The sequence below is a fragment of the Castor canadensis genome, chromosome 9 (genome assembly GCF_047511655.1).
Source record: "Castor canadensis chromosome 9, mCasCan1.hap1v2, whole genome shotgun sequence".
Taxonomy (NCBI): Eukaryota; Metazoa; Chordata; class Mammalia; order Rodentia; family Castoridae; genus Castor; species Castor canadensis.
This window is the reverse complement of record NC_133394.1, coordinates 9,224,964-9,473,033: the sequence shown is the minus strand read 5'-3', so window position 1 is coordinate 9,473,033 and position 248,070 is coordinate 9,224,964. Positions and strand designations below refer to the sequence as shown.

Below are 248,070 nucleotides of genomic sequence, written 5' to 3'. Positions count from 1 at the left end.
GGGCAGAGCATGTGGTCGAAGGTTCAAGACAGAGATCAGGTCAACGCAACTGGGCAGATTGCCTGGGTGTGTCTGATGAGCAGTAGACGGAAAGGAGGCAAGGAGTTCCACGACTGAGTTTCTTTTTCTGGGAGGAGGGGTACTGGGAACTAAACTCAAGCTTGCTGGCAAGCACTCTATGACCTGAACTACACCCCCAGTCCCCTTGCTTTTAATTCATTTTTCAGAAAGGGTCTCGTGTTCTTACCCAAGCCAGCCTGGGACCATGATCTTCCTACCTCTGCCTTCTGCCTTCCTGGGATTATGGGTATGAAACCATACTGGTCTTGTTTTGGGGGTAGGGCCCTGCTAACTTTTACCAAGGCTGGCCTTGAACTGTGATCCTCCTGTCTAACACCTTCCAAGTAGCTGGGACTATAGTACAAGCTACCATGCTCAGCTCACATTTCTGGTTTCCAACTTGAGCAACTGGATAGAGTAATGGTGGTGCAATTTACTGCGATAGGAATTAGGCCGAGGAACGCAACTCAGTTTGAAGTGCCTATAAATCTATTAGCAATGGCAAGAAATGGAACCCAGGACCCCCAAGATAATCAAGGCCATAAATAAGACCATAGGACTCCACGGAGACTTAAGGATCTATCCTTGATCTCCTTTCCTGTGTAATGAAAACTTTTCATGTCTTCACCAGCTGCGTCAGGTATTCCAAGAACTGTGTGTGAAAGAAAGCAGAGATTAGTTTCTGTAAGAAGCCTTATACAAACACCCGCCCTGCACCAACACTGGCCAAAGACATACGTGATTTATTTTTTTAAAAAACGAAAAACTACAAGGGAAAATATTTGTTTTCCAATCTGTTAGAATCCTTCATCAGTAAGTAACTTTTGTCTTTCTCTTCCTCGCTCTCACCTATAACTCCAAAATGGTAGGGAAAATATTTGTTTTCCAATCTGTTAGAATCCTTCATCAGTAAGTAACTTTTGTCTTTCTCTTCCTCGCTCTCACCTATAACTCCAAAATGGTAAATTCTACAGGAGCACAAGGCCAGCCTGCTTTGCATTGGTAGTCGGTTCCTTTGACTCATGGTCTTATGAAGGTGCTGCTATTCATAGACTCATAATATTCCCAGACCCGAAGAGGCTTTTAAAAATTGGTAAGGTTGGGCTGGGGATGTAGCTTAGTGGTTCAGCGCCAGACTAGTGAGCATGAGGCTCTGGGTTCCAACCCCGGTACCAAAAAAAAATCAATAATGTAAAACCATACCTATTCCTGGGAGCTCACTGTCTCCTGTTCTTGACTAGGGAGGTAAGATCTTTTTTCAAACAGGAAGTCCAGAGCAGGCCTCAGACTATGACCAACTTTTGAGCAGGGCCTGAGCTGTGTCCTAGTTCCAGCTGGGACTTCTGTGACCCCCACCGTACTTTTCTCCCCACACAGGTTCCTCTGATTCCTTCCCCTCTCCCCCAGCTAGTATTAAAATGGCAGTAGTAACTGTCCATCGGTTTCAAGATCACATGAGGGGGAAGAACTAAGGGGTGGGGGGGTGTGAAGAAGGAGGGAGGGCTAAGGTGCCTTCCAAATATTGCTCACCTTTATCCCAATGAACACTCACAAATTGCTCACAGTGGCCCATGCTTTTTACATGAAGAAACAGAGGCACGAAGAGATGAACTAACTTGGCCAAAATGAGGCAGGTGATGGTAACAGTCTACTGGGCATTGCAGTCCAGGGCTCTCTGCACCTTGGCCTTCTATGACCGGGTCCCTCCATGGCTCCTTACAGAAGGGAAGGCTCAAATTTGGGGTAGACCTTGCGCCTCTCCCTGATCGCCACGAGATGGCGCAGTGAGAGGCAAAATCCTGCTTCTTTTTATCAGCGCACTTGGGGAGACAGACAGGCGTGGGGGAACAGCTGCAAGAATGTCAAAACACAGTTCTATTTAGGAAAGCCAACCCTTCTGCCTGCCCTTGTCTCCCGCCGGGATCCCTGCTTGGCGCTCGGCAGGCTATAAATGAATTAGCTTCTTTCTTCCTCCTGCATCCTAGTGCTAACGCACATCTGTGATTCTGTTTTCTGTCCCTCCCTGCCACAGGGCACTAGTGCACCCGCATCAGAGAATACCATGTCCTGAAGAGAGAGGACAGCCGGCAAGCTGGGGGTGGGGCAGAGAATCCAAGCTGCAGTTCTTCCCTGCCATGGACAGCCATTTGCCCGACTAGCCTTTCCTGCCCAACACACACACAGATGCACACACCCTAATCTAAGGGTCCCATCTTAGTTGGTCAGCCTGCCATACAAGGCATCACACGCTGCGTGGCTAGAATAACAAAAATCTATTTCCTTACAGTTGTGGAATCTGGAAGTCCAAAATCAAGTTTGGTAGCACTGGTTTCTTCTGCGGCCTCTCCCCTTGGCTTGTAGAGGGCTATTTCTCACTGTGTCCTCACAGGGTCCTTTCTGTGAGCCCCCTGCTGTCTCTCTGTGTGGCCTTCTCTCTGTTTATCTGTTTGTCTCAGGACACCAGGCAGATGTGTCTCAGGGCCCACTCAACAGCCTGATTTTAAGTTTCTCACTTCTTTCTGCAAAGGCCTCCTCTCCAAACAGACACATTCTGAGGTCCCGAGGGCAGGGCTTCAAACATGAATGGGATGGAAGGTATAGACAACAGGATCAAATGTTTTTTTATAAAACCCTGAGTAGTGGGCAGAATTTTGTGCTTAATGAAGACATTTGCCCCGAGGAGGTCACAGGAGAAATCAAGTTCCAATATACTCAGGACTCATGAATTTCTTACATGTGTGACATGGGGTTGACGAGATTAAAAAGTCCATCTACTTGTAAACCAACCTGTGCTGGGGCCTCACATGGCTGCAGGAGAGATCTGGTTTGGCGTCTCTGCTGATGCTACCAAGAGCATTGCCGGTGTCTGCTTGTCTGTGAGAAGCAGTTTCCCCACTTCTTTCCTTCCAGCATCTTCCAAATAAGAACATTCCAGAAGGTCATAGAGCCCCCTCCTCCTCTGGGTCTGCTGCCTGGAGGATGGTGTTTGGATACCTCATATGCCCCAGGGGACTGTAGGAGTGGCAAAGCTAGCCTCAGGTTGAAAGTCTGGGGCAGATGGTCTGCTCATCTGAGGACCTCAGTCAGGCTTCATGGTGCTTGATTTAGAAGAAAGACATATAAAAGTGAGAAATCCTGAAGACTACTTCCCTTCCCAGAGGTAAAATTGTAGAGAAAATGCAAGGGAAAGGCCATAAGAGAGTAAAGCTGAAGCTGATGGAGTGGATCAAGTGGTAGAGTGGCCTAGCAAGTGGGAGGCCCTGAGTTCAACCCACAACACTGCCAGAGAGTGAGAGAGAAAGAGAGAGTAAAGATGGTAGCTCCTAGCTGAGAGGAGCCCACAGGGCTTCGGGTTGTGTCTGCCATCCCTCGGGACAAAAGAGCACTAAGTCTACCTAGGTAATTCGCTGTCCACTCCCTATTGGGCCCTCCCAAGGGCAACTGACGTTCCTCAACCCAGAGGACTTCTGCACTCAAGTTTCTTCAGGGTCAATGAAAGCTGTGTGATGCTGAGTTTGGCAATGGTTGAGTCTAGCCTCAACCACTTACCTCTGCTGTGGGGCAGACAGGGATGAATGACGGGGACCTCTTCCCTGAAAACTCTCCTGCATGGGGGGGGCGGGCAGTTCATGTGGCCTGTTGTGAAGTCCTACTGACTCTATGAGGTTTTGATTAGCAGTTCAGATGGTATATATTGAAGAAGTATATCGTGATAGTTACTACTCAAAGTCTCGAAAACACAAAGGTAGCAGAGTCTGCTGGAGGGCAAGCTTGGAATTAAGTTCGTAACAGTGAAAGTATAGATAGGAACCTGTCAAAGGAGGACATCATTAATTCTTGGACAGGCCAGAGTGGGCTCTGCAAAGGACGTGACCCATGGAAAAGGTTTCTGAAGGACAAATACAAATTCACCACACAGAGAAGGATGGAACAGAGAAGATCCCAGAAAGGACGTAAGGCATGAAACAAAAACACCACTGTGTGGAACAGCAGAGCCATCTGAAGAATTGCAGGCGTTTTGGTCAGGCTGGAACGTGACGTGTGAGTGACCGGTAACATAGGATGGGGCCGTGAGGAACAGCGGAAGGCCATCTATAAGAACCTCGCTCTGCATGTTTTTAAATAATGCTAGGCAGGCTTGTGACATAGTCAGGTGGACAACAGCCAGGGGAGGAAGGAGGGTTGCTGTAACAGTTCCAGTGAACTCTGATAAGGTCAGCGCTAATATGGATGAAAAAGAGAAACTGCACATCACAAATATCCAGGAGGGTTTTTCTGTGTGTGGGAAGGAGGGATTTAGACATGATGGCATACTTTCTTTTTCCTGAGGGACTGAGACGATCCTGGTGCCCAATGCAGAGAAGGGAGTTGATTTGACCACACTGTCTGCCCATCACGTAGAAATGTCAAGAAGCTCTGAAGATATGGTGATGTCAAGTTTGGTGAAAACACCAGGACTGGCAGAAGAATATAGGAATCACCAACATTTGGGCATTACCCAACTTAGAATATGAAATATCCCAGGAGGCGTGAGTGAGAAAAGAGCAGAGGACTATGAGAGGCAACAGAACGTTAATGTTGGCGGTGGTGTGGCTCAAGCGTTAAGAGCCCCTGCCTAGCAAGCAAAAGGCCCTGAGTTCAAACCCCAGTACCACAAAAAAAAAAAAAAGAGCAGGACTGGAAAATGTAAAGGTTGAGCCCACAGAATGGAAAAAAATATTTGTGAATAAGGTATTAATATCCTAGGCACACAGCAAACTCCTACAACTAAACAGACTAGAAGTAAACAAGCTAATACTAAAATGGACAAAGAATTTGAATGGACATTTCTCCAAAAAAAAGATAGCCATCCTTAGGCATCCATTGAGTATCTAGAACGTGCCTGGTCAGAGGGCTGAGGATGCAAGACAAGAGAGACAAGGAACTTACATTCTGATGCTATAGACAATGGCATCCTTTATCAGAGGTCCCCGTGCAAGTGTCCTGGGTCCTGTTGGTTCTGGGTGCTGAGAGTGGAAGGAGGGGCAGCTACAACAGAAAGAAACATGGGGAGGCCACCCCTCAATGCAAAGGGGGTGGTACAGGCTTAGCTTTGAAGTCTGTGTGAAGATGAGCTGATAGAAGGAGGAGAGGGAAGACATTGGTGCTACAAAGAACACAGACGAAAGCTTGGACATGTAGGACAATCACTGATTCACTGTGGTAAAGCCAAGGGCGAGTGTGGGAGAATGGCAGGAAATGACCCTGGCCAGGCAGGGAGGTGTGATTGGTGCGGTAAGGTAAGCTCAGCAAGGCTACATGTTTGGAGGAGTCTGAGGGGGGCCGTGGGACTGCAGGGAGAGAAACCAGTGAGCAGGCTGTCACCAGGCCCCAGTGTGTGGGGCTGGTTAAATGTGTGGGTTGAGAACGAGAATAGACTCGGGCTTCGGTAAGTAGCAGTGTGGTGCCACTCACGGACAGAAATACAGAAGCCATCAGTTTGGAGGAAAGGTGACGGCTGAGTTCATGTGCTCACATCTTTGCTAACCATCATCACCCGGGGCCCTTGGTGACATTCAGCCAGGATTCCAGCCCTGTGCCACACATGGCTGAGATAAGGCCTCCAGGTGATAAGAGGAAAACCAGGTCCCACCCTCCTGCAGGAGCACAAACACAGCTTCAACACACCTCACTCACACACTGTTTCCCTAAGTGACCGACCCATGTCCCAAACCACATGGCACCCCTCACTCTCTTAACAACACTTCACGTGGTATTGTTGGCTATACGCACACCGTGGTGAAGCAAAATGGCCTGCTGATGGCTTGCTCGTGGCTACAGCTTGTAGGGCTGGCCAGTGTCCTCTAGGTTCCATGATGTTTGAAATAAGCGACCATGTGGTCCTTTTTAATTGTAAGTGGGATTCACAGAGTGGATCCTCTTTCTGTTAGCCCTAGTGGTTCTTCAGGGACCCTTCCACTCCCATTCCTGCAACGTTAGGCTCTGTTAGCCTAGGCATTTTAGTTCCCAAGGAAGGAATGTTTCCTTTAGGAGACACAACAAAGATCACTCAGCTGGTCACCTTGGGTTCCTACGCCGTTAAATCAGTGGACAGAGGAAGGGATTATGCACTGGCCGAGGGGGTGGGTCCTCATTGCCTCTGTCCAGCAGGAGTGATGAGGAGTGGGCCTGGAAGGCAGGAGCCCCCTGGAGCATCTCTTACCACTCTCAAGCCTGGGTTAAAGCCCATGGGAAACTATGCTACCAGGCCTGCTAATGGTCCAGACCTTTCCCAAATGAAGGCTTAAGTCATCCACTGATGACAGACGAGGAATCAGTCCAGCCAAATTTGCTAAGGGCAAAAGACATTGGAATAAGTTAATGGGAGAAGGTAGTTGTACATATCAGCTACGATCATGTAATGTGTTTCAGAAGTAAGAAATGTATGTGATGAGCACTTGTTTCTTTCTTATTTTGATAGGAATTTGTATGCATGCTTACATATGTATCTGTATAAATACTCTGTATTTTTTCCTCCCTGTACCATCCAGCATAAGCCTATCATATAATTTAACTTCATATCTCACAGAGACAATGGGACTCTGTTAAAAGGTATATTAACTATTGCCCAAGGAGGGGGAAAGGGACTTTGAATTGTCTTTCGTAAGAAGAGTTAGTATGGTTTTAGTAGATGAGGGAGTTTCATTATGATAGAGCAAAGTGTTATTTTGCTACTTCCTTCATTTGGAAGTGAATCTCGGTATCATTTAAAGATACGCACAGGTTCCATGTTGACATAGACTCTGGCGCCTTTGTGTCACCTTAGCTAATCTGGAAGTCTATTTCCCAGAGTCCCCTTCCTGAGCAGCTCTGTGTTAATCTGGACCAGAGACAATTTGATTAAGGTTTGCAAGGCACAAGTACAAGGCAGCTATCTTCTTACCATACCTGCATGATCAGCAGGGGACACACAGCACTTTGTCCCTTGTGTGGGTCCCATCTTGTGGGCACAGGACAGTCACTCAGCCTGCAGTTCCTCAACTGCTCAGCTCCAGCTGACCTCTGCCCTCAGGGTCCTTGGCTCTGGAATATGTTTCATTCCGTGATGAAAGGCACCAGATCCCACTTCTAGAGCACTCGATCATCAGTGTAAGAGGTAGGTGGGGGTGAGAGGCATGAGTTTCAGTCCATCTTCATAGGGTCCACTACATCCTCGGAGGTTCTGTAATAGACACATAGAAGCTGTTTTTGCTAAAAAGCACTGACTCTTTACTTGGCACCACAAATTAACTAAAAGCAGGAAAAAGAGTTTGGTATCCTTGCCTCCATTTTGCATCTGTCTCCATTACTCTGAGACTCTCTCCCCTACAATCGCCTTAGGTTCCAGAAAGGACAGGACTGATCAATAAGGTCTTTATGACAAGAGCAGAAACTGTCCCTAACAAAAGGATCAGTAGAGCCTCAAGGGACAGCCCCCCTAAAACGGGACAATGACCTGTAATGATGAGGCTGTCCCCCTGGAGCAGGAGCAGTCATCTCATGGGAACCAGATTGCTCCTGTCAAGTGATGACAGTGACAACTTCTCTGGAACCCCTCACAGAACCAGAACTGAGATAATGATTGGCCACATTTTGCCTGGAAGTAACTATGCATACCTCTCTCCTCCGGCCCCAATTCCTTCTCCATTTAAACCGAAAGCTCATATCTGTAACCCAAAGACGGACTGAAGTACCTACTTCACCTCTCCCGGTAGCGAGCCCCTCCCATGGTAATAACCTTCCTCTGCCCTTCACCATTGATTGTCTCCAATTGGCGTGTTGGGGCAAGTGACAGGACCTGACTTGTGGAGCCCTTGGACTTGGGCTTGTGGCCTAAACCTCCAGTTTCAGCTCTGGTAAGCCAGCCAGGAGACACTTAGCAACTAGCTGACCCCAAATGGAGAGGAAAGATTGAATTTTTTCAATGCAGCTACTCACATTACTTTTATTTATTCCAGGGACTTTCCCCCAACTCAGCCAGCATCGGCTGCTTTTTACCATCAATTGGTGAGGCAAAGAAACAAACACTACCCTACAGGCCCTCAAGTCAGGCCTTTGGTAAGTTCTCCCTCTGTGCACTTTCGGCCTTGCCTTCCTTTTCCTTGTTGTCTGGAAGCTCTTTTGAGCTGTTTTGGGGCTCATCTGAACTATCTGGGCTTTTGCCATCTGTCTGACAGGAAAATCTAGGTACTGTGTTTGGAGGCCCTTCTGAGCCTTTGGGTTCATTTAAACTAATTCAGGCTTCTGCATTTGTGACAGGGAAGTTCGGACTGACTTTTCTGTTGGTAACTAGCAGGTAAGAGACATAAGTACACAGAGAAACCACAGTGTTTTGTGTTTGAGATCTGTTGTGATTTGTTTAAATTCTAAGTCTATCTTAGGAGAATTCTAGCTGACTAGTCTACTAAGAAAAAATATGAAAAAAAAACCCAAAAAGATGGTTTCTTTAAGAGTGCACTCTGAATTGATGTAATTGTTTTTAGGTATCATTTTGTGTATGTCTATTTTTCTGACTCTGATGAGTGACTTGATAGAAGCTGAAATTCTGATGGCTGAAGGAACAGTCTTGTTCTGTTAATATTTAATCTTTTTTTATTTATTTATTTTTGCGGTACTGGGGTTTGAACTTGGGACCTACACCTTGAGCCACTCCAGCAGCCCCTTTTTTGTGTGTGTGATATGATTTTCCGAGATAGGTCTCATGAACTATTTACTTGGGCTGACTTCATACTGCGATCTCTGCCTCCTGAGTAGCTAGGATTACAGAAGTGAGCCACTGATACCTGGCTAAATATTTAATCTTGCTTGAGTCAAGATGAGCCTCTGATAAAAAGTCCTCAAACAGCCTAAAAACTTAGTCTAGAATTTCTAGAAATAACTGACTAATATACTGGTGGCCCTTTCATTCTTACATTTTAGCTTGTTTTACATGCACTTAAATCGACTGTGTGTCTGTGTGTGTGTGTGTGTGAACATCTTTAGGATGATCCTTATTTTAAAATTAACATAGAGAAGCTATTTTCTCTCTCTCTCTCTCTCTTTTTCTTTCTCTCTCTGTCTGTCTCTCCTTCCCTCTCTCTCTCTCTCCTACTGCCACTTCTAAGAAGACAAGTTATCCAAGGTTCTTATCTCAATCAGGTTCATCTACCATTCGGGTATTCAAGAACTGACTCTCAAACTTGTACTGAAGAAAGAAAGAGATTTCACAGACAGGAGTCTTAATCAGTTTCATTCCGTCATAAGAATAATTTGGATCCAATTCTCTTTTACAATGTCTTTAGGTCAAATAACAATTGCATTTTTGTAGCTGTTATTGTATACAGAAACAGTTTGAGATTGCTTTACTTTCTGGATCTTTGTTGAAATATAAGACTACTACATGTATTTTATTTTATTAGGAAAAGAAGCAATTTGGGATAAGTTCAAAAAAATTGTGAAAATTATTTCAAAATGCAAATTAGAAAGAAAAAGAAAAATCAGGAATGGTTGAAGAAAGTATGGGAATATTCTTTGAAAAGTCAAAGGGAGAAGGAAATGCTTTTGGATGAGGAAGGACTGAGTAGTTCACTAGGTTTGTCCTAAAGATTGTTCCAAAATGGAGAAGGGGGAGAGGACAAAAACCACAAGACATACAACAGTTGAAAATTGTATAGGTAAATCTTAAAAGCATATAAAAGATTGATCTTATGAAACATTTGTGTGTATGATTAAATTGGGGATGATTTTTAGAGTTATCTGATGATTTTCTAAGGTCAATTAATGTACTGATTTAAAACTAAAACCCAATTTTCTATGTCTATGACAACAAAGCTATCTTAGGACTATTATTCTGCTCTTAGCAACAATGACAAAAAAAAAAGAAAGAAAGAAAAACATTGGCCTGAAGGAGAGATTTTATGTTTTATCAAGATGATTGTTTGCATTTTCTACAGATTTTCTTAGGTTTTTGACTGCTTAGGACACCAAGTCTTAACTGAATCAGAATTCATTTAAATATCTGTTTGTGTCAAAGTCTTTTAACTGACCCCATTATGACTGTGATTAAACAGCTATTATTTCATGTTATCCTAATACATTTAGTGCCCTATATGTCTGTGACTAGAAATACGTAAAGCTGTGTGTTCTAAACTTTCTCTAAACATTGTACAAACATTTGCAGAGTAAAGGTGTAAGTTTGATGCCTGTGCAATGACCAGCAACTGCTCTTTTATACAAATGCACTGAATCTAAATCTTCAATATATAAAGTAGTCAATGAAGATTTTAGCATTTCTGCTATTTGTAATTGGTACCATTCTGATTTTAAAAAACAAAAACTGCTATTTAAAACTCAGCCTACATCTATTTATCTTAACTAAATGAGTGTCTTTGTACATGTGAGATGCACTGTTCCTCAACTTCTAAGAGACCTAAAGTTTGATTTTCATCAAACTTGCATCAATGTTGTGCACCTGTTATCTTACCTAGCCAAAGCTGCTCAATCTTTCTGCAAAGATAAAAGAGAGAGCGAGAGAGAGAGAGAGAGAGAGAGAGATGACATCTGTGTAACTGTGATGCTAATTATTGCTGGCTGCTTGAAATGGTAAATGTGTTTATGTTCCCCAAATACACAAGCGTTCTAGAGCACAAAGCCTAGGATACATCATCACATTAAAGCAGGTGGTGATACTAGCCTTTTGCAGGCTTACAGGATTAGCAATGGTGACTTAAAGAATACACCTGCAAAAAGTACATTCTGTTTTACTTAAAAGACAAAATGTAATGGAGCTGTAGGTGTAAAAGTAACCTACCACTGGAGATACATACTTTTTTTAAATAATTCATATATAAAGTGTCATTCTTCAAGCTAAGAGTTTAACATATTTTTAAGAAGATAATAAGGACAGATTAATAGTCCTGAGAGAATGCTCTATATAATAATTGTTATTCTAGAATGCTCTATGTAATAGAAATAACTAGACTGTTTTGCCAAATGTTAAACTGTTTTTAAAATTCTAAATATAACTGTTCTTAGTTTTTTTGTCACTTTTCATTTTTTTTGTCATTGCAGTTTTGATCCTCTGCTAAAGCAGTTACAATCAAACTCATGTAAAATGACTCTAGCAAGTATTTATTTGTTAAACAAATTACTTCCTTTAAATACTCGCCCTCATTGGTTTTGTTTTGTATTTTACTTGTAAATTTCATAACTGTTGTCTGTTGGCATTCTACAGAAGTACAACTTCTAATACAACCTGAGCAACACTTTTGAGATTCTAAGACATCACCAATAGAACAGATAGAATTAAACTTGAGAATGGACTCCAGGAAAGCTCAGCCTAAAAGCCACTTCTTCTAAACCTTTTAGCTGCTTAAATTTGGCCGAAAGGGTCTTATTTGTACTAACTCCTAAAATGCCTGTCACTTCCCCTTTGATGTGAGAACAAATCCCGGTCAACTGGGACCTCCTTGGAGTAATGAGGGACCACTAAAACCAAACTACACCGTGGTTAAATTATCAGATATCCACAGAGAACTGTTGAGAAGAGGGGAAATTGTCAGAATCCAAATGGAGTCATTTATGTCAACCTTTCCAAAAGTGATCAAAATGAAGGTTATGGGAAAAGGGTTCTTACGTATGGTCACTGACACTAAAGTCCTTCCAGTCACCTCTAACAGAAGGCAAACTCTTACCTTTGACCAAGGCTTTCTATTTAAGTAGATAAAAATAACTCTTTCTACTGCCTTCAAACATATATTTTTAGCAGTCAATACTCATGGAGTTATTTTTTGAAAGAGAATCGTCTATTCAAGTTATGTACTTGGAACTCTGATTTTACTTCCCCCTGTATTCTGCTTTTTAATGGTGTCTCTGTTGCTAGGCTTAAGCAGTGGGTTATTTTAACTTCTATATTTCAGCTATTGCAGTTTGTCCTTTTCTGTGTACTAGTTTATCCCCATCCAGAAAACCTACAAAGCCAAATTGGCTGACACCTGAATTCCTCGGGATTGAGGAATGGTCAAACATAAGAGGGAAATTATTAATAGGTACCTAGAATCTGCTTTTGCTAAAAAGCACTGACACCTTACATGGGACCACAAATTAACCAAAAGCAGGAGACAAACCTTGGCATCCCTCCCTCCATTTTGTATCTGTCCCCTTTATTCTGAGTCTCTCTTCCCTGTAATCACCTTGGGTTCCAGGAAGGACAGGACTGATCAGTAACATCTTTATAACAAGAGCTAAAACTTTCCCTAAGAAAACAATTGGCAGAGCTTTGAGGGACAGACCCACCCCTAAAAGAAGACAATTACTTGTAATGATAAGGATGCACCCTGGAGCAGACATAATCATCTCAAGGGAACCAGATTGCTCCCCTCAAGTGATAACAATTTCTCTGGAACCCCTCACAAAACCAGAACTGAGAGAATGGTCAACCTCACTACGCTTTTCCTGGAACCGTTTTACGCTTTTCCTGTTAACTGTTTCCTGGGACCTTCAGCCCCAATTCTTTCTCTACTTAACCCTAACCTCATATCTGTACCCCACAGATGGGCTGAGGTACTTACTTTGCCTCTTCTTGTAGTTGCCTCTGCCACGGTAATAAGCCTCCTTTCTCTGTCCTTTACCTTCAGTCATCTTTTTATTTGCGTGATGAGTGCTGGAACCCCTGGAATTGGGCTTGTAACCTAAAACTCCCGTTTCAGTCCTAGTGTGTCCTGTTTCCTCCCTTGTCCATTCTCCCTTTTCTGCTTCCCAGCTGTCACCCTATTGACTCTATGACCTGGTGGGGGAGAAACAACAGCTACAAAGAAACTGGATAACAGCACCAAAACTGCCCAAGGTCAAATGACTATAATTAAATCCCTATATATAAATATGCAAATACACATGTGGTTACACATATATGTATGTCTGTGGTGAGAATGTGTGTGCATATAAGAGGTGTATATGAAGGGTTATGTGTGACACTGTGTGCAGGTACATTTGTGTATGCTTTTCTATTTCTCAAATAGAACTCTGACTGGCACAGGGATGAAATTAGAACAGATGCCAAGTAACAAAAGGGAAGGACGGTGCCAGTCCTTGACCTCTGTTTCCTTCAATTTTTTTCTACACTCTTTCCCTGCACTGCTCTAGATTGGAGGGCACTGACCCCACATGAGCTGTGTGCTCCATGATCCTTGTTCAACTGGCTTCCAGCTTGGTTTTGTGCCTGAAAAATGCTGATGAGAGGAGCTCTAAGAGGGCAGAACATCTAGCATCCCATTCTGCCTTGGGCATCCTCCCCAGTCTCCAACAATCTCTAAATGTACCCAGTGTAGTTTTACTTGTCATCCTTGTCATTTCAGGACTGGTCCTGGCCTGTGATTATGCTGTGTCTATCTTTGTCCCTCCCACCTACAGGGATAACAGATTCATGCTGTTGGTGTCTTTGTGGTATCACCAGTCCTGTTTGGTTTCTCAGCTCATCTACCACATGCATAACCATTTCCTGTACTACAGTCTCACTGTCTGAGACATTTAAAATAAATTCTCTTTGCCTGGTTGAATCTACAGTGACACTGCCCAAGCAAGGGTCATAGATGTCAAAGTGTTGTGTGGATGATCTTCAGGGATACCAAAAGACCAATACAATCCTAAGACTCCTAAAGGACTTGAGCCACTCACCTCTCACATTGACCCTGGAGAAGGAGGACCCCACCTTTCTCTCCTCTCCCTCACAGATGGCCACAGTTACTTCTCCATTCTACAAGTTCCATTAGCACAAAGCCATTATGTAAAGCAGATATTTATCACCAGGAAGAGACTTCAAGAGCGAAGGTCAGGGAACTAGAGAAAAGGTTAGATCAGTGCTCGCTTTGAAGCAGCACATATACTAAAATTGGAACGATACAGAGAAGATTAGCATGGCCCCTGTGCAAGGATGACACGCAAATTCGTGAAGTGTTCCATATTTTTTCACCATTGCTCACTTGCATACCCAGCAAGGGAAAGAATTATTTTAAAATTAGAGATAAATAAGACGTGGTTTTGTAAGCGCAGTGGCTCCTTGACTGTATTGCACACACATTCCAGCTAATGGCTAGCTGGATAGCTTCTGTCTATTAACTTGTATTTTAGGAATTAATCCTTGGTATTGAAAATTTAGAAATGTTCACGTAACTGTTGGTACTGACTTTCCTCCTGCCTGGGTGGCCCCTCACCCCTTTTCCTGCTAAGTATAGCGGTTGTGGACATTTGAGATGTGACAGCCTACACACATGCCTGTGTGCACACACACCTGTGCACACACACGTATGGCTCCAGAGTAACCTGGGGTGCTAGAGTGTTCGAAGTCAAGCTGTGGCACAGTGGTTGGACCTGTTGGCATCCTGTCAGGTGTCATTTTCCATGTCTGCCTTGCCTCCATCCTGGCAGGTCTAATTCCAGTTGCTAGTTTTTAGGGATTTTCTCTTAAGCCTTGGGTCATGAAAGATGCACCAAGAAGCTATCTCCAACTCAAAACTTCTAGGGGCTTCGTAAAATTGGCCCATTCAGTTGTTATTCCAGGAGGTGCGTATCTGATGGCTCACTTACAAAATGATTGTTTTGCTGTAAATGTAGTTTCATAATCTTATTTTATCATGCACGTAACATTCAAACTGACCGCCATTATTAACTGATTTCTGAATAAAGATAATGAAAAACTGGAAAAAATAAAAAAAAGAAAAGGTTAGATCAAAAAGAATTAACCTAGAAGGTAACACACACGCACGGGAAATTAATGTGAGTCAACTCCCTGTATAGCTATCCTTATCTCAACCAGCAAAAACCCTTGTTCCTTCCTATTATTGCTTATACTCTCTCTTCAACAAAATTAGAGCTAAGGGCAAAATAGTTTCTGCCTGGTAGTGAGGAGTAAGGGGGGGAAGGGAGGGAGCGGGGCAGGGAGGGTAAGGGAGAAGATGGGGGGAAGGGGGAAGAAATGACCCAAACATTGTATGCACATATGAATAAAATAAAAAATTTTTAAAAAAAAGAGCAAAGGTCATGTGAGGACACAGCAAGAGAAGATGGCCATGGACAAGCAAGGAAGAGAGGCCTCACCAGTAATCAACCCTGACTGCACCTTGATCTTGGACATCCAGCCTCCAGAACTGTGAGAAATCAAGTTTTTTAGACCACCCTATCTGTGGCATTTTGTTATGGCACCTGAGCCCACTAGTCTTGGATGGTAAGTAATAATAAAGAGAAGAAAACATCAAGAATCCTGAACTACACTTTCTGCACAATTTTGTGTCCATCTGGCTCTAGTGACATAACCAGCAATGGAAAGGGAGAAGGAAGGAGATGTGAGGCAATAGGAGGGTGGTCCCCACTGCACCATGCCACCCCCTCAATCCCCATCTGCTGCTGTCCTTCTCTGGGCTGCTTTTCAGAAGGCAGAAGCTCTATCTTGGATGACTTCATGGTCCTCTCAAAAGATTGGCTTCATTTTAAAATATCCCAGTTTAGATATGTAAAGTTCAGTGGCCACAGTGGTGGATGTATGTCTTCTTATTTATGCTAAGATCAAAAGACACTTTAGAGACTTTCCCATTGTTATCGACCCACTGAGAGCTGCTCTGCAGCCAAAGTCCTCGCTGTGATGCTTGGAACCTCGAATTAGACGATTCCACAAGAGAGTTGGAGGAAGGCACCCTGGCGTCCCTCCTGGCGAGCTTAATGGCCCAAAGTGGTGTAGCTCTCACAAATGGTAGCCTTCTTCTCCTTCTTCTGTAGCCTCAGGGAAAGAGCTACATTTATTAGTTAAACAGCTGAGCAACTCAAGGGCTTCTTGCAGCTCCTGAGACCCCTCTCTTAGGGCAAGTTTCTGCAGCCAAAGGGAAGAGGCCAGGAGTTGGCCTTCCAGGGAGTGAGTGCCCCTCTAACCAAGGCCGTCTCACAGGCTGCTCTGCGATTCAACGCTGCCAAGAGCATCCCAGTCAGTCCTTCGAATTAGCTGGAATAAAGATGCTTTGGACAGGGGTAGCTTGGTATGTTTCTAGTCTCTTCTTCTTATAGCTAAAACCAATTTTCCAGGTTTTGGTGTGTTAGAGTTTATGTCACAGGAAAAATTACTTCATTCCACAAGGTGACCAGTTTCAAATGGGATCATTTTAATGTTTAGTTCCAGCTGCGTTGTATTTCAAACAGCATCTTTTAAATGGGTCTCTTATAACTGTAGAGCCTGGAACTGGCAATTGCATTGCACAAATGCAGGTTTCATTAAAGGATCTTGCTTGCAGGCACCTGCAGGAGGTACTCCAGTCTTAGCAATTCTGTGCCTGCCAAGCACACAGTGAGCACTCACTACATAATTTCCTTGATGAATTATTCATGGGGCAGTGGCATTAATCTTTTATCTTGGACTCTAATTCACACCCTAAAATGTTGGTTTGGTCATTTTGTACATCTTATTCATAAATGGGATTTTTCCCTATTAGTTGCATTATTCAACCACAAACTGTGAGATGACGTTCTTCTCTGGTTAACTTAATTTCTTATTAAATTAATTCTCATAAATATTACTGGAATTGTCAACCACATGACAGGTCTTCAGGTAGTGATCCTTAAACTCAAGAGCTTGGTGCAGGAAGCACAGCTTTTTATCTCAAGCTCAGAAACCTTCTTATGGATTCTCCTTTAAAAAAACAAAGCAGCGTTTTGTGGCATTTCATTCATTCTTTCATTCATAGGTCGACACAGGATTTATTGGACCGATTCAGCGCTCCTTTGAAAAGTCCAGGGTCTAGAGAAATGCAGAAGCAAATGATGACAAGATTGAAGTGATAATGACAGACATTTCTGTTATTGGTGGATGGGGCCCAGGTGTTCCTGGGCTCTTGAGTACAATACCTAAGGTTAGGATGGGTGCCACAAAAGAGCCACAAAGAGTAGGAAGATAGTATAGAGTGATTTATTAGCAAGGCAAAAGGCCACCTTGAGGTCTGAGGAACACAACTGAATAAAAGTGAACTGCTCTAAATTAAGTCAGCTGCCCTAAGAGTCAACGGCTTGGAGTTACCATAATCCAAGAGGGTGAGTTTACTGAATGGTGTGAGATCAGGGCCCACCCCATTGTGGCCCATCTCCAAATTTTGAAAGGCGGTACCTGTGCATTTAATTCTTTTTGCCCTCCTGGGTTTTGTACTGCAAATGGAAGGTCAGGTCACATGTGTGAGCTTGATATGTGGCATACGACCATAAGAAGGATATAGGGTCTTTGTTTTCATTGTTGGCCCAGGGCATCAGCCAGTATGTCAATAATTGGTCTAGACTTGCAATAGCTGCCTAAACCACTATAAAGATTCTTTACTTGGACCCACAAAATTAACTAAAAATAGGAGGAAATCTTGACATCCCTGCCTCCATTTTGTATGTCTTTGAGTCATTCTCTCTGCAGTCACCTTAAGTTCCAGAAAGAACAGATGAATGACACCTTTATGACAAGGGACAAAAACAGCAGAACCTTGCAGGATAGACCAACTTCCAAATGAGGACAATTAAGGAACCATCATCTCACGGGAACCAGATTGCTCCCCTCAAATAATGACAGTGATAACAACTTCTCCAGAATCCTGGAAGAACAAGGACTGAGATAATGGTCAACCAGGACTCACAATCCTGAGACAATGCTGCAGGCCACTTGCCTGGTGCCACCTCTAATTACAGATGCCACCACACCTGTGACTGGGACTGTTTATGCATATTATAGCAGAGAGGAAGATTGAAAGAAAACAGTCTAGGCCTGAGTCCTGAGAAAGTAGCAGGGAGGCAGTGATGGCACAGCAGAGAGATAAAACCTGAGAAATCTGAACATGAGGAAGGTCACGTAGCACCAGGGAGGGGAAAGTCACATAGCACTAGGGTAAAGTAGCCAATAAAATTAAATATAACCATATATGGATTAGACCTTGCTTTTTGCTTCTGTAACCTGCTTGCAAGGGTCTATAAGGTGAGACCCCTTTGTTCTCAGGGCTCAGCCTTTGGACATGAGTCTGCTGAGTCTGTGCTGGCACAATAAAACGTTGCTTCCTGCTAATGGCCTCAAGAGTCCCGTATCTCAGCTGGCAACCCTCCAAAACAATATCTTTTGCCCTGTGCCTTAATCCTTCATCTACTTAAAGCTAAAATTCATGTCTATACCCCAAGGATGGCAGAAGATGGGCTGAAGCATTTATTTTGCCTCTTCCCACACCATGTAATAAATCTCTCTATACTTCGCCAGTACTGACTCTTTATTTGGCACATAGGGGAAGTGCCCCAACCTGACATTTCGAAGCCTAGGAGTTTGGCCTTGGGGACCAGTACTCAGGTCTTGGAATGTGGGCCATCTGGGGTTTCGTGAGTCCCCTTCCTTGACGGAAGTGGAGTGTATAGACCAAAGCGTTTTCTCATTCTTGCTCACGTCTATGCATCTACCTACACCAACATTTCCATAGGTTTTGTTTGTAAAATTCACTATTGGGCTGGCTCAGGGGTGCCTCAGACGCCCGATGCATGGGAGCAGATTCTGGCTCTCAGAGAGGCCAGTGCTGAGCTTCAAAGCCCTCTGCCCTGAAGCATCTCTCGGGGCAGGAAGCAGTGACCTGGGTAGAGGGATTATAGGAGTTGTGATGACCACAAACAGGCCACAGGGGCTGCACAGTCCCATAGCACATTAGGAGCTGGAGGCATGGCTCAAGTAGTAGAGCACCTGCCCAGCAAGCACTGAGACCCTGAGTTCAAACTTCACTACTGCCAAAAACAAAAAGCAAACACTCCCCCCACCATACACACACACACACACACACACTCGGATCCATAGCACCTTAGCCAAGGCCAAACTGCTAGATTTCCTGGAATGGTTGCCTCCTTAATATCCCAAGAAAAAGTTGCTTCCGTCCCCCACCCCAAAAAAAGTAATCTGAAAGGTCACTAGGCAAATGCTTTTGTGTCCCTCAGGATAGCTCAACCGCCTCAGAGCTATGTGCTCAGTCACCAGCCGTAAGAACGAATAAGCACAGCCAGAGCAGACAGCGGGAACGGGGCAAAGCCAGCCCTACTGGGTGGTTCTAATTCTCGAGTGCACAGGTGACTGTACCCCAGCAGTCACTCCAGAGCAGAGGAGTGAAGACTTCAGGAAAATCCTTTGAGCGATGTGGCTGGGCCAGATCCCTCAGGAATAGGGATGGGGGCATGGGGCAGCAATTGTTAGTGCAATAGGAAAGATCCAGCTCAGGCTGGCCAGGGCAGCCCAGGCGTGGTAACTAAACCCAGCTGCTCCAACAGAACTTTATTTGCGCTTCCAGAGGTCACATGACTGAGCCCCAGCTGCCCTCCCTGTCCTTAAGTCCTGGGATCTCTTCCCACGAGTGAAATAAAACCAGCTGCCCAGCAGGAGGAAGCTCTGCCCTCTCCTCTCCACTCCACTCCCTCCAGCACCCTGAAGAAGACCCCTGCTTGGGTGAGGTGTCTTTCATTCCTGCCACCTCTTGTGGGACTCTGCAGGATGCCCTGAGTGCTGGATCCAGATAGAAGCAGGAGGATTCAGAAAGGGGGCAGCCCTCTCTTGAGCTGCCAAGGGTCCCTTATCCCCATCAAGGTGTCTTGTCATCCCCCTGGGCAGCCTATGCTTAGAGGGATTCTTCCTAGGCCTTTTTTTCCCAGAGTACTTTCTTCAGAAAACTTGTCATTATAAATTCTTTCTCTGCCCCTTTTGACATATATATATAAATCTTTTTAAAAGCCTCTTGTCAATTTCCAATCTAAGCACTTAGGAGCCCTCCCTTTGAAATGCAATCCTCCCAGCTTCAGGGTGACACCTTGTTCCAACTCCTAAGACTACCTGTCCTAAAGACCTGGGCAGTTTCTAAGCAAAGGAAATGGGCCTATGCGCTTTCTCCTTACATCCTCTAGCACTTTTCAACTAACTCACCCCACCCTAAAACTCCTCCTCTAATAGGAACTTACAAGGTGCTTTTGTTGAAAAACAAACAAAAACAAAACAAGCAAACTGCAACAACAGCAACAAAAACCAGAGTCCTCATTTGGGCCTGCAACCACCTAGACAATAACTAAAAGCTTGACATCCCTGCCTCCATTTTGTGTCTGTCTCCTTCATTCTGAGCCATTCTCTCTTGCAGTTGGCTTTGCTGCCATCTTGGAATCCAGGAAAGGCAGGACTGATAGATAAACAACCTTTGACAGCAATGACTTCTGGTCAAGAGACCCTACCTGACCCAGTCCTGAGATAAGGAGCAACTGGACCGCACATGACTGGTCCAGCAAATGTCTGTGCAGGCAAGATGGGTTAAATGTGTACCTTGCCTCTTCTGCAGTATGTCTTGCCACCTTATTTAAATCTCCTTTTTCTGACCTTCATCACTACACATTGGATATATCTAGAGTAAGTGACCAGACCTAACACATAAAACCCAGTTTGGGGCAGAGCCTAAAACTCCTGTTTTACTTGGTCTCTCTGCTACAGTGGAGTCAAGCTCACACGGAGCTCTGGTCCCCCTCCCCCATTACAATCGCCTGAACAGCCACTGGTGTCGGTTATCTTTGTCCAGTGCACTTCTTGCTTCGACACCCCTTCTCAAGCCCCCAAAAGTTGTCTCATGCTTTGCAGATGTGGCCTGCAAGCCTCAGCACCCTTTGAGTGCCTTGGCTGGATAAAGCATCCTTTCTGAAGCAGTTGAGCTGAGCTCAGGTGGTGCTTGAGAATTTCTTTTCTAGTAGGCATCCAGGTGAGACACGGGTGCAGACCACATGCCTTGGACACCTCAATAGCCCACTTTTTTCAGACTGTCCTCACCTCCAAGGTTTCTTCAGTTGACGGAGACCCTAGTACACCACCCATGCTGTGGGCGTTTCCAGAGCTGATGGAGTGATTTCATTTTTCACCAACTACTTCCTGTCCCATGTGACATTTGCTCTTTTTTTGTTCTCTGGCCTTCTCTCCCCTTTTCCTTTGCGCTCTTCCACCACCAATTCTCTTCACAGTAGCCATCCCCTCAAAAACAAACAAAACCAGAAAAGCCCACTACTCCTTAAGGTAGTACTTGTTTTTATTTGTTTATTAAAGTCCAAATCCTTCCTGATGCCTCCCTGGGGATGGGGGAAGGGAGGGCTTCTCTCAGCCTCCCTGGTTGCCTAACAACATGTCTCCATCTTGACAAGTCCCTGCCCCTGCCAAGATGCCAACTGATGTGCACACAACAAAGGAAAGTGACACCACCACTCAGCTCCCCTCTTAGAAGTCCTCCCAGATCCCCCTTCCTGATTAAGCCTCACACTACTCCTCCAGGATCTCATGGCACCGTTTCAGGCTTAATCCCTAATTACATCCAGCCCATCGCCTTTGGAATCGGAGCCATGGTGGTCTTTCTTTGTCATCCTTCAGACGTTGGGCTGTGGGAAACCATTCATATTCATGTGCCTATGTTCACTTTTGCCACACGTCCTCTTCTTTAGACTTCAGAATGAAGGGTTTTCCCTTCTCTCCTGCAAAAAAGAAGGTGTTTGCTTAATACTTTCAAGCTCCCCACTGACAACCTTTGTTCCCTCTCTATATTTTCATGAGTTAACTGTGTCAGGCCCGAGCTTGATAAGGGGACTTTATCACAGGAAACAGAAATACTCCCAGATCAGTCATGTGTACTGGGAAGGATATAGATGAAAACTCCCTTCCTGGACCAAATGAGGAAGGAAGGTTTCCCAATTCACTTTCTGTAATGTTGAAAGAAACAGTAGAATAGAAGATGAAGTGAGAGACATAGAGAAAAAACGAATTGCTCTAAAGAAAAAGGCATTATTGCAGTGATACTTACAGAGGACAGACAGGGTGAGTCACCCGCCATCAGCATATTAGCAACACAACAGAAAATCATCAGATTGACTTTATAAATGGCACGCCATTTTACAGGCCATGCCAGTCACAGAGGTAACTATATGTTTAAATGTACATAATGTATGTGACATGTAAATGTGTCTGGCATGCACACACACACACACACACACACACACACACACACACATACACACACACACACACAAAACTCAAGGCAAAAGAATCCAGGAGTTTGAACACACTGAAGAATCTGAACACACTGAGTCAGAATATGTGAAAAGATGGACTGCATTGCACTGTGGTCTCCAGTACCATAAACACTAGTCACTGGTGATTGTTGAGTTCTCAAAATGTAACTAGATGAATTGAGATGTCCCATGAATATAAAATTAGATTTCACAGACTTAGTATTTAAAAAAGAATATAAAATACCTTAATAATTCTTATTTTAACTATGTTTAGATTATTTTTAATATATGAGGTTAAATAAAATATATTATTAACTTTCCACTATTTCTTTTTACTATTTTAATGTAGCTACTAGAAAATCTTAAATTACATATATGACTCACATTTGTGGCTTGCATTATACTTCTATCGGGTGCTGCTGGTTTTGAGTTTAATGTTTGTTAGGTCCTCTGACCTATGAAATTGCTAAACCTGTGCTTACATGTATAAGACATATGAGTTCTGGAACAGTGAGTGATCTGAGGGCAGTATTTCTGCACTGACCAGTTCTGGGGCTGGCTTTCTTCATACTGTAACAACCCCTGCCAAATAATGGAAACTGAGGCATCTCTTGGTCACCTTCTCTACGAGCCTCTGAAGATAACTTCTCTCATGTTTTATCAAGTCAACTGCAATCCTTAAATCAGTCATCAAAAAGGAGAATGGAATTAACATGATTGGCTTAGTAATCATTTCACAGACTTAGTGTGAAAGCCAATCATGTTAATGATTGATGTAACTTTGGATGAGAAACAGAGGCCACCTTCACCCATGGCAGAGGAAGACCACAACCACAGAATCAGTGCTCCCACCATTGGCTGCATGGGCAGTCATGCTGTCTGCTGTGGGTGACCTCAAGTAACATCTGTCATTACCTAGTCTTCATCTCAATGTAGAAGAAAAATCCGTAAGCTAAGTCTTTGTAGGTAGGAGGATGCTTGCCGCACTGCATTGAGGAGGTTTTCAGGTTTTACTCAAATCCATTTTTATTTTTAGAATGTGAGTAGGATCATCAAAACTTCCGAGTTGAGCTGGGCATGGTGGTACATGCTGTAATCCCAGCGTCCGAGAGACTGAGGAAGCTCATGAGATCACGAGTTGGAGACCAACCTGGGCTACATAGCAAGATTATGTCTCAAAACAACAACAACAACAAAAGACTTCCAAGCTGTTCCAATCAGTTCAAATCTTTTAAAACATTCTTTGTGAGGCAGGACGTGGGAACACAGTCCTGGAATCACAGCTATTTGGGAGGTGGAGGTAGGGGGTAGAGGTCCAAGGCCAATCCTGGCAAAAGTGGGAGACCACATCTAAAAACCAAAGTAAAAAAGCCAAAGGACTGGGGGCATAGCACAAGTGGTCCAGCTGAGGCCCTGAGCTCAATCCCCAGTCCAAAAAAAATGAAAATGAAACAAGACATTACTTGTGGTTGTTTCTTTGCACAGCATTTTTTTTCTTAAACCATAAAAGAGGAGGACAGAAAGTAGTAAGATTGCAAAAGGCTGTGTAGCAGTCAGAAATGCTATCCTCCTAGGAGACGGGATTTTAAGGAATTCCTGGATTTTTCTGTATCTACTGTGGAGGTCTCCACAGTGAGGACGAGGGTCATGTCTGTTACACTACTTGTAGCCGCTCACTCCACGATATAATTTTACATTTCAGCTTCAAGCAGGAGGGTTTCAATAAACATGAAGCAGACTGACACTTCCCAGATTTCCGCAGTTTCTTTTACACCAAGAAGCTACATTTGGAGATTTCCAGACACATGCTATAAATGAAAACTCAACGGGAAGTTTCTTTCACTTCCTCTACATCTGACCCATATTTCAAAACTACACGAGTGGATCATAACCAGGGCTTCTTCCCTTGCTACCACTATTTGCAGCATGTTTTCTGAAGACTTTTTCTCCTCTGTGGCTTTAAAAGCCATTGAGAGGATTGTAAACATTGAGAGACTTTCTGCAACTGGAAATGAAATGGCAATGTTCTCAGTGAGGTGGCCAAATGACATAGTTCCAGGCTGCCTACTAATCAGAAAACCATTAACCTGAAAAGTCACACCTCTCACTCCTGGCATGGGGTAGATGGCTCAGTGCTTTCATAGCTGGTCAACGCTGGGGATTTTAATGTGAGCAGCCGTTGGGTGGTTACATCGTCCCCATCCATCTAAAGGCATGACGTGGTTATGGATTAGGTGTAGTGTGTGTAACTCCTATGGTTCGAATTTATGGCAGAACTTAAACCCCGTGGTTATAGCGTTAAGAGGTGGGGCCTTCGGGAGTGATGAAGTCACGAGGGACCCAACCTCATGAATGGGGTCACTTGTAAAATGACTCAGGGGCACTAAACAGACCGCTGCCCTTCTGCCTGCTACCACTCGAGCACAGTGCTCAGCTTTTTTGTCACGTGAGGACACAGCAAGGTACCATCCTGAAAGCCAAGAGCAAGCCCTCAACAGATGTTGAATCTACTGGCACCTTTATCTTGGACCAGACAGCCTTCAACCCTGTTAAAAATAAACCTTTGTTCTTTATAAATTACCCACTCTAACGTATTTTCTTACAGGAGCACAAAGAGACTGCGATAGTAATATCGCTAGCTTTTTGGAGAATGGTGGCGTATATTCTTAAGTCCCTGCTGTAGTGAGGAAAGACCCATCATATCCCAGCCTGTATAGACTGTCTCTCACTCTAGGCCCCCATGTAAATACAGAACATCGCCTGGCATTTTGGAGCTCTGGAACTCAGAACAACTGATGCGTGCCTAGACCATATGTATGTGGTTTTGTGTTTAGCAAAAATATATTTCACAGGAGCTTTTCTTTCCCTTTCAGCTTGACTTCCAGAGGGTGGAGGGTGAGATGGTCCCACCGGAACAACTACTGCCCTGCTATCACAGAGGGCAAGAAGGCGAAGAAGAGGATTGGCTGAAGGGCAAATGTGTTCATTGGGCTTAAAGATCTGAAGCTGAAGAACAGTAGGCAGAAAATGAGGAAGCTGCAGGTGCTGGCATTTACATCTTTTTTGTTGGCAGACTGGGGTTTGAACTCAGGAACCCATGCTTACTAGGCAGGTGCTCTACCACTCGAGCCATGCCCACTGCCTTCTTTGCTTTGGTTATTTTTGAGATGGGGGTCTCACTTTATGCCCAGGTAGACCTGGACTGCTCGCCTCCTGTTCATGTTTCCTGAGTGCGTGATGACAGGTGCACACAACCATGCCCAGCCTTTTACTGGTTGAGATGGGGGGTGTCTCAGGAACTTTTTTGCCCAGGCTGGCCTCAAACAGAAATCCTCCAGATCTCTGCCTCCCACAGATTACAGCCATGAGCCACTGCACTCAGCCTGGCATTCTGATCTTTAGCAAGGATTTATAACTGAAGTACAGGGGACAAAGGAGAAATTGTCACATGGCTGAACTGAGATAATAGGGCATGACAAGGTCTGGGGTAAGAGACTACAAACCCTTCCTACAGGCATTCAAATTTTAATTTTTTTAATTTTATAAACACCTAGCTCTCCAAATAAAATGTGGCCTCTGGCTGCCAAACATGGTTTTATATCAAAGAACAACTGGGGAAATTACTGTTTTAGAAGGTTTTGGGTGTTTCTGCTTAAAAGTCAACTAGTAGCTCAAGCATGGTTGAATATGCCTGTAATCCCAGGACTCAGGAGAATCATGAGTTTGAGGCTGGCTCAGGCTGCACAGTAAGACCCTGTCTCAAAAACAAACTAAAAATAATAATCAGTGAACTATTTGGGCTTCAGATAAGATACAAAATGTGGCAGGTGCTAAAACTCATCCTTGGTCTTGGATTAAATGACATAGTGCATGAAAGCTCACACAGGTATCATCACCTAATGGTAATTAATGGTGTCAGTAGCCACACAGTCCTTCCTGCATAGCAGGCACTCTTTATGCATTTTAAACTATTAACTGATTTAGGCAGTACTCAAAACAACTTCATCACATGGACCATGCCATCGTACAGATGAGGAAATAAAGGTACAAAGGCCACTGCTGGGGAGTGGTGGAGGTTGTGTTTGAACCTGGACAGATATTCACTCAACACTTCTCTACTGAACTCAGTAGGATTTGAGCCTCAGAAAGGTTTCAATGGCTAACCATGATGAAGAAGGGTGTATAGTGTATAATTGCCCTCACTCAGTCACTTGGTTGATTTAAAGCTTACATTTCAAACCTTCCTTTAAAGTGCCTCCTACAGTAGGAAGTGCGTTTTCTCACAACCCAGTGCACATGTACGCGAGGTACCTGGAACACACACCGATTTTTCTATTCTGCACCATTTTTCCTTTGGTCATGAGTAATTTAACTGATTCCTAAAATTTGGAAATTATTAAGAAAAGAATCTTTTCTCACTCCAAGTGAACATATGGTCAAACAGTGATTGATGTGATATACAGGGGAAAAAAAACTTCATAAAAATGATTGCAACTGCCTGATTTTGACCTTCTAAAGATAAGCATTAGCGCACTAGCAAAATAGTGAATTATGGGCTGGTAGAGTGGCTCAAGCAGTAAGAGTGCCTGCTAGCAAGAAGGAGACCCTGAGTTCAGATCCCACTGCCACCCACTAACGTGAATTAATGTCCCCTTCGCAAGCACACATGGCTCTTTCACAATTATCATAGTCAAAAAAAAAAAAAAATACACAGACACTAACAAAAGTACAGGTTCTGTCCCTGCAGTGAAATCTTACATTATCGTCCTCCATTCAAACATTGCTCAACATTTCTAAGTTAAGGAGGCAGGATAAAGGGAACCCACTTTGCTATTGCTTCTCCTTTTCTTCTTCTCTTTTCCTTTCTTTCTTTTTCTTTATTTCTTTTTCCTTTTTCCTATCTTTCCTTCCTTCTTTTTCTCATTCTTTAATTCAGCAAATAAGTATTGACCATTTCTAATGCTGACACATTCCCAGCCTGCCAGAGCTTACAATTCTAATGAAGGAATGAACCAAATTGGACACCCAGCCTGGTCATTTATATCAAGATTCCTTTTTTTTGGGCAGCACTGGGGTTTGAACTCAGGGCCTCCTGCTTGCTAGCAGGCACTCTTACTGCTTGAGCCACTCCACCAGCCCTTTTTTGTGACGGATTTTTTTTTTTTTCGATAGGGTCTCATGAACTATTTGCTTGGGCTGACTTCAAACCGCAATCCTCCTGATCTCTGCCTCCTGAGTAGCTAGGATTACAGGCGTGAGTCATATGTTAAGACACCAGACATCTAAAGTAAAAACAAATATAAAAAACATATTTTTAAATATAAACAAATATAAAAACCAGTATTTCTCAGGTGTTATTGTAATTTTTCACTGGAAGATTTTTGCATGGCAGCCAAGAAGGGAAAGCACATGCTTTGTTTGACTTCCCAGCAGCTTCTCTTCTACTCTCCAGGTTGGCCTCCTGTGTCTGCCCATCCTGTGCCAGAATTACCGATCGCTTCCCCCTACTCTACCCTCCCAAAACATGGTTTGAAGAGGAATTCCTGCAGAGACTGACAGAAACAAGGTTGTGATTACAAGGATAGGTTATCTTACAATAAAAATAAGTCGGTCAAGAGCCCATTTCAGAAATACTGCCCTTTAAGTCTGCCTGGACAATTAATAAGGAAAATCACAGGTATGCAGTCATTTCCCACTGCCCATGGGCCAATACAGAGACCACATTCTAGTATTAACAACACAGCATAGGGACCAACTAAAATGTAAAGGCTGCAATCACCTGGCACCATTTTTGTCAGAAATAAGACTATAACTTATTTTCTGTTGCCCATGTTTAAAAACGTACATTCAATAACCCAACCTTGGGGTTGCCGGAGTCACCTGTTCCAATTCTCTACAGCCAGTGCATAAAATATGAACCTGAGCCACTACTGCGCTATTCACTCTGCTCCCCATGTCTGTTAACTGAGAACTGACCACACCAAGCTGAGAACTGGCCACACCAAGCTTGTGAAAAAGCAGACCACTTGGGGCTCCCCCGGAAGCATGGGCTATTTGCCAGAGGACAGTGGAAGGAGAGAATGGTCACTCTTTCATCTAGAAATTCCACTTCAAAAGCTTATTCTGGATATTTAATTGCAGATAGGACCGATGAATCACCTACAAGAATATTCACTAGCCATTATTTATCTTCATATTTCATAACAGAGGCAAACTAAAGTCTCAAAGTTGGAGATTATACAGGATGTGAGACTCCAGATGAGGGACAGCAAAATTATACTCCGTGGCCCAAAACTAGCCTGCCCACTGTTTTTGTAAATAAAGTTTTTTTGGGACACAAACATGCCTATTCACTTCTGTACTGTCTAGAGCCGCTTTTGGTCCGACAACAGAGTTGAACAGTTGTGATAGAAACCATAGATAGCAATAGGAAATTTCCTATTGCTATTATAACTAAGTTGCCTCAAAGTTAGTGACTAAACAATACCATTGTTCTCTTATAGTTCTGGAGGTCAGATGTCCTAAAATCAGGACACTTCCAGGAATGTATTCCTTTTTGAGACCTGAGAGTAAAATCTGTTCCCTTGCTTTTTTTTTCAGTACTAGAGATTAAACTCAGGGCCTCACACTTGCTCCACCATGCCCTCAGTCTGTTTGTTTTTAGTTTGTTTTTGAAATAAGATCTCACACTCACTGCCTGGGCTGGCCTCTGACCACTATTCTCTGGATCTTCATCTTCCAAGTAGCAGGGGTTACAGGCATGAGCCACTATTCCTGGCCTGTTTTCCTGGCTTTTCTAGCTTCTAGAGATCACTTGCATTCATTGGCTTGAAGCCGCATCCGGCATCGCATCTCACAGTCTTTATCTCTGACTTCACTCCCTCTGCATCTCTTTTATAAGGACCCATCCAGAAAACCCAGACTAAAATCTCCTGTCCAGATCCTAAGTTTACTCACATCTGTAGCCATCTCTTTTGCCACGTAAAGTGCATATTCTCAGGTTCCAGTCATTACGATGCAGACATAGCGGTGGGGGCATTGTTCAGCCTAACACACTACACAGTTCACAGATCCTAAAATGAGTCAACAAGTAAAAGGAAAGAGGAAGACACTGGTCCCCAGACTCCCCTTGAAAGGTACCACCCCAGTGCCCCTTTCTGGACATAATATCTTGTGTTCAATCACTGACCTGTCTGTAGACACTCTCAATAAATCACAGTTCTATCAAATTGGTTGCTGTTTAATTGGGAATTTTTTGGCTTACATGTTGGAGTGAGTAAGGGGTAGCTAAATATTCACTCTGTGAAAGAATACAAGAGCAAGATGTGGCTTTGAAGTCAGAGGAAGAGTGTGAAACTGGTAGCAGTCTTCAGTAAGGATACAAAAACCCCTGACGGTTAGCTCTGTTCCATTTCTACTGAGCAAGAAATGAACTGTGAGGCTTAACTGTGGTGTTTAAAGCAGCAATTCCACCAACTTGGATTATCACCTCAGAAAATGAGTCCAGGAAGGGATCCTGTAGAGCAGTTTCCAGTGAAAAACTGTGTTCCACTTTGAAGCGGAGTCAGATGCTTATCTGGGGAACGTCAAGTGCAAACCATAGCACTGACCATCTTGCAGATGTTTGTCCTGCCGCATCTGCATTTGTTGATTGCACAATTGATTGGGTTAGTGGGTGGGTCATTTGGGGCAAGGTTTTCCACCGACATCTGATCACAGTGTGAAAAACAACCCATCCTCAGGCTGCTGTGTGGACCTTTCTCCGCCAGAGGAACACCATCCCCGTGTTCAGTCTAGTCCCCTAGAGCCAGGACTCCTCCTCGTGCCTCAAAACCCCATTGCATGCAGGCTCCTGCCCCAGTGAAGACTTGGACCTTCTGTTTAAACTCCATCTCAAGTCTTGTCTGCATCTTCCATGTCCACCATGATGACACAAGGGCTCCTTGCTTCTTCCCTTCTCCTCTCCCCTTCAGCTGGCTACACACATGGGCATACCCTTCACCCTGATGCACCAGCTCCACCCCTGTCAATTCGCACACCTGGAACTGCTTCCCCTCCACCCGACTCACCCAACTACTTCTCAGACATTGCCTTTGACCTCTGCAGCCCTGGTGGTTTCTGGAGTCAACTCTGTCTTGGTGCCCTGTTTCAACCAGTCCCTGCAATTCTGTTACCTCCATCCACCCTCAGCAGATCCACCACCCCGCCCACTTCTTCCAGAAGAAAAGGGGTGCTTCTAAAAGAGAATGCTGGTAACATCTACCAGCAAATCTGCACACCCCGCGGCTTCCACCTTCTCCCTTCCCTCTGGTTATAACACACAGGGTCACTCTCATCCTGTCCTGTCCTCAGGACTCCAGAGCCCGCTTCAACTGCTTTCTTACTGATGAATTACCCCTCTTCTTGTCTTCAGTCTCCCCTTCCTGTGCACTCTTCCTGTCAGCATTTAAACATGTCCATTTTCACTCATCTTAAAAGTAAAACCAAGCAGAACACAGTGGCACACTCCTGTATAGTCCCGGCTACTTGAAGGCATAGGTAGGAGGATCATGATCTGAGGCCAGCCAGGGCAAAAGCTCGAGATCCTGTATCAAAAAAAACAAACTAAAAACAAAAAAGGACTGGGCACCAAGCCTTTATTTCACGGGCCTTTGATGGACAGTTCAGGTCCTCCTGCCTGTTTCTTGCACACAGCTCTGAATGAACTACAGTGCTCAACTAACTCGTTGTGCCCTCTCTCCCCTCCACTGGAAGCCCTCTAGGCTTCCCATTGTCCAAAGACAAGACAAAGACCCACCTGGGCTCAGGGGGCCCACTGACCTGGACCCTCTGCCCTCACTCCACCCACCTTGTGCTGTACACCTCACACCAGGGCCACTTCTCCTCTTCCCTCCCTCTGAGACACCTCTCCTCCCCCTTCCCCACAGTGTCTAACCCATGCTTAGGCTGCCAGTCTCAGCTTCAATGTCACTTCTTGAATTTTCTGTAGTGGGTTCACTGACACTCCCCACCCCATCCCTACCTCAACAGTCACTATTCCATGTCCTAATCCCTGGAGACTGTGACTGTCACAGGATGGCAAAAGATGGGAGGAGCTAAAGATTTTGAGAAGTTGTTTTTCCTGGGCAAGGCAGGGGCCATGTCTTCTTGGTTGGTTGCTGTGCAAAACACCATGGGCTGTGTGGCTTTAACAACAGACTTTTCTCTCTCTCTCCATTTCTGGAGTCTGAAGTAAGACATCAAGGTGTCATCAGGGCTGGGTTCACGTGAGGACTCTCTTCCTGGCTTACAGACAGCCGCTTTTGCTCTGTGTCCTCATATGGCCCTTCCTGGGTGTTTGTGCAGGGAGGGAGGGAGAGAGAGAGAGAGAGAGAGAGAGAGAGGGAAGGGGCTGGATCTGGTTGTCTTCCTCTTCTCACAAGGGCACCGGTCCTATAGGGTTAGGACCCCACCCTTAGGCCTTGCTCAACCTCATTTCCCTCCTCAGGGCCCCATCTCCAAATCTAGTCACACTGGCAGCTGGAGTTTCAGCCTATGGCCTCAGAAGAGAAGCACAATTCAGCCATGACAAGTCCACAGTGCAATCACATGTGTTCTAACAACACAGACACCCAGAGTACTGAAGGAGGAGGCAGTGTGACCAGAGGTGAGACCAGCATGGCGCAACCACTGGGGAGGGACTGCGGGAGCCACCAGACAAGGCAGAATCAGGGAAGGGACTCTGGCCCTCCAAACAGGGAGAGAGTAACTTTTTTGCTGCTTTAAACCATGAAGCTCGTGACAGATGATTTGTTACAGAACCACAGGGAACAGCTACACTTCTGTGACTTCGCAGGTAAGGTTAGGTTCCTGACACCTGCTCCCACACATCTTGCACTGCCCTTTCCTGACTCCAAGTTTGTTCAGGTCACACGGTCCCTCAGACCTGCAGGTTGCTGAGGATGGGGACTTGGCCTTTCTTGCCCACCACTGCTTCCCTAGACACACAGTAGGTGAATAAACCCACAGGAGCTTGATGAGTGCATGTGTGAGTGTTGAGGCTGGCTTGGCAGGGAGGGGCTAGGTAACAGGCTGCGCTAGGACGACACGCTGGGAAGCTCTTCCCTGCAGCAGGCACGCCAGCCTCTGAAATAATTAGGTGGAGGCTCCTCTGCAGGCCACAGTGGTGGCCTTTCTGGAGCTAAGTCCCTGTGCTGTGACCCTGAGCGCGCACTTTTCCTAGGAACTTGAGCTTTGGCGCCCTCTGGCGACAGGAATTTGTTGTCTCTTATTCTCAGTGTTGGGATCCCGGTGCCTCTGTGTTCTGCTGTAGAGGATTTTCTCATTAGAGTGAAAAGAAATCGACAGTTGTGTAATGAAACTGAAACTGTCTTTAACGTTTCCCAAAGCATGGAGCCTCCGAGGGTTCAAAGATATTCTTTGAAGTGTTTCGTTTGAAATATTCACATTTTTTTAATGGAACACTAAATTTCAGGTTGTGCTTATTGCTATGCTTTTCTCTTTAAATAGCATGGGTTTTAATTACCCTTTGGATAATTATAATACCTTTATTGTGATTGAAAAACAAGCTGTTCCTTTTAACCGACCACATACAGAAAGAGAGCGCATGCCTTGCTTTTGGTTCATGAGGAGCCTGGGTCTGGCTGTCTGGCTGCAACAGACTGGCTTTATGTCCTGCACTGTGGGAGCTGACACTGGGCTACACCGTCTCCTGTGCGTTGCAATGCCAGTCCGTCCCTCGCTCAGCCTCACACCACAGCCATCATTCTCGAAGGGTCATTTTAAGATGATTTGAAAAGAGGAAGGAAACAAAATTTTCTTTCTCACTGATTACATAATCATGTTTGGGATAATTTACCATAACTTCTGCTTGTTTTTCCAAATACCAAATTGGTCTGTGAACATTTTAGTTTGAGGGTTTTCTGACCCTGACCATTTTGTCAAATAAACAATTTGCTGTTTACAGGAACTCAGCACTGAGTTTCTTTGCCAAATCAGAGAATCTTTTCCTAATGTAAATATCCACCTCTGATTTTATTTGTCTGGTGCATTTAGCGTTTTGCCTTCCCATCTGCTCCAAGCACCGAAGTCTGTATATTCATACCTGATGTCCCCTGACAGTGAAACCTCTGTTGCCACTGGTTCCTGGAAGATGCCACTGCTTGAAAGTTGATTCTTCAGCTGCTGATGGTTTCACAGGTCACTTGATTTGGGGTTTTCTTGAGGCTGGGGATGGAACCCAGGTCCTAGTGCTTGGTAGGCAAGGGCTCTGCCACTGAGCTACAGCCCCAGCCCTGGTTTTCCATCTTTTCGGGGGGAGGAGGTGTTGGTTTGGTTTTCTTGGTTTTTTGTTGTTGTTGTACTGTTTTTCCTAAGGAGAAATGGGTTCAGGAAAAAGCTATTAAAATGGATCGGGAAGTGAGGATATTATGTTAAGATCTTAGGAAGCCATAGAGCATGATAGCTCATATAGATTCTAGAGTCAGAATGCTTAGTTGAGGGCACAAATCCCCACTTACTACTTCTGTGTCCTTGGGAAAGTCACTTAACCCTCTGTTCCTCATACTGCTTATTTGTAGAATGTAAAGACAGTAACTTTTAAAGTTTCCATGAGAAATGACCCAAAGTTATGGAGCACTTAGAATAGTGTCTGACACACAGAAAATATACGGTGTGTGTACATGCACACATGCACACCTCCTGACCAGGAGCAATGAGGACGGCTCCTCTGCCCTTTTCACCCTTTCTGCCTGAGCCAGAAGACTCACGTCTCTGAAGAGAAAGAGATGTGCTAGAAAGGGACTAGATTCTGCTGTCACATCTGAATTGACTTGGGTGCCTACAGAGGGCACTTCCTGGGACAATGAGTTGTCTTGGGGAGCAGTCATTCCACTTGCTTCAATGAGTCCAAGTTATTTCTGTCTAAGCAACTGCAAGTTTGAACTTGCCATTCACTGAGATGGGGAAGAATGTGGATGGTTGGGAGGGAGTCCAGAACTTCAGTGCTGGACATGCCAGGTGGACAGACACATTTGAAATCCAGTGGGCCCCTTGAGCAGACTGTGGGCAGAAGTGTGGCTTAGAGCCATAAATATGGAGGCACCAGAATAAGGATAGCTTTGAAAGTCACAGGAGATTGAGCCCTGGGGCACACCAGCACTCCCAGACCAGCTAAGAGACAGGAGCAGCAGCCAGGAGAGAGGAAGGGAAATGAGATGCTTGAGGTCAAAGAAGCCAAGGGAAGATACATGATCAGGCTGGGTGTGGTGGATCATGCCTATAATCCCAGCTACTTGGGAGGAAGGCATGTTCTCTACAGTTTCCTATAATGAGATCCTGCAATTTTCATATAATTCCTCTTTTATGGTGAAGAAAAGCCAAGGACACCTGGGTAGAAATCATCACAGATATCCTTAAGTTATAAAGAAGCATACTTTTGAAGTGTTTTTGTTTGCTTGTTCTCATCAGCAAAACCTTTCCGTTGGTTCAGGGTTTAGTGCCTATGACTCAGTGGGGCAAGAAGGTCCTTTTTCAGCCCCACTTGGGACCAGAAGAAATTGTCGAGATGTAATCCTGAGCCACCATTGTGTAGAACTGCTCCATTTTCCTAACTTTACATTTCTGAGATAAAAGTCTTGCTGTCTTTAACAACACTGGTAGCTACGTCAGGAAAAGCGCACGGGGACTGTCTTAGAAGATTATGAACTATGGTTAGAGAGTGATCTACTCCCCTCAAGAACCAAGACAACAGGTTGACCAAATTGTTCCACCATCTTGAAAGCCTGTCACACAATGCCAAACATCAGTGTGGTTAAACACCCAGACGGAGTTGTTTATCACTTAGTGGGAGAGCAGTAGGAGGCCATTGATTGGGTTTTCCCCTTGATGGAAATCCAGAAGGTGTCAGGCTTCACTTGCTTGTGACCACAAATGCAATTTCACCTGTCTTCATATGCAAATCTCAGTGATTCCCGGGCATGAGGGGCTTGACATCAGAATTTTCTGCTCTTAACTGTTTGTGGGAATCCCCAGAGGAGGTATTTATAGTGCTGAAAGTTGCATGTTTATAGAGAGAGGACCCCGATCCTGTCCCCAGAGAAGCATGTCCAAGCTGAGTGCCTCTCCACCCGCCCAAGCCACTGCTCTGCCTGGGTGCCCCCTGGAGCCCTGTCACCTCTGGTGCCTGTGGAGCTGGCTCTGAATTCCACATGAGAAAAAAACCTCGACACCCTGAGAAGTAAGAACATTCCCTGTGAAGTTGGAGGGTTGTGACCTCCAGGGTCACAAAACTTAGTTCGGGCACAAAACCCTTTTCCGCCCTGGGTGTGAAATTGAGCTGTGTGGATGGGAAGAGCCCAGTTCTGGAAACGAGGCTCCTTCAGCGCTTTTACAGCACCCTGTTTCTGTCAACATGAGTCCTGGGGCTTCTTCCTCCAGGACCATCAGATGCTGTGGACAGACTGATGGAGAGAGATTGTGTTCTAACAGTCGTCACAGCGGCCTGTGAGTCTCCTCTGTCTCCAACTGAGACGCTTCTTTAAAAGATGGTTTTTAAGCACTGGAAATATTCTGTCCTCTAAAATAACAGCCCAGTAAGGATTACATCCAATCCCAGCCAAAGACAGAAATTATAGGGGAAGTGGGAGCCAAGGCTGGAGCCCTTGGAAATACATCTCACCACACCCCATAGGCCTCTGTATCCTCAGACCCCAGAGAAAACCCACAGCTGGCTCGCAGTAGAGACTTTCATTCTGGCCTTGACCCCGTCTCCAAGAACCCACGAGGAAGAGAGGGGCTCCTTAAGTGGAGGCCAGCAGAATTTTCTTCTTCACCCTGCTTCCCTCAGCTACACACTGTTGGGCTATTTTGCAGAGAAAAGGGGTTCAGCCATCCATAGCTTTTCAAGAACAGGTCAAGTTTACAACAGTGGTGTTAGGAAGAAGACATTTGCTTTCTTTGTATACTTCTTACACACCAAGCACTGGTCTAAATTTTATACACACACACACACACACACACACACACACAAGTACGTTGAAATCCATAAGTTCTCATCCATGAGCAACACCACTAGTTTGAAGCCAGAAACCCTACACAGTGTCCAAGCCCGGGATCTTTGTCTTGCAGTTTTGAAGAATGAAAATCACAGATGACAAGAGAGAACAAAGCAGGAAAGTTTGTTGAGAAAAAGAGAGCAAGCCAGGGAGACTTCCCTCAGCAGCTGGGAGGGGACCCAAGAGAGGGTTGTGTTGGCTCCTGTCTATGTTGCTTCAGGGACCAGAATTCAGACAAAGCCCCTTATCCCGATTGGCTGGCAACCATTCAGATTGCTTTCTTGGGCCAACCAGGCACCTCCATGATTTGTTTACGTGTGTCTTGCCCTATCAGGACTCTGATCACTCATCAGACAATGGCTAGGATTTGCTGAAGGGTTTTCGCCACATTCCTGTAGATGAAGAAGTAAGCCATGTAGTCTCTGCGCCTGTGACTTTCCCACAGAAACCCTGGGAGTCTCCAGGCCTGCTCTTTTCTCACAGAGGGTGAGGGTGTGAGGTGTGAGTCTTGATGTGTCAACAGGGACCACGCCCTAACGGCCTGGGTTACCTCTCCCTCCTAATCTGGACCACCAGCATAGCTGCTGCTATGAGGCCCTGGTTTCACTTGATCGTGGGGCTCCCAGGGCCTCCCTCCTCCCAGGGCCTCCCTCCTCCACCCCTAAAAAGCCAGGACTACCTGTTGTCAGGCAGGGTGATGTTCCCTCCACCAGCCCCAAGGAACGAGCAGGAGGCTGACAGCTGCCTGAGAGCTGGAGGTCCTGAGAATGATTCTCTCCCACCAGAAGGTGATTAGTTCAGAAACCAACAAGGTTTGTCTCCCAGTAATCCTCTGGTTCAATTTACCACCAAGTAATTTCACTAAAAATGAGCTCAGAACTGAAAAAATAAAATGGCCATTAAAACTTTTATTACAGTTCATGCCTATTGGCTATTTTCAAATCAAATCTCTTTGAAATTTTATTCTTCAGGTTCTTTTTCCTTCATCAGTTGGGCCTGTTTGATGGATTATGTGAAATTTCACTGAGAATTATATTGTTTTTAACTGCTCCCCCCAAAAAAAATAAGGTCTTCATTTTAACTCTTCTTGTCCAAAAGGAACACCAAATTCAAGACAGAGGAAAGGAACTAAGAAAATTTCCTCCTTTTCTTCAGCATTATTGTAGATGGATTTTAAAAAGAAAGAAAGAAATTAGTTCAGCCTGGCATTGGTGACTCACACCTGTAATCCTAGCTACTCAGGAGGCAGAGATCAGGAGGATACCAGTTCAAAGCCAGCCCTGGCAAATAGTTCAAGAGACTCTATCTCGAAAAACCCTTCACAAAAAAAGGACTGAAGGCACAGTTCAAGTGGTACAGCACCTGCCTAGCAAGTGTGAGGCCCTGAGTTCAAACCCCAGTACTGCCACAAAAAAAAAAAAAAGAAAGAAAGAAAGAAATTAAAATGCTGGTGAAAACTGACACCTGAAACTCACAGGCAAGACAGGAACCCTCCAGGAACTGTGAATGACCAAAGCTGTGTGACAAAATGGCACCAACACAACCAATTCCCTTTGCATCTCATTTTGAAGGATGCAAGGTAGATGACTGATGTCACTGTTTCATTATCCCTGTCCCTTATGCATATTGCATTATGAATTAGTGTCATGATGCAAATCAAAAGCATCCTGAAAGGGGACCTGGAGCCACTGGCTCAGAGCTGCGGCACTTCCGTCAACTCAAATGCATCATCCTTGCGTTAGCTCACTGGCTCCCCGTACCCAATGACATCAGAAGCATTGGATCTGGAATCTGAAGTGACAGGACATCCCTGCGCTGCATATAACACTTAGGAGACTAAGCGACTGGAAAGCGAGCCCGCCCTTTGGGGAATGGCTAACCAATGGGAGCTGGCCGTGATGATGTCATGCCTTTCTCCCTGGAGTGTCCTTGGTTAAGCAGAAACAGAAGTAACCATTCTGTCTCTGCTCGAGGAGTTTGGGGGTTCCTTCTGCCTGAGCGACCACCAGCAGCGTACAGCCAGCTCAGTGAGCTCGGGAGGTTTCTTTGATGATTACTTCCAGAATGGCAAGGGTTTTAACTGTGGCCCCAGGACAGAGTCCAGAAAGACAGATGGACCATGGCTGCCTCAGAACAAGAACTCTGATTTTAGGGTTTGCCAGCATCCCTGGGTTGAGTGGGCATTGCCTGCAGTGTGCCAGGCAGAGACTGTCCAGCTAACAGAGAGGGTGGTGACCCTCCTAAGATCAGGATGGGTCCCAGCGTCTGGTCTCACTGCTCCAGTCTGGTTCACCTGACCCACTCCTCTCATCTTCTCAAAATAAAAGCCCTACAATGTTGTCTTTCCAAATTTCCTTCCCACTGCTCTCTACCCCTTGCTCCAGCCTGGCCCAGCCGTTCCTTCATTCTGTCCACCTCCAAGTTGTCACCTCTGAGCTGTCCACCTCCGAGCCCTTTTCTTGCTCCTTTCTCTGCCTGCAATGTTGTCTCATGGATGTCCAAATCCTACCCAGTGTCCAGTGAAGCCATCAGTATAACTGTCCTCATCCCTACTCCCTCCAAGAGACGAACTCTCCTAGCCTACACATGGAAAGCGGTGCAGAGCGTGAAATGCTGTCCTTTCTGCTTGTGAGTTCCTCAAATGACTCTCACACATTTTAAACCGGTGTGACAAGATTCTCTTTGTAGTTGGAAGGAGCTGCAGAGGAAGTAAGTTTTGATGCAGCGGTTGTCACACTTCGGCATGCACCAAAGTCACCTGGAGGGCTGCTGAATACTGTCTGTCCCCTCTTCTCAGTTTCTGGTTCAGTGGGTCTGGGGTGGGGTCTGAGAATTTGGATTTTTTCAGTGATGTCAAGGCTGCAAGCTCAGAGACCACACTTTGAAGACTGCTTGCCTGGTATATTGTAAATATCACCATTTAAAAATAAAAATGTCAGTTGAGCCAGGCACCAGTGGCTCACATCTGTAATCCTAGCTACTGAAGGGGCAGAGGGCAGAAGGATTGAGGTTTGAAGCCAGTCTGGGGGATATCAAGACCCTATCTTGATAAAACCAATCACAAAAAAAGAGCTGGCAGACTGGCTCAAGCAGTCAGAGTACCTGCCTAGCAAGTGTGAGGCTCTGAGTTCAAACCCCAGTGCCACAAAAAAAAAAAATGTCAGCTGGGCACCGGTGTCTCAGGCCTATTACTAGCTACTGGGGAGGCTGAGATCAAAAGGGTTGTGGTTCAAGATGAGCCTGGGCAAATAGTTCAAGAGATCCCACCTTCAAAATAACCAGAGCAAAATGGACTGGAGGTATAGCTCAAGTGGTAGAGGGCCTGCTTTGCAAGCACAAAGCCCTGAGTTCAAATCCCAGTCCCACCTACAAATTAAAAAATTAATAAAAATGTTGTATTAACTCTTTTAAGTGTATCTACTAGAATCCAAAAACCAGAGCAATTTGAGACACTATGACCCATTTTTAAGTACAAAACTAAGCTCTTGACAATTGGAAATTTTACATTGCTTTTTCTCCTTTTAATTTCCATTCTTATTCTCCAATAAGATTTTATGCTAATATATCTTATTCTTAATGATATTTTATCACACCATATATATATATGTGTATATTTATATACACAGAAATTGAAATTTATTTAAGTTCTCTGAAACTATTAGGCTCTGAGCATTTAAATTTTTTCTGAGGATTAACTTTATAACAATTAGTAGTAGTCAAGTGAACAAAAACAGCATAACTGTATATAAATGAATTTTTGTTAAATTGCTAGTAAATAGAAAAAGTGAATTTTGTTACTAATATCTTTTAGTGAGATAGGACTTCCTTTTCAATTGCCATTTTTTTATTAATATTACTGATATTAGCAAAAGTTTTCATTGTGGATCTATTCCTCTTTTTATTTTTTTAGACATAAGCAAAGAATATTGTTAACATTATTAGTGGAGCTGGGAAGGGGTGGAGGCAGCTGTACTTCATCCTGACTGCCTTCTGAGTTCCAGGCCAGCAAGCACAGTGAACTGACACCCAGAATTATTCTTCCGGATCTCTATTAGTCTCCTTCAATGCAGTGGAAAGAAAAGAATCAGAAACCACCTGGCTCACAAAAGGATTTGTTGCCGAAACATTTGAATCATTTCAGTACTGACACCATTTTTTCAAATTTCCCCTTTGTTTGATGCATGGCAGGTTTGGTTGGTTTGCTGCTTTTGTCTTTTTAATTATGTAGGACAAGTGTTGACCAACCAAGGCCGGTTGGTGCCAGTCAAATCCTGCCTGGCCTGTTTTTGTACTGCACGCAAGTTAAAAATGGTTTTTCATTTTTAAAACATTGTAAAAAGGCCATTTAGGTGTGTGGGGAAATAGACCTTTGTGTCCTTAGCTTGTATGTGACAGAGTCTAACCAGTTCTTCAACTTGAGAACACACACACAAAAGCACATGCAAAGAAATGGTGTGGGGCCCACAAATGCTAACCTACACACTGTCTGCCTCCTTCTTTCCAGGTAGTTTTCTGCTCTTGACCTAAGGCAAGGTGGCCTGGTAAGTCAGGGGGTGGCACCACACCTTGCTGTGTCAGGTGGAAGGCCTTTCTGAAAGGAGCTGTTTGCTTCCAGGCGCTGGAGGTACCGATCAGAAGGGCACATATGGCAAGTTTCCTGGCATGATGATGAAATACTGGGATGATTAGCTAGCAGGGTTCTCTCTCTCTCTCTCTCTCTCTCTCTCTCTCTCTCTCTCTCTCAGTGGTACTGGGGGGTTGAACTCAGTCAGCCACCAGCCACTCGCTAGGCAGGTGCTCTACCTCTTGAGCCCTGCTTCAATCCTTTTTTTGCATTGATTATTTTTGAGATAGGGTCTTGTAAATACCCAGGCCAGTCTGAATATAATCCTCCTATTTGTGCTTCCCTACATAGCTGGGATAACAGGCATATCCCACCCTGCCCAGTCATTGGTTGAGATGGGGTCTCACAAACTTTTTGCCTGAGTTGGCCTAGAATTTCATCCTCCTGATCTCTGCCTCCTGAGTAGCTAGGATTACAGGCATGAGCCCCCATGCTCAGCCTTGGCTCAGAGTTTTACAGGTTCCAGTCCATGATCAGGTGAGCTCATTGCTTAGAGACTCAGGTGGGGTGACAACATGAGGGAACACTTGGTGGAACAAACTGCTTACTTCACGGCCAAGAAGTGAAAAAGAAAAGGAAGGGGACAAGGTCCCACAGTCTTCAAGGGCACAGCCGCAGTGACCTTAAGACCTCCTACTCGGCTCCAGCTGTTAAAGGACCCACCATCTGGAGACCAAGACTTTACCACATGGGCCTTTGGGGGATAGTCAAGACTCAAACCAGAGCAATTGGAATCTGGAAAATGGCTCTCTGCCCGTTGTGCATAACAATAGTATTTTAAAACAACAGCAGACGTTCGCTTTGCTGGCACATCTGTAATTTGGGCAGGGCCCAATGGGGAGAGCTCGTCTCTATCCCACACTCCACAGGAGTGACTTGGGCCAGGGACCTGACAACACACTGCCCACTGCCAGCTGGGAGCGCACGTGGGATGGAGGCCCCAGGCACTGGGCCCTGTGAAGGAAAGAATTAGATAGCAAGTCTGACTTCTGTCTTAGAAAGGCCTATTTGTGAGGTCAGTCCTCAGCTGACATTTGGGAATTGGGGTTCCAAAAGGGTTTCCACCAACCTAACCAATAAGAGAGGTTCACTATGCTTAACTTGCATATACAAATGATGGTGTCATACTGAATACCTGCTTCCCTTCTGGGGCCTAGAATCCTGTAAGTGTGGGACAGAGTCCCTGCGTGACTAGTTCATGGTAGAAACCTCAGGCACTGTGGTGTGAAGCGCTTCTCCAGTAGAGAACATGTCACATGTCGTGTTACAAGTGACTGCAGGAGCCGGGTGCTGGTGGCTCACGCCTGTAATCCTAGCTACTCAGGAAGCAGAGATCAGGAGGATACCAGTTCAAAGCCAGCCCTGGCAAATAGTTCAAGAGACTCTATCTCAAAAAACCATTCACAAAAATAGGGCTGGTGGAGTGGCTCAAGGTGTAGGCCCTGAGTTCAATCCCCAGTACCTCAAAATAAAAGAAAAAAATGACAAGTGATTGTTGGAGAAATGAAGTGTGTCCATGTGATTCCAGGAGGAGAGAACTCTGGGAAGCTGTGCCCTGTTGCACCTAACTTTGCCCCGGTGCCTTCCCTTTGCTGATTTTGCCTTGTGTGTTTTTGCTGTAATAACTCTTAGGCATGAGAACACATATGCAGAGTTCTGCAAGTCCACCCAGTGGATTGTCATCCTAGGGATGGTCTTGGGGTCCCCAAACAACACAGTACCTTTCCACGTGAGCCTCTGCACAAGGCCTGGGCTTCCATGTGGGGTTCCAAAAACAAGCATCCAAAGAGAGAACCAGGTGGCAGGTATACTGCTCTGTGTGACCCAGCCTCAGAAGCCATGGAGCCCCACTCTGCCAGCTCGTTTAGCTGAGACATGCACAGAGGCCCACGCAGGATCGAGCGAGAGAAACAGAGACTTCTTCTGGTGGGGATGCATCAGTGTTCCCAGAGAGCTTGTGGGGGGTCGGATTAAGACAAATGCTGGAAAATAAAATCAATCATTTCCTTAAAACTCTGTGCTCACATACCTTCGCAATACCTCTGCATACCTCTGGTTTGGGTTCTCTAGTCTGAGACACTCGCACACTGAATGTAACACTGGCTTTGAAGTCAAAAAGACTGAATTGGGGTCCTGGTTCCATGGCTTCCCATCTGTGTGATCTGAGAAGAAAAGTCTGAGATTTTGTTGTATGTAAATACCCCAGTAGGCCATAAAACATAAAATATCTGGACATAGTGGTTCATCCCTATAATCCCAGCACTTGGTAGACTGAGGCAGGACAGCCAATTTGAGACCAGCCTGGACTTTATTGTAAGACCCTGTCTCAAAAACAAACAAAAAAAACCCACCTTATATTCTTTCAGGGTGCTTTCCCCTCCCCTGCTCTCTCCTAAAATGGCCTTCCTGGGTGTAAGAGAGATGAACTTCATGTCACTGGCTTGTCTGTCATGGGGACAGCCAGTTCTCCAACTGAAGATGTGGGATAAGATATAGGAGACAGGTCAGATCTACAGGAGAGAAGGAGTTTTCTAGCTTTGTGTGACTCCAGTAGCAAAATGCAGCCCTCCGCCCCTGGGTTGTCCCAGTGAGGCTGTGGTCCAGAGTTCTGTCTCTGCCGACATTCGCTCCCTCACTGATAAACAACCACCCCATCCCCCACCCTGGCGCCTGTGCATGTGCTTGCCTCACCCCCCCACCCCCACCAACCATGCTGGGTGAAGGGCCAGGCCCTGGCTCTGGGCTTGTCTCCGGTGTCATCTGGCTGCAATCTGCTGGTGTCTAGACCACTGGTGTCTCCTCTTTCCCCAGCCTCACACGTTCAAACTGGCGACTGCCAGCTCAGAAAGTGCAGGGCAGGCCATGAAGACCAGGGTGGGGCTGGGGTGGGGAGCTCCTCCCTCCTCAAGGCATCTCAGCTCTGCTGCAGAAGCCTGGGCTTCTCCCCACTTTCTCCTGCTGCCTAGCTGGTGTACCCCTGCTGTGGGGCCACTCATCCAGAGCACAGAGGACCCCAGGGTGAGCCCACAGCTCCAAGGCAGCTCCCATACAGTGTGGGAGCTGAGGGCAGCTCAGGAAAGTAAACTCAGCTCCCGTCTCCGAGGAAGATGGTTTTTCTTGTCCATGGCTGATCAGTGACTGGGTGGAAAGGGCCGTGGATAATTTCAACCATGAGCGCTGGTTGTAGGTTCAGAGGGGTTGGGATCAGCTGCTGGAGATTCAGAGCCCCATTAGGACCATTGAGAATTTACATTTTCATTTATCAGATATGCATGTGGCTTTTACAAATTGGCTGTGTAAATGCTGGATTGACAAAGATTACCAAAACAGACCCAGTCCACGTGGATCTTGCATAAGAGGGGGAACAAAAAAAACCAAAAACAATCACACTTGGCACATTAATATGCACAATTTTTACGTCCTTAGGTATCATTCAAAGATAAAATTTTTAGCTGGAGGTATGGCTCAAGCGGTAGAGCTCTAGCCTAGCAGTGGGAAGTCCTGAGTTCAAATCTCAGTACTACCAAAAAAAAAAAAAAGATTAAAGTCCTGAGTACAAACCTCAGTACCATCAAAAAATTTAAATAAAGTAATAAAATTTTTTTAAATCACCCAAGTGTCTGGGGATGTCGCTCAGCTACCATAGAGCACTTGCATACATGCATACAGCTCTGGGTTCAGTTCCCAACACTGAAAAAAAAAGCCACACAAAACTTGGCACCGGTGGCTCACACTGTAATCGTAGCTACTTGGGAGGCTGAGATCTAGAAGACCATGGCTTAAGGCCATCCCTGGAGAATAGTTCTGGAGACCCCATTCCAAAATAACCACAGCAAAATAGACTGGAGGTACGGTTCGAATAGTAGAGCACTGACTTTGCAAGTGAGAAGTCCTAAGTTCAAAACCCCAGTCCTACCAAAAAAAAAAATCACACAAGTAAATAAACAAGTACACTACATAAACCTAGAAAGAACTGCTTCCACTAGAATCTAAGGACCACATGAATTTCATTTATTTTGTTCACTGATTAACCTACAGTGAGACCTCGAACATATTAGATGCTCAATAAACATTTGTTGGGTGAATGAATGAGGATATGAAAGCTGCAAGCTGACTTCCAGGGGTGGGGGTAGAGAAATGTCCCCAGGAAGGATTATTTACTGCCCTTAAACCCAATTTTCTAAGCTCAAACCCTACTGAATGAATTTGTATTAACTAAATTCTCTGGAGACTAATTTATGTACTAGGAAACATTTATATTTTTCTGCAAGAGATATATCCAATTTAAAATTTCCTGAGGGAGCATCCCAAAAATGCCAGGAAGAGTTAGCTTCAGTATTATTGAAATTCTGTTGAGGTGAGAGGCACTTACAGGCCTCTCAGGGAACGAAATCAATTATCAGAAGACTAATTCGGAAGAACTTGGAATCAATTAAAAAAAAAAAAAGGAGGGGTAAATAAATGAGTTAGAGGACATTCAAGCAACTATCATATAGCCACTTGCTCACTTGGGACTTTTTTTTTTTTTTGGCAGTACTGGGGCTTGAACTCAGCACCTTGCTCTTGCTGGGCAGGCTTTCTACCACTTGAGCCACTCTGCCAGCCTTTGGGACATTCTTAAGTCATCCAAGTTCTCCTTTTGTTTGGGGAAATGCTGGAATTACTTATTTCCTAGTTTCCAAACTGGGAAGTGTGTTTATGGGGAATCCCAGAGCCAGGCTGCTTGCTTTAGCTGTTTGTGAGCTTGTTCTCATAAAACCAGTTGTCTTCCTCCTGAGGTTGTGCCTCTATTACCTTACTCCTACTTCCTGGCACCCTTTCAACTCAGGAGCCATAGAGCCTTCTGCAAGCCTCTTCTGGGAAGGCCCCATGCACCCATCTACTTTCTCTGGTACATTTCTGTGTGGCTCAGCTACATGACAGCATTTAGGCCTATGGGTTTGCAGTGTTTTCTGCTTTGGATACAAACTGTCACTCAAAAAGAGGGCTTGGTTCCAGCTGATGGCTTTTGAGAGGTGTTTGGATCAGGGGACTCTAACTTTATCAATGGATTCATGCCTTGATGAATTCGTAGCTGAATGGGTTGTTAGGTGGTGGATCGTGATTGGTGGAGATGGGGGGTGGGAAGGGGTGCATTTGAAGGGTGTATCTTGTCACAGACCCCTCCTCTCTCTGCCTGCTGTCTGTGGTTCATCCACGTTGCTTTACCAGTGCTCCCTGCCAGGATGTTCTGCCTCACCATACACAGGCCAGAAGCCAGTTGTTTCCTCAGATATTTTTGTCACAGTGACAAAAGTTACTCAACACATGGTGTTACGACAGAGTCTGCACCCAACTTCACAAGTCCGTAAGAACGTTAGTCTCCCCGTGAGGCTCATTTCCTAACTATGGATGTGTACGTGTGCGTGATGGGGTGTTGATACTCTTTAAGCCAAATGGAAGTTGAGTCCAGGAAGAATGGAGAAGGCTGGGATTTGCCTGGAGCCCCGAGGAGCCCACTCTTGCTGAGCTATGAAGAAGAGAAGGGAATGATATGAGTGCTGGCGGATCTCAGAAGAGTCTGATGCTCACAAAACTGAAAATAGCCTGTGGAAGTAGGGCATCTGAGCCATATGGAAGAAGATTGAAGGGTATTTTGGAACAAAACTCTGCAAGGAAGGTAGGGATCTCCACAGTCACAGCTGGGTCTGATGTGGATCTAATGGGTCATTTTTTTTTTTTGACAAATAATACAAATATATTTTATTTGAAATAAAAATGCTTACACAGCTTTCACTTGGAAACAAACTTTTCTTGACTGTATTTCTGAGCAAAAACAGCTGAGGCACAGACACCCTTCTTTTTTTGACATGTATTTGGAGACAGGTAGGAAGGCACTACTTGTTTGTTTTTTTTTAAAAAACTGACCTTCCCTTAAGGCCTGGTCATAGACGTGTAAACAGTGTAAATGAATCTACCATTGCCACATCATATCTATGTTCCCTGTGTATTCTGAGATCACGCATACCTGCCAATATACTAAGGGCTCATTTTAAACTCACCAAACGTAATAAGTAAACTTAAAAATGAAGATATCCCCCCATTCACGAATATAAAACAGATGTTCCTAACCATGCATTTCCATATTGACAATAGAACGACGAATCACTTCCTCCAAGCAGCAGGGCTGTGGAATGGACAGACACCCTGATGCCCCCAAATTTCCCTATGAGATCAACAGAGCAGTAAGGAAAGAGCAAGAAGCTGTGATTACCTCAGATGCTGCCCTAGGACCTCCACAGCCAAGACACTGCATCCCTAAACTGCCGCCTCTGGCCCTGCACCCCTTCCTCCCCTGAGACTGGGCTGTGCCTTCCCACGTGCCTTGCACATTTTTGTCACCATTTGTGTTCACCTCCTATGACACAATCATCTAACATCAGGACTGCTTGGGTCCATGTGGTACTTTGGGACAAATTAGAAAAGATATCCCTTTTCACACGTCACCTTTTTCTATTGGAAAAAATCTTCATGATATACCGACCTGTTAGTGCCACCAACAGGGAGGTACAGGTGTACCTCCCCGCTAAGAGTTAAAATCACAGGCCAAGAAACCAAGCAATTTGGGTTCCACCTCCAACTCTGCCTCTTCCAGCAGTGTAGCCTTTGGGCACCTTGCTTGCGTTTTCTGAGCACCAGGTTCCCCTATCTGTAAAGTAGGTGAATAAGGTGTTTATTCACCATCGAGCTTGCTATGGAGGTTACAAGAGTTACTGCATGTGAGCTTGTCGTACTCTGCTCATCATATAGAATAGGCTGTGCAAAGAGGACAGAACTGTACATGTGAACAATGTTCGTGGTGTACATTTAAAATAGAATCTATTGGGAAAACTTAGAAGCAGAGAACAGAAGCATTCTTCAAGCTCAGAGGCCTCATTAGCTGCTGGAAAGGGTCCCCAGTCATGGGAAGGCAGACACCCCAGGAAAGACCCCAGGAGAGAAGCCTGGACCCTGTAGTACTCTACACACACGAGAAGCAGCAAGGAGCCTCCAGCTACCTCTGTGTGATGGAGCTTCTCACAGGAAACAGCCTGGGGAGAAAGAAGGGGCTCCAGAGTTCCCCCTCTGACATCAGGCTGTCATCCCTTCCCAAAAAGGGATAAAATGAGCCCCCAGCCTATGTGCACTTTCTCTCCTCTGTGAGTGTCACACTGAGGAAGCTGGGGCATTGCTTGCCCATGGCAAGGGTTGTACCCACTTTCTCTAGTTTCCATGCCAAGCTGCTTCCACTAACCAGTCAGCCTAGATGTCATCAAGTCAGTCTAATTGAGACTGACTCCAAAGTCCTCAGGAAACAGGAGTTTTGGGCCCAAAGCCCAAACTCCCAGGATTCCACATGCCACATCCAGCCACCTGCCCCTAAACGCCAATAATGAGGCCTGGTGAAGGCAGGGAAAGGAGGTTTATTACATGGCTTGGGACACACCATGGGAGGAGACAAAGTGAGCACTCAGCTTATCTTCAGCCATCTTCAGGGTACAGACATGAGCTGTAGGTTTAAATGGACAAAAGAACTGGAGACAGGGCACGAAGATATACATAGTCAAATAGTCCCGGTCACAGGTGTGCTCTGGTTGACCATTATCTCAGTCCCAGGGTTCCCAGAGGGGTTCTGGAGAAGATGTCATTGCTGTCCTCACTGGAGGGGGTGATCTGGTTCCCAGGACATGATTGCTTCTGCTCCAGGTGCAGCCTCATCATTGTAAGTAGCTGTCCTCATTTGGAGGGGTGTCTGCCCTGAGAGGCTCCACTGTTCCTTACAGGAAGTTTCAGTTCCTTGTCATAAAGACATTATCAGATCTGTCCTTTCTGGAGTCCAAGGTGATTGCAAAGAGAATGGCTTAGAGCAAAGACAGATACAAAACGGAAGCAGGGATGGCAAGCTTCTGTTTTTAGTTAATCCATATGCCCAAGTAAGAAGTCAGTGCTATTTAGCAAAAGCACTTTGAGCACCTCTTACAATTAAAGTTCTAAGTTGCAAAGGATCCTAGAGATAACATAATGAAATCCTACATTTGTAGACAAAAGTGAGGCTCAAAGTGGGTTAGCAATTTGGTTATCAATAAAACACAGCAGTCAGGACTTGAACCTCATCATCCCATTCCACTCCCTTCTACACTGCAACGAAGTACAAATTTAACCTGGGTTAGCACGAGTCACAGGAGTCCTGGTAAAAAGCCTTTACAGCTTTAACCTACAAGCTCTTAGGAAAAAGGAAGCAGCTTCTAGAGCAAACCAAGAGAACAGGGAGACTAAAGGTGATTGATTCCTTGCAAATATTGATAAGGAAAACTCTATTTATTAAAACCCATGAGATATGGTCAAAGATTTGCTCAACAGAAGAATCCGAATTTAAAATCACTTCTTTAACAGGAATGAATGTGAAGGAAATAATTATTCAACCCAAGGACTGGTAGAGCGTCTAACAACCGTGAGGCCCTGAAGTCAAATCCCAGTACCACAAAAAAATTGTTCAATGCAAAATATAAGAAAACAGGAAGTAATTAAAATGGAAAAATGCAGTCAGTCCTCCATAGCTATGCATGCCGTATCTGTGGATTGAACCATGAATTGACAAGATTTAGGAGAAAAATCATTTGTCATCTGCACGTGCCACTCTTGTTCAGTCATTGTTCCCTGAATGATACACTCTGAGAACTGTCACATGGCCTTCAGTTGCTTCGGTGATACAAGTAGTCTCGAAATAATTTAAAGTTTCCAGGAGTGTGTGCATGGGTTAGATGCAAACAGTACACCATCTTTTATGAGGGGCTTAGGCACCTGCAGATTTGGTGCAGGGGTTTGGGATAGGGGACAGTACTGGACCAATCCTGCATAGATACCTGAGGATGACTGTACAATGAACTTAGAAATAAAACCAGTGGGATGATTGTTGGGATTGTCCATGCATTTCTTGGGATTTTGCACACTTCAGGAGTGGTGGCACCAGCTGCCTTTGTTCTGGGCGATGTTTTCAAGGAGGTTTGGTTTGTGTAGCAGTTTCAGAAGATAAAGAATGTGCCTCTCAGCCATGTGTGGTGGCACATGTCTATAATCCCAACACTCAGGAGACTGAAGCAGGAGGATCTGAGTTCAAGACCAGTCTGGGGTACATATAAAAACAAGACCTTGGCTTAAAAAGAAACAGGACGTGCTTCTACCCAGAGCCAAGGGCTATCCTTTATAACTGTTATAAAACCTTCGGGTTCCCTAAGCTTAGAATTCAAATTCCTTTCCTTTAACCTCCCATGTATGTGGGTACCCTGTGCCATTCACAGTGTCACCTTGTGAGAATTTGGTCTTTTTTTTTTTTTTTCTGGCATTACCAGGGTTTGAACTCAGGGCCTCACACTTACATGGCAGGTGCTCTTGAGCCACTCTGCCACCAAGAACTGGGTCTTAAAACCTGGTGTAAATGTTAATACTGTAGTTATCTCTGACCTAGGAGTTTCGTGAGTTCTGCCTGCAAACTAACTTATTAGTTTAGGAGACTAATCTCTTGCCTTTTCTTTCTTTCATCATAAAGAAATCCACACCTGGCATGGTGGTACATGCCTACAATCCTAACACCAGGGAAATTGAGGCAAGAACATCATGAGTTTGACACCAGCCTCAGGTATTTTGTGAGACACCATCTCAAAAACGAAATGAAAGAAAGACAAGCAGGAGAGGGAGGAAAGAAGGAGCTGATTCATGAAAAAAATCAAAACAATAGCAACAAAAAAAAGAGCGACAACAATAAGTAATCCATTAGCAAGCCTGATCAAAGGGAAAATGCAGTTAAACAAAGATGGGAGTTAGAAAATAGTACAATTCTCATAAAAAGAAAAATTTGCACAAATTTGAAAATGGGAGTGACATGGACAATTTTCGAGGAAAACATAAAATATCACAATTCATTCAAAAAGATGGCAACCTCATGTAAGAACTGAGAAGTCAAAGCCAAGGACTTGGTATGCGCCACAGTCTAGCCACATTCTTCCAGGGTCCCCATGGTGGCTTGTCCCTGGCCTTCAGTCAAAGATGGGCACCGGCTAGTGTCTGCCACCAGGGCCTGAGTTTGGCTCTGCTGGAGTAACAAGTTGTGATCACATCTGCCAGTCTTTACTCTGTAAACACCAAACTGTAATGTGATCAAATGACCAAATTAATTGCATTTTTCCACTGGAGAAAAAAGAGAAAGAGGTACAAAATAATTTTTATTAAGTAGCACACATACACATTTCCTTTGACTCTTAGCATTTAAATTTTAAGCATTTTTTTAAATTTAAAAAATAACGCCTTTGCTGTGGAAACACTGGCTCAGAAGCAACTGACTTTGATTTGACAAGGACAGGAAAGTGGCAAGGAATCTTGATACATCTCAGTGCCCGCTGGTCCAATCCACTGCCATATACCACGATCCCCCCACCCAACACTGCACCTATCAGAACAGAGTGGGGGGTCCACAGTGTGGTCTCAGACCCAGCAGCAAGCAGCAGTGACACCCAGAAGTTAATAGAAATGTGAGTTCTATAGCCACACCCTAGACCCACTGTTAGGGACTGAATGTTTGTGTCCCCCACAAAATTCCTATGTTGAAATCCTGCTCCCTCCCATTCCCCCACAAGGCAATGGTATCAGTTGCTCAGCCTGCTGGAGGAGGTGAGCAGGCCAGGTTAATGCCCATACCAAAGGGATTCCACCATGTGAGGACACAGTAAGAAGGTTTAGGTGTCCCTAAACAAGGAAGTAAAGCTGCCAGCACCTTAATGTGGGACTCATCACCCTGCAGAACTGTGAGACATAGATGTGTTGTTTAAGACACCCAGGCTACGGCGTTTTGTCACAGCAGCCTGTACTCACTAAGACTGGATCAGAAACTCTGGGGTAGGACCCAGCAATCTGTGTGTGTGCGTGTGTGTCGCTGGGCATGGAACCCACGCTCTCCACCTGCTACATTCCCCCCCCACCACCCCTTAGCAGTCTGTTCTAACAAGCCCCTCCAGGTGATCGTGCCACAGGCTCAAGTTTGAGAAAATGTAATAGACTTGATTCCTGTGGTCAGATTTAGTAGCTATCAGAGCCCACTTCCTGTCGGTTGCATCAACACTTCTCAGAAGGGGAAAATTCCATTCCTTGCGGCCCCCTCCACTATAAATAGCAAACAGTGCTCACCAGCAGCTGGAGTTCCGGCCCATCCCAGCTCCATCACACAGCCACTGAGAGAAGGAACAAGCACATCCGTGTGCTCAGAGGGAAATCCAGCCAGCCTTTAGGCCTTGCTCGGTGAAATCACAAAGTACTTTTGCAGGAGAAAACTAAGAAGCGAGGGCTGCCCACTTCTTTTTCTTTAAGGAGCAAAGTCAAGGTGAACCCCCTTCACAGCTACTGCCCTGATCCTAACTAGATTCACAATTTTAAAAAGGCATCAAGGTCTGAGCTGACGCAACAGAACTGGAAGGACCAGAAAGTTGAATCATCTCCCTCTGTTTCTTATCCACCACCAGACGTGGGGAACATTACTGAAAGTTTCAATGGTTTAATATTCTTTCAAGGTTTAATCCACTTACTGGCAGTGGAGACATTCACATGGTCTAGAAGACAGCTTATAATGAAAAGAACCACAGACAGCTGACTCTAGCACCTTGGTTAGGGAAGGACTAGTATTTTGTTTGGTTTTTGTTTTGGGCAGAACTGGGGTTTGAACACAGGGCTTTCGAGCTTGCAAGGCAGGTGCTTTATCACTTGAGCCATGCCTCCAGCCCAGATAGTTTAAAGAACCCCCAGTTCATACATATGCATAACACAGCTGTTAACACAGCACCATCAATACAAATTGACTTGGTCCTTGGCTTCTCCTCTCAACTTTGCAGAGGCAGAGGGAGATAAAGGATGCTTTCTCATGATTCACCATTTCCCTATGGTTACTCTGATGAAAGTTTTTGAACCCAAAATGGGGCACACAGCCTAACAAATGAAACAAGGCAGATTTTTTTTTTAATAGCACTGGGGCTTGAACTCAAGGCTCAAGGCCTCAGGCATTCTAGGCAGGTGCTCTATTACTTGAGCCACTCCACCAGCCCTTTTTTGTGTTGGGTATTTTTGTGATAAGGTCTCACTTTCATTTTTCCCAGGCTGGGCTTGAACCAAGATCTTCCTGATCTCTGCTTCTTGAGCAGCTAGGATTAGAGGCAGGAGCCACTGGCACCCGGCTACAAAACAGGATTTTTAAATCGGTGGGTTTAAGCTGTAATACCTGTCACCTCCTGGACAATCTCCCTGTTAGCACCATCCCCTTCAAGGGCCTTGTGGCCTGCCCCACCTCCTGACATTGGAGCTCCATGGGAACCAAGTCTTTCCTTTGCTACTCCTTCATGCATCTCAGTGCTCAAGAAGGGTCTGCTGAATGGAAGATGAAAGTGAATGGATTAATTCTTTCCCTTGCGTAAGCCGTAGCTGCTGGTGTTAATCCCCACCGCACTGCTGAGGCCATTGCTTCTGGGGATGTAAGATATTATCACAATCAGTAGTCTGATTGTTCCTACAACCTTCATTTACATAGGAAGCAAAAGCTCAAAGGGTAGAAATGACCTGGATCTATACTTGGTCTAGAGAATGTATTGTTAATACATTAAGTTATTGAGTGACGACCACTGTATCAAAGAGCAGAGAAGCCTTCAGAAGTGGATGTGGGATATATTAAATATATATACCCATCCCGGCATTATCTTCCAGGAATGACAAGCTTACACACAACTCAGCATTGATCCTCTGTGATTACAGCTCAACTCACTGAGCAAGAGAAAGCTTTGAAACTAGGGCTGGTGTAATTCGGCTCCCACAGATCTGCCTGGGTCCTTTCAAGGGTTATGTACACTGTCCCTTCCATGGGCCTCTAAAGTCTCTCAAGGAACCCAGTCAAGACTAGAGCGGCTCTGTATCTATTGCTTAACTGCTCCAATCAGTTTATGAGCGAGGCCTAGGGTTTTGCCCATCCTAGAAATGGTGCTTGGAAAAGAGCATCCTGCCCCAACAGACAAGTCATAATTAGGGAAGGAATTCAAAGCTTAACATTGTGTGGAAACACCCTATCACGTGATAGCCCATAACTACGTACAATGTTGTGTATTAAACAACTGAAAATTAAGTGCACCAGGCTGGGCTTGGGTGGCTTTCTAAGATGCAAAGAGCTGTCTTCTTTTCCTCTGTTCCTCCTGGCTCTGCTTCCTGTGTGGAGGTGATCTCCTCCCTTCATGCCTGCCCCACACTCCAGTGTCTGAACCTCACCCTCTCTGGCCAGGCACCAGGGTCCTCTCCAGACCCATCTCTCCTTTTGTACCCCAGGCCTTCCACTCCATCTTATCTCCCAAATGAAACCTGCTTCTCTTAAACTGAACTCATTTGTTCAAGGTAAAGAGATGCTAGTTCAGATCTCCCAGTGGTAGATCAGAGAGGGGGATAGAGGATCCAGACAATACCTATTTCCATTGAAAGTGAGAATTCTGGCTTTTTGAGCATTGGGCTACATTCAAATCATAGCTCTTACTATGCTAACCTGAGATGCAGGTCTATTGTCTGTGGAGGTATAGTGCAGAAGGTCTCAAATAGGTGACAGAAAAAGCTCACTTAAAGTCCCCAAAATATTATTTTTCCATGCTAATAGCACCAACTTGCAGACTGTCTACTAGGCACCAGTCACTCCACATCTCACTCCCACACATGGGCTGTTATTACCCTCATGTCACAGATGAGAAAATAGAGGTTCGGAGACATCAGTAACTAGCTTCTTGGTACAGACCTTGAGTGAGAGACAAGGTTGGCTTGACTTCAACGGGTAAATCAAAGGACACTGCTCTCTATTGCAGAACAGACATGATGAGTTTGCATTTGGATGGCCATTTCAAGATCCCCCAGCACAGAGGGTGGAGGTTTGGCTGGTGCACATGCGGATGAAGATGGTGAAAAAGAGGTCACTGAGACAGTCACACTAAACATTAGTGTGACATGTTCTTGACAGAGTCCTGCTGGAAGGAATGCCTCTCTCTTTAAATAAGCCAGCTCTTTGCTTTCAAGTTTATTGAGAATCAGAACCAGCTTAAGAATTTATTTTTATTTCTTTTTATAACTGAATACTCTTTCTGGTTTTTTTTTCCCAGTGCTGGGGATTGAACCCAGGACCTCATGCATACTGGACAAGTGCTCTACCCCTAAGCCACATCCAAGGCTCTATATCTGAATTTGTTTTGTTTTTGTTTTTTTTAGTGCTGGGGGTCAAATCCAGTGTTACAGGATCAGGGGTTCCAGGGGTTCTTGATCTCACTGAGCATCTGACACAGTTTCCAGGAGCTCACTATTTCTCTTGCCTACAAATTTAAAATTTTGTATAAGAAACTGTCATTGGAAATGTTGCCATATTTTTATATTTGTCTTCCAGATTTACTCATTTATTTAGTGGTGCTGGGTATTGAACCCAGGGTCTTAAACATGTGAAGCAGAAGCTGTACTACACCCCCAGGCTGACTTCTAAATTTAGATCTATCACTGCTGCAAGAATAACTATTTACCAATACTGCTTTTAAGTGATCTTTAAGCATTCATTTACAGGGCTGGTGGAGTAGCTCAAGGAGTAAAGTGCCTGCCTAGCAAACCTGAGACTGAGTTCAAACCCCAGTGCTGCCAAAAAATAAAAGAAAAAGAAAAATAATAACAGTTCATTTACAATGCCATAAAACACCTAATTGTGCTCTCCAGGAGTGATTTGCTTCTGGACAGTTCTACCAAGAGACCTTTCTGGAAGCATCTGTTTCAGGTAAGAGGGTGTCTCCCAAATAGAACACTTGCTTATTCAAAATGACACGATACATTTTATGAGATCTCCTGTATTGGGACATTGTCCCAACTCAGATTACAATACATGTGTGCATGGAAATGTCACAGTGAAACTCCAAGTAGAGCGATCTTACACAAACAAAAAGGCCGTTTCTCAAAAACAGAGAATAAGAAGGTAAAAACAGGTCCTTTCTGGGGGTTGGTACCAGTGGGAAGCAGGGAGGATATAAGAAAAGGTTATAGGAGGGTGAATATGGTGGGAATATTATGTACTTATGTATGAAAATGGAGAAATGAGACTTGCTGAAACTATTCCAGGAATGGGGGGAGGAGGGATAAAGGAGAATGGTGGATGGGGTAAATTCAACTACGAAATATTGTAAGAACTTTTATAAATGTCACAATGCACCCCCAGCACAACAATAATAATGATGAAAAAATTGTCTGAAGACAATTTTTAGGAGAGAAAAGATTTTTCCTCAAAGTAATAGCACAAAAGTCAGATGTAAAGGACTGGAAGAGTGGCTCAACTGGTAGAGCCCCTGTCTACCAAGCGTGAGGCCTGGGGATCAAACCCCAGTGCCACCAAAAAAAAAAATTATATATAAGAAAAAGTGGGGAGGGGTTGAGGGGTTGGGGGGAGACGATGGGGGTGATATAACTAATATACAATACAAGTCTAATCCAAATGGTCACTATGAATCCCCCCCATACAATGAATATACCCTAATAAAAAATTATTAAAAAGAAAGAAAATCCCTGAGATTACCTTGTGGTAACAAATTATTAAAACAAAACTGAACCTATCATTTTAACAGATGTATCAGCTCACTTATTCTTAAATAACACAGGCAGAAACTCCCCCCAAGAAAGCTCAGGAGCCCTCCATGTTACATACTCAAATCTTGGTTTACTGGAATAATTCTGTGCCGATTCTGCCTTGGAGAATTGAATAGGCAGAAGTGCCTTCGTTGGCCCCTGTCTGCCTCTGGGGCTCGTGCATCTGCAGGAATGTCCCCTCAGACAGGCCAGGCCTGCCCATGTCACAGCCATCAGGTGCAGGACTGAGGCTGCATCATGCCTCTGCATCTGCACCCCGTTCCCTTGCCAAAGCTGACAAACACGAGCTGTGTTTCTCAGGCCTTCCCCTGCTGCATTTCAGCTGATTTTTCTCTACTTGGCATTGTGGGGAAAAGAGGCTTTTGTAGGCTAGTCTGAGACATTGTTTCTAGGGAAAAATGCATTCTGTGTCAGAAACAAACAACACACACAAAGAACCTTTGCCAACACGACCTCTTTGTAGAGTGGGACTGCTGCCCAGCCTCCTGGGTCAGAGTTCAAGCCTGCAAGGTTCTCTTTTCAAATGTAGGCAGTCTCAAAAAAATAAATAAATAATAATCTCAATTTGGCATGGAAAGCCATGAATCTGGTCATATGGGTGTGTGGAGAGAGACTGAGACATAGGTGGTTTCAATTTTTTTAAATCCTCTTCCTAACTGGGGGAGTAAAAATAAAGAGATCTAATTATGGTCTTCCTCCTTGGGAAAGTAGCAGTCCTCTGAGAAGAAGGGGGCAAGAAGTGACCAAGCTGTTCAATCTTTGATAATCTTACTTAATTAAAGCAATTAATGACCCTATATTAAGCACCTACCGTACCTGGACCCTGTTCTAGGTGTTTCAGTGATGGCTCTGACATGACACATTCAGTAGGAGAATGAAGCAAGAACACATAAGGCAGCGACAGATGCCATCATGGAAAGAGAAGAACTGAACCAAAGTGGTGTGGGAGCTCCTCTGGCTGGGTAGCCAGGGAAGGCCTCTCCCAGAGGTGACTCCTACTCTTACAGAGGTGGGTAGGGCCCAGACGCGCCCATGGGAGCTGTTCGGGTTTGATCCCAAGAGCAGGACAACACTGGAAGGCGTTACTCGGGCATTGACTTGGGTGATGTGACCTTCCCACTCCATACAGAAGGAACAGGGAGCGAAACACAAATGATGACAGCTGGGATCCTGTATGCTCACCTCAGTCCTGGAGCTTGTGGAAAGTGTTTTACCTGCATTATGTAGAAGTTACTGGAATTTCCATGTCACCCATAAATAGCATAAAATTAGAAAAGTAAAGAAACTTGCCTCCAGCTGGAAAGTTGTTTTTTTTTTTCTTTAAATAACACCATTTTATAAGTCAATAATAATATGAGAAATTTTTTGTTCTGGCAGTACTGGGATTTGAACTCGCAGCTTCATGCTTGCTAGGCAGGTGCTCTACCCCTTGAGCCAAATGAGGACTGTGCTCCCCCTATTTTACACTTTCCACCATTGCTGAGATGACGGGCACGCACCGCCACACCCAACTCCTTTTTTTACCACCTGTTGAGAGGGGGTTTCTGAAACTTTTTTGCCCAGACTAACATAGAACTGTGTTCCTCTGATCTCAGCCTCTCAAGTAGGTAAGATTATAAACAGGAGCCACTGGCTCCTGGCATGAAAACTTTCTTTTGTAGTTGTTTGATGGGACTGAGGTTTGATCTCAGGGCTTCATGTTTATAAAGCAGACACTCTACCTCTTGAGCCACACCTCCAGCTTAATTTACTCTGATTATTTTGGAGATAGGGTCTCATGAACTGTTTTCCCAGCCTGCCCTTGAACTGCAATCCTCCCAATCTCCATCTCCCAAGTAGCTGCAACTATAGATGTGAGCCACTGGTGCCCAGCAAGAAAGTAACTGAATCACCTGAGTTCACGTGACCCTGATGGAGCCATTGTTAACGTTTTTTCCAGGTGTTCTATGCAAATATACTAGCTACTGTTTTCAAGAATGAAAAATAATGAATGAAATAATCCCTAAATTATAAAAACTACAGAATATTGTGTGTTCTATAAGCATATTTTGTCTACTCCTATATATTTTTACAACGTGCCCACTAGGCGTGGTGGTGCATGCCTGTAATCCCAGCACTTGGAAGGCTGAGACAGTAGGATTGAGAGTTCCAGACCAGCCTGGACTACACAGTGATACCCTTTCTTCAAAACAAACAAACAAACAAACAAAAAGTCTTGCTTTACATTGGTTACAGCCAGTTGTTTTGAGAATTTTGAGTGATTTTTACTTTCTTATTTTTGACAATTTATCTTTCCAATATGCCTACAATGGGTATTTTCTTCTAAAAGTAATAAATTGTGGGTTCAAAGTATAGATTACTGGATTTTTTAAATTCTTTCATGAAGTTCTCCAAAGAGCAGTTGGCTGAACTCTTAGACTTCCACAGCTTGAAGTCACCTGTCAGCTGTAGGCTCCTCTGAGATGGCGTGGCTCACGGTGCTCATGGGAGGCTTGGGGACCTGCCCCTTGATGGCAGAGTGGGTCCTCCCAGCCTCACGCACACCTGCATGTCCAGCACACTGCTAGTGCTGTGACGACTGAATGCCTGCCTTCCTGTCAGCCACCGTGGCCCTACAAGCAAACTGAGCAAGAGGAAGTGTGCGATCTCAAACAAGGGAGGGTTACTCAGGACTCCACAGAGGGTACCATGCAGATAAGTTCCAAACTCTTCTCTGCCACCCAAAGCCAGCCATATGTGTGCTTTTGTGGTTTTGTTATCTTCCGTGAGTCTATCTCTGTGACACCATGAAAATTGCCATGGAGCATCTTCCAGAACTTTCCTTGACCCAACCATCTTCTGCAATGATTTCTCCGCCCCTGTGCTGTTAGGTCCTCTGTGGGAGGCTCTTCACAGCTTGGACAGCAGTGCTCCAAACTCTCCCACAAGTTACATGGCCCCAGACAAGCTGTTTAATCACACAGTCTAGGGTTTTGTTTACCAATGGAGGTAATAGTTCATAAAGTCATTTTTAGGATTAAATGAAATCTCGAGAATCAAACTCTAGGGGCACAGTGAAACTGTCTGCTGGCACCAAGTGCTTTCTTACTTCTTTCTTGCCCTCCCCACCCTCCCCTGAGGCCTCTTGACTCTCTGCATAAGGTGGGAGGGGTGGCTGAAAACCCAAGGCTCTCATTTGAGCCTTATTTGACTACGTGTTAGTTGGAAGGTCCAGGGCAAGTCCTGAAACCTCTCTTGTCTTGGAGATTACTGGAAGGTACAAAAAAATCAGAGATGCCAATGACTTTGTAGTCAGATTAAAAATCTCCAAATGCTTGGAAGGGTAAGGCAGCAATAGATGAGTGCGCTGGATAACCCCAAATCCTCAGAACACAAATTCCAAGGGACTGCAAACAGGATGGACAGTCAGTTGCATATGATGCAGCCTACTGGTGGAAGGGGAGCCCTCTCTCAGCTCATCACAACTGCCAATGAGCCTCACCTAGGTTCAAGGTCAGCCTCTTGCCACAGCTACATAGGGCAGAATCCCAGGGGAGAGCACAAGGAGGCTCAGGCAGTGTGGAGTGGAGACTTCTCCGCCCAGGAATACCAGGTTTGCCACTCTGCTGAGGACTTGCTACCTACCTTCAGATGCCAACCTGGGAGGAGATGCTATGGCTTGCAGAAGACCTACTCCCACGGCAGGGCTGCTTGCCGGGCACTCATCCAGGGAGGCAGTGCAGAGCCTGCTGCAAGGCTGCTCTCTCGCCCTCTCTCTCTTTCTCTCTCTCTCTCTCTCTCTCTCTCTCTCTCTCTGACCCTCTATCTTGAGCACAGAAGCATCTGAGTCCAGCTCTTTCAAACTGAACATCATTCCAAAAGGTTGGCCACGGCCCCTCTTCCTGGGAATCGATCTACAGACTCAGCAAGGAGGATCAATAGGACATTAAATGAGCTGAAGGGACACTAGATCCAGAGACCTCAAGGCCCATCCCCAGCAAAATATATCCAGCAAGTCATGGTCTAGCATCCAGGCCATCTGGGTGCGAGCTCTGTAGTGGGCAAGGGTGTCATTTCAAAGCCAGGCCTTGGAAACACTTCATCAAGCTGTCCTTGTTGGTGATTTAGTTAACAGGATCGTGTGGGTGTTTTGACTTCTAGATATTGAACTCAAAATCTCAGAATTGCATTTGGACCACGAGGTGGACGTGTGGCCCTCCATCTACATCATAGTAGTGATGAAATTTCACTGTGACGTCATCACAGCAAAGGGCGCCCTCCCTGCTTCCATGCAGAAGAGGACAAATAGCCTGAGCCACAGAGCCAAGGAAACATGGACAATCATCACAGGACAGGTCACGTGGGCCTTTGTGTGTGGTCTGTTTATCTAAAATCCATGCGACCTAAGACTGGGCAACAGCTTGCCTTCTGAAAGTTAGATTAGCAAAATCTGCACACATGGACTTAATGGATTTGGTCAGAATCCAGTGTCAGACAGTGATTAAATTTGTGACTGAAGAATTTGGGGATATGTCAAATTCCCACTAAAGTGACATGACTAATATCAGGAAGATAGAGAATGTAACCATGACTTTAAACATGAAAATCTAGTACTAGGTGCAGTGGTGCATGCCAGTAATCTCAGATACTCGGGAGATGGAGATTGGGAGGATCATAGTTTCAGGCCAGCCTGGGCAAAAAGTTAGCAAGACCCCATCTCAACAAATTAGCTGAGCATGGTGGCATGTGCCAGTGATCTTAGCTATTTGGGAAGCCATAAGTATGAAGATCAAGATCTAAGGGGAAAAAAAGAACCTACCTAAAAAATAATGTCAAAAAAGGCTGAGGGCATGGCTCAAGTGGTACAGCACTTGCTTTACAAGCAAGAGGCCCTGAGTTCAAACCCGAGTACCTCGAGTGAAAGAGGGAAAAAGTGAAAAATCCATCAAGTGGGTTTTATAGAATGCTTTGTGGAGTGGAGAAATGGTTTGGAAGGGCCAGAAGAGCACAGGGAAGAGAAGCCCAAAGTCTCAGAAGTCAGCAGGGCTGTGTGACAGGGATAGCAGCCACACTCTGACAATGTGTCACCAGTTCTTCTCTTGTGGGCTACGTCAACTAATTTCATTTATTCTTCCTCCAGCCTAACGAAGCAAACTTCTGGATGAAATTTGTCTCGTCAAACACGTTCGTCTACAAAGAGCGACCACATGGTCATGACAACATGGGTGTTCAGATCTGTCCGTCATAATTCAGGCACCAGCATCACTCTGGAGTCTGCTTAATGTGGGTTCACTTTGCTGAATGTTGTGACAGTGGTGGCAAACAACTCAGGAGGAAATGAGTTGATTCATCCTGTGTGTGATAATATCAAAATCCAATGCACGTTTGCATGAGACCGATTGACTGCAGGAGCTGATCGTGGTAATCATCGCTCCACAAAATCACCTTTAAAGGCAATGAACCAAAATAATATTCAAGACGACGCATTTGGCTTGAATGGTGACTGTATTTCTTTTTCAAGTTTCTGCACCTTACTGATTTTTCTGAAGTCATTTCTAAGGCAGTAGTCTCTGCAAACTGTTTCCAAATTGTTTGGGTTTTTTTTTTTTTTTTTTTCCTGAGTTATGTCTCTTGACAGCTTCAGCAGCCCCACACTTTTGACACGAGTTTTCATATCTCAAAAGGAAAAGGGCAAAAGACCCAGGCCCCGCGTGGAGGGAGAGAACTGGGCCAGATCAACCCTCACCCCTTCCCCATGCCCCAGAGAATCTAAATTTAGTCTACTGGATTTTGCTTCAGTGACATGAGCGTGTTGCAAGAACCAAAATCAAGCGAAGGAGGAAAGAGAGGCACAGCGTGGCGCCAGACATTTTAATGCCATGGCAACTGGCAACTCCAGTGCTGAATTCACTTCCCGGGCCAGGTTATTCTGCTCTCTCTCCCCTGCACTCCCAGCTCATCCTGGATTCATGAGTCCTCTTCCCACCTCAGTCAAGGCCGCCTCCAGCAGGATGCATTTGCTCCCCAACCCACCTTTCCACCTTCGTGTGACGCCTTCCTCGTTCCGGCTCCTCCCGGGTCCACAGGCCGGAAGGCATCACACAGCCTCCTTCCCTTTGCCCTCCTCCCGCCTGCTCCTTTCCCTACCCCTGCCTCCAGCTTCTAACACCTGCAGCCACTAGATTAGTGACTCAGTGATTCAGGAGGCAAGAACCAAGGTTCTCCTGCAAGGCTGGTGGCTCCCTCCCTATGGCCAAGGTCAATGGCCTCCATGGCCCCCTGTCTCAATGTCATTGTGAAGGGAAGACAGGGAAGACTCACAACTTGACCACTCAGTTTGACAGTTTCCCTGGCTTCTTTCTCTTTCCTTTGCTGTACCTGGGCTTTCTGCTCTACTCAGCTTTTCCCAAGAAAGCAGCCCAGAGAAGGCTTGAGCTGGGAAGTGATAGAGCCCAGCCTCCCCATGTACAGGTGGGAAGACTGAGGCCTGAGAGCTCAAAGGCACCATTGCTCAGTGAGTTTTGGGCTGAACCAAAATATTGAAGATTGAAAATTCAATCAAACCATCGAACTGGGGGGAAAAACAACTTTGTTTTCCCTTTGTTAAGAAGTAAGCAGTGCCTAAAAATGGGACTGGATGAGTATTTTAAGAGGGTTTTTTGTTTGTTTTTGTTTTTGTTTTTTGACTTATTTTGTCCTTTCTTCTTGCTGGCAGATTGAGCAAATAGAAGAACTAGTGCCAGGAGACCAATTCCAGGTGCACCTGGCAAGGCCTGCAGATGATCCCTGACACCAAGTCTCCCAGAAGACTTGGGGACTGTTTGAGAAGAGGAGGAGTTGGTATCAGTCAACACAAGTGAGTCCACATTCACCAGGTTTCCTGGTGTGCTTAGCATCTGCAGTAGCGATTGACAGCCTGTTTTCCCTGAATGTAGGAAGTATGGGAAACAGAAGCTTGTAAAAATGTACTTACTGCAAAAATTAGTTGTTATGTCTTTTCTTTTTAGTGGGACTGGGGTTTGAACTCAGGGCTTCAAATTTGCAAGGCAGGTGCTCCACTATTTGAGCCACACCTCCAGTTCATTTTGCTCTGGTTAGTTTGGAGATGGGGTCTCAAGAACTATTTGCATGAGCTGGCCTCAAACTTCCATCCTCCCTATCTCGGCCTCCCAAGTAGCTAGGATTACAGGTGTGAGCCGCCAGCACCGTGCAAAAGTTAGTTCCATCAGTCTTGCAAGTAGATGACTCTTGCAAGTTCTCTGGAAAAAGAAGTAGATGGTAAAATGAATGACCTGAGCTCAGTATGCAATTGCTTGCTTCAGTAGAAGAGGGATCTGGGTTTCCTATGAACTGAGTATGAGGAGATGAGACATAAGCATCACCAGAGAACCTTGCAAGAGTCCCTCCTTCCTGAGAGAAAGCAAGTCCCAACCCCAGCGCATCCTTCACTGGCCTGGGCAGCCTTTTCTTGTGCAATTTGCCAGTTAGGACCTGAGCCTTGTTGCTGCTACCAACCAGCTGCCTACTGCTGCACACTATCTGCAGTGAATAGCCTTGTAGATTTTCTAGACCATGGCCACATTGGTAGGGACAGAGTGCGACAGAGGAAGTAGTGGGAAGCCAAGTGGAAAAAGCATTTCTGAAATGAGCTCTTGATGAAGACTGCTGTGGGAAAGAATGTGACGGGCATAACTTGGGGGCAATAGAAAAGGCTTATAGACTGGGGCCGAGACAAGGGCTTTGTCAAGCACAGGAAGAGGATGCAGCCCGTGAGAAAGGCTCCGTCCCCACTGCTTATACAAAACAGAGTATGGCTATGTGCAAAACCATCACTAACAATGCTTGTCCCACGTTTGGTACCTAACACCACGCTGGGTTCTGGGACTACAGATAAAAATCTGTCCATCTAGAGACGACTCAGAACACACACAAAATGACTCATAAAGATGCAAGTGTGTTTTAAGGGAGTCACTCTCACAGCCAGCATGAATAGGTCTGTTGACCTGACTGGGGGCAACTGGGGATTAAGAAAAAGACACAAAGACAGACATAGAGAAAAGCTGGGGTTGGGTGGGTCCTACATTCCTGATGAGAGATGCCAGTGATCCCCTCCACCTCCAAGTGCATTTATTTATACAGCATGTATGGAAAGTGGGGTGAAATGCAAGTCGAGTTCTCATGGGTCCAGTCGTGTAGGTGGCAGGAACAGAAAAGCTGTGGTATGTTTTTATTTAGTACAGACTATCCTGCCCAGGTCAGCATGTCATGTCCTGTTTTCCTTGCAAGGCAGCCTTGCTGAACCTTGCCTCCCCTTGGCTGGGTCTGTACCTATCAACCAAGAGGCCCTTGATGTAGCCTCACTCATGTCAAGACCTACTTCCACTGACTCAGTCTCCTACAAGCCATCAAATGTTTTGCCTAAACTTTGGGCCCAGAGACAGGAGCAATGAGCGGTGAGGGAGGACAGATGGACTGTCCAGCTGCTGCCCACTTGGCAGACAGAGCCTGTGAAAGTTCTCAGATGCTTCCTCTCCTGGCAGGGGGCACTGGTGTCTTCCCACCCAGCCCCTCCAGGTGCAGAAGAGGCCCGGTTTGCCCGTGGGGTCTGTGTACCAGGTCCTAGGTGTCCCAAAATAGTAGATGGCAAGGCACTTGATGAAACTGGGTGGCACAGTACAGGCTGCACCAAGGGGGCAGTTGGTCGTCCTCCTCTGAGCCTAAAGATAGGAACAGAACACACATATATCACCCACCTATATCACGAGCCAAGCCTGATGCAGGTGTGTTCCAAGGGGAGATTTCTTCCCAACAACCCTCCCTATGCCGTCACTCTTTGACTAAAGGAATAAGTTGTTTTTATTTTTTCCTTTAGCTTTTAGCATCTTTTTTATTAAGCATCTTTTTTGCCCCCTGAAAGTGAGCTGGAAGTTGGGGAAGGTGAGTGTCTGGTGTGTTTTGCACACCAGTGTAATATGTAAGGAAAGTGGTGATGTGTTAAAAAGGAAAGGAATAAAATATCCTGTAACTCAAAGCTGGAGAATAATGCATATTAGTGCGTAATGGCTTTTAAAAATCTGAATCAAATCTTGATTCTGTGGTTGTGTTTGAATGATGTGATCTCCAGTGGCTCTTCCAACCTTCCACTGCAGGAAGACCCAGGTATCAAAAGAAGGACATTAAGGTGGTGGAACCTAAGCAAGAAGGTCTCGGGTCTAACTAAGCTGGGAGGACCTCAAAATGAGCTAGCCTCAGCCAGAGGACCCCAGAGTGGTCTAGCCTCAACTAAAGGTCCTCAGAGTAATCAAACCTAAACCAGAGGAAGTTTTTACAGTGTAGCCTAAACCTCTAATGTCCAGGAGGAAGAATTCAGGGTGGCCAGGGTGGCCTCTCAGGGTATTTTTGCAGGTGAGTGACACCTCTGACCCAAATCTCTTATCTCCTGATCCAGGACCCTCTCTTGTCTCTCTAAAGCATCAAAAGCAGCTGAAATTCCAGGCAGTGTAAGGGCTGTTGTACCTAGTGTTCTCTTTTTCACAGAGGAAAAACTGAATTTTAAAAAAAAAGCAGCAGTACTCGATTTAAAATAATAATTTTTAAAACCTGGCATTTCAGCATGGTTTTTTTGGTTGTTTTGGTTTTTTTTTTTTTTTTAAGCGTGTTGAAGGATCTGAAATCCTTACAGTCTCATTCGTGGTTTGGAAAACAAAATGGAACAACTTTCTGTGTCTCCCACTGCCCGCCTCCCGGGCCCTGGCTGTGCTTGACAGATGCTCCCCGGCACTTGTGCATATAACAGCCGCCCTGCGCTGGCACCTGGAGGAGGTAGCGCCATAATGACACCGTGTAAGTGGCTACTCCGGGAACCAGGTGCCCAATGGTTTTCTCCACTCGAACGCTGGAATCTGTCAAGTGGTTGGCACTTGGAGAAACAGCCAGCTGGGGACATAACACCTACAGGGCGCAGGGCGCGAGAACGAGGCGCAGAGAGGGTCCTTCCGAGCGCCACACGGTGGCTCTTTCTCCATGGCCCCAGCGCGGGAGCAACCTGCCAAGCCTTCGGCGCGCCTAGTTTGCTGCCTGCCTCAAAGCCTGCTGCCATTTGGATCTGCTGAATTTCAGAATCACCATCGGCCTGGAGATGCGAAGGAGGGCGGAGACCGGGGGCTCTGCGGTGGGACCGGAGTCGGGGCGGGTGACACCCCCTCGAGTGTCGGACACGGGCTCGCAGACGTGTGCCGTGGGGCCGGAGGGCACCTGCAGTCCTGTGCGTGCCGCCCTTGTGCAGCTAGGGTGACAAGCGGGTGAAGTGGGGGCGGGAAGGAGGCGAGAGGAAGTCGGGGCGCCGGAGCGGCAGAAAGGCAACCCCGCGCTTTGGAGGCTGGGGGTGGGGGACCCTGCACGGCGCACTTCCAGGTCGTCGCTGGCACGGGGGTGGGGGTTGGGGGGGCATCGGGCTCTCCGAGGTGGGAGGGCGGGTACCCCGCGATCCCGAGTGGCGGCGAGAAGCGCGCGGCGGCCAGGACCGCGTGGCGAGCGGGGAGCGCGCCGAGCCGCAGCCGATCGCGGCCGGGCCTGCGCACGGCTCGGCTGGGCCGCAGTCGGCGCGGCCCCGGAGCGTCTCTGGCTTCGGGAGCCTCACTTCTGGGAAGGGACAGGGAACTGTCAATCAGCGAGGCAGGGAGCGCCCGGGCGCTGGGTGATGTCAGCGGATCCGCCGCGCGATAACAAAGAGGGGACATCGGAGGAGAAAGTTGCGGCGGCCGCGGCGACACCCGGCGGCTCGGGGGCGAGGGCCAGGTGGGCGCGCGGAGCGGGCGGTGCGGCAGCCGCTGAAGGCCGCGGAATTGCAAGGGCTGGAGGGGAGGCAGCGCCTGCCAAGCCCCGGCTGCTCCTCCTCTTCCTCCTCCTCCTCCTCCAAACTCGCCGGGCTCAGCCCCAGCGCTCGCTTGCCGCCGGGAGCACCCCGAGGGACGGGAGGCAGCCGCGCGGCCCGGAGCTGGCCGGGGTCCCCCGCCGCCATGGATAGCGACGACGAGATGGTGGAGGAAGCAGTGGAAGGTACAAGCATTTCCCCGCGGCCGGGGGAGGAGGCGCCTGGGGCCCGGGGCGCGGAAGGAAGGACCGGAGGGCTGCGATCGGCGCGGTGCCCGGGCCCGCGGCCGCCACTGTCCCCTACGCGGGTGGCGCGGGCGGGCGGGGGCCGGACAGCCACGGCCACGCGGCCGGGAGCGCGCGGTGCGCAGGTCGGGAAGGGGGCTCCGCGGGGCCGGGGGGACGCGAGGCTGCTGCATCCCGCGTGGCCACCGCCTGCATCCCCCTTGGAGTTGCGACCCTGCCGCGCACTCTGGCCTTTCCCGTGGCGGGGATGCGGCTGGGGGTGCGCTGGAGCGGAGGTGGCAGTCTCCGAAGCCACCCCGCAGCCCAGTTCTCTGAGTCCCTCTCCCGCGGCCACCACGACTGCGTCGGGGTCAGGGTCCCCGGAGCAGCGCACCCGGCCGGGCCAGGCACGTGGCCACCGCAGGGCCGCTCCTCCGAAAAGATGAAATCATCGCAGGGCAGCGCTCTGCGCTCCCGATCCGGGGCTCGAACCTGCGGCGTCCCGAGGCGGGTGGCCCTGCCCTGGGCTGCCCCGAGCGAAGTCAGCCCTACCGCCCCTCCCCCTTCCCGCTGCCGAGCCGGGTGCCGCCGCCACCGCGCTGCGCCCGAGCGCCGCCAGCCCCGACCGAAATTGCTGGGTGACACTTAACTTTCTGAATTCCATGCTGGTGGCTGAGGGTGATCTCACCGCCTCCGTGTCGCCTCTCTCCGCCCCTTCTCCTCGGGCGCCCCTCCCCCGACTTCGCTCGCCACTTTGTTTGGCAGACTTTCTCCGCCTCTTTTTTGCTAGTTCTAAAAAACGCTGTGGGGACGTTATACAATCTCGTTGTTTTTGTGTCATGAGATGTTAGAATTTTGTAAGAGTGAATATCGGAAAATACTCTTTAGCGTATTTATTTCATTCTGTCCCAGATAATGCGTCGTGATGTTTTGCAATGTTGCGTGGTATTATTATTCCAGAATATTTTAAACCGAGCAGCTCAGTAACTAATTTTTAGTTATTGGTTGAGTCTAGTTTCTCTCGCATTAGTATAAACAAGTACTCGCAAACCGTGAGGAAAAAGTGGCAAGGCTTAGCAAATGCGTGAGAATGCATCTTCAGGACTACAGAGGGGAAATCAGTGGTTATGCTTTCAGAAACAACTCCTTTTGCAGGCTCCTGAAGATTTCAATGAGTAGAATAATATTTCTGAATTCTCTGAAAAGTATCCAATCTAATGTAAAAATTTCAACTTATTTCTTCCTCTAGTTTTAAAGCCAGCGAAAACGTTGTGTGTGTGTGTGTGTGTGTGTGACTTTAGAAAGTTTTCACAGCGTTGTGAACTCACAGAACTTACATCTCTCATAAATGACAGCTATGTGAAGACTTAGGGAAGTCCAAAGGCCTTGACTGAATTGGTCCACAGGAACTTAAGTTCCTGACTTCTTGTACCTCCCTTAGTAAGGAAAAAAAAAAACATGCTCTTCTCAAACTGTGAAGATTTGCTCTCATCCCTCCCCAGGTTTACTTTTTCTTGTAAAAATGGAATTGCAAACTCCCAATACACTCTCCTGCTTAAGTCACCTTCCCCTGTGACACTGAAGAATCATAAGGTGCGGGTGTCACGTTCCTCCAGCAACTTTGCAGAAGGTGAACGGGAGCTTTAGAAGTGGGTTGTACTGGTTTTGAAATAGTCCCTGGGTGTTTCTTTATATAAACAGGGAATGTTGCTATGCAAGGTGAGTATATGAACCATCCCCTAAATCATTACAGCAAGAGGGGCACCATTAATAATCATTGTGGGACAACTTGCTTAAGCCTTGGCTGTGTTGGACAATCTGGGGCACATGATCACACATTGTACTTCACAGTAGACAAACTTGTATCATTTTTATTCGTTTGTTTGTTTTGTGATGCTGGGGGCCAAACCCAGGGCCTCACAAATGCTAGGCAAGCATTCCACCAGTGAGCTACACCCCCAACCCTAAAGTAACTTTTAATCTTGAAAAGTCCTTAGAAAAGCCAGGCATGGTGGTACTTCCCCTTAGTCCCCACTACTTGGGAGACTGAGGCAGAAGGATCACTGGAGCCCAGGAGTTCCAGCCCAGCCTGGGCAACACAGTGACATCCAATCTCAAAAAAAACCAGGCTCAGGCTCAGACCCAGGGCGCATGCTACTAGGTATAGTAGACAGTCTTCGCGACTTCTAATACACTCATGGCAGACTGGTATAACTGCTTATACTCTTTTCCAAAGGAGGGACAAGTCTGAACAGCTTGGCGTCTAGGTGCCAACTCACTTACCTCTCTGCATCAACACAGCCTTTCTTCTCGGTAGTCTTGTGATTGTAGCCATTATTTTCATTCTAGAATTGTTTAGCTCTTCATGGACCTTATGGCACAAGTGCCGCCCTAATCTTCCAGAGAAGGGAACTAATCCAAGGATACTTAGTGGGGAGGGGGACAAGCCAGACTCCCGTCGTGCCGTCTCTGTCTGCCTACATGTTTTCTTTCTGAAGAGTCAGACAGGTACGTGACATACTTGGTGACCAGGCTGAGAAGCAGTTTTTACATGTGATGTCACGATCATTCCTTGTCAGTGTAACTGTACAGAGGTGGTCTCTGATGGAGGTCAGAGTATGTCAGAAACATGTATTCGGGAAAAGAGAATTTAATTCAGCCTCTACAACACACATCTTATTTCTTTTTTTTTCTGCCTTCGAAATTCACACTGGAGAAGAAATTGGTTTCTTCAGGACTGAGTTTAAATGGTTTTACCTCATACACATGTTGGATCTCTATTAGGGTGGAATTGTAGCCCTGGTGAAGCTTCAAACACAGGATGGGTGAATTCCCAGGGAGGTGGGGGCTGGGAGAGCTTGTGTCCAGAGGGAGCACTCAAAGTACCTGGGTCTGCCCCGCTCCTTTGGGAAGGCAGCAAGCCCGGGGCCTCAGAGGGCTTGACAGCTACATGCTAGCTCTCACAGTGGTTTTTTGTCTCCTTGTTTTTGTTGTTGGGTGTTGATTTGTTTTATTTGGTTGGTTTTGGTTTTTGTTGTTTTTTTTGTTGTTGTTTTTGTTTTTTTTGAGACGGGGTCTTGCTGTGGAGCCCAGTCTTCCTCAGTCTCCTGAGTAGCTGGGATTACAAATATGAGCTTCTATCTCTGGCCATCACTCTTGACAAAGGCCGGTGGGTTCAGTGGAGAGTCTAATATTATTCTTCAAGGCCTTTGGAAACAGAAATATGTGTTACTGTGTCCCTTTGTTTAACCGTAGATACAAAGATGAAACAATGTAGTCTCTGGTATCAGCTCACATAAGTAGACCTTGTCCACATGGATGGATTGCACTGGTTGAAATGAGGTCACAATTGCTTGCAGCTTGAGGAACAGCTGGTGTGAGAGTTCCCAGAAGAGTTGGGTAGAGAAGGGAACCTTGGCAAGGAGCCGTACAGGCTCATCCAGAATGCTCCTCTTCTGGTTCTGTTGAAGGACGAGGCTTCAAAAGGGAAATGTGGAGGGGGACAGGACCAGGAGGCTGGGTCACAGGCTGAGAGTTCAGACCGTGTGCTAGAAGCCACCGTCACTGTGAGCTAGAATGACAGGTCCGAGCTCTGAGCTCTGTGTGGAAGATGACCAGCAGTGGTGAAGCAATCACCTCAGAGACTGTGTGCAACAGTCCAGATGTGCTGTTAGGAGGGCAGAAGAAACAGGCCTGGAAACGCTCAAAACTAGGAAATATGGAGTCCCCAGCACAAGGGACTAGGATGGATGAAAGTGACAGCCCAGTGTTCCCCTGCTCAAGGATAGTTTCCTGAACAGTCCACCTGCTATCCTAACCTCCTGTCTTTCGTAAGATTGCCTATGCTGCGTTCTTAGGACCGATGCATGCTAAGTGTCTCCCAGGCACCCTTTCCCTGTGTGCCACTCGTAATAAGTACAACCCTCATAACTAATCATTGAGCCAGAGCTCAACGATGACGTGTTTGACAGCCACCTTGAATATGTCACAAGGAGGGTGCATTCTTTGCATTAATAAGCCTGCCGTTCTTGACTATTTTTTCTTTTGGCAGTGTTCTAGCCACAAAACTAACAATGTGTGTAAGAGCCTTTTGTTTTGGGGACACATACACACACACACAACCCCATTCTCAGATTTCTCTTAAGCTCAAGGCCATTAGTGGTGGTGTCTGATTTGGAGGGAATTTCCTTGGCCAAGACGAACCTGGCTCTTACCAGATTAGGGAGAAATTCACTCCGAAGTAACTCCAGGGGAAAAATTTCACTTTCTATCCAGTGGGTAGAAAATGATCTTTAGAGCAAAGTGAGAAAGTAGACTTGCAAATTGTTACTTTTTCTTTTTCTTTCTCTAACTCCAGTAGATATTTAAAACCATTCTGCAGACAGATAGACTGTGCCTTGGCTGGGAAGGTGTTATATACATGGAGCAGCCATTCCAGTTCGCTTTCCCAGTTGTTTGGGCCTGGTGCCCACCCACTGTGTAGTGGGAGCTGGCCTGGAAGGCCGCTGGCTGACTTGGTGCATTTTACAGGCTGACCTCCATCAGAGCTGGAGGCCTCGTGTTTCTCTTTGAGTTAGGCTAACGGGGAGGAGACAGGCATTTGCACCCTGACATGCTGCTGAAAATTTTCATTTTACACGCAGTTCTATGAGAATTATTTTGGCCACAAAGCTTTCTTCCACTTATCTGCCAAGGCCCAGGCCATGCTGGCTTTTAGAGGTGCCTCGTTCCACCATCAGCACAGAGAAAGGTGTCCACACGTTTGTGCTCCTCTAGACAGAAAGTGGATTGATGGGCTTGGGAAACAGCTTTTAACATCTATCAGCACATTCAGAGTGGTTAACGTTGCCTCTTGGGCAAGGCACGTGACATCGGGCCCTGTCTGTGACATGGAAATTGAGGACATTGTTGTGAAGTTTAAAATAATAGCAGGAAAGATCTGAACCTATGCCAGGCAGTAACAACTACCCAAACCATTTTTCTTCTTTGTATATCAGTCTCTCTCTCTCTCCATTAAATTGGCTGTCACTGTCGTGACAAAATACCACAGGATCTTACTGTACACACAGCATTTGAACTATGCCAGAATCTTTTGTAGTACCAATGTTGGAAGGCTGGGGCATGGCACCCTGAGTTCAAACCCCAGTACCTCCAGAGAGGGAGAGAGAGGTAGGGAGGGAGGAAGGGATGTGGAGTGGCGGCATAGCAACCAATCTCTTCCCTACCTTTCTTTGTTTGGAAAGTCTCTTGGTTGTTACTCTTTTAGTTGGGGTTGGTTTTTTTGTACTGTTTTGTGTTTCAGATATTTAGATTCTAAGCAGCTGCCTACTGCCTGGAAAACTACTCTGGGCTACCAGATATTCAGGTTGAAGTCTTGAATGATCCCTAACTCTGATTTCTGGTTTTAATGCTAAGTATGCAAGGGAAGTAAAGCAAGTCAAGAAGGAATTCTGCTGTGTTCTGATAGCTCCTGTGACCCACAAACCTTGAGACTGCCAGGAAGTCACATTGCCATTCTTGAAAATCTTGGATCCTTGATGAAGCAAGGTTGAGATTTTTGTTATCATCTCTGTTGGGATGGGTGTTGACCTTGAAGTGCCTTTAGTGTATGACATGACACCTGCAGTTATCTCTCATATACAAGTTGCAATGCTGAGGCATGCCTTCAGTGTTTTACCCATAAATAGGGCAGGTGGAGGGAAGATGGGATGAATTTACAGGGCAATTTTGTTCCTTAGTGGTCATATTTATCATATTTCTCTTGATCTAAAGTGAACAACAAATTTATTAACTTTAAAAGTCTGAAATAAGTGAAGTGTTTTCCGTGATGAAAACATTTTCAGCAAATTAGTAGATGTTCTCATTTGAGGCTAACCTGGTTATTCTGAGAGTTATACCTGAAACAAAAGTAGGACAGTGTCTTCATAGGAAAATTGATGGGTAAATTCAATTTAATCCCAAGAACATTTCATAAAGGAAAGCTTTTACCTCTACACTGAGTGGTTTTTATAAACAGGAAAAAAATGTCAATTTAATCTATTTCAGTGAGAAAATCATCATCAGTAGCTATTTAGGAAATAATTGTCCAAATCACTTCATATGACTTGTGTCATCAAGTTTTATCATGTACCATTGGTTCTTATATGAAAAGAGAGCCATTGTTGCCTGGTCCTTCCTAGCCATTAATTTCTTGGCCTTTGTAGAAAAAGTTTGTTTCCAAAGGAATGATTATACTTATGTGTGTATTTAAATAACCATGTCTTACTGTACTGTGTTCTAGGTGAGCCATTCCTGTACAGAGTCAGCTATAGCAATTAAGCATTATATTTGGTTACTGTTATTTTATGTTTCCATGATCAATAATACAAATAAAAAGCATTTTAATTCTTTATAAGACTACTTACTTACCATCTCTTCCCATGGATAATATTCTTGGAAATGTTTTCTTTTGTGGTGTTGGTGCTGGGGAAGGAACCCAGGGCCTGGCACATGCTAGACAAGCACCCTGTCACCAAGCTCCACCCCCAGGCCAATATTATTCCTTTATCATGTTATAAGAGGTCACTTCAGGACATTAAAGCATTCATTGTGGTGGTGTGGTTTGTGTTTTCTGTCTGGGAGCCATCTGGAAGCCACATTTTAGTGTCTAATATCCCTGAATTGCATAGTATTTAATGTTTTCATCCCCTTTTCATCTGTGACCCAGGTTATTAACCCAGGAAAAATCTGGTAGTGCAACTACTGCCTTACTTCACCCACCTTTGCACAGTCCACTCACCTGAAAGATTGGGGAAACACTGTCTAGGTGACTCCTAGAGTGTGTGAAATAGTCAGATAATAAGAAAGAACCTAAACATTGTCTGCATCAGGAATTCACTCTGTGGCCCGGGAAGAACCAAGGTCAGTGGATTGACTTGCTGAGTGTCAAGATGACTACTTACATGGCCACGTGAACACTTCTGGCTCCAGTTAAATTACAAGCCCTGTGACACTCAATGGTAGGAGGTATATATGAAAAGGTTGTTACTAAACAGTCAAAGCTGAACGACTTTGTAAAGTGAAGCATAAGGTTAAGGTTAAGCCAAAGCTTGGAAGGACTGTCAGCCAATGAGGTGTGTAAATATTAGGGTGGCTCTAGCAAGTGGCTGTCACATATTAACTGAGTTTAACATATAACTGTGGGGCTTTCAGACTGACTACCAATGTTCCACACCATACTCTAAAATGATACATAAAATCATGCTACATACTTGCAAATTGCAAGAATTAGATATTTATTGCAAAGACATATCTGGCAATAGACTGTAGCATGGTGTAATCTGAACCACATTTCAGTTAAGCATGAGAAACGGGGAGTGGGGATAAGTTGGGGATGGGGGAAAGAAGAATTCACTGCAAATATGTGAAGTGCTGTTGTTACCAGGAGTTTAGGTTTTTGGGTTCCTGTGAGAGATTTCAAGCAAGGCTTGAAATTCAGTGGAAGTAATAGCAAAGTTAATTAGGGCAAGTAAGGATATATTCTCCCTTAGAGGAGAGCGGGCTCTCTCAGAGTGAAGATCAATGACACACTTTTTTGGGTCCCAGCTTTATTGATGTTTAAGAATTTTTTAATAAATTTTATCAAGACAGCATTGGATTTTTTGTTTTGTTTGCTTTTTGCAACAGTGAGGTTTTAACTTAGGGTTTCATGCTTGCTAGGCAGGTGTTCTACCACTTGAGCCACTCTACCAGCCCTTTTTCTGTGATGAGTTGGTTTGTTTGTTTGAGATAGGGTCTCACGAACCACTTGCCCAGGCTGGCCTTGAACTGCAATCCTCCTGATCTCTGCCTCCTAAGTAGCTAGGATTACAGACTTGAGCCTCCAACACCCGGCCAGTATTGGGTTTTTTATCAGTTATATCTCTCACCATAAACCCTATCACAATCCTTCTTCAATATATGTTTACCCTTCTGGCTTTTTATCTGTTACCCTTATCTGTTATTATATGTTTACCCTTCTGGCTTTCTCCTGATTATCTGTTTCCATTTTGAAACAACCCTTTACTTTAAGACAAAACCTTATTTTACCATGAAAAAAACCCATTCCAGAGAATGTCCTTTCACTTTCTCAATCTCTTTGCTACCTTGCAATATCCTATCAATTTTATCTCAGCACACACCCTGACACAATCCAGGTGAGATGCTTTCAGTCTTCTGGCTTTGCCCCTGCCTTCCTCTTTCCATTTTGGAACAATTTTTTGCTTTTAGGATAAAGCCTTATTTACACACAAAATCATTTTTTATCTCCAAAACATTTTTCTTCTTTATAACCTTTTTGGGATCTCCTCATCTCCTACTTACTGGTTCCTTTTTACCTTGTCACCTGTCCACATGTAATGCAGGTATTATGCAAACTTCATTGCTGCTTAGATGTTTGAAAGGGTACCTTTCACATTTCCCCCCTTTTGATCTAAGAGTCACAGAATGTTATATTCCAGCTAGGGCTGGCTAAGCTAACAAACCTTCAAACGACCTTGAACAACACAACTGTCAGAACGAGCAAGAAGGAAGAAAGGAGAAAAAACACACAAAGACACCAGGATGTTTACAAGTTAACGTTGTAGTTGCAGCTTAGGATACAAAAGGCAAGTGGATGGATAATTATTTGGTCTTTTAGCCACAAGAGAAAGGAAGAGTGAGCCTCCACTGCTGTGCAAGTTTTGTAGGATAACAGTCCAGAAAGAGAAAGTAAAACTAAAAAGGAGGTCTCCCCCCTCCAAATTGATAAGGAATCAGGTTGGCTTACCAGAATCAGAGAAAAATAAAGTCACCTTCTCCTGAGTAAGGGGTCTCCTGAAGTCTCCTGGCTTGGCTTGCCAAAATATATCACAGGATTCTGGTCCAGGGGCCAGAAAGTTCTTGTTCTTCTTTGGAGAAAGAATTTAAAGATGGACTCAGAGACCTAAGCAAGAGTAGGTTTACTAACATAAAGCAAAACGAAAGCAGAGCAACAATGTACCATTATACAGGAGACTGGGCAGGCTCAAGAAGGATCTCTGGCCGGGCACCAGTGGCTCATGGTTTGAAGCTTCCCCCGGCAAATAGTTCCCGACACCCTATCTCAAAAAAAAACCATCACAAAAAAAGGGCTGGTGGAGTGGCTCAAGGTGTAGGTTCTGAGTTTAAACTCTAGTACTGCAAAAAAAAAAAAAAGGAGCTCTGTGCTGGAGGTGCCAAGATCCACCAAGCTTTAATTGGTGTCCACAGACAGAGGGGTGGTCATTAACTCTGAGACTGGGCTGTGTGTCATCAGTTCCTCCCACATGTCAGGTGGGGGTAGGCTTTGGTTTTGGATGGTCACACTAGGGCTGTTCTTTTCTGTGAGCTCTAGGGGCGATGCATCAGCAGGACCTTGCTGTTAACTCAGCAGTGCAGGCTGTGATTCCTTATCAACATCTAAACCATTGTCCTCAACCACCAGGTTTCCTGCCCAACTTGGCAAATGGTAACCAACACAGCACTACAGATGATATTACTGATACTGGACTGGAAGAGTGGTTCAAGCAGAACCACAGGAGTGGTTCAAATCACCTGCTTTGCAAGCATGAAGACCTGAGTTCAAACCCCAGTCCCACCAAAAAAAAAAAAAAAAAAAAAACAGATACTAACTCTTAGCCCCAGGTAAAATGCAACCAAAGAGCACTTCATGCTCTGGGAGCTGGTTCACAAAGTGTTGGTCAACGATGATCAAGGTTACTGGTTACTGTGTGGGCAAGGTGGCAAAGCTTTGCCCTTTGTGCGCCCCTTGCCAGGAAGAGGCGCCCAGGGACTTGGCTGGCAGGGGCAATCTGGGTGGGCAGAAAGTGCAGCCCGTGGTAAGGTCTCCTCGGTTCCCTTTCCCCAGGGCACTTGGACGACGATGGATTGCCCCATGGGCTCTGCACAGTCACCTACTCCTCCACAGACAGATTCGAGGGCACCTTTGTCCACGGAGAAAAGAATGGGCGTGGGAAGTTCTTCTTCTTCGATGGCAGGTACCCTCACTTTCATCCTGCTTTGCTTTGTTCTGGGGCATACCCAACTATTTCATTCAAAGGAATGATACAAAGGGAAGAATTTAAGTGGGTTATTTTGTTTGTTTGTTTTTTGTTTTTTTTACAACTTACACAAAAGGCAAAAGTAACCTCAACATAAAGGCACTGTTCAGTGACCAGAAAGTGACCCTGGTGGCTGCAGGACAGCCAGGCTGCAGTGTGCTGGGCCCAGGGTGTGCTTATCTCAGTGTTACACTTAGATTCAGGGCAGATTCAGGGGCCCTATCCTGCATAAGTTCATTACAGGTCACCCGATTTGCTGAGATCACCTGATCACTCAAGTACTGTAGTGCATCTCGGTGAAGTCACACAAAGAGGGCTCTGTGGGTGGCCTGTTAGTTTTTCCAGTGCTCCCCTGCATTCAGCTACCTCTCCCAGTAGTCATGGTTTCTTGGGATCCTGCAGATACCTGGCTGCTTCTTTGACTTTATCCACATCTCAGCACCCTCGCTCTCCTCATGACAGTGCTGAATAAAGTATTCAGCAAAGCTCTCCAAAGTCATCCCATTGCTGAGTAAGCACCCAGACACACATGGGCACGTGCAGGAGCCTAGAACTCTACACCCGAGCTTAGCTTTGACGTATTGGGCTCTTCCTGTGATATCTTTACACTGCTGCAGGACCAGAATTCCCACCATTTTTTACTTTTACCCCTGGTGTGAGGATGCCCTCTTGAGACAGGCAGGAGGAGTGTCCTCTTTTAAGAAGAGATGGGTTGCACTGGCCCAACTTCCCATCCCTGTCTTTTAATCCATGTTAGCTTCAGAAGAAAAGTGGACATGTGAGATTCCCAAGAAGTTAGAGGAATTCAAACCCCTGGAAGTGGCTTTGGAGGCCCATTGATTGGGTAACACAGAAACAAACTTAGCTGGAGCAGTTATAGGAGTCTGCAGGGCACAGCACCATGACACGGGAGACTACAGTCCTGACACTGGCAACAGGCCAAAGCTTCCTAAACCTGGGATGACTGCCAGCAGGTGACCACAGGGACTGGAATGTGACCTGAACCTTTTTTCTGTGAAGTGGGATTTTTGTATTTTTTTTAAATTTTTGTTTGTTTGTGGTACTCAGGGCTTCATGCTTGCAAAGGAGGCATTCTACCACTTAAGTCACACCTCCAGTCCATTTTGCTGTGGTTATTTTGGAAATGGAGTCTCAAAGACTATTTACCGGGGCTGGCCTCAAACCTCATTCTCCCGATCTCAACCTCCCAAGTAGCTAGGATTATAGGCATGAGCCACCAGCACCTGGCTTGAAATGGGTTATTTTTAAAGATGATAATTCCTCAATTCTTTAATATAAGCTCAGGCAAGCAATTAGAAACTCATCATAGAAGCCACGTGGTAGCACACACCTGTAATCCCAGCACTTGAAAGGCTGAGGTAGGAAGTCCTTGAGTTGGAAGCCAGCCTGGGCTACATAGTGAGACCCCATCTCAAAAAGCAAAAAGTAAACAAACTAATTAAAACGCATCACAGAACTTTCGTAGAAGTTTTTTTTAAAACATTTATTTTTCAGTTCTGGGGATCAAACTCAGGGCCTCACACATACTAGGCGAGTGTTGTACCACTGAGCTCCAGCTCCAGCCCTGTACAGATTTAATTATTAATTTCAACCTTTTCTCTCCCATTGTCCCTCTTACAATTTTTTTCTTAACAGACCTTTGCCTACAAAGTGTAAACTTTAAATTGGCCAGGAGGTTTTTCTTCCTTTCTTTCACCCTGCTGTGAAACCAGAGGGATACGTGGTGGCTGCAGAAGCTTCTTTCAAGGTGTTGGTATCTGCGCTTTCTTTCAGGAACCCTTTAACCTGGTCAGAGGCCACATTTCTATAGCTGTTTGCTTACAGCTCTTTTCTGGAAAATGTCACTTTTTACCACCTGCTGAAGTTCTTTTATACATTCAACAGTATACATTTAGGTAAATGACTTGTTACTCCTCTGTACTCAAGGACAAAGGTTTCACATCTATTATAATTTTTTGTGCTTGGTCATAGTACTTTCCTTTAATTTGATACTTAAAACAAAAATGAAAATGATGCTGGACATCCTAGGCTCAAGGTCGGAGGTCAGCCCAGGCAAAAAGTGTGAGAGATCCCCATTTTAACCAATGGCTGGGGGTGGTGGCACCTGTCATCCCAGCTATTCCAGGAAGCACAAATGGGAGAGTCCCAGTCCAGGATGACCCAAGCATAAAGCGAGACTCTATCTGAAAAATGACCAATGCAAAAAGGGTTAGTAGAGTGGCTCAAGTGTAGAGCACCTGCCTAGGAAGTGCAAGGCCCTGAGTTCAAACCCTAATACAGCCCCCCCCCCAAAAAAAATTCCTTGCTGAGTGGATATGGGAGCAGAAAAGAGTGCAGAATTCATTCAGAACAGCCCCCACACTCTCGTGCATGTTCATACTTTAAATCTGGTAGTTTGATGATTACTGCCAGCAATTAGCAGCTAACTGACTCTTTGGGAAAACAGTCCAGCTGATTTGGTCAAATATGGTTACCTTTGGGCTTTAATGCCTGATACACAGAGTATTAATGGACGAAGACTAAGTTTCTGACCAAGTACCAAGAGTGAGCTTCATGTTACCCCAGAGGCTGATCCCTCCGCCCTATGGACAGATCGAGACTCTGTCAAGCTAGTCACTTCAGGTCCCCTGGACTTCACACACCCCAGGACATGAAAAAGCCAGAGCCCTAAGTCAGATGGAAGCACAGCCCAAGCGCCATCTACAGACTAGAAATTAGTCCAGCAAGAGTTGTTCTTTTCTTTTTGAGGCACCACTCACTAATGTTTTCACCTGTCACTCAAACACCTGTAGAGACACAGGCCAGATAGAGGACTCAGAAAATGACATGTCAGTGAGGACAGCAGAGAGTCGCCCTGGCTAGCCTTCAGATCGGTAAGGGCCAATATCTCAGAGTGACAAGGTCATTATTGCTTTTACTACACTTAATGAGAGGACCTCAAAGTCCTTGTTGTCTTTTGTAAACCCAATCCCAATCCCAATCCTGTTACGGCACACCTGGTGAAAGGATTTGTGTAACAATTAACGAGAGGGTCTCATGATTGAAGAGAGGTCATGGGTTCTGTTGGGTCTTTCTGGAGAGGGTGGGGCTTGGTGGGATGTGAGTTTTTGTGAGGTGTAGAATTGGTGGGGTGTAGGATTTTGTGAGGTGTGTTTCCTAGGAAACACATCTTTATTTATATTTGTCTATTAATTTGTCCTCAATACTAACACTTCCAGTTGTTAGGGTCTGATGCATTGGGTGAAATTTAGCGGGAACCCTATGACATTCTGCCAGTTGGGGCCTTCAGTCTGGAAAAATTCCCAGCAAAAGTCTGAAATCAGGGTTTTGAAATGGCAAAGAAGAAAAACTTTGTTAAAGAAAATTGCTTAAAAAAGAAGAGGGGCAGGCATGGCTTAAGCGGTAGAGCAACTGCTTTGCAAGCACAAAGCCCTGAGTTCAAACCCCAGTCCCAACAAAAAAGAAAAATGACATTAAGAAAAATAAGTTGATTAACTTACAGTGCTGGTCTATGTCCCCAAAGGACATAGACCAAAGGGTTTGTTTGCAGTTGTGGGAGTTCATATTTTGAAGGACAGAAGGAAAATCTCAAAGTGTAGCGACAGAGCCCAGGTGTGTGATTTATGAGAAGGACTCAAACAAACATAAATTATATCAAGAAAATTCTAACTCCAAGTTCCTCTTAACATAGACTTTAACAAACCTGAAAAAGAATGTTAAATATCCAGGTTATCAGGAGAAATAGCCCTGCTGAATTTTTTAACCAAGTTCCTAGATAGAAACAGAATATTTCATTCCGTTTTTAAATTTCAAATACAGCAAATGGTTGGTGGACTAAAAATCTCCAAGAAACATAGAGACATCAAAAGTGGAAATAAAGATCCCCACGTCATGTCACAGAGTCGGCCATCATTGGCAGAGAGCGTGAGTATCTTACACGAACTCACGATGAATTACAGAAATAGCTATGAGTCTCAAACCATACGTGCCAGGGTGCATGTGCTCACCTCTTCCTGTCACATCAGAAGGTCTGCACTTTTGAGATCGTAGCAGTACTTACTCTTCCTTTCCTTATGTGACAAAACGTAGAACAGGAGAGCGAAATTACTAAACTGGCTTCAGCTGGGACCCTAGTATCAGACCACTCATCCGTTACCAAATGGTTTATTCCACAAATGAGGAAGAAATGGGAAAATTAGCCTTATTTTTCAATTGTCTTTTCAAGCAGCTATTGTTGTCAATTTCCCTTCCTTTTAAAAGGAAAGAAGAGCCAGGCACCCGTGGCTCACGCCTGTAATCCTAGCTACTCAGGAGGCAGAGAGCAGAAGGATCACGGTTTGAAGCCAGCCCACAAAAATAGTTCGTGAGACCCTATCTTAAAAAAAAAAAAAAAAAAAATCACCAAAAAAAGGGTTGTTGGAATAGCTCAAGGTGTAGATCTGAGTTCAAACCCCAGTACCACAAAACAAAAAAAAGAAAAAGAAAGAAAAGGGCTGAAAGCGTGGCTCAAGTACTAGCACATCTTCCTTGCAAGCTCAAGGCCCTGAGTTCAAACCCAAGTACTGAAGAAAAGCAAAAAGTAAATAAAAGAAAAGAAGAGCGTTCTCCTGCAATTAAGTAAATGAGACTTCTTACCACTCTGGTCCTGAGAAAAGGTGATGTATGTGTTGAAGGGCCAAGAACTTGAAGTTTTCTTTGTTGGTGCAAATTTGGGGTCTGTCTGAAACTGGTAGATTTGCTGCAGCCTCAAGAGTGTTATGAAAACATTTAGTACCCAAAAGACCTTGGACCAGGGTGTGGCTCAAGTGGTACAGTGCTTACCTAGCAAACCTGAGGCCCTGAGTTCAATCTCCAGAACCATCAAAAAACAAAGAAATCTTGATATGAGTATAATTTTGATAGCAATCCTCGATTCTGGGAGTTTATTTTAATGTATTTTGCCTTAAATGTTCTCAGTTCCACCAAGATATATAGATCTAAAGTCAGAGCTTGTCATAATCCTAGAATGATAACAAGAAAGAGGCACTCACTGCAGATTGACTTTCTTTGGGTTGTGAAATATTAGGGAATCAGGTGATTTTTGCCTAGAGATAAAGATAAATTTGCCAGGCGTTGACTGCTCACGTCTGTAGTCCTGGCTACTTGGGAGGCTGAGATAGGAAAGATCTCAGTTCAAGGCCAGCCTGGACAAGTAGTTCTCAAGATCCCATCTCCAAATAACCAGAGCAAAATGGAATAGGGCATGACTCAAACAGTAGAGCACCTGTTTTGCAAATGAAGAGCCCTGAGTTCAAACCCCAGTCCCACCAAAAAAAAAAAAAAAGAAAAGAAAAGAAAAGAAAGATGAGGCAATTTATTCACAAATACATAATTTTTCTTGATGCTGAGATGAGACACGGGGTTTATGCATGCTAGGCAAGTGCTCTACCACTGAGTTACATCCCCAGATTTTTTAATGTTATTTTAAAACAATGTCTTGCTGAGTTGCCTAGAATGTCCTCAAACTCAAGATCCTCCTGCCTCTGCCTCTAAGTGCTGGGGTTGTGGACGTGTGCCACCATGCCAGAGTGTAAATATATAGTATTGCTATTGCCCATGGCATAGCAATCAAATTTCAAAGTCTGTACTACTCCAGGGCTGCATCCTTCTGTGCCCAAGTCATTTGTTGATGTCAATCTGCCCCATTGATGTGCCTGGTCCTTTAGTCCAGGTGAGGGCACCATGCAAGGAGCCCTGAAGACAGCTGACATTTTCCAGGTAACGAGTCCATGCAAGGTTTCTTTTCCTGAGCTTTAGAAAGTGCTTGGTCACATTTCAGAGAAGGGAGAGCTAGAATGCCCTTCGGAAGTCCTGTATTCCAGCCTCCCACACAGCTGAAAGTCCCTTCCGTGTTCCTGACCGTCGTCCAGCTCAGCAAATCCATTTATGTGTACTCTAAAGAACAGTGCTAATTGAGGCAAAAAAAAAAAAAAAAATCTGTGACATGCAGGAAGGGCAGTGGAAAGGAAAGAGGTCACTTTAGAAGGTCCCATTCGTTCAACACTGGACACGTTGCCTTCCGTCTGCAAAGCAGGTTTCTTAAGTGCATATTTCTTAGAAAGTAGCGAAGGCACAGAGTGACTAAATAACCTGCCCACAGTTGCCTAGTGAGTGACAGACAGCTGGAGCTGAGATTCGAGCCAAGGTGAATTCAATGTGAGGGCGAACCCTCCGTCCACCTCATCAGCCCCCCTCTTCTGACAGGGGCGAGGGACCTGCTGGGTCCTTCCTGCCTTTCTCCCATTGATCTCTCCTGGAGGTCACTCCTCAGCTGTGGCTGGGAACAGTGCCAAGGAGGCTTGGGGTGAACTTAGCTCCTTTCGAGAAGTCGCTCTACGTTTGGAGGAGCCTGGCAGGTGCATGGAAGGCTTTCCTGAGGAATTCATCAGCTGGGAAGAGTCCTGTTCTGGCCGCTTGGCCTCCCCACACTTCCACATTCTTCCTTGTGAAACGGACATGACGTGCCTGCCTCTTAGAGAGGTGACTGAGTGACAAGGCCTGAAAAGACCTTGTGAAGTGGGCACACCCAGTGGGTGATGGAGAACACACGGGTGGCCGGTGCTGATTTCTTACCATTACAGTGTGACTGTTACTAGCTGTGGGTGACAGCGGCTGGGTTAGGAAAGACATGTTTCATGGCTTCCTTTCCCTCGGCTCTCACACCGTGATCCACACAGAGGACCTCTGTGACCTCAAAGCGGGGAGATGTCCCTCCAGCAAGCGGGGAGTTCTGCACCGGATGCCTGCTGTGTGTCGTCTAATCCAGGCTGGTCAGAGAGGAGACCCCACAGGATGAGGGCTGTCCCCTGAGACTGCACCCTACTTTAGATGTCTCACCAAGGTTTCTATCCACCTCTCAGCTGAGGTACACCCAGCTTTAACTCAAGGCCTGGCTAATCTGCTCACGCAGCCCACAGAACTCAGGGGCACAAGTGTCGTGTAGAGCAAAGGGACAGGAGGACACATGGTCACAGTCCCATGTCCTCTGTGGACCGCCACCCTCAGGGACCCATCCTGTGTCCAGCTACCTGGATGCTCTCCAAACCCTGTCCCTTTAGGTTTCTCTGGAGACCTTGCTGCATAGCCATGACAGTGGACTGTGTGCCCTCTCCCTACCGCCAGAGGCCCAGCTGTTCAGATTCTTTTGGCCTCCATGTCACATCCCTCCTTTTGGTGTATAGACAGGAACTCCCTGGAATGAGGAAGGTCTTACAACCTACTGTCCAACAAGGGCAGGTGACAGATTTAGTTTCTCTATGACTAGCTCCAAGACAGAAAGATGGGGGAAGATTAGTGTCTGTGACCCACCCTGGGGAAGAGAAATTCTAGTTTCCATGGCCTGCCTTGGGGACAGTTATGAGTCAGGAACTGTGGTGGAAAACTAAAACAGGCACACATATCACAGTGTCTTAGTCAGTTTGGCCACTGTAACAAATACCACGTAGGTGTTTTAAACAGTGTTCATTTCTCACAGTTGTGGAGGCTGGCAAGTTCCAGATCAAGGTGTTGATCTCCAGATGGGTGTCTGGAGAGGACCTGATTCCTGGCTTGTAGGTGGCTGTCTTCTCCTTACGTCCTCATGTGGTAGAGAAGGGAGAGAAGGAACACAAGCTCCCTTGCCAGGCACCAGTGGCAGACGCCTGTAATCCTAGCTACTCAGGAGGCAGAGATCAGGGCGATCATGGTTTGAAGCCAGCCTGGGCAAATAGTTCTTGAGCCCCATTTCAAAAAAACCCATCACAAAAAAAGGGCTGGTGTAGGCTCAAGGTGTAGGCCCTGAGTTCAAACCCCAGTCCCAAAAAACCCCCAAAATCTCCCTGATGTCATCTTATATGTCTGAAACCCATTCAAGGAGCTCTGCCCCAACCGTGTCTCCCAAAGGCCCAGCCTCTTCCTCCATCTCATGGGGGCGTAGGATTTCAATGGACAAACCTACAAATGTACAAGCATTCAGCCCCTTGTGGTAAGTTTTTCCAAGGGTTTTCTTTTCGAGAGCAAAACTAAATTTCACCAACTGTTCTCTAATTATTTTACTGTTCTTTGAGCCTTCCTAATAATCAGATACAGACTCAGAGATCTATTGAAGGATAAAAACGAAAGTGACTTTGAAGATAGCACAGTACACTGCGTGAAATCTCGATGGTGATCGTTTGGCTTGCTTGTCACCCTGTGGAGGGTGTACATGTTGAAGGTTGAAGATAGCTCCAGCAGATGGGTTGGGTCTTCTTTACTTAGTGTGCAATATTTTAAGAGGTAATATATATTTGTCATGTAAAATAATTCCTAAGACAATGTTTTAACATTAAAAAATCGTAATTTTTTTTTTTTTTTTGGAGGCACCTAGGTTTGAACTCAAGAGCCTTATGTTTGCTAGGCAGGCACTCTACCACTTGAGCCACTCCTCCAGCACTATTTTGTGATGGGCTTTTTCAAGATAGGGCCTTGCAAACTGTTCGCCCAGGCTGGCTTTGAACCGCGCTCCTGCTGATCTCTGCCTCCTTAGTAGCTGGGATTACAGGTGTGAGCCACTGGCATCCAGCGAGAATCACAATTTAACTTGGATAGAGATGGCAATTTATGGTAGAAATACGATTCATTTTTAAGTTTCTTCCTTGGCCTTTACGTAAGTACAACTGACAAAAGGAAAGGAACACGCTAGAGGAAGGTGACAAAATTTAGGCCCCACCAGGCAGAAAGCACAAAACCTCCTAGGCCCCCCAACCATGAAGAAAAACCAACACTGAGCTCCTAATACCTTTTGTGTTGTTAGACACTAAAGAGATTTTTAAATGAAAATACAGTAATAGTTGAATAGAATGCAGATACATGCATCTTGGTAAACAATTGTAAAATTTCTCCATTTCTTTGGAAGTTAGCTTTCCTAATTTAATTTATTACTGAAAATTTAACAATAATATGAGAACTTTGATAAAATAGGTAAAAAATAGTCTGTATATGTGCAGAGAAAGAAATTTAATTAAAACTGATGTGTTAATCTCCTCTAAATTTTCCAGAAGCTGGACCAGAAAAGTCAAACAACTGAGAGACCATTTTTATAATTTTTTAACAGATAAAAGATTCTGCCAAGATACAAGTTTAAAAACAGAGTCAGGTGATAGCGTGTTCCTGTAATCCCAGCACCTGAGAGGCTGAGACAGAAGGACAGTGAATTCTAGGTCCTCCTGGGCTGCAGAGAGAAATCCTGTTTCAAAAAAAAAAAAATTGGGAAAATGCATGATATATACATGAAAAAAGTGTTAAAAGTGTTCTGCGCTGGATTGGGTAAGAGCGCTGAGAAGTTCTGCTTCCTGCAGTGTAGTGGCACTTGATTTGTTGCCATGAACAGACAACTCTACCACTTGAGCCACACCTCCTGTCTACTTTGTGCTGGTTCTTTTGGAGATAGGGTCTCACAAACTATTTGCCCAAGCTGGCCTCGAACCTCAATCCTCCTAATCTCAGCCTCCCAAGTAGCTAGGATTACAGGCATCAGCCACAGGCACCCAGCTCTTACGTCCATTCTTCTGCTTAGGAAATACTAATGGATGTTTCTATGTTAGGGGAGGCATCCGTGGATCCAGGGCCTCCATGCGCTAGCCAAGCACTCACTGAGCTACACAATTTGACCTTGGTAAAGACACGGAGGGTTCTGTAATAGTCCATGACCAGGCTGCAGTGAGTGCCAGGGTCTGCAGGGTGCAGGGGCCAGGATACACTGGGGGGAAGGAGGTCTCCTCTGCAGGACAGTGATGAACAGACCAGAGCCAAACGCAGCTCTGTCCAGCTTCTGCAAGAGACATTAGCAAGCTGCTTCTGTGTACATACCTTTCAACTGCGACCACAAATTAACACCAAAGGCAGCACCGTGTCCTCTTAGCTTCTTTCATTCTTCAACAGAAACATGAGAGGAGGTAGAGCGAGAGAGAGGGGGAGAGAGGGAGGGAGAGAGGAGGGAAAGAGGAGGAAAAAAGAGAGAGAAAGGAAGAATGAGGAAGGAAGGGAAGGGAAGACAGGAGGCAGGGTGAAAGAAAGAGAAAAGAAAATGTAGCCCATACTTTTTTCCTGAATGTGTCCACAAATGGAAGCTAAGATATACAGAGGCCATTGAGTATGAAGGCATGTGAGCAGAAGATTCTAGAACGGGAGCTGGCAGACTTTTCTGTATAGGTTGAGAGTAACAATTAGGCCCCATGGCCACATACGGCCCTGTTACCACCACTCGACTCCCCCGTGTTAGTGTAAAGCAGTCACAGCAGGTGTGGAAAGAGTATGTGCACAGCTGTGGTCCAATAAAACTTTATTTACAAGCTGGGTGCTGGTGGCTCACGCCTGTAATCCTAGCTACTTGGGAGGGAGCGATCAGGAGGACCAAGGTTAAAGGCCAACCCTAGGCAAATAGTTCAAGAGACCCCCCATCTCCAAAATAACCAGAGCAAAATGGGGTGGCGAGTGGCTCAAGCAGTACAGCACCTGCTTAGCAAGCACCAAGCCCTGAGTTCAAACCCCGTATGGCCCAGAAAAAAAAAAGAAGACAAAGGCTGGCCATGATTTGCTAGAAAGAAAGGCAGTGTCTTGAACACCAGTGTTAGGAGCTCTTCTTTCATTTCCTCAGGGACAAATTTCAAAGACTTCTCATTTTTATTCCCTTTGAGAATCCACTCAAGGGTGTGACATGCCCCTTTCTGCTGTCACAGTCCATTTCCTCTCGGGGCTTAACAATTTGCACTCAGTGCCTTAAGTCATGTGGACAAAGAAGGAGCAGTCGTTTCTTCTTCGTGTCTCTAGGGTGTGCAGATGGGCCCTCGGCAGGGAGACCAGACAAGCCCCTGAGTGTGGTTAGGAAGAACTGTGTGCAAGCCCACATTTATTTTTTTAACTGATTTGCAAGACCTGTGCCTTGTAGATTTGATCATGAACCTGACAAATGTTGGAAGACAAGTCTGTCGGGAGATAGTTCTATCCAAATGTGCACAGGAATATTTTGAATGTTGCTGAGACTCCAAAGTCAAAAAGGTCTCAAGGGCTGGGCATGGTAGTGAATGGCTGTAATCCCAGCTAACTTGGGAGGCAGAAATAGGAGGCCACAGTTTAAGGCCAGCCTGGGCAAAAAGTGCAAAACCCTATCTAAAAGTAAACCAAAAACAGAAGGTGCTGAGGCATGGACACCCAGTTAAATTGGAATTTTAGACAAATAGCAACAAAAAAAATTTTGTCTGACTCTGAACCGTTCAATGTTTGAGACATACACATGTTAATAAATTATTTGTTCATCTGAAATTCAAACCGGCTTCCTAAAGTGCAGCTAAACGACTGGTTTTCCGTCCTGTGCTTTGCATCCTAAGGTCCCTTGGTTAGCAAGCCTTCTCCAAAGTGGATCTTTTTTGGCTTTTCCTTGTGGGAGTGCCACGACCACTGCGTCTCATCAGTCCCAGCCTCACTGAGTTGGAGTTTTGATCATTTCTGCACAGGCTACACTACAGTGACTTTATTCTCTTAATGAACTTAGCCCGGTTGTCATTGATAACACAAAGCTGGACGACAACCATTTGTCGTGGGGAATACAAATAGTGTGATTTCAGCCGAATGGAGGCCGCCCCCATTCTAGTGGCTTCCAGTTTCCAATTAAGACTTTGCCAGGCACTCGGGGGCAGCCACCTCGGGTCCTGTGGCCACGCTGCGTCCTGCCTGCCCCAGATCACAGTGTGCCTGTCTCTCCTGGCTCTGTACACGGCGTGTACCTGTCTCTCCTGGGTCTGTACACAGTGGCATCTGTCTAGCCTTGGGAACATATTTAGGTGACACTTCTCTCCAGCAGAGAAAAGAGATTACCAGGAGTCAGGGGACTGGGGGTTGACTCTGTCTTCCTCACCTTAACCATCTCTGGGAAGCATCATTCCTGGCACTGAGCTGTGGGATTCAGGAGGTTGAAGCAGCGGCCGTCCACGTCCCCGGCTGTGACCTTTCTTGGCAGAGGTGAGTGGAGGACTGACTGATCCTTTTGTCCCCCCTCTCACAGCACCCTGGAGGGCTATTATGTGGACGACGCCCTGCAGGGCCAGGGCGTTTACACGTATGAGGACGGTGGCGTTCTGCAGGGGACATATGTAGACGGGGAGCTGAATGGTCCAGCCCGGGAGTATGACACAGATGGGCGACTGATCTTCAAGGGACAGTACAAGGACAACATTCGGCATGGAGTGTGCTGGATCTACTTTCCTGTAAGCCTGTCCCTGTCTACCTTGTGGGCAAGTACCGCAAAGAGAATGCTTTGAGGGGCTGGAGGAATGGCTCGAGCAGGAGAGCACCTGCTTTGCAAAGTCCTGAGTTCAAATCCCAATCCCACAAAAAAAAAAACAAAAGACGCTTTGTCCCCTCACCATAAAGAGTAAAGTGAATTATCGATGTTCGAGCTTGTGAAGCCATGAAAGTCAGAAGCCGGAGCTGATGAGGCGTGCACACCTTCATCACCCACCACGCCGGGAAGGGTGGTCCGTGGACCCTACTGTTACTTATTGTTCAGAGTCATTCTGAAAAAACAATTCAGTCATGATTGGGGCAAATTAGCTTTACTTCACCATTAATAAAGTCCAAAATATACTGCTTTTAATTCATTTGACATCTAGAAGGAGATGGTGGGGTGTTTCCTTGTTGCTGTTGATTTTACACCGTGTTTTTTCATATGTAAGATTCAGTCAGTCTTTTTGGACTTAGGACACCATCGTTGCATGACTTTACAATCTCACTCACTGCTTTTGAAGGAGTCTTATGGTTTCTAGTGCTTAAATACAGGTGATTTAAATTAATTTGCCTTTGGTAGTTGATAACAGTGATATTTCTGGAGTTTATTAGAGCAAATACACTGCAAATTAACACTCTGATTTTTGTTTGCATTTTAAATGTCCCATCTGTTGTTAGTGAATTTCCAGAAAATAAACCTTAGGAGACATTTTGTTCAATATTTTATCATGCCTAGAGTTTGAGTCAAAATACATGTTTCCTTACTCTGAAATTTATACTATTATGACTTAAAAATATTAGTAAAAACAAATTATTACATGCATAACAAGGAAAGTAGCCCTATCAAGTGTACCTACGTGTTTTTGCTCTTAAAAGAAGCAGTGAAGTCTGGGCATGATAGCATATGCTTATAATCCCAGACCCTGTCACACACGCACACACACACACAAATTCAGCTAAGCTGGGCTCAGGGCTGTGTGCCTGTACACCCAGCTACTCAGATGGCTGAGGCAGGAGCATCAGGAGTTCAAGGCCAGCCTTGGCAACCTAAGGAGACCCCATCCTTTTAAAAAAAAGAAGAGACTAGAAGTGGTGGCTCAAGCCTGTAATCTTAGCTTCTTGGGAGGCAGAGCTGGGAGGATCATAGTTTGATACCAGTCCTAGCAAAAAGTCCACAAGATTCCATCTCAATCAGTGCCTAGGTGCAGTAGGACACACCTGGTATTCAGGGAAGCACAAATAGGAGTTTGAATTGCAGGCCAGCTCAGGCATAAAGCGAGTGAGTCTTAGAAAGGACTGGCAGCACCACTCCAGTGGTAGAGTGCCCACCTAGCAAGTGTGAGGTCTTGAGTTCAACCCCCAGGAGCAAGAGGAGGGAGGGGAAGGGAAGAGGCGGGAGGGGAGGGGGAGAGAAGAAGAAGAGGAGGAGGTTATACTCCAGGAAAAGAACATTGTAAACACCTTCTGTGGATCAAACACCTTCTGTGGATCGCCAAAGCATTTACAAACCCTCTTGGTAGAATCTGTGATCCACTGGAAGTCATTTTCTGTAATGCCTGGGAGCGGGCAACCAGGACCGTTCTGGAGACTGAGCCTGGGCTCCCCAAGTAACCAGGTGGAACATCAGGAGCGAGTGGAACTCTGTAGGAGGAGGGCAGGAGGGAGGTGACATCGGGTATCCAGGCTCTCTCACCTCCTGTCATTGTACTCATGGCCAAGATCAACCAAGTCTCTAGACGAGATCAAAGACACACTGAGGTTGGTACATGCAGTTCCCCTCACTGACCGGAGCACATTTTGAACCTAAAAATATAGCTACGCTTAGCCTGGCACCAGCGGCTCCTGCCTATAATTCTATGTATGCAGGAGGCAGAGATCAGGAGGATCAGAGTTCAAAGCCAGCCCAGGCAAATACAGTTGGTGAGACCCTAAAAAACCCATCACAAAAATAGGGCCGGTGGAGTGGCTCAAGGTGTAGGCCCTGAGTTCAAGCCCCAGTAAAAAATAAAGAAAAGTTGTGTACCTGCTGACAGTTGGCGCCCCTCTGCCGCCTGGATTTTGTATCAATGAGAAATAGACATGATGTCAGGGACGGAGTTGGTGCATTTTACTATTGCGCTGGATTGGAATCGTCTTGCAGATCCAAAGCTGCAATGGCTTCCACCCCTTCTGCTTTCAACCGAACAGATGGCCAGCTCCAGACAGCAGCTGCTGAAGGGTGGGTTTCCCTAGGGGCATGGACCTGCCTGGGGGAGTTTCCCATGGACAGGGTTCCAGGCACGGCAGTGTGTGGCCACTGCTTGTTCCCAGGACCCAGGAGAAGATGAGCAAGAAAATCAGGCAGGACACCTGGAGCAGCCTTTGTCTTGTTAACACCCACCCAACAGAGGACGGGTGTCAGAGGGTGTTCACGCCTGTCTTCTCACCGGTCACGGAAGGGCCTCCTTCCACCAGGGGAGCCAGTGAGCAGGCAGAGAAGGCTACAGCCTCTTCCCTAGCGCTTCCTGATAGAAATTTTTGTGACCTGGTGTCAAAGCAGGAGCAAGGGAAGGAGAAAAGCAATGGTTCTCCCCTCAGTACTCACTCTAAGAACAGTTCATTTCTTTCAAAAGTTTCCTTCAAACTGTGACATCTTCCTGCCTCAGCCTCCCAAGTGTTAGGATTACAGGCGTGCCCTACCACACCAGCTTACATTTCCTTCCAATGTAACTGATGCTCCAAATGGAACATGTTTGTTTCTTAGATAACAAACAAGATGGAGGGTTAGTAACTAGTCCAGGATCACAAAGTACTGCTCAGTCTCTAAAGCAAGCATACATATCACTCTGCATATAACAATCCAGTGGCATATTTGTGTGGGGCTAGAAAATTGCACACCCAGGAGGCCTGAATATGAGGAGACAGGTAGCATGTTCTCACTCTTGACAAAAGCTCTGGGTTCTTATTATTATTATTATTATTATTATTTTTTTTTGCAATACTGGGGTTTGAACTCAGGGCCTCACACTTGCTAGACAGGCACTTTACCACTTTAGCCACTCTGCCAGCACTTTTTTGTATTGAGTATTTTCGAGATATGGTCTCTTGAACTATTTGCCTGGACTGGCCTCTAACGAGATTCTCCTGATCGCTGTCTCTCGAGTAGCTGGGATTACAGGCATGAGCCACCAGCGCCCAGCTAAGCTCTGCGTTATTACCCACATAGTGCTGTTAATAGTAAGAATGCAGAATAGACGTTTCTTGAACTCTTGCCCTATAGATAAATTCTAGCTATAATATTTTCTGGGTTTTGGTTTCCCCCATCAGGATGGAGGCAGCCTTGTAGGAGAAGTTAATGAAGATGGGGAGATGACGGGAGAGAAGATAGCCTACGTGTACCCAGATGAGAGGACTGCCCTTTACGGCAAGTTCATTGATGGGGAGATGATGGAAGGAAAACTGGCCACCCTCCTGGCCACCGAGGAAGGGAGGCCGCACTTCGAGCTGATGCCTGGAAGTAAGTGGAGTCTGCTTCGGAGGGGGTCAGAGAGGTTTCCTTTTTCCCTGAATAGCTCCCATAAATGGTGTATTAACAAGGTTTGGCTGCAGAGCACACACTCAACACCCCAGTGGTTTATGACCACAAACACAGGTCTGCTGATCTGCTGAGCCGGGCCAGGCCAGGCTGGGTTCAAGGCTTCCCTCTGTGTTTGAACGACAGGCCCAATCTGAAGGCACAGTGGCAACCTGGGGCAAGACTTTCTCAGGGTAGGGCTGGTGGAGTGGCTCAAGCAGTAAGAGTGCCTGCTTAGCAAGTGGGAGGCCCTGAGTTCAAACCTCACTACTGCCAAAAAAAACTAACAAGACTTTCTTATGATAGATCACAGACATGTCAGAGCATAAGCACACACCTGTGTTGCCTCTTGAGGCTTCTCCCTGGAGAGCCCTTCACCCACTTTTCATTGGTCAGAGCAAGTCATATGGCCAAGCCATGTGTGACCCAGAGAAATTACACCATGCACCTGAGAGATACTGAAAAGTCACGTGACAAAGGGTACAGGTAGATAATTCTGATATAGGACAAGAGCTAAGAAATGACAGCAGTAATTAGATCAATTTCAAATGTTTTTATCTCCGAAACACGGAACCATAATTTAAATGACATTAAAAAACAAATTCAGCCAGGCACTGGTGGCTTGCACCTGTAATCCTGGCTGCTTGGGAGGCTGAGAGAGGGAAGATCGAAGTGCAAAGCCAGCCCAGACCAAAAGTTCTTGAGACCCCACCTCCAAAATAACCAGAGCAAAATGGACTGGAGGTGTGGCTCAAGCAGTAGAGCACCTGCTTTGCAAGTGCAAAGCCTTGAGTTCAAACCCCAGTCCCACAAAAAAAAAAAAAAAAAAATCAGGGAGCTGTCCAGATGTGTAGGCACTGTAAGTGACATGGACTCAGCCTGTGCCCTGGCAGGAGAAGGTGAGCATATATCCTGGCTCCCCAGCATCTGGCAGGGAGCACGCATCAGTGATGTCTGAACTCAATGGAATCCACGTCGGGAAACAAACATATTCCTTTCAGAAGTGCATCAGGCCACACTAAAGCATTTTTTCTGGGTAAATCAGGAAAATACAGAGCAAAAATCATGGGTTTGTGTTGAGTGATACAGCCTAAGATAGCTGTCTGATTCTTTGCAAACTGTGTATTCAGGTATTTCTGGTGCAGAGTGGGTTACATGGAGAAAAAAAAAGATAAAAATCAAGGTGTTAAGAGGCCTAACTATTACTTACCTATCGGAATACAAAGACATTCCACAGGGAGATTGTCCAGAATGGAAAATCTCGTGTTTACATTTGGGTCCAACTTGGGTTGCTTTAGATGTCTCTGTTTTTATTGTGTAAATTAAAAATTGAAGCAGTCCAAATGCAATGTGGGATCCCAGGCAGAGAAAGGACCATAGTGGAAAAACCAGTAGAATCTGAACACAGGCTAAAATTTAGTATTTTATTGGCATTAATTTATATTATTAAATATAAAATAGATTTATATTGGCTTTCTCATTTTGGCAAACATACTGCGTAATGTGAGAAGTTAGCGTCAGGATAAGCATCAAAAACTGTGCTTTCTTTGCAACTTTTCTGTACATTTAAAAATTATTCTAAAGTGAAAATTTCTTTTAAAAAGAATCCATAACCTTTGACCTTTGAAGTACAAGATGTAGCATTTGTGCTCTTGGCATGTATTCTTTTCTTTTTTTGTATCACTGGGGTTTGATCTCGGGCACTTGCTAGCGCTCTACCACTTGAATCATTCCACCAGCTCCTTTTTTTGTGATGGGCTTTTTCGAGATAGGTCTCACAAACTATTTGTCCTGGCTGGCTTGGAACTCCAATCCTCCTGATCTCTGCCTCCTGAGTAGCTAGGATTACAGGCTTCTCGGCTTCTCTGTCCCCTGTATGAGTTAAATTTTCTCTCTTTTAAATATCTAAGTGGTCTGATTCCTGATTAAACACAGAGTAATTTGGATTGCTTTCTAACTTTTAGTTTGAGGGATTACTTTGTGTTTGGGTTGGATTAAAATAAAAAATAAACCAAAAAAAGGACCTGGTAACCATGGGTAACGACTAAAGAATTACTTAATAGGATTGTTAGTGATTCTCAGTGCCAAAAATAATTTATTTTGAGAGAATAAGACCTTTGACTCTGAATCCTGTTGCTTTACTTCTTAGCTCTCCGAGCGTCGTATGTCTTCCTTATGATCTGTGAGGATTTGCTAGACTACTCCTTTGCAGAGAGCCAGCAAGAACGCTAGATGGTCACGTATCTTAGTTTCTGGAATACATACTGCCTGGGCTTTACACACCATAATAGAAACAAAATGACTTTGTTAGTACTTTCTCAAAAGCCCTGCTGTTCTCCTGACTGCTGGTGAGGCTGAATGTTTATTCTTAACTGAGGGAGCCAACAGATGGGGCTTGGTTGGTAGATTTTACAGATGGTCCCATATGAAGAAACCACAGGAAAATTAAAAACCATTATCTAATTTGATTTGACCAGAGAGATCTGAAAATTCCATGGCAAACCATTTTCTTTGAATAAAAAAGTAAGTGCCCAAACAGCTTTTAGGTCATTTACATAAAGAAAACTCAAGGGCTGGTGGAGTGGCTCAAGTGGTAGAGCATCTGCTTAGCAAGTATGAGGCCCAGAGTTCAAACCCCAGTGCTACCAAAAAAAGAAAACTCCAGAGCAGGGGACTTTAAGAGAATACCTATGATGGCCGTCCATTAAGACTCAAATGAAACTGAAGATTGAACCTAACAACCATCTATTTAACCAACTAACTGTTCTAGTTGGGGTCACCGGAATAACAGCGGCAGCTGTTCAGCTGTTTCTTATAGCATGGGTCCAGAAATGCTTGCACTGACATGCTGCTTTGCTTTTTAGGTTCTGTGTACCACTTTGATAAGTCAACGTCATCTTGCATCTCTACAGATGCTCTGCTTCCTGATCCTTACGAATCGGAGAGGTAACTTTTTCCTTGTGGCTCTACTTGCTCTGTTTCTGTGAGGTTAAAAAACCCTAGTGACAGGAGCCGGTGTGCCTCTATGGCTGTCTGCTCGGGCTGCTCAGTCCAAGCCCCTCATCGATGTGCTCTTTTCCTTTGTGAATCCTTCAGGTAAATATTTACACATTGTGAGGAAGTTTATTCTCCTACAGAGTCTGTACCCATACAGCCCACAACAGCTCATTGTGTCAGTCATAGGATAAAAGTCTAGGTAGAAAGAGCATTGGGTCAAGCAGCTGTGTCCTCCCATGGGTCCCCTTTCTCAGGGCTCTGGGACCATGTGTGCTGTGTACCATGATGCTTTGTAGGGAAGCATCTCTCCCTCTTGAAAGTTTAGCCTGGACACCTCCTTTTCCCCTTAGCCCTGCTCATGGGGCCCAGAACATTCCTTAAGAGAGAACAGGATGCAAACAAAGAACGTATAAGAATAAGCAGGAAGATTCCAGCCCATAAATGACAAGACTTGCCAGATGCCGGTGGCTCACGCTTGTAATCCTAGCTACTGAGGAGGCAGACATCAGAAGGACCATGGTTCAAAGCCAGCCCAGGCAAATAGTTCACAAGACCCTACCTTGAAAAATACTCATTACAGAAAAGGACCAGTGGAGTGGCTCAAGGTGTAGGCCCTGAGTTCAAATGCCAGTATGGAAAAAAAAAAAAAATGACAAGACTCTGGTTCCATAAGCTCATCACAGGGGGTCAGGCCCTCTGTCCCTGCTGTGGTTTTCATGGGTGCCTGGAGTCATCGTATTCACAGCAGCTGGTCTGTTTCTGAGTGAGGACCCATCAGAGTGACTTGTCCCTTTGTCTCACTCTGCAGCATGGTTCACCCCACCCCCCTTCAGTTCCTGCTCCCATCTAAGAAACAGGCCTCTTCCCTGGCTTAACTGACAGGGCTGACTCCACAGCGTCACGGGCAGCAAAATGATGACCTCTTTTTTGACAGGAGACTCTGGCCCAGTTACAAAGGGGAGGGCTGGGTTTCTGTATTAGCCCCAAAACACAACACTGCTGAAATGATCACTGCTCACAGAAGCAAGCATTTTCTTTCCACGGACGGTTCTGTAGGTTGGCTGAGGCTGGGCCCCTTAGATGGGGCTCCACGAGGTTCAGCTGGGCAATGTGGGACTCCAGACCTCTGGTGGGGTTCGTGTGACCAGTCTTCATTCTGAGACTCAAGACTATAGGAGCAGGCTGGAGACTTGGCTTAAGTGGTGGAGCAACTGTCTGGCAAGTGTGAGGCCCTGAGTTCAAATCCCAGCACCACCACCAACAACAACAAAAGGACTACAGGAGCAGCAGCCCCAGACAGACTGTTCTGGAGAGAGTGGAAACTGCGGGAGGCTGTTTCTGGGGACCTGAGACCTAGTGTGTTCTCTCAACAAAGCAGCACAGACGGTGCTAGTGACACAGGGTCACTAGCAGCACAGTCACTGCGAAGGGGCAGGGTGGGTGATTCTTTCACAGCGAAGGAGGAGTGAGCTGGGAACCAAACTCAGATTTCCATCTGTGAAATAAGCATAAACTCCATGTGATGGAAACTAGAGGTGACAGTTCCTGCACGGTCACCCCACCACTGTATCCAGAGAACCGAGAGTGGAGGGAACAGAGAACAGTGGTAGTTCTCTGTCACTAAATCCAGCTGCATAACCACAAGCGGTGCTCTCTGTGTGTAACCCGTGCTTGTTAAAGTCGTTCTGCGACTCTGCAGGCCCTGCGATGTCTGTCACAACTGCTTAGCTCTGCCTCTGTAGCCAGCACTGCAGCAGGAAGGCACAGAGTGAGTCAATAGGCGTGGCTGGGTCCCAATAAAACTTTATTTACAAAAATGAGCAGCAGCCACCTCTGACCCTCAAGCCAACCTCTGCTTTAAGCCTTCTGGTCGGGAAGTGCTTACTGGATGTATCCTATTAACTGTCGCCCTTTCAGATAAAAGATCTGTCTTGGAGTTAACGGTCCTCCCCTGCCACCTGGCTTTGACAACCTTGGGTATAGCTTTATGTAACTTTGGGAAATGTTTTCTTGTCCATTAAGACTGGAAATTGTCATTAACTAAGAACTTAAACCTCTACAAAAAAAAAAAACTTACTTCATATGCTGAGTAACTATGAATATGTAATAATCCTCTCCTTATTAAGGAATAAACTTTAAGTAGCACTTTTAAAAGTGACAGGGCAACCATTCCTTCCATTTCCAGGGGGAGCACATGGCATAGTGATTCTGCTTCCTTTGCTTCTCTGCAGGATTATTGGGAGCTGATATTTTGGATCCAGTTGCTGTAACGACATTTTGATGGCTGATGTTGGGAGTGAGATTATCACGATTTTCTCTCTACCTAGGGTTTACGTTACCCAGTCCCTCATTTCCAGTGCAGGAGAAGGACTGTTTGCCAAGGTAGCAGTGGGACCTAATACTGTCATGGCTTTTTACAATGGCGTCCGAATTACACACCAAGAGGTGAGTGCCCAAGCAAAACTCAACATAGTCCATCCAAAGGCTTTGTTTCAAACAAGGTCCCTTTCAAGTTCCACGACGACTTCATAGAAAGTGGGATGGTGCCATCCGGGGGACAGTCACTGCTCTGCACTAGCTTACACCAAGATCCAATTAAACTCTTAATAATTAATGACCTCAGGCAGGTGCATTATGGCTTTCTGCAAAAGTCATAAAACACCCTGTCTTGTTAGGAAAAGTTTCGGTGCTAAAATTATTAACAATAAAAAGTTAAAAACAATTATGGGGCTGCGTACAGCTGTCACGAGTACCTGCCTAGCATTCCTGAGGCCCCAGCACTATGAGACAAAACATCAAAGTGTCACATCACCTCTTACCTTTTCCAGATTTTTTTTTTTTTTAAGACAGAGTCTTACTATGTGGCCCTGGCTGGCCTCGAACTCTGGATCCCTTGCTTCAGCCCCCAGTGTTGTCTTTGTCTCACAGTTAGGACCTCAGTGTCTGCTTAAAAGCAAAAGTTTCAGCATAGCCAGGGAGTTCCCTGCCTCACTTTGTCAATTCCCATGGAATAATAAGAAAGGAAATACCATGAAATAGTCTATCACACATTCAAGTCAGTCATACAAGCCAAAGATGGTGATGCATTCAAACTGAGCAGATGGTGCCCCAAGAATGGCCCCAGATAGCCCAAGAAATTGAGTGTATGAAAGGTGGCCTAGGGACAAGCAACCTTATATTACAGGTTGAGTACATATTGAGAAGTGTTTTGAATTTTGAATTTTTTTGGATTTTGGAATTTTACTGTTTTTCATTTTTGGTGGGACTGGGGTTTGAACTTAGGGCTACGCTCTTGTAAAGCAGTTGCTCTACCACTTGAACACACCTCCAGTCCATTTTGCTCTGGTTATTTCAGAGATGGCGGGGGTCTCTTTTTATTTTATTTTACTTTAACATTTTTGCATTTACTTACATGTGTATACATTATTTGAGCCATCTCCTGGAGACGGGGTCTCGAGAACTATTAGCCCGAGCTAGCCTTCAACCTCGATCCTCCTAATCTCAGCCTCCCAAGTAGCTAAGATTACAGATGTGAGCCAGCACCTGGCTCGGATTTGGGAATATTTGCATGTACACACTGAGATAACTTGGGATGGGATACAGTTCTAAACATGGAATTCATTTATGTTTCATATATACCTTTTATGCATAGCTTAAAGGTAATTTTATACACTATTTTTTAGTGCACCTGCCTTTGACAGACCTGTCACACGGGCTCAGGTGTGTGATTTTCCAATTGTAACATCATATCAGCACTCAAAAGTTTTTGAATCATGGAGCATTTTGGGTTTTCAGTTTAGGGATGCTTAGCTTCTGTTTATTCATTCAGATCTTATGCAGATGGAAACTGTAACCCAGAAGTGTTAAGCAACTTGCCCGAGGTGATAAATACAGTAACTAACAGAGTGGAGCAGGGTTTTGGATAGCAGAAGCAGCTCTGTGCTGAAACTCACTGTGCTGCCCTGACTCAGTGAGCAAGACTTCCTCCTTGTCCCCATGAAGTTTAGATTCTGCTGGGAAGATGAGATAAGAAAATGACACCTAATGGCAATATAGATAGATGGCAGCAAGACTACATGACAGGTCTGGAGTTTTAAGATCCATGAGAACTTTTCTTACCTGTGATCATTGCTGTGTGGCCATCTAGTTCATATCTGTTGCATGAATATCACAAACAAATAAAAGCACACCTGTCACGTCTCTCAGCTGAGAGTTGCATGCTGGTTCCATGAAAACATGGTCCTCTGCTCTGAAACAGCCTCCCAAGATCTGGGGGTGTTGTCAGAGAGGCCTGGAGAAAGGAAGCCGGGTGGCTGCACCGTAGATAATGGGTCGTTGTCATGGTAGGAAGGCACACTGGCTTGGGGACTGGCTGCTGATCACACTGGTACCCCAGGCACAGAAGGTTGGCCTTCTCCTGAAGATCACACTGCATCTGTCACATTTCCCATTCCATCCGATGTTCATACTTTGTTCTTCTTTTGCCTCAAGTTCTTCATCTACTTTCAGTTCAAGTTATCTGGTTATGCTGTGTCTTTATAGGTGATTGAAATCCTCCTTTTCTGTATAAAACAAGGAAAAAGCAACAGGTAGGTAGTCCATTGAGCTGTCTGGTTGCACAATCACGTGCAGAGTCTTAGGATTTTTCATGTCCGTAGCACCCAAGCCATGCAGTGTAAGATGAAGAGTTAACCTATCTGCCATCCTTTGCGCTTTTGCAAAGAACAGGCCTCTCCAAGGCTGGCTTTCTCCCTTCCTCCAGGTGGACAGTCGGGACTGGGCTCTGAATGGGAACACCCTGTCCCTCGATGAGGAGACGGTCATCGATGTGCCTGAGCCCTATAGCCACGTCTCCGAGTACTGTGCCTCCTTGGGACACAAGGCGAATCACTCCTTCACTCCAAACTGCACCTACGACATGTGAGTAGGATGCTGAGCGGCTGGGTGGAACTGGACCTCGGGCCCCAGGTCTGAGGAGGACATGAAACCTCAGAAAACGATGCTCTATCAGAATGACCAGGGGGCCTCCATCATGGGCTTAAAGTGGACTTAAAACTCCAAATCTAAACAGCCCACCTCCAGCCTTGGCAGCTGGGCAGGGAAAGTGCTCAAGACTAGAAATATGACAGAAGTACCCTTAGTGGCTGCTGTTTTACTGCTGTCTTTTTGTCCCTTGATTGGCTCAGTTAAAGATAGTGTCAGAGCCAGGCGTGGTGGTGCACACCTGTCATCTCAGCACTCAGGAGACTGAAGGAGTTGGATCTTGAGTGCCAGACCAACCTGGGCTATACAGCGAGGCCCAGTCTCAAAAAAAAAGATAGTGTTGGGGCTAGGGGTGTAGCTCAGTGTAGAACGTGAACAAGGCCCTGGGTTCCATCCACAGCACCACACAAAAACACAAAGGCAGTGGAATAGTAGTGAAATTTGGAATTACTCTGCACAATAGAAAGGGGTTAGGAAACCCTTTCATGATGTGAGGCCCTGAGTTCAATCCCCAGTACCACAAAAAATAAAAGGAAGGAGAAAATAAAATCCTAAGCCATGAGCACGAGGTCTCAGAGTTGGAAAAGAACTATAACATCAGAGTCCCTGTTGTTTGATAATAAAAAGGAATGAAGGACCGATGCACTTACTGCACCATGATGAGAACAGACAGCACAAAGCACACCAAGGGCAAGAAGTCAGTCCCAAGAGACCACATATGTGCCATCCACTCACCCGAAATGTCCAAAACAGGAATCCAGACAGAGCAAGGGGTTCATGGTTGCCTGTCTCAAAAAAAAAAAAAAAAAAAAAGCAATAACAAAAATATAAATAAATAAAAACACGCAAAGCCTTCCCAAAGCCAAGTGTCACTCCTGCTGCCAGGAGGAGACAGTTGGGGGTCTCGGTACATCCACCTTGCCCCTCAGCATGGCCTGAGCACGCCAGTCCTTCCTGGACGCCAGTGGACTGCATGTGACCTTCTCTGTTCGGTTGTAGCTGCAGTCCCTCCGTCATCCATCTTGTTCTCATAAGCAGGGTCAGATGTCAGATCAGGTGCGTTTCATCTGCAGGAAAATTGCCTGGATTTGGAGGTTCCTCAGGAATGCCCTGAGGTGGCCTAGAAGTCAAAGGACATGTCAGATGAAAACTGTCACTGTCACTAGCTGCCAGGCTTCCTCGACCAGTGGGAATTAGGCATCATTCCCAGCTGCCCCAGCTGTAACTAGCGACCCTAAATGCTACTTGGACTCTTCCTTTAGAACAAGCTAAAGGATGTGAATTTTCTCACTTGAAGGAAGGGATAACTGGAGACCGGAGAGGCTTTATTCGTGCAAAATCAAGTGTCTTTACTCTGCAGGTTTTGATTTTGTTTTGTAAGCCAAATGTGAACAAATCTCAGTTATTTACAGTAATGGGAAGACTACATGAATAATAGCCAAATATAAAATTCAGATACCAATTCATACAATTCTTTCTCAAGTCAGTGTTTTCTTTTATATGCTTCAATTAAGTAAGCTTCGTTAACTGTAGTCTGGTGCTAAACGCAAATGAACAAACAGGCAGGAACTGCTGTCCTGGGCTGGAGGTGTGTCTCAAGCAGTAGAGCGCCTGCCTAGCAATGTAAGGTCCTGAGTTCAAACTCCAGTACTGCCAAAAAAAAAAAAAAGAAAAGAAAAAGAAACAAAACAAAAACTGCTTTCCTGGCTGTAATACAGGTAACGTGGGAACAAGGAGTTCTGCTTGGTACAGAAAAAAAGTTTGGGTTGTCAGCTATTTGTGAAGCCTCAGGAGATGGGGTTTTATCAGAGGGTCAGAAGGTTAACCAGAGCTCCATTTCAGAAGGATTATTTTTTATACTAAAATAATAGATGGAAATTATAAGAGTGGGTTTTTTTGTTGTGGTTTTGTTTGTTTGGTGTGGTACTGGGGTTTGAATTCTTGAGCCACTCTACAAGCCCTTTCTTGTGATGGGTTTTTTCAAGATAGGGTCTTGTGAACTATTTGCCTGGGCTGGCTTCGAACTGCGATCCTCCTGATCTCTGCCTCCTGAGTAGCTAGGGAGCCACCAGCACCTTGCAGAGTGGAGGTTTTTGTTGCTCTTTTGATTTGTTGATTTGCAGTGCTGAGGATCAAGTGAGGCAAGTGGCTTACGATTGAGCTGCCTCCCTAGGCCCTAAGGTGTTTGTCTCTAAAGACAAAGCTGTGATTCTAACAAGAAATTCCTGAATCTTTGGCTCAGGAGACTTGAGAGAGAACACAATCTGATTCTGCTATGTACACACATGTGCACACACTCACCTGCCATGCACACACACACACATATGCTTGTTCACAGTCCTGCACTGAGTTAAACATCCTGTTCCCAAAACACGCCACCTAAATGGGATGGACCCTGAGGCCCCTTCATACAGGTAGTGCGGAACACACACTTTTTGCTTTTGCAAATCCACTGGGCTTTCTTGAGATTGCAAACTCACTGTGCTCAAGCCTTCTCCCTGAGGTACAGCCAGGTCACCTGATGCTAGCAGCCAGGAGAGCTGAGCTGCTGACACTGCACAGGATCTGATTTCTCATGAAGGACAGGTTGCAGATCCCAAATGCTGATTCAGCCAAATGGGCTCAAGAAGGCAGACAGATTTTGCCAGGGCCTCTCCTGGGCCATTCCAGCCTGGAAGGTCTGTGGAAGGGGTGGGGCTTATTGTCTGAGGGGTCCTACTGGAGCCAAAGCTGGCTGGCACCAGGGGCTTCCAGACAAGGGCACAGGGCAGTGCCTGCACTGGCCTCGCTAGCCTTTGCCTCTGACCTCTGCTCCGGCCTGGGAATGACCGTATGCCTCTTGCTGTTTAGGTTTGTCCACCCCCGTTTTGGGCCCATCAAATGCATCCGCACCCTCAGAGCTGTGGAGACGGACGAGGAGCTCACCGTCGCCTATGGCTATGACCACAGCCCCCCGGGGAAGAGCGGGCCTGAGGCCCCTGAGTGGTACCAGGTGGAGCTGAAGGCCTTCCAGGCCACCCAGCAAAAGTGAAAGGCCTGGTGGCTCTGGGGTCCAGAGACCTGGGATGGAAACTTGGATCTATGCACACGTTTATCCGACAACGGGACAACCAGGGACTGCCCATGCTGTGATGTCACATCCTCTCACCCTGTGTTAGCAACACCTTTCTTGCATACTAACTAGGTTTGACTGTATCACTCATACCAGATTTAAAATTAGCTAGCCTTGCAACAATCCTACTGAGAGGCATTGTGGAGCGCTTGACATACGGCGGCGTGATGTTCTTTGGTGGTTCAAGTCTAAATCTGAACCACATAGAGATGTCAAATGATTGCACTGAAAAAGGGAAACGGGATTTTTTTCAGTCGTTTTTATTCCTAGGTGATTTTTCCATGTTTTTTTCTCATGGCCAGTGCAAATTGTGTTGTCACACTTGCATGTGTGCCATATGGAAAGGAGAGGGGGATGAAATCTTTATTCTCTTAAGTGTAGTATAATTTGCCTTTTAACCTTTGATCTCTATCTTGCAATAGGATGGCTTTGTTTTTTCCCTAGCGAACAGAAGCCCACTTTTTGAGTCACTTCTTTAGTCCTACTCCTACCTTAGCTGTCCTTTCAAGGAAAACTTCCAAATGGATTTCGCCACAGTGGCAGTGTGTAGATTCTCTGGGTTTTTTTCTAGATCATTATTTCATCATTGTGTCCTGATATAAAGTACTGGCTCATAGGGCCAGGATATTATTATAGAATTATTATTCTCGCATGCAAACAAAGATACTTTTGCTTTCAGATGTGAGAAGAAATGAATTTACTTTGTTTGCATTAAGTTATGGAAGAGTTGTAATATATACCTTAAGAGATAAGAGAGGGAAATTAGTATTTCTAGGCAAAAACTGTGGCAATTTTGCAATATCTTCAATAGTGCTAATAATTTTTTCTCCTTGGGTACACATTCAATGTACATAACCTAGTGCAGTCTGGCTATGACACAGGCATTGAATTAAAAAATCAATAGCAAACTTGAGTTCTAATGCAGAATTCAGAAACTTCTTTCAAATCAGTGCTATGAAGGCAGACATTGTAATAGGTACAAATCAAATCTTAAAGCTAAAACTCTTCGGGGTAATTTCAAAGCTCTTACCTGCTTCAAAGCATATTAAGCTAGAAGTTCACACCTGTATAGTTTAAAAGCAAAAATATCAGTAGCATTTCAGCCATCTCGAAAGCCATGTGTAATCACAACTGCAGAAATAAGGAGAAAACCCCTGCTTTTGAGTTTGGCCTATTAGTGCTGCAAAATGACTGAGATTGCCCTGAATGGATTCTGGGAAACGGGGCTTTTATAAGCATGCTCACTCACCACGTGCCATCAGCCTGTCTTCAGCTGCCTGGACAAGGTGGCTGGGAGGTCTGCAGCTATGGCTGCTCTGGCCTGCAGCTGTCAACAGTGCCACTTGTCTGCAGTTTGGTCTTAAAGCTAAAGCCTTCCAAGCTGTCGTTAGTGACAGTGAGCTCCAGCTGAGGGACGCTTGCTGGGAGTAGGCTTAGAGTAAGGATTAGGACAGAAAGAAGTTTGGGATTTCTTGTCAGTTACATATTGCTCTTAGAAGGCTTTGATGAAAGCGTTTGCCTGTCAGGCAGCTCCTGGACACAGGACTCAGCGCTCAAGGGGACACAGCTGCCCACCCCTTCTTTGCAAGGCTTCCTGGCTTGCACCCACCATGTACTCTGCAGCCAGGTGGCAGTGGCTTCTGGGAGATCCACTTGGATCCCTGTTTGGAAGCTTAAGCTGATGGTTCACCCAGGAGTGGAAGTCATCAGGATTTCCAAAAAAGATCTCCCACAAAAGGAACTGAGCAGTTTGTAGATTAAAAGGCACCAGGATAGGATCGCTTCTATTCTGTAGAAAGAGACTGCCTGGAAACTGTGACAGATAGGTGAAGTCTGGATTTGTATTCTGATAGGTGCTTTCATTTAAATATGTCAAAAGTGAGTGACTTCTTTGAAGAAAGATGGCTTCCATCAGTGTCAGTCAGTTGGGCTGTGGAACCAGTCTGGGAGTGACTGGGGTAGGGAGAAGCAGCAGGTCCCACCTTGATGCGCTGTGCCTGGCAGGACTTCAAGCCTGTGACAACACATACCCGCTGCTCGTGGCTGCATGGACACAGCTTCTATTCTTAAGGGCTACTCTAGCTATCCCATTCAAGCGGAGTGTTTCAAATTTTGGAATAAAAGGAACTGAGGAGTCCTAAGTAGTGACTAACCAGCTAATCCATTCTTCACTTTAGCACTATGGGTTTAAAACCCAGCCATGTGTCCGTGACCTTCAGACAAGTCCAAAGAAACAATATACCCACACCAAGCTTCTCTGTCTCCCTAACTCCCTGTATTTCCTGGATCTTCCAGCTCTTTTTTTCTTCTTCTGTCTCTCTTCTCCTCTCTGCACAGATGAGGATGTCTGAGGGTCCGAGTGGAACAGCAGCCCAGCCCAGCAATCCCAGGCTTTCCCTGTGTTTCCACTTCCTCTCCTCCCCTGCTGGCCTCCCTCTGGCTCTCTGCGAGCCTTTCGGATACCCTCCATGGGTACTTTTCCCTCTGTGCATCACTTCCAGTCCCTGTGTCTGTCCAGCTCCTTCTGTCTTGTTTCTTCCACACACGTTCCCAGACCTACGGCTTTGTCACAGGCTGGCGAGTCTCTGTGCCCTGAGTAGGTAAAGAAGTGGGCGATGGAGGTTGTGTAAAGAATCAGCTGTTGAGGAAGGAAAGGTTCGTCCTTGTTTGATTCAAAGTGGGGAAGCCTCAGAATGAATTCTGTGCTGCACATCCGCTGTGGAAGGAAGTAGCGAGGAGTCAGCTGAATCTGGCCATTTCCTCAGCACTGGGATCACAGCAAAAAATGTGGTGGGAAAGAAATCACTTTCCACTCTTCCCCCAGCCAGCGGGGGGCGTGGGGGGCGGTGTGCGTGTGCGTGACGCCAGGGGCTCCAGGATTCGCTCAGAGCTCTCTCAGTCCCACTCCTGCGTGACTAGATCCTCCCTTAGATCCTTTCTACGATGCCATAGCACCTTGCGTTAGTTAGGATCGGGGCTAACCTGCCAGAGCAGGAATGAATTTCCCACGTGAAGCAATGACGAGATGAAAAGACAGATGAGGAGGACTTGGATTTTGTAGTACCTATTCTATTTAACCTGCTTCATTCCTGGTCTCCCTGAGCTACTAAGAAGGAAATTCATTTTTCAAGACCTCTTTGAACCTGTCTAGAACTAGAGTTCAAACCTCTTTGCATTTTGGGGTTCATCACACTTGAAAAGACTATTTCCTTACCATCACCAATCCAAAAAAGCCAACGAGGCCAAATGTGACTATATGCAACATTTCATTGTAACAATTAAAATTGATTGGGCTAGGGTGGAGCTCAGTGGCAAGGCCTTGCCTGGCTTGCAGGAGGCCCTGGGTTCCATCCCCAGCACGTCATAAAATAAAATTGCATTAATTGTGAACAGTGAATTAAAGGGTTGTCATAGCGGGACAGTATGTGGCACTTTTAGTGACTTTCATTTCACATAAAAACTTAAATCGCTCACTGCAAAATGCATTTAAAATCTTCCAAGAAGGTAGAGCTAGAGTTTCTGTTTTGTTGTTTTACACAAGTCGCCCCAAGTTCTGTCCTGAGTAGTGATTTACAATTCAAACTTTTTTGTTGTTTTAGAAAAACAAGCAAAACTATGTTGCAAGATGGATAGTTGAAATTTGCCACAGATCAAAGGTTCACAAACTATATTAAATTTATGTGCACTTGAGGTACCTTGATAGATTTTTTTGGGGGGTTTTGGTTTTTCTTGGATTCTTCCCTTCAGAAATTTGGAATCTCAATATCGTTTTGTTTTGGTTTGTTTTTTAATTTTAAAAATACTAAATCTTAGAAGTTTTCTTTGGCCAAATGTGTGCATACATATTCAAAGCAATGAAACTATTTGAAGCCATACAACCACAGGGGTAGAAACCCTTTTCACAAATTTTAATGTGTTTGTATATAAATAGATGTTTGTATGAAATATTTTCATGATAGAATGAATATATTTAAAAGAAGTTGAATTATTCCAGTGCTATTTAAACACATTACAAAAATCTTTGGTGAGAATTATCTGAGTCTACTGAGATATACTGCAGATCAATTGTGATTTTTAAAAATCAAAAGCCTACAGATCACTCTGGGGCTTCCCCAGGACCCCAGCCGCTTGCTTGCGGGTGGTGAGTTCGGTGCTAACGGGAAGTGTGTTTACCTTTTCGTGATTCCCTGCGGGCCCTGGGGCCCCGGGCAAATCCCAGACATTAGAGACACCGGTGCAGTTATCCGGAGCACAACTTCTTTGCAGGGCAGCAGAATCCGAAGCCAGACTTGGCCGTGACCCTCGGAGCTGGGCCGCCATCCCCACACCCCCCTACTGCCTAGTCCCAGGTCAGGGAGGCTGCCCTGGGTGGAGACCCCAGGGTGGGATATCATGGTTTGCAATGGCCTCTGCCTCCCGACCTCCCCCCTCCCAGAGGGAAGAGCAGGCAGCCACCGCAGGGGTCCATTTCTCAGCACAGTCCACTTCCTGTCTCAGCTCTGGAATACTATGCACCCCAGCACCCAACTTCCAGCCAGAGAGAGAGACGTCTTGGATCTCAGAGCCCCGGCTTCCTGTCTGTGACTCTACACACAGTTGTAGAGGTCATTTCCTTTCCAAGACCACTCAGTCCCTAGGACACACTCCTTCCTCCCTCCTGACTCTTGAGTTAATGAAAAAAAGAGAGTGAGAAAGAGAAAACAACCTCCTTTATAACGAATTCGACTTGAGTGGGTTTTTTCCCCTTTGGTCCTGGATATAATGAAATATTTCGGAGGACGAATTTTCACTGTGTATACTAGCAATATGAACCATGCGTCTGCCAGTGTATCCCAACCGCTCTACTTGGTTACATTTTGGGATACTGTAACTCATCTTGGTTCCTGTATGAGAACCTAATGCCTGTAATTAAGTAAGAAAGTCCATGATTCTGACCTCCCTACTTCAGACGTTTCTCTGCCTGGGTTTTCTGTGTTCTCTTTTTTCCTGAAATACGTTTCTTGGGTTGTGTGAGGCAGGCGTATGGAGTGGAAGCCAGGGGTCTGCTTTCTGAATTTATTGCAACCAAAAGTTCTTGAGCGTCGTCGGTCTTTTGTGGAATTTGAACTAAATCTATGAGCCTTATTCAATATCTATAATTCTATGATTTTTTTTAATTATGGGAAATTAATGAAAGATGTTTACATGAGTAATGTTTGCCCTTACTGTGTGATGAATGAATTTTTTGTAGTGTGTCTGGGCGCATGTGCAAGAGAGTAGGAAAAATGTTTCTGAAACAAAACTTGACAAATATTTGTAATGAAAAGTAAATTTAAAGACTGCTATAATTGCGCTATAGAAACAATGCAAGTATTAAACAAAATATACAATCATTTGTCATTGTCATTCTTTGGTGGATGGGGGAAGAAAAGCAATAATGATTTTCTCATGATGTGCCTGCCTGCTTATTTAAATTACTAAATGAACTTTACATTGTAAGTTGTTTAAAAATAGTACTAGCCAGCTGGGCAGTGGTGGTTCACACCTGTAATCCTAGCAATTTGGGTGGCTGAGATCTGTAAGTTTGCAGTTTGAGGCCAGCCCAGCCAAAAAAAAAAAGTTTATGAGACCCCCACCACCACCTCAAGGATGTGTGGGGAGCAGCTGGGCTGAGCATGGTGACTCACACCTGTAATCCCATCTACTCAAGAGGCAGAGATCAAGAGGATCACGGTTCAAAGCCAGCCCAGGGAGATAGTTCTTGAGACTCTATCTCAAAAAACCTATCACAAAAAACACCTGGTGGAGTGGCCCAAGGTGTAGGTCCTGAGTTCAAACCCCAGTACCAAAAAAAAAAAAAGTTTTGTTCAAATGAGTTTACTGCAGTCTCCAGAAGTAGCTTTGAAATTAGTTTTGATTCCCCCTCTAGTTGGAGGGATGTGAACAGGTGGAAGGAGTGACAAAAGCTCTGGCTCTGGACTTGAGAGTGGTGTGGAGATAGGGACAGGAAGGAGCAGAAGTATGGGATGATGGTGTCATGGGGACGAGACTGACCAGGAGAGGCTGCAATCGGGTGTGTCTACAAGCAGCAACAGGATTTGCTGAGGTGTAGGATTAGGCATTTTAAAATGCATGTTTTATTACTGAGATGTGAGAGATGTGTCATCAAAAAGAGAGTTATTAACGGCAGTTTTCCAGAGAAGGGGGCATGCCGTGGTAGGCCTGTCACACAGAGGGAGAAGCAAGGGCAAGACTTGAGCAAACCCCTCGATTTGTAAGTCCTGCAGGAAGGAACAGCGAGGACACAGGACTGACCAGCTTGAATACTTGCCACAGAGTGCTGGGTGGCGGGGGGGGGGGGGGGGGGGGGGATGGCTAGTTGTCTGAATTCTGGCCCTGGGGTGACAGTGGCAGGAGTGGCTGAGGACTGTAGGAAGGTGGGTTGCTTTGCATTTGAGAGATAGAGACAAGACTTTGTTGTGACTAGGAAGGAGCACAGCCTCAGTGGCAGCACCTCCAAAACCAGCAAGGCCCTCGCCACAGTCAAAGCAGGAGAAAAAGCTGTCCTTCTGGCCTGGGGCAGAATGCACGGCTCCTGCCTAGTGTGCACAGGTCCTGGATTTGAATCTAGCACCAAAAGAAAAATAAATAAATAAAGCTTCATACATTGGGAAGTGAGGAGTCACAGATAAGGCCTATGGGTTTTATTTATTTATTTGTTTATTTTTGGGTGGCATGTGGTTTGAACTCAGGGCCTCAGCTTGCTAGATATATGCTTTTAACATTTGAGTCACTCCACCAGCCCTTTTTTGTGATGGGTTTTTTTGAGAGGATCTCTTGAACTATTGGCCTGGGGCTGGCTTCGAACCACATCCTCCTGATCTAGGATTACAGGTGTGAGCCAGCAGCAGTATGGGATTTTTTGGTCTGAACAACAGAAAGGATGGAGTGATTTCTTGGCTAAATAAAATAACTACCGCCCCTTAAAAATAGAACTACCATGGGGTCCAGCTGCCCCCGGGCATCCACTGCAGATGAGCATAACACAGAGACACACAGTGGCCAAGTCATGAAGTCAGATGACGGGCCCATCAGTGGATGAGTATATGAAGAAAATGTGGTAGATATTCATGATGGAGTATTATTCAGCGTTAAAGAGGAAAGTCATGTAATGTACAGGAAAATAGATGGAGCTGGAAATCATCAGGTTAAGTAAAATAAGCCAGCTCAGCAAGGTGAATATCCTGTTTTCACTAATAGTGTGAAATCTACAAAACAGAAAAAAGACATGAAAGTAGGAAGGGGCCTATTTGGGAAGAGGAAGGAGAGGGGGAACAAGAGAGGGTAATGAGGCCGGCACGGGTGGCGCACACCTATAATCCTAGCTACTCAGGAGGCGGAGATGAGGAGGATCGCAATTCCAAGCCAGCCCAGGCAAATAGTTCGAGAGACCCTATCTTGAATAAAACCATCACAAAAAAGGACTGGTGGAGTGGTTCACAGTGTAGGCCCTGAGTTTAAACCCCAGTACTGTGAAAAATATCATAACAAAGTCCACTATTTTGTACAATTGGTACACGATAATTTTTAAATGGAAAAAAAAAAAAACTGCTAACACCAATGAGCTCACTCAGGGAAAATCCCTGCACCCTCCCAGTTTTCATTTCTGTTTCCAAGCAAGCTGTGAACTTCATGGTCGGCCCCTTTGTGGGGAGGATTTGTCACCATGCTCATTTTCATAAGAAGTACAAAACAGAACTCTGGGGAAAAGATTTAGTGTATTTTAAAAACAAACATATGAGCCGGGCGCCAGTGTTTCATGCCTGTAATCCTAGCTACTCAAGAGGCAGAGAGCAGGAGGATCGAGGTTCAAAGCCAGCCCAGGCAAACAGTTCGGGAAACCCTACTTCAAAAAAAAAAAAAAAAATCTCATAAAAGGACTAGTGGAGTGGTTTAAGGTGTAGGCCCTGAGTTCAAGCCCCAATAACCTACTACCAAAAAAAAAAAAATGGGGGTGTGACTTGGTGGGGGGAAGGGGATGTTAGCTTGTGTGAGGCCCCGAGTTCAACCACCACCAAAAAAACAAAAAATTCCTGGCTAATGTCGGTTCCTATCATCAAGTTGAACTTGGAGTGCCTGCATGAAGACACCATTTCCAGGGCTTTTTAATTTTTTAAATAAGCCTAAATTTCAACATGGCTAATTGCACATTTGGAGCCTGCAGTAACAAAGTCAAGCTGGCTTAGCTTTTAAAACAAATACAAGCATTTTTATGCCACATGTGCCTAGAGCACAGTTACCAGCCACAGTATGGCTTGCGGTTCGTTAGTCCTAAAGTAACATAGTCCTGTACTTCCGGACCTGTCACTTGAGTTTCGTGTCCACCACGGTGTGGTCCCCCAGAGGAAGCTGCACCTTATGCACAAGTCATACAGAATTCAAACAGTTAGTGGCCTCAACTCACCAGCAGCATCCTGCATCTCCGCCAGATTCCAGAATCTACCTGCTCCCCCTGGCAGAGAGGAAGATTGCTCCAAAACAGAAAAGCCTCAGGGACCTCAAAACAGGGCTGGAAATGAAAATCAAGCCACATTCAAGTTGTCATGAGGTGGGACATGCTGAGGGAGCCACACTTGTCCCACAGTGACTTCCACAAAAGCGCTCAGGAGGATGGAGAGATGATCTCTTTCCATGCCAGCACTTCGCTATGTGAGTCTGAATACATGTGTATGCGTGCATATGTGTGTATCTGTATTGTGTGCTCACGTGGACCGTACACGTCACTAAGACCTACCGTGCCCACAGAATGTGACACACAGCCAGCTACCGAAGGACAGAGACCTCTGAGCAGTCATCAGCTATTTCCAAGTTCATGCCCTTTTCCCCTGGGGCAGCCACAGTGGCACATTAGCTGCCAGGCTCAGAGCCTCTGACCCAGGGAGAAGCCAGAGCCAGGGAGGGGGAGAGGAAAGCGTTAGAAAACTGCAGCTGCTTTTCTAGAAATCTCCTTTCCAGTTCTGCAGCACCATGGTTTGCTTCCTTGGCACCTTGAAACCCGGGCCAGGTGCCTCTCCACCTGCCGCAGGCAGGATAACCACCTGGGGGTTTGTTACCCACAGATTCTGGAGCTCCATTCCCAGAGAGCTCACATCTTTTTTTTTTATTATTGTTTTATTATTCATATGTGCATACAAGGCTTCGGTCATTTCTCCCCCCTGCTCACATCTTGATCGAGTCCCCTAGGGGGGACACAGACAGCCTGACATTGTTGCTGTGCAGTGAGTCCAATAACTGATGCTCTGAACAATGGGTTTGAGTAACTGAGAGAAGATAAAAGCAGGTAGAAAGTACGCTGCCTAAAAGTAGTGGCAATTCTCAGGGCGTAGGCATCCCCACAAACTGAAAAATTGTCCTCAGGGAGCCATTTTAATATCTGAACAAAGATGGCTAAAGTCACAAGAGAAAGAAAAACATGACTGACTCTCAAACCAGAAGGACTTGATGGAATAACTATCTTTTAAAGCAATCAGGATGTTTGCAACTTTTTTCAAAATAACACAGGTCAGTCGGGGAAGCAGTTGAGGTGTAGATAAAAGCAGACTAGCCAGATGTGGAAGTTCACTGGTGGGTAGCAGGAAGTTCCTTACCTTAGCTGTGTGTTTTTATAGGTTTCTAAGTTTCTGCAATAAAACATTTTTAAAGAAAATTTTAAAACACCAAAGGTTATTAGCTATAAAATGAGAGTCGCAGAGGTAAACTGTGTTCCCTGTCCTAATTCTATCTAACCTTTCTTGACTTTCTTGAGCCACTATCTAATCCTTGTGAAATGGAAGTGTCAAATGCCATTAAACCGCACCTTTTGACAGGTGAAATCTCTGTTCTGATTACCTGCTCACCTGCCTTCAGGGAGCAAGCCCTGTATTGGGCAGCACTGTCCCCTTGTCCCTGTGGCCTTCACTTTCTTCATCACCTGTGACTCCACTGCAAGTTGTTCTGAATATTGGTCTTGTGACTTTGGTTAATAAGTCTGTCCTCGAAGGTGGAGCAGTCATAGTACAATGACAAAATACAGATTCAGAGCCTTTAAAGATCAGAAAAAGAAACAGGGAATGATGCACGCCTATAATCCCAGTGCTAAAGCAAAGGCCCACCTGGACTCCATAGTGAAACTCTATCTCAAAAAAAAGTCACCCATTTCACAGGCTTGCTTTAAAAACAACAGCGTCAGACACTAAAGATTGGTTCCCCAAGCCATGCACAAGTCATCTTTTCCCTTCCTTCTTGTACCTAAAACATCTGCATTCCAAGAATCTCTTGCAGCTAGGGTTGGCTTGGCCACCAGACTGGTTCTGGCCAACAGGACAGTGGGCTGGGCAGGCAGAAGGAAGAGCTGTGTAAAAGAAATTTCACTCCCCAGCTGCTCCCCTCTCCCCATCACTGTCACACAGCAACCAGGAGAGCTTTTGCAACAGCAAGAAGACTGTGCTGTCACCCTGCTGAACCTTTCAAGGGTTTCCCACCACAGTTAGAATAATGCAGACTGTTTCCAGCAGGCCAGCCTCTCCTTGTCCAGCCTCACGCAGTCCCTCTTTCCCTCACTGTGCTCCAGCCAGACCTTCAGCCCCCCAAACTGCCCAGCGTGTCCCTAGCTGCAGGCCATGGCACCTGCACAGTCCTCTCCCCGGTGCTCTCCTCCAGCCCTTCCACACCCAGTTCCTCTGCCCTTACTAGAGGTCTTAGAAGGCCTCCGCCACTGATCCTCATGTCAGCACCTGCTTTGTTTCCTCATCCCGTACATCAATCTTCTGCCACCAGCACAGGTGTATCACTGGCACAGCCTTTGTTTGTCTGGTTCACTGCAAATGTTCACTGAACAAATGAGTGAGCCTTCCCCAAGAATCTCTCTCTACCATCTATTCTTTTTTTGTTTGTTTCGTTTTTGGTTTTTTGTGTGTGGGTGTGTGTGTTTGATATATAGCCTAGGTCAGCCTCGAACTTGAAATCCTTCTGCCTCAGCCTCTTGAGTGCTGAGATTATAGACATGTGCCATTGGGACCTCACCCTAAGTGTTTTTGATCTGAGTTGGTTGAGGTCACAGATGCGAGGGCCTGTTGTACATATATATATATATATATGTATATACACAAGGAGGATGTGCTTTTTTTCTTTCTTTCTTTCTTTCTTTCTTTCTTTTTGTGGTACTGGGCTTTGAACTCAGGGCCTCCACCTTGAGCCACTCCACCAGCCCTTTTTTGAGAAGGGTGTTTTCAAGACAGAGTCTAACCAACTATTTGCCCAGGCTAGCTTCCAACTGTGACCCTCTCTCTCTCTCTGCCTCCTGAGTAGCTAGGATTATAGGCATGAGCCAGTGGTGCATGGCTTAAAATCTATTCCCTGAAGTTGAACTTCAGTTGAGTTGGAGGCTCACTTTTTTTTTTTTTTGGCAGCGCTAGAGTTTGAACTCAGGGCCTCATGCTTGCTAACCAAGCACTCTACCATTTGAGCCACTCCACCAGCCCAAGGATGTGCTTTTAGTTTTCCAAGGCTCTACTGCCCCGTCTATTCTTCATCAAAGGAAATTTGAGGCTAGACAACAGAGAACAGCAAGCTAACAGGAATAGCAAGCTAACAAAAACAGGCATAATGTTTGGGTGACTTCACAGCTAGAGGTAACTGGAGGAGCCAACTTAGTGGCAAAAAAAAAAAAGAAAAAAAAAGTAGGGGAGCAACTGTGATTGGTCAGAGCAGAATGTAGTGGAAAACACTGTCATCATTGTATTAATATTACGTTGAACATCTGGTCCAGTGCAGTAAAAGAAGATAAAAGTAGCTGGGTGCCAGTGGCTCACGCCTGTAATCCTAACTACTTAGGAGACAGAGATCAGGAGGATCAAGGTTCAAAGCCAGCCCAGGGAAATAATTTGTGAACACCTGTCTTGAAAAAACCCATCACAGAAAAGGGCTGGTGGAGGTGTAGGCCCTGAGTTCAAACCCCAGTACTTCAAAGAAGAAAGAAGAAGGAGAAGGAGGAGGAGATAAGAGTAAAAAATGCATAGGAAGCTGAGTGTGGTGGTACATACCTGTAATCCCAGCATTTAGAAGGCTGAGGCAGGAGTGTCTGGAGGCTAAGGTGAGCCTGATCCTGTCTCAGAAACAAGAACAATAAAAAGCATAGGGATTGGAAAGAATTTTTAAGAGCTGTTATTTGCAGAGGATATGGTTAGGTTACTTATTTATACCAAAAAGTATCCAAGAATAAATTCCAACAATTAACAGATGTTTCATTTTGCTCCTGATACTATATCCTTAAGCTAGAATCAATTTTATTTCTGTACATTAGCAACAATCAATGTATCAAAAATCTTTAAAATACCTTTAAAAAGCAACAAAAATATAGTTTTCTCATACCTGTAATCATAGCTCCCAAGAGGCAGAAATCAGGATTGCAGTTCAAAGCCAGCCCAGGCAAATAGTTCATGAGACCCTATCTCAAAAAATAGCCAACATAAAACAGGGCTGATGGAGTGGCTCAAGTGGTAAAGCACTTGCCTAGTAAGTCTAGCAAGTGTCAGGTCCTCAGTTCAAGCCCCACTACCACCAAAAAAAAAAAAAAAAGAAAGAAAGAAATCAAGTCTTTTAAGAAAAAAGCTTGTTGCTAGACTTTGATGGGATATGCCTGTAATCCAAGACCTCAGAAGGCCCAGACAGGAAAATCCAAAATTCAAGGTCAACCTGGGTTACATAGACCCTTGTCCTAGAAAATGAAAAGAAAATGATAAAAACTTCATTGCAAGACATTAAAGAAAACCTAAATAAAAGTTTTACTATAATCTTGGCAGGAAAACTCAGTATTATTAAAATGTACCCATAGCACTGTAAATGTTTTCTAAAAAAAAAATTTTTTTTTTAAATTGCCTCTGAAATGATTTACTTAAAGTGACCACTTCATTTGTGATGATGTGAGTAGCTCCAGCAAGCATGGTGGGGGCTTAGAAAGCTATGAAGGCGGATACTCTAATCCACCACTAATCAGTCCCAAATGTAATTACTATTTTTATTAAAGTGGCACTTACAATTAATAATGTCACCATAAGTTTTAGTGTGTAGGCTTTGAATTAAATGCTTCTTAATTTTGTTGTGAATTTTATTTTGGGATTTATCTTTTTTGTTTGCATCTCAAGTTTTTCATGAGTTGTCTGAAAGAGCCTTGGTCCAGTACAGAAGAGACCTTGCAGAGAATAGGACATAGAATAAGGGTGCTGGGGCCGGGCACTGGTGGCTCAGCCTGTAACCCTAGCTACTCAGAATGCAGAGATCAGGGGGATGGAAGTGTGAAGCCAGCCCAGGAAAACAGTTCTTGAGACCTTATCTGGAAAAAAACCCTTCATAAAAAAGGGCTGTTGGAGTGGCTCAAGTGGTAAAGCACCTGCCTAGTAAACATGAGGCCCTGAGTTCAAACCTCTATACAGCAAGGAAAAAAAAATAGAATAAGATAGCCCAGTGCCAAGACAGAAACCAGCCTAATCCTGCACCAAATTGTAAGTGAGAAGTCCTGAGGCTCCGAGCAAGAAAAAGGGAAGAAAGGCGAGAGGCAGAAGCTTCCAGGAGACAGCAGCCTTATGCCTGCACGTGTGGGTCCCCTGCAAGGAGTCTGTGAGAAGTGACAGGACCCCTCTGACTGCACAGAAGCTCCAGGTGGAGGTGCACAGTTGCGAGACTTGCTGGCTTTCTGTTTCTTTTACTTTGTTTCTGCTGTGGACTGTGTCTGAAATCACTATTGTGTAATTTTGTGTGTGTGTGTGGTACTGGGGCTTGAACTCAGGGCCTTCACCTTAAGCCACTCCACCAGCCCTATATTTGTGAAGGGTTTTTTGAGATAAGGTCAATCAGAATTATTTGGCCAGGCTGGCTTTGAACAGAGATCCTCCTGCTCTCTACCTCTTGAGGAGCTATGATTCCAGGCGTGAGCGACCAGCATCTAGCAACATGTGTAATTTGAAGCTAATTCCTAAGGCCATAAAAGATTCCGGCTGTAGTAAATTTCCAGGGGATGAGAGAAAGACAACACAACAGACAGCCAGGAGGTTTGTGTAAGGAAATGACTTTGTCAGCTGGGCACTGGTGGCTCACATCTGTAAGACCATCTACTTGGGAGGCTGAGATTGGGAGGATCTCAGGTTCAAAGCCAGCCCAGACCAAAAGTTCTTGAGACCCCACCTCCAAAATAACCAGAGCAAAATGGACTAAAAGTGTGGCTCAAGAGGTAGAACACCTGCTTTGCAAGTGCAAAGCCTTGAGTTCAAACTCAATCCCACCTGGTTTTGAACCAGGATCCTCCTGATCTCTGCCTCCTGAGTAGCTAGGACTACAGGCATGAGTCACTGGTGCCTGACTTTTGAATGAAGGAATACTGCTTTGTTTTGTTAATCTTAGCAAAGAAGTTAAAAGCTGAGTGTCTTTATTTTTATTCTCATTGAACAAAACCCTCAGAAGACACGTTCTCAGCAGAATCCCAATTTGATATGGTCCCAGCAGCACACTGGGCTCAAATTGCTCATTTTCACAAAGCATGTCTCAACCATTACATCAGGAAATTTTTCTCTTGGAAAGTCCTTAGAGCCAAATTTAAAGAATCAAGAGGAATACTTAAGGACATGAGTGATTCTCAAAGGGAAAATGCATTGGGGAGACAACCGTACAGGAAACAAGATAATTGACCACAGTCTGTGGAGACTCAACACACAGCCAAAGCCACTGTGCAGTGTCCGTGAGAAGTTGCTCCTGCTTCCACCAGGATACTCTAGGAAGATGAATCCCCAAGTAGAGGGCTTCTTTCCACGCAGAGAGGAGACCCAAAGCCAGGAGGCCACGAAGCTGAAGGAGACACAACAGTGAAGTCTGGTTTACAGAGCACCAAGAAAGGAGTTATGTCAGGAGTCTTCAAAGGCAGATCACACACCCTTCTCAGAAAAGCGAGTAAGTGCTCCCACTGCATGCTCATTGGTTCATCTAAAATAATGACCGCAAGCCATTAATCACATGAAGTTGATCCAGAAACATACAGGCTAGAAATCTAAAAGAATGAGAAGATGAAATAAAGAATTTTCTTTTTAAGCTGCGCACCAGTGGATCGTGCCTGTAACTCTTGCTACTTGGGAGGCTAAATGGCGAGGATCACCGTTCCAGGCCAGTCCAGGCAAATAGTTCACGAGACCTCATCTCCAAAATAACCAGAAGAAAATGGACTGGAAGTGTGCCTCAAGTTATAAAGTGCCTGCTTTGCAAGTGCAAAGTCCTGAGTTCAAACCCCAGTCCCACCCAAAATTATATACATAGTTACTCAGGAGGCAGAGATCAGGAGGATCGATGTTCGAAGCCAGCCCGGGCAAAGAGTTCTCAAGATCCTATCTCGAAAAAAACCATCACAAAAAAGGGCTAGTGGAATGGCTCAAGGTGTAGGCCCTGAGTGCAAACTCCAATACCACACGCACACAAAATTGCATATATATATTTAGGTATTTTTTGTTCTTGTTTTTGAGACAGGGTCTCCAGATGTAGCCCAAGCTGGCCTTAAACTTGCTATCCTCTTGCTCAGCCTCCCCAGTGCTGGGACTACAGGCAATGTAGCCACCATGCCAGCAAGAATTTTTAAAATAACTTTAATTTTATTCCTTTTTCACCTAGTCCAGGAAAAACTTGTTTATTCACACACACATACCAGCCTATTTTGCTGATAATATTTTAAGATCAAAGTCAGGGATTAAATATGCTTCATTATTTCAAAAGTCTTGCTTTAACTGTTCATGGCAGGCAAGATGAAGGTCTGTTTCTGAACTCAGTTTATGTTGTTGCATTTAATGACTGGCAAAGTGGGAAGAAAATTACCTTAAAAGATCCTTAGATCCGAATAGAGGGAGGGGAAAAAAAAAAAAAAGGAAAGAAGAAGCGCTCCATCATAGACCTAGCTTATTAAACCCCACTCCAGAGTTTTCGGTTCACCCACCAGTGATGCAAAGGGTTTTATAGGAATTCATTTGTTCGACTGGCATGTCTGTAAATTGTTCCTGCAAACTAATTAAGTATCACAGTTATGCTTTTAACAAACAGGTCCAAAGCCTAATGTAAATCAAAGTTTGGGAAATGCTAACTTTTAAAGGTGAATTTTGGGTGACACAGGCGTTAGAAACAAAAGCACACCAGATGGAAGCAGTTCCAAACATTGCCAGGAAGAGCAAGTGTGTTTGTTTTCATAAAAATAATTATTAAGGTAGAACAATCAACTATTTGAATCAGGTCTGTGCGAGAGAAAAATAAGTGACCCATCTTTCAGTTTTACAGGCGTTTTGATTACGGTGATAAACCGTGGGCCATGTGAGTGCTACAAAATACTACTGTGTAGTGGGTGTTAAAAGGTCCACACATTTTCTGCCAGGCCTCCCATGCATGGATACAATTTAGCACCTTAAGCCCAGGTTGGTTTTAGCAACTGCCACTCCAGGTGACCAGGGAGTGACTTTTGTACTGAGTTAGGAGAGGCCTGGGCTTTGCAAGCTTATCTGGGCCACTTGCTCTGCGTGTTTCCAGCCACCATGCAGAAGTCCAGCCAGCTTGAGGAGGTGGCACAGGGAGAGCAAGAGGGAGGCCAGAGGAGTGGCAGACACTACACCCCATCTGTCCAGGCCTTCAGATGATCGCGACCTCAGAGAGACCCCCACGTCAGAAGGGCTTTGCTGAACTGCTCCCACATTCTTCCCATAACAGCGAGGGATGATAAGTAGTAGTAGGTTTAACTACCCAGTTTTGGGGGGTTTACTATTGCAACCATAGGTACTACATCTACAGTAATTCACCGAATTTTCCCGATCCTCACCAAAATAAATAAATAACACGAAAACTGAAGCAGGAAAGGTTTGACTGTCAGGACATCTGGGGTGCAGTCCCCACCCAGCCTGACTCCAGGGTCTGCGTGGCACCCCCTCTCAGGAAGTAAGGGCAAGGCAAGCGTGGGCAACAGCAGTGATGGATGTCAGCAGGAAACAGAATGTGCAAGACGAGGGCCATTGAAGCTGCAGACAGAAACTGGAGGTTTTGACGAAGCACTATGAGCTTGGATTTGACACATCTGAGTTCCTGAAGTGGCACCCAGGCAGCTGCCACTTCAGGAACTCAGGGGCAAAGTGAAGTCTCTAGGAACAGGTTTGGGAGCCTTGAGGATGAGTCTCTGGAGGGCTGAGACCACAAAGGTACAGGGGGCTAGAAGAGATGCAGGTGATGGATGAGGGCTCAGACAGCCCTTCCTTGTCTAATTTACAGTCAACACTGCACTGCCCTCCGTGAGCAAGTTCTCATGTTCCCAGAATTTGTAATGCGGGCCACGGAGCATCTGTGCGTGTGCAATGGAAGAACAGCCTCCAAGAAGTGCTCAACAGTGCAAGTCTTACATTTGCATGAGAGGCTCACGGAAATATAAGAAGTCCTCAAATTGGCAAGGATATCCTCAGTTTGCATGTGGGAAAAACTTCAGAAATGCACATGGCATTTCCCAGGGAAGGTGTTCTCGGGCGTAGCTGGCATCACTTTCTGTGGCAGGTGCTATGACTGAGTCACCGCGCGCCTCTCTGCTTCCTTCTGGTTTGCTTTTCTGTTGTAGAACCTGGAAGGTGAAAAGCAGTGTCTCTCAAGACTTCCTCCAGGCTGGAGGTTGAGAGGTGGTCCACTTGCTACCATTTGTGAAGGGACGGTCAGTACTTCTGGGGTAGCTCTGGGGACATGCTGCTGATAGGTCCTGAGTGTCATGGAGTTGAAGCGAGGCAGTGGTGACAGTGACCTTGCCTGGATGCTCTGCAGCATCCATTTCTTGACCCCAGCTTTCCTAAGGATTATGCAAGGTACCTAACTCCTCCAAGAAGTCCTCTGCTTACACCATCTAGAAGAGATGCCTAATCTAGGGCTAGATTAGATTAATCTCTACCTATTTCGTCTCAAATTTCCGCAAATACTGTTTTACATTCAGTAGTAAAATTATACCACCAATTTTATCACGGACTGACAAATTCTTGACAATCTGAAACTAGATATGCTTTCTTTTTGTTTTTAATCTTTATGAGGGGTGGAGGTTTATTTTTGGTTTTTTGTTTGTTTGTTTTTGAGACAGGATCTCACCGCATACCCCAGGCTGATCCCAAACCTGCTCAGCCTTCCAAGTGCTGGGATTACAGTGTGCACCACCGTCACGTCCAGCTTAGATGTACTTTCTTAAGATAATTTAGGTATCAGTTAACCCCAAAGAATGTTAGCTTACACAGCCTTCTACCTCTCACTTGCACATGATCTAGTCCTAGAAGCCTGGGACCATGGCGGTCGCTGCACAGTATCTGGGACCTGCTTGCTCTGCTCTTAGGATGCTACTTAGGAGGATTGTCTGCATGCCTCAGGCATATTTCATCTAAACCCTAAAAAGATGTTTTCCCAGGGGCAGGTTTAGAGGACAGAAAGACATCCACTCAAGCTCTTCCGGAAAGTTCTTCCCCAGGTACTGGCACACTGGAAAAACATGTGGACCCTAATTGGCTCCCTGGCCACACAGACAGCCTCTAGATTGGGTTAGTGCAAACTTTGTTGAAAAGCCTCGGGCACAGTGTCCCCGCGTCTGCCTCACATAGCACTGAAGTGTTCTTCCAGTTAGGACTAAACTCAGCGACATGTACCCAAATCCCCCAACAATGGAATAATCCCGCTAGTAAGAATTTTGAGCTGGCGCACTGGTTGTACCGTGCCATGGTTTTGTAGTTACGAGGCATCCATGCCAACTCTAGCCTCCCTCCCACACGCCAGACAGGACAGAAGAGGTAGCGGCAACGCAAGGACAATCTCTTTTCAAGAAAGAAAACTTGGGGCTGGGAGGGGCTTAGATGGTAGAGCGCCTACATAGCCAGCGTGAGGCTGAGTTCAAACCCCAGTGCTGCCGAAAGGAGCACTGAACCGAGCATTGAGTTTTCATATGCTTCCAGGGCTTGCTTTTAAGTTTGGTATGGGAAGGTCCTAAATTAGCCCCACTACCCTTTGGAGGGCTGCACGCATGTTCTGAGTTTTACAATCTTTTCTCTGTGCTTGGTGGAGATGCCAACTCCCAGCTCTTCGTGAGATCTGATCTGATCTTACTCCTCACTCCTTGTCTGAGCATTGTGTAGACTCCTCCCCTACATGCTCCAGTGATACCCAGTACAAGTCTTGGGGTTTTTCTGCAGTTCTCTGGTGCTCTCTCTCCTACCCAAATCCCTCCTATCCAGTACTCTCAGAAAGAATTCTAACCGGGCTGGGTATGGTGGTACTTGCCTGTAATCCTAGCACTCTCGGCACTCAGGGATGGAGGCAGAAGGATAACAAGACCTTCATCCTGAGGCCTCCTGTGTGTGGGGATTGAATCCAGGGCCCTGTGCAAGCTAGGCATGTGCTCTATCACCAAGCTATTCCCTCAGTTGGGATTTTAACTCTGAAATATCTCAAATCTGTACAGTCAGTGTCACAGTTCAAGCTTTTTCTCTGAGGCTATTACAGTAAACTGACTGTCACCATGGCTTCATCCCCACAAGCTCCCATGGCCACTGGAATTTTCACATAAACCTAATGCTGTACTTTGCCAAATGCTTTCATTAGCTACCCATTGTCTAAATAATGAAATCCAACTGCTTTTGTGCAGTTACATCAACTACCCTTTTTCACTCTCCTAAAAATTCCACACCCCAAAATATGGATATATCCTATTTTCTTTTTTGGCTATTGGCCTTGGGCAGGCATCTGACTATATAGCCAGGTCAATTAAGTCCACTTATCCTAGAAATTTCAACTTGGTACTGACAATCAGTCCATTTCTTTGTGTCCACTAGTGGGCTGCTGTAGACGGAGCTTCCTTTCCTCACAGTCCTGCCCACTGTGCGTGGCAGCTTGGCAGCTGACCCACAAGCTGTCTTGCCAGCTTCCTGTAACAGACTCTGACCCCTGCAACTCTGCACCCCCACCCTGGCCACTACTTCTATTCTTGGAGAGGCCTCCCACCACCTCCAGAGCAGCTCTCAGAATATTTGCTGTCAGCACTGAAGTGTCCCTGGGCATCTCTTTCCCAAAATGCTTAGAACCAGAAAGTTTCAGACTTTGGATTTTTATTTATTTTGGAGTATTTTGGTAGACTTTACTGGTTGCCTATCCCTAATCCAAAAATCCAAAATCCAAAAATTTTAATAGTGGAACAAGTTTTGGATTTTGGATTTTTCAGATTACAGGTTGAGTAATTCTCAGCCTACATACATTACCTGGAAACCAGCAAGGGGGTTCTACTCAAGCCAGTAAACAAAGGAAACAAAACACCACTTCCCGGTACAAAGATTTTATTGTCCTTCATGGGGGAAATGTAAGAGTGACATTGTTCCTCGCAAAACTAACTTTAGTTTGGATTTATGAGAAAGTGTATTAGCAATATTCTTTCAATAAAGTACTGCTGTTAATAGCTGACTACATTCAATTCTGGGGGTAGTTTCCTTTGATGGTCTCAAATTACAACTTTTCTTAAACATATTCGATGTTTCAATTAAAAGTCATAGTTAAATTGAGATTTACAAAATGTGATTTGTGCTTCAAAAAATTGTTACTAGATAGCCACCATTTCAGAAGTGATTTCAACAATTAGCTGTTTTATAAACATTTTGGTATATCTAAAAAGCTTTATTCTCATTCACCTAAGTTCGTTTCTAAAATAAAAACATACCTACTAAAAATTAAAATGGCAAGTTGTTGCAAATGAGATAAAAATATTTTTAAATAAATACTAAAGTGAAAAAATAAGTCCTTGTACAGATCTGTAAAGGATACTTAACTTCTTACAAGAAAAAATAGTTTTTTAAAAGCACATAACTACTGAATGAAAAAGATGTACTTAGAAAGTCTCTGAATTTTCCTTCTCCAATTTTAAAAAGGCAATAGATTCCCTTCTTTAAAAAACAATTTCACCCATCACAATCACTACAGCTGTCATGTTCTATAAAAATAGTTACAAATCAATGCTAATTGAGACAAAATGTAAAACAACTTTTAATCCTCACTTCTAGCTTGATCTCTAATTGCAAATAAAGCCAATTTCAGCTCTAATATTTAAAGCTGCATAATCATTTTGTAATTATTACTTTCGGTAATTTATTGTTTGAACTAAATTATCCAGTGAGAACCACCATGATTAAACGAAAATCCTAACTGGATTAGATCACATACACATCCAGTTGGTTTCCCATTCTGAAAATACCGAATCACTTTTCCTTGACTTGTCTGCAGTTATCCGGATGCTTTCAAGTGCATGGCTCACATCCCATTTGTGTAAATAGCTTCTTAGGCCAGCACACTTTCTTAAATTCAAAATTCAAATACTTCATCACTGGGGACAGACATCTTTCAGTATCTAATATGTTCTTCATACTGAGGAGCAATAGTTTGTTGGGCCACAAAATTTAAACGTTTTAAAGACTGAAGCCAGGAGTGGAGACTCAAAACCAGAGCGTGGTCTGAAAAACAAGGAAAGCAAAAGGGGAGAGGAAGTGGCTCAGGCGGCAGAGCAGCTGCCTAGCTAGTGACTTCCAGCACTGCGGAACAAAGTGACATTCGGTAGCAGCTGTGCATCCCAGGGGCACAGGAAGGCTCGCAGGCAGAGGTCGCAAGCCCCTTTCACCCAGCGTTTATTCATTCGATCGCAGGTGAGCTGAGAGCCAGGGCCTCCAGGAACCCACGTTTGCTAATTCCAGGGGACAACGCCTAAGATGCTCTCAAATCGGTCTTCACTGTTTAAAGACACAAAGTAAAACGTGAGCCACCTTTTCAAGTCACTTCACCCGCCTGACACATCAGTAGATGTGCAGAGCGAGACCCTTGGTTCTGGGCCTGTGGTCCCGAGGAAGCCGCCACAGGGTAAGAGCACACAAGCTCTGCTGCTGACCTCGGCGTTCCACTGCGCATGTTCATAGTACAGACCCTCGGCGTTCCATTGCGCATGTTCACAGTACAGCACCTGTGTTCCACTGCGCATGCTCACAGTACAGCACCTGTGTTCCACTGCGCATGCTCACAGTACAGACCCTCAGCGTTCCACTGCGCATGTTCATAGTACAGACCCTCGGCGTTCTATTGCGCATGTTCACAGTACAGAACCTGTGTTACACTGCGCATGTTCACAGTACAGACCCCCCCCCCCCCGGCGTTCTACTGCGCATGTTCACAGTACAGACCCTCGGTGTTGCACTGTGCATGCTAGGGGGGAGGGGGAGAAGCTCTGGGCTGCACTGCGCATGCTCCCGCTATAGGCGCCCCTACTTCACTCATTCCTTCCCACAAAGCAGCACAACTTCTGCAAAAGACGGGAGACAGTTGCACAGCTCTCAAATTGTCACCTTGTCACTTCAATCAAGCATACTGCATGCCATTTTGCTTTTAGGATGGCTACCGTAACTTTTACCTTGCTTTTGAGGCACCACTTGTTTTTAGGGAGGCAGATTTTCACAAAATGAAGGGCAGGGAAACACTCGGCTGACCCCACGGGGTTTTAAACACAGCAATGGACTGAGTAAGCTTCATAGCTTCTGAGCTGCAGGATATTAAAACTTTAGTTTGGGGAATTTGCTTTGATCTATTTTTTTTTTACTCTGACCATGCTTGAGCAAAACTTTGTGCAATGGATCTGCAATTTAAGGCAGGCTCTATACAAAACAGTATTTCTTCTTCAAGTCCCAGGGATGGAGTTACTGGCTTCCCATCCCACCATGCTCCCATGAGGCTCCCTCTCCCTTCATTGGGCTCTCACTAGGAAGATGCTGTGACTCGTCTATCTTTACTTCGTTTTCAATCTCATTTGAAAATCAGCTCTATCCTTGCATGGTCACAGTGACAAGCTTGATTAAGTAAATACAAAAGTGTGCGTGACAATCACAAACAGTGAGGTGTCAGAACGACCATACTGTTTAAAATGAAATCTTACGACTTATACTGAAAGAGCATTTTGGACAAACCAGACAGTATAATAAAGACCGTTAATTCAGCACCAGCATGACACTGCAGGCTTTGCTTCAGGTTTCAGGGTAATTCTGTTATTAGGAGGCTGGCTGAGCATTAATGGTTTGTGGCTCTTCAGCTTATGAGCCAAAGTCATAAATATAGCTTCCACGTGGTCATTATCATCCGGGCTTTTAGCAGAGGTTTCAAACAAAGGCATACTATGTGTGTCTGCAAATTTCTGTGCCAAGTCTGTGGGGACCTGAACGGCACTCCTCAAGTCACACTTGTTTCCAACGAGAATCCGTGGTATGCTATTGGAGAGCAAATGCTGTTTGCACTCCTCTATCCAAGATGGCAGGCTGTGGAAACTGGCCAAGCTGGTCATGTCGTACACGAAGACGACCGCATGCACGTTCCTGTAGTAGTGCTGCACCATGCTCTTCCTGAACCGCTCCTGTCCCGCCGTGTCCCAGAGCTGGATCTGAAAATGAAGAGGAAAACTGAAAACTTCCCTCCATTGACACACACTGAGAAACTGGATCACCTTCATGTGACCTTCACCAGTTGGGTAATCCTTCCAAACATCCTTTCTGTGCTATCTGCGGATTCTAGGCTTCATGATGCTAATTACCATATCACTAAATCATAATACACAGCTCAGAAATTTAGCATTAATCTAAATTGAAATAAGTGAAATTTGTTTGGATGAAAAGAATCCCTCAAAAATTTACTTTAAAATGTTAAGTGGAAAATATAGCAGGTTTTAATAATTAAGTGCACGTGTTTAATTCCTATTGGCTTTGTAATTATGCCTCTATTTTTACCTCATCTAATTAAAAATACTTAGACCTAGGACAAATGGTAATAGTAGAGACGTCCCGCCTCTAAACAACACCTTTACGTACTCCCTAAAAACAGGTCAAAGATGAGGCACTGTTGGGAGGAGGATATTCCGAGTACAGACTAAGCAGGAACTCATACAATGATGTGGAAAGAGTGAAACTGAGGGGCTTCAGAAGATCCCATGCTAGTGGCCAAGAGGTACTGGATGAATAAATTCTAAAACGTGATTAGATGTAAATACTGGTCATGTCCCTCTCTGCCATGCTACCTTCTATCGGTTCTGATCTTTTCATCTTTTTTTGGGCACTGTTTTTAAACTAAAGTTCTCATTTTAAAAACACTCCTAATTAGGCTGGTGGAGTGGCTTCAGCAGAAGAGTGCCGGCCTAGCAAGCATGAGGCCCTGAGTCAAGCCTCAGTGATAACCCCCACCCTCCCCCCCAAAAAAAACCCTCTAACATAAACCTAATTTTGTTCCAGGTAGACATGGAAGACACTACACAATCTCTCTTAGCACTGGGGACCCAATGACACAATTCTAGCCAATCACAGTCTTCTTCACAGGGTTTCCAGGCAAACTGTTTTGTGATTTGAAAAGAGAACATGTGGCACACGTCTTTTCCCTGCCTCATCTATGCCTTTCCACCTGGAAGTACAGCAGCTATTCTATAAGCATCAGGATAGCCTTGCACAAGAGGCAGAAGTTGGCCCCTCACCCACAGGTGGTCATATGGGCTGACTCATCTCTCATTACACGAGGAAAATAAGTCACCTCCGTTGAATTCCTCCTCCATGCAGCTGAATGGCATCCTTATACTCATATTTATGCAGGAAGTGCCAGGTTGTCTATGCATTCCTGAAGACCCAGTAAATCACAAGACATCCATTTTGGGATATAAGCAACAGAGCTACAGATGGGCTCAGTCACAGACAGAGAAGCAGACTAACCTGCCAGGCCCACTACGAGCAGCCAGCATGATTGCACTTCTAGGCCTCAGCTCAACAGTCAAAGTAAAATGTAGAACCATATATGCACATGTTAGCCAAACTGACTATATGCAAAGTCAATAAAAATAAGTGTAGAATTCTTTAAAAAAATTCCATCTTACCTTCTATAAAAACAAAAACCGTACTGATGCACTAGGGTTTGAAATCAGGTCTTGCATTTCTAGAGATGCATTCTACTGCTCGAGCACACCTCCAGCCCAAGAATACAACTTTTTATTTTTACCCAAACTAACAAATTAAAAATAAAAGCACCCCAAGTTGAGCGTGGTGGCACAGGCTGTAAACCCAGCACTCTGCAGGCTGAGGCAGGTTGGAAAATTCTAGCCAGCCTGGGCTACACAGTGACACCCTGTCTGGAAAAAAACCAACAGTAAGTTCACAAAACCCTGAGTTCAAACCCCAGTCTCCCCCGCCAAAAACCCAAAAAGTTAAATTAAAACATATTTTCAGAGCACTTTTACTCAATTTAATACTTAAGCATCCTAAGAAAAATGGCAAATGTGTTCACTTAGATATTTCTCCCATTTTAAAATCTAAAGATGAAATATACTTCTTAATTCTTTATGAATCTTTACTTTAAATCCCAGTAAAAATGGCAACCCACTTGCCCAAGAACTCTAAAAGTAGATTCTTACTGTTCATGAAAGTTTTAGTAGTTTACCCAAAACGAGACTTTTGCTTGACCTAACATGTTAAAAGCATTAATCCAAACACCCCTTCCTCCTTTGATCACCTGTTGCATTTCCTTCTCCTCTGCTCTTCCAAAGAACACCTTTTTATTCTTTTTGCTTATAACCAACATAATGAAAGATCACCTGGGAACTCTGTAAGAGCTTCCATTAACAAGATAAGTGGTAAATCAACTGCAAGCATAACACGGGTAACAGCTCAAAAGCACTTTTTGCTTCTAGTATTCGGAGTACAAATGTGTACATCTGGCGTGCAGAGCCAAGCGGCAAGTTTCCAGCCTCAAGTCTAGCTTCTCCCTGAGTGGCAGTCCCTTGCTCAGTTAGTGTTAAATTTAAGAAACACAGCTCAGTGGTAGAGTTACTTGCACGGCAAGTGTGAGGCTTGGATTTCATTTCCAGCATTACAAATTAATCTGTACACCCTAACAAGAAGTTGTAAATTTTGTTTGACTAAAACCACTTTCTTTGAAATGAGTAGGTGATTACAGCATAATTAAGGCAGAAAGGGAGCAGACTGTTAGCACACCCTCCAACTCCTGTGACCCTGACCAAGCCCTCAAGGACTCCACCCTACTCAGCAAAAAGGTCACCCATGCTGGATTCTTCTTTGTCCCCACCCAGTACCACCCTCAAAAGTCTCAGCTGTAAATTCCTTTGCAGATGTAAATCCCCTAAAAGACAGGAGAGTCTCTTCACATAGGACAAAAGGGAAGTCTGTCCAATCTGACCTCTCAGGCAAAGCCCTCTTAAGATCTTTATGAATATTGGTGGGAATTGCATGAGCGCATACACAAAATAACCACGTTACGTAACAAAAGCCTTGTCAACTAAGCCTGTGAATCACCACAGCTCCTCCTTTAAAGACTGCCCAGATTTGTCCTGCCGTCTGCCCTTAAACCTTATAAATTGCCAAAGACTGGGGCTTCTGTGCCATCTGGCCAGAGTCCACCTTACTTTCCTTTTTCTTTCAATAAAACTCTACTATGGGGTGGTCACGCCTGTAATCCTAGCTACTCAGGAGGCAGAGATCAGGAGGATTGAGGTTTGAAGCCAGCCTGGGCAAACAGTCCTCTTCCTACTGAAAGCAGGGACTGAAGCCTTGCCTTCTCCCATCCTCACTACCTTCACTCCTCCATCCTTCCTCACTTGACTTTGAATTTCCAGAGCAGCTATCTTTGCACACACTCAACATTGCAAGCTTTGGGAACTGGAAGATGATTAGGGAACCACCAGACCCACCCCGTGCGAGGGAGGGGCACATGCATAGTGCAATGGCAGGGAGGTATGAAGGAGGGAGACATGGGGACTCTGCTAGAGCCACCCCTAGTTGAATAAGGGGCTGTCACAAGAGCAAAATACAGAGAGATGTAGTGAGAAAAGAGTAGCAAACACTGGGCTCAGCGAATGACTGGCTGGCCCATAGGGAACCTAAAGGAAATTAGTGGGAAACAAAGTTTGAAAAATAGTCTAGAAGCTAGGTGTGGTGATTCATACCTGTACCCCCAACACGAGGAAGGTTGAGGTAGGAAGGTTGCAAGTTCAAGGGCAACCCAGGCAAATGTTAGTGAGACCCTGTCTCAAAGAACACAACTGTAACCCCAGGTACAGGGGAGGCAGCGGTAGGAGAGGAAGATTTTGCTTCCAGGCCAGCCTGGGGCAAAATTCAGACCCTATCTGAAAAATAACTAAAACAGCTGGGGCATGGCTCAAGCAGTAGATTACCTGCCTAGCAAGCATAAGGCCCTGAGTTCAAACCTAACAGGTAGCCATGAGTGATGAGTAAGCCAGGATAGATGAGACAGGAAAATTATCAGTATCTAACGGCCCAGACTCAGACATTGCAAAAAGAAAGGAAAACCTAAAGAGCCAGAACAGGTAGCCACCCCTCCCAGATCCCTTTAGGTCTACAAGTTACAAGGACAGGGTTATCCTTATCAGCCCAGTTCCTACAAGGTTGGGTAAGGCAAGCTTGTCTGCTGAAAGGGAAGTTCTAAAACTCACCTATTGTCCCTGTGTTTTGGGTAGGCCTGGATGACTCCTCCCTGTTTTAACACCCATCTTGCCCACCCAGATCCTTTATCTTAATGATTAGAGGTTGCTAGACGGGACCTAGGATGTCCCCCAGCTTGCAAAGTGTACGACTAAGGGATGAGAACCCCATTGAGTCTCTACCCCCATTTCCTGCAGCAAGTGTTTCCTCTCCACTTAATCCAGTTATGCTAAATTCCATTTCCAATAAACTTTACCATTGCTTTTTAATGTTTTGCCTCTTCCTTGAATTCACTTTGTTATTGTTGGGGTTGTTTTTTTTTTTTTTTTGTGATACTGGGCTTTGAACTCAGGGCCTTCACCTTGAGCCATTCCACCAGCCCTTTTTTGTTAAGGGTTTTTTCTGAGATAGGGTCTCACAAAACTATTTGCTAGGATTATAGGTGTGCGCCAGTGGCACCCAACTTGAACTCATCTCTTGCTGGATGCCAAGAACCAAGGCGTTTTCCCAGTAATACCACCAAAATCAATAAATGAGGGAAGGGAATGAGCCCTCCAGAACAGTTTGCCACCCCACCCCTTGCAGTGGATATAATTCTTGTGCTTAACAAATTGGCTTTTTTGACTGATTACCCCTCCAAAGGTGGGGCCCCTACTTTTTCCCCGTAATTACTATCAACATCTTAAAAATGGCAAAATTCCATTTTCTATCACTACGAATAAGTAAGCTATTCAAGCAGGAGCTGCTGACCCCTAGTGGGGGGATGGACTAAAGCCCAAATCACCTGGCTTCCATGGTGCATGTGACTGCAAAATGACTGCAGAAGGAACGGGAAAGTAGCTCCTTGTGAGCAAGGAACGAAAATGAATTAGCGCTAGGAGATTCGATTTTAAAAGTCAAATCAAGGACCTGGTTTTATAATTCTTTTTAACTTCCAAAGTTCTGCAACCAAGATTTTCCTCTTTCAATTATAAGTGTACTACACTTAGAACCAGATGAGCAGTGTAGACATTGTCACATTTCATGAGGTGGTTTAACTGATCTGGAAAAGCAGGGCTGTTCAGTCGCAATTATCAATGATTAATCAATTATCATTGAGAATGATGGGGGAGGAGGGGTTGTTTCAAGACAGGTTCTCACTATGTACCCCAGGCTGGCCTCCTGCATGTGATCTTCCTGCCTCTGCTTCCCCTGTGATGGGATTACAGGTGTAGACAGCTTAGATTGTTGCTTTATAAGTAAAGGAATCTAGAGCCTTCCAGCTTTAAGCCAAAAACTTGTAAGAGGGTCCTTTCAGATGAGGCTCTCACTTTCCACAGGAATGATTTAATCCCATGAACACTTCAGAGGCACTGTGTCACAGGTCAGCAAGAGAGCCAGCACAGGGAAGAAAGAAAGCAAGTTCTTCTAAGTCACTTACCAGATATGCAAAGGAAGTACTGAAGAGTTGTGTTGTCTTTAAAATTTCCAGCACAGCTGTATCTTTTCCTACTACAGAAGTCTCAGAAATCTCAAGATTTGGAGTTAGAGACAAGAGGGTTAGAACCTCAGAAAGAAGAAGAAGAATCGGTGTCCAGGTCCCCATCACTGTGACAGGCTAGACTAAAGATCAGAAGAATAACTCCAGAATAAATGTCTTCTACTCACTCCTCGCAACCAGATCAACCCTGAGCCGGGCACAATGGCTCACAATTAGAATGCTAGTTACCTGGGAGGCAGAGGCTGAGAGGACTGCAGACCAAAGCCAGCCCAGGAAAAAAATCTGAGACCACATCTGAGCCAGGTGCAGTGGCACCTGTCATCCCAGCTACTTGGGGATGCACAAATAAGAGGATTGTGGTCTTGCATAAAGCAAGATGCAAAAAGGGCTAGGAGTAGTTCCAGTGTCTAGCACTGGCCTGGCTAACGCAAGGCCCAGAGTTCAAACCCCAGTACAGGAAAAAACAAACAAAAACAAAAACCCACTACACCTGTGGTTCCGGTGTACTTCTCTCCCAAATAAGTATACACTGGATAACATGTTGCATAGTTTTTCAATATTAGTATCTCTTAAAATCTGCATCCGATTGATTTCCCACTCCTGTTTCACTGAGTTTCTCTCCCTTTCCGGGTTCTACTCATGCCCTCCTCCATCTCTGCTTTCTTCTTTGGTCCACAGCTACAGGGCTAATAGTGACCGCGACCAAAAATAATGTTAAAGCCTTCCAAAGGGTCCCAGTTACAAAGCAGGGACTGATGTGTCCTCATCTCTCCCCCACCAGCCTGCAAGTTTACTATATTAGGAGCCTGCCTGAGGGCCAGGGTAACCAACTCTCCTGGTTTGCTGAGGCTCACTCAAGAGGTTCCCACAGGATCAGTCTTAAAACTTAACAGAGCTGGGCACCAAGTAGCTCACACCTATAATCCTAGCTGCTCAGAATCCACCACAAAGGGCTGGCAGAGTGGCTCACGTGGCAAAGCTCCTGCCCAGCAAGCATGAGGCCCTGAGTTCAAACTCCAGTTGGCCGCTTCCTCCCTGCCCCCAAAGAGAACCTGAATAGTCTACTAGTCAGACACATAGCCTATTACACAATATCCAAGATCAAGTGATTTATACAGAAGGGAAGTTTATTTGGCGAACAGTTCTGGAGGCTGGTAAGTATAAGAGCACCAAGCCAGCGTCTGTGGGACATCTTTTCCTGTATAGCAACCTCGTGGATGATGAAGCCACACCCACAGCATCCATTAATCCATGACTGGTCTATCCCATGCATCCAAGTATGGGTTAAGTCATCAGTCCAGGAGTGAATTAAGCCATTTGTGGTTCAGAGACTTCAGGACCCAATCACTGACCCTTAACCTAGGAATTCAAGGACTGTTTTCCCACACGTGGGCAATGTCAAACCCTTGCCTTTTGCATAGGTTCACATGTGAACCCAGGTAGGTGGGCTCCAAAGCCTGGGCTCCTTTTCTCAGAACTTCAGTTGTTCATAGTTAAATGGCCAAACTACTCCCCTGAAGGCTTCTAGGCCTAACCCCGTTTTTTGTGGAAAATGTCCCGTTTCTCCTATCTTTTCCTCTGCAATGTATGCAAATCTCTCCAGCTCTGTTGCGCTTGTTCTCATGGTGGTGCTGGGGATGAAACCCAGGGCCTTGTGCCACTGAGCTGCACCCTAACCTTACCAACCTCTCTAACTCCCTAGTGCAGGGCACCCACAGGACCAATACTGACAGCTTGAATGGGACAATGGCAAACTTAAGTCTAAAATTAAAAGGCAAAAGGGCCTGGAGAGGGTGGATGCAACTCAGCCTATTTCTCCTTCATCATAGTGAAGGTGCTTTGAGAGCAGAGCAGGGGGAACAGGGAACTGAAAAACTCCATGCCTCAAGGGTAGATGAGAGGATAACCATGGCAGGCCTGTTCCCCATTATCCCCACCCTGGCAGATTGAAGTCAAGACAAGCACCAATACAGATCAGAAGGTAAAAACAGTAGTGGGGAACCCCTAGGTCCCATGCTATGAAGTGGCTTGTGGTCACAGCTTGCAACTAAGTGTGTCACATTCTCCAGTGCCCCAATCCAATCATGCCTCCTCTAGCCTAATACCTTCTCTGCTATTACTATCACTGTCCCCAGTCCCAGGACCACAAATAATGACTAAAATGGAAGAGGAATTGGGAGATGATCTGTGCTGGTCTTGAAAAAAGTACTTTTGGACCCGGGTGCAGTGGCCCCCACTTGTAATCCCAACTTACTCAGGAGGTGGGAGGATCACCAGCAGAGGCTGACCCTGGGCAGAAATAAGTGAGACCCTCTCTGAAAAGTTAACCTAAAAAAGGGAAAAGGGCACCATCTAGTAGCCTGTAGAGCCTGCTGGGAACAGAACTTCTGTAAGTCCAAATGTCGGGAAGGCTATGGTGCCAGGCCATTTTTGTTGACTACAAGGCTGGTCTCCGGAACCAAAGGGAGCACATGGCTTTTCTTCAAAATAAAAGGTGCTGCCGGGTACTGATGGCTCATGCCTGTAATCCTAGGTACTCAGGAGGCAGAGATCAGGAGGATCATGGTTCAAACTCAGCCTTGGAAAATAACCCTTCACAAAAATAGGGCTGGTGCAGTGGCTCAAGTTTAAACGCCAATATGGCAAAAAAAAAAAAAAGTATTTATGTCCAAGACAAAACCAAATTCTACTTGGGCAAAAGATGTGCTTGTGTGTACAAAGCCAAAACAAAACAAAAAAAAAAAAATCAGTGACTCCTGGCGGCAAACCCAACAAAACCAGAGTAATCTGGGGAAAGGTAAGGTAACTGGTGCCCATGGAAACAGTGGCACAGCTGAGTGCCAAACTTTGAAGCAGCCTTCCAGCCCAAGGCTGCTGGAAGCAGAATCCATGGGAAGCTGAACCCATCAAGGATTTAAACGAAATGCAAATGAAGTGATGTGCTCTTGTATTTTTTTTAAAGTGGCCTTAAACTTGCCCTAGGGCTGGAGGCGTGGCTCAAGTGGTAGAGCGCCTGCCTAACAAGCATGAGGCCCAGTAATGCCAAATTTGTCCTAAACTCAGTTGCTATAGGCTTAAAATGGTGGTTCCAGTGACAAACTTACAAGCTATGCCTACCAGCATATTAGAAAAAGAAAACTTTGGGGAATGTGAAAAAAAGAAAAAAGGCCTGCAGAGGAATCGGAGGGCCCCGACTTCAGACCCCGGTATCTTCAGAAACACGCTTTCCATCATATGTAAAATGTCTTGTGGGGAAAAACAAAATTCTCTAAATAAATTGATGTCCCAGAGAAACGACGGCGACACAGCTGTACTCGGGAGGCGTAGGACTTCCAGGCAGCAGGCTTTACCTCCGCAGCCCTCCCACCTGGCAGCGCCGAATGAAACCTTGGTGGGCAACGCTAAATGAAGTTGCTCCGCTAGAGGATTTGCAGTCTTTCCTCTGGTCGTGTTCCACCGAGCGCAGCCCAAGACGCGCAGCCGGTGAGGCCGAGCCCCCCGAGGCCCCCCGGGCCCCCCGAGACTCAAAGCGTGGCCCCTGCATGGCGGGGAGTGTGGCAAGCCGCGATGTGCACTTGGACTGGCACCCCAGGCCAAGCGCACGCACAGGCCCGGGAAGCGCGGCTCGGCCCCCGCGCCCAGCTCACCTTGATGCGCTCGCCGTCGATGTCCACCGCCCGCTCGCGGAAGTCCACGCCGATCGTGGCCTCGGTGCGGTCGGGGAAGCGGCCGGCGCAGAAGCGGTAGGTCAGGCACGTCTTGCCCACGTTCGAGTCGCCGATCACGATGATCTTGAAGATGCGGGAGCGCGCGGGAAGCAGAGTCCCGGAGGCCGACACCGCAAAGCTGGCGGAGAAGCTGCTCTCGACCGACGACTCCATCTCCGAAGTCATCATCCTGCCGGCCGACCCCAACCACGGCGGAGAGCCGGCGATGAGCCCACCCCGGAGGGAGGAAGCGAGCGAGAGAGCGAGGGAGCGAGAGAGTGAAAGAGCGAGAGAGCCAGAGAGCGCGCGGCCCGGCGACTCTTCTGCGCAACGCCCAGGTGGCCCCCGCCCCCCGCCCAGGTGTGGCGCCCCCGCCCCCCGCGGCCCCGCCCCGCGCCCAGGTGCGCCCCCCCTCCCCCGTCTACCTACGGAGCGCGGGCCGATCCCGGCCCGACCACCGCGCGCCCAGCCCGGCGTCCCCGCCCCGCCACGTCCAGGGTCCCCGCCCTCCGGAGGAAGCGGCGCAGCGACCGTGGGGCGGGGAGAGAAAGGAGCGAGAGGAAGCGGCGCCGCCCGCTCTCTCGCGAGACGCTGGAGTCGCCCGCGGCGGGGCGTGGACAGTCGGGGGACCGCGGGGACATCCCCGCCCCCCGCCCCGCCGGACGTGACCCCGGCTCCGTGGCCTGCGGCGCCCTGGCCGCGATCAGCGCCCCCGCCGGCTGGAACCGCCCCGGGAGCGCCCTGGCCCTGCGTCGCTGGGCGTCCCCAAGGCCCCACGCGGATATCCGTCATGCCGGGCACGGTGGGCCAACATGTCCAAATTAAAAACCAGAGCAGATCACCTGAGGGCCACTTCGGGCCACTGAAGCCGGCCTTTGGTGAATGTGAAACCCAGATGCAGCCGGGCTTGGTGGTGTTAGGTGGCCATGAGTAATGGATGAGGCAGGATGGATTGATGAGACAGAAATATTGTGTTATTTTAAATATTTAACGGTCCAGACGCAGACATTGGAACCAGGAAGTAAAACCTAAAAGGCCACCCCCTCCCAGATCCTTTTAGATGTATATGTTACAAGGAGCTATAGGCTTTGTTAATATCTCTGAGATGTTACCAGCTCCTAGGCTCCTAGCTGGGTAGAGGGAAAGCTTGTCTGCCGAAAGGCAAGTTCTAAAACTCACCTACTGTCCCTGTGTTTTGGGTAGGCCTGGATGACGCCTCCCTGTTTTAACAGCCATCTTGCCCACCCAGATCCTTTATCGTGATTAGAAGTTGCTAGACTGGACCTAGTATGTCCCCCAGCTTGGAAAGTGTAAGGCTAAGAAATGACATATTTACTCTTGAAACTAGAGTTTGGACCCAAGGTGCAAACTCCTGGAATTCCACTTGTGAGGTCCAGCCACTCACCCCTATTGCTAGTTAAAGAGATGTAGTTAAGGCAGAGAAAGATTTATTACATGACTCCAGATATGCCATGGAAGAGCCAGAGCACTCATCCATTTTCAGGGTAGATTTAAGTAGATCAAAGAACTGTGGCAGCCAGGCCCCAGGCGCTCACCCCCGTAATCCTAGCTACTCAGGAGGCAGAGATCAGGAGGATCAAAGTTTGAAGCCAACCCCGGGCAAATAGTTCAAGATACCCTATCTCAAAAAACCCTTCACAAAAATAGGGCTGCTGGAGTGGCTCAAGGTGAAGGTCCTGAGCTCAAGCCCTGGTTCGCAAAACATAAATAACTTCCACCTTTAGCTATTCACTAGAAACTCCCCACAAGGCCTCAAAGAATGACCCGCCCTTAATCTGTTATCTCCAGAGGGTCAGAGGGCCAAATAAGGATTTTCCTGCCCAGTGACCTTCCTGGAACTTCCCCATTGACCTCCTAGATCTACCCCCAGTCTTTAAGTGGCTGTGGGGTTCTGGCTTTGGCTAGATACTCCCCTCCACAGGGCTTTTTCCCTGCGCTGGCCCATCTCTTCCGTGCCCCTTTCACTCTAAGAGGAACCTGCTGGGAGAAGAGGCAGAGTAAAGCACTCAGCCATCTTCAGGTTACAGACAGAAGCTGCAGGTTGAAGTAGAGAAAAGAAGTAGGGGCAGGGGACAAAAGGCATGCATAGTTAAGCAGTCCCAATCACAGGGTGGTCTGGTTGGTCATTGTAACAGTTCTTATTCTGGGAGAGGTTCCTGAGTTGCTATCTGGAAGGTGTCCACCCTGAGGAGGCTTTAAGGTTGGGGGTAATTTCTGTCCCTGGTCATGAAGATGTTATCAATTCTGTCTCTCCAGGAATCCAAGGTGGTTGCAAGGTGACTGCAGAGAGGATGGCTTAGAGCAAAGACAGACACAAAATGGAGGAGAGATACGATGCTTTCTCCTGGGTTTAATTTATGGGCCATGTAAGGAGTCAGTACTTTTCAGAAAAGTAGCTTAAGCACCTCTTAAGTTTTCACAAAGACAAATCTTCAGACACTGTTTGCTAGAGGACCTTGGAATATATCCCCTAACCTACTCTACCTATTCTCTTCAAAGGAGGGAATTTGAAGATTTAAAGGAAAAGAGCAGTTAAAGAATTCAGATGTAGCCGGGTGCTGGTGGCTCACGCCTGTAATCCTAGCTACTTAGGAGGCAGAGATCAGGAGGATTGTGATTCGAAGCCAGCCCAGGTAAATAGTTCCTGAGACCCTATCTCAGAAAATACTCATCACAAAAAAGGGCTGGTGGAGTGGCTCAAGCTGTAGGCCCTGAGTTCAAGCCCCAGTATCACACACACACACACACACAGAAAAGGAGTCCCACCTTCCCCCCAAAAAATGAATTCTATGGCATGGATAATCAGGGAATCTCAAAGGATGGTTAAAAAATTAAATCATCCAAGTAACTTAACCTTAGTCACTACTCACATTAAAATGATGAAATCAGGACATTACAAATAAAAAAAAAAATTAAATCATCCATACAGGCAGGGTGTGGTAACACACCTGGAATCCCAGCTACTGGGATGCAGAGGCAGCAGGAACAAAAGTTCAAGGCCAGCTGGGCAAAGACAGGAGATCCCATCTCAAAAACAGAACAGGAACAAAAGGGCTTGAGGTGTGGCTCAAGTGGAAGGGTGCTTCCTGTGCAGGGTCCTGGGTTCATCCCCACCGCAAACAAAAAGAAAAAGCCATCAATGTCACATGTCTTGTGTTCTGGCCTTTTCTGCAGAAAAAGTTTAGCTCTTTCTGAACTGCATCAGAAATTCTTTATCATGTTTTTCCAACCCTGTGTTTTCTTCACCTCCTAATTCAAATGCCCCCACCTCTGTGGACTGCAAAGTTTGCAGCTCAGCACATTCTTTGCTCTGTTCACTTGGATTTTCTTTTTTGGCAGTATTAGAGGTTGAACTCAGGGTCTTGTGCTTGCTAAGCAGGCGTTCTACCACTTGAGCCACTCCACCAGCCTTTTTTTGTGATGGGTATTTTTGAGATAGGGTCTCAAGAACTATTTGCCCGGGGCTGGTTTTGAACCTCCATCCTCCTGATCTCTGCCTTTGGAGTAGCTAGGATTATACAAGCATGAGCCAGTAAGGACATAGAGGATTTTGACTGATGACAGACAACAGATGGTCTAAAATAGATTAAGAGCATTAGAAAGTTAGGCTACATTAAACAAGAGCATTATGGCGGTAAGATTCTATGGAATGGGCTGGGCATGGTGACACATGCCTGTAATCCCAGGCATAGGAAGGTGGGTCACAAGCTCAAGACCAGCCTCAGGCATGCAGCATGCCACCCTGAAGTACATAGTGAGTTCCTGTCTCAAAAAAAAGAGCTGGGCTGGAGATGGAGCTCAGTGGTTAAGTGCTTTCCTAGTCTCTGCAAACCCTGTGTTCATTCCCTAGTACCATAAGAAAAAAAAAAGAAGAAAACAGCAATGAATGGTGGTGCAGACCTATAATCCTGGCTAGTCAGAAGTCTAGGCTGAGTGATCAGAATTTCAGGTCAGTCTTAGTAATTTAGCAAGACCCTGTCTCAAAATTTTTCTACATAAGTGTCCACATTTTTGTTAATGTGAGGCAGTGGCTCACGCCTGTAATCCCAGCTACTCAGGAGGCAGAGATCAGGAGGATCGCCATTGGAAGCCAGCCTGGGCAAATAGTTCTCGAGACCCTATCTCAGAAAAACCCTTCACAAAAAAGGGCTGGTGGAGTGGCTCAAGGTGAAGGCCCTGAGTTCAAGCCCCAGTATCGCAAAAAACAAAAACAAAACACATGTGAAGAGAGCATCGAAATGTGGTGGAACACTGCATAACATGCACAAGGTCCTGGATTTGATCCCAGCAAGGAAAAACCCCCAAAATGTTAACAGATGCTCCCTTGGAATAAGGCCTAGGAATGATGAAACGTTTTTGTTTTTTTCATCCAGTGGATTTGTGTACTGAAAAAAAGTTAAGTTTTTCCCAAAATAGGTAACAGCTAAGCTCTTCACTTCTGCCATCTGTTTGGTTTTTGTTTGTTTGTTTGTTTGTTATTTTGGTGGTGTTGAGGTTTGAACTCAGGGCCTCACGCTTGCAAGGCAAGTGCTCTTACCATTTGAGCCACTCCACCAGCCCTGTTGCTGCCATCTGGTGGCTACCACAGGGAGGTCTCACTTTTTCCCTAATAGCTCAATAAATAGCCCACTAGAGGGGTGCCAGTAGCTCACGCCTATAATCCTAGCTATTGAGGAGGCAGAGATCAGGAGGATTGCAGTTCAAAGCCAGCCTGGGCAAGAGTTTGCGAGCCCCTATCTCAAAAAAACCCATCACAGAAAAGGGCTGGAGGAATGGCTCAAGGTGAAGGCTGTGAGTTCACACCCTAGTACTGCAATCAATCAATCAATCAATGAATCAATCAAGTCAGGGGGTGGTGTGGCCCAGTGGCGGTGCACATGCTTAGCGTGCATGAGGCCCTCCCTCAGCCTCCAGCACCAGAACTCTTCATACCACCTAGTTCTGTCCCTCTTCCTAGTGGAGATATGAAGAGCAGAACGTTCAGTCCGATGTCCAGCGTCCCCCTCGGTAAGGTGTCACAGTAGCAGACATTGACAGAGCTCTTTTGCCCAGTTCAGCCTGGCAGGGACCTACGAGGAGGCTCTGTTTTCACCCTCACTTGTCCTCTAACAGACGAGGGTCCTGGGGCTCAGAGAAGGAAGGAACCTGTGTGAGGCTGCTGTGCACCTGAGAGAGGGCCAGCTGTGCCAGATGCCACCAGTCCTCTCCCGGGCCTCCTCTGCTGTGCTGATTTCGCCTCTGAGTCACCTTTGTCCTTCCACCACATCCCATTGCCTCTCCCAGCAATGTTTTGGTGACAACTCAGCATGTAGCCAGCATTTGTGTTGTGTTCTTCATGGCTGAAAAGGCAGTCTAAATATTTGCTGAGAGAATGGAAGGAAACAAAGCAACCTGACCCCGGCTCCTTGCAGGACCTTTGTCCAGGTGGCAAGGCGTATTTATAATGGATTGGTCAAAGGTGCAGCTACGAGACTTGCTAGGCAGGCGCTCTGGCTTTGAGCCATGCCAGCCCTACAGATGTAAGACTCTTGCAGGAGAGATGGGGGACTGTGGACAGCTGTTGGACCCCTGCTCTGGTTTTCCTCATGTCCCCCTGATGTGCTCATAGATGCCTTAGAGTCAAGTCCCCGGCATGGCGCTGGGCATCGACTTCTTCCCTTTCTCTTCTAGCTCTTGCCAGGATTCTCAGGGAAAAGAGTTCCCAGCTGTGGATTGCTCCCTGTTTGCCACATGGAGATGGGGTGGAGCTCAGTGGTAGGGCAGGAAGGAGAGGGGAGGGGAGGGGGAGAGGAAAAGAAAAGGGTATTCACAGCATTAAGTGTAATAGTTATACTAGAGATAAATCTGTTATCCAGAAGTGAAATTAGAAATCTAAGGTACGGACTGGCAGAGTGGCTCAAGTGGTAGAGCACCTGCCTAGCAAGTGCAAGGTCCTGAGTTCAAACCCCAGTGCAGTCAAAAAAAAAAAAAAAAAACAACTAGGTCTTTTAGCTGGGTGTCAGAGGCTTACGCCTATAATTCTAGCTACTCAGGAGGCAGAGATCAGGAGGATTGCAGTTTGAAGCCAGCCTGGGCAAATAATCCAAAAAAATCACAAAACGGCTGGTGGAGTAGCTCAAGGTGTAGGTCCTGAGTTCAAGCCCCAGTACCACAAAAAAAAAAAAGGAGACACCTTCCAAGGCTGAGCACTGTGACTTGTACCAGTAATACCAGTTACTGGGGAGGCAAAGATCAGGAGGATCATGGTTTAAGGACAGCCCTAGCGAAAACTTAACTAGAGTCTGGTGGAATGGCTCAAGCAGTAAGAGTGCTTGCCTAGCAAACATAAAGCCCTGATTTCAAACCAAAGTGTCACACACACACAAAAAGTGAACAAGACCCATATCTCAATAAAGAAGTTGGATGTGGTGGTTCATAAGTATAATCCCAGCCACGTGGGAGGCATATGTAGAGGGATTGCAATCTGAGGGCAGCCATGGGCAAAAACTGAAAAATAAAACAAAAAAGGGCTGAGCTGGAAGTGTGACTGAAGTGGTAGAGCGCTTGCTTTGCAAGTGGGAGGCCCTGAGTTCAAACCCCAGCTCTGCTGAAAACAAAACTTCCCTTTGAGGGCCATCAACTTCTTCTTTTGTGGTGTTGGGTATTGAACCCTGAATACTAGGGAAGCGATCTACTGCTGAGGTCCATCCCTGCTAAACTGTGTCTTTTATACATTTCATCCATTTTATAGCAAACCTAAGCAGAAGACTAGTATAAAATTCTAAATTCTATAGGCGTTAATTTGTAGACCATGTAACATGGTGATGACAATGAAAGTACTTATTTTTTTCTCTTTTTTTTTTTTTTGTGGCTGCACTGGGATTTGAACTCAGGGCCTGACACTTGCTAGGCAGGTGCTCTTACCACTTGAGCCACTCCATCAGCCGAAAATACTTATTTGATTAGTTATAAACTATTGTAGTTAAATGACTAAATGTCTTGCAGAAGGTAAAATGACACATAGTATTTCATTCCTGTAGATTGAAATCATCCAACTCCTTTACGGAACAGTAAATCTTAGGGAGATTTAAATTCAGATAATGGATAGAAGAATAAGCAATCATGTAATTCATTAAACACAGGTAAGTCATCGAGAAAGTCCCACCTCCATCAACGTCTCCATTTAGAGAGAAACTGCAGACACCGCTGGCACTGGCTGGACCCTGCCAGTCCTTCCTGCAGCTCTGCAAGGGCCACACAAGGCCCCGGCGATGGCACTTCTCTAGGGGCGTGAGTGTGGCCATCCTCAGGGCATCCGGCCCTGCATGCCTGCCTCCCGCCCAAACCTTTCCCCCCCACGCACACACAGGCAAGGCAAAACTAGACTCACTTGGTTCCCGCCCAGCCTCGACAGGGACACGGCAAAGATGGGGAACACAGTGTGGAGTGCTGTGAGGGCAGAGCCCAGAAATATGCCAACTGCAGTGAGCACCAGAGCAGCAGAGGGCTTGAGGCCTAGTGGAAGAAGTGTCCCTACGAGAGCCTAAGAGGAGAGCGAGGTGGATGGTGAGGCTAGTGACTGGGGGGGGGGGGGCGCTGTCAGCTGTTCTATTCCAGAAGTGACGGGAAGCTTCGGGAGGATCGTGAGCTAGGAATGAATGAGACAATTAGATCTGCGCTCTGCCTGCAGTGTGGAGAACAGACTGAAAGGAAATGAGATTAGAGGCAGGGAATGAACACAAGTTGTCACTGTCATTTAGTCAAGACGTGAGGACACTAAACACATGGAAATGGAGACAAGAAGGTAAACGCGACTTGCCACTGTGGAAAATCAGGAGAAGGGAAACACCAGAGGGGACGTCCATGTTTCTGATTTGACAGCCTAGTGGATGGTGGTGCCCAGTAAATTGGGGACCAGGTTTTGAGGGACTGTCCCTCGACTGTCAAATTCAGCTGGGTGTCGTTGAGCTGGAGATAGTCACGGCCTATCCAGGCACAGATCTGTATTTGACAGTTGGGTATATGGTGTGATGCTCACTGGGCATCTGGAACCCGTCACACGTCACACAGATTTTCACTGGCACCGTGGGAGGGATGAAAGGCACACTGGATCTAGTTCAGGAGATGTGCTTGTACTGAAGATAAGACACAGGGCGAGTAGAAGAAAGATGAGCGGAGAAAACTGAGGCCTGGCCAGGGAAGCTCCTCTCCCACCCTTCTGCAGGCAGGCAGGCAGGCAGGCTGTACTGGGGTTTGAACTCAGGGCCTTCACCTTGAGCCACTCCACCAGCCCAATTTTTTGTGAAGGGTTTTTTCAAGATAGGATGTTGTGAACTATTTGCCCGGCCTGGCTTTGAACCTCGATCCTTCTGATCTCTGCCTCCTGTGTAACTGGGATTACAGGTGTAAGCTTTTGGCACCTGACTCCTGCTGCTCTTTGGGCTCCTACTGTTTCCCATCTGTGCCTTGATGGAAGCGCCCTAGTGTGTCATGGAATGCACTCATCTTTGTCTCTCTTGACAAACTCTAACGGTCTCAGCCCTACTTATCTCTGGATTTCCGGGACTTTGTCCAGGGCCTGGTAGATAGTCTTTACTGAGTCAGTACCCGGTATTCGATGTACTTGATATACAAGGTCTGCTGTACTAGGACTACTGATCCACTGAGGCACTCTGTGCTGACCAGGAAGCTCTCGGGATGCAGAGCCAGCTCTGTAGGCCTCGTCACTTTGGCTGCAGAACACACTCTGCAAAAGACTGGTGAACGAAATCTCTCTCTCTAGCAAGGCAAGAAGAAAGAGATTGCCACTGATATGAATCTGATGCTTATGCTAAAGAAGGCGAAGTCCTAGGGAGAAAAGCCTTGGGTTCCATGTCCTCTGCCATGCCTGCCACCGCCAGCTTCCTCCTGCTCTTACTCCCAGCCTGCTGCTGTCCCCTCTCCCCTCCCGTTAGCACAAGCTCTAACTCACTGAACTAACCCCATGCCCTTTCTAGCGTGGGCCATGCGACCTATTCCTCTATAAACAAACTCACTCTGCCCACAGCGTTTTTGATGAGTATATCTTGGCTTCCTTGATTTCTCTCAGACACGCTTCCTTGGCCATTCCCTCAGATTCCATGTACCAGAAGACTCAGGACTGGGACTGTCACCTTTTTGCATTGCTTCCTCCAAGCCATTTCATTCTCTCATAAAGACTTCGAATTCTTCAAGGCTCATTCCATCCAATTTTGTCACCCTTTTCCTTGCTTGTCCCCACCATTCACCAACCTTCAGATCATTTCCCCTCTCCCAGTCCCCTGGCCACACTCTCCACCTTGTAGAGTGGCTTTGGGTGACTTCAATACGACACTCTTATCTTTCCATCCACATTGCCCTGGAAGCCTGATCTTCAACTCACACCCCCACCAACCCCATTCCTACAACGCTACCTTTTCTTCCACTTGCTTCATTTTCTCGAGCTTTATTCCCATCACCCAAAATAAAAAGGTACAGCTGCAAATTCTCTTTGCCAACCATATCAATTCCCTCTCAAATGCTTCCAGACAAATTTGTAGCTTCCAAGTACAAACTGAATTTTATGTAAAGCGTTGCTCAGCTTCATGACAAGAATGAAAAGTGGTCACAAATTTTTTTTGTAACGCTAACAAATAACTAAACAATGTGGTTTTCACTAGCAACGTCTACCGAAACAGCCTAGGCTATGTTCACTTTCACAAATGTTTTGTGAACACAGCTGTTTTCTCCCTGCTGTCACAGATGATCTGTGCAATGGCTTTGCAGGCACCCAGGAAGTAATTGTCAACAGCAATTGCTACAGTATGTGGACAACTCCAGTGACAAGGCCTGCCTTGGCCACAGACCTGCAGGGTAGGCCTTTCTTTTGACTGTGCTCTCTGTGAAGGTGCATGGTTTTAAGGTCTTTACCTGGAAGACCAAGGTGCTAACTCAGACTGAGCAGTTATTTTTACAGGACCATCAGAATTTTAACAAATTGCCCTTGGGCTCTTGGGGCAGCAGTGGCTCCCAGGCAGTGATATAAGGCAACTGGGCTAAAAACCACAGAGAGGTTAAGTGCTTAAGCAAAGCCTCCAGATTCTCAGAAAGGGCCCCTTCCATGGGGTTTGGAAGTCTTGCAGTTGGTCACAGCAAACACCGCGCCCAAGCTTCAGAAGACCTTGCTCATCTCATTGGTTCTCCCTTCAGAGCCAGCAGATACAGGGCCTTCCTTGCTAGGAGTTGGAGGAATAAGTGAAGAACCCTGATGCACACGGGGTCTTCTCTGCCAGGTGGAATAGAGAACCAGGGTGCGCTCACATGTGCAGGGGGAGCTCAGATGGCTCCTCAAAGCTGGCAGCGTGGTGTGTAGTCTGCATCAGAGATGGCATCTGACATGGCTTTGCACCTTTTAGGGATGGCTAGTTCCTAGGTTGCTGACTGACTCTGCGGATTGCCACACTGATGATTCAACAAAGGCAGGCTGAAGTCTGGCACGGGTGGCTCATGCCTGTAATCCTAGCTACTCAGGAGGCAGAAATCAAGAAGATCATGGTTCAAAGCCAGCCCATGCAAATAGTCCATAAGACTGTATCTCAAAAAAGGGCTGGTGGAGTAGCTCAAGTTGTAGGCCCTGAGTTCAAACTCCAGTACTGCCAAAAAAGAAAGAAACAAACAAAGGCAGGCTGGGAAAGAGCTCCTCCTGGCTTTGCTTAGTCTTTTTTTTTTTCAGTTGTACTGGGGTTTGAACTCAGGGGCCTCATGCTTGTTAGCAGGCGCTCTACCACTTGAGGTATTCCACCAGCCCTTTTTGCGTTGGTACTTTCAAGATAGGGCCTTGCAAACTATTTGCTTTGAACCTCAATCCTCCTGATCTCTGCCTCCTGAGTAGCTGTGACCACCGGTGGCCAGCTCCTCTTAGTATTTGTGGTACTTTCCTTAATTGGAAAAAAAAAACTTGGACAAAGTCACCTTCCTATACTGAGCTTGTTCACGTGAACAGAGCAAACCCAGCAGAGCGTAATCAAAGGTTGTTCTTGGGCTCCCCCACATCGCCTTGCAAAGGTCTACATTGTTTTCTGCTGGGACACAATGCACATTCATGCTGGTGTGCAGCCCAATGTGATGGCTGAAAAGGCTGCTGCATTGACAAGAAACGCTGCAGGTGGGATCCTAAAATCGTTAGGACGTGCTGTGGCATGGCAGTGGCGCTATGCATCCTTCCTGTGACATGGCAACTCACGCTCAGGTTGTTTTCAGCACCTCAGAGATGTGTCTGCCTTTCTCCCATTTCTTTTGTGTCAGCAGTCCTCTCCTCGCTTTCACTTTTACATTTCTTCATCAGAGGAACTGCTTACATTTTCTTCCCCATGGAGGCTCTTCCGAGCAAACTGACACTGGGTGACCTGCCTCGCTGTCTCCCTGTGCCTCGCAGGTGGACTATGGAATGTCTTTCCAATTTAGGCTGTGCTCTTTGATTTGTCAGTATCACGAAGTAAATGATCTCTGGCTGCCCCTCTACGCAGCTTCGGTTCCAGCCATGCAAATGGATCAGATACTCTGGTATCTTCCTTTTCCTGTCTGCCAACAACTGCACAGACAGGCGTGACACAAGTGCTTTCTCCTGAGTGGTTTCAATTTCATCCCAGTAGAGGGTGAGGCTCTGGGGCAGGTGGCACATACAGTGGGGGAGGGTGGGCCTCTTTCAGTTTATTCTTGGTTCCATTTCCTTGCACATTTGCCTAGATCTCTTAAATTGGTCAAATGACCTGTTTGTGCTTTCAACAACCCTGTATTTTTCCTTCCCTGGTCTCTCTTCCAACTATATTCTTCCAGTGTCAACTCCCACCCTCGTCTTTCTGCTATAGTATTATTCAACTTGTAATTCTGGATCACGCCTATAATCTGAGTAACTGGCTCTATACACCATTCAGCGGAGGTACTGGAAACAGTCACAAAACCACTAAACTTTTGATTTTCAAATTGTGATTAAAATGTTCATTAACGCTTTTGTCTTTAGTCAGCTAAATTTTAAACCATCTCCCTTTTCAGAGTCTGCAAAGTAACACTGTATTCCTTCCTAGCTTACAAATAATCACCTATACTTTGTGTGTGTGTGTGTGTGCAGTGCTTTGGGTTTGAACCTTGAGCTACTCTACCAGTCCTTTTTTTTGTGTGAAGGGTTTTTCAAGATAGGGTTTCTCAAACTATTTGCCTGGGCTGGCTTCGAACCTCGATCCTCCTGCTCTCTGCCTCCTAAGTAGCTAGGATTACAGGCATGAGCCACCAGCACCCATCTTCACCTATTACTTCTTAACAAAAACCACTGAATTAACAAAAAACACTTTGAATAAATCTTTCCCCTCACAACACAAATTTACCTACAACCATTCCTTACTTCTTGAGTTTTTGAGAGTATCTTTTTCAAGGCTCACCTTGCCTGTCTCCTTTGGGCCCTGGTTCTATCAATTTTCCCTCCTCGGTGAATTCCTTTTATTCAAACTACAACCATGCTCACATATCCCCACCTCTGGTTTTCCTATCCCCTCGGCTTTTGTCCTCTGTCTCACTTAAAGGCTTTTTGGAAACGTGGCATTTTCTGGATGTTGGCTTTTTCCTGTTTCAACTGCCACTATTCTGCAGATGATTGTGCTCAACTGCCAAAGCACTTGCTCACTGCAAAATCTAATGACCAGTAGCATTTGTGAGTTTATATCCGTTTGCAGCAACATATCCCCTCATTTTACTGAATACTTTTTGGCCTCAAGTATAACATCATAGGTAGGGTGCAGATAGACTCCATTTCTTGGTTCCTAATTTTACTACATGAGAGAGAGAGAGCCTGGCAACCTCTAACCACCACTACTTCTGTGACAGTTCTTGGTGGCTTTACTACTGGCATATTATCTGCTGGAGTAATTTTATAACACGGTGTACTTCACTTAAGAGAAAGAGGGATTACAGTTTCTAATTCATGAATTTGGGAAATGATCATAAACACTTTAAAGATCTACTTTCCTGCTTAAAAGGAAAGGCCAGCGTAACAGGAAGGTGTGAAAAAAAGGAGGCAAGTGTGAAACATGAAGCCGAATTAGCATGAAGTATTTGTGTAAGTCATGCCTCAAAATCACGGAGTCTTGAGTTAAATCTCCAGGACTGCACCCCCCACCCCCAAAAAAGGGATAAACATTGTTTTAAAATGCAGTCTTTTAAAAAAAGGTTCTGGATATGTAGTCCAGGCTGGCCTCAATTTACTACATGGCTCAGCCTTCCTTCTTGTAGTCCTCTCCACACTTACTGTACTTGTCCTTGCCACTTTTTTTTTTTTTTTTTTTTGGTGGCACTGGGGTTTGGCTTGCAAGGCAGGTGCTCTACCACTTGGGCCACGCCTCCAGCCTTCCTTGCCACTTCTTGCCTGAGGCTATCTATGTTTAGTATTTAGAAGGAAGTCACAGATACACCTGGGTTTGAATCCAGATTTTATCAGTATGATCATGGGGTACAAGTTACAAACCTAACTTCTTGGACCCTTAGTTTTCCTTTAAATAACAATTTAAAGGAAATCTCATTTTTATCCCCTCAAGGACTAAAGAACTAAGAAGCTGGGCATCGGTGCTAACACCTGTAATCCTAGCTACTCAGGAGGCAAAGATCAAGAGGATGGAAGCCAGTCCAGGTAACTAGTTTGCAAACTCCTATGTCAAAAAAAGAAACCCATCAAAGAACAAAGGGCTGGTGGAGTGGCTCAAGCCTTAATAGTACCTGTCTTGCATGATGTCCTGAGTTCAAACCCCAGTGCTGTAAAAAAAAAAAAAAAAAAAAAAAAAGGCTAACAAATGCAAATATTTGCTGGCATACAGAAAGAGTTCAGTGAAAGACACCTGCTAGACAGGTGCTCTACCACTGGAGCCACTCTGCCAGCCCTCTTTTCTTTTCTTGTCTCCTTTAGAAAATGTGACAGTAAAGACTGTCATGTAGCCCAAACATGAAGCTTAGTGCAGAGAGGTAGAGAGCAGTTAGGAAGGAGACTGGGACACCCTTATTTCATATCTTCTAAATGACTTTAAACACAGCATGACAAAATCAACCAAGTTTGCTAACACTGCTAAAGGTTTCAATGAATGTCCAAATTATCATGGTTTTCTCTGTGTGAAAACACAAAATCATATAAGGTACTAGCAAGTATAAAGCATATATATATACTTTTTTGAAAGTATATATATATAGCTAAAGATCACAATTTCAGCTGCTAAGTGTCTAGGGAAGGATCTTAAACTATTTCTTGAAATTTTGGCCCAGTGTGTACTGTAGTAGACACATAAAGATAAATCAAGGAGAAAAATGAATGTAGCAATATTGACAGAGAAACTTCTTTGATAAATACTGAGATTTAAAACGACAGGCTACTGTGTAGCTTGCCTTGCAGTAATCAAAAAAAAAAATGTTAAAATATTAATCCTTTTAGTAACTGCTAGACTTAGAAATTTTTAGCATCTCCCTTAAGAGACATGAGCCAGATAGAAACTTAATTCTATCTCACCTAAAGGCTTGTTTTACTTCATTAACTAGATCACATTGCCACTGTACCCAACCCAAAGTGTCTACACTAGATACAAGGCATTTAAGAGTCATGGAATCAGGTTGGGGGAGTGGCTCAAGTGGTAGAACACCTGCCTTGCAAGTGAGGTCCCGAGTTCAGTAGCCCAAAAAAAAAAAAAAAAGAAGAAAAAAAAAAAGGTCATGGGATCAAAGTATTTAAGTCATTACATGAAGATACTAAACAGTGAAAACATGTCTGTAAAGGTGAGGGGATACCACGTGTATAAACTCAAAGGCAGTAACAGTATCAATTCAGCTAGATTCATCAATAATCTTTAACCAGCATCATACTATTATAACTGAAGATCTCTATTTTAGTAAAGAAAAATCCTAGATGTACTAGACTCTAGAGGCCTACCTACAATGTTTCAAGACCTCGTAAGGTAGGTTTCACCTACCTATGTGTAATTCTCCTTTCTAGGTTCTCCACTACCAGGCACTCTCAGCCCAAGTTCTATTTGTCCTAAAATCACAATTCCTTTCACAACTAAGATTGGATTCATTTACTTATGGGAACTGTAGTCCTGTAAGGAAAAAAATGGGTATTTGATTCAAGACTTGGTATGCATTTTCAGGAAGTAATGTATCTGCTCTTATTTAAAGGCTGCTCTTTCACTATTACACACCCACTTAAAAACTCAAGCAGCTATCTAAGGAAACTATATTTAATTGTTTCAATGGAGTCAAACTATCATGGTATGTAACAAAACTAAGAGGTAGGTTTTTTTTGTTTTGTTTTGAAACCTCTCTTCCGGTGTCTCAGGTAGGATAATCTAAGTATGATTTAAAGAGCAGCATGGACTTCGAAACCAGTTAGAAAGCCCTTGACACAGGTTCAAATCTGTGTTCTTTCACTTAGTATAGGACAAGTTAATCTCTGCAATTCCAGTTATTTGCCCTTTGATCTCTGAGGAATAAACCCAGCACTATAAAATATCTTCAACTTCACTCCCAAAGAGTGTTTTTTTTACCTGAGCACATCTTGGAATCACTGAGGAGAGTAAGAGCGGGAAGGGAAAGAAGCAAGCAGGCCAGGTACTAGAACAGACTCCAGATCACTTAAATCAGAACTTCTGCCAGTGGGCCTGGGAATCAGGTTTGTTTTTCCAGTTCTCGTGGGACTCTAGTAACTAGTGTTGTTTATATTCAAGTAGAGACCAGAGTTATTGGCTGTGACGGATCCCCTGGCTATGAGATGTCCAGATGAGAGTGTGGCAGATCCCTGCCTCCTGCCTTTTTCCTTGTGATAACCGAGACTAAGCTGTATAAAAAGTCTTCTAGGTAGATGGTGTGCATTTCCGTTGCCCTTATGCCCGCTGAAAGGTGGGAAACTGGCAAGCCGTGTAGTACCTCAGTTCTGTGGGCTCGATGGGTGTTTAGCTGCTAAAGGTAGGAAGAATGAGTAGATTCACTGCCAACTAATGCCGCAACAAACACAAAACTGAGAAAATTAGGATGGTCCTCCAGCCATCTGCTTCCTGTGAGGCCAGTCACAGTCATTCCTCTGATAAGTTGTAGAAAAAAACCCAAAAGATGACTCAAAACACAAAATATATCTGCAGTGTTTTGAAGAGAGTCCCTAAGACCAACAGAGGGTCAAGAGGAAAATCCATCCTGTATCAACTATAGATGAGGGATAAAAAAAAATTGTGAGACTTTGCAGGTGACCCGAAAGTTAATAGTACTTTATTGCTGTTTTCTACAATCTGTAGGGCAATATTCACAGCAAACTTAACAAGGGCTTGAATATCTACTATGCACTGTCCTAGTCACTATACCTTTATACCAAAATGTTACTAAGCACTGTAAATTTTAAGATTTCATAAATCGCATTAAAAATGGATCTGCATGAATTTGAACCCAAGCATTAGTCATTTAACTTCATAATTGGACAGTTCTCTCAAATAAAAAACAGCCTAGCAGGTAAATAAAAAATGCTACATCAAATGGAATGTATGAAATAACAAGTTAAGCTCTTTAAAACTTTTTTGGCTATAAAAAAGTTATGAGTGAAGCAGCTTATTCTCGGGTCCTTTTTAATGAACTGAAAAAATGTTATAATGTTAGCTGAATACATGCTTCTGAATACATGTTGAAACTAAGTTAACGAGGGCAAGAACTAGTAGTTAATATTCCAGAATTCTGAACTTAAAGAAGGGAAGAGGACCCAGGAGACAGCTTTGTCCACTTCTCCAAACTGTCACCTTTCCATTTTCAAGGAGAGGACACGACGAAGCAGCAGTGTAACTATTTGCAGGCAGTATGGCATTCAGAAGGAAGATGAGAGGCAGCAACTAGTTTACTCCCTCACTAATAGTCTTGAAAAATACTGCCATTTGTGCTGAGGCACGAAGCAAAGGTCCCTGGACCAATCCATTTGCAGATCAAAGTGATTATTTACAAGTTTATAGAATCTGAAGTTAGGAAACAGTGGGACGCCCTAGGGTGTTAGGGAGAGACTGTTAGGTGTATAGGTAACTGAATTCAGAAATGAGAAAGCAAGTCAGGGGATCCAGAACACACTCCAAAATCGTCATCACTTCCTCTTATTTCTAAACAAGAGGATAATTTGTATTTATTGAGTCCATGTTGAAGTTTTGCCAATAGGAGAAATCTACATAGCACAGATAGAAAAATTTCCAGCATATATTCATCAACTGTTTTCTGTTAGGAAGAATTATTCTACTTGCATGAAATAATGCAAACGCTTAAAAACTAGGGCCGAGGCTTCCCATTAAAAAATGTTAAGGACTATCACATGGTTTTGTTAGATTGCCAATATCACCTTTACTTTTGGTGTGAAGTTTGAAACAAAGTCTACATTCTGTTTTTGGCACATAGAAGTCTATAAAGAGCACTGAATATTGTTGAATTTTCATGCTTGTGTGTAGTTGAGAAGTTAGTAAAAGTTCTAATTTACACAGTACCAGTCTTTTTCTTTCTTCTGGCTACAATCCCCAGATGAAGCCTTTCAAAGTCAATTGGATAAAGTGGCAGGCAGGAATATTTAGACTTTCTTATTACATACTGTTTCTTTGTAACTGAGGCTGGCCTCAAACTTGAGATCTTCCTGCCTCTGGCTGGGATTACAGGCAAGCACCACCATGCCTAGCATCCTCTGCTTATTATTGTCATTGTAAAAGTGGATATATCCTAATGGAAGCAGCAGTTTGCATTTTCACTAGATACAAAAGATATATCTTCTCCTTTTAAAATATTATTTTCCCCAGAACCTCCTGCACACTACCATCTTATTTCTACATACATCTCAGGTTGCATACTGAAAGGTAAGGTGCAATTCAGTGAAGAACCTTTTTCAAAAAAGCTTTATTGCTACAGGTTGTGAGATTTTCTTCCATTTTGGCAAGAGTTGGATTTGAATACAGGGCCTCTGGCTTGCTAGAAAGGTACTTGAGTCACATTGCCCATCCAGGTTTTGAGATTTTCAACCATCAAAACTGGAACAAGACTTACTGTTTCTGCTTCCTATGCTGTAACATAGCAATGTCATGGAACTTTGTTTTGAATTGATTTAGCAGTGGGTTTAGCAAAGTTTAGATTGTAGCAGAATGATAATAAGAAATTTTTAATTGCTGGGGATACAGTCCAGTGGTACAGTGCACGCACAAAGCCCTGGGTTCAATCCAGCACCACACACACAAAGTTTTTTCTGGGTGCGGTGGCACATGCCTGCAATCCTAACATTCAGGTAGGACTCATGCAGGAGGATTACCAGTTCGATGCTAGCCTGTATCTCAAAAAACCAAAAAGGAACCTTAAAAAAAAATGGTTCGCCGAGCAGGTGCCGGAGGCTCATACCTGTAATCTAGCTACTCAGAAGGCAGATACCAGGAGGAACAAGCCAGCTCTGAGGCAAATGACTCACAAGACCTTATCTTAAAAAAAAACTGAGTATAAAACAGGGTTGGCAGAGTGACTCAAGAGGTAGAGCACCTGCCTAGCAAGTGTGAGAACCTGAGTTCAAACCCCAGTACTGCCAAAAGGAAAAAAAGAAAAAAGAAAAAAAAAAAACCAGCATGGGTTAGAATAGGAAGACTTTCATCAGAAAAGTTAGTCTCTGAATTTTCTTAAGATTAATTTCAGAATTCAAGGCTGGCAACAAACTAAGAAAAATATATAACTATCTTATCCAATAGTTCTTTTAGCTTTTCCCAAATGGATGCTATACACATGGCAACTAAAATATTCCTAAAAGTTGTAGAGAAGAGAGATTTCCCTGAATTTATCACAACCTACCTGAATGGGGACCAGGGTGTCCTGACAGCTTCACACAGCCAAGCTTTCACTTCATAGCTCTAACAGCAGTACGCTATGGGGTACAAGAACACTGAGAAAAATAGGGCCTGATAAAGCCCCAGAAAAGCTCTCCACTCTACTAACATCGTACTTCTTTTAGTCATGCTATTATAGATCACTTTATTGTTGTGCATAATAAATAGGTACACAAAATGGTGAAAATATATAACTCAACTATCAAATTAAAGCTGAGTAAACTAACCTAGTCAGATTTTAGTTTTTCAATGAGAAATGACAAGAGTAATTGAATATAAAGAAAAACAAAAAGAATTTTACTTTCCTATGTTAATACAGGTCAAGGGACCCTTTCTTATCAAAAGGGTTGATAACACCAGTTCTTAGCAATAAACATAAGGCACTTGTTTAGATTACAACATCACTGCATTTTTTCCACTTGTTTTTCTAACCCTGTTTTCCCCCCACAGTATCATTTGAAAATAATAGAATAAAGGAGGCAAATGTGAGATGATCCAGGTGATACTACTTGGAGCAAGAGTACAGTACAATGTTTTAGGGGTGATGTCTGGACATAAAATGAACCCAGTCACGGTCCTCTGACACCACACAATGTATCCACTATCAAGTAAACCTGAAAGAAAATAAAAGATTTATTCAATAGTTCCAGTAAAATTGGGTTGGAATACAATATACATATTAGGAAGTTAGCTCCTCATGGTGGCATCTGCATTTAGAGTTCTAAGTACTTCTGAAGAGTCATTCTAAAACAATCTACATCATTTAAACATTGTCAAGACAAACAGATGGATTTCATTTGAATATACAGTAGAGTTTAAACAAAAGTCACACATACACCCCTGCTTTATGGCTGGTGCCTCCTCCAAACACCTCATCAGTGGCAGAGGTGGCACTAGTGTTCTATCCTAGTAATAAGAACTCAGTTGCCACTCACAGGAGAAGTAGAAAAAAAGTTTGTCTTTTTTGCCATCTGTTAAGATGTTCCTGAGACAGGGCCAGTTAATAAAAGAAAGCAAAGCACTGGAGTTCGGTCTGTACTGCTCTTTACATCACTAACCTGTAGACTGGGATAGGGAATGCAGGTCACGTACTATGAAAGAATAAAAGGATCACGTCTTTTGAAAATTCCTTTAGAGTATATACTCTAGAAACTGAAAGTACTACAAAAAGTTCAATTATACACACTTGATTCATTTCATTTCTTCCTATGTGCTCGGATCTTGTAAATGAAATGAGAGTACTGAGTCTGAGGCTAGTTCTCAGTGTACAGGTTGGACATGTTTAAGGCTCATTTTCCCAACCAAAACAGCAGTTTTTAGCTTTCCTTTCAGATTATGAATTACATTCATAGTACCTGCCACCATCCTAGCCCTTGAAGAAATCTTAACTCGGAGCAGCATTCCGCTTCACTATGGAACTTCCCTGACACCAGCATTTAGCCCATTCCAAAAAGATCCCATCTGTATCAGCTTTACAGTGCCTCTGGTGCAACCTCTGTTTCCACCTGTGTATTTTCACAGAAGCCCAACACAGATTAGTGGAAATATTCACACAACTGTTTTTCAAAACAATTTATTGCATCATATTTGGTACCTTATGTTTGACAACAAAAAAGAAATTACATCTGTAACTGCAGGAAAAAGAAGCTGGTCTGTTATTTGGAAAAAAAAAAAAAAATCTTGGGCCCTTTAAAAATTACAAAGTCTTGGGCTTGCCTGAAACAACTGAGCAAGAAATATATTCTTAGAAATGTAGGGCTTCAAGTATTACAAACCTGTGACACTGTGGAAAAATTCCAGAGGTATCTAAACTGCAGCACTTTTTTTCTGCATATCGTGAACAAGGCCTGCTGAGGTTTTTAACTATTAGTCTCTTGATCAGTCATAGAATGGTAGTCAGGAGTTCTGCTCTTTAACTTCAAGACATGGTAGATTTTCTTGTTTTTTCTCACTCTTGGGTGAAAAATTCACGCTTACTAATTAGTTGGTGCCACATCACAGTGCATTTGGTTCTTGCATTACAGTTTTAACAAGTTTGGCCAAAACAATGCTGAAAGGTTTGCATTGTTATTTAAGTTCTTCAAGTTTTAGTTAAAATTGAGATTGTTCCAACTGGTTCCTTCAGTTAAAAACTGTGGTACAAGAACACCAAACTGATCATGTACAGTGAATTTTGGAAACACAACAAGCGTATTGAACACCTTCTAGGTTTCTTATAATCCTGCTTGGTAGCTATATGTCCCAGTTTCTACAACATCAAGCATCTGTTGTAGATTTCTCTGTAAATAGTGATTCACATTGCATACTTCCTATGGTCAGAATCAACCCCGTAACAAAATCAGTCAGATGCTAAAGCCCCAACAACTCTTTGTGCTCAGTGAAAGAATCCAGTGCTAAAACAGCATTAATGCTGTCTGAGATAGAGTAAAATCTCACAAGACAATTTAAATTAATATTTCTGCCACACACCTGCTTTGTTAGCTATAACAGCCTCCAGATTTTATATAAATTAGTTTAAAAACATGGATGGGAAGGTAGGAGTAGGATAAGGTATCTTTTTTTTTTTTAACCCCCCAATTTTAGCAGCTTTTAATTTTTTAAGAAACTGAACCTATATCCTGTAATGTTAGATATTTTATATATATTTTTCAGCAGGATAAAAAACGTAAAACACTATTTGAAGGCAAGAACATTTACTCTTCTCATTCTGTGTAAGTTAGAGCAATGCAGCAGGTGCGTGACAAAAATATTATACACTAGATATGGTCCAAAGTCATTCCATTTGCTTGTTTAATGATGTTCAAATTTCATTGGCCAGTTCTTCGGTTTCTGCAGAACTATCTCCATTAACTGTGATCTTCATATCTTCTTCATATCCAGGAGGCATGAAAGCCAAAGCATAAGGGAAAAGCTTATGACAATTTGCTCTATAAGCCTCAGCAGCTTCTTTACAGTCTCCTAGGCTACCATCACGCAAGGCTCCTAATACCTCCATGCAAGTCTAAAGAAAGAAAAAGGTCAGGTTATAACTTGTCAAAAGGGTTTCAACTATGAATCTGAGATATTGCAACAGAACAGATTTCCAAAGTAAGACAAAAAAATGGACATATTTAAGGAAAACAAAAACATTTACTTCTACATACACATTCCATTAGAATGTTCTTGAAAGTCTAATTTTTTAACATTTCTTTAGAATTGCAGGGCTTATAAAAAAGGATAAACAGAGGTAAATATATGCACAGGGACACTGCTAAGGTGAGGCAATCAAGGTATACAAGGTGTTTTATTAATTATTTAAGGTGTTGTATTTAAAGAGCTATTTTGAGCAAGTCCATTACCCTATACAGGGACTTGATCAGCCTCGTCCTGGCCCTGCACACAGACGTCAACACTCACAATGCCCAGTACTGCATGTAGCCTTTTACCTGTTTCAGAGGCTTAGGGCCAGCCAGCAAAACCAAGCACTATCTTTAACTTTATATTCAAATTAAGGAGCAATCTCAAGGAATGTCAATAGCTAAGCAGAAAAGTTTCCCAAGCACAAAGTGATTATAAGCAAGAAAAAATAGGCTCATGAAAATCTGATTCTCCCACCAACCCCTATGTAAAGCTGCTTCTTACACTTTAACAGACCCATGTGGGCTTGTATGTCTTGTTTTCTTGAAAGTAAGAAGAAAGCACTACTTACTTTCCAGACACATAAGACCCTGCAGACTTTGTAAGGAGGAAAGACTTTAAGTCCACATTCTAATTTAAAGTTGTGTTAATAAGCAAATAACAGATCCAATTTTTCTTTCTTAAACCTACTGCCTTCATTAATATATTCATTTGATAGTAAATGAATATATTATAGCACAAGGTAGCTGTTATTTTTAGTTTAAATTACAATCAATATTTTGCCACACATTCATTTCTTTAATGTCTTTAACTTGGCCCCTGTAAATACATCTTACATGTCAGAATCCTCACCGAGATCATTACTTGCTTAGAATTGCACAATTATGTATCGAAATCCAAAAATAACTATGGAATCTCTATATAACTGTACTGGAACAACTTCTTTAAAAGTTATCCCAAGTTACAAATGTGAAACTAGTTATTAAGTGGCTAAGCTGCCTAGTGTGCATAGTGTGTATAAACATGTGTATGCACATGCAAACAATCCTAAATAAATTTAAAATAAGGTAGGTCTCTGACACGGATTCATAATGGTTTAGAGTAGTACGCATAAATAAAAAAACTCATGTCTCTTGGAGGAAAATGAAAATGAGGCTGGGTTTGCTCACAGATGATAAACTCTTTACCTGGAGGTTTCTGTTAGTGAGGGATTCGTCAAGCGTCGTTGCCAACTCAATAGCTCGTTTCTGACTAGAAGACTCTAAATAATATACCATTTTGGCAGCTAAATGAAAAGAAAAAAAAAAGAAAGAAAGAAATTTGTTTCACTTTAAGGTAAAGCTAAAATCTTAGCCTTTACTCATTCAAATAAAAAATGCAAGGTATATGTGCACAGTGCAGTGTATTAGAAAAATGTGAGTAGCTGTTAAGAGACACTACTTGTCTGTGTGTGGGACCATGGGAAGTTTTCTTTCTAAAATAAACACAGTGATTTGGTGGTGAGGGGAATACTTCATTAAGCGCAAGGTGGAGAGGGAGCTGAGAGGGAATCCCCAACCTTGGCGGGTGAAACACAAAACTACTCAGGTTTCCCACAAAGGCACATAAAGCTGCTGGGCTTCTTAGCCAGGTATTTAAAAGCACTCCACTAGGGGGAAGAAATGACCCAAACATTGTATGCACATATGAATAAAAAAAAAAAGCACTCTACTAAAGCACTATTCCTGTGGTCGCATGAGCCAGACCACTTTGGCTCATGAGCACAGACCATGATCACACTTCTCCTAAACTGAGACAGATGGTCTTAGGTATTCAGCATTGTCAAGTCTGATATCTACATAAGCATAAGAAATGGAAGGTGATGGTCACATGGAGTTAATTTTACAGCACGATGGAAGGGTAAGAAGAAAGCAAGCTCCACCTCCAGTGTATGTAAAACATATTTAAATATACCTGAGCTAAAAATGTGCTTTTTACCTGGTCTTTGATCCATTAAAATACTAAGATTGATTTAGAAGGCTAACAGAAAGATCAAATAGAGTGATTACCTGATAATCTGTGTGGCAATGAATCAGAATTCCTTTTGAGAAAAGTTTCATTAAAATTCTTTGGATTTGTTGCTCCAAAAAGACGATTCATTTCTTGTTTTAATACTGTTCTAACTGTTTCAGGTAAATCTTTACTTTCACACACTGCTGAATAAATTAGAAACAAACTCTCTTAGAAGTTAGATACTCTGATAAAGTTTGTAGTAATTACATTATCTACTTGATGAAGGCAATGAAACACAGCAATTGTACACAAAGACTAAATAACTCCTACTGGTAACAGTTAAAGAAGAGCTTACTTACATAAATTTAAATAGTATGTATCAGCAGAACAATATAATGAATACTTTAAATGCACTGTAAGAATTTCACTGACAGATAATTTGTTTCTACATAGGCACAGAAACTACAAAAAAAATTTAAATGTAGTTCCACAGCCTTCTAAGCCCCTAGGGCTGTCTCCCTGAACCTAAAGAATAAATAACGTCACAGCTCATCCTCTCCATCTTTTATACCCAAGTAAGGTACCTTTATCAATTACAACAAAAATAAAAGTATGTTTGGCTTCACTGACCTTTACCATTCAGGAACTATTAAACTGAGCTATTCACTTTATAATAAACTCCAGAGGACCACCAAACCACTTTTCTGCAATGCATACTCTGCAGTCATCACACTTGTAGGTCTTGGGATTTGGAGATGAAAAAGTAGACTCCAATCCCTTGCTAGTAGACCCCTACAAGAGTACAAGTTCTTGCTAGTTTGGTATACAGAGACAGTGTGGAGTTTTGGAGCCAGACAGACCTGAACCAATTTCTTGATCTATAAAATATGGTGACAGGTAGCCTAGAAGGACAGCAATAAGGAAAAGCTACTATGTAAAAATGCTAACTGTATAACAGATACACATTCTGGTATTTTCTACATGGATCAATTTCTATGTGAAGTTTTCACATGGTAGTAATGACCCACTAATACTTGACTTCATTATCCTATTAATGAGTCATTGCCCTAAGTGTAAACATCTGAGTAGTAAACACCAAATGAAATATTCTATGCATAATTATTAATCGAATAATTCACTGATACACACTTTGTGGGTTAAACAGCATTTATTGTATTAGTATACAGAATGGCATAGCTAAATAAGTGAGGTTCTAGCTAAACAATTTAGTTTAACCTCCATTACGGTTATGATTTCAACTTCATTCTGATAATTTTTCCATATTGTCTTCCAGGGAGAAGTAGGAGTAGAGAGAACAGAAAGACAAGTTGCTAAAATAGATTATGGTCAATTGCAATGAGCATAATCTCAAAAGTTACAGATCTTCTATAAGGTAGTTATTTCCATGGCCCAGTTGCTATGCCTGAACTGCTTCTGGGATACTTTATATGTTGATGGCAGAGTAACTGGACAGTTTGCATTACTGTGGGTAGGTGGTGGTAGGATGACTTTATGATTTTCATTATATTCATTAACTTATTTTCCGCAGATTAAATAATCTCCCCAGAAAAGTCAAAATGCTTTAAAAAAACTCCAGAAAATTAAAAAAGAAAATTTCTATATACCAAAGTCCCAACTTCACTAAATAGCTGTTTGTAAAACCATTTCCTCACATACTAACTTCACAAAAAGTCTGAGGTCATGGAACCTGTAATTTCCATGAAGGTATCAATTACCCCCCTGTCCCTAAGGGGGAAAAATAAACAATCAAGAAGAAAATGAACGAAAAAAAGTAACACTTGAAATCTCCCCTGAAATTTTAAGTAATGAAATTTTACTTGTATCTTTAAGAAAAGGAACAACTTTAAATGTCACAGAATACATGGCTTATTGTTGCTAAAGACTAGTGGACATAAAAATATCTAAAGATTCTTTGAAAGTGATAAAACTAAAGAGGTTTCAGGAAAGTAAAACTCTCAGATGACTTATTTACCTTCCATGTAGGGTAATAAGTCTCATGAATCAAGGAACATCACCGATGAAGGGTTTTTGATTTGGTTCCTTTGCAATAACGTTTAGTTCCTGCTAACAGCTTATCAGCAGTTAGAATTAAATCACCAATGGTTATAAGTCACTTTGAAAAAGGCTGATTCTTAGGAAAGGCGTTCCCTAGGTTCCCAGGCTAGCTGGTGCTATTAACAATTTGGGTAGAAAATACTCAGTATTTTGTGTGGGATTAATATGCTCTCACTACTAGGCTTTAGCACAATCTACTAAATGATTAGTACTAAAAAAATGGCAAAATGAATGAGAATATTAAGCCAGGCCTAATTAATAAATAATTTAGTAACTTAGTAATTATTACATAATAATGAATTAATAATTATTTAAATAATACTTAAAGTATTAAAGAAGGTTTGGGGAAGAGACACAAAATGCAGACGAAAAATGTCATTAGCAGATAAAGAAAACTGGGGTTGCACAAACTAAAAGAAAAAGATTTAAGATTCACTTGTGATTCGGGCAACCACACAGTGCTGATTTTAAAGTCATGTATGAGAATATGAACATGTAATGGACTTTAAGATACACTGAATAATAAACTCCTATCTTTTACTTAGTACTTGCCAAAAATATGATTTAAAATGCTTTAGGCCCTATAACTAACAGTGAAAAACTTGAAAAAGACAACAAATCAACCTCGTAGTTAAAAAAAAGAAAAGAAAAACAGAAAAAGAAAAAGGGAGGAAGATAGTCTTGTATGATAAATGACTGTATGGTACACATTAATTACAAACATAGTATATTCTCTTGAATATACTATGACATATTCAAGAGACCTGGAGCATCCATTAACCTTGCTGAAATGTACAGTCACTTAGAAGAGTTTTTAAAACCGATAAAACAAGCTGCATTTTCCTCTTCACTCCGCAGAAGGGTCTGTGCATGTGTAAGGGCTAGAGCAATACTTACCTGGCAAATGTACTCCTAAAAATGTGCTTCTAAATTAATGATCTACAAATTCTTGGGGCCTAATAAAGACGCTCCTATATTCTGTATCATTTCACAAATGCTTTTCTTTATAGTACAAATCTATTCTCAACAAAAGTAATGATAAGTGGACTATCCAACATATTAAAGGCCATTTAAAGACATGGTGTACGTCCACCCCTCAAATAATCAGGGCATACTTTCATTGCCTATACTAAGTAAAAATAAAGATGTTGTAAATTCTCTGTGACACTAATTTCAGTCAAACACCTAGAGTGAGGTGCAGTCAGTATAGACACTCAATAATTCTAAATAATTATTGACACAGGTCTTCTAGTTTAATTATTAAAGCCATTAATGAAAACTATCATTTCTAGCCTTAATTTTCTGGCTCATGATTTCAAAGTTTCTTAATACTCAAAAAGACTAAAAAAAGAAACAAACTTTGATTTTCTCTAAATAAAGGAACTTTTCCATCTTCTATAACATAGTCACATTTTTACTAAAAATGGAGAAAAACAGTTCTATGATTCAGTTTCTAAAACAGGATTTTTTTTTTTTTTGACAAACATAAATGTAATTTAAATAAGGCTTTACCTCTGCTTGGAAGTCAAAATGAATTTAGGATTTTTTTTTTTTTGTGGGGGTGGATTCCTGGGTTTCAAACTCAGGGCCTGGCAAATTCTAAGCATGTACTCCACCACTGAGGTATACTCCCAAATACAAATTTAACATTTTAAAAAAGTGACTGGGATGTCTGGTTTAATTTCATCATCTTTATATAATACATGGAGCCATCAAGATGATATTAATATTCCCCAATTCCATAATTATTCTGTTATGGTTATATTTCTTCCTCAGTGACTTAAAAAAAATTAAAGCAAAAGTAATAATACCGGCTGACTTCAGGAATACTTTACTCTAAATTTAAAGTTCTGAATACAGGCTGATCATCCCTAACCCAAAAACTGGAATCTGAAATGCTCTAAAATCCACAACTTTTTGAGCACTATGCCACAATTAAAAATTCCATACTGTCATTTATGTGGTAAGTTGCAGCTAAAACACAAGTGTAACTATGTCCATTCAAATATTCCTGCCCCATTGCCCTACCCCTGAGATACCTAACACCTAAAACACTTCTGGTTATAAGCATTTCATATGTTTACTTTGCAACAGAAAGGACAATATGATGACCTTGGCTTGAATCCCTCTTTCACTGCTCAGTATTTATTTAGGTTAACTACAGTAAGCAGTCTAATCTTTTCTTCTTTCTTTCTTTTTATTTTTTTTTAAGACCCTGCCCTAGTCTACTCCTAGTTTAACCTCCTAGGATCCCAAATTTCTCAATTATAAAATGAAAGATAACCAGAAAAAAAATATTGTACTTGAGCTCTAAAATTCCATGGTTCTACTTCAAATTAAAATTAGTGTTGATCTAACTGTCAAAATACTTAAAAAGCAGAGGTAAGTGTTTTAAAGAATTTTATGACCCTTAAAAATTGTGCTAAGCCAACCTAACTCTGGCAAATTGAGATCTACAAGACAGATAAATAAGAAAACTAGTCACTTTCAAAGCAATTCTTCAATTTTAAAACAATTTAGTAGAGTACTTATATAAACTTCAACTTACATTAACTTTTAGAAACAGAGCCAAAGATAACTCTCAAATACCCAGACTGAACAATTCAGTCAAAATCAAAGAACATTTATGGCCTTAAAGACCTTCACCAAAAGGAGCCCTGGTTTTCCTTCAACTACTTTGATAATGTAACAGCTTTAAAACGAACAAGCTCATGAGAAGTTTGCACAGGTCACTTATGCTGCTATCAACTGCTATGATCAGTCATGGGAAGCAATATACCAGTACTGAAGAGCCGGATCATGCACTCATGAAGCCAGGGGTGACCAGAATCAATAGCAAACGCTCTCTTCACTGATTGCAGCATCAAAAGAAACTTCTCTATAAAAGAAAAAGATATGTTTTGATAATTTGGAAAAATAAGTTGGCTTCCCTTGGAGGGTAGGACCTAACAAACAGAAAAAGTGAATTTAGACTCAGTCACATCTGAGTGCAATATATACTTGAAGCAAACAATTTTCTTCCAATTAGCTAGTGTCTGTCTGTCTGTCTCTCTTTCTTTTGAGGTGCTGGTGTTTGAACTCAGGACCTTACACTGGCTAGGCAGGCAATCTACACTTTAGGCACACCCCTAGACATTTTTACTTTGTTCTAGATAGACTCTTGCATTGCCCAGGCTAGACTAAAATATGATCCTCCTACCTATGTCTCCCACATAGTTGGGATTACAGTGGGATTACAGAATTACACCCTTATACTTGGCTTATTAGTTGTGATGGGGGTCTTGTTAACTTTTGGCCCAAGTGGGACTCCAACCATAATCCTCTAGAGCTGGGAATACCACCATGCCTAGCTAGCTAGTATCCTTCACATAACATTTCAAATAACAAAATGCAAAGCCATTTCATTTTCTAATTTCCTTTTTTTATTTTTATTTTTGGCGGTACTGGGGTTTGAATTCAGGGTGTACACCTTGAGCCACTTCACCAGCCCATTTTTGTGATGGGTGTTTTTGATAGGGCACTGTGAACTATTTGTCTCGTTTGGAACCGTGATCCTCTCCAGCAACCAGCTTCTAACTTCCTTTCCTGTTACTGAGAAAAGTTTACTGTGCATGCTTGAAAGCGTCTCCTTCCTTATTTTGTGAACCAGGTGAAATGGTTCCCCTTCTAGGCTGTCCTACTAACCTAACACTTGTAAGTGTTTTCACCCAGGTTATGTTTGCAGTCATTTTCTAATTCCCACTATCTGCCTTTCCCAACCTTCAGCAGTGTTTCCATCTGTTAAATGGAAAACTGTACTCCAACTCTTTTTTGTTTTTAAAACCATGATCCTTTGGCCTCAACTTTTGAAGTGATGGGATTACAGGCATGTACCACCATGCCCAGCTTCCAAGTTTCTTTATAATGTCCCAAACTTGGTACCATTCTCCAAATAGCAAAGTAGAAAAGGCCACATTCTTCTGACAATTCCTTTGCCTTTGCCCCAACATTCAGAAAGCTAAAAAAACTGCCATGCTCTTTGTCATTATCCAATTGACAACTACTATAGGGGATTCTCAGTGCTGAGCCCCTTCAAGATCACAATACAGCCAAAACATCAATTTAATGAGTTTTAACTCGTACTTCCCCCACTTGAAGCAAAACAACTTCACCCAAACATTATCTATCTATCCATCATCTATCTATCTATCTTTGAGATGGGAATCTCACTATGCAGCACAAGATGGCCTCGAATTTGCCATCCTCCTACCTCTACTTACCAAACAGCTGGGATTATAAGAACATTCTATCACCTAGCTAGAGAGTATGTTTTTTATTTTTGCAGTGCTAGGGTTTGAACTCAGGACCTACACTTTAAGCAATTCCACCAGCCCTTTTTGTGATGGATTTTTTTGATAGGATCTTGAAAATATTTGCCCAGAATGGCTTCAGATCAAGATCCACCTGATCTCTGCCTCCTTAGTAGCTAGGATTACAGGAGTGAGCCACTAGTGCCTGGCTTCTAAAAATAGTGTTTAAATGTGGGGTTGCATTAAATGTTACAGAACTATCTGTCAAACTTATTTTCTAAGTTATAATAATTGTGGAAAATAGAAAATATGGTAAAGTGTACTTTAATAACTCAAAAGTCTACCAAGAGATAATCTGTTATCTTTGGATATGTTTCTATCGTACCATTTCTACATCATATACCTATGGTAATAAAAAGTTCAATCTCTAGTAAGTTGGGGTTTTTTTGGTGGTACTGGGGTTTTAACTCAGGGCCTCAAACTTGCCAGGTGCTCTCTATACAGCAACTTTTTCTCACTCTCTCTTTTTTCTTTTGTAAGGTAACAGTCTCACTGTATTGCCCAGGCTAATCTAAAACTCCTAGGCTTGAAGCAAACCTCTTGCCTCAGCACTCTAAGTAGCTAGAACTTCAGACATGTCCAGTTTCTCAATAATTACTTTTGAAATAACAACCTTCTGTCTGGTTTTACAAATAATCAGTTTCTCTTTACTTTAACACTTTTTTTTTTTTGAAAAAGTGAACCACTTGGGTTGCATCAATTCAGTAGCATAAAATCTTACTATCTACTATAGATATTCTGAGCATTCTAAACCTGAAAACCAAGACCCTCTTGGCTCTAGGCAATACAGACAATACCAACATTATTTATACACTCTTGTGTTTTCTTAATGCTATGTTATCTTTTCCTTCAGAAACACGAGCCACTTTTCTAGATCCAGCCCAAAGATAACATCTTCTCTTTATAACAACTGCTCATAATGCCACAATTATCTGATGCTTACTAAGTGCCAGACACCATCCTAAGCTTGTGTATGGTAACAAATTTTATCCGCAAAATCATTAGCTCTTTCCCTGAACCACATACATGATAAACAACATGTCTGACCTGAATCCTACATATATCTAGGTCTATCTGTACATCTGTTATTGATTTTTGTGCCCAAGGAGATGTAATCACATCACTGTATTTTCCTACAACATTCTGTGTCTAGCAGGTGCTTCTGTGAGGAAGCTGAATTGATGTTTGCCCCCTTGTCTCCCAGCCAAAAAAAATCCTACATTGGTGACTCATCAGAGGTAGGTGACTATACCTAAGAAGTACAACAATCAGCTTTAGTAGGGCCACTATACCCTAATTGCCTACCTTTCCTAAAGTAAATCTCAAAGGCAAAAAGATGAGTTTCTATCTTGTTCTTCACCAAGTTCTTCAACGGTGTTAAAAATTTAATAGCTTCTTCCAATGGAGTTTCAACCTAACAGAAGTAAAAGACAGTATACAAATGGAAGTAAGATTCTTGGGGAACATAATTTTATTCTATTGAAAATACTTAAAAAAATCACTTACCGGTCACTCAGAAATTGTCATATTTTTAATCTCCCATCATCTAAACAAAGGAGATTCTGAACTCTAGGACTCTTAAACGAATTTAACCATGGATGCTACATTATTTCTGGATAGAAACTATTCAATAAGGAGGAAAAAAATGGATGAAATAGAACCAGGGAAAAACATCAGAGAAATGGGTCATATCATCAAGAGGAAAAAAAAGATTTACATTGTGAAATAAGATGAAAAGAGGTGAAAATGAAATTGTAGAGAACATTAAAGAATGAGTTCTTTAATGTTCTTTATAATTCAAATAATATATAACATAATCAAGTTATTTAAAACAGTTCACTACCCATTCTGTCCTTTGTTCTACTATAAATTCTATTTTTCATCTGGTCTGTGTCTTTCATCTTTATTCGAATGCCATACTGGCAAGTGAAAACATTTATATTGATCAAACTCTAACACTACCACTCTTTACTACTGCATCATTGTCATAGTAATAATGTACTGTAGTCACGACTAGGCAGGTGTGCTACTGTAAACACCTGGACTGGATATCAAGGCAAAACTAACCTTGCACACTGGGGTGAGATGGAGAAACACATTCTCAGGACACCAAATATCTGAATTGCACATTCACCTTGTCTTATCACAGAAGCAGTAACAATTTAGTCTCAATGGAAATTGATTTGCCGTATCTATCCAATAGTTTTACCAATACAAGTTCTGGCCAAGGAAATTACTTCACAGAAGTGAAAAATAAACAAGTTAAGCAATAAAGTGATTATGGGATTCACTGGTGAACGTATAGGACAGTGAAAGTATTCATCAAAATGCCAGTTACAGTGTAAGATGGTGTTATTTCGAAGGATATCTATGGCACTGTCACTCTACTAATTACAGGTTTAAGAACCAAGTCACAGAGGAGAAAATAGGGTCTTCCTAGAAGTGTGTTTGTCACGCACATTTGTAAATATTTTACTTCTTGCTCCCGTGACTCTTAGGTTCTGCTGGAGAGAAACGTTTCTTCCAGGGGACAGAACGAAAACTGAAATTGACAATCAGCTCTATCAAGCTTTACATCCTCTAGGGGCAGAGACTGAAATGAGGGTCACTATGTTATCAGAATAATTTACGTGTAAGACACATCTGCTATTACAAAATGGAAACAAGTAATACATAAGAACGAATACAGGCATTATGTATCACTATGAAATTAAATCAAGTACTTGAACTTGGAGGGAGAAAGCACAAATGCTATCTGTAATGCTAATAAACAACAACAATGTATGTATTTTGTTCCCGTGTGTAGTCTATTTCTGTGTGCCTCTCACAGGATAAAATTTTATCAGGATACATCTTTTTGTTTGTTTGTTTAGTTAATGAGCTTTACAGTAAATCAGCTAAAGATAAACCTGCTGTATGGATGGGAGCCGTATTACTTACTTCTCCAACTTACCACGAGGCAATAGTTGTATTATGAATTCCCTATTGCACTGTTCATGTTCCTCTTCCACCCTGCAAGGGCCACTTAGTATTCATCCCTGCCTTATATGGTTTAATCATTTTAAACTTTTTGCTGCTATGTTGGGAGTATAGAGAGATACACTCCTGTACAATGTATCTTAACATAGGGGTTAGATTTCAAGTCACTTTTAAGTTTTGAAATTGTACATGATTAGAATTATTCTTGCAAATAAGTGTAGTTCCATTCTACATGCACTTAGTTTAGATAAATTCAAATTTTGTGTCTGGATGTGATTTTTTTTTTAAGAGCAAAGAAAGAGTATACATACTTTTGGGGATGGGGGCAGTACTGGGGTTTGAATTCAGGGCCTTGTGCTTGTTAGACAGGCACTCTACCATTTGAACTACATCCCCAGTCCTTTGTGCTTTTGTTATTTTTACCAATCGGGTCTCACATTTATCCCCAGGCCAGCCTGGACCACGATCCTATTTACACTTCCCGAGTAGCTGCGATGAAAGGCACACACCACCATGCCCAGCTTTTACTGGTTGAGATGGGGGACTTACGAACTTTTTGCCTATGTTGGTCTCAAACTACGAACCTCCTAATCTCCACCAACCAAGTAACTATCAGGATAAATCAAAGTGTTTAAATATACATACAGAATCACAATAAAACTAACTGCATTATACCTTTACACACACATAATGAAGTACAGGAAAACAGACACATATGAAGGGAAGTGTGCAAACAGGAATGAGATTCTGAAATCAGGCTTAAAGCAAAAAAAAGTCAAAACTACCCTTGAAAACACAGAAAAAAACAGATCTTTATTATTTATAGGAAAACACTACCTTCACCAAAATCATAATACTTACATCAAGGTGCTCACATGAAGATCAGTGCACAAAACTAGGATAAGCTACACAAATGCCATCATGCCTGGCCATCTCTTTCTCAGATGGGGGTCCTACACACTGGATAGAACTGCCAATTTTATGTACCCTCTTCTTGCTGGCAGAGTGGCTCAAGTGGTAGAACACCTGCCTAGTAAGCACAAGGCCCTGAGTTCAAACCCCAGTACTGGCCCCGCCCCGCAAAAGTATGTGTACTCTTCTTTGCTTTTAAAAAAAAACAACATGTCCAGTCACAGAAAGTTAAGTTTACCTAAACTAAATGCATGTAGAATGGAACTACACTTATTTGCAAGAATAAGTCTAATCCTGTACAATTTCAAAACTTTTAAAGTGACTTGAAATCTAACCCCTATGTTAAGATACATTGTACAGGAGTGTATCTCTCTATACTCCCAACATAGCAGCAAAAAGTTTAAAATGATTAAACCATATAAGGCAGGGATGAATACTAAGTAGCCCTTGCAGGGTGGAAGAGGAACATGAACAGTGCAATAGGGAATTCATAATACAACTATTGCCTCGTGGTAAGTTGGAGAAATAAGTAATACGGCTCCCATCCATACAGCAGGTTTATCTTTAGCTGATTTACTGTTAAACTCATTAACTAAACACCCTCCTATTTTCCATTTTCTCCTTTTCAAATAGAATTACTGCTAAATTAATAATGCTCTCATGGTATTTTATATGAATGTAATCCTAAACCAAGAACACTGAATCTGCCACTTACCACCGGGAGGAGGGCTGAAATACACGCCCACATACAGAAGCGCTACAGCCTGTAGACCATATTTGACAGGCAGCTTTATAGCCTACAATGCCTCTGGAGTTGTGATGGCTTGGTATAATATGACTGTGTCACCACATTGGGAATATGGGTAAATACAGATACTGTTCAACAGTGGCATCTTCGAAGAAGTTAGACCAAAGGCAGGGTTTTATGTTCCTATGCCTACTGTTCCTAAAAACAGTATCCAACAAGGAGCAATGTAAAAGGGGGTACCTTCAACTGCACTCTTTTTTTGTAAACAAAGCACTCAGAATCACTTTCTGCAGATATTAGTTAATAACCCTACACCACAGCCTAACATCTGACCCAAAGGCAATGATCATAGCCTAGACACCTGCTCTGGTACAATCCTTTTATTTTATTTCATTTATTTATTTATAAGCAGTAGAGGGACTGAACTCAGGGCTTGCACATTCTAGGCAAGCACTCTAATCACTTGTGCTAAGCCCCAAGCCCTTTTGCTTTTGTTGTGTGTTTTTGGTGGTAGCAGGACTTGAAATCAGGAACTTGTGCTTGCTAGGCAGGTGTTTTAGCACTTAAGCTATGCCTCCAGCACCACTGTGTTTTGTTTTTGAGACAGGATCTTACTACCTTTGTGCAAGATGGCTAGAGATCTTCCTGCCTTTGCCTCCAGAGTAGCTGGGATTAGTCATGCATTACCACACCTGGCTGCTCTGGTGTAATTCTAAAAATATTCTCCAATTCTGTTTGTTTGATTGATATTATAATTTTCCTTAACTATAAAATAGTCAAAGGTCTGGGTGCAAGGCCCTGAGTTCAAAACACCAGTACAAAAACAACCAAAAAAACCCCTAAACTAAAATGATTTTGAATTTACTGTTATTACTGAAGCTAAAATTAAAAGGCTAAAGAAATGGTTTAGTATAGTGGTTCAGCATGATAAAGCATGCAGTTATTTTCACTCAGAGTAGGATCTTAAAGGTCCTTAAAGAAAGTACATAGGTATGGATGCTGATCAAAATGGTTCATATGACAGTCAGTATCTTTTTTTTTTTTTTTTCCTGGAAGCCATATACAGTCAAAAATAGCAGGTCAGACTGTGGCTTGGCGAGAATATTTAAGGACTTTTAAGATATTAGGTTCAAACAGGGAGGGTAAGTAGAGAAATACTGTAAACTGACTGCACCAATAAATAACAGACACACAGATTGTCCCCGATTTATAACAAGCTCAATTTAATCCAGGTATAGACTTGCAAGTCACGAACGGTAACAGACACTAGATACTTTATGTAAACATTTTCTCTAGTCCTACCAAGGATTTTTTGTTAGTTCTATCTTATAGATAAGATAACTGTCAGAGAGGTTAGACAAAGTATCTAAGAGCATACAGTGGAAGCCTAAGAACTGCTATCTGGAGCCAGATCAGAATGACTCAAAAACCTAAGCTTTTCTACTGTACCATACCACATTAGTCTCAACCAGGATTATTATTTTAAGTTTTAAATGTGAAATATGATCAAAAACATATAGTAATGAAACAAAAGTAAAAACAAAATGATTTTTGACTCTAAAATCTAGATCACACCGGTTGAATAAGACAGTATAAAAAATGACTATAGTTGGCCATGAAATTTCACTCGATTATACTAAACAGTATTATTACATACCTTGGCCAGTTTTTCTGGGATAAGTTCTTCTTTTGGACCTCCAATTTCCTCATCATCATCATCCTTCTTCTTTTTCTGATTTCTCTGCTGCTTTTCTTTTTCTGCATTTTTTTTCTCTTCTTCTATCTGGGCTTTCTTTTGAGCTCTTCTTTGTTTATTACGCAGTTTCTTTAGCTCTTTGTCAGACATGTTTGCTGTAGTAATGAGTTAAGGAAATATAAGCGTGTTAATCAGATTAGTAATTATCAACCACTGCTTTGTAATATTCCCAATTTCTCATAAAATATGTATTTCATGGCATGTAAACGTGCCTAGGATTTTAAAGATTCCCTATCAGAGAGCAAACAAAATTAAGTCCTTCAGAATGTTTTTGTTTTTTAGATCAGGTGGGATACACATGTAAAACATGTAACCACAGCAAAGCAGATGAGTTCCTCTCGCAATATTAAACTACTTCCAACTCTGAGAACACAAAATGTCACGCGTCTCTACTGCTTTTAACTATACTCTCTTAGGCTATGTCTTCTCACCTGGCCAGTTATTAATTTTCTTCTCTGTGTTGTCACTATGTCTAATATATTTTGCTTATCACAGTATTTTCTTCATAAATCTGTTTCTCCTTCTTTCTATCTCATGCACAATGCTGGGGACTGAACCCAGGGCCTCAGGCAAGCTAGGCAAGCAGTCTACTACTGAGTTATATCTCCAGGCCCTGCTCTCTCTTTTTGATTGTGGAGTCCTTGTTGGACAAGAGTCTGTATTACTCATAATCTCTGTTATTATCAAGGCCTAGCTGTAAGCCAAGCATACAGAAAACATTCAAACACTTGTCGACAGAACAAATACTCTGTAATAAATTTAAAATTTTACATTAAAAACTAACTATATTCCTAGAGGTACAATGTTGGAAATATATCAGAAGAACTGAAAATCACTGAAAAATATGCTGTAATAAATTGAAAGATGTATGTACATTATTTAAATAACAAGCAACAAGTTTGAAAACTACATGCTCACTGAGAGTTTATTTAGGTAAGATTTGTTAATATTGAAAAACGTCATTCTAAAGTACACCACCACCATGGTGCTTTCAAAAGGTGTCTACAAATTCTTGTTTTCAAAAGGCAAAGCCTACATCCCTCCCTTCCCTTAAATGTGGGCTACATAGTGACTCATTCTATGCACAGAATGTTTTCAAAAGTAAAGGTACAAAGCTGGCAGACTGGCTCAAGCAGTAGAGCACCTACCTAGCAAGCATGAAGCTCTGAGTTCAAACCCCAGTACCATCAAAAAAATAAAGATAAAGGAAAAAAAAAAGTTAAGGTACAGCTGGGCACCACTGGCTCATGCCTGTAATCCTAGCTACTCAGGAGACTGAGATCATGAGGATCATAGTTTGAAGCCAGCCTGGATGGATAGTTCATGAGACCCTATCTCAAAAATACCCAACACAAAACAGGGCTGGTGAAATGCCTCCAGAGGTAGTGCTCCTGTCTATCAAGCGGGAGGCCCTGAGTTCAAATCCCCAGCGCCACCAAAAAAAGAGAAGGGACAAAGGATCTAAGATTTGATTACAAAAAGCACTGTGGACTCTTCCTGCTTCCTTTCAGAAAAGTCAGTTGCTATGTGATGAAGAAACCGAACCAAACTTAGGGAAAAACTCATGTAACTAAGAACAAAAAACCATGCCCTACAGTCATGAGAGTGACCCATCTTGGAAGCATGTGGACCCTCCAGTCCAAGTCAATGCTTCAAATACCCTTTCCTAACATCTTTTTTTTTTTTTTGGGTGGTACTAGGATTTGAACTAAGCCTACACCTTTGGCCATTCCACCAGCCCCTTTTTGTGATGGGTTTTTTCGAGCTAGGGTCTCACGAAGTATTTGCCTGGGCTGGCTTCCAACCCCCATCCTTTTGATCTCTACCTCCTGAGTAGGTAGGATTATAGGTGTGAGCTACTGGTGCCCGGCCTTTGCTGACATCTTGAGATTTCCTGAAGACCCCACATCTGTAGAACCCACAGCCAAGTGATTTGTTGAATTTCAAGCCCATAGGAATGTGATGAGGCATGTTTGCCATTTAAAGCTGCTAAGTGTTTTAGGAATCTGTTTTCACCAGTTTGTCCAGAAATGGTTGCTGAGCAAAAATCAAATCCAAAGCATTGTTGGGAAACCATACCAAGAGGGAAAGCAAAAAGTTTTGCTTTAAAATCTTTTGTTAAGATGCAAAGCTTCAGAAAGACTTCTGTCAGTATGAATTAAGATTTATGCAAAATTTTCCGGGTGCAACTTACAGATCCTTAATGAAAAAACAATAAAACTTCTAGAAAATTTGAAGGCATTTTTCCCTTAGCAGAAGCCCAAAGGGCCAGGGGAGTAGCTCAAGTGGTACAGCACCTGCCCAACAAGCACAAGACCCTGAGTTAAAGCCCCAGTATGGGGTGGGGTGGGGTGTGTGTGCACCCTATACTTAAAAAGCCATATTCAAGGAGCCAGCTACATCAGCACCTGTACCTGATATATATAACATTCTTGATAAGCTAATGCTTGTAATCGCCTTGGAAGGAGTAAGTATTTTTGCATATATGAACAATGTAAATAATTTATAGTCAAAATATAGACCATGGCAATTAAAACTGTCCAAAAATTCTTCAATTCTTTCTCTCAAGTCTAAGTTCTACTTGGTGACTTCTTTCTGACCAATTAGGATATGAAGGAAAAAATAGGATGTGATGACAAAAGTATTAAACATTGAAAAGGTGTGGCTTCATCCTTGCTCTCTCTGTGTGGAGAGACTATAACTAAAGCCTACAGCCATGAGCTACACAGCGCCTTTCTTGAAAAGAAAAAACAAGGGCTGGTAATGTAGCTCAGTGGTAAAGGGCTTGCCTAGCATGCCAAAGGCTCTGGGCTTGATTCCCAGCACCACAAAAACAAACAAAAAAACCAAAACCCACTTTGTTAAAAAACCCTAAGATAGAACCACTTAAATACTTCTGAACTGCTGACCCACAGAAATGGTGGTTTTAAGTGCTAGATTTTGGGATATTTTATTATTCAGCAATAAGTAATATACAATCAAACATGTACCCAAACCAAATATATACCTATGTCTCTTTCCTGGTAAAGAACCTTTAATACTAAAATCAGAAAATTTCAAACGAGGACCAAAAATTACACTCTGGAAACACAGAGTGATGTGAATGGGAGACTACATAAATGCTGACTTTAAAGAAAAAAAAAAACCTTTTACTTCAAGATCCCCTTGCCGGGAGAGCACATACGGGAGATATAGGAATAGGTAGAAAACCCAGAACATGAAAGCATTTGATGTCCCCACTCCAGAGGAACTAATACAGAAACCTTAAAGCAACAGAGGTTAACATGAGAAGGGAATCAGTAACCATTTTAAACATCAGTTAAGAGTTGAATCAACATGGGTCGTAACACATGGGTACACGAAAGCAATAGTAGGAATCTCTCTGTATAGCTATCCTTAACTCAACTAGCAAAAATGCTTTGTCTTCCTTATTATGCTTGTGTCTTTTCTTCAACAAAATCAGTGATAAGGACAGAACAGGACTTGCCTGGAACTGAGTGGGGGAGGAGTGCAGGAGAGGGGAAGGGTAGGGGAGGGGGGCAGGGTGGAGAAATGACCCGAACAATGTATGCACATGTGAATAAATGAACAAACAACAACAACAAAATTTAAAATAAGATCATGCTATGTGGAAAAAAAAAAAAGAATTATTTATTTATTTATTATTATTGGTGGTGGTACTGGGCTTTGAGCTCAGGGCCTTGTGCTTAAAAAAAAAAAAAAAAAAAAGAAGATCCCCTTGCCTCAGCTAATCTCTGTAGCTGGGATTACAACTGTGTGCCACCACACCCAGAAATACTGGCATAACATATAACTACTATACCATTCGCACCCTTGTATATGCTAAATATAATACTTATTATTCTCAACAACCTCTTGGATTAGAGTGTAATATATGCATTCACATACGCTGCATCAGCATGACAGATTCGACCAATCTAAAACTAAAAATATTGAGGGAATAGAAATCATGTTGGCCCTGAGCGTATACAGACTTTTTAATGTGTCAGTATTTCCTAAACAATGCCACTACTGTTTCCACAGCAATGACATCATTTTAGGCATTGTAAGTAATCTAGAAGAAGGCCCTGAAACCAATCCTAAGGACACTAAAGTTTCAAGTTTCAAATTTAAATTGATTTCAATCTCACTCCAAGGCTATCTATTCCCTTTCTACCATACTATACCAAGGGTCAACAAAATTCTTCTGCAATGGGCAATCCCATTCAGTTTTGCAGCCATAGGTCTCAGCTGCAACTAAACAACTACAGTATGAAGACAGCATAGATATATGAAAATGAATGGGCTTGGTTACGTCCCAGTAAAATCTTTACCAAAATAAGAATGCAATTTGGACTTGATGCATGGACTCTATGGTCTCTTTCTTCTTTCTTTTTCATTATTGGTGGTCTTGGGGTCCAACCCAGGGCCTTGTGCTGGGGCAAGCACTCTAACACCAAGCTTCATCACCAGCCCTTGGCTTTTTCTGAACTCACTATGCAGCCCAGGCAGGCCTCAAACTCTACATCTTTCAGCCTCTACCTCCTGAATGCAGGACTACAGGCAAGCACCACCACACCTGGCTGTGGCCATAGTCTTTGTGACCTGTCACTACTTTAAAACAACTCATGTCAGTTCAACATAGTAGTTGCCATGAGAAAGTCACAAAATACTTCAACATACAATTAATTTATATTCTACATGCAAGATCATTTTTGTTCTGAGATTCTTTCTCTAATACTTGCCTAGGGAAGACTTCTCCCTATGAAAATGTTGCATCAGTGATGGGTCAAATACTAAGTTACCAGACAATTTTCCTAGTTTAATTCTAAACTGACTTTTAATGTTCAAGTAAATTCGTCTTTTAGTAAGCTAATTATAAATTAGTATTTCAAAAAGGGGTAACACTAATGTAGCGTTCCTATACTAATAACATAGTAGCAATTTCTAGTACTCCAAGAACTCCAAAGTAGTTAGCTGGATAAATCAGATATTAAGTATAAGACTTATGAAACACAAACTTTTGTGTGTGTGTGGTGCTGGGTTTGAACTCAGGACCTCAGGCTTGGTAGGGAGGCATTACACCACTTGGCCACTCCGCCGGCCCTGCTTTGTGAAGAGATTTTTCAAGATAGGTTCTCGTGAACTATTTGTCTGGAACTGACTATGAATTGTGGTCCTCCTGATCTCTGCCTCCTGAGTAGCTAGGGTTATAGGTGTGAGCCACTGGCACCTGGCCAGAATCTTCTTAAATGCAAATGACTAGTTACAAATTAAATCCCTGGACCTTCTTCTTTGGAAATGCTCTGCTTAGTCAGTAGTACATCGAAGCCTCTCCAACACTCCCCCCACCCCCATAAGAGTCAAGCTTTGAAACCTTTTCACAATGTTACATGTTAGCTCACTTGCCTGGCCTTGGGTTCAATCCCAAGCACCACAGAAAGTAAACAAAAATAAAAACAAACACACAAAAAAACTGAATTTTATCCAGTGTATTTTGAAAGTACAAAAGTAAGCAATACTATTCTTTTCTTGATTAAAGAAATTCACAAAACAGCCATCATATTCTATCCTTGCATAACATCTTCCCATAAGATAGATGCTCAATGTTCAGGAAAAAATCTATTAATACTCAAAATCATAAGTACACATACACACACCACAGCAAGTAATAAGAAATCTCTGAATGCTGTACCTGTATCAGCTTCATGTTCTTTATTTTCATCTGTAAGGGGGTTGTCATGAAGCTTCAAATAGATCTCTATAGCAATTCTTGCTGCCTTGAAGTAAAATGGATGCTGTCGAAGTACATCTTCTAGTTTTAATAAGTCCACATATGATCTAAGGGTAATCTTCCTCATACAGTATGTATGAAAGTCAAACTGGTCATCAGTGATTTCTATAAAATGCTGACAAAATTACCTTTTTATTATTACAATGAAGTATAGCAATGTCTAAGAAAAATATAAAATCAAAGTTGTAGCATTATTTGTTTCTTTGGTATAAAAAATTAGTAAAACAAAAATACATAAAAATTGCAATTATTCAATGAATGCTTTGCATATCAAAGAAAATGTAACTGGCTATCAGAGAGAAAAGGATGTGACACAGAGCAGGCACTGAGTAATTTGTTGAATAAAAGGGAAGCACAATGCTTTAAATATGTGTGTGATGTGTTTACACATATATTATTTGTTCCTTAATCACAGTTAAATCATGTTGACAAAAGCATAACTGAGCGGTGTATACACTGGTATTGTGCAGCAGAGCCACTCATTAGACACTGAGATTTTACGGTTGAACTGTCTGGAAGGACTATAATATATAGTGTTAGGTAACTGTTTTGAGGACATAAGCATGAGCCCTCCGCAGTACAATGCTGGGACGTGGGAGTGAATCCCCGCGGATCATGAGTACACAAAGTAAGGAAAGCAATCAGCCAACTTCCTCACTTCAACCAACCATGGGTTATATAGTTGACAAAGTTGAAAATGTGAAAACTTAATTTATATAAACCGTTTATTGAGGACCTGAGTTCAAACCCCACAGTCAAACAAAACACAACACACAGCCCACTATTAGTGACAGAAATTAATCTAAAATTAAGAAGACTAATAAAACAATGATTTTATAAAACATGATGACTTGAACAGGATATAGAGACATTGTGAAAAGACTTCAAAGCTTGGATCTTATCAGGGGGGCTTTGATGTACTACTGAATAAGCAGAGCATTTCCAAAGAAAGGCTCAAAAGTCACTAAAAACAGAGCTGGAGGTGTAGCAGGGGTACAGGGCCTGCCTTCCAAGCACATAGAACTGAGTTCAAACTTTAAAAAAAAATTACTTAAAATAACCACAACACAAATTTTTCATAAAGTTTACAAAATTCTTATAGAAAGAACAGATAATAGAGAAGTTGACTAGAAATATACTTCCATTGTAAAAAACTGAAAAAAATGAATACTGATTTTAAAAATCATGTACTGTGAAAAATAAAGAGAAAAAAATCTATCGGATTTACCCCTACCCTTATTGTCTAGCAGAATAAAATGAGAAACCCATATGTATATGGTACTTACTCTCTCAATTTCATGACATTTCTTAAGTGCTTCACCAAATTTATTCATTGCTTTATACGCCTGGGCACATTCTGTCTGGAACCACATGCACTGCATTTCATTCAAATTTTCTACTGCTGATGTCCCTTCCTACATAAAAATCAAATATATTCAAGACCATTTCTCATCAAATATACCATTTCACCATAGGATTTAAGAAGGAAAACATGGTCAACTTATCTGAATTCTAAATAATTTTTTAATTCATTCTTTGGCTAAGACAGAATAGTTAACCTATAAAAAAATTGAAATTCTCTAATCATTAAAAATAGTAAGTAGTTTTATGGATGATGAAACAAAAGAAATACATTAACTGGGCAGTCAGGATTAATGTAAGAAAAGAACACTGGCACACAGCAGATATTCCATAAATATTAATCCCTCTAGTTCCTAAAAAATTCTTCTAAGGATCAAGCATGGTGGCTAACACCAGCTATGTGGGAGGCCATAGGCAGAAGGATGGCAAACTTTAGGCCAACCTCAGGCTAAAACACAAAACCCTCTGGGAAAAATAACATAAAAAAGGGCTGGGGTTTGGTAGAGCATCTGCCTAGCCAACTGCAAGGCCCTGAATTCAAACCCCAACACCACCAAAAAAAATCCTGAACATACATCAATATAAACTAGTTTTAAAATCCACTGAAAGATTTCTACAGAAAGAGAATGTTTTATACTAATATTGATTAAACTTTTTCTAATGTAGTGATTTAATTGAAATTGGGGATGATTTTGACATTATAATTAAAAACAAACTTTGAAAAAGCAAAGTACAAGCACAATTTGGCTCATGTCCTATCTACTCATAAGTAAGAACACTAGCTGTACAAACCCTTGTAAACTTTGAGCACATTTCTTCGGCCTCTTTAATCAGATTGGCTTTTAGCATATATTTTGCACACTTGGAGTTAATAAATCTGTCTGCTGTGTCCAGGGCCTGGGCTTCGTCCATCCACCTTGCAGCTTCTTTGATATTCCCAGCATGCTTATAAATACAAAACAAAAATAAAACAGTAAGTATACTGATTTTACTGTGCAGGTAATTTGTTACCTGCTGATAAGTAATTACGAGAAACAAATGAAGGAAAGTGTGTTCTTTCTGTAAAACACACAAAACGTTTGTGACTAATACCATTACCTTATAGATTTTAGCTTTAACAAGAAAGAGCTCTATTAGCGTAGGTGTGCTTTCAATAGCAGTGTTTATATATCCCAGAGCAATAGATGGCTGGCCAATCCTGTCATAGTGCTGTGCCAAGTAGTACTGGACCCAAAGTAACGTGGTTGGGGGCTCCTCCTTTCCATCATCTTTAAAATGCAGGGGACAGAGGGGAAGGGAAGAAATCAAGATTAGGTATATATTACAGAGAGCATGCTTCTCAATATAGTCCCTGGATTTACAAGAAAAGTAGTTTGAAAGTAATTTATACATTGGACTATAAACTCATCTAATCACATAAAATCTTTGGAAGGAACCATGTTTTCTGTATTGTATTCTTAGAGCCCCTTACTATAATGTCTTGCTTATAATAAGGACTTTTCATAGAAATATGGCTGAAAACTAAGATCAACCATATAACTAATTATCTAAAAAGAAAACTAAAATGGGTGATGGTGGAGCAAGACGTGTTGTGCCAGCACTATGAGTATGAGTGAATAGATCAGGATGTTTTTGTGGGAGAAGGGTGTCAAAAGAAATTTCGCATTTATGCTTTTGTTATTGTTGTTATTTTCTAAAAAGACTGCAAGGTGCTGGTGGCTCACGCCTACAATCCTAACTACTCAGGAGTCAGAGATCATGAGAATCAAGGTTTAAAGCCAGCCATGGAGAAACAGTTCAAGAGACCCTGTCTTGAAAATGTGCTGGTGGAGTGGCTCAAGGTGTAGGCCCTGAGTTCAACCCCAGTACTGCAAACAAAAAAACCCCCCAAAACCAAAAACACAAAAAAGGGCTGGTGGAATGGCTCAAGTGTTAAGAACGCCTGCTTAGCAAGCAAGAGGCCCTGAGTTCAAACCTCAGTGTAACAAAAAAAAAAAAACCCCAAGAACCAAAAAAAAACCTTGCACATTAAAAATTCTTCTTCAACATAAACTCCTAAAATCTGAGAATTGTTACTTGCTTTCAAAGACAGTAATATATTGCCTATTTTTTTCTAGTAAAAGCAGGATGGCTCAGTGGACAAACAATAGGAGTGGAACTCACCAACTCCCGGTTTGATAGGTCTGCAACAAAAGTGCTGCATATTCTTGGACATGTCATTGAATCTCTTCCACATTTGTAAAATATGTAGGAAAATGCTGATAATCAAAGGAACACCATGGTGAATAACCAATGAAACTATGGTGACACCATTTAGAAAGTACTTAAAATTAATCTGAGACCTAGAAACAATGACTGACTTAATACCAATATATATACCTAGGTCCCACACTGTACTGAACTTATCCAATACAGGTGGGAAAGAGACAAGTGATTCTAGATTTCCAGTGACAGTGTACAAAATAAACTAGAATAGCTTGTTATATTAAACAGCAAAAAAACTATCAACTACTATCATGGCACGTGAAAGATGAAACCAATTGAGATTTAACATATCAATTATGTTTAAATCTATTGGTTTGTAACATTTTAGAAAATTTGATTTGCTATCTTTGAAGGATGCTAAAACCAGTTCATTGTTTTGAAAGCAAGTAAAGAACTAAAAAAAGTAGAGGGTGGAGAAAAAACTGTATTTAACATGCTTTTCCTATATAAACTTAAATCCTAGATAAGCACATTAACAGGGAAAATGAAATTTCCTTTAAGATAATAACACTATATGCCCATGGAAAGTAAGCTGCTCACCCCTCCTATGTTTAAAAGAAACAAAAGCAGAACAAATGAAAAACATCTCATCAAACCTTTTTTTTTTTCTTTTAATTTTTTTTTTTCAAAACCAGAACATGTATTATGGGACTAATCACTGAAATGAACTGGACACTACAACAACTGCCCTCTTGTGTTTGTTGTTCCTTCATGGAATCCATGACTGAATCTGCCATGGACAATTTTTCGGTGCCTTATTTGACCACCCTTGTAATACTCGTCTCTTAGCCTGGGAACTCCAGGTATACTTTCTCTTGAGCTTGGCAGGGCAGCTACATTTGCCAAGAGGTCAACTTCTAAAGGTGGTAGGCCTTAGAGTCAAAGCGGTGGCACAATGTGTGCGCCTTACTATGCTGTCTAAAAGATGATGCTCCTTTATCATCTTGCTTCTGCTGCCTAGACCAAAAAGCTCATCAAACCTCTAAGTTTGTAAAAACAATTCTGCAGTAACAGAAACATTCTGTATGTGCCCTACCCAATTTGGTAGCCGTGAAATATACATAGCTATTGAGTAATACTTGAATTGAATTTTTTGTATTTAACCAGAGATTTAATTAACAACTACGGCTAATGCCCAGCAAAGAAGTCAACAGTTCTTCTTCATAGTACTGGGGTTTGGGGTATGAACTCAACAGTCCCACGTTTGCTAGGCAGGTCACTCCACTACCCAAGTCATTCCGTCAGTCCAAGATGACACAGTTCTATAGCCAACTACCAACTTACAGAAAATTCAGAGGACAGAAGGATAATGTGCTCACTTATGAGGGTACATTCAGCAAAATATGAACTAAGAAAACTAAATATATAAAATTAAAACCATTTAAGAGACTTATCAAACTCCAAGTATAATCATGCACTATGATTCTGTTTTAAGCCTCCATTTTTCAGACATACTGAAATATTCATTTATGAAACAATGAGCAGCTTGGGATCTGCATCAGGATACAGGAATACATGGAAGTGGGTGAGGCTACAGATGAGATGTTTGGACATGAATTTAAAATTGTGAAGCTACCTGATGGGTAAACAGAGGGTCACTGTATTATTACATTAGTTTTAAAGATGATCCAAAATTCATATACTTTTTTCAATAAAATAATTTAACTTTCTTCTAACCAAGTATCACCATACAATGTGTAAATTACTGGATCTTCATCTTAAAGGCGAAAAAAAATTAAATGTAGTGTGCTGATCGCCTGAATAATTAACACTGACCTGATTAAGAATTTCATAAACAAACAAAAAAATCATACTGCATTAAAATTAATGCAGCACTAATTAATTTAATGGTGAGCACTTACCATTGGGGTTAAATAGACGGCAGCTTTTTAGAGAGGTTTCATAACCTACTACTAATTCTTCTATGATTGCCACCTACAGCACAAACACACAAGCACACTTTAATAGAAAAAAAACACGGCTTCTACTCTTGTGCAAAATGTGTTATTTATGATTAAAAGACTAAATAAACACTCTTAACACACACATTCTTCCCCCCTTAACATCTGGATAAAAATTTGAAAATAAGTATTTGTGAAGGTATGCATTAAAACACAACTTTCTAAAAACTTACAGGTAAATTCCTTTTCCCTCAGTCAGAAAATAAAAGCTTTAGCTGAACCAGAAGTCAGGAGTTGGGACAAAGGCAATATTACAGATGATTAATAGTTTGAATCACTTTTATCTCAAACTACATAAATAACACCTACAATTAACATCTGCTCTTCAAGAACTAAGAATTAAATGCTATATAAAAAGAGTATCTTCCAGGACTGGAGGTGTGGCTCAAGTGAGCGCAAAGCCCTGAGTTCAAACCCCAGTTTCACAAATAAATAAATAAATAAATAAATAAATAAATAAATAAATTCCCAACTCTCAATTTCATAATCCAGGAGAAAACATTAATAAAACTGAAACAAAGAACAGTGGGATGTCTGAGGTGCAGGAGAATATGTGGCTATCTAAATGGGATTCTCCTGCTGGCACCCGTGGCTAGCGTCTATCATCCTAGCTAGTCAGGAGGCAGAGATCAGGACGATCGCAGATTGAAGCCAGCCCTGACAAATAGTTCACACAAGACCTTATCTTGAAAAATTTCACCACAAAAAAGAGCTGGTGGAATGATTCAAGGTGTAGGTCCTGACTGAGTTCAGTGATTCTCCTGAGTCTTAACTATACGTGAGATCAACATTCTTTTTAAAGTGTCAACACTGCTTTTTTTATTATTATTATTATTATTATCATTATTTTTGGTGGCACTGGGGGTTTGAACTCAGGACTTCATGCTTGCAAAGCAGGCACTCTACCATTTAAGCCACACCTCCAACCCTCAACAACATTTTAAATTTATTAATTCCCCTTCTTCATGAGAAGGGCAGGACAACTGCTTGAGCCCATGAGTTTGAGGTCAGCCTGGGCGACGCCATGAAACCCTCATCTCAAAAAACAAGCAAAACAAAATAATGCCCTTCTTTTCTTAATTCATCTTTAATCGATACCTATTAATATAGAAGCTCTTGTAGATGACCTCCCTTAACTAACTCAACAGATAAAACATGAGCTCTCTTTTATTGTGAAGAAAAGTGTAAGGTTATTCTGGCACACCCATGCTCTTTTCCCAAAAGTTGAGCTACATGTTTACTAGGATTTAATTTTGTTTTCTCAAACCTGTTTCAGTCAATTGATTTATTATCAACAGGAAGAGCTATCATAACTTAATTCAATATTATGTAAACTTAAGAATAAAAAGCACTTTCCATAAGTTGAACACCATGCAATGACTCAAAAGATAAACTAGTATATTAACCAAATTTAAGTATAAACTAGAAAACTATAAAGAAAATCATAAAACTATAGGAATCTACACTTAAGACAGCCTCACAAATATCCAATTCTTACTGTCTCAAAACTGAAAACAGGTGATATCTTATGCATGTCAAATATGCAACAAAAAAAGAAATCAGTAAGGCCCATTCTGTGGGTTGCTCAACAAAAGACAGGCAGGTAAACATACATTTATGTATTAAGCATGTTTAATTTGTTCCATCTTTCTTATTCTTTTCAGTGTATCTGATTTGTTTTTAATCTAACCAACATCTTGATGGCATTCTACTTGCAGGGAAAATAACCTAAATAATCTAATTAAAACATCCTTTAAATAAGCATTTTGAATATAACACATAGCTAAAAGAGTAAAATGACTTACTGGGACAGCAAACCAACTCTTCTGACAGAATTTTTTTTCTAACGAATAAAAATGGAAAAAGATTACTAAGCTAAAACTTAAGTTTAAAAAAAAAATCACTTCTCACTCTGACAATGAACAGATTAGAGAATATGGAGAAATCACTACTAACTTTTATAACCTACACTGCCTTGGTAAGGTATACAATTGAAATAAAGGAATGAAAACAAACACTAGATTACTGAAGAGCTAAAGAGAAAAGAAAATGAAAAGAAAGAGACACAGAAGCATTCTAAACTGCAAGCTAAGAAAACTACCTGTATCACAAAACATGTACTATTAGACAGAGCTAATCAAGAACCAATCACTCTGAATACTGAGCAAAGAAATGACAGCGAAAGGAGAACATCAGGTCTGCTTTACCTTTTCTTTATCTTTGTATAATGACCTCAAAGTATTGAAGACTGGCGGGCAACCTTTGCTGAAATTCATCCTTAGAAATTTATCCAAACATTCCTTAAACTTCTCACCTTGGAAGAGAAAAATTCTGTTGGTTTACATTTACCCAGAGAACTCTTAACAATGCAAACCTCAGTAGACATACTCACCCTTAAAGATAAAAAAATAAACTATATCCACAACAGCATTTTCATTCCTTTGCAATTATTTTCACTTACCAGATAAAAAGTTTAACGGCAGCCTTCTTGGCACCAGTCCCCTGGGATATTTAGTCCAGGCCTCCTCATATATTTTTAGCCTTTCTAACATATTAGCTGCAAAGAAAAATAAACTTACTTATTTGCTGATTCATTCATTCATTCATTCATGGCTGGCAGTTTAAATTCAGGACTCTACTGCTTGTAAGGCAAGCCCTCCAGTCCTTGAACCATGCCTACAGCCCAAGAAAAATTGTTTTTATATCTAATTGCAAGTTGTGTATTTTTCTGGCAAATCACAAATTTCTCAACAATTCTTACTACCTAAATATATCAATAATCATTTTAGAATGCTTCCAATATTCTCACATTCTAAACACACATAATTATGAAATAATTTTCTTTATCCCATTGTGAGTTAGGTAGGCTTTTAAACTCTGAAGAACATAAGTTCTGAAAAACTCAGTTTACTACGTTCCCATTATAGCCTTTAACTCTTTAGCTCATTCCATGTCTTCTTTCCTCTGTCTGAAACCTCTGGATCTATCTTCCATTTCTCTGTATTTTATGGTTTTTCTTTCATTTGGTGCAAATGTTTAAAAGCTTTCTTCAGTTTAATCTTCCATTTCATTATTTTTCCTTTCCCTCTTCATTCAGTCTGTGAAGATTTTTATTTCAATATGCAGAGTTCATTTCCCAGATTCCCAATTAGCACTTTCTCATAACTATTCATGTTTCATGGCTACAATTTCCTCTTCATCTCTACTATCCCTTTTGCTGGCACTAACAGTCATCATTCCATACTAGTGTTCTTATGACAGTTTAGAAGTCTGTTTCAAAATAATCTCCAACAAGGTTTCTCTTGCATGTATAAATGGTATCAGGAATGGCTCACTACCAGGCTTGAAGGAAACAGCTTCAAATCATATAATTTGTCTATTTTTTTCTGGGCCTGTTCCCACATGTGGACTCCACTTATGGGAAAGGACAATGGGTGGGGGTACACAAAGAAGTCTCTGGATCCAAGTTTGCTTGAGTGATGGAATTTTAACCCCTCTTCCAACAGAGGGACAGTGGTTGCTCATTCAGCCTGTCTATACTCATGTGACCCTGGGAGCCACAGTGCTGCAACCATAGCTGACCACATTCCATTTCTTTCAGTAGAAATTTCCCCTTCATGTTTTTGATGCTACTATGCATGTGATTTTTTTCTAAAGTAATTTCTTAAATTCTGTCTCATTTCTAGAAACTTTTTAGAAGAGATTCAGAGTGTAAGCAATCTGCCAAATGGAAGTATGCAATGTACAACACACAAAAAATCTGATTTTGAACCAATTCTTAACCACTGTTTATCTAAGCATGCTTTGGAGTTAATAAAATAAATATAGCAGCTGGGTGCTGGTGGCTCACACCTGTAATCCTAGCTACTCAGGAAGCAGAGATCAGGAGGACCGTGGTTTGAAGCCAGCCTGGGCAAATAGTTTGTAAGATCCTATCTCAAAAGTACCCAACATAAAAAAGGGCTGGAGGAGTTGAAGGCCCTGAGTTCAAACCTAGTATACACATAAATAAATTAAAAAAAAAATAAAAAACATAAATATAGCAAAAGTAATGAAAATTTAATTTTAAACAACACTACCTGGCTTCAGTGCTTTTTCTAAGCCTTTGTAATAGGCCCAGTTTTCAGGATTTCTCTCTTGCAGTCCTCTATAAACATCAGCAGCATCTCCCAAACGACACAATTGCAACATAAGTTCCCCTGGTCAAAATATATATATATATATACATACATTAGCTAAAATATCTGAGGAAAAAAATCTTCTAATTGTAATTTTAATTTTTCCTCAAAATTTTTCTTAAAACCTCATTATGAATCAATGTTGGGAAGTGGATGGAGCTGGTATCCTCCTGAGTTCCCAACTCCCTTAAAGAAGACTTTACTGGATTATTTTATTTTGTCCTTTTTGGAAATTCACATTACTTAGAAATGCCATCCTCTTCACAGCCTCAATTTATTCAGATAATCTGTCCAACTCCAGACCACATTCCCACATTCATTGGAAAGAAACAAATCAGATGAATGGAGAGACATAGGAGCTTCAACAGAAATATATGAGCTTCAAGATCACATAAGCTTCTAACCTACTCAGGATTTCCACTCCATTCATCAAAGGTATTATTTTCAATCCACTATGTCACCTTTCTCTCCTTCAAACTTGGACTGGGTAATTAAAAATGAACACTTACTGAGAACTTATTATGTGCCAGTGACTTTTGAATGTTCAGAGATGATCGCTAATTCGATCCTCTGAATTTTAAGAAATAGGTTACTATATTTTCTTAGTTTTAAAGCAGAGAGAACTTAAGTAAACTTAACAAGGGACTTTCACAATGCTGGAGTTAGAATGTGATCCCACGCAATTTAACTAAAAGAACCCATATTCTTAGTATTTGTACCAATGGTTCTCACCCGGGTACACTTGGCAGTATATAGACATTTTGGTTGTCACATTAGGGGTGGTGGGTGTTACTGGCATCTAATGGGAAGCAGATAGGGATGCTAAACATCTTAATGAATACAAGGTCTCTACCCCTAATAATACAAATCCCAAGTGTTAACACTACAAGCTGGAAAGGCCTGTTCTATAGTAACCAAACGTCAAATTCACTGAAACATAAAAAATAACATACTATGCTGTTTCTAACACATTTAATCCTATTTTACATAATTAAGTAATTGTTTGCTATGTTTTGGTCAAATTCTGTAATATTTTCAAAACAAAGATACTTTGAAAGACAGGAGTTTGAGATCAGCCAAGAAAATATAGCAAAATTCCTCTCAAAACAACATGAACAAAAAAACCAAGACTAAAAAACCAGATGCTTTATGGAGTCTTTTCATTCAATGAGGCCTTGTTGGCCACTCTTATCTCCTAGACCCGTGGCTGACATGAGTAACGTAATGTTTTCCACTGCCAAAAGGGTGGATGGCAGGTGGTCATCAGCAGCAACTGCATGATTTCTCAGCCTAGCTCTTTCCTATAATTAAGTTAGAATAAATGACATTCTCAAAAAAAAAAAAAAATACCTTTGGTTTCTTCTACAGCAAGTTTATCGCAAATCTGCTTTTCATAGGTACAAAGGTGTTCCAAGGCTTCTCTATATAGACCTGCTTCCCGAAGAACTTGATTTTGATATAAAAGGAGTTCACTATATTCATAATCCACTTTGTCAGGGGATGTCTGTATATGGATATAAGGAACACTGGCAATAAGAATTGTTTTCCTATGAGAAAATTATTTATACGCTCAAAAATATATAAAAACTCTAAGGATAACAACTGGTTGATAAAAACTGACTTTAAAAAAGATTCCTTAATACCTGTCTATGGAGCAATTAAGTACATAAATATTAGTTTATAATGAGCTGAATAAGAAATAACCCATAAGACCTTACACAAAATAAATGGGGAAAGCTCTTAACAGTAGAATGCCAAATAAAAAAATCTAAAAGAAATGACAGAGTCAGAGAATCCCCATTTTTCAACTGCCCTAGTAACAACTGATTTAGGAAGAATCATAACCAATGAATATTAAAATCAGTGGTGAATGTCTGCTGAGGAGCAATTTATTCATCTCAGATAATTTAGTACAAAGAAAAAAATCCAACAAGTTTCCAGGTGGAGATTCAACCTTAACATAGTGATCAAATGAAACAGATGCCACATGCCTCTGGATGTGATGAACCAAGAAGGACTCATTACCACCTCTGTAGTATCCTGCCAAAAATGCTTACCATATCTAACAATGAGGAAACGGAGGGACACTCTACAAAACCATTATCAATGTCATAAATTACAAACACCTTTAAAACAACTTCAGAACAAACTGAAGAGAAAGCATAACTATATTCAACCAAATACTGGAATGGGGAAAAAATTGCTACAAAGGAATTAACTCACACAACTAGTAAATTTTCAATATGGACTATGGATTAGATAATAAAGACTAATTTTGATAATGTGTACACTCAAGACATACAATGCCAACAACTACAGAGCTCTTATTTATTTTTTTGATAGTACTGGGGTTTGAACTCAGGGTCTCACACTTGCTAGGCAGGTGCTGTACCACTTGAGTCACCTCTGCCAGCCCCAGAGTTATTCTTAGGAAACACTTTCTGAAGCATTTACGGGTAAAAGAGCACAATGACTGCAATTACAAACATTCAAGGAAGAATTTCATTTTATTTTAGGTTGATGGGGATCAAACCCAGGACCTTATGCACAATAGGCAAGTGCTCTGCCACTGAGCTAAATTCTTATCTCGGAAGATGATTTAAATGAAGATATAGGTAGAGATGTCTTAAAATAAATGCATCAAATGTGAATTCTTATGTGGAGTTCTACTGTTTCAACTTTTCTGCAAGTCTTAAGTTATTTCCAAATAAAGTTAGCCAGACAATGAACACTTGTTTTAGTCTGACCTAGTAAAATGTCTTATTACCTGCTGTGTTTTTCTAAATTCTTCTAAGATCTTTGCTGCCATTTCATAATCTTCTAGTAAATGGTAAGCAATAGCATAACCAATCCATGATGCTCTTTGTGCAGGTCGAAGCTGAAGTAACTGATATCTCGTTTCCTTTAAGAGGAGAAAAAACATTTTTTCTTAGATTTCAGTTAAAGCAAGTCCAGCAAAATGCTAGCTAAGCAATGGTAGAAAAGTTTTAGGTATCCGTACTGTGGCTTTCTAGAGGGAAAGAAATTACTTGTGAAGAAGCACAGTGACACCACCTAACAAATCTTAGTTTCTCGTATAAAAAACTCAATCCCATAATCCTTGTTTACTTCCAGATCTTTCCATTCCAAGAACCGAAACAGACAATAAAGAGGAGAAAGGTATTTAAATATTCTTTAAAAAAAATAAGAAACAGAGAAGACTGGAAATGTGGCTCAAGTGACAAAGCATGTCCCTAGCAAGTATGAGACCCTCAGTTCAAGCCCCAGTTCTGCCAGAAAAAAACAAACAAACAAAAAAAATACAGAAGGAAAACAGCTTGACAGGTACTACCACAGCGGGGTGGGGATAATATTAAAGGAGGACTAAAAAACCCAAAACTAAGCTAAGTCTTAAAGACATTGGTCTATGTGAATATTAATGGTAATCTTTATTTTTGTTTTTTCATTATTGTTCTGAAGTTAATGGTAACTTTTTTTTTTTTTTTTTTTGGTGGTACTGGGGCTTGAACTCAGATCCTATACTTCTCAAGCCACTCCAGCAGCCCTTCATTTGTGATGGGTTTTTTTGAGATATGGTCTCTCGAACTATTTGGGCTGGCTTATCAGGAGGAACCGAGATCCTCCTGATCTCTGCCTCCTGAGTCGCTAGGATTATAGACGTGAGCCACTTGCACCTGGCATTAATGGTAATTTTTAATAAATTGATTAAATACACAATCATTCAAATCTGCCTCACAAGAAAATATTTTTAAGATATGATTATTCCAATCATAAACATATACACTAAGAAGGCGGGGATTCAATTAAACACTTTTGACAATCAAAATGGGAATTTTCTTTATCAGGAAGTACATTAAGGTCTAAAGAACAATATTTTCCTCTTGGAATAAAAAATCCTCTATTTTACTCACCCTGTAACCCTCAAGATCTCGCATTTGAATCTGTAGCAAGGAAAGGTCCCTTAAGATTTGAAGATTGTCTTTATCCCATTTTAGTGCATTTCTGTAACACTTAATGGCTTCGTCGTACTTCTTGTCTGACCTCTGAAGAAGGCCATACACATGCCAACCTAAAGAACTGGTTAAGGAGACAACCTACAAGTCAAGAAATATTATTCCAAATGATCTCCCAGGAGGCCCAGAGAACTACGGCCATTTCTAACATTAGAAGCTCAAAAGGGGTGAGGATACAAAGATAAAAAGGGTGTGATACAACAGAAAAGAGCACAGCTTTCAGAGACAGAAAATTTAGCTTAGTCTGCCTTATTAACTCTATACCTTGTATTAAGTTAGTGCATTGTTTCCTCATTTATAAAATGTAAGTAAGTCCATACAATAAAGCACAGCGGTGATGACTTAATGGGATAAGATACATAAAAGTGTTCATTAGTTAATTCAAAGTAAATACTCATTAAGTTTAATAAATTATCTTTATTACTAAAAGGAGAAGAAACAGGTGTCCACAATGTAATGCAATATCCTATAGATTTTTCCTTTGGCTAACAAGCTCCTTAGGACACTGCACAGCACCATACAAAGTTCCCGAAACACCATCACATTTAAAATCAAAACATTCATTCACTTAACATAAAAGTATTTGAAACTCATATTAATTATGGTACAGGTGACCTAGTAAAAGACACAGATAAGTAAGAAAAATGAAAATAGGTTGTAAAAATAAAACTATAAATGGGAGAAAATACCCAACTCACCCAAAACAAGTCTTTTTACTTTATCTTCAGCCTCCTTTTATTCCATCCTACTTATCTTTCCAAAATACATAAAATCAAAAGGAAACAGAAAAAATTGACTTCCCTTTCCAGAAATGCATATTTCTCTCTCAGATTAGGCTCAAATATTTCAAAATAACAACTTTAGGGACAAGGATCCTTCATAGTCTATAAAATGTCTAAGATGTAATAAATAAAAATACATATTTAATATTATAAATACTAAATGAAAATAATTCAATAATGAGAAAGTAAATCTGGCTGGAACATGGATTTAAAAACCTAAGAAGCACTGTCACTTCTCTGACTCCCATTTCTATTTTCTCTTCTCCTCTCTTCACCCCGCCCAGCATTCTATCATCAAAGCCCTCCTATATTTTCAGGGCTTCATCTCGCTCTCAAGCAGATTTACAACATTTTAACTGCTTCTAATCTTTACCTCCTAAAAACCCTATCTTTGAGCAGTTTAACTTTAGTAAGAACCCAATTAAGTAAATACATAGAGTAGAATACTGATATAATCATTAAAAATGGAAGCCAGGGGCTGGAGGTGCAGCTCAAGTGGTAGGGCACCTGCTTAGCAAGTGCAAGGTTTTTCATTTAAATGCCAGTACCATCAAGAAAAAAAAAAAAAAAAAAAAAAAAACCCACAAAAAACCAAAAAAAGCAAAAGCAAAACAAACAAACAAACAAGAAAGTCTATGAGAATCTTAGTAATTAAGCCTTTGCTGACTTTCCTAGTCCTCTGATCACTCTCAATAGACCTACTTCTGCTTTACTGGATTAATGATAATTCTTTGAATAAGCTGTAACACCTTACTTAATACTCAAAAGTGTTCTGTGTATGCTTCTAGTATTTTTCTTCACCAGAATACAAGAAAAATTATAAGCAGTATTTGTTTCATCTGTACTACTTCAGGGACCTGGTAAACACTTGATATTGTCCTGGATGTTTCAGTTCTTACAATTATGCTATGCTATAAAACAGGCACAGAAATATTTGCTAAAGACTAAAAAAACAGCAACCTGGGCTGGAGGCATAGTTCAAGCAGTAGAGGGTACTTGCCTGGCAAGTGTACAGTCCTGTACACACAAATCCAGTACCATTAAAAAAAAAAAAAAAAACCATGCTAATCTTTCTTCTGACTTCCTTTAACAAAATAAATTAAAACATATCATATACTTCATCACTAAGTCTTTGTACGATATCACAAGGAGGTGGGTATGGTTATCCCCATTATATACATGAAGAAACTGAGCCCCAAGGTCATCCAGTTCAAAAGGAGCAGAGCTGGATTTTAAATTGAAGTATACTACATTTTAAGCCTACTCTCCAAAGCCTGCGCTCTTAACCAGTACATTACAGTGCCTCTCTACTACTCCTTAGTATATTTCCTCTCTCAAAGTTATGATCATGATGAAATATGATGGATATCTGACAAAATACCTTAAACTGGATAATTTATAGACAAAGGAAATTTGCTGCTCATAGTTCTCGAGGCAAAAAACCAAGATCAATATCTGGTGAGGCTTGCTCTTCGCTTCATAGATGACACAATTCTACCTGTGTCCTTGAATGACCAAAGAGGCAAACCAGCTCCCTCGGCCACTTTTAATAAGGGCACACGTGCCATTTATGAAGGATCTGCCCCACACCCTAATCATCTCCCAGAGCCCCGACCTCTAATGGCACGGCGGTGATTAGGCTTCAACGTGTGAATGTGGGGGACACAAACATTGGGGCCACAGCAGTGCCCTCACTCCTCAGTAGTGGGAGGAGCTCTCACTACTTTATGTTTTTTAGAAAACATAAAGGGAAACATGCTAACACACCATGAAAGCAGCTGCTGCTACTGAACTGAAGAGCAAACAATTTCTTCTGCAGTCACACAACGAGAGGATTTCAAACTTCTGACTTTCAAATGATGGTCCTAGCTAAAAACACCCCTCAATATTAAATGTACACTGGAAAGGATACACACGTGACTCTTCAAGTCATTTCTCAAGCCTCTACGAACCAATTCATAAGCTTCTTCTTTCTTCCCCAGACAATTCAGTGTTAACCCTTTCATAGCCAGGGTTTCTTTTTAATGACAAGGAGGAAAAGGGAAGGTAAAAGAAATTAAACATTAAAAATATAAAAAATAATTAACAAGGTAACTATAATTTTAAAGCCAAATATTACACTGTGCTTAGAATTAAAAATTTCAAGATTACTGTGACATTTTCCAGGTTTGCACAGAATTAAAATATTTTTAAAAATGATTAAGCCAAGGAAGCATATTTTTAGACTGTAGTCTCAGAGATTCTCCTAGATTTTTTAGATAAAAACACAAAATACACGCATATTGGCTAGAAAGGCAGTAATTCATACACTGACGACATACAATCATTCTAGTCCTATTCTTAGGGGAATTCCATGGAGTGACCTTATGCAACTATTACTTTAAAATATTAAAATGGGGCCAGGATCTGGTAGTTCACAGCTGTAATCCTAGCTACTTGGGAGGCTGAGATGAGGAGGATGGGGGTTCAAGGACAGCCTGGACAAATGGCTCATAAGACCCCCATCTTCAGCAAAGCCATGTGTTCAAACCCCAGACCCAGGAAGGGGAAAGAAAAAAGAACAAAGGGCTGCAATGGTGGCACACATCTGTAATTCCAGCTATGCATGATCTTGGCATGAGCAAAAAATACAAATCCTAGATGAAAAAAACTAAAATGAAAAGGGGTAGGGGCATGGTTCAAGTGGTAAAATGCTGACAAAAAAAAAAAATCTTGAAAACAGACTCTTTAAAAAAAAATTTCTTATTTATTGACAGGCATTTTTTTTTTTTGTGGTACTAGGATTTGAACTCAGAGGTTCACACTTGCTAGGCACACACTCTACCACTTGAGCCACCCCACCAGCCCTAAGCTCATGCTTTAATACTTAAGACATACAGATCAACTACCTACAATTCTGACCTTCACAAGCTTATTTTAAAAGGATTCTTTTGAATTATTATTAAATATAAAGTAGAATATGTCAGAAACTTGATATGGGCAATCAGCATTACAAGAGAATTATAAGAAATATTAAGTTTTCAGAAAAGAAAAAAAAAAGACTTCAAATTTTATAATGCATAAAGAAATAAAAACATTTATTATGACTTATTTGCCTAAATTTAGAATTTGAAGAAAAAATAATTGGGAATACAAGATAAAGACTAAAGGTATAATCATGAGAAAGAGTCAACATGTACTTTTAAAAAATATTTTGAATGGAATAACACTTCTCAACCAACCTAATTTCAGATACATTAAAATATTGGGGGGGATGGAGTTACATTTTAGAAATAATGAGCTGTATTTCTTAAGTCTATTCAACTCTGACCTACAAAATTGTATTTTTCTCTGCTTCCTCACAAGGTTAGCCACACACTCACCACTTTCACTATTAACATCCAAGCCATCTACCTTCATGCAGGTACAAGCTTGTAAGCTCTCCATTACAATACAAATAAAATATAATAAACATGACTCAGTTTTGAAACCCTAATTAAGATAAAGTGTAAATAAAGTGATGGGTCATAAGCATAGACAAATGGTCACGTTCTGAATAAACTTACTATAAGGAATAAAATTCCTCCAGTTCAAAGTTCTAAAATAAAATTTTCTTGTACAGAATTTTACTTAAGAAAGCATACTGTCCTATTGTGTTTTGCTTTTCCTACAGAGCTAATATTCAACATAGGAATAAATAAAAGCTCAAGTGGGACTTATCATTTTCTGGACATTAAATTCAAAATTCACCATTAAATTTTACCCTCTCAAAGAAGTTAAAGTCGTACATTCTCTCTGGAAAATAAGAGCCCCAAACGGGAGGCCAAACAGATAATAAAACCTACTTACACTTAATACATGGTATCTGTTCTTACCTCCATGCTCTGCAAATTTGGGATTAGAGAGGATTTGTTTACAGAACTTCAATCCATTTCTATACTGCTTATGTTCATAACATCTCTGTCAAAACGAAAAAAAAAATGTGAAGTTAATAAGCAAAGCAAAAACTTTAAATCCTAAAGTTAAAATTTTTACTCTACAAAAGAATGTTATTTCCCTATTTTTCTACAACCCACTAAAAGGCTGCTAAAAAAAATTACTGAAGTTTCAAATATGAAAGTAAAAGGAACCTGTTTTGCCTGATAATATGGAAAATATTATTTTATAAGCACACGACAAAAACATTCACATTTGCGGAAAATAAGCATAGGTGTATAGAAAACCACCAGTTAAGTGGCTAACTGAAAAAACAAAGGTGTATATATGAAAGGGCAGCAGGATTTAGAAGGATATTTAGCTTAACAGTGAACAATATATATGCACAGGAATAAAAAGTAAGCAATCAGTACTGGCTAATCAAAAAACTGTGATATAACTATGTAGGAGGAATGAGAAAAAAAGAGCGGGCAAATGTGTAAATGAGGAAGTTCTATTTCACTTTTAATAACCCAAAGCTGATGTCTTCAGAGTCATATATTAAGAAAGGATATGCCGGGCACCAGTGACTCAATGTCTGTAATCCTAGCTACTCAGGAGGCAGAGATCAAGAGGATTACAGTTCGAAGCCAGCCCAAACAAATAGTCCGTGAAATCCTATCTTGAAAATACCTAATACACACATAAAAAGGGCTGGTGGAGTGGCTCAAGGTATAGGCCCTGAGTTCAAACCTCAGTACAGTGGGGGGAAACAAAAAGGAAAGAAAAAAGAGAAGATATATTATTCTGAAGGCTCTTTATGTGGGATTTTGAAACCCTGTGAGAGACTGGTGGTGCTATCGAGGCATGAAAGGCTAAGTGAGTGAGAAAAGGAGAGTGTGTGCACAGAGACTTAGTGGTACATAATGTGTATTTGTAACATGGCCAGCTGTGTTTCTCAATCCTTAATCCTATGTCTTTGGTGAGAGAACGTGCAGAGAGCCATGACAGCAAATAATGTGTGAACGTTCTTATACCCAAAGGACATCCATATCTGTTGGAAGACTTTGAGTTTTGTTCTTAGATAACCCCTATTAGTTGAGAGAAATGATACTTGTATTTCCCCTTTCCTTGTGTCCACTTCTGTGAATGCTGTATGGTGTGTGCTCTCTTTTCAGTGAAATACAGGGGTGGGACCATGAACATGGCTTGAGCTTCCAGTGTGCTTTGCAGGAGTACTTGGAACCGAGCTCACCAGTGAACTCAGAAGGGTGCAAATTCACTTATCTGTTCGCTATCCATAAGAATGCTGTTTGCTGCAGTTGTGTTCGGAGCTTGGATGCTTTTTGTAAGAGCTGTCAATGTTGGAAATTCTTAAATAAAAGTGATTTATATAAATTTAACAAAAAAGAAATAATATATTATTAAGCAACAATGCAAAACCCAGAGAAAACAGAACTGAGGTTGCTTGATTCTGGTGTGGGAATTCAAGGGGGCAGGGGGAAATAGACCTATTTTTCCAAAACCTTAAGTGCTTTAAGAAAATATCAACATACTTTAAGAAGTACTGTTTTTTTTTTTTTTAAAGCAGCACTGGGCTTTGAACTCAGGGCCTCATGCTTGCTAGGCAGGAGCTCTACCACTTGAGCCACTCTGCAAGCTCCACTAAAAAAATACTTGTAAAGGATTAGATGCATCATAGAAAGAAACTACGCATCTACAAAGATACAATGATTGATGACAGAGTCTTGCCCTGGTAGTTCAGGCTGGCCACGATCTCATCATCCTCTTACCTCCTGAGTGCACCACCACACCTGGCTACTTCACATCTTTTGAGGCAATAGTCAAATCTGGGAGGGATAAGGGATGATAAAAATCATAGTAGAAAAGGTACAAATCCAAAACAAAAAAAAATGTCAAATTTTACATGAATCATCAAGAAACCAATTAAGTTCATGCTGCAGTAAACTAGACTTGTTCTATAACCAACTATGTAGTCACCAACATTACTCTGTGAGTTCCGCATCTGAAAAAACAGGACATCCAAACACAAGTCTTTTCCCATAAAATTTATTTCCCACCAAGTCTTCATCATCTCAGTAGACACCCTCCCCTCAACTCAGATGGTTAAGAAAAAAGGGGGCGAGAGATACAGCTCAGAGGTAGGCTAGCCTAGTATACACAAGGCCCCAAGTTTGATCCCTAGCACTGCAAAACAAAACGAAACAAAACTGCTCCTTTTAAATGCCTTCTCCTGCCTTTGTATTTTCATCTTGTAGTAGGGCCGGTCAGTCCCAGTCTCTCTGCAATAGTTTCTTAGCTACTGCTCTGTCCATGACGCAGGAGGTGCAATGCCTTAGGGAATCAGAAGAGGGAGAGCACAAGCAGTAGCCTGGGACCTATCATTAACCATAAGGGGCACATACACATGAATTTAGTGTTATTTACTTGGCAGAAAGAATTGGAATCGTTTTGTTTTTCTTATAATAGTAAAAAACATTAAAGGAAGCTATGATATAGAGATTAAGCTAATTAAAAGGAATGCTCTTAACTTTTTGCTCTTTCTGGGAACTATATACATAGAAAGAGCATAAGGTGTTACTATTCATAAAACCATAGTTAGCTTTCTGTAATCATGTAGTTGGCCTTCTCAGATGTTGAAAAGCAAAGATGACCTTTCTGTACAATATAGCACTGGAAATTCTAGCCAGAGAAATTATGCTAAAGAAAGAAATAAAGGGTATTCAAGTTTTTTTTTTTTTTTTTGGGTACTATGGTTTGAATTTAGGGCCTCCTGCTTACTGGCAAGTGCTCTACCACTTGAGTCACTCAGTCAGTCCAAGAACATTCAAATTGGAAAATAGTAAGTTATACTGAAGCTGAGTGTGGTGGTACATGCCTGTAATTGCAGCAATTAGGAAGCGAATACAGGAAGTTCTCAAGTTCAAGGCCAGACTGGACTACAGAACAAGACCCTGCCTGTCTCAAGGGGGAAAAAAAAATGTCAAATTGTTAGGGTTTATAGATGACATTATCTATATAAACAAAACCCCAAAGCCACTACAAAACAAACCTTTTAAAACCAATAGACATGTTCAACAAAGGTTCAGGATACAAAAATCGTACAAAACTCAGTAACTGTTTAACATACCAACAGCTAATTATTTGAAATGGAAATTAAGAAAACAATCCCATTTATAATAGCTACAAAAATTTAAAACTGAAGAACAGCCAGGTGTGGTGGTGTCCAGGAGAGGGAATTCAGGAAGATTGTAGTTCAAGGCCAGCCCAGACAAAATTAACAGGACCTCTCCCTGCAACTCAACAGTAAGACATGAAGGGTCTTATCATCCCAGCAATGCTGGAGGCCATAGGTAAGAGAATCATAGTCTGAGGCAAGCTTTGGGCAAAAGCTCAAAATCCTACCTGGAAAATAACTAAAAGGTTGAGGGTAGAGCACCAGCCAAGCAAGCACAAGACCGTAAGTTCAAACTCCAGTCCAAAAACACATAAATTTAACTAAAGAGATAAAAGAACTCTACAACGAAACTATAAAACACTGATGAAAGAAACTGAAAAGGATACACGTGAACACACACACACACACACACACACAAAATGGGAACGGTATCTTGTGTTCATGTACTGGAAGAATCAATTTTGTTAAAATGTCCACATTGCACAATGTGTTCTTTATAATATATATGGAACTCAATACAAGGTCTATAAAATACCAATGACAATCTTCATAGAACTAGGAAAAACTATCCTGAAATTTGTATGGAACTGTTAAAAAAACCCTAAATAGGTAAAGCACTCTTGGACAGAAAGAACAAAGCAGGAAACAATGTATTAACCACCTTCAAAATATACTACAAAGCCACAGTAATCAAAACAGCATGTTTTTGGCATAAAAAGACACACAAACCAATAGAATACAGAACCTAAAAGTAAACAACTAACTAATTTACAACAAAGATGTTAAGAACACAGTAGAGAAAGGCCACTGTCTTCAATAAGCAGTGGTGGGAAAAGCGCAAAAAAACCAGAGTCCTACCCCTTACCAGTTACGGAATTCAACTTAAAGTGGATTAAAGATGCAGAGGTTAACACTCACAACTACGAAACTACTACGAGAAAGTGCATTAGAACACTGGAAAAGCTAAGGAACTTTAAGACAAAACCCCCAAAACACAGGAAACAAAAGCAGAATTAGACAAAAAGGATTAGTCAATCTCAAAAGTGTCTATACAATAAAGGAAACAATCAACAAAATGAATAGACAACCAACAGTGGGAGAAAACATTTAAAAACTATACATCTAACAAGAGGCTAATATCCAGAATACATAAAAGAACTCCCAAAACTCAATAGCAAAGAAACCAAACAATCCAAATTAAAACCAGGCAACAAACCTAAACAGACATTTCTCAAAAGAAGACATACAAATGGCCAACAAGCATATGAAAAAATGTTTGACATCACTAACCATCAGGGAAGTACACATTAAAACCTCAATAAGCTATCACTTCCTCTAGTAAGAATGATCATGATCAAAAACAATAAAGACAAGTGCTGGCAAAGATGAGGAGAAAAAGGAACCCTGCACACTGCTGATGAGAATGTAAATTAGTACTGCCTTTATGGAACACAGTATAAAGGTTCCTTTAAAAATTAAAAATAGAGCTACCATAAGATCCATCAATCCCATTCCTGGGTGTGTGTGTATATGCAAAGAAAGTGAAATCAGTATATTGAAGAGATTTTTGTCCTCCCACGTTTACTGTAGGACTATTCACAATAGTAAAGAAATAGAAACAACCTAAATGCCCATCACTAATGAATGGATAAAGAAAATATGGTATATATGCACAAAGGAATACTATCCAACCATAAGACAAATGCTATCATTTGTGATAACATGAAGGGAACTGGAGATCATTATATGTTAGATGAAATAGGCCAGGCACAGAAAGACAGACACTGCACGATCTCACTCATATGTAGAATGTAAGAATGTTGATTTCATAAAAGTTGAACAGAGCTGAGAGTAAAATGGTGATTACCAGAGGCAGGGTATTCTGCAGGGTGGAAAGGGTGGTAAACGGGTACTAAGTTATAGCTAGATAGGTGTATGTGCTACTGCACAGGAAGGTAACTATAAACAGTGATAACGTACTGGATTTTATGAGAATCTAGAAGAAAGCATTTTAAATGTTTTCATTGTAAAGAATTGATAAATATTTGGGAAAATAGTAATGTTTACTTTGATTTGACCATTACACAATGTAAACACTGCATGAAATTCTAAAAAATATGCGTAATTTTCTGCTTTGGGATATCAATTAAAAAAATTTTTTAAAAATTAAAAAAAAAAAGCATAGCTAGATGACTGCCACATTTGACCCTGATATAGTGAAGTTAAATCTGTCCTTTCACCATAAATGACTGGATAAAACACACGAAATAACTGTTCAACAGGCAGCACTAGATTGTGAACCAGGAAAGAAGGGAAGAAACATGAGCTGCAGAAATGCTACTTTACACTTGCAGGCATATATTTTCTAGATCACAGCACAGAAAGAAACAACTCAGCAAGTTGTAAAGAGACAAAGGAACCAGGCGCTGTTGGGTCACGCCTGTAATCCCAGTTACTCACGAGGCAGAGATGAAGATTATGGCTCAAAACTAGCCCTGACAAATAGTTCAGAGACACTATCTCAAAAAAACCCAACACAATAAAGGATTTGCGAAGCAGCTCAAGTGGTAGAGTTTGCCTGCCTAGCAAGTGTGAGGCCCTGAGTTCAAACCCCAGTACCACCAAAATAAAAAGAGAGAGAGAGAAGAGGGGGGTGTGTCTCTGCAAGGAAGAATACTGAAAATGATGGTATTACCCAAAGAAAGAGATTCAGAAATGTGCACAAGGTCTTCATGTGTCTGTTGCTGAAAACTAAGTACTAAGTCTTGCATGTATGAGGTAAAACTTCACAAGGCCAGACAAAGAATGACCAGGAAGGAGTAAGTTTAAACACTCTCAGAACCCACATAGTGCTAAGAATTCAAATTAGCCCAAATGGAGTGTCAAGAAAGGCCACAGGTTTTCAATAAATGTTGTGGAAAAGTGGTGCCTAAGCAGTAGATATAAAGTAATCCTGGAGTGTTACTCCATACCTATCCTAACAGAGCCTCAAATTGTCATAGAAGTACTTCACTACCTACAACAAAGCCTAACACACTTTAAAGAAAGCTATAGCCAGTAAAATAATTTTAAATCTACAGCAAGTTTCCAGACAAGGCTAAATGTGAAGGCCCATGGTTGGAGGCCAACTTGGGCAAAAAGTTAGCAAAACCTCATTATCAATTTATAAGCCATACATGGTAGCATGAACCTGTGGTCCCATCCCTTAGGTAGAAGGATCATGGTACAACAATTGCCTATCAAGCATGAGACCCTGAATTTAAACAAAAAGAATATAAAAATGTACATATAAAAACTTCACCAGGTAACACCTCAGAAGAAGAAAAAAAATCAGTGAAATAGAAGATAGCAATAAAAACTGAAACACAAACATGAAAAAAATGTATAAACAAAAAAGATAGCCAGGTGCTGGTGGCTCACATTTGTAATCCTAGCTATGCAGGAGACACAGATCAAGGAGAATTGCAGCCTGGTCAAATAGTTAGTGAGTCTGGGCGAGTGGCTCATGCCTATAATCCTAGTTACTCAGGAGGCAGAGATCAGGAGGTTCTCTGTTCAAAGTCAACCCAGGCAAATAGTCTGCGAGACCCTATCTTGAAAAACCCCATCACAAAAAAGAGCTGGTGGAGTGGCTTGAGAGGTGTAGGCTGTGAGTTTAAGCCCCAGTTCCACAAAAAGAAAAAAATTAGAAAAAAAGAAATAACCAAACCAAGAAAATTCTAAGAGCATTGCCAATCTAAATGTGAGGTTAGTAAAGAGGCTTGTAGAAAAACAAAACAGAAAATGTCTTTATTACAGTGGCAAAGGCAAAATCCCTTAAACAGGAAATTTAAATGTTCAACAACGTGTATAATAAAAAGGGAAGCCAGTTACAGGACATTTACAATTAATATGTTCAGAGATCTTATACCCAGAACATATTTTAAAGCTTTTTAACATCAGTAATAAAGAAAACAGTAATGTGTAAACACATTAAAAAGTACTTAAATTACATCAAAATCAACTTCCTGCCATAAACTTAGATAATATCAACTATTGGTAAAGCTATGAAGCAATTCAATTCTTACCTGTTACTGATGCAGAGAAAAGTGGCTCAAGCACTTTGGAAAACTTTGGCAGAATGAATTTTATGATATAAAAAAAGTAAACTGTCAATGAAGCCAATTAAAAAAGTTTGGCAGTATCTAATAAAACTAACCATACACATACTGTTTGATCCAGAAATTCCAGTCATAGACATATGCACCAAAGAAAGATAAACATAGTCACCAAAAGATAAGGAAAAGAACAGAAGATTAATAACGGGGCGGGGAGGATAAGGGAGAATGTTTGAGGTGGTGAATCTCGTTAACATACATAATAAGCATATATGTAAGTGTTGCAACGAAACCCTCCTGTACAATTAATACATGCTAATAAAAATAAAAGTACAAAAAAATCCAAAATTAATGTGATGTTGAAATAGCAATAAGTTATTAAAAGCCCCTTTTTCTTTTTTTGAGACAAGGTCTTGCTACATTGGCCAGGCTTGCCTCCAAGTCAGGATCCTCCAGCCGTAGCTTCCTAAGTGCTGGGATTCTAGATTTGCACCAGCAGAGCAGGGTTAACATTTCCTTTCGGTTAACTTGAAATCAGTAGCTTTCATGACAAAGGCTTGAAGTTCTAAAACATATAGCATACACAGCAGTCTCTGGGGTCTGTGACAGACTGGTACCCCTGGTATTCCAGGGCCACAGGACTTGCAAGTCCCTCAGATACAATGCATGCAATCTACATACACCCTCCCCTATGATGGGTTTTTTTTTTTTTTGGTGGTACTGTGGTTTGAACTCAGACCTACACCTTCAGCCATCCCACTGGCCCTATTTTTGTGATGGATTTTTTTGAGATAGGGTCTCACAAACTGTTTGCCCGGGCTGGCTTTGAACCATGATCCTCCTTATCTCTGCCTCTTGAGTAGCTAGGATTACATGTGTGAGCCACTGTATGTTTTAACACACCTCTAGATTATTTCTAATTACTAACAAACATAAACACTATGGAAGTAGCTGGTAATAGCAGGAAAAAAAGGTGTACGTAATCTGTACAGATGCTTTTTGGTCCATGACTAGTTGAGTCTGTGGAAATGGGATGTGAAGACACAGAGGGCTAACTGTGTGATACCACCAGAGTCAAGGTCTTCTCCAGTAACAAGTACACAAATTGGGGAGCCTCATTACTGTATCTTCACCCTAGCATTGCATTCCAGGTAAATTTTCATAAGAGAAACATTGCAAAATACAAAATTCACCTCAACAAATTAGTGAAGTAGTGAAAAGGAAGAAAAAAAAGAAAATGAAACCCATAATCCCACTGCAGAGACAACTGCCATTAAACATTCTGATTTTTCCTAACAAGAAAGTGTTAATTTCAAACTTATAGAAGTTTACTATTCTATAGTAACAGCTTACATTTAGCATATAAAAACAGACATTGATCTTTCTTTCTTTCTTTCTTTTTTTGGTGGGAATGGGATTCGAACTCAGGGCTTCATGCTTGCCAAGTAGACACTCTACTACTTGAGCCATACTTACAGGCCATTTTCCTCTGGTTATTTTGGAGATGGGGGTCTCATGAACTACTTGCCCAGGCTGGCTTTGAAGTGTAATGTTCCTGATCTCAGCCTACCAAGTACCTAGGATTACAGGGAAGGCCACTAGCACACCACTGACACGGACAGTATTATTTCACATGTACAATGTGACTTTATATAGTTGAACTTAAAAAATTCCGGGTTCCATTTTTTTTTTTAATTGTATGATTGGAAAGACCTCACATTTGTTTACAGCACCATTTTTCTTGGCTGTGTTAGGATTTGAACTCAAGACCTCACAGTTGTTAGGCAGGCACTCTACCACTTGAGCCACTTCACCAGCCCTAACAGCACCCTATTTATGAAAAGAATTCCACATTACCACGTCATTTATGTTCCTGATAATCCTGTAAACTAAGCCACAAAAGGTTCCACCTTCAGTGTACAGAGGCAAAAATTTAGAAAACAAGCAACTTGCCTGAGATTACCTATCTATAGAGTTAGTGTCAAACATTTAGACTACAATCTCAACTCTACCACATACAAAAAAACGAGGAAATGTTATTTAGCACAAGATATTAATAACAAGAGTTTTAGTCTTTTATCAGATCTTCTAATCAACAAATTCAACTGTTATCTGACCTTGATTCTTTGCTTACTCAGTTTTGTAAACAAATAGCAAGTAAAATACCAAAAATAAAGTGAAAAAATAAACACATATACAAGATTAACCAACTGGATAATCTCCGAAATAAATAAGTATACCACAAGAACATTACAAACCAAACCTGGCGGGGGTGGAATGACCCAAACAATGTATGCACATGTGAATAAATGAATAATTAAAAACTAAATAAATAAAATAAAATAAAACTCACCAGAAAAAACAAACCAAACCTCCCCTTCTGAGTGGACTGTTTCTATAATACAGCAATAAGCTTTTTATCTTATCATACTTCAGAACAGAAAGATTATTTTGTTCTAAAGTAATGAAACTGGACAGACTTCAATATTTTAAGTTTCCTCAACATCATGACTTCAATTATCCCATTTCAATGTGACCTATAAAAATGGATTCAGGAACTGAATTTATTTAGCTTGGTACCAGAGTGCTTGCCTAGCATGCCAAAGACCTAGGCTGGATCCCAAGCATGTAAAATCAGAAATTGCATATTCCTCCAAATAACCATTCATCTTTATCAAGAATTGGTATGCATTTAAGTAAATAAATCCTAGTATCTTCTTTACTTAAAAGCATTAATTCTACAACAGTTCTTATAAGTGGGAGCACTCTTCATACAAAGGAGAAACTAGCTGGCGGGGTGGGGCTCAAATGGGAGAGAGCCTGCCTAGCAACCACGTTCAAATCCCTGTATCACCAATGGAAAAACTACCAATCTCAAAATATGGGTAATCCCACATTGCCTGCTGACAAACTCTAGCAGCAAATAAAGTTTAATAAGAATACCAGAAAAGTATAAGGACCTGAGGTCAAACCTTATACTACCCCAAAGCAGCATATTTCACTCAAAAAAAGAGTTTTTTATTTCTCCTCAAAGATATATAGATGACCAGATCTATATATAATTCAACTCTAACATGAGTTTTATTTAATTAAAATGTAACCTTATAAAGTAATCACAGAATAGAAAATGAATGATTTTTAAAATTTTTCAAGAAAATAGTAACAAACCACATACAGCAACAAATTAAAAGGATTATATACAATAATCAACTAGAATCTATTCCTGCAATGCAAGGCTTGTTCAACATAAAAAAATTCATATATCACATTAACAGAGAATACACAATCATAGAAATTCATGTATAAAAAAGCATTTGACAAAACTCAACACCCTTTTCATGATAAAAGCACTCAGCAAATTAGGACTACCCCAACATAAAAACTACCCCAACATAAAAAATAACAAAAAGTATGAAGATCCCACAGCAAGCATGACAACCCATCTTGAAAACCTAAAAGCTTTTCCAAAAGATGAGAAATAGCAAAGATGCCTACTTTGGTCACTTAGTGAGTACTAGAAGTCCTAGTCAAAGCGATCAAGCAAGAAAAAGAAATAAAATGCATTCAAACTGGAAAGAAGTAAAATTATACACTTCAAAGACAATATTTTATATTTACAAAATCATGAAAGAGTCCACTAAAGAACTGTTAGAATAAAGGAATCCAACAAAATGGCAGTTTATAAAACTAATACACAAAAATGAGTTGCATTTCTATACACTTAACAACAAACAATCCAAAAAGGAAATTAAGAAACAACTTCAAAGCCAGATGTGATGCCACCCCACTGCAATCCCAGGATTTGGGAAGTTCCTGACGCCAAGAGTATTAGGAGTTCAAGGTCAACCTACATAGTGAGACCCTGTCTAAAAAAATAGAAACAAAAGAAAATTCATTTAGAAGAGAATATAAAGGTATAAAAACGTGGGAATTAACCAAGGAGGTGAAAGACTTGTATAATGAAAACTACAAAAAAACATTTTAGAAAGATACAAATAAATGGAAAAATATCCCAAACTCATGTACAGGAAGACCTACCAAAGAAAACTACGAATTTATGCAACCCCCATTGAAATCATTTATTTTTTTTAACTGAGAAAAGCACGCATTCCAAATTCATGTGGAATATGAAAAGGCCCCAAATAATACAAACAAATCTAGGAGAAAAAAAAGGAACAAAGATGGAGGACTCAGACTTCTTGATTTCAAAACTTACTACAAAGCTACAGTTATTAAAACAGTGTGGCAGTAGAATAAAGTACATATACATAAATGGAGGAGCCCAGAAATATGCCCTGCAAAAATATTTACTTGAGTGATTTTCTGTAACAGTGCCAAAAATGCGGAGGAAGGGCAGTGTTTTCAACAAATGGTGGTGGGAAGACTGCGTATTTACTTGCAAAAGAATGCAGCAGTTTTAGCCCTCCTGTAATCATGGTTAATGCTCCTAAAACCCATCGAACTTTCTGTAAAAAGTGCGGCAAGCACCAACCTCACCAAGCGATCCAGTACCAGAAGGGCAAGGATTCTCTGCATACCCAGGGAAAATGTCTTTTTGACAGGAAGCATAGTGGCTATGGTGGGCAGACTAAACTGATTTTCCAGAAAAAAGCTAAAAATAAAAAGAAAATTTTGCTAAAGCTTGAGTGTGCTGAGCTTAACTGCAGATCTAAGAGAATGCTGGCTATCAAAAGATGCAGGCATTTTAAACTGGGAGGGGATAAAAAGAGAAAGGGGCAAGTGATCCAGTTCTAAGCAACATCTTTTTTTTCTTATGAAGAAAATAAAATCATGAGGTCAATTTAAAAAAAAAAAATTCAGCAGTACTTAACACCATATATAAAAAATCAACGCAAGGGCTGGAGGTGTGGCTCAAGCAGAAGAATAAAGTTTGAGTTCAAACTCCAGAACCACCAATAAAATAAAATGTTTTTAAAAAATTAACTCAGAATAGATCCATAACTTAAATGTATGACCTACAATTACAATACTCTTAAAGGGCTAGTAGAATGGTTCAAGTTGTAGAACGCGTGCCTAGAAAGTGTGAGTCCTTGAGTTCAAATCCCAGTGACAACAAGAACAAAAAACCTTTTAGAAGAAAATAGGGCCAACTCTTTACAACACTGGATTTAGTAATTATTTCTTGGATCTGATACCAATGGCAAAAACAATAAAAGAAACAGACAAATGGACATCATGAAAAAATTTTAAAAATATGCAAATCAAAACCACTATCAAGTCCTTCCCACACTAGAAGTGACCCTTTTTCAGTCTATTCAAAGTGTATTCCTTTTTTTTTATAACAAAATTTAGTATTAGTTTTACTATTAAAAACAATTATCAAAGCCTTAGCTTTGATAACCTAAGAGGTTATTAGTTTGGGAGGTTAAGAGCAGGTAAATAGTTTGCAAAACTCCATTTCCAAAGTAACTAGAGCAAAATGCACTGAAGTTGTAACTCTAAGTGGTAGAGTGCCTGTTTTGCAAGCAAGAAGCCCCGAGTTCAAACCCCAGTCCCACTAAAGGAACACACACACACACACACACACAAGATAATCAAGCAGAGAAGCCTGTAATCCCAGCAGTCAGGAGGCAAAAATACAAGTATCATGAGCGGGAGGCCAGCCTGAGCTACACAGCAAGACTACGAAGGAAAAAAAAAAAACCAAAAATACCACTTATCAGTAGAGTAAAAAGGCAATTCACATATTTGCACATCACATATCTAAGTAATTACTATTCAGAATAAAGAGCTCCTAAAAGTTAATAACAAAAACAATTTCAATATGGGCAAAAGACTTGAATATTTCTGATGGCATAAGCATATGAAGATGTGCTCAGCATCACCTATCATTAGGGAAAAACAAAGTGAAGCTATGAGACACCACCTCACCTCAACTAGTACGCTACTGTTTTAAAAAGGATTTGTGCATGCAGTGCAATGACAGGGCTCCCCCATCATGCACAATGCCCTGGGCATAATGGAGTGGGTGGGTGAGGGAGGGAAGAATATAAAGATTATAATAAGGGTAAGAATGTAAAGAAATCAGAACCCTTATGCTATTGATGAGAATATAGAGAATATAGAATATAGAGCCACTGAGGAAAAACAGTCAGTGTGTGGGAGCTTCTGCAGAAATTAAAAATAGTCAGGTGTGATGGTACAGGTCTGTAATCCCAGTTACACAGGAGGTGGAGTCAGAAGGATCACATCACGCCAGCCTTGGCAAAAGCTAAAGACTCTATCTGAAAAATAAAATAAAGAAAAAAGGGGAAGGACACATGGCTCAAGTGGTAGAGTGTTTGCCTAGCCAAACACAAGGCCCTGAATTCAATCCCTAGTACCATGGCAAAAAAAAAGAATGCTGTATGATCCAGCAAAATTCCATTCTGCTATGTGGGCCTCTACTCAGAAGAACTGAAGGCAAAGTCTCAGAGCGCTAGCACCATGCCCATGGGCACATTATCCACAAGCGAGAGAATCTTTAATATGCTACAACAAGGGTGCAATTTGAGGAAAAGTCCTCAGCAAACTTCCTTTATTCTAAGTGAAAAATACTAGGCGCAAAAAGAAGAACAATGCATGATTCCACTTATATGAGGTAAAGTAGTTAAACTCAGAGACAAAAAGGACCACTAGGTGGTTGTCAAGGGATAGGGACAGAAGCGAGTGGAAAGTTACTGCTTAACAGCTTTAGTTTTGCAAAATGGAGAGTTCTGAAGATGGATGGTGCTGAGGGTGGCATAACATTGTTAATATACTTAATGTCAAAGAAATATACACTGAAAATGGTTGAAATAACAAAGAATAGATTTGTTTTTAAAAATACTATAAAACTAAACACTATTATCTTAATTAATTATCTTTAATTAAACTCTTAAATATTAACCCTGTGCTATAGAAACTGAAGCAAAAGAAGATATAGTTAAAACAGACTGCATTGTTCTAATAGGTAATAAAATCCCACGTGCTGCATTCTGGCACTATACACTCTAAGACTTCTACTTCCAAACATATAGGCATCACTGACACAGATCACCCTCCTGCACTCATGAAACTAGAAAGTAAATAGGAAAAACTGTTGTCAGCTGTTGGACAAAGTCAACACAGGATTGTCATCTCAAAAAGGAAGCAAGGTAAATCATAAGAAAAATCTGTTTTTGCCTAGAAGCATTTTCCAGACTGCAGACTGAGGAGGGAGAGCCTGTGAAATGGCTCAACAGTCTCACTAACCTGACCAGGTATCAATGAGAAACTCCTGGGATAACTAGAATCTGTGGGGCTTGGTATCATAGATATGAAACTTCCAAACTCTCTATCAGAGGCTGGTGAAATGGCTCAAGTGGCAAGCCTGCCTACCAAGGGTGAGGCCCAGAGTTCAAATCCCAGGACTGCTCCCCCCCAAAAAAAACCTGTCAGAATGGAGAATATTATTATCTTCATAGGAATTATTAGTTGTACAGCAAGTCTACGGAAGCAGAGCATAGAACTATAGGTGCTCATAAATGACTGATACAATAGAGGTCCAAACATTCACTTAAAAGACTCACTAAACAGTCTTAGGTTTAGCAAATACCCAGAAAGCCCACTCCTAAACTTAGGAGTAAGGCTAACCTAGATCTGCCTTTATGAAAGCTTAAAAACAAGTACTGAAAAGAACAAGGTGATGTATAAAAACTTAACTGCCTGCCAAAATTAAATTATTAAGAAAGACAACAGGATCCATTCAATATCCAAGTGTCCATCATACCCAAAATTATGGTAGAGTGGGGGCTTACTAAAAATGCTAATGAGGAAACTGTGAGCCATAACCTATAGGGATAAGAAGTTAATCGATGGAAAAACAGACTCAGATATAATGATGGAGAATAAAGACTTTAAAACAAGTTACTATTATACCCAAGAATTTTTTTTATTTATGTATTTTTAATTTTGGCAGCACTGGAGTTTAAACTCAGGGCCTCATGCTTGTCAGGCAGGCATTCTACCACATAAGCCACTCCTCCAGCCCTTTAAGAATTTTTAAAAAAATAAATCAACACAATTAGAAAACAGGAAATCTCAAGAACTGAGCATAGTGGTGTACATCTGTAATCCCAGCATTTGGGAAGCTGAGAAAAGCATGGGCTATGTAAGTGAGACTTTTTTTTGTTTTCAAAAAAACAAAAAGAAATAGGAACTCTCAAGACAGGTGTGGTGGTGCATCTCTATAATCACGGCTCTCAGGAGGTAGAGGATCACAAGTTCAAGGTTACCCTGCCCTACATAGCAAAATCCTGACTGAAAAAGACAAAAACAAAGAAAAAAACACTCAACAACAAATACAAAAGAAAATACCTGGAATAGAAACTGTATAGACAAAGAATGTTAAAACACTGCAACAAAGTTGCAGTCACTGTGGTTAATATAAAAACTGTACAGTACATACAGTATTTGCAGTGAACTTGAAAGCAGTAATAGAATCTACTCGAAATGGAGTTTAAAGAATCTCAATGACTTATTGGTCTAATACATGTAACCTGAATACCAAGAGAAAATAAAGACCAAGGTGAGAAAAATAATGAAAATTGTCAAATTTGATGGACACTAAACACACAGATCCAAGAGTCTTATAAAACTCCAAGCAGGATTAAACAAACAACACAAAAAGAAACAAAAACACAATCCAATTGCTGAAAAGTAATAATGAAAGAACATTGTAAAAGCAGTCAGAAAAAAAAGACCATTACAAGTCCAGTGCTGGTAGCAGACTTCTGTAATCCTAACCATTTGGGAGGCTGAGAAAAGCAGGATCCCAGTTCCATGCCAGTCCCAGCAAAAGGCTGGCAAGATGTCATCTCAACCAATAGCTGGGTGTGGTAGCATGCCTGTCACCCCAAGCTACTAAGGAGGCTGAGATGGGGAGGATGGCAGTCTTGTACCAGTTGGGACAAAAAAGTTTTGGCACACCTACCATTATGATAACAGGAGGCATAAAAATAGAAGGAAAATAACCAGAGCAAAAAAGCTGGAGATATGGATCAAGCGGTAGACATGCCCAGCAAGCACAAAGCCCTGAGTTCAAACTCCAGTAGCACACACACACACACACAAAAAGATTATTACAGAAGTTAATTACTACAAAACGACCTCAGCTTCCACCTTAATAAATTTAAAAAAATTAAACCAAAGGAAGAAGAAAATAATATAGGTTAAAAGTAGAGTCAATGAAAAAGAAAAACAGAAGAAATTTGTGAAACCAAAACCTGTAACAAACGTTTAGCCACACATGCAACATAGTTAGAAAAGTACAGTGCACAGTAGAAAAACTAAGGAAAACTCAGCTTTTTCAGCTGGATGACAAAAACAGGAACCCTGGGTAACCAGCAAAATAGCAGAAAAAGAGGAACAGGGGAAAGCAACCCAGTTTATGACGCCTGGGTTTACCCCTAGATTCCTAGCGTTTGACCTGATCCCACTCACAACATCAAAGACTTGAGAACCGAACTAACATCTTGTACAGGCACCAGACAGGACTGGTCATATGCAGAACAGATGCAAACAGGACTGCAAGATTTAGAAAATGAACTGATATTAGCATCATGCCTCAGAGGAGTTAGGAGTTGCAGCTTGAACTTGCTAAATAAAATTATCAACATTCTTCACAGAATTTCAACAAGACTGAGTCTGACAAAATAATATTCAAACAGGAAAACCTCAACTAGCCTGGGAAAAGGCAATCAATCAACAGATCCCAAGCTGAGATGAGAGATATTTAACTTCCTATTAGTTCTTGTGGCAATACTCAAGGGAGCAATAGTAAACACTTTCATACCCTCTTTTTTTTAGGGTATGGCTCAAGGCTTCGTTTGAGCCATACCTCCAGCCTATTTTTATCTTAGTCTCAAGAACTATTTGTCCAAGATGGCACTGAACCTGGATCCTCCTAATCTCAGCCTACCAAGTAGCTAGGATTACAGGTGTTGGGCCACTGGTACAACGCAACAGTGAACACGTTTGAAATATTTCTTTTGGAGTGGGGAGTGGAACCACTCACTGTATGGGCTCAAGTACAAAATGGAAATAACAAGAACAATCATATACTGGATAGATTATCAGATTTCTCCAATCCAAACAATTGAAACAAATGAGATTTTTAAAAGCTGAACAGTCTCAGATATGTGTGCCATAGGAATCCCAGAAGGGAACTCGCTCAGTGGTTGTTCTATAGCTGAACTAAAAGACTACTGTACCATGAAAACAAGGTATCTGAAACATGCTAAGAAACAGAATCATTCTACTGATCTTTCTATCCAGTCCCACCAAAAGAAAAAAAAACCAGATTTTTCTAGAAAAATAATCTACTATCCCTAATAAGAACATAAAGGAGTAGCTGAAGAGCTCTTCTTTAGAACATGCAAGGCCCAGATTTCAATCCTGAGCACCACAATCGAAAGAATATGAAGGGGGTTAAAAATCCTCTGGCAAGGCAAAGTGGCTCATTCCTAGCTATTCAAGAGGTGAAAATAGGTTGGATCCACATTCCAGGCCAGTCCAGGCGAACATTGAGAAACATCTCAACCAATAAAAAACTGGACATGGTGTGCACCCATCTTGCAGCTATGTGGGAAACACAAATAAGAGGATCATAGCCAGGCCGGCCCATGCACATTTAAAAAGTAAACAAGACTGTTAAAAAAATAACTAAAGTAAAAAGAGCTAGCAGGGTGGCTCAAGTGGTAGAATGCCTTCCCTCCCCACCACCAAAGACTTCCAAAATAGTTGACTACTTACATAAATATAACAGCTGGGCAAGCTGTTAAAAGCCTCGGGACACGGACATGGGGACGGACGGACACACACACACACACCCCCCCCCCCACCCACAAGGAGGCTTATTGCAGAAAGAAAGTTCATTATCCTTTTCCAAATCCTTGTAATAAGAAAAAAGTCAGTTCTGAAAATGTAGATTCTTACATGGCAAATAAAGAAACTAGGCTATTTATATTAACAGAACATAATGACAAAAAATACAAACAAAATATGCACTGCATAACAACATTCCAGCCAATGACAGTGGCCCCATAAGATCACAACAGAGCTGGAAAATGTCTATGCCCTAGTGACAGTGTAGCTGTGTTATCATAGTAAATTGCGAATGTGCAGAGATGCTGGTGTAAATGAACATACTGTGTAGCCAGTCATACAAGACTATGGCACATACAATTATGAACAGGACATAACACATGTTGAAAATAAACTATGCTCCTAGTTTATATGTTTATTACGCTATACCTTTAATCATTATTTTAGAGTGTACTCCTATGTGTAACCAAAAAAAGTTTGCTGTAAAGTAGTATGCTCTATTATATTGCTGGCAGGTTCATATATCTTGTGTTTACCACATCTCTTGATATAGTAAACATGAATGATTGACCCTAACCAACCAGGTTACTGTAAATTCACTGCACGATGTTAGTGCAACAACAAAATCATCTAATGACACGTTTCTCAGAACATGCCTCCATCATTAAGTGATGCATCACTGTACACACAATTTAGACTTGGCACTAAGATTACATGGTGATTTCCTTTAATGATATTAAGTATACCTTTCAATCATTTTCCTTCAGCTAATATAAAACACACATTTCCTTCCCAGAAACTGTTTTCAAAGGATTGCAGTCTGAAATCAAGGTGAATAATAAAAGTCAAACTTGCAATGATGCTTGGGATTTCTCAACATAAACCAGGGGTAGGGACTATTACCAGAAAAAGAATGAACCAAAAAAGGTGATAATTGTTTTTGTTTTGTTTTTTTTTTTGGTGGATCTGGGGTTTGAACTTAGGCTTCACACTTGCAAAGAAGGTACTCAAAGGCTGGAGCCACACCTCCAGTCCATTTTGCTCAGGTTATTTTGGAGATGGAGTATTGAAAACTATTTCCACAAGCTGGCCGCAATCCTCTTGATCTCAGTCACCCAAGTAGCTAGGATCGCAGGCGTGAGGCACCAGTGCTAAGTTAAAAGTAGATAATTTTCAGTACTAGCAGGTAGGTTCATTATATCACTTTCTATATTTTGATGTTTAAAATTTTCCACAATTAAGAAAATTAGTTTTGGGACTGGGGAGTATCATTCAGTGGCAGACAATGTGCTTAGCATAAGAGGTGCCCTAGGTTCAAACCCCAGCACACACAAAAAAGGAAAATTTGCCTTAGATATGCCAAACTTAAATCAAGAAGCATTCATCAACATTGTGAGCCTGGCTAGCACTTAGCAGTAGTCCTGTGGAGGCAGAAAAGGTAGTGAGAGATGGCATACACAAGCATAACAGAGTTTAGCTACAGCTAACATTTAAATTCATTAAAAGTAAATACAATTACATGATGCTAAAACTAATAATATTCTAAGGATATAGTTTTAACATACAATTTGGTTCACAGACATTATCAATAAAATGTTTACATATGGCAGTATCAAAGCATATAAAACATTTCCTATGTATGAAAATTCCATCTTCCTACTAGTGAACAAATAGCAAGGGTTAATAAATGCAATTCATTTTAGATGGCAGTGCACTGTCAACTCATGTAATCATAATAAATACACGTATCTACTTACTCCTTAAAAAAAGTAAATGGAATTAAAAATTCCTCAGTCACACTCCCCACATATAAAGCGTCCAATATCCACATGAGACTAGTAGCTAAAAAATTCTAAGAAACAATGAGGTGTAAGTTCAAATCTTAGCAACTATTTAATAAGTATCTCTGTAGCACTGACCTGTTAGAGCTCAATTGTGTCACCTATAAAGTGGACATTAGCAATCTCACATAGGGGCCAGAAGCTGATGACTGACACCTGTAATCCTAGCTTCTTGGGAGGCTGAGATCAGGAGGATTGTGGTTCAAAGCCAGCCTAGGTAAATGGCTCATGAGACCCCCATCTTCAAAATAACCAGAGCAAAATGAAGTAGAGTTGAAGCTCAAGCAGTACAGCACCTGCTTGGCAAGCACAGGCCCTGAGTTCAAACCCCAGTCCCATAGGAAAAAAAAAAAAAAAAAAACCAAGTTTAAATAAAACACTGTATCAGTTACAGCATACAACTTTAAACTTAACCAGCTCACTGACTTTAACAGTATACCAAAGACTTATGTGTTTCACCTTAGATAAATTTTTATCTTCAATTTAAAAAAATTTTTTTAAAACACAGAATCTCTGAAAAAATAATCCTTTAGCCTTTTAGTTGGAGTTTCCATTTATAGACATGTTATATTGTTTTTGAAGATTGATATTGTTTACTACAAACAGGAAAGTCATGCTCAAGCCTATAATCCTAGCTACTCAGGAGGCAGGGATCAGAAGGATCTATCTAGGCAAAGAGTTCTATCTTGAAAATACCCAACACAAATTAACTGCTCAAGCAGTTAAGAGTGCCTGCCTAGCAAGCATGAAGCCGAGTTCAAACCCTAGCGCTGCCGAAAAGAAAAAAGTAAACACAACAAATTAAGTTTTAAATTCCAACCAATACCAGAGACATCACAAAGTCTAAGGAAAAAACCATCTTATTAACTGCCTTATTCACATCTATAATTCTGTTTGTCCTATGTTTTTGATTGCTTATAGTTGACCACATGACAAAAATTTTGTTTTATCTTTTCCTGTGCAGGAAAGAGAATAATTCAGTCATTTCTCTTATATGATTACCCAAATTGTCTTTTCTTTATGGCTCTTTATTCGAAATTATAAGAAGTAAATTTTCAGGATTTCTGTTAAGTATAGAAAAATTGGGGCTGAAGGTGTGGCTCAAGTGGTACAGAACCTGCCTAGTAGACCCAGAGCCCTAAGTTCACACCCCAGTACCACACCTCCACCCAAAAAAGGGGAGGATATTACTAGAAAAATCTTAATGATGTTCCTTTCCTGTCAAATATGTGAGACTTCAGGTCACCACAAATTTTCTCATGTGTGAAAAATCTTAAGTGCTCTTTCAATTGATGACATTCATTAACCAGTTCACCACTGGAATCCTTGTTAAAATAATACATTTACTTTCATTTTATCTGTCAATGCCAGAATTGTGTATCAAATCTGAAAGAAATTTTAAATTCTTTCCACTGAGTTATTGTGGTACACTTCATTAACTGGATCATCAAAGAAAAAGAATCTATTCAATACTTCTCTCTCTTTCATGAATTTCTACTTTGTATAATATGTTGTATTTTTGATATGTTATGGTTTGTGGCAAACTACTATACTAGCCGGGTGCCAGTGGCTCATGCCTATAATCCTAGATACTCAGGAGGCAGAGATCAGGAGGATCGAGGTTCGAAGTCACCCAGGGCAAACAGTTTGTGAGACTCTATTTTGAAAAACCCTTCACAAAAATAGGGCTGGTGGAGTGATTCAAGGTGAAGGCCCTCAGTCCAAGCCTCAGTACTACCAAAAAAAAGAAAAAAAGAAAAACAACAAAGATTAAGATCCTGTAGGATAATCACTACTCCCCAATCTCTAAACACTCCATAAACCTTCAATAAAACTCTAAATGCTAAGAAAGGGCAAATACAATCAACATAAGCTGACCCTCCAATATAAGGAGATGAAACAATTAAAAACTCCAATTTAGGTTTAAGTGCATAATAAGCATCCAAGACAAGAAGCCCAATGGCAACTGTCCAGAGAGCAACATGGCAGGGTCCTAGAGCTCCTGAATACTATGCATGTGTGTAGTATTACCTAACATTCAGCCTGAGTAGGAGAGGACCCCATCTGATGCGAAGTACTGATAGCAGGCCTGAGACACAACAGTGTGAGCAATGTCTACCACGAAGTCAAAAAGAAAGGACTTTCAAAGTCTGTTAAGATCAAAGGTGACCATTTTAGCAAGGCACAGCTTCTGAGAGAAGGCTATCTTAGAAGAGGAGACTTGATGGTAAAGGGAAAGAAGGAAGTGATTGGTGGATAAAAAGCCCATTAAAACAAGACAAATCTCTCTTCTAGGAGAAGAGAGATTTATTTTAAAAACTGAATTCCACAGATCCACCAAGAGTGCTGTTGAACTTAAGAGATTGAGGAAGCTCTCTAAATCCCTATCCCCAAAGTAAAATTTCCTAATATCGACCCAGTAAAATCTAGCACAAATAAGCAGAACAGAAAGAAAAAAAAGGGGAGTGGTGGGGGGGTAGGGAGGGTGCTCAGAACAGTTACTGTAGCAAACCTATACAATTCAAGGAAAAATTAAAAGAAAATATCAATCCACATTCAGAAGCCAGACGTTAAGAAAAATTTATTCTGCACAGTCAACACAGAGATGTATCCTAGTAAAATATTTCAACTTAGACAAAGGAAAAAAAAAGAACGAACAAAAAAACCCTTGGATCTCTAAGACCAAGTATTCTACAAAGGAAATAAAGTTAGGTTGGCATGAGCAACATACAAGCAACTAACAGCAAGGCAGAAACTTAACAGGCTGTGATCAAGGATTTTATAACTAACCAAGCCTCCCTTTAAGCATGGAGGATATAGGAAAAGTTTAAACATGCAACAACTTAAAAATTTCCACACATGTTCCTAAGGAATCTAGTTGATGATGATAAGCTTTGTCCAACCAAGAAACCACTGGGAAAACTTCAATGAAAGCTCTGTTGGTGGACCGGTGAAATGGCTCAAGTGGTATAGCACCTTCCTAGCAAGAATGAGGACTCGAGTTCAAACTCCAGTATCACCAAAAAAGAGAGGAGGAAAAAAAAAAAGAGAGAGCAGTCTACCGGTAAACATTAACTATATTTAGTTATAGAACTAAATCTTAACAAAGATATTGGTGATGGTAGAAAATCTGTAAAATGACAGACTCACAAAATCGCTTTAAAGTCACAGGAAAAGAGACACAAAAAAGAAAAATATCATTCATAGTCTCACACATAAAATGAGACACAAATGCACATTTGAATAAATGAATAATAAAATAAATAAATAAAAAAGAAAAGAGACTAAGAAAAAAATTTAAGGCATAAATATAAAGATAACTAACTGCCTAACAAAAACATAGGCTGAGGGTAGCTCAGTGGTAGACTGTGTGCTTAGCTTAGCATGCAAAAGGCCCTGGGTTTAATCCTCAGTACACAGTATACACACACACACACACACACACACACACACGTATATATACATATACATGCACACATATAAATCTTAGAAAATAAAGCAAATAAAAACATCAAACAGAAAAGACACAGTTAAATATAATATAAAACAAATATGAGCTCAATTTCCTGAAAAGGCTAATGTTTACAATGTGCTATGCTATGCAACAACTAAACAAGTACTCAAACATGTGCTTTACTATTTGCCAGGCACTCTCACACCTTACTACCTCACCTGTGAGGCAGGCTGAAAAAGTACTGTTTTTCTCTTTTTATTCACATTTGCCAACTGTCCTTAAAAAGAGGGTAAAAAAGGGTTAAGTATTACCAGACAAGAGGCTGGGTGTGTGTGGGGTAATAAAACGAACCAGAACCAAAACTTGGACTCTGAATTCCTCCAGTGAGTATTAAAACTGATACAAAACACAAATTGAAGAAATATTTTATTTCCTTAGTTTCCCACAAAGTATTTTACATGCATTGTCCTATATCAAAAGCTTCCCTGATAAAGGAAAAAGCTGGAAGAAGGCAGTGGCGACTAAATATGGCACTATGGTATTATGCACAAGACCTGGGCTCTAGATTAGTAAACAGTCAGATTTCAGAAAGAAAAGCTACCCAAACACAGGCTATGTGAGCTTTACAATACTAAGTTAAATTATAAACAGTAAATTCTACAATAATGCTTGTTTTGAAAGTGTATGTTTGCCCAGACATGATTATATACTAGAGGACATTTTGACCACTTCAAATTTCATGTTTGTTTTTGTGTTTCATCTGCCAGAAACCAGCACCTAGCTGAAACAAGTTCTGTAGGCATGCACAGAACACAGCAAATACATCAAACATCTACACACTCGCAGTTCATCTTGTGCGTTGTGAGCCACACTCATCCACAGGTGATATTACCTTCCATCAGATTTCAGATAACCTCTGGTTCTACCACTTCACAATAATTCACAAACTATAATCCTTCAGGTACCCACGAGCAAGCTTCAAGTGTTTTCCAAGGTAAAGCATACCATTAACATTGTTGTACTAATGTATTTGTTAACCACTGAACATATGTAAAACTGTGCTACATTTTTATTAAGGTCTTATCTTTGGTTTTTTAGAGAGGGACTCACTAGGCAGCCCAGGCTGGCCTCACTCTTGATCCTCATGTCTTAGCCTTCCAAATAAGGGATTACATACCCGTACCACCATGCCTGTCTGTTTCAATCTGTCACTAAAATATATACACACACACACATATTAGTGACATATATGTATACATATACACACACACATATATGTATATGTATACATATGCATATATGTATTTATTTTAACAATACTGGGGCTGGAACTCAGGGCCTTCACCTTGAGCTACTCCACCAGTCCTATTTTTGTGAAGGATCTTTTGAAATAGAGTCTCACAAACTATTTGCCCTGGCTGGCTTCAAACCTAGATCCTCCTGATCTCTGCCTCCTGATTAGCTAGGATTACTGGCGTGAGCCACTGGCAGCCGGCTGTCACTAATGGTTTTGAGTGTTTTGCCCAACTTCATTTTTCCCATAAACCCTGTGGGTTTTATTCAAAGATCTGGCACAATGCAGTGACTTTTAGGAACCTACATGCTCTAGTATAGTATATAAAGCAATGAAGAGGGATGGGGGCATGGCTCAGGTGGTAAAGCACTTGCCTAGCATGTACCAACACCTTGGGTTCAACTCCCAGTATGGCAAAATAAATAAATAAATAAAAATTATATATACTTTAACAATGTAGTCTTAAGTACTAGTTATACCTTTTATAATTTCCTTAAAGGAATGTAACAAGGTTTGTATCAGCTAAAGTGTAAAATGGCTAGTGTAAAATCTGGCTCAAAATTAACATTCAATAAATACTAGTTTACTTCACTCTTAAAAGATTCTGACTCACTCTTCCAGCAATGATAGTCAAAGGTGATGTGGTAATACCCAATGAAACCTCTCTGAAAAATAAATAGTACCATTTTAAGCATAAACCATTATCAGAGATAGGAAGTTTGTTTTTTTAATTGGCACAGAAACTATGTGTAAAAGTAGACAACCAACCCTAAGGGTAGGCTTTTCCTCCCCAGGTCTATATTTTTAAATGAAAATTTTCGTTTCTCCTTTTATGTAGTCAGATAAAACCTTAAGTAGAAAGAACTCAAATAAGATTACAGTTTCCCCAAGAAACCTTATGGAAATTTCAAGTCATCTCTAATCACAGAAAACCTCAATGGAGAGCATATCAGAATAAAAGTATTGGCCTCTTCATCATTTATTTCTGCAAAGCAATTTTTATTTTATTTTAAACAGCAAAAAAAAAAATCACTTATTAAGTTAAAAAAGTTTTAATTTTTTATTAGGATATATTTGTTCAGGGGGGATTCATTGTGACAATTCCAAATAGACTTAGATTGTACATTGGTTAGATCGCCCCCTACTATTAAATTAAAATTTTAAGGAATTATTTTAATACCATAGTAAGGATGGAACAACATAGTATCTAACCTGGGGGGGGGACATGCAACAAGTTAGACTAGTTTTTCAAATACAAGTTTGTACAGCATGCATCATAAAAGAGCTTAGATGCTTAAGTTACAGCTGTCATTCCATAGAAAATGCCCAAAAGTCAAGTACATAATCACAGCCAGGTGCTGGTGACTCACGCCTATAATCCTAGCTACTCAGGAGGCAGAGATCAGGAGGATCGTTGTTTGAAGCCAGCTGGGGCAGTTTGAGACCCTATCTCAAAAAAACCCATCACAAAAAAGGACTGGCTTAAGGTATAGGCCCTGAGTTCCAGCCCCAGCACCACAAAACAAACAAAAAATACACCATAAACTTCCCTCCACACACTTGATGTGTATATTAAGAACAATCACTCTTTACACCTCTTCACTTGCACTTTTTAGCATCAGAACTAGATAAACGACATTCTTTCAGAACCATCTTTCACTATGAATCTAAGTTTTTCCTCTCCAACAGAGATACTACCTGTAAATAGCAAGGCTGTATTTAGATATTAATGCTGGCGGCTGGCCAAACTCATGGATTAGCTAAGTGATTTGCTCTTGTCCTACACCAACTTTGCCAAGTTCTAATAACTCAACTTTTTATATTTTCTGAAAAAGTTATAAAGCAAGTCTAACCTGTAAGTCCCCCCACATTTTCTATTCCTATTTCATATCGCATACAGTGGTCCTGAACCCTAGCTTTGTGTGAGAATCAATCACAGAGCTTCATGAAACCATGAACGACTGAGCCTTACTCTCAAATTGGCAGGCTCCTGATGACAAACTCACTTACTCCTGATACCATTTTCCTCTACAATGCTAAAATCAAAATAGAAACAGTAACAGAAATCTCCTCTTATTATGGTTTTGTGAGGAGAGGGGCATGTAAACAAACTAGTGCCGTAATTCATTGTAAGTGGAACTTCCAAGGTCTTATCATATAATGCAGGCTCTGACCAACACCCTACAATTAATTACCCCATATAATAAGGCAGTCTACAATGAGATGGCCCAGTTTTAACTCCCTTTTCCAAAAACATTCATGCAAGCACACAATCCAAAGAGCTTTGTTTCTTGCCCTGTAATCACTGTTTTAACACTCATTTCATGCAACATATAGTAAGCACATACATTACAAATACATTACTTTAACAAATTGTATACAGTAATTAGCAAAACAACAGTACCTAACCTCATAAAATGCACATTTTAATTGTGGCAGGGAAGTAAATAAGATAAGGTTGAGGAGTACTCCCTGTGGTCTAAAAAGACTTCTGTATCATTTAGAGGACACCCAAGCACAGTCCTAAAAGAAATAGGATAAAGGAGTCATGCAGTTATCTGGGGGAGAAAATTCTGAACAAATAGTCCTTCATATAAGATCCTTTATATGACCTGGCTTTGTATGTCCAAACTGCTTTTATGAACAAAGAAGATATATTTAAATCAATGCTCTGTCAGAACTGCACTATGAGAGGCAGAAATATTAAAAAAACAAGAACTCATGCTAAGGAGAGAGCCCCTGTCAGTACAAGGCAGTTGGTCAGCAGCTCTCCAGTCTTCCATTCACTCAGGGCACTATGTGTCCCTGACTGGAAACAGTCCTTTTGACACTGCTTCAAAGCAATAGTTAGGATGGAAATTCTATTAACATCAAACAACTAGTTAGTGAGAACCCCAATAATGACCCAGAAAGACTGTAACGCTCTGAAATACCCACAAAATGGAACATTTAATTCAGTTTCTGATAAAGCTTTTCTGATAATGTAGTGTTGCCTATTACTATGGAAAACTAAACTGGGTCATTACTTTATTAGAATACCCTTTTCCCACGAAGTAATCTGCCAAATATGTATTTTTAATATACTCTCTTGATTCAAAAGAATCTTTTAAAACACTTCAGATCTCTAACACAATACAGCATTTTAAAAACGCATGTTTTGTCAATTTAAAATAAAAATATATATTTGTTCATTTATACCACACCTCACTCCAGAATGGATTTACAGCAAAAATTTAAAAATAAGGTAACAAAAAGAGTGAATTTATATTATCAGAAGTTTTTTTTAACTTGTCACTAGATTTTTACAGATTTCTTAAAATTTTATTGTGATTTTTATATTAGCAGATTACAGCACAGCAGAAGTGCAATTAGTTTTCCAGGTTTGTTCCTTTTCTAAATTGCCTTTAATTTTACATATAACTGTACATATCTAGGGGGACAATATGATATTCCAATACAGGTATACAACACATAATGACCAGATCAGGGTAACTGGTATATCCATCACCTTAAACCTTATTACTTCTTTATGTTGGGCACATTCAAAATCTTCTCTGCTAGTTATTTTGAAAAGATTAACTGTTGGTAAGCATAGTCACAGAACATTAGAAGTTGACACACACAACAAATGCTGCAGGGACTGGGGGAACGGGAAATACTTACACACTGTTGGTGGGAATGTAAATTAGTGCAACTGCTACAGAAAACAGTATGGAGGCTCCTCAAAAAACTAAAAATAGAACCACTCCTGGGCATATATCCAAAGGAATCTAAATCAGGATATGACAGAGCCACTTGCACACCCATGTTCACTGCAGCACTATTCACAATAGCCAAGCTTTGGAAACAGCTCAGATGCCCCACAACGGTGAATGGATTTAGAAAATGTGGTATGCCAGGCACTAGTGGCTCACACCTATAATCCTAGCTGTTTGGGAAGCTGAGATAGGGAGTACCTCAGTTCGAGGTCAGCCTGGGCAAATAGTTCCACAGACCTTATCTACAAACTAACCAGAGTAAAACAGATTCTAGGCTTCACTCAAATGACAGAGCTCCTGCTTTACGGAGGGTAAAGACATGGATTCAAGTTCTAGTCCCACCAAAAAAAGAAAAGTGCCACACGCACACCCTGTAGTATTACTCAGCCATAAAGACGAATGAAATTGAGTTGGGGGCATGGCTCAAGTTAACAGAGTGCCTGCTTACCCAGCCTATGTCCCTGAGTTCAAACCCTACCTTTGTTAAAGAGGCGGGGGGCTGCCTAGTGAATGGTTAAGATGAACCTTAAAAAAAAAAAAAGAATGACATTATGTTGTTTGTAGGTAAATGCATGGACCTGGAAAACATCATATTAAGGGAACATAGGCTCTAAAGGTCAAAGGTCACATGTTTTCCCTTATATGGAAACTAGACCTACAAATATACACATAAATACATCTATGTCACACACACACACACACACACACACACACAAAGAGAGAACGAGAACGTGATTGTATTGCAGGGTCTGAAGGTACTATGGGGAGACAGGAGAGAGAAAAGAGACTGTTAGAAAGTAAAAAAATCTTGAAACACTGCATCTGTGTGTGAATATAGTGTAATGCACTGTAAGGTGTGGAGTAGCAGGGGAGCAGTGATCACAAGTAATACAGGGGTCAACCTGATTAAAACACAATACATGCATATCTGTAATACCAAGGGAAAATTCCTTTAACTATCAATACACTTAAAATACTGAAGGACAGGAAGGTACAGGTCCTGTCTGGGAGTGGGTACCAGTGGAGAAGGGAGGAAATAAGGAAAAGGGGGAATATAATGGATGTGTTTTGTATTCACATATGAAAACAGAACAATGAAACGTACGGAAATTACTCTAAGGGGAGGGTGGATGAAGGAAAGGATGGAGGTGGTGAATCTAAGATATAAAAAGCATGTCACTATCACCATGTACCCTCACCCCTAACTACTATATACTAATAAAAAAGTTACTTCTGTTAGCACTGGGAAGGCTAAGGCAGGAGAATTGCAATTTCAAGGCCAATTTGGGCTACTATATATCAAGACCCTGTTTCAAAACACACACACACACACACACACACACACACACACACACTATTTTTTCCTGTGCCACCTAACCATCCTCTCCTCCATCCTCCTCCCTCTCTGCGTAACTTTTTTTTGAGACAGGGTTTTCCCTAGCTGGCCCAGACTGGTCTTCAACTTGTAACCCTTCTTCTGCTTGCCTTCAGAGTAGGAGGACTCCAGACACGTACCACCACGCCAGGCCCATCCACTCTGGGATACAGTCAAGCTTATGTTTACAGCAGACCCTTGGTATTCAGGGGGAGGGATATCGTCCCAAGACTTCCACTGAAGAAAAGCAGAAAATGCTCAGGTTGCACACAGAGTTCAGCAATGCCCTGCTAAGGTTGATTCATTTTTCTCTTAATCCCACCCGACTTTCACTCAAGACATGTCACCTTTCAATGAATCTCAAATTTTCACCTTATTACTTCAATTAAGTACATTTACTTTTATCTTGCTTTTTGGGAAGTACATTTTCACAAAATGATCACATAACAACTTAAGTGTAACTAACAATAACGAGAGACTCACTGAGCTTTCCTTCACCAACTAAGTGGCATAATGCATGTGTTCACAGGAATTTAAAATTTTTGTTTTGGGAATTTTTGACTTTTAAATCATTTTTGACAGCACTTGGTCAAAACCCATGTAATAAATTGGCAAATAAGGTAGGCTTACTGTATTCTATTTGGGGTTGGGGATATACCTCAATGGTAGAGCCCTTGCCTAGTATGAGTGAGGCTGTGGGTTCAAGTCCCTACACTACAAAAAGAAAACAAATTTATTTAAATTTAAATATTTAATTACCTACCATATACAGAATGGAACTTCACAGCAAGTGAAACCTGTTTCCATTCTTTTAATTTTTCTGTTAAATACACAGTACAAGCAAAAGAATATTAAAACAAATTTCAAATGACTATCAACATTTAATTTTAAAGCTAGAACTCTGTCACACAGAAATGTAATTAGAATCACCTTAGCCTAGCTTAGGTCATGGACTTGATTCTCAGCATAGCAAAACCGTATGTATTAGCTGACCTCCATGGCACATGGAAACCTCCTTGGTGACAATACCTCACTGGTAACCTAAACTAGTGTCACTAACCGTAAAACTGTGAACACAGCTCTTTTTCCAAAGGCAATAAATCATATGAAATAACTTACCCACTGTAACTGAAGCCACATAACAATTATTACAGCTCTTTTGCCAAAAGGAGAACCTTCTTTCCCACCCTTTACACCTGACTCCAAAATAGTTAGACACTAAGCAAGTATGAGGTAAATGCCCTGAAAAACCAGCTGCTAGCCTTAAACTCAGTGTTTGCTTGATAAAAACACCTACCTTGAAAAGTTTTGAAATTAAGACTCTAAAAAGTGTCATTTTTAGAGGTGAGCACAGTGGTATACACCAGGATTGAAAAGGATCTTGAGTTAGAGACTGACCTAAGCTACAGAGCAAAACCCGATCTCAAAAAAAAAAAAAAGGTAGTGTCCAAAATGGTAACCATTCATCATATTTGAATTTAAGTTCAACCAATTAAAAATTCAGTTCTTCGTGCCAGGTCTGGTGGCTCATACCTGTAATCCCAGTTACTCAGGAGGCAGAGATCAGGAGGATAGAGGTTCTAAGGCAGCCCAGGCAAATAGTTTGTGAGACCCTATCTCAAAAAACCCATCACACACACACACACAGCAAAAAAAAAAGGGTTGGTAAGTGGCCCAAGGTATAGACCATGAATTCAAACTCCAGTACCACAAATTAATTGAGTTCTCTAACTGTACTAGCCACATTTCAAACATGTATCAGCTACCCATGGCCATTGGCTACATTAGAACTCATATAGGACATTTCCATGATTACAGAAAATTGTATTGTACCATGCTACCTAGCGCAGAACCTGGCAAATGGTAAGTTTTCAGTAAATGAAATATTACCACAATGCTATGCTGATTTCTCTACCACATTTATTAACAGTGTTCAAAATTAAGTATTCCCTCCTGAATTTTTTTCCTTATAATTCACATTAATATCCGAATAAAGAAAGAAAACAATAACCACCTAGCAACAGCTAACTGCAAGACTCTAAGGTTGGTCTAACTTTTCCAAGTTGGCTAAAATTACTCTGGCAAGCATATTGTACTACTCTGAACTTAGATCATAAAAAAGTGGTGTGAAAGTCTGAGGTAACCCTCAACTACCTAGATAAACAACACAAGGATAGGGAAAGCCCGAAATTTTCTAATAATTTTCCAAATTAGGTAAAACAAGGTGAAAATACACTAAGAAGAGGGAGGAAGGTGGAAAAGGGAGAGAGAAAGAGTATCTGGCAAACAATTCTTTAAACAAAATCCTACATAATATAGATCATATTAAATTTATCTTCCGTTCCCCCTTTCTCCAAATAAATGATAGGCAGGAAATGCAAATACTTTAACCACCTTATAATAATACTTAGTCAGAAAACTGTAGAATAAAAAAAAAACCCAAAGAACTGTAGAAAAAATATGAAAAAAGGTTCAAACATGCAACAAAACTTAATAGAAGATAAATCCACTGCAAAACGCTAAAATTTTGAAAACTGAAGTGTAAACCAGGCTTCCACTGAAAAATTAAGGTCAAAGCAAAGTTCATTATTCTGAAATTTTTAAAAAGTACAAACTAACTTTATTTTCTATTAGTTTACAAACAAGTATGTTACAACAAATAAAGCAGCAGCTCCAACAGTGAATGCTGCCAGGATGACTTAACAGTGTAACACTTGATTATAAAGTATTTCATTATGTCCAACTTCTCCTGTACCAAGGAGGGGGAAAAAGAAAAGTATGGTGACGGGGGCGGTGGAAATTAAAATCAAGCACTAAGTCACTATGAGAGCCCAGGAAGCAGAAACAATTTTGAAGAAACTACAGTATCCTTTCTGTTGGCAGTATGTTTCATTCCTGATGTAAGTCAACAATAAGGACACTGTATCTCTTTCACTTTTATTTAGTAGTTTTCACATTTCACCTTACCAAAATAAATCCTTCAGCACTATGATTTTAACAATGTAATTAAATTTTTATCCCACTATCATCACCACCAAGGAAAACTGTCTAAAGATGCCTAATAAAGAATTGCACTTCCGTGAATGGTAAAACTGTAAGTCCATACCACGGAATACTACCTGGCAGGAAAAAGAAACTTTTATGACACAGGCAACTTGGATGAAACTCAAGGGAATTCTGCTGCACACTGAGAAAAGGACAATCCCCAAAAGTGATATACTGCACCATTTTTTTTTAGCAAACATCCTTGAAATGAGAAAATTATGCCAATAGAGAAGACAGCAGTAGTTCCTGGAGGCTGGGGGTAGAGGGGATGGGAAGGAGGTGGGTGGATGTGCTCTAAAAGGATTCTTTGTGTTGATGGAACTGTTCTTTGTCTTTGCTGAATAGGTAAAATCTACACATGTAACAGCACTGCACAGCACAGAACTAAATACACACATGTACAATTAAAACAGGGAAAATGTGAATAAAACTGGTAGACTGAAATATCGTTATAATGAACTATTAAGTTTTTGCAAAGCATAGTGTTGGGGAAAGTGGGTAAAGGGTACAAGGGATATCTGTTTTACTTATCAAATTGTGTATCTACAGTTATCTCAAAATAAAAAGGTATGTCCCGTGTTGGTGGCTCAGGCTTATTATCCCAGTTACTTGGGAGGCTGAGATCGGGAGACTCTCAGTTCAAGGCCAGTCAAGGCTGCTGAAACCCCATCTCCAAAATAATCAGAGCAAAATGGAATGGCGGTGTGGCTCAAATGGTGGAGCACCTGCCTTGCAAGCACAAAGCTCTGAGTTCAAACCTCAGTCCCCACAAAATATATATATACATATATATATAATTATAAAGGTATTTTTAAAAAACACTAACAGTTGAGAAAAATCTATATATAAAGCGGGTATTAAGACTATACTAGAGCCAGGCACCAGTGGCTCATGCCTGAATACTAGCTTCTCAGGAGGCAGAGATCAGGAGGATTGAGGTTCAAAGTCAGCCTGGGCAAACAGTTCTCCAGACCCTATCTCGATAAAACCCGTCACAAAAATAGGGCTGGTGGACTGGCTCAAGGTGAAGGCCCTGAGTTCAAGCCCCAGTACCACAAAAAAAAAAAAAAAAAAAGACAAAACTAGAGAATGACTGTTAAAGGTACTTTGGTTATACAGGACAGGACAATGACCTTATTCTTAGGACATGATGCTTAAGTATTTAAGAATGAAGCAAAGATTAAAAAAAAAAATGAAGCAAATGTGCACAGCTTACTTTTGTTCCATATGATGTGGGGGGAGACAGAAAGCAAATATGGCAAAATGTCAAATACAGGTAAAACTTTAGAAGTGTTTCTAGTGCTCTTCTCTTAACCTTTCAACTTGCTTTTCAATATAAAAAAGTGGATCTCGTGGTGCACTTCTGTAATCCCAGCTCTGAGGAGGCCGAACCTGAGTTACATAGCAGGATCCTGTCTCAAAAAACAATCAAAAAGATTTGGGAGAGGAGCTGGAGGTATAGCTTGTGCTATAGGTAGGACCTGTGCTTGGCTCTGGGTTCAACCCCCAGCACTTTTATTAAAAAAGAAAAACACAAAAGGAAAAACCATGGGGGGAGTTAAAGACAAACTACAATAAAATTATATTATAGTTCTACCTACTCATCAATTAGTCTTTTAAAAGATTTAAGAAGGGCTGGGGGGTGTGGCTCAGTGGTTCAGCACCTTCTTAGCATGCACAAAGCCCTGGGCTCCCTTCGCAGCAGCCCCCGCCAAAACAATTTTTATTCTCCTAAAGATATGTTACAATCCCACTTATACTCCAGTTAGTCTTAAGACAAACAAAATTCCATTAGGGATCACACATAATATTGGATGTAACATTCCACACGCATTGATTATACCTGTAACACACATGTATATTTTTGTAAAACCAAAATTAAGTTCGACAAGGATGATTATTTCTAGAAAAACTGGATCCTCAGAGTTCTACTTTTCAAACAAGTGAAATAAATTAGAACTGCAGGAGAAAGGCTAACACTTTCACACACCCCCAAAATTTAAGTCTTAAGTTTGGCAAATCCACTTAATTCTTCCACAAAGAAATGCTTGCGTGAAAGAGACAATCCACTCACTAAGTATCAGGCAAATAAAAAAATGCTGTATTTATAAGGCCAAGGCTACAGGACATTACAATGAAATCAATCCCTGTAGGCATCAACGCATCCGTGGTGTTTTAAAAATGCAAACTGCACACATTAGAAAGGTAAGGAACGAACTGGAACGAGCCTCAACAACATGCATCTCCTAAGTTCTTCTACTTGCATTTCTGAACTAAGTTTTGGGCCCCGCGAGAAGAAAAGTGTACAAGAAAAGTCGCTCCTAACTTTTCACCTCCTCCCGGTCCGCCCCCTCGCAATGGGCCCCACCTCCCGACAAGGGTGATGGGGTGGGGCTGTTTCCCGCTCGGAAAACTGAGAAATAAATGCCTCTCCCCTTGACTCCAGAAAGGAGGGCGCCACGAGAGGCCAGCGGCCCGCGGGCTCGAGTGGGCAACAGTCTACAAGGAGGGAAGCTGCTTGGAAAACTCCCTTCCCTCCACCGTCCACTCATCCCGGGTCACTCAGTGACCCCGGATCGGGCGGGGACAGGTGAATCCCGGGGGAGGAAGAGGGAGGGACCGACGAAGGAGGGAGAACGGCTCTGGGGCAATGAATGAGCCGTGCGGCACCCGCACCACCTGTTCCTTCCAGGGGACCCACCCTGGCCTGGCCCACCCGCAGGAGTCCTGCGCCCCCGGGCCGCGGCTGTGCCCGAGCTGCCCGCCTGGCCGCGCCTCCCTTGGCCCGGGGAGGGAGTGAGAACCGCAGCCTCGAAGCCGGGCCGGGGCCTAGTCCGGAACCAGGGCCTCCGACGCGTGGGGACGGGAAGGGGACGCCTGGGGTCCCCGGCGCGCGGGCCGCGGCGGGAGTCTCGGGGAAGGGACGACGCGCTGCACTCGGCCTCGCTGGTACTGCGAAGGCGGGGTGCCGGGCGGAGGTGGCTCGGTGCCCGCCGGGCCGAGGTGAGGGGTGACAGGCCCGGTTACCGGCTAAACCTTCCCCACTGCTTGCCCGGAGCCTCACGCTTACCAAGATCCGCTTAAAGAGCGCGTTCTCCTTGGGCGGGAGGCTCACGGCCGGCATCGTTCCGGCTCCTCCCGCGGCTCCCGCCACCACCCGGCTCGGTCAGTCTGTTTGTCCGACCGCCGCCGCTGCCGTTCCCTAACTGCTTCAGCCTTGATATACCCCGATCCGCCGCCGCCACCACCAAGGCCTCGGGTGTCACCACGTCGCCCTACCGGGACACCCCCTTCTCCTCGTTGTCTTTTTCCCTTTCTCACTTAACGCTGCCGCCGCCTCTCCCCCCCCACGGGTCTCCGTCGGCGGTTCACGTGGTAACTGAACAGACCGACAGAGGCAGCCAAAATGGCGGCCGCGGAGGGCTTTCCCACCCGGGTCACGCCTCCCAGCGCGCAGGCGCGGTGACCTTCTCTCGCCACCCTCTCTGTCCCGGAGCCTGCCGGGAACCTGGAGGCCGGCCGGCGTGAGGGGGCGGGGCTTCGGGCTGGCCCCGCCCAGCCCTCCCTGCGGCGTGCCTGGCACGCTCCGCGGTGCCGCTGCGGGCCAGGCAGCTTTGCGTCCTAATCCTTGCGAAACCGGTTTTTCCATGCACTGGGTCTTCTCTGCCAGACGGTCACCAAAGTTTGAGCCCGAGGTGCTCCCATGCAGGTGTAGGTGTTCCAGAGTCGCTGTAGTTGACTACAGCTGAAATGCCTACTTAAAGATGAGAGGCAGAAGGCAAATTGGAAAAAAGGGGTCACCGCGGTGGAGACTTGTGAACAGATGTAGAGATGAAGGGGCTTCATGGAGTTTGAGAATCGTGAAAGAGCTTGACCTTTACATGGGCCTGGCTGGGGTGTCTGTAGTTTGGGGGGATCTTGCTTAAGATGAGCCTGAAAGATGTTCAGCCAGATGCGAAGTGGCAAAGGAGCCCCTGGAGATGGAAGTGCGATTTCCCTTCACCGCGCAGTGCAAGGTCGAGGGCAGTTGCATGAGTGACCTTGGTGTGGTGGAGAGGTCCAGGGTCACCCTGTCCCCGGAGCCAGTGCTTAATATCGTGACTGTTGGGCCTCTCATCGCCAGGGTTTTGCTGGAAGGAACTGCCTAGGTGAGCAAGGTCAGCCCAGACACTTCCACGTGGATGAGTCATTTCAGTAAAACGTTGTCAAAGTGGCGCACTGTTGATTTCGTAAAGCTTTTCAAGTCATAGACTCATTTTGCCCTTGGTTCTCTCTGTCCAATCCTGAATTGAATCTGTAGCAATTTTTTGTATCATGAATCGCTAAATGAGATATCCAGTGGGTTTGCTCTTTTAAATTTATTCACACAGTTTACAGTCCTTCAAATTGTTTTTCCTTAACTCTCCATGGGAGGTGTAAGAAGTTTACCACTGAAAAGATCTGACACTAAAACATGGGTCTTCTATCTGCTATCTTGATGCCCTCTACCGTCACTGAGTGGTGAATGAGGTCGTCACAGTCTAAGCCTGGAGTTTTCTTGAATTCTGTAATCTCTCTTTAAACGTTTACTTAGGAAAATTGTATCTACAGGAAATCGTTTCAGTGTGAAAAGTGGCCAGTTTTTCGGGCTGGGGGCGTGGTGCAGTGGTAAGAGTACTTGCTGGCATGTGTGAGGCCCTAGGTTCAATCCCCACCCCCCCACCACACACACACACACACACACACACAGAAAAAGTGGCTAGTAACCTTATTTTTATAGTACATATAAAACTAAGAACAACTTAGAATTCATTTTTTAAAAAGTCGTTATTTAGTTACAATCTGCAAAATCCACCACTCCTGGAGACCTTTCAACTATCTGAAATATCAAAAGATAGAAAACTTGTCTAACTACAGATGATAATTTTAGTTTAGCCACTAACTTGGGTTTCTAAATCTCTGACTTCATATTCAAACTCCCTACAGTAACATTATTTGCTATGGTTTTCTAAATTTGCCCTGAATATAATGTTTTTCCCCTAAATGGGAAGCAGATTTCTGGTCTTTAAAACAAACAGTTTCCACTAGAAGCCGAGCACCTAATTAGATGAGCTGGCAATGCAGATTGATAACAAATAAATAGCTTTTTTTTTTTTTTCAGTGTTTAGCATTGAACCTAGGAGCCTCACAGATGCTAGGCAAGTGTTTTTACCAAAGAGCCCTAAAATAGCAATTTTTAAGGTTCAGTGACCATCAGTCTGCTTTGAACATGTATCTGATTCATTTCGAAGTTAAAATTCACACACAGGTAATAGTCTGACCACACAGTCAGTGACTTGATAGCCTGAGCTCAACAGTATGTACCCAAAATACGTACTCTGATCACCACTACTTAGCAAGTGGAGATTTCTTTTGAGTTGTGCTGGGAGTGACAGCTCTGCTTCAGGAAGTTTTCCTATTGCAGGCTCTGTGATGCTACAGTTACAGTATGAGGATAGCTATGGTGATGACAGCTAGTTCATTCATCTCAGTCTGTGTACTTCCATGTCACCCTTGGGTGTGGTAGTAGGTATTTGTAATTCCAACTCTCTTGGGGAGGCTGAGGCTCCAGGAGCAATGGGTCCAGGATGGCCTGAGCTACATAATGATACTCTGTCTCAAAAACAACAAAAAATACTTCCTCTAGGGCTAGGGTTGTAGCTCAGTGGTACAGCTGTGAACCTAGCATGCACAAGACCCTGGGTTCAATCCACAGCACTAAAAAACCAGCTTCCTCCAAAAAACTCATTTAAACTTTAATTCTGCAAAAGGGATAGAATGAAATATCTGTCTTCATATTATGTAAGATGTTCTCTATTGGGAGTTAGTTTTTTTTTTAGGTTGGTTTTTGAGCCAGGGTCTCCCTATTTAGTCTGACTTCAGACTCCATTCTCCTGCCTCATCCTCCCAAGTGCTGGGACAAGAGGCATGCCCCACCACACCTGGCCAAGAGTTTTATATCTTCATATTTTTTACATTTTATAGAAAAGCAACATAAAATAATGTATTTGTTATCCAAATTTAACAAATAAAAATATTTTGCTATTCTGAGATTTCCTTTGGGTTTGGTTGTTTTTATTTTTTGCAGTACTGGGGTTTGAACTCAGGGCCTTGTGTTTGCTAGGCAAATCTCTACCACTTGAGTCACGTCCCCAGCACTTTTTTTTTTTTTTAATAGATAGGGTCTCTTGTTTTATGCTGACCCACCTGTGCTGAAATTTTCCCACCTCTGACTCCCCAAGTAGCTAGGATTACAGGTGTAATCCTGGCCACATATTCTGTTTTGTTTTGTTCTGTCTTTTTAGTGAAAACTTGCAGATATAGCTCTCTCCAGGTCCTGAATTTGATCTATAGGATACTTATGTTATCCTAAGTCAAGTAACACATATGTAACAGGTTTGCATTTTATACCACTTTCAACTCTTTTTTTGGCCCTCCCTGGGAGTTGTGAATTGAGTGTGATGTTCCCTAATGGGAAACATCTAAGACTCAAACTTTGATTTTCTAGCTGCTGAATCAAATCTCCTTTCTCTTCACCTGGGTCATGAATAAAGGTTTTAGCATTCAAATTCAAGATCTGGCTTAAATAAATGTTATGAAAAGCAACTTCTTCCAAAGTGCTTCATCATGATTCTTTTCAAGATGTAGTTTCACCTACAGCTGCCTACTCCAAGTGTAGGGTTCCATGAGCTCTAACGTGCGTACATGCCATCACTTTCCCAAAATATATACTAGTAAAAGGATCCAGGGTCCAAAACTCTGAAAAAGAACACGATAGACTTCACAGCGTAGGAACTAATAGGCTTACTGGTTCTGTGTGCTCTGACTGAACGTAGCTTCTGTTTGAACTTGCTGGAGATGAGCAAAGGCTTGGTCAGAACAAGCTTCTGAAGGGTGGTGCAGAAAAGACATACAACAGACAGGCCGCTGAGTGGACAAGAAGCCAAGGAGTTGAGAGCCAGCCACTGAGTCAGCGCATTCGTGGGGTGGTTGCTTACTTGAGCATGAGCCCAGGAAGCAAAAACTAGGTTACAAACTGTGTAGTGACTCACAATTTTAGCAACCTACTTTGCCACCATCTGCATTTTAAAATAAGCCAGAAAACACAGTACAACTAAAATCTTTTTAAAGAGATTTTAAAATAACATTGCTAAAAAGTATAGAAAAAAATATATGTGAACCACTCATTTTGCTTTTTAAAATGAGCCTCAATGGCATTAGGCTTAAAGAAAGCTTTACAGGGTTAGAATTTCTCATTACCTATACATATTTTTACATGCTCTTTGGACATCACGTAGGATATTTAGGAATTGAATGCACAAAAATGGCCCAACCGTGCAAGATAAAAAGTTGCTGATGGGATTGGAGGTGTGGCTCAAGTAGAGCCTGTTTAGCAAGCTGGAAGCCCTGAGTTCAAGCCTCAGTATTGCCACCGCCCCCCCCTAAAAAAAACCACCCAGCTGATACAATGATGTCTTCAATGGACAAATACACTTATTTATCACTCAGACACTTTCCAAGCTTCCAACAAGTGTAGAGAATAGGATTCATGTTACAGATGTAAAACTGAGGTATAGAAAGAATAAACTTTTTGACTAATAATGTGACCAGAACTGGCACCTTGAATCCCAATTTGAACCCTGGTCTAGAGCTCTGGCCTCCGGCATTGTCCAGGCCTGGCAGGTGCGCAGCCAGCATCACTAGATCTGGAGTCAGAAGACCTCCCGCTGAATTCTTTCTGGCAGCTGTGTGATCGTGGGCCAGTCAGGGCACTTTCACTTTACAGGAATTCAACCCCAGGGGTTGTGAGACTGGTATGATCATGATTGTCGATGGACTTTAGGACCTGTGAAGAGGTCTTTCTAAATCCAAAGTGTCTATAACCTGTCACTTGCATCAGTCTGTCTTCCTTGAGTTCATCTGTAAAGTGAGGCTAATAATCCCGATATGTCAAGTGATCGTAATGATGATGAAATGAAGCAATGACCGTAAGCATATGTTGCCTTAACTCACGGTGCCTGAAACACAGTACTCAATACAAATTGTAGTTTTTATTCAGCATGACGCTCCCTCTTGTTTCCTGGCTTTTGATGAGTGCCCCTGGGGAGACAGTGAAGATCAACTCTCAGGACAGAACGGTGGCTAAACTCCACTTCTGCCCCTCCTCTTTAACCGTGGCCTTTCTAACCCGACTTCCCAGGGACTCCCGAGTCTGAGACCCGGCTCTAGGAAGCTCGTGGGTCATTGGGGCTCGCACTCCCACCCAATTCCACTCCAAGCCGCCAGGGGGCGCCAGGTCAGACGTCCGCGCGGAGCCCTGGGAGGGCGGAGCTTGGCCGCCAGGGGGCGCTGGGCCCGGCGCGCGCGCGGCGACCTGGGAACCCAGAGGCGGAACCCGGCCGGCAAGATGGCGCCGTCCGCTCTGCTGCGCCCTTTTTCGCGGCTGCTGGTTCCGGCCCGACTCCCGAGCGGCTGTGAGTGTCTCTGCCCGCGCAGTCCTTCTCGACCGTCAGCCTGCCCCAACCCAAGGGCTGCCGGACCCTCGGGGACAGGAGGCACAGCCGCTCGGCCTCGTCCCGCGGTGACTTTCGCCTCCCGGGATCCCTTACCCGGCATTCCCGCCGCCAACCTTTCTCCAAGGGCCGCCCGGCCTCTCTGGCCTCTGCGAATGGCCTTGGCGTCCCCGAGATGGTCCCGCGCTCCCCACTCCCGAGCCGTTCAGGGTCACCAGGCTCCTGCAGGCGGGGCGGGCCCTGCTGGTGGCCCCGGGCGAGTCCCGCGGCCTCTCTGGACCCCGGTTCCCTCGGCTGTTTTCAGTTGGGCGGCGGTGGCTCTTGGGAGGCTGAAATAGGGAGAATTGCGGTTCGAGGCCAGCCTGGGGAAAAAAAATTCAGGCGCCTCCTTTGCCACCGCTCCATGTCCAAAATAACCAGAGCAAAATGGGTGGAGGTGTGGCTCAAGCCATAGAGCGCCTGCTGTGCAAATGTCCCTGGGTTCAGCGGATACACACGTGAATGTGCCTCTCTTTCCCGCAAGGCAGTGACTCTCAGGTCCTCTGTCCCCTTGCAGCCACAGCGCGGTGGAAGTTCTACGTGCGGGAGCCGCGGCACGCCCACCCCAACTGGCTGAAGGTCGGCCTGACCTTGGGCACCTGCGCCTTTCTGTGGGGCTATGTGAGTACTCCACTTCCTACACGGGGGAGGGAGCAGTGTGACAGCGAGTGTGGCTGTCACCCCCTGCGGGAGATGACCTAACTCTCCCCCACCCCCCACGACAGCCGTGATAGGACCTTGGTGTGATCGCTAATAACACGTCCTACCATAAAGGAAATTCCACGAAGGACAAAAAGATTGCAGCCACATGGAACAAGCTTGAGGAGGCTGGGAATTCCGTTATTCTTTGTTACTTGGCATGGTTTTATGAGGAATACAGTTTTGCTCAGTGTTGATTATACTTATTAATGAGTACTGAGGCTCTGGGGGGGGGAGTTGTTTGTTTTATTTTTTGCAGTTTCAGGAATTGAACCCAGGGCCTAGCACTTGCTAGGCCAGTGCTCTGCGGCTTGGCCCTGTGTCCCCCTTTATCGCTTTGTGAAGTCTCCTTTCTCAGATGCCATGGGAACAAACCAGTTGTACAAATTTAATCTCAGAAGGCTTTCAAGACATTAGTTTTTGCTGGGTGCATGGCTCAAGTGGTAGAGCACATGTCTAGCAAGTGCAAGCCCTGAATTCAAATTGAAATACCACCAAAAAAGTTAGGCTTTAATCCATGTTTGTACAAACACATATGGGAAATTGTACTTAATGTAGAGCTGCCCTTTTGTTTTGTCATCATTATGCCGAATGCTATGCTTGAACTCCTCTTTTTTTTTTTTTTTTTTGCAGTACTGGGACTTGAACTCAGGGCCATCACCTTGAGCCACTCCATCAGCCCTTTTTTTGTGGGTTTTTTTTTTTTTTTTTTTTCAGTTAGGGTCTCAAGAACTATTTGCCCAGCCTGGCTTTAAACCACAGTCCTCCTGATCTCTGCCTCCTGAGTAGCTAGGATTACAGGGGTGAGTGACCAGCACCCTGCTTGAACTCTCACTTGAACCCAGGCCTCACACATGCTAGGCAAGCCCTCTTCTACTTGACCTGTGCCCCAGCTCTTATTTGATCATTTCGATCACAGTTTAGTGAAATGTACTATCATTGTTACCCTTCACAGATGAAGAAACTTGGAAACTGGTCTGCTGAACCCAGTCCACTAACTTCAGAGACCACACTATACCCTTACAGTTTTTGTTCTGTGTCAGATGTGTTTGTGGAGGCTTCCTGCACTTCCCCATTTCCCAGCTCATAGATCTTTTGGGGGATTTTTTGGGGAGGGGGTGTTGATACTGGGGTTTGAACTCAGGACTTCGCACTTGCAAAGCAGGTGCCACACCTTTTATATAGTGAGTTCAAAGCTAGCCTGGGCTACACAGCGAGACCCTGTCTCCAAAAAAAAAAAAAAAACAAAACACTTTGGGCCAGGCACTGATGACTCCACGCCTGTAATCCTAGCTACTCTGGAGGCAGACATCAGGAGGATTGTGGTTTAAAGTCAGGCTGGGTAAATAGTTCTCAAGACCCTATCTTGAAAAAAACCCATCACCAAAAAACTTGGTGGAGTGGGTCAAGTGGTAGATTGTCTGCCAAGTAACCATGAGGTCCTGAGTTCAAACCCCAGTATCACCAAAAAACAAAAACCATTTTGTTCTGGTTATTTTTGGAGATGGGTTGGGGGCGGGGGGGTGTCTCTGGAACTGTTTGTCTGGGCCGGCCTTGAACTATGATCCTTTCCATCTCATCCTCCCAGGTAGCTAGGATTATAGATGTAAGCCACTACTGCCCAACTTAGGTCTCTTATTTTTTATTTTCTCTTTAAAGTGGTTCTGATCTTTGATGTGGGAAGGGGTAAGAGATATTGCGAGGCACAACTTAACAACAGTAATCCATTATATATGATCTATAATATTTGTTATAAAGAAATTTTATGAGGGGAGCATTAAGGAGAGTGTTGGGGAGGAGGTGAATCCAAGTATGATATATTTGACACATGGTAAGAACTTTTGTAAATGCCACAATGTACCTCCATCCAGCACAAAAAAAAAAAAATAAGTAAATAAATAAAATTGTATTCAAACAGCAAAAAAAAAAAAGAAAGAAAGAAATTTTAAACATTCCTAGATTGCAATTTTTTGCTAAAAAGAAGCTAGATTGATAGATTGGATCTTTGATGGCCCGACTGTTATCACCTATCAACCACAATGCTTTAAGAAAGTAGCTGTCCTCAGACATCTAATCAATATACAAATAGTTCAGGGATAGGGCTGGTCATGCACTCAAGTTTCAGACTTGCTAACTGTGCAACACACTCACCTCATTTAATAACCTTGCTCTACTATGTCATGTTGGTTTAGTCCTTCTCTGGGAAGGCTTCCCATTATGTCATTTTACATTTTTTTAATCTTAAGTAATTTTTTGGCACGAGTCAAATTTAAATTTTTAAGGATTACTGTAATATGTCAGATTGTGGTTAACAAATGTATTTCATTTGTGGTTTTTGAACTTTTGAGAGCGCCGAATCCTAACCAATAGACCACCAGGGAAGACCTGAACTTTTGAATCTCTTAGCTTTTTATAAGTTGAATAATAATTATTTTATCTCACTCTAGTCTTATAAAATATAAGTATTGTTACTTAGCTTCTTCCTCATTAAGTTGCCAGGAAGATTATATTTCTAATGTTAACTCTTTTAACTTGCAGCTCATCAAACAACATGATGAAGATGTTTTAGAGTATAAAAGAAGAAATGGATTGGAATAAACTTTGGAAATACGAATATGGTAAGTATATGATTTTATAGGGTGAATAGATCATGCAAGTTAACTTGACCTCTTATTAAATACAATACTTTGGTTGATTTTTTTAAATTAGATTTACATTTTTTACCATCAGATTCCTAGCTGTGACACATTAAAGAATTTTTAATGCTTTAGCTCTGGCATCTCTTAGCTTTTTTTTTTTTTTTCTTTGCAGTGTAGGGAGCTAACCCAGGGCCTTGCACCTGCTAGGCAAGCACTCTATCACTGAGCTATACCCCAGCCCTATCATTTTTCAATCATTGTTTTTGACTGTTCAAAGTTATGCTTAAGGAAGAAACCAATGCTGGATGTAGTGATGCACATCATAATATTTTCTTTAGTGGTGTTTTATACATTGCCTTCATAGTACTGTAACAAGTTATCATTTGAGTATGTATCTTTTTTTTTTTCATTGCTTTGGCAATATAGGGATTTGAACTCAGGGTTTTTGCACTTGCAAGGCAGCTGCTCTACCATTCCTTTTGCTCTAGTTGTTTTGGAGATACGGTTTTGCTTGGTGCCCTGGACCCTGAACCTTGTATTTTAGGTTTTCTGCTGTAGCTGGGATGATGGGCCACCACACCCAGCTTTTTCCCATGGAGATAGGGTCTTGAAAACATTTGCCCAGGCTGACCTCAGCCTCTTGATCTTAGCCTCCGTGTAGTTTGGGATGACAGGCATGCACCACCATGCCAAGCTATTGCTTAAGATGAGGTCTTGCAAATTATTTCCCAGGCTGGTCTTGAAGCACCATTCTCCTGATCTCAGTCCTGAAGTAGCTAAGATTATAGAGCCACGAGCCAGTACTGCCCACCTGAGTGTGTATTTCTTAAAAACTGTTCATCATATCCTACACTTGAGTGAATTCTAAGAGAACTGGAACCCTCTCTGTTAATGGTCATGTACTTAACCACTTGCTGAATGTCCGACCAATCTAGAAGTTTACTATTTGTAGAATGGATGAATGTGTAGAGGTGATAGATTTTGGATTTTTTTCCTGCATGACCATTTCATTATGATTATCACTACAACTAATGTCAAGTTGACAAAACCAGCTGTGTGGAAGATAATGTTCTCTGCATGGTCTTTGATTTAAAAGAGTTTACTTTACATATATAGAACATATACATCTAATATATATATATATATATATTGCGTATAAGCATCATATATAATATCTGTTGTATTTCTGAAATTTTTTTTTTAAAGACTTAATCCTTCATTAATCCTTTTGTAAAGCTAAAATTCTCTCTTAGGCCAGGCGCTGGTGGCTCATGTCTATAATCTTAGCTACTTGGGGGACTGAGATTGAGGGGACAAAGTTCAAGGCCAGCCTAGGCAAATAGTTTGTGAGACCCCCATCTCCAAAATAACAGAACAAAATGGACTAGAAGCGTCGCTCAAGTAACAGAGCCCCTGCTTTGCAAACCCCAGTCCCGCTGTAAAATAGGTACAGTGTGTGGTAGGGGGTACGAATGGGAGGGGAAGGGAGAATGAAGATGAGGGTATATGGTTGATGGACTTCATATGCCTATATGAAATAGAACAAAGAAACCTCTTACGATAGTTTTAAGTGGGGCAGGGAGGTGGTTGAGGGGACAGTGTAACTAATGTACAGTTTAAGCTTAATTGGAATTGTCATTATGAATCCCTTCCTATGCAATGAATATATCACAATAAAAAAAATTTTTAAAAACCCAGTCCCACCGAAACAAAGAAAAAAAAAATCTTAACTCATGATTAGATTGATCAAAGTAGATAGTTTGTATCTATCAGATAATACAAAACACATTTTGTTTTTCATACTTAGGGACTTTAAACTCAACACTTTATGGTTGATTATCCAAATCTTTACCTGCTTTTTTCTGTTAACACCACCTTGCCTATTTCACTACTCCAGTCAGCAAATCAGGAGATAAAAGTAAGGGCTGGAAGTGTGGTTTAAGTGGTACCTAGCAAGCATAAAGCCCTGAGTTCAAAACCTAGTACCACCAAACAAAAAACAGAGAGAGAGAGTGATAAAAATGAAATGAGAATTTAAATTAAAACCAGGTGGCTCTTGCTACTCTTTCACAGTTCAGACAAAATATTTTTGTCAAAATTTAGAATGAAGTATTGATACTGTTTGTGGATTTATCTTCTAGACTTTCTACGATATTCTAAGGTGCATTATTCAGAGTAGTCCTAGTGTTTCTGGTTAACGCTGTAGTTTAATTTTTTTTCCTTTTCATTGTAGGAGTGCTCCATATATGATTACAGCAGTTCTTCTGGATGTACCAATCTGTTGAGTTGTGAATGTAAGAGGAAATAGTTATATGTGAATATATATCAAGTCAGCATTTGTGTTTTGCATCATTAAATGAAAGAAGTCAAATACTTGTTTATTCTTCAAATAATACATATTATGACTGTGAAAATACCAGTTCTCAGATTCATTATCAGAAGTATTTCAGTATGGCAGACACCGTCTGATGAGCGGGGTCAGTAATTCAGGACACTTTGGTAAGAAAACTTATTAAAGAAATGGATCACTAATCACTACTGATGGAGTTACTTCTCTTAGCAACTTTTATTTTCAAATCAAAACACTCATTAGTATATCAAAATATAAAAGAGCCCAAATACTGCTTCATTCTAGAAGGGCCATTTTGGTAAGCCAGAAAGTAAAGATGAACCTTGTTACCAGAGTTTCTTCTGACTTCCATTTCCTTGAATCTGAGTGACTTTGATTGGAGTGACTGTTTTACTCACCTTTTTGGTAACATGAAGTTAATTTTTCATTTTGGTAATATGGCTTTCAGCCACTAATTTAGCAAACTCTGGATTGTTTTTTAAAAGAAGGGACAGGAGGCTGTGGCTAAGGCAGGTTCAAGGTCTTCCTGAGCTACATAGCAAGTTCAAGACCAGCTTGAGCTACATAGCCCAAAATAAAGTAAAAAGGACTGAGATGTCTCTCAGTGTCAGAGCACTTGCCTGGCATGCGTAAGGCCCTGGGATTAATCCCAGGTACCATTACAAAAGGAGGGGGAGGATTAATAGATACAGTTTATTTCATTATTTGTGTCTCCTTTCCAATATTAAGTAGAAAAATCCATCTCTTATAATAGGTATTGTGTCTGTTCTAGGCTTTGGCCAACACTCACGATGGGGAAATCATGGCCAATTATTTTTGGGTGTCACTACTGAACATAAATTCAAGGTACATCATTTCAGAATAATTAATTCAAAATCATCGCAAGACCAGATACGTTACCTTGTATCAGTTTGGATTCCGATGTTGGGAAGAACATTAGAGATCCCGTGACCAATTTCATGCAAATGCAGTAACCAGAGATGAAGAGATGTTATGTCCTCCCTAGGATGTGTGTCTGTTGGGTTATATGACTTTTCTAAAGAAGAGTTAAGGCGGTAGACGGACTTACGGTTGCTAGTGCGCCAACACTGACATGAGATTACCCATTATCCAGGTGGCTTAGTATATTCACGAGGGAATATACTGGAAGAGCGAGGCAGGAACAAGAGTGCATTAGGTAATGCAATATGAGAAAGATTTGACCTGCCATTGCTTGTTTTAAAGATAGAAGGAGGCCAAGAGCCAGGGAGTATGAAGAAAACTAATCCTCTCCTGGAATCTCCAGAAAGGAACAGTTCTGAGTTTAGCCCAGTGAGACAAAAAACTACAAGTGAATAAATTTGCAGGACTGGGTGCAGTGACCCATGCCTATAATCCCAGTTACTTGGGAGGTAGAAGAAATAGGATTGCGGTTTAGGGCAGCCCGAGCAAAAAGGTAAGCAAGACCATATATCAAAAGAACAGGCATGGTGGCACATGCCTGTTATCCCAGCTACACTGGAGGTGTAGGTAGGATCACAGTCCAAGGCCTGCGTGGGGAAAATAGTAAGACCCTGCCTGAAAAATAAATAAAGCAAAAAGGGCTAGAGGTGTGGCCCAAGTAGACTGCCAATGGTACCACCAAGAAAAATAAAAAATTTACATTGTTTTAAGCTGTTAGGTTTGTTACAGCAGCAATACAGTACTGATACTATAACATAGAAATTGAGACCAAGAAGTCAGGTCATGGGCTGGAGGTGTGGCTCAAGTGATAGAGTGCCTGCTTAGCAGGAGCAAAGCCCTGAGTTCAAACCCCAGTACTGCCCCACCAAAAAAAGTCAGGTAGCAACTAAATTAAGAGCACATCACTAAAAGAACTTAATCCATGTCTCTAAAGGGAACAAAAGACTTTGAAGAACCTGAAAATTTGGAAACTGATTTAGTTGTAAATAAAACGTACATACATAATATACATAAAAAAATAAACATCTACAGTAAGTCGGGCTTTGAGAATGTAGTTACTGCTGTGTGGACCTTCTCTTGATTGTGCCTAAGTAACTCGAGAGAGCCGTTCATATAGAACAGGGCTGTCCTAAAGTTAGAACCTTCTGCAATGATGCACATCAGCCACCAGTCACATGTGGCTAATGAGCATTTGGAATGTAATTAGTGTGCCTAAGTTTTTAATCTTTAATTTTAATAATTATATGGGGTCACGGCTGCTGTATTATACACATCTCCGAGAACTGAACCACATACTGGTGCTGGTAAAAACACTTTCTAAATTAAATAATTGAAACGCAAGTCAAACTTCAAAAAGAGAGACTGTAGCCAGGTGCTGGTGGCTCACACCTACAATCCCAGCTACTTGGAAGGCTGAGATCTAGAGGATCAAGGATCGAGGTTTGAGTCAGCAAAATAGACCCCATCTCCAAAATAACCAGAGCATAATGGACTGGAGGCATGGCTCAAGCTGTAGTGTCTGCTTTGTAAGCAAAGTCCCATGAATTCAAACCCCAATCCCACAAAAAAAGAAAAAAGATTGTGAGGCTGGAGAGTGACTCATGACTC

General features: G+C 42.6%; 5 protein-coding genes, 2 long non-coding RNA genes and 1 other non-coding gene across 14 annotated transcripts; 4 read left to right on the top strand and 4 right to left on the bottom strand.

The window, feature by feature from the left end:
- Window positions 1-13,910: 13,910 nt before the first annotated feature.
- LOC141411106 (U6 spliceosomal RNA) lies at window positions 13,911-14,019 on the top strand. The gene has a single exon (XR_012435947.1). It is a non-coding gene; the product is annotated as a U6 spliceosomal RNA (small nuclear RNA).
- A 7,097-nt stretch (window positions 14,020-21,116) lies between these two features.
- On the bottom strand, window positions 21,117-44,068 carry LOC109691473 (uncharacterized). 2 transcript variants are annotated; one of them, XR_012435580.1, is made up of 4 exons: window positions 43,492-44,068; window positions 42,504-42,764; window positions 33,209-33,475; window positions 21,117-21,570 (listed from the first exon to the last, which is right to left on the bottom strand). It is a non-coding gene; the product is annotated as an uncharacterized lncRNA (long non-coding RNA). The 2 variants fall into 2 exon arrangements; XR_002212874.2 differs by lacking the exons at window positions 21,117-21,570; window positions 33,209-33,475 and adding an exon at window positions 39,991-40,217 and having other exon boundaries at window positions 43,492-43,781.
- A 6,024-nt stretch (window positions 44,069-50,092) lies between these two features.
- On the bottom strand, window positions 50,093-52,375 carry LOC141410830 (uncharacterized). Its single transcript, XR_012435579.1, has 2 exons — window positions 51,979-52,375; window positions 50,093-50,985 (listed from the first exon to the last, which is right to left on the bottom strand). It is a non-coding gene; the product is annotated as an uncharacterized lncRNA (long non-coding RNA).
- A 14,801-nt stretch (window positions 52,376-67,176) lies between these two features.
- On the top strand, window positions 67,177-109,938 carry Setd7 (SET domain containing 7, histone lysine methyltransferase). Its single transcript, XM_020171478.2, has 8 exons — window positions 67,177-67,509; window positions 77,432-77,561; window positions 89,701-89,902; window positions 93,228-93,417; window positions 96,339-96,420; window positions 98,799-98,916; window positions 101,234-101,391; window positions 104,305-109,938. Exons 1-8 carry the CDS (start codon window positions 67,470-67,472, stop codon window positions 104,483-104,485), a joined length of 1,101 nt encoding a protein of 366 aa, XP_020027067.1. The 5' UTR covers window positions 67,177-67,469; the 3' UTR covers window positions 104,486-109,938.
- Window positions 109,939-114,063: 4,125 nt separating this feature from the next.
- Rab33b (RAB33B, member RAS oncogene family) lies at window positions 114,064-138,170 on the bottom strand. 3 transcript variants are annotated; one of them, XM_020171479.2, is made up of 3 exons: window positions 137,719-137,870; window positions 137,230-137,479; window positions 124,913-128,054 (listed from the first exon to the last, which is right to left on the bottom strand). In XM_020171479.2, exons 2-3 carry the CDS (start codon window positions 137,476-137,478, stop codon window positions 127,614-127,616), a joined length of 690 nt encoding a protein of 229 aa, XP_020027068.2. In that variant the 5' UTR covers window position 137,479; window positions 137,719-137,870; the 3' UTR covers window positions 124,913-127,613. The 3 variants fall into 3 exon arrangements, with proteins under 3 accessions (XP_073897290.1, XP_020027068.2, XP_020027069.1); XM_020171480.2 differs by having other exon boundaries at window positions 137,715-137,820; XM_074041189.1 differs by lacking the exons at window positions 124,913-128,054; window positions 137,230-137,479 and adding an exon at window positions 114,064-119,419 and having other exon boundaries at window positions 137,719-138,170.
- Window positions 138,171-156,557: 18,387 nt separating this feature from the next.
- On the bottom strand, window positions 156,558-234,703 carry Naa15 (N-alpha-acetyltransferase 15, NatA auxiliary subunit). Of its 3 annotated transcripts, XM_074041186.1 has the most exons (21): window positions 234,333-234,702; window positions 200,148-200,204; window positions 198,315-198,399; window positions 196,373-196,477; window positions 193,577-193,734; window positions 192,433-192,567; window positions 191,016-191,169; window positions 189,567-189,686; window positions 187,949-188,044; window positions 187,695-187,801; window positions 185,389-185,461; window positions 182,360-182,529; window positions 182,054-182,206; window positions 181,186-181,314; window positions 179,801-180,014; window positions 174,007-174,200; window positions 169,016-169,124; window positions 166,141-166,239; window positions 161,342-161,488; window positions 160,481-160,578; window positions 156,558-159,177 (listed from the first exon to the last, which is right to left on the bottom strand). In XM_074041186.1, the coding sequence occupies exons 4-21, from the start codon at window positions 196,464-196,466 to the stop codon at window positions 158,977-158,979; spliced, it is 2,451 nt and encodes an 816-aa protein (XP_073897287.1). In that variant the 5' UTR covers window positions 196,467-196,477; window positions 198,315-198,399; window positions 200,148-200,204; window positions 234,333-234,702; the 3' UTR covers window positions 156,558-158,976. The 3 variants fall into 3 exon arrangements, with proteins under 3 accessions (XP_073897287.1, XP_020027070.2, XP_020027071.2); XM_020171481.2 differs by lacking the exon at window positions 200,148-200,204 and having other exon boundaries at window positions 234,333-234,703; XM_020171482.2 differs by lacking the exon at window positions 200,148-200,204 and having other exon boundaries at window positions 161,342-161,485; window positions 234,333-234,703.
- LOC109691468 (large ribosomal subunit protein eL42-like) lies at window positions 210,033-210,576 on the top strand. The gene has a single exon (XM_020171486.2). The coding sequence runs from the start codon at window positions 210,085-210,087 to the stop codon at window positions 210,403-210,405; it is 321 nt and encodes a 106-aa protein (XP_020027075.1). The 5' UTR covers window positions 210,033-210,084; the 3' UTR covers window positions 210,406-210,576.
- On the top strand, window positions 233,661-245,541 carry Ndufc1 (NADH:ubiquinone oxidoreductase subunit C1). Of its 2 annotated transcripts, none has more exons than XM_074041187.1 (4): window positions 233,661-233,852; window positions 240,350-240,453; window positions 243,070-243,149; window positions 245,404-245,541. In XM_074041187.1, exons 1-3 carry the CDS (start codon window positions 233,687-233,689, stop codon window positions 243,127-243,129), a joined length of 330 nt encoding a protein of 109 aa, XP_073897288.1. In that variant the 5' UTR covers window positions 233,661-233,686; the 3' UTR covers window positions 243,130-243,149; window positions 245,404-245,541. The 2 variants fall into 2 exon arrangements, with proteins under 2 accessions (XP_073897288.1, XP_020027088.1); XM_020171499.2 differs by lacking the exon at window positions 233,661-233,852 and adding an exon at window positions 239,605-239,754.
- The last annotated feature ends 2,529 nt before the right edge of the window (window positions 245,542-248,070 follow it).

Coding starts and splice junctions, on each gene's coding strand:
- Setd7 (XM_020171478.2), top strand. CDS start 67,470: ATGGATAGCGACGACGAGATGGTGGAGGAAGCAGTGGAAG. Junction 77,562..89,700: donor TTCTTCTTCTTCGATGGCAG/GTACCCTCACTT, acceptor CCCCTCTCACAG/CACCCTGGAGGGCTATTATG. Junction 93,418..96,338: donor CTTCGAGCTGATGCCTGGAA/GTAAGTGGAGTC, acceptor TTTGCTTTTTAG/GTTCTGTGTACCACTTTGAT.
- Rab33b (XM_020171479.2), bottom strand. CDS start 137,478: ATGATGACTTCGGAGATGGAGTCGTCGGTCGAGAGCAGCTTCTCCGCC. Junction 128,055..137,229: donor TCGACGGCGAGCGCATCAAG/GTGAGCTGGGCG, acceptor CTTCATTTTCAG/ATCCAGCTCTGGGACACGGC.
- LOC109691468 (XM_020171486.2), top strand. CDS start 210,085: ATGGTTAATGCTCCTAAAACCCATCGAACTTTCTGTAAAAAGTGCGGC.
- Ndufc1 (XM_074041187.1), top strand. CDS start 233,687: ATGCCTCTCCCCTTGACTCCAGAAAGGAGGGCGCCACGAGAGGCCAGC. Junction 233,853..240,349: donor CCCGGATCGGGCGGGGACAG/GTGAATCCCGGG, acceptor GTCCCCTTGCAG/CCACAGCGCGGTGGAAGTTC. Junction 240,454..243,069: donor GCGCCTTTCTGTGGGGCTAT/GTGAGTACTCCA, acceptor TTTAACTTGCAG/CTCATCAAACAACATGATGA.
- Naa15 (XM_020171481.2), bottom strand. CDS start 234,386: ATGCCGGCCGTGAGCCTCCCGCCCAAGGAGAACGCGCTCTTTAAGCGG. Junction 198,400..234,332: donor CGCTCTTTAAGCGGATCTTG/GTAAGCGTGAGG, acceptor TCGTTTTGACAG/AGATGTTATGAACATAAGCA. Junction 191,170..192,432: donor AATTTAGAAAAACACAGCAG/GTAATAAGACAT, acceptor ATCCATATACAG/ACATCCCCTGACAAAGTGGA.